Raw genomic sequence first — 221,400 nt, 5'->3', positions numbered from 1 at the left:
GGAGATGCGGAGTTTAAGACAGCCTAGAGGGCCATGCGGGATAGCGGTTGAGTGTTTTATCTGCATAATTCAGTATTTCAATAAAGGATTTTCAGCTTTGAAGTGAACCAGATATTAGTTGAGCTTTTGACAATTTCCTATACTGTGGGCAGTTTTAAGAGAGATGCACATTTTCTCTTTCCAGGATGGAAGTCTTTATTAACAGGACAGGCAGGATATAATTAAGAATGTTTTCAACCTGGTCGAAGATGTCTCTTAAATCTTGCTTTAAATTAAAATGTGATACAATGAATCAAATCAAAGTGAAATAGCCAGAGAAAAGGCTATTTGAGAAAGTTTAAGTGTAGATTTTCAATCTTAAGAGTTCAGAGCCACCTCCTAATAAGACACCCTTTATAAAGAGTTTATAAGTTGTAACAAATGGCTTTATTAACTTTAATAACTCATTTACTATGCTTTAGATCTGTTACAAGCTACGAATAAGAACTTTGAGCTCCCCAAGTCAGGAACAAGAGTCTAAAGCCATGCTAAGCAACTCTTTGAGACTATTCTTAGGCATAAATATTTCACTCGAAACCACAAATATCACCTGCTGGTGACACTAGAGGAAAACTCAGGGGATCAAGGCCATTAGGATTCATTGTCTGGGAACCAGACCTGGGGACCTGCTGGTTGTGCTATAGAGGAAAAACACAAGTGTGATAGCATTCATCCCCTGAGCAACATGGATATCTGTACAAAATTTAATGCCAATCCATACAGTAGTTGTTAAGACATTTCACTAAAAATGTCAGCCTGCTGGTGGTACGCTAGAGAAACAGTCAGGGGATCACAAAAAAATATAAGGATTCATTCTCTGGGGATCATTATTGACTGTTCAAAATTCATGGCCATTTATGATTGTGATATTTCAGTCTGACTGGTATTACATTTACATTTATTCATTTGATTTTGTCCAGAGCAACGTACAAATGAGGTACAAGCCTCAGGAGATTAAGGAGAAGCCTTTGAGAATAAGTGCCTCGCACTCAATTCCAAGTTCCACCTCACACAAGTGCCACATGACTTGCAGTTGTAATCATAATATATATAAGTGCCTCGCTTTTTAATTCATAAGATGTATTATTGTAAAAACTCTTAATTAATGACTTATTGACATTTTAAACCACAGACTTAATGGTTTACGTGAGAAAGAAAGAGAAAGAGTTTGACCAACATTTATATTACTAAATAGAAAAGAAAAACACAAACTGATGACCCAAAATTGCTTTATAACTAATCAAATAAGCATAGCAAAGTAATAAAGCCAATAGTTACCACATATAAACCCTTTATAATGGCTGCCTTATTATTATAAACTTTATTTTAAACATTTTAATTATATTTTATCACACACAATTCAGAATATCCAATGATTTTTAAGTCAAGATAAACAAATATGCAAGCTCAATCAGGAGCTGATAGTAATAGATTTAGAAAAAAACTCACTTAGGAAAAGAAGGGCACAGGTTCATTAACCCCTCATTTAAAACATGAAGGCGAGTGGTGTCTTATTGTTATCGATTCAGTCTATACATAAGAATATTCTACAAAAAGATTATTCTCAGCTACACTCAGCCCAAAATACACACAGGCAAGCAGCATTGATCATGTTTCTTCTATTACTTTAACAAACCTGATGATTTCAGTTTTTTACTGTTGTATCAGAAAATTGCTTTTTAGGGAAGAATATTTTTCACATCATTTTCAAATTATTGAAAGTCCTCATTAGCCTAATGATGAAGAAGAAAAGAGCAAAAGCACAATACCTTTAATAATGTTTGAAACCTCTTCAAAGCTGTCTACTAAGCCTTGCCCTACAGAACAAATGTGCCCAAGTGGGACAATAAGGACTGAACTGCATTAAATTGAATACCACAGAGCGCTGTTATGATGTTCAGCAACTAAACTGCCTTAATACAAATGAGCAGATTGAGATTTGAGCTACTTTTTGATTGAGGCTCTAATTGCTTGTTCCACTTCATCAACTTTACCTTGATTTAATAATTTGGTGTAACAATATGACTGAAGCGTTGAAAAGAAAAGCTGGTAGTTTGTATAATAGTCTGAATGTGGCCTTTTTTCCAAGCACTCAGCTAGTGATTCTCTGTTTGAGCTGTGAAACGCTGCCACACACAATAGATTACAGTCTTCACTCACTTGAAGCGTAGCATCTTTCAGATCATTATTTCAGTTTTCCAACCTTCAATTTTATTGTTTCGGTTCAGTCACCACTTTCATCAACATCATTTCCAGTCGCAGCAGGTAGCTGTTTTCAACTAAAAATCTCTGATAAAACCACTGTACACTACCTGCCTGCCAGCACCAAAGACAGACAAGGTTAACGACTAGCTGATAGTGGAACATTTAGCAGTATTAGTGTCAGATACTTTCTCAGGAGTTGGTGGAGTCTAAAACAGAGCTTACATTCATCAGGGGGCCAGAAACATGATTTCAAATGGATGCTAATGTTGCATCTTGTCAGCTGGATGTGTAAGTTTGCTAACATGTTTGCCAACATCTTTTTTTGTTGCTTCCATGTGGTCAAAACATCAATTAAAGGTGCAGTGTGTAAAATTTAGTGGCATCTAGAAGTGAGGTTGCAGTCTGCAACCAACTGAATACCCCTCCCCCTCCCTCTCAAAGTGTGTAAGAGAACCTACAGTGGCACTCGCACAAAACGCGAAAGGCCTGGTGGAAGAAGACCACTCCCTATGCAGATATAAAGGGCTCATTCTAAGGTAATTAAAACATAATTCTTATTTTCAGGTGATTATACACTAATTAAAACATACTTATAAATATTATATTCCATTTCTGCCAAGTCTGTTCCCCTAAATGCCATTAAAATCTACACACTACACCTTTAATGCAGGTTTAAAAGCTGCACTTATCAATACTTTTATATGAACAATGGGTCCAATGGCTATGTGTTATGTGGAAGTTTAACGTAGCTTCTTTCAGCTAACTGTTCCACTGTTCCACTGTTCTCATTTTCCAGCGCTGATAAAACATCTGTATATTACCTACCCAGCAGCAAACGGCAGATACCATTAGTAACTAGCTGGTGGACATAGTGAAGCATTAAGCAGCTAAATAGAGAAAGAGATATTTACCTTAGGAGTTGGCTTAGACAAAAACAAGATTAAAGAAGAGTTTTTATTTGATTTATATTCATCTGATGGCCAGAAACATGACTCCAAATGAAATGCTAATGTGTCAGCTGGATGTGTAAACACATGTTCGCCGTCAACCTAGTTTTTACAGCTTATTACACTGCCTCTAAGTGGCTGAAACAACCATTAATGCAGGTTTGAACTATGTATGTAATAGTGTATAGTAAGCTAAGTACTTGACAATTTGACTTTGAAAATATTGATATTAGGAATGTTCACTGGACATTGTGAAACAGTGAAGAAGAGCCAATCGTCCAATCCATAGAGCTCACTCTCTACCATGTTGAGTCCTACCATCTGCACTCCATCAGTATTGGCAGACACACACTGTTTCGTAACAGTCGATTCTTTCTGGAAATTACAAGCCTTCAGGACCAGAAGGCATGTCACTACCACTGACCGCTCTCACCTGTGGCACTTGTCAGACTTATCTCTGGCAGCGAGAGATAAAGTGTGTGGGTTCACCCAAACAAACCACACTTCATCACTGGAGAAACACACATGAACACACACACTTTATTTTGCATTGTAGTCTACAAGAGCCAATTTCAGCCAGGGTAGTCAGGCTGCTATGCAATCTTGGTGCATGACTCTTCATTTGCAAATGTCATATGTTGAACTTGCAGCATTAATAACATGAAGTAAAAGATGCAACATTAACATCTTAATACATTAGCTGCAGTTTTAATCTCCCAAAGTTGCTTTGACTTTGTTTTTTGATTAATTCATCCAGACTGGCGTTTCTCAAGGCACATTGTGAACTTTAGATATGTCTGCTATCTCACAGCTTGTTCAGTGACCCAAGATTATTCAGATTTATGTAAACAAGGATCCAATGTATTTCATCCAAGGACTATTTGCATCAGGTGCCTTATGGGCTAATCATCACTTTTAAAAGGATGATGAAAATACAATGGGCATGATTGTTCTTGATTAAGACAGAAAATACTTATGTTCAGCTTTAGCTGATACTATATACTTTATTATGCTTTTTAATTAAGCAATTCTGACAAACGCCTTAAGACTAAGTAAGAAGCAATGTTTAAAGTGTAGGAACAGTGTGTGTCTTTGTCTTGAATTCAGGATCCTGTTGAGAACTCATATACTGGCATAAGCAGACACTGCATGGGGGCCTACAAGGCCTCACATTTAGCTTTTAAAACAGCTTTGAAGAAATTCCCCTTAGGTTTTCAATGACCTTAGAGCACATAGACAGTCCCTCCTAAAATAAAAAACTAAATGAATGCAGCCAGAAGATTGCTCGGTATTAATTCTTTTAGACCTCAGTGCAGCGTTTGAAATCTGATCATGAAATTTTAATTGACTCACATAAGCACTAAGGTGGGTATCTGGCTTAGCACTGAGCTGTCTCAGATCCCATCTTTGTAATAGACCTTTGTCTGTTAGACAGTACATCTCTGAGCAGAGAGCTCCTAAGAAATCCCACAGAGCTCAATTCCAGGTCCTGTCCCTTTGTCCCTCTACAATACTTCATTGGTCTGTAGACACTACCAATTTATACAAGCTGTTACAGCTTAGTTACCCTTATAGCAACCCATACCTGTAGTGGATGTCTGGATGGAAGTAAAATGCTTAAAAAAACAAAAAACAAACAAACAAAAAACACTCTTACCTCTTGCTTAAATTATATTTGAAAAAATTGTAGTTTCATTTTTTTTACCTTTTTAGTTTACTTGAAAATTGAAAATGTAAAGGTTACCTCTAATATGTGTTACTAATGCCTATTTTGTGTAGGACATATACTGACTGACACTGGAGAGGTGAAGTTAGTAGGTAACAATGTTAACGTATTAATAGCCAATCTATATCTAGAATATTTTTGTTGTGTTTTTGGAGGTAGACATTTTTGTCACATTTTTATTGCTGTTTCTTCCATTTTGCTGAATTCCATCACACTGTTATTGAAGAAAAGTATGCTCCATTGGAGTTCTTTGCCCTTGTAGTTACAAATAATTTGTAGCATTTGTAGCATCATGAATTTATTTAGATAGTATTAAAAACATAAGGTGGAGAAAATATGATTTCAAAAGGAAAGACGGGCACAACCATGAAGTCTTATATCAAAGAGTTGGTATCCTAGTGGTGAAAACCTTGTACACTTTAAAGTGTTGTTTCTTGTCAGATGATCAGATGATTTTTAAGGGCTGCACCGGTTAGTAATAAGTGATATGTACTTTTGAAGGTTATTTTTTGTGTTACTAAACAGTCAGTGCAGGTAAGAACTGACAAGAGAAGACAGATATATGACATATGACAAAGGTCTTTGGGCAGATTTGAATTTGGAGCAACATGAGTTCATGGTTGCATCTTAGCCAACAGGAAGCCATCCAATCCATCTGTACTGAGAAACACCTATCAATAATGAAACTAATGGGAAATGGAGAGATGATTTCCTCTGTTTGCGTCAGTTAAAACCCTGGCAGCTGCCAGATGTTGGAGAGGAATTTTACTTGAGCAGGAATACAAATTTACAGTTATGTAAAATAAATATGATCCCATGAGGATTCTGAACGGTGTAATTGCTTAGTTTTGTACCTCAGTTTGTACCTTAAGTATACACACATATGCACCTCTCTTTTCTGTTTGAGGCTCTGAAGGATTTTATTATGATAGCAGATGGTGTTATGGGACACAAATTGTACTTTAATGTATGTTAGAAAAGGACCTGTTTTGATTTAGTAGTTTGGTTAAATTTAAGAATGAGTTGCGATATTGAGGAAAAGAGGGCATAGAACGGAATAAGGCACTTGCTACATCCATCTCACAAACCTTTCTCACTTTCCCAACTTGAGTGCAGATTACTTTTTTTTTAGATGGAATTAAAACCATCTGGGCTGAAATGATCAATTACTAATGTATCCTATGCCCATATGGTACTATCAAACACAAGAGGTGGTGGAGCCATTGGGTAGTTCCAGGTCTGAAAAGTGAAGCCGACATGTAAGTGCCTTACACCTGCATTCTTTCTAATGGCCATCAGGGGGTGATTCCACTGGCTCCAAAAAGAAGTTTGTTTGTATGGAAGTCTATGAGAAAATGACCCTACTTCTCACGTGATTCATTACCCCAGAAAACAGTTTCCTAATGAGTTTATGGTCTCAATCCATAGTTTCAAGTCTTCTTCAATACAGCATGATGTTCATTTTGTAAATGTATGTATGATTGCTAAGTTGCTACCCCAGTGACAATGTTGATTAGGTAGCATAACCATGGTGTAACCCATAGACTGTATAAAAGGTGTAACCCCAGATTCACAGACTATAGGCATATCCATAGCCGTTGCTATTTCAGTGTGTTTTCAGTTCATAAAAGTTCATTGTAACATTTTGGTTGCCTAAAAAAGTCTTGTTCAGCGTTTGGTTGTACTAAAAGACCCCCTAGGGAGTCAGATATTCAGTTTTTCTGTTAAGTACATTTTGTTTTAATGGTTTTAAGCCTATCCTTTTGCTATAATTATCATTATCATTATCATTAGCATTATCACAGTTAACCATAGACTGCAATTACACTGTGCTATCTAAGCTAGCAGCTAGCATTACGGTCAGCTCCACGTTCTCATCCAAATATGGTCACTTCTCATCACGTCTGGCTCCAAAATTCCAAGATGGGGACAGTCAAAATGCCAAACTCAAGGCTTCAAAACAGGAGTCCACAAATTAATGGGTAATGTCATGGTGGCTATGTCCATTTTTTTTTTTTACAGTTTATGTGGTGGAACAAGATGACTCAACTCAAGGCCTGAATATGAAAATCCACAAGCAAAAGGAAGTTCTTTTAAATTTTTCTTCTTTGTATTTTCCTTTCCATATGCATATTTGGACACAAATACTGTGTCAGCTTTCAGATAAGATTCCACTGTATTTTCTTGATGAATAGAATGAAAAATATAGCCAAGAGGCACCATAAGAATGCAAGAAAGTAAGGGACCTTTGGCTGAACTTTGAGGAACCGTGCCCCTGCTATTGGCTATTATTCCTGTCTGATGAGGTTCCAATTTGAGGAGAAGGTTGTACAGTATGAGAAAGACAGAAGCTGAACTTGTAGCTGCATTAACAGCAGCGTCCTTGATGCTGAAGCAATGAGTTCAGTCACACAAAGGCTACACTCGAAGAAGTACTTTATTGATCCCTGTAGGGAAACTGATCCTCTGCATTTGACCCATCCTACACACATACATACTAGGAGCAGTGGGCAGCCGCAGTGCAGCGCCTGGGGACCAACTCCAGTTCTTTTGCCAGTGCCTTGGTCATGGGCACTGACAGGAGTATTAACCCTAACATACATGTCTTTGATGGTGGGAAGAAACTGGAGCACCCAGAAGAAACCCACGCAAACACAGTGAGAACATGCAAACTCCACACAGAAAGGACCTGGGATGGCCGGTGTTCAAACCTGAATTAAATATATCACCTAAATTTACTTACATTATAACACTTGCAACTTTAATCCACTCAATTTTTGGTATTGTTAGAAAAAAGTTTCAGCTTCTACCTGTCAAAATCACAAGTCAAGGTCAGCAGTTCTCCTCACCTGCTTCCCCTGGAGGAAAACTTTAAAACTTTATGGACAGTGGCTTCTGCAAGATATTCCCACCTCTTTCACAATTTAGTGGGAACAAGAACAACACCAGCGGGGTGTGCATCATAAGAACCAAGGCACACAACCAGTAGAAATTGGCCCACTATGATGTCCGAATGAGGTAAGAATCCTGAGGAAACTTGTTGTCAACATTTCTGGTGGGATATTAGTTTCCTAACCAGAAGTGAAGCCTCTGGTATGTAAAACACAACCCAAGAAAAGTGAGCATTTTATGGATATTTTATAGATATATCAGAGAAAGAAAAGTTACTTTGAAGCTTTGACACAAGGTTTTCAAAGCCTCACAGAAGTTAAAGATGCAAGAGAGAGATGCAGAGCAATACGCTCGCAGCTCAGAGGCCGACAGAGCTTTAAAAGTAACTGATTGATGGTCGGACATACGGAACTCTTTCTTTCCACTCTGCAGAGCTGAGACCAGATGCCAGAACTACATCACACTAGAATATAATTTTCCCTTCATGATAAGGGAAATCTGAAAGTTTCATTTCATTAAAGTTTCATCTCCTGTTTTGATTTGAGTTTGGGCTCTTTTACAGATTTAAAAAGACTGAACTCAGATGCACTCAGAATTAAAGGATTCAAGGATTTTCTTTAATCCTTGAAATCCTTGAATCCTTGAATTTAATACTTCTGGTAACTTACCAGTAAAATTGCCGGTAATTTGGGAGGTCTGTACAATACCACTCTCAATGAAGGAAACATGGCATTGAAGAAACTAAGGTGCTCCAAAAACATTATTCTGTATTTTGATTGTAAAAATTTGATCATTAATATGCAAAGAGGTACACTTACACAGTATATAGATATCTCTACACAGATACATATATATATATATATATATATATATATATATATATATATATATATGTGTGTGTGTGTGTGTGTGTGTGTGTGTGTGTGTGTGTGTATATACACATGCATGTGTATTTTCACACAGGCACTCATGTTTTGTATAGTCTTAGACTTACATTAATTTCCTTTAGATTTACCCTAACCTTAACCATTGCCCCAAAAATCCTTTGTCCCTAATTAGACAAGCTGGCCCGAATTAACTGGTCCTAAGTCAGCAGAAATGGACAGGGAAAACAAGAAAGATAGGGCTGCCAGTGGCAGAAGCGCCGCAGCAGACATACTTCCAGTGTGGACACTGCAAGCGTGAGAGACGCAGCAGTTCAGTGACACACACGCACACGCGCTGCTCACGCATCCAGTGTGTCCCAAGCATGAGAGTATCACTGCCCTTACATTTTAAAGGAATAGCTTGAAATTTTGGAGAATATACTTAATGTTGTTTGCTTTGTTGCTGCGAATTACATGAGAAAATTGATACCACTCTAATCTGTCTGTTAAGTATGAGGCTACAGCCAGCAGCTGGCTAGCTTAAAAACTCAAAACACAGGGAAACAGCTGGCCTGGTTCTTACCAGCTAATTAACTAACAAGTTCTGTCTTGTTTGTTTAAAACATACAAAAAACTCAGTGTCAAACATCAATTTGTGTGTTGGACGAAGTCTAGGCTGGGTGCAGTGACTTCTGGGTGCAGCTGATCTAGAAAGTCACTGCATCTGGCCAAGAAAATATAAAGCACATTACCCACTGGTCATACCGTAAATAGTGTTTTTTACACTTCAGTTTACAAGATATACTGTAACATGTTAATTATTGAATTAGTGTTAGAGACGCTGGTAGGTGTATTTTGTTACCATTGGACAGAGCCAGGCTAGCTGTTTCCCCCTGCCTCAGCTCTTTATGCTAAGCTAAGCTAACCGGGTACTGGCTATAGTTCCGTATTTAACATACAGGCATGAAAGTGGCATGAATCTTCTCATCTAACTTGTGACAAGAAAGCAAATAAGTGTATGTCCCAAAATGTTGTGACTTCATTTCTTCTTGTTTTGAAAGGTTTTTAGAATAAAGCTGTTGGTACATTTGTCCGAAAGACCTTAATTCAAGCAGAAAATGGCCAGGTCAAGAGAGCAAACAAAATCACCAGGTCAAAGTAGCAACCAAACTGAATGCATTCAAATGACTACTGGTACTGTGGATGAGCCATTCTTAACAGTTCCTGCTGTTGCGAACAAAATCCAGGGGTGTTTTGTGCTGTCTACCTCTGCGGTACATACTTTGTCTCAGTGGCTTGTGGTATTTGTGGTTCTTTTTGCTTTAGAGAGAAAGTTTGTATTACTGTGTAGAAACATATTCAATATATGAGGTGTTTTATTTATTGAGTCCATAAAGTATGCTACACATGGTACATATTGTTTCATTCTTTCTTTTTTTGGCTCTGACTTTTGAGCTTTCTTTCAAACAGTGAAGCTGTTTTTACCTGCACAGCTCTGCTCTACCTCTAGAAATGTTTGTGTAACTAAAATTCAAGGCTGCATACTGAATTCCACAAGGTCTCCCTACTATATTTGCAGTAGCCAACAATCAGTTGCGGATAGATTCTGCTGAAATCCTTAACCTGTGCTAAAAAAACATCATCTCGTCAGATTCAGCAGAAAAAGTATCGTTTTCAGTATGCTGTCATTTCAAACAGCATGCTGAGTGGATGCTGAGTGGATGCCTGTTATTGTAGTGTGAAGCTTAAGGAGCATTCCTGACAAGCACACATGCTCCAGTCCTCTTTTGATACCTTTTCATTCTGTCTGATCATAATGCTATGGATGAATGGTTACATACAGTATACTACACTGTAGCTTTCCATCATTGTTACCCTCCCAGATGTGCACAAAACTCTAAACCTGAGCATAAAAAAATGATTATAGGCCTGTAATTCAAAGTGAAACCATCACTCGGGCAGTGTATGCTCTTCGGTCTCTTTTATAACCTAACTATTGTTCCTGACAGAGTGCTGGTTATTGGAAGAGATATCATATTTTGTGTATAAACCTGTCTGTCTATACTGCTAAAATCCAATGTAAGCCTGGTGCAGCCGGATCTGAGTCTGAAGGATGTAGGAATCAGACAGCACCCATTCCCTCAGGCCAGCTTCAGTATGAGGAGTCAGTAGTAAGACCAGCTCAGAAAAATCATCTCTGACCCATCTTCCTTCCACCAGGAAAATGAGCAAGGCCCCCTCAAGCAATGCCTTTAAGGCTTCTACAGAAATTAATTTGCGACTGCATCCATTAAGGTTGCTCGGGGAAGGGTCGGTTATACTTGCAAGCCTCACCTGAACACAATCTTGAAGGACTGAGTACTAGATTAGCTTCATATTGATTTCATGTTGTTTTGTAGCACATGAATGCATTTAGAAATGGTAATGTATCCCACCCCTACTTACACTGCCACTGCTGCTGCCACTCCTAGCACCAATTACTGTGAACTGCTGTCATGATAAATATCTACATAATTTATACTCTTTAAACGCCACTATGCCTTCAGAACTTAAACACCAGTGAATGGGTTAATGTGCTGTGCTTTGACGCAGGAATGGTTAATAGGAAGACAGGCAGCAGGTGGAGAGGCATGCAGACTGATGAGCAGCAGCGTAGGAGCCAGTGTGTGCAAGCTGAGCCGTGGAGAAATAAGCAACGCTTGCCGTAACTAATTTGTCCCTGCAGCGGGCGAAACAGTTGTAATTGCAGGATACAGAAAGCTTTAACAAAGCCTGACAGAGCTTATAGGCATGGTTTCTCCGTCCGCCTCTGTCGTTGAACGGGACGCCGGCGAATAACGCTTATTGCTGGATAAATGACTTGAGAAACTCTCGTCGAAGTCAGCGGACAGAGAAAGCGGTTTTATGGGAAATGAATGTGCCCGGGAAACAGCAACCTGAGCTGACCGAGCGACCCGCCAGCCTTTTGGTTCCAACTTCGGCAAGTAAATCTGTATTATTCATGTGTATAATAAACTTAAAACAGCAGACCAGTTCACCCTTTTCGCCCCGCATGAGATGTGTTATGTGGAGGGGTCGTCAGTAAAAACATGCACGCAGTTTTCTTTGATGTACAGAAAACACCAAACTGCCTTTAAAAAAACGCCTGCTAGGTGTTCCCTCGCTTATTAATACTTGTAAATACCTTGCATGACTTCAGGTAATTGTTTCCCTGAACCGTTAGCAGCATCTGCTCATTTCGGCGTACATTTGCTTCACCATGGTGCTCTCACTTGAACACATTTATAACTTTTTATAAATGGCGTTTTGCAGTCCTCCCTCATTCAAATAACATTACACCGCGCAGGGCGGGAGCAAACAACGCATATGCTTGTACAAGTTTAGAGAAAATTTCGTTGAAACACGGTGCTTCATCCATCATCTTGTACACGCCGAATTTACCAGAGGACCGCAGGTATCTCCTACAAGCATTTTCTCCTGCTGGTATAGTAATGTAAATTTGCCCATAAGCAAGAAAACATTAAAGTAGCAGATGTGTGACTGGAGGCTGGTGTGACGCTCTTTCCATTTGCTGTGGTGACGTTACAGTAGTTTTACCCTACAGACACAGGCTCAATATAACTTAACATTTTATAGACCTTTCCTAGACGTCCAATTTGACCAGAGACGTTATTGAGATTTATTATTATCATCATAAAAATCATAGCTATTCAATAAGTGACTGATTTAATGTGTTGCCTGCTTGTACAGTATGATACTGCCTTTGTGTATATAACATTCATTATGTTTTCCATAGTCAGGCACAGACATATTTGAGCTGAGCTTTCCTGAAGAACTTCATGTACATGCTTAATTGGGTATTGTGGTTAGACATCATGAACAAGAATGCAAACAGTTTTGACCTTTTTGTAGGCCTTTACCCTTTTAACAGTTTTTATTTGCTGTATGCAAGGCTGCTGAACTCAAGATGCAACATATGACATATGTGTGTTTCTGAATATTTAATCAAGCACAGTCTATTTAACTAGGCAAAGCTATTTTTGTTTCAACCAAGGATTATATATACAATACATTACACTTGATAACGATGATGATAATCTGCTCGCTTACATCTCTTCAAGGACACCTTGCATTGTCTTATGTTTTTATGTAAAGTTCTGGACTGTATGTCCTCTTGGGTTAAATATGACCCATCATTTGCTGCATGGTACTCAGCTGTCATTTCTCATTGCTTCCACTGGACACATAGCACCTTTAATTTCATCAGTCCCTAGAGTCCTGTGTTGTGGGCACTTTCCGTTCACGAAGCATTTGCTTTTAAAACTGGATACGTGAGCCTCAAGGGACACAAGTCTGCAGCTTATTTTTGCTTAGTGTGTGTTCACTTTTCACACATATCCCACTCTCTATTTACCAGTGACTGACGGCTAAAATTACACAGTAAGCAGAGTTTTCCTGTTGCAATAGGCTTTCGCTCCATCATGCGTATTTGTGAACAGATGGTGTGCAGTTTCAAGGTGTTAAGTCCAGACTTTCCTGTGCTTCCACAGTAATGAAACATTAAAGTTTTAAAAAGAAATGCTTTAATTATGTGAGGTTGAGGTTTGAATTATTGTTAAAAAATGTTAAAAATAGAAGGTAAATTATTTTTACAAACAAGTTTTGTCAGCCTTAAAAGTCTTAGATTTAGCTTTTTTGACGAAATCACTAATAAATTAGATGTGGCTTTTTATTAAAATAATGCACCATTTGTCCCTGAACAGTGTTGAAATTAAAAGATATTTTATTATCAGTGCATGTCTATGTTTGGTTTGCAGGGGAACAAAACAAAAAAGTTGTGAAAATACCTGAATTCCTGCTTTACAAAGACATTCTTGAATAGCCTGGACAAAATTATTGGTACCCGTTAGAATTTGTAAGAAATAATTGATTTGTTGTGATACTTTAAGCCGACTGTTGTGTTTTAATTAGTATCATGGGTGTTTACAATCTTATAATCACTCATGCAGCCAGTTTAAGAGGAGAAAATTACTCACTCTGCTGTTTTGTGCCACTGTGTGCATCACATTGAACATGGAAAACAGAAGAAAAACTAGAGAGTGGTCTGAAGACATAAGAAAAAAGGTAATAGCCAAGCATCTTCAACGTAAAGGTTACAAGACCATCTCCAAAGAGCTTGATGTTCCTGTGACCACTGTTGCCAATATTATTAAGAAGTTTAAGGCCCATGAAACTCTAGCCAACATCTCTGGACATGATTGCAAGAGGAAAATCGGCATGAGATTGAACAGAAGCTTGAATTGTCGAGAATGAACCAAAGAAAACTTTATAACAGACCCAAGCTGATCTTCAAGTTCAAGGTACAATAGTTTCAAGTTGCACCATCCATTTCTGTCTGAATGAAAATGGGCTTCATGGTAGAAGACCCAGGAAAACCCCACATCTAAGAGGGAGAGACAAAAAAAAAAAGCCAGATTGGACTTTGCCAAAATGCACGCTGACAAGCCACGGTCCTTCTGGGAGAATGTGCTCTGGACAGATGAAACAAAATTAGAGCTTTGCTGCCTCAGGCACTGGGTGCCTTGAATCTGTGCAGGGTGCAATGAAATCAGAAGACTGTCAAGGCATTTTGGAGTGAAACATACAGCCCAGTATCAGAAAACTGTGTCTTAGTGGCAGGTCATGGGTCTTTCAGCAGGATAATGGCCCCAAACATACATCAAAAAGCATCCAAGAGTGGATGAGAAGAAAATGTTGGACCGTTGAAACAGGCAGTCACTGTTTGCCCATTTACACCTGAGGGGTGTTCCATCAATGCAGCTAAAGAAAGCTGCGCTTACTTGAAAAACTCTGACTAGAATTAACGTCAACTTTCACTTGAGGCTCAAGCTGTTCCACTAACGCAGTTTAGCCATGTCTAGTCAACGCTAAGTCTAGGGAGACTGGAATAAGCTTTCAATGTGTGCGTGCACAGAGTACATAAGCAGCCCAGAACAGTCGATTGTCGAAAAGACAATACTATGTCGCAAAAAGAAGAGAAAACTAGAGCGGTGTTCTTCTCCACAGCAGAATAAACCTGCTGACGAAACTACAAGAATATAAAGGAGTTTTCACCTAAAAGGGCAAAACTGCCACAATTAACAAGGTGAAGGAGATGGCTTGGCACAAAATTGATGACAGATTAAATGCATATCTGTAGGTGGGCAGTGATAGCCTAAAGGTTAGAGGACCAAACTTATTACTAGAAGTTGACTGTTCAATCCCTGCATCCAGCTTGATGAGTCTGTGTGGGGAAAGTGAAGAGCAGTGCTTGTCCCCGTTCATGGTTTTATCTTTATTTGTTAATAAATGAGCATTCAGATCAGTGACTGTGGTTATATGATCACTAGGCTAGATAATATCAGATGTTTAAAATTATGGTGTTAGCAACTTAAGAGAACCAACTTACAACATTATCATACTCTTTGACACATTTTCTCCTTCACAGGATGTCCATTTACAAGCATCAATGAAAGTTAAAAATTAATTTGCAGTGAAGAAACTGGAGAAGGATATACGTACAGTGGAAACCGCTTGGAGTGATCTGTCTGTCCGGGTCAAATATCACTATAAGCAGATTATTATCATAACCTTTTCTTTTTCTTTATTTGTCATGCAGAATACCTTCTAATTGACATTTGTATATTTATTAGCCTACATGAATATAAAGCTACTGAATTTTATTGACTGTTTCAAAATCTGGTATAGCTGTTTCAATCGCAGTGTGCACATTTTTGAAGCAGCGGATTCTGACTTTTGTCAATGACAAGTTTCTTCTTTTCCCCGGCGGCAGAACAGGCAAAGATAGCAGTGAATTTTGCTTAAATTTCTTCCTCCCCTTTTATTGTCATAAGCTTTGAGGAGACAACGTTTGTCATTGAGAGAAAATGACTTTCTGTCTCCATCATGATTTCATTGTTCACGAAGCAGCAGCCACCTATCATGGGAGTAAAGTACAAAAATAGATTTATGTAGTTTAAAATGTTTTTCCATGTGTTGTCATTTATGAAGAGACCCAAATGAACACTGTAGGCGGACTACTTGATTTCTGTAAGCGACTTATTTAAACAGCATAAATTTTGTATATGAATTTGATTCTGTCTCAGAGCTTTTTGATCCATACAAGCAGCTGATCACTGTAACTGTGATCACTATAAGCAGTTACCACTACATACATTTAAACACAGCAGAAGGATATGGTTTGGACTTTATTTAATTTTCTTTTTGTCTTCACAGCTTGAACAAAATGGTTGAATGAATAAATAAATAACTTGCACAAGCTGGCACACATTTATTTCTTAAATTATAAATGCTAAGCTTTTAAATAAAAAGGTTCACTCCAACACAGAAGTGACAACAATAAAATGGGGATTAATTTAAATATTTTTGTAAAAGTCCCTCACAGTTCTTCTATTTAATGTTTCTGAACATGGACAAGCGATACAAGTGCGAAAACACACTCGATGGAATCATGTTTTGAGAGTCTGTTTCCGTCTGTCGGACATTCTTTGACATGCAGCTGAATCAAGCTTGACCGTAAACCTGCCACAGAGCAGGCTAGTTCTGCTGAATAAGTTATCATGGTTACTGAGCTGGGACTCATATAAGCCTCAGTGATGGAACGGAACTCTCACTTAAATTAGCGCGGCTTATCAAAATCAGCCAGGCTATCCCGTTAGCCAGCTTGATGGAACACCCCTCTGGCATCAAGAGGTAGTAGTATTCATGCTTTTTAGAATGAGAGGTAAATATTCGATTATGCTAAGCTAGCTGACGTTATCAACCAGCGTTGTATCAAGTGTTGGGTCAGATATGTCGACCGTGTTTAAGTTAGCTCTTCACTACTCAGTCCAGAGTCATTCTGTATATTTGCTAGCTAACGTTAGCTATGTGAGTTGGTGTTATTAGCTATGTAACAGTTACACCAGCATTTACTGTGTTGATATTTATTCACAGCTAATATCTACATGAAAACTAATTTGTGTAACCTGTTTTAATTTAGTGGTGTGTAAACGTCCACATAGTAAGCACATACATTATAACTAGACTCAATTTCTATTTGAACTTATATAGAGCTTGTTCTTGTGCCCCTAATGTATGATTGCAAATTTATCTCCAGAATGTGACTCAAACTTGTTGTGTTGCAACCATGTGTATAATTTTAATAATTTCTCATGTTCAGATGTCAAACACTGTCAGTCTTCTTGAGTAAGCATGACAGCTCCCCCTGTAAATACAGTGTGAGCAAATATGTCAAACTGTACTGACACTAAAATATGTGCGATGATGGAATAATTTTTCACACACAGCCTTGCACGACTGCATGAACTGTTGGTGATATTGACTTGTTGGCCAGCTCAACCTTTACAGGGGGAGCAGGAAGATACAGCAAGGACAGCCCCAAATCTCAGATCTCTACAAATGGGATTAAATAGAGAGGAATACAATATGATTATCAGACAATCCAACCCTGGCTTGTCCCTTTCTAAATGCATAAAAATATGTGACATGCATGTCATATAAAATTTCCAAACCTCTGTGGTCACACGCCCGAGGGTTTCCTTGGCAGGAGCTGCAGAAGCATAATTATACCCCAGTGGAGTGTGAAAGTCGATGCTTTTGTATTCAGGAAGTCAATCATATTTTAACCAAATCAGTCCTGTTGGAGCATGAACATGTATTCTCTTTAACTTTTCATTCTCCCAGAGCTACTCAGGTAATTGGAAAGGACACAGAACAATCAGACTTTATATTCTAAAACTGAAATTCAGTTTCTTAAAAAAGAGGTCATGTTTAGTGTCTTTCATTGGCAGCACAATATTCAATTCTGCTCCTATCAGCGGAGTCAGGCTCTTCAAGATGAATAGTGTCATTTAATGACCCTAGAGTAAGAATGCATACACGTTCCACATTGTTGTTTGATTCCTGTCTGACTCCGCGTTTTTCTCATCTGCTGTGTAAAGTGTTTAATACTGTACAAAATCATTATATAGACATCATTTTCTGTCAGGTAGCTTCACAGTTTTAGTTTAATCTCTTTATGGCGTGTGAACTAATGGCAGGAACTTGAGGAACCCATGAGAGTTGTGAATTGGGCCAAAGGGCAGACTCCAGTCTTATATCATGAATTTGTCTTTTTCTAAGCTTATAATTAGTCCCCGTAGGAAGTACTAAGAGACATATATAATACAGTATTATGCACAGTCATATTCCATTATTCAACTACAAAACCAGGCAGTAATTAAAGTTTTAATTAGATGATGATTTAATTTTTAAAAATGTCATGAGGATATGTAGTGTCATAAATCCTGACACATCAAAACAAGTCATGCTGTCACATGTTTAGAAACCTTTCTCGAAATGTTTCCTTAGCAAATAAAAGGAAACTCGTCCTCTGCATTATTAATACCCACAGCGTTTCATTAGCATTTTTATTTAGATTCAAGGCGGGAAACTTATGCATTTTAATGTCCTATTCATTTCCAAGTGAGATATAAAGAATTGTACCTTGTCCCTTTACCAGCCGACAGGGAACTGTCGTGGACACTTCACAGTTTGTTACCACTTCAGACAGCTGCACTCAAAAGATGCACTAAAGCAATGGTTGCATATCTAACTGAGATTTGTCCTTGAAATGGGAATAAAATAATTTTTGGAAATATAAACAGTCCTAGATTAGTTCCTCAAAATCTACATTCGCCCCAAAATTACTCCTCCCATAGTGCCAACAGGAGAACTCCCAGCCCCCATTCAAACCCAGCTCCTAACTGTCACTGCATTGTTTAAAATGCATTTGTTTTCTTATTGTCTGTGCCTGTATTGTATGTATGAGAGAGGGAGAGAGAGAACGACACATGCATATCAAAAAGCAAAGGGAATTCTTAGAAAATTTGCAGACTAGTTGGACTCATTTCCTTCGTCTAGTTGATCATCTCTCGCTCTCTCAAAACCGCATGCAGTAATCTCACACATGTTGGACAGATTTGGGGAAGCAGCGGCTATCACACAGTCATCCGTGCTGTTATTTGAGCAGTAAAGCTCTTTGAGACAAGCCTATCCAAACAATGAATATACAATAGAGAGGAAATACATCAAGTGGTTTTGATTCCCCATAGAGCCACTCTGAGTGGAAGATTGAACAAGGATGATTGCGGAAGATATAATATCACATTTCTGTGAGTTCTGTTCGTATGAGGGTAGAGCTTCATCCTGTCTACAGTGTATTGACCTCCTAGGATTTTGTCATACAGCATGGTACTGCATATAGCAGGTTTACTGATGCATAGGGAAATTATCTACTTAATGCTTATACAGTGAAATACCTGCAGTAATTTCAGTCAGGTTTTGAGATAATTAAGTTTACCTCGGAGAACTGAAGTCCCACATCATTACACACCTAGTTGCTTTTCTGCATATCCCACATTTTTAATCTCTGTTCAAATAAAACAAAATTTCTAAGTTGTTTGATGAACAAATACAACGGCATTTTCAGCAGCTGCATCCTTACATGAGAAAGTCTACAATGTTTATTCAGTCATTTTTAAAATAAATGATTTACTTTAAAGTGGCTGCAATTAACATATTTTTTAATAATAATGTATCAATATGTCAGGTGCGTTGCTTGTCTTGATGAACCTACAAAGAATTATCAGCGACTCTGCAGCTCCCCTCGGCTTTACAGAGCTTTATAGCGAGTTTAAGCTCATTGTTTAGTTGTCTGGTCCCAACTTCACTCTCACCGCTCTCACAGTGTCGCTTTCAGCCACAGCAGGCAGCTACTTGCAGGCAAATGGACAAAGTTAGCAACTAATTGCTGAACATAGTGGAGCATTTAGCAGCTTATGAGCCAGATGTTTCGCTCAGGAATTGATAAGAGGCCAAAAACAGAGCTAAAAGAGAGCAAATGTTTTACTCACGTTCACCAGGTGGACAGAAACACGACTCCACATGTATGATAATGTTGCTCCATAACTGCTGGATGTGTAAATAAGCAACTCTTTGCTAAAAAGTTCAACATATCAACTTAAAACATGATGGTATGTCATTGTTGTGTTCAAAACTTATTTCCGCACCCCCAAGTGGCCAAAAAAAAAATCACTTAATGCAGATTTAAGGGAAGAGTTCAACATTTTGGGAAATGTGTTCATTTGCTTTCTTGCCGAGTCAGGGGAGAAGATTGATACCATTCTCCACATGAATGGTATCAATCTTCTCATCTACCTCTCGGCAAGAAAGCAAATAGGTTATATTTCTCAAAATGTTGAACTATTTCTTAAAGATCCAAAACAGGTTGTACTAATTTCTGAATTGTACTTCAATTTAATACAAGAGAAGAAAGCTTTAAGAACGAATGAGGACAATCTGTGCTGGCAAATTGGCTTAATGCAACAATAAAAAGTTAATGTACGATTAAGATTAACTGGCTATAAATTTGAAAGGGGTAAAGTTGGGTAATAAAAATATCTATCTAAAGTAACTGTTTCATCCACAAGAAGATCAGATCTGCTGTAACACCGGTGTAACCAGTGTAAGCCTGTGAAGAGTCACGCACCGTGTATTTACTGTACCACAGTCAGAAGCTGCAGGTTTACCCAGCACGTCTGAGGCTTAAGCTCCAGCTATTTTCTAAAATACATTTAAAACGGCTTGTGAAGACATGCTGCTGCGTTGATGAATATAATCCATCATGATAAATGGGATGACTGGTGAATTTTCCTACATAACTTTATAAAGAGGCACATTTGTTGCAGTTGTATTTAAAGTAGGTCCATGCAGAAGAAACTGAAAGTGCAGACAGACATTATGTCTTGATGCTGCTACCAGTCTTATGTGGAATAAGAGTACATTCTCATTGAAAGAAATGAAAATAGTTCAACTAAATGTGGTAATTAGCAGGATGGTAAAGATGATGGATTATGTTCCTCACTGCAGCAGTGTCTCTGGGCTGTTTTTTAATGGATTTTTGAAAATCCATTAATATTTTTAACTTTTTTTTATTTTAAATCTGCAAGGCAACATTGCTTGTTGGTACAGTGGAAACCACTCATAGTGATCACAGTTACAGTGATCAACCACTTACATGGATCAAAAAACTCTGGATAGAATCATTCCTATACAAATGCTGCTAAATAATTCACTTACAGTAATCAAGTTTTTTTTTTCTCAAGTTTTTATACATGGGTTAGGGTTAGGAACAACATATGGGGAAAAAAAATACATTTTTTATACTTAAATCCCCTGATACATGTATGATATGTACTTAGTGGCTGCGGCACCATTATTGCCTCGCAGTAACCTGTCTGCTTCCAGCTGGTTACCTAAGGCTGGTGCTGCATGCACATTGAAATCATGACGGGGAAACAGAAAGTCATTTTCTCTCACTGAAAAACGTAGTCTCCTTGAAGCTTATGAAAAACTGCCAAAAACGAGATGCAGCAGCAAAACTGCAGTAAGACGTAGGAGTAAAACAACAAGCGTTTAAAACAGCTGCACTGTCAATTAGATGGTAATCTGCATGAGAAATAAAGAAAAAGAAAGAAAATTAAGTTGTAATAATCATCTGCTTATAGTGATCAATTTAACCCAGACAGGCATGACCACTATAAGCATTTTCCACTGTGCTTCCAAATGGTAACGAGGAAATTTTGCCAGAGTTTGGCACAATGTCTAAAACGAGCATGTTTGCAATTTATGAAATGTGCATGTTAGCAAAAATGCAAGCTTACAGTTTGCAAAATGTATGTGCCTGCACTTTTGCAGTGTAAGCCAGATGCATATTAATTATTTGCAAATAAGGTGCAGTATATCCCCTATCCATCTATATCTGATAGTTGTTATAAATACAGCAAATACTTGTAACTCTTTGCTCCAAGTGGGAGCTTTCAGCTTGGATTTCAAACACGATTAATGATAAAATGCTCAACTTTTCTAAAAAGAAATCCCAGGCAAATTAGGTTGATAAATCTGACATTCTCGTATAATTGTAGAACTGCACATCCATTTCACTGCTGACACAACCCTGGGGTACTTTTAATTGACCCCCACCACACACAAAAGAGGACAAGCTTGAATAGACTGCTGGGTTTTGCTTTTCATCTTGTGTTCTACATCTCAGTCGGATTTCAGATGTGATGAAGATTTTTAAAAAGATCCAGATGAAAGGGCTCGGTTTGACAAAAGTAGTAATTATGACACCTGCCAACATCACCCAGTGCTTGTTATACATACAGCTCATTCATTTCCTATCTGAAGAAAATGTATTGTTGTATTGCTGCAGAGGAATCCAAATGTCTGGCTGTTGGTGCACTAGTTCACCATAATGAGACCATCAATAGCTAAAACTATGAGTTGCACAGTTTTTCCTTGCATTTATATACAGTAAACTGACGTAGACTGTTCAGACTATTTGGAGGTCTTCATACTGTACAGTTTGATATTTCAGTTCAATCAATATTTCATACTCATTAAGAGCCTCTAGGTTAAGATGAATGTGATTTTTTTGTTTTTCAGGCATGCAGCCAGAGAGAGTAAATTGTGAATGATGTCTGGCTATGGCCCTGAAACAGTTACACTCACAGAAATCTATGAATCATGGGCTGGATTTGTGTGAAATCCATGATGAGAGGTGTGTTAATGTTAAACTGATTTGATGGAATTTAAGCTTGATTCACTGGAAAGGGGTGTAGATGGATTAAGGCAAGATTTAAAAAAAAAAAAAGAAAAAAAAAAGCATTACCTCTCTATATGTGTTGGTGTGATGACTTCTCTGAAATGATGTCACAGATCTGAATGTAAAACGTGTGGAGATTGTAGTGAGCTCTGGCTATGTTTATGTGTCTGTGTGTCATTTGACAGTTGTGGTGCTTTTCAAGGTTATCAGTGTCTGGAAAGTTTTCCTCCACCTCAGCCAAAGTGAACACAAGTCAACTATCTCCACATTGGGAAGGAGAGATTGAGGAGGCAGAAATGACTGGATTATTAAAATATGCAGGGAAACTGTTCACATTCATGAAATAACTGTTATTTGTTTTGCATAAATAAATACAACCAAGCTAATATACAACACAAGCAACTAAGCCTAAATTCTTGTAGTGTACAGAACACCATCCCACATCCTAATCATCATATTAAACTCAAGCCATTAATAATATGCCACAACAGTTCTATGGCTAAATGATACCCAAAAGCTTTTGCATACGTGAAAATTAATATTTGTCAGGGAGGCCTTGATGTCTGATCAAAAGCTTGACTTTGATGAATAAAACACATGGCCAGATTAATCCACTTAATCCACAAAAATTAGCTTTGAGCCCCTTTTGACGCCTGTATGAAAACCGCTATCTCGCTTGTAAATATAATGTAGGCCTATATGTAGCCTATCCTTCACTAAGGTAGACAAATGTAACAGTTTTACAGCATACAATAATATGCACCATGTGAGCACAATATGAATTTGGGGCTGAAACAATGAGTCAGTTAATTGATTAGTCAATCAACAAATAGTTGATCGCTAATTCTTCATTCATCATTTATCATTCCCACATGGCCAACATTTGCTGGTTCCAGCCAAAGACTATACATAAAGACAGCCTGTCAGTGTCTCACCCTCTGTGTGAGATGCTTTGGTCATTAAATGTGTTTTTAAAACTTATTTTGCGGTTGCACTCACTTTCAGTCCCGCTGAGAGTGAGCTGTGCTCGGGGTCGCACTCAATCTCAGTCCTGCAAGGTACTGAAATTTGGCACCAATTGATCTAACGTGAATCGGTACTCAATAGTATTAATGTAATCCGGTCGATACCCTTAAAAGTACCGAGTTTGGTACCCAACTATAAGTGCGACTTGATTTGAGCACTGGACATTGGAGAGCAGCAGGTGAACGCACTGTCAATCATATCTGTCAATCAATGCCCACATGACAGACATCAAAACCGAACATATGTCTTCATCACTGATTAGCTGCATCCATTGACAGCTGCTGCTGTTTTGTTTTTGTTTTTTTTAACAAATACTCTCATATACTTTATACTCCTGTAAAATGTTGGGAAGGTACTAAAGTATGAAAAATAGTCCAAGCCTAGCAGTAGTGTGCCAGAACATGTAGAGATGCCCCCGGAAAGGCAAGGAAGAAAAAGACTACAAGCCAGCAAACAAAGACGTAAACAATGCAAGTTGTTAAATATTCAAGAGTATGTTTAATAAGGGAGGAAATGCACTCATTCGGTTTGTTAGGTGTCAAGAATACACACAATGTGTTTTGGTGAGAAACTGTGAGGAAGAACATAACTTTGTTTACAAAAGACTCCACTGGGTACCCTTTTTAAGACACTATAATCATTTTTTTTTATAATAACCATCTATAAAACGACAATATATAATGTTAGAAGCATCACTTTTAGTGATGAACCAACAAAGAATTTCAACTCTGCAGCTCCCCTCAGTTTAAGCAGCTTTGTAGTGAGTTTCAGTTCATTGTTAAGCTGTCTGGCTGCAACTCTACTGTTTTGATTCACTCCCACTGCTCTTGTAGTAATGTTTTTCAACAAAAAAGCTGTAAAAACTAAGTTAATACTACCTTTTCAATGGCAAACACACAAAGAGCAACTAGCTGCTGAACACAGTGGAACATTCAACTGCTAAAGAACCAATTATTCCTCAGATGTTGGTAGAGAGCCAAAACCGAGCTAAAGGAGAGTGAATATTGGACTTACATTCACCAGGTGGACAGAAACACAACTCCAAATGAATGATAATGTTGCTCCATAACTGCTAGATATGCAATAAGCTACTATTTGCTAACAAGTTTGCCTGATCAACTTAAAAGGTGATAATATGTCAATGTTGTGTTGCATTTTGTTTCTGCTGCCCCCAAGTGGTCAAAAAGCAGTTATTGCAGGTTAAAGATATGACCTGCCTTCGTAGAGGCAGATTCACTGGCTTTACTTCCTATTGCACTACAACCATGTCAGATTCTCATTAAATGTCCCATCCTTCTCAATTTGAGTCAGACCCTACACACATGGGTCTATGAAATTAATGTCCCATGTGTACTGTAAATTTCAATTAATACATATTATGAAAAGCAAGCTGCAAGCATGGTACCCTACAATTTCTATAGTTTAGGCTGTGAAAATGAAAACACACTGTGGTCTGAACCTCTGTGCTCTCATGTGACGCTGGGGACAGTGGTGCCTCATTTCCAGTGAACTCACTCAAATCATTGATAAGAATGAAAAAAGCACCCTGGTACTCATGATCGACTGAGCATATACAAGAATTTTTTCCACTTCAACTGTGCCAAGCAAAGTAAGATCTCCCTCTGATTCACTTCTTTCAACTCTGAGAAGTGTACCTTACCCCATCCCACCGGAGTCACAACTTTGCTACCCTGGTACAAACACTTTAAACAGTTGAGATGATGGTTCAGACAGATTGCAACTGCTGTCTCACACAATTTAGAGGTGCAAGTGTTTCTGAAAATCATGACATTTTTCTTGAACCTTGTTTTCTTGTTGCTTCCTGTTGTTAAAAAAAAGGCTGTCTGTACTTGTGCTCTTTGCTGTGGCAGAGCAGTTTTGTGCTTAAAACAGTAATCCTATGTATATCCATGAAATGTGGTCAGCTGGACACAATGTAAATTGCAGTGTGCAGGCCAGTCTGTGTTAATTATATTGCAGGCAGGCTACCTGTCTTAGTGAAGTCTTAATCACTTAAAGGTCCAACAAGCTTGCAAATTCTTGAAGAATTTGAAAAAGACTTTGTGTCATTATTCTGCATTTGTCTTTGTATGCTCAAGTGTTGTGTGCAAAATTTACAAAGGTGAATTGTACAAATTGATCCTGAAACAATTTACTATTATAGGACAGACCACTGCTGCAGCCATCGGTAAACCTGAAATCATGCAGCTGTGATCAGAGCCCAGAATGAGGACATGGTGTGAGTGTTATTTCATACAAGTGAAACAGCACAGCAAAAGGTGTCCTGTGGTGTTACTTGGCTGACGTGTGAGTTTTGATGTTTGTTCAAACTGCAGGAAGTGCCTGTCATGTGCAGCTCTTCATCTGATCGTCCCATTGTGGCTGCAAACCTTTCTGTTTGTTTTGCTTCACAGTTAAAACTTTACAGTGAACAGCTGGAAACATTTAACTGAGAAACAGAATATGTTATGCCCACATACTTGTACTATGTTGCTCAAGTGTTGATTCTAGGTGCTGCAACTAATGATTATTTTCATGATTAATTAATCTGCTGATTCTTTTCTCGATTTAGCCTATAAAATGTAAAAAAAAATAAAAAAAAATAGTGGGAAAAATGGCATTTACAGTTTCTCAGCATGCTTGTTTTGTCCTAGCCACAGTCCAAAACCTTAAGATATTCAATTTACTGTAATGCATGATAAAGAAAAGCAGCAAATCCTCACGTTTGAGCGGCTGAAACCAGAGAATATTGGGCATTTTTGCTTGAAAAATGACAATGAAATAATTTATTATCAAAATAGTTGCTGATTAATTTTCTGTCGATCAACTAATCAATTAATCAACTACAGCTCTAGTTGATTTGCTTTCTTCCAGAGAGTTAAATGAGAATATGGATACCACTCTCGTAGCTATCTGTTCAATACAGAGGTGGAGCCAGGAAATGCTTAGCTTATTAGCTTAGCACGAACACTGGAAACTGGGTAAAACATCTAGCCTTACAGTACCTCTGAAGTTCACTAATTAACACGTTATGTTTGGTTTGTTTTATCCGTACAAAAAAACACAAATTGTAAAAAAGTTTTACGTGGAGTTATCTGCTGGACTATTTCTTGGCCTGGCAAAGTGACTTCCTGGAGTTGCCTGGCAACCTCACAGTGACAACAAGACTCCATGAAGTCATTATGATATAGGTGCTCATAGGTGGGTTTCTTTTGACCTTTGGACAGAGCCAGGCTGTTTCCCCTCTGCTACTACCCAGATATCAAAATTGCTGTGGCCTAGATCCGACCCACATCCAACAGTTATTGCACTTTCATCCGGCCCACATATCGCATAGAATGATGGCACCTGGGCGGTCCGCTCCTGTTTCCCAGATCTGGGCCACAAGCAAGCCATATGTCAACCAAGAACAAACCAGATTAACCAGAACTGGCCCACATCCAGCGAGAGCACTACATCTTTACCAAAAAAAAAAGGCCCACGTTTGATTTGGGATATTTGGGCCATATTTGCTATTTTACATGTGGGCCATTTCAGGCTCACTTCCATTTTGATTTGGCCAGAAAAAGGCCAGCAGTGCTGCATCATTGCCTGAAGTGGCCCACTTCTGTATGCTATCTGGGCTGTCTTTATGCTAAGCTAACCATCTCCTGGCCATAGTTTCATATTTAGTATACAGACATGTATGCAGCGCTCTGTATTACAGTGAATGAGCACGTATAAATGTCAAACTATTTCTTTAAAAAAGCTCATGTGTATAATAAATAGAACCGGTTGAGTTGTTTGATTTCATATTTTATTTAATTGATCTTCTCTACCGGATGTGCAATTTCTGCCTTGTCAGTCATTCAGTAATGTGAACGAAAAGACAGAAATTCAAACCCTCCTCAAGCACACCTCTGATGTGTTCCCCACTGATGACATGTTCATAAGGACTCCTCTAGCAAGTGTGACCAATCCGGCTAATCACAGCTGTCAGGTCAAATTGCACGACTTATACCAGACACTTACAGGAAATTGTGATCCAAGTATGTCAGAAGAACCTTCAAACATCAAAAACCCAGCCCCGGCCTTCTCCTGTCTTTATGAATTCAGACATCTCCACAGTGGGTGTTCCCTGAGTTGTTTTCTGTTTTTAACTAATTCAGAAACCCCTGCAGAGATATGTTCATCTTATTATACTTCAAAACAACAGAATTGCTCAGAAAGCCTTTAATGCCTTGTTAGATGAGTATCCCCATCAACTTGTCAACTCTCCTAGTTAACATTAGGATTGTTAATTGCGAAACATTTTTTTTCATATTAAGTAAAGTTCAGATGTTCTTTGAAAATCCTTTAGACTTGGACTCATTTATAATTTATACCACTGTCTGAAATAAATTGCAGATATCAAGTGAGCCCTTATGCAATACGTCTGACTGATGTTGTCATCTCTGTTTGAGTCTGCTCACCTACTGCGTGTGAAGATATCCCCTGAATTAACTAATTAACTATACATGTTCACCCTGTGGCATTATTTGTACTTTCACCATCTATATGTAACTTTCTGAAAAATGTGGCTTTGATTTTCCTTCAGTGCTGTACATAGATTCTCTTCTGTACTACAGTGACCTTATAAACCAAATGGTAATACAATTTTCTGTAAACCTTTAACAACTTGGCAGATTTTTTCACTTCATCAACACCTTTAAATTGATTTGGTCTTACTGTACTGAGAATCATTTTCAGACTAACAATGTTTTCAGATGTCAGCACTGTAGTTTGATTGGTGCAATATCTGTGTGGGCAAGCACTAAAAATAGTTTGGAATAGCACTTCAATTCCAAAAGGCAGTAAGGGGGGTTGACATTGTTAACCATTGCTTTGTCCCATATGTGATTTCAGCATCCGAACATGGCTCTGTGACTTCTTATGTTACTCTCTGTCATGATTCACAGAGTAACGTACAGAGTGCTGACCTCATGGGACTCTGTTGCTGACAGTCTGATCATTTGCAATCTCCACAACTGAACCCATGAAAGAGAGACAGTGAACACAAGCTAAACCTCCCTCTTCCTACAAAGTGGGATGAACACAGCACAAGAGTGTGCAGGAGCTTGACAACTCGTGTTGAAATAACATGAACAAAAAGAAATGTCTAGTGGGAATCAGTACTAACGTTAGCAAGTTTAACTAGCTTCCACTTTTAAGCTTGCCAGCTTTCTGGGTGAAATACAAACTTCACAGAATGATGGTTACTCACAAATGTTGAATGTTGTAAAGGGACAGACGCTACCTGTACGTAACCAATACTAAATTGTGCTTGAAAAAGGAGAAAAAGCTTTTTGTATCAACAGTAATAGGCTATATAGGGCTATGATGTGCTTCAGTAGGTAGTGCACCATGGAAGTTGTTAGCGCTTCTTCTTGCAACGCTGGCCATCAGATGTCAGTCAGCTGCTGTCATGGGAAATGCCTGCAGGCCTGAAGATTAGATGCTGTTCTCACAAATATGTTGGGGGAAAAAAGCAAGCCTACCTGAACCTGATGCAAAAAAGAGACCTGATCTGAAAGAGACTGAGAGAGAGTGAGTCCCATAAAGACCCAAATAGAGAGACAACACCAACGCTGGCAGCAACATGATGCACTGTGGTCAGAGAGAGTAGCAATACATGTAGTTTTGTTTTTGTTTTTTCTGTTAAAACAAATTTTTCTCCTGTGATGATTATGACGCACCATGTGATCAGAGCTGATGGTGAATCTGCTCAGATCCACTCAGGTATAAGAGATATTGATACACCATATCCAATTTCAGACCAGTTGTGTCCCTGGTCAGGTCTCAGATACTAGGAACCAAGTAGATTTTTCTCTCATTTCTCTAATGTATGCTCTTCTGAGACACTTAACCTTTTGACTGAGGGAGATAAAATTATTTTTACATGAATTCTCACTTATTGTACTTAAAAAGCTATGGTCATCACCTTGTTTTGATGTGTTATGTTATATTGTAAATAAAGCAAAGCCCCCAGAATGACCATGGATTTGAATCAACACCACTTTGACATGGTGTTAAAAACACAATGTACATTTAAGCTTGCATTAGGTTGTCAGCTTCACCCCCCCACAGTTAGGCGGTAAGGTTTTAAAGTGAAAAGACACTATTATGACCACAGTCGACATGATGAATATGATATGCTGTCATAAGATTTTAACTCAATTCAGTTTTGAATATAATGCAAATAAATGCGATTCTGCAGTGGCTGTGTGATCTGAATGCTGAAGGGTTGTTTTTTTGTTTTTTTTTTCATTGGATTAAAGAATTTCTGACAGACTGCCCTAAAGAGAATATGCAACCAGTGTGTTGTTTTTTAACGAGATTGTTTTATGTACAGGTGTCCCACAAGGCTGCTTTTATCCACTCTATTGTTTTCAATCTACACAAATGAAATGAGGAAGCAAGACAGCAGCGTATTTACCAGAATATGCTGATGATCTGGCCTAGACTGGTTTATGGTCCTATACATGCCTGCACAGCCACACATCAACAAGCTGGCAGAAGATAAATGATAAACCCAAGAGCTGATACTTTATTTGGGGGACATCAGTTCCCACTTCCCACATACTTTCCCACATTGTTTCCTTGATGGCTCTGTCACTAAATACTTGAAAATATGTAACTGATCCATGATTACCATAAGAATCCACAACACCCACTGCTGCTGTACATTAAAAACAAACTAAAACTCAACCCACAGGAATGAATTAGGTCTTTTTAAATACAGAGTCTCACTAAAGCTCATCCCATCAAACGAGTGATGTGAGTCATTCAATGAGCCAAGCAATGTTTTAATCGTTTCATAATTCGCACCATTATTTTAGCACCAAAGTAAGCATCAGTACACTGGTTAAGAATCAATTTCCCAGAGAATATGATGGATGTCTTTGAGCACTGATATCAGATGTAACATCACTGGAGGCCCCTACTTTAAGGTTGTTTAAGTAGCGTACATATCAGCTATAATGACGCTGCAGCTATTGTACATTGTTTTCTTATTTTTCAAAAATCAATTTTTATGGAAACAGCGTCTAAGCTTCAAGCCTCTTGGTGGACATTTTTATTGTAGTGGGTGAAAGAAAACTGAGAGCGACGGTATTAAGAGACACACTGTCAACTCCCATGGTGCACTAACTGGAGAATGTCATTCTATATGTAGGATATATGGCGTGACATTCTCCAGTATGTTGTTATCAGGGATTTTTTCACACTAAACATTAGCTATCAGCCATTAACATTTTCAGCCTTTTGTCTCTTTACAGCATTTAACATTTGTGAGAACTCATAGAGCTGTTAAGTTTGTATTCCACTCAGAAAGTGGAACCTAGTTAGCGTAGCTAGCTAACTTGCATACCATGGCAAATGAGGCTCCCAGTAGCCCACTGTTTAAGAAGCACATCTACTAAAGGTGCAATGTGTAGGATTCAGTGGGATCTAACAGTGAGGTTGAAGATTGCAATAAACTGAATACCCTTCCCTCTCCCCTTCCAAGCGTGTAGGAGAAACTGAGGTGGCGTGAAATTCGTGAAAAATGAGAAAGGCCCTCTCTTGAGCCAGTGTTTGGTTTGTCATATACACTAATTAAAACATACTTATGAATATTATATTCCACTTCTGCCAAGTCCGTTCCGATAGATGACATTAAATTCTACACACTGCACCTTTAAAATGTCATCCCCTATTTTTGCATAACTCATCGGAAGATCATTACGTCTGCGTCTACGTAGATGAACAACTTGTTTCCACATAGCTAATCAAATAGCTTAATTTTAAACCACATTTGCATGAAACAGTAATGTCAATGATGTTCGATCGTATGCAGAGCAGACAGGCACGCCAACTTACAGCCAGACAGCAGCCAGCTATACAACACAAGAGCCACAGACTCTGAGCACCAACCCACATTAGCTTCCCTGCTAAACTCTCCTTCTTATCTAATTTACAAACATCTTGTCCTGCACCATAACTTGTTGAACAAGCTCCTAAACAAGCATCCACTGAGGAAAAGTGCACCGCTAATGTCAGTTTGCAGGCTACGAAGCTAATTAGCTGTAAACAGCATGTAAACATATCTGACAATATCATTTTGGTTAATTTAAATGCTGGTGTAGTTCTTACTCTTCAGTACAACTGCTAACAACATTCTCCCCATGTTTATGCTCCCCTGCTGGGGCTCAGCCTGCCAGCTGCTGTGAACATAGACATGCGGCTCCAGTTGCTAAGAGGAAGTGGAGTATTTCTGAGATCTTTGGTACTTTTTAATTATAAAAACTATGTAAAAACTGATTATTGACTGGGAATTTCTATAGTTATTGAGCTACAGTCTGTTAGGTGTTCTGATGCACAAATAAACTAGCTTCTCACTGTCTTTCTAGCTAATGCCTCAAATGTCAATAGCCAAATAAAGTGAACAAAAGCTCTTTTATCCCTGGTGCAGTCAACCTTAACAAAAATATGTAAAAATTTATGGCTGTGTGATTGTTAATGTACTGCATTGTATGAAAATCTTGCCAAAGACACATCAATAACAATAACGCAGTTACTGGGTATTGTAGTGTTATTATTTAGACTTAACAGCTCCGTCATTTGACAAGAAACAATAACGGCTACATTAGAGGCTGGGCAGTAATAAAGTAATTAGAGGTGAAAGTGTTTTTTATTGTTATCATTACAGGCAGTCAGGGAAACTGGCTTATGTTGCCTTTGTCTACCATCAAACTTTGAAACTTGTTTTGTGAATGCAGTGTAGCCATTGTGATGCCCAGCAGCCATATGTCCTCAGAGGCTCCACATGAAGCCTTAATTAACACTCTGTCCTCTTTGGCAGGAACAGAGCACAACCTTCATCTCAAAGTCTCTTAAAAGAGAATTGGTTGACCTCACTCACACACTGATTGTCACCTTTGTCACCCACTCAAGAGTGCAGTTGTATACATCCTCTATGAAAAAGTCAATCTTCTGCTGCTCTACTGAAATCTAGATAATGCCTTCAAAAAAGGACAACAATAGGACAACAAACCACAACTATTTGTATTCTTGTTCTTCTTCTCATGATCACTGTCTTATTGCATTGCCCTGTCTTATTCTAAGAATTTCATTATTATTAAGTATTGATCACAACAGGCAGAGTAATTTCTTGTATTTGAATATTTGTTTTGTTTTTTTTAACATTTTGTATCATGTCAATATTTGTGATAATTCCCTTTTTCTTGTCAAGTAGATGTAGTGAATATATCCATGCCCTAATTTCTTCAAATAAAAAATCATTTAGCAGCTTCTATATGTTTATACCTGCAACAAAGAATCTAAATAGAACTTGCGCTGTCTTTGAGGGTGTCTAACATTACTCGAAATAACCTTTAACCTACTGTAAATGCCAAAAATCTAATTGCAATTCATGTTTAATTTCTACATATAAAAATATGAAAAATGTATGTATGTTATCCTTGTGAGTTTAGGGTGATTATCTTTATACAATACTGCTGATAGTGATATTCAAGCCTTTATCTAGTATTGATTTTACTTTCTGCTGCTTTAATTAGTTGAAAATGATTAATTGAAATGCTTGGTGGAAAACATTTGAAAAAAGGGTTCAACTAGTACAAGCACTATGGGTGCACTACTTATTATCCACAGTGCTGTAGGAGGTGTGTCGTAATACTTCAGTCAACAGAGAAACCTACTAAAACCTGCTACATTGAAAGCAAATGAAAAATGGGGTGGACACAGTAACTAGAATACAGAAACATATTGCAATAAATCATATCTTTGTGAGACTTACAATGCTCATTGGTTTTGATTTGTATTTGTGCTCCCTTCTATTTTTTCCTCTGCCTGTAAGATGTTTCTTCACTTCACAGTCAAGTCACTTCAGCTGGCAATTGTTTTCCCATCAAATACAGACTCTTCTCCTTCAGTTAATTTGTTTATGTCAGATCATCCATCAATCACATAGACTTCTTTTGCTGGGTTTTGATGAAGCTTGGGGAAATGATGTAACTCAACCTTCAACCCTTGAAAATAGGATTTTCAAGCATATGCCAATATACAAGGGGAGGAGGTTGAGGATGGGACCTGGGGAATTGCTTGTCTATATGATATTTAGACATCATGGATGGGATTCTGACAAGACCAGAGGGAATAATGCATCTCACTGCTGTGTTTTGCCATTTCTACAAATGACAGAATAGAGGAGCTATTATTAGAGGTCACAATAAAATGACTCAGGGGGCTGCATCATGTGGGAAGCCTGTTTTCTATTGACCTCTTTTTACAGGCAACTACATAGGGCCAGTCTACCCTGTAATGATGTATTTCCAATTAGGGGGAACTTGCAACCTTGGGGGTACTTCTGCAGTTACCACAGGGCATGTGGAAAGATTGTGGAGTAGATCAGCCAACTCAAACAAGACTAAGAGTCTACAGCTATGATAGCGTCTCTGTCAGGCTGTACATGGGCACAGCTTTGAGCTAATAATGCTAACATGCTGATGTTTAGTATTTGGTATAATGTTTACCATGTTCGCCATGTTAGTTTAGTGTGTTAGCATGCTAACATTTGCATATTAGGCATTAGCATTGACATTTGCTGAAGGGAATGTTAGTTTTGCAGACTTTGGTCTTAAACAAAAAAATTGAAATTTTGGCGCTTGATGAAATGTCACCAAATTAAAGATCCCCTCCAGGCATGTATTAAGACATAAAAATACTCTGCCTCGAACAATATTGTGTCTGATATGATTTTTCCACAAAAAAGTATAATTACCACTTTAAAATCCATAAAATGAGTTCATGAATATGCAAATATATTTCATTTCAAAAGTTTAACCGCTTGACACAAGATGTCTCCTATTTCACAGCAAAGTCCATTTTCACTATATGTGCACTGAAGGCTGCAAGTTCCACATCACAGCTGTCTAAGTTGAATATTGGACCAAGATTGGCTTCCATAGGCCCACCCCTTAAATCAGATTTTTACTAAACATAGAGAAACTTTCCACCTTCTGCAGATGAATGTGACAACAGGCTTCTGGTGTCAAACTCTGCACATACATCATTCTGCACAGTAAAGCTCAAACATCCAACTGTAGGAACAAGATGAAAAACATGTTTTTGAATGGAGGGGGACTAAAATTTGTTAGATTACAAGGTGCCCCTGTTGTCTAGGGGCTAAGATGCCAACCATGAATATCCCTGGTTTAAGTCCGGGGAGGTGCCTTTGTTGAATTTCTCTTTCCCTCATTTCTTTTCATCTCTCAGCATAAAATTTCCCCCCCAAAAAAAGAATTATAGTTGGATCACCAAAGTTGTCAGAATTTATCTTGAGCACATCAACTAAATTTCATGGTGATTCATCCAATAGTTGTCGAGACAGTTCAATAAACTGTGAATATCTGTAGAAAATTTCATGGCAATCCATCTGATTAATCCCTTGAGCCATGCCACCATGTCAAATAGAAATTATGATTTGGTAAAAAAAAAAAACAACCCATTTGTGTTTAACAGGAACGTAAACACACAAATACAAGTTGGCATGAAGTTAGGCTAAACTTTATTATATTCATCGTCACAATAACCAACAATCTACCAGCTACGATAGGCTGACTGACTGTACAGGACAGGACTCCCACCAACTCCAGTTTTAGGCCTTTATCAGATGGTAGAAAGATGACAGGAAATGAGGGGGAGAGAGCTGCAGCAGAGGTCCCTTAGCCAGGTGTGGGCATGTTGCGGTTCATTGAGAGTGAGTGAAAACTCCTAAGGAAGTGAGCAGAGAAGCCAAAATAGATAGTTAACAGTAATGGACAAATGGTTCAAATGTCAAACCTCTGTCACTCAAAGTAATAACAGTAGCAATGCAAACTTAACCAAACTGGAAAAGACAAAGCAAACAATATTGTGACAAAATACACTATTAGCTCATAAATAGTGTTTAACCAACAAATTAAAACATTTGTAACATGACAGGTGGTGTCACTGAAGGAGCATCTGAGCTGTGCAGGGGCTGTGGGGGTACACCAGACAAAAAAAACACTGTACTTTATTATCTGAAATGATACTGGCAGCATTTTAGAATTTGAAAGAACTCCATCTGGCAGTCACTCTCATAATCTTTAAACAAAAAGTTGAGGAAATTTCAAATTAATAAGAGCAACACAAGAGTTCAGTTGTTTGACTTTACATTGTTGGTTCTTTCATTTGGTGTGTGCAGTGGAAAATCACAGAGAATAATAAGCATTCAGTTTGTGGGTGTGATTGAGCTGCACTGCTTTTTGTTTAGAGGTATTTGTGGAATCTTCACCAAGTCATAGTGTGTATATATAGTGTAATGTCTGTGCTGTGTCCTGTTATCTGAATTGACTGTTGTCATTTCTGCCCTCTACATCAATTTATCTAGTGGAATTGCCTGAACTTACGTATGCAACCATGCAACTTCTTGTTTTTTCTCTTACACAAAGGTTCACACTTTCACAATGTCAAGCAAAACCAATTAACACACAACTAGACTACACAAATGACACATTGAGAAAAGAGGATTAAAATGTTCATTGTGTATATAATTGCTCTGCTTTGCCAAATGTCAATGCTCTTCTCAATTCCAACAGACCAAATCTGGAATTGCTTTGCTGTACAATGAGGAGACCAATAATACCTATGATGTCTGCCTGAAACTGACCAAAGAGGTATTAACCATACAGAAGCTGGATGTGGTTTGCACAGGAGGAAGTGAATCCCAAGTAAATGTAAGTGCGCCCGAGGCATCCATTTTAATTCATGCCCAGAATACTGTTTCAATGTTCACAATATCCTTTTGCCAATAAGAAACTCCCACTTTCTAAAGCACAGAACTGTTGTACTCAGAAGACAGGCGACTGGCGGTCTGGGCTTAAGCATCAAAGTAAGCAGATAAGTTTTGATTATGGAGAGACTAAAGTGGAAATGAAAAGGCTTTGGGTTGCAAAGATGACTGTTTGTCTGAGAGAGCGGTTTTGGGGGCAAATTTCACTGCTGAAATTCAACAACATTCATCCTCATCTTTTTCTCCTGCTTTTCAGGGAGGTGCAGAGCACAATGTGCCTGTGGTTATTTCAAAGATTTTTAAAGATCAAGTAGGTAAGAAAGCATTTTATCTCACTACTGTAATGTGGATGTGGAAATGGTTTTCAATACACTGTTAAATGTCATTAATCGAGTTCAATATTGAAATAGTAATGAAAGAATGAGGAAAGTGACACTAAATGTTTTACTATTGACATTTAAATTCTCAATGAAAGCATTTTGAGCATCATTAATTTTCATCATCATCAATTTCCTGTAGAAGTATGGATTAAAATAGGACATGATCAAAGAAAAGGTTGTTAAAGTGTAAAGAAATGGGGTAACAGTTTTGGGATTTTTTTTTTTTTTTTTGATTACTTGTATTTGCTTTCTTTCCCAGAGCTAGACGAGAAGATTGATACCACTCTCATGTATGTGTTAAGTACAACACTGGATTTAAGACATGTTTAGCCTAGCTTAGCATAAGGACTAGAACTTCTAGCATGACTCTGTTGAAAGTTAAAAAATACACCTCTACAACACCTCTAAAATCTCTAACACCTCTAAAGTTGACTTATCTACACAATGTTTCCTGTGTATTTAAACTGTACATGTACAGAAATGTAAAAATGACACTTAGTGATTTTAGTTGTTTGTTGGGGGTATTCCTTGACGAAAGGCAGTGTATCATCCGCCTAGCGTCTGCGGCTATAGCTCTGGTTGCCAGATGCTATCAGAAAACAGGTTTTTGTTTTGGTCTCTGTACAAGCACAATTGTACCAAACCTGGCTATCTCACTGTGATTTCAAGACTTTGGGTTGCTGAACAGTCAATGCACCCGGCTTTTGTTGGCCAAGAAATTGTTAAAGATAACAAACTCCCCATTTAACAACTTTAAGTTCTTACATTTCCTTTAAAGTAAGGGTTAAAAAGATTTGATTGTGCAAATAAGTCTGTTATAGAGTTTCATTTTGACCGTGCTAAGCTAACACTTGCCCCCTGTTTCCTGTCTTTATGCTAAGCTAGGTTAAACATGTCCCACTTCCAGCTCCATACTTAAAGGACAGATATGAGAATGGTACAAACTTTCATCTCAAGCTTGAGAAAGAAATAAAAAATCATATTTCCCCAAAATGTTTAAGTATTCTGTTAAAACTGCTTTATTTGTAGACTTTTTATGTAGACTTACTGGTAGACACTGAATAGAATATGAGTCAACTTATTTTTGCATTCATTGTTAATTGAGTGTAGAGGATACAGATTATTTCCAGGCAGGATAGGCATTCATAATCAGCGAGGCTGTCTCTAAAAGCTGTGGAAGGGCAAAAACTGTGAGGAAGTAGCCAGACTGAAAGAGTAAATATGACCATGCTGTTTGCTAGATGGAAAAGAAAATACTTTAATCATGTTTATCAGTTAAATTGTAAGAACTGATGACTTCTCAGTATCCTGCTAGGATACATTATCGGAGCGTCATGTCAGTGAACCGTTGCCCTGTAATTTGTCTTTTTGCCCACATCCCTCTTAATACCTTTTTTGCATACTAGAGAATCATGTCTTCATATCCCCGGGGATGTTAAGAGCCCTTTTCACAGAGCTTCACAAATCTTTCCACAACAGAGGTTTCATTGTTTCCCCCCATGCCGCTGCAAATGAGTTTATATCCTGATTAGTTTCAAATTTCATGCCTTTTCTGTGTTCTTTCTCTGAGCTGTAGGATGTTGCCTGAGATTAGTCAGACAGAGACACTGATTGCTATTTCCACCACATTACCATGTATGAAATGAGCAATTATTTTCTAATGTTTTCATTAACCTCTGACACTTGACAATTGACGCCTGCAGCCGATCAGACGGGGAAGCTATTCGTCGGGGATGCTGTGTTGCAGGTTGGTACATCAGTTCATGACTTATTTGCTTCGAGGTTGATTTGGGTCACCGCCAAGAGTGGCAACTTGTTGCATCTTAATTTCAACCCTCTCGCGTTTTGACAGACTTTAATTTCATTGAGAAAATAGAAAGAGAATATTTTTTGACTTTGAACTGCATAATTTTAATCAAATGAGTCTTTTATTATGTCTCTATGTACTTTTGAGGAGATATTATTGTGGTTAAACTTATTATTATTATTATTATTATTATTATTATTATTGTTGTTGTTGTTGTTGTTGTTATTGTTATTGAATCATGATTTCAATGTATGTAAACAAATACCTCACTGTCATAGATTCTGTGTTAGGTTAATCATAAAGATACCAATAAATAATGGCTTCTGTTCATTAGAATAATCATCAAAACCCACAAGTGTCTTGTATTTAGTAATGATATTCATTTAATCTTTTAAAAAGTTAATTTGAATCTGTCTGGCAGGAGCGCAGGTTTATTGGATGTGCTCTTTATCTAGAATATCAAGTAGATTCATTGGGCAGCCTAGCAATATTAACATTCATATTGGAAGGTGTTATGAATTATATTATGAAATGAAGTGCTATTTCTTCCACCAGAATATCGCATCTATTTACGTACTTATTTAAGTTACGGCAAGAGAGGCATCAAATAAGCATAGAGTTGCTAAATTACACACTTTCTGTATGACATATTTACCTATTTGATTTTCCACTTTCTCTGTTGGTTTCTTCAGGTCAATGGCATAAATGTAGAGCACTGTACTCATGAGGAAGTTGTGAGTATATTTGTAATTTACTGTTGAGAAAAGTCAATACCCTGCTCCATTGCTGTTCCATCCTTCTCCCAGGTTTACACAAAATCCCACTGGTTATTTAAGACGGAGGTGGTCCTCAACAATCTGAGATGTCATCTTGGCAGGAGGCTGTTTTTGAGTTACACTGTGACAAATTGAAAAGGTTGAAAAGGAGTAGAACGGTATCAAAAGCTGCTGAGGAACTGAGGGCGCTAATATTTGAGTTTTATGTGGGCATTTTTTTGTTCAATTTCTCTCTTCAATTTAGCTCCTGTCTTTGTCGAATATTTCTTTTATTCTCTGCCACCACCCCCCCTCCCACACACACACACACACACTCTTCCCATGCCTGTCATCTCCGTCTCTTCGTGCATCCCCAAACAGCTGTTCACTATATTCACCTCCAGAGCATCAAAACACATAATGAGCAGTTTCTCTTCAGAGCAAAATCTAGAGTTTCTAATGACAGGCTGTTAGTCTCTCGGCACTGACAGATGCTCAGGCTAAAGTAACAAGAGCAACCACGCAATGCTGGAGAGGATAGCGAGGGATCTGGTAGCAGAAGTGACTTATGGGTGTGTAAGAGTGACCTGTCATTTTAGATGTTACACTTAAGTGTCTCATTTTTCTCTGTTTTCCAGGTAGTTTTAGATAGACTGACAGATTTGATATTTCATTCTTTACATCTAAACTTACTTGAATGCCTCTTTGAAACTGACTCGACATCTTGGAGGACATATTTTATATCACATGACGTAGACATTAGATAATCAGACATTCAGAGTGTAATTACTTTGTAGTGTCAGCTGTCACTTTGCTGCCGCCTGTCATGAGAGAAATGCCGGCATTCAAGCTCTGCCTTTGATTATTTAAGTGAACCCACATCAGTCAGGCTTTAACTTATGATTACATATTCTTCACTCCTCTCTTGTTGCATTTTGTTTGCTCAGGCAGTGTACAGTTTGACATGAATGTGGCTTGTTTCATCTATGTGAGATTAATTTCATCTCGCTGCATCACTTTCAATCTCTCTCTCTCTTGCTATCTCCATCTCTATCTCACTCGCTCCTGTCAGGTTCACCTCTTGCGTACCGCAGGAGATGAGGTCACCATCACTGTTCGCTACCTGCGAGAAGTTCCATCATTTCTAAAACTGCCTCTAGGTAAGAGTCCTGTGTTTTCATGCTGTGTAAACTCACAATAAACAGCATTTTTATTCAGTCATTTTAGAAATAAAGGAGTATACCACATTTATGGGATTGTATTTGTGGTCAACTTAACCCTCTAAAGCTGTTCAATAGATGAGCATTTATTTCATAGTTATAAATTGTTGTGCTCAGTGGCCTGAAGCGAACAGTAATGACAGCAACACCTCGAGCTGCAATTCTCTGCTCCTGTACTTACCTTCAGAAGCCACATAGACACTAAAAGCATCCATGTGGAGCAGGTAAAAGGTGAGAAACGAGGTATGTGGGTTAGAAAATGATAGTGAGCAAGAAAATGAGAATTTGAAGCAGGACTGAAGACAAATTGGAATTTTAGAAAGTTTGGCAATTTCATCGAACACTTTTTTAAATAGCTGACATTACTGTGACTTTCCTTGTTTTTTTCCATATGAAGTAAATGTGATGGGCGATGGCAAACTGTAAAGAGTTATAAGTTACTGCACAATTTGAGGAATATCTGGTTATTTACCTGAAAATAACACATCTTCATGTTGCCAATGGTAATTATGAGTGACAAGCGAATTAGTCTTACTAGTGTTTTTCAACCACATCTCACCGTTTTCTTCAGTGGAACTTTCCTCAACTTGAGTTTGCTCTCAGCATTGTCCTTGGCAACTTAGCAAACTCCATCTGGTGAGGAAGACCATAAGATGTGGTTGAAAGTTCTATACAAAATTAGTAAGTGGACCTACAAAAGTACACTGCTTTAAATAATAATTTGTTTATTATTTAAAGCAGTTCCATGTTCAATTAACTAGATACAATTTCTTAAATTGACATCTTTTTCTTTTTCTTCATTGAAAATGCAGAATATATGAATATGCAAGTATTTTTTGTTTTGAGAAACCGCAACTTTTCATTTTTGCATTTAATTTTTTGTGAAGATTAATGACATAAAACAGCTTATTTAGTGAGCTTTAGAGGTGCTGATGAGCAGAATTTTTACCTTTTGGACAGAATCAGGCTAGCTGTTTCCCCCCCCTTCAAGTTTTCATGTTAAGCTAATGTCTCCTTCTTTAGCTTCATATTTAATGGTCACATATCTCTTAGCAAGAATGCTAAAAATGTACTTCGTAAAATGTTGAACTATTCCTTTAAATACTGAGCAAATGTGCAGTTAACATCGCCAGCACAAATGTAACAGTGAACGTCATCGTTCAAGTCTGCAGCACATGGGACCTCGGCTCAGGCTTCAGATGTTCACAGTTGCAAAAACATTCAGACTGCTGAACAACCAATAATTGCTGTCTTATGAATTAGTTGTAAGCAAAAAGTGAAAGAGCACCATGTAATACAAATGATTTCAGTCTCCACAAGCAATCATAATGATGATTTTGTACAATTTATCTAAGTATGAAGAGCACACAGATGTAGAAAAATAATTAATACTAATAGACTTGCATGAATATGTGTAGCTCAGTTGATAAACCACTATATTCTTGCAAATTCAAAGCGCTGTGAGAAAATTCCTCATTTCTTGGGGGTAAGTTAACATTCAGAGGAAGGCGTCAGTGCAGAGATGCCCAGGTTTTGCTGTAGGGTGTTTGGCCGGTGAATCGTGTTTTGTTGCCTAAGAATGAAAGGTTCAAGTCGTATTCTCACTAAGCTGTCCTTTGTTTTACTGTGGCACAAATGACAGCAGGAGGGGCCTGGAGCTGTTTGCCACACTTTACCGAGTGTGACTGAATCAGAAAGCAGGTCCTCTTAATGCCAAGCTAATATCATATCAAACAGCTGCATTTGTCTCTTTTGGATGCTGTCCATGATCTCTTCCATGGCTTCAAGGCAGGGCAGCAGAATAAAGTCAATAATAAATATAAAATTTAACACTATGAACTGGGCCACGCTCTCTGAGGTTTATGTGCAACTCTTATGTTCTTTGTTTCTGGTGAAATGAAATAATAGTTGGAAGTTGGACTGAATGTTAAACTGTGATTCTTCTGAAGCTTTTATGTAAAGAACATGAATCGTTCTCCTCTCTTTCTCAGGTTCTCCTGGGCCGTCCACTGATCACAGTCGAGTATCCTCTCCACTCTTTGACAGTGGCTTACATTTAAATGGAAACAACACGGTAAGAGAGATCTATTTGATACTGTATCTTGTATATTAGATTATGTTTATTTATCTTTCCCATTCCCAAATGTTAGCTTAAATCAATTTTCTACTCTTTAACTAAGCTTTTTATACGTTTTAAATAGCATTTAAGTTGCTTTATACTCTACTAACTCAGTACAACACAGTATTTACAGTATAAATGTCTATCTGATGGCCTTATTCACCAGTTATTACAACCTCTCACGTATTCAATACCAAATTATGTAACACTTAAACATGCTTTGAACCTACAGTTGTTTAAAAGTAGCCCCGTCACATTGTGTAATACCATTGTGAATTGTCAGTGTCAAGAATTAAGTGTGCATACAGTATCATAGAAAACTGTCTAAATAGTGATTAAAACGGTCACTTAAGCATTGCAACAGCTGTGGTTACATTCTGAAAAACAACTGCACTAGAATATAAGACTTGACTTATGTTGGGTTCATTGGTGGTGTAGTCCATTAAGACAACAAGTTTTCTCTTGCTCAGAGCAAGGAGTGCCTGCAAGTACCACAATGCAATGCACATGAGGCTTTCACCAGTGACCCCTCAAACTAGCGTAGCTTTAGGAGTATTTATTGCTACTAAACTGTTAATTAATGTTTTGTATCATGTCTGTGCAATGGCCATATACACAACAACTGATCAGTGTGGTTTGAAAGGCTCAGGTGAAATGGCCAGCATCTCCATTTGGCTCTTCTCACCAGAAACGGCTAGCAACTGTACACATATGGCTGCATAGTCCTCAGAATTTGTCATTTTAATAGAAAATGTTTGGAAATGGTTAATCTGCATCTGCACCTGGAATGGCATCAGAATCCACATAATAAAAGACAATCATGGAACAAATGTGCCAGATTGTTTTTAATTCTAGGAAGTGCTGTCGTTCATGAGAAAATAATGACTGTGTTCAAATAAGAGACTCTGTGCACCCACACAGGTTTTTCAGTTATTCGGTCTGATTAGACATCTGCTCAGGTGAGGTTGGGCAGGGATTTATGTTAGGTCCTAGACGCCCATGTACTATCAAGAATGGCAAAGATGTACATACAGTATAAGTTGTCCTACCCTAATAGGTGCAACAAAACTAACAGGAGAATCAGGGAGATGTCAATCATACAGAACCTGTAGAGACATTTAATTGGGTTTACAAGAGCACTGGGCAATAGTTTGTAACTTAGTAACGTGTTACAGTAGTATGATTACTTTTTTTTCACTCACAAGTAGTGTAAATGATTATAATTTGAAATTCAGTAATTTAGTTACTTTGACATTTTGGGGAGGTGGTTTGTCTTACCATAGTGTGTTCATTGGACAGACTGGTCCAGGAGGTATTAACGTGGCGCAAGGGCTGGATGTGGGGGGAGGTGGCTAGCCTCTACCAAATGAGCAGAAAAGACCTTTTTCATTTTAACATGTTACAGTAGGAAAATCACAGGTGTAAATAATGAAATGAATGATGGCTGAATTCCATTTATCTGCTTCAGTTTCAGGGTTCTGGTGTTTTGCATGCTGGCTCACTGTCATGGCTTACTGGGACACTTGAATAGAACTGAGCCATTGTTAATGTTATTAATAATACCTGTGCTTTTCCTACTATGACAAGTCAAAATGTCTTCTGTGCCTCCCATATCACTCCATATTTGTCTTATTTAAATGATGTGTCTTGTTAGCTGGCTAGCCAACCACTTGTAAGCCTACATTTAGCAACCTGGCTTTGCTTTCTTGTTTTCTGTTTCTACATGGTTAAATACAGAAGATATAACGTGTGGATGTGAAGGCTTTGGGTTTGTTGGAAGGCACCTTTTATGTAGCTGGGCTGACAAACAAAAGTAATATAACAAGTACCTTTGCTGAGAAATTAGTTATGCAGTTACTTTTTTTAATGAGAAAGGTCATTGTATTATATTGACTCAGTTTCACTTCACATTGGAGGGCAACTGTAGCCAAAATACTTACAATCAACTCTGTTCACAGTTAACCAATACTCTGTTTTTATCATCCCAGCTAGCTCAGCAGGGCTAACCACTAGCCAGTGAGCAGCAGCACTATCAGCTGCAGCCTGAGCCTCTGCCTCTCTTTGTGGACTGTGGCTCATACAAATCCGCTTTGACTTTGACATGTTATTAAATGTGAAGTAATCCATAATGTCCTCTGCGCATATATGCTAGGACGGTGTTTGGCTGTCAAAAATGCATGTTCCAGCCCTGATAGCTGGCTGCTGTGCAGCTGCTCCCCGGGCAGAGGGAAGAGAATTAAACTTATCTCAGCTAAACTCTCCCTGTTATTCTTCAACCCCTCACTGATGTCAACATACTTTAGGGTCAAAGGGCGATGGAAGTAAACTGGGCTGTTGGCTACACTGATACAGAGGATATTGGCAAGTTTTGTGGATGTTGTAGACTATTTAAACAACTATTGTGATTAATACATGGAAACAAGTTTTAAAACCAGCGAATTATTATTTAATTCGTTAATCTATTTCTTTCAAATAAGTTAGGCTTTTACAAGACCGACTTACCAGCTGGGCAATAATTCAATACCATCATTTTTCAACTTTAAGTGAAACTGTATCATGATGATGTTTTTCATGTTTGCTTGTGTGTTGTCTAAATTAATGATTTCATGTTAATTGTAAATAGAAACTAACAAAATGAATCACTAAAGACTTGTTTAACGAAATAAAGAATGGAACATTGCATTTAATCTATTTAATTACTTTGCATATATCATAATATATTGATATTGGAAAAAAATTCTTACTGATATGACATTGATTTGAACCATTTCATCCACTTTTACAAAATCATCACTAATTTTTATGCAATAGATGGCACAGTTATACATTTTTAATCATACATTAACTACAAACTGTGAATTAGCCACATTGATTATTGAATGTTGAATGTGGAGAATCCATCCCCATTCATTAATTTAAATCTCACATGTGAAGCCACATTATTGTGATGTGATCTCTGCACACAGTAGCAATACTGTTGTTGTGTCATCTTATAAGACCACACAACAGTTCAATCAGTTGGTGTGGTTTCTTAGGGAAGAAAGGGTCAAAGGCAAGACCAGACAGCCAGAATCATTTCATTAGGTTGTGTGTTAGCAGTAAAAGCTGCTGAGCCTGTCTCATCGTAGGGTGGGGGTGGCTGTGATTACAGCGTATACTGCAGGGAATGATAGTCGGATGCTGTACCAGTTGTGGATTTTTGCTGATTCCACAGAAGAATGTTTCAGTCTTATTGAAACACAATGTGATACAATCAGTTCACCATCTGTATCAACAGGACTAATCCGGCAATATCTCCCAAAAACATACAGTAAATACTCTTCATTCCTTTGCCCATCCCAGAAGAATGGCTCAGGTACAAATGTTTTGCTTGTGTTGCAGAAACTGGAATGAAGCAAAATGTTTGGAAAGCATACACTGGGCTTAATGTTGCTGTTGAGTCTACGGGCTAAACGGTGCACACTGTGCAAGTAGATGAGTGGAAAAATGTAAATGTTTAATTTTTTCCCCCAAAGCCCCTATTTCACTGTTTTAATGGTAAAGCCTCAGAAAATTGCATATTAATACGGTAATCTATAATGAAAAGAGTAACTCTAAAGACTCTATCTCTAGTTCGTCATTTCACATGCATTATTCAGAGAAAGCATGAAGGACAGCAGTTTGCCACTTTAACCTTTCATAGATAATCTAGATTTAAAGTGTTTTCATTAAAATACCTAGAGGGAGCTGGAGAAGGGAAAAGCATCTTTGTGCACTGGACCTTTGCATGGTTTCTTTCAGTTCCCAGTTTGTACACATGGTTAATCTGAAGAAAAAAATAGGCCCTGACACATGCCTACCTATGCAAAAACAACTTAGGTATGACTCAGTGTGACATAATAGGTCAGCTGGCTGGAGCCAGATCTTTACATTTAATTCCCTTGTTGAAAACTAGGTGGCTGACAAACACAATTAGCCATGCAGTGTCCTCACCCCAGAAATACAAAATAGCAAAAGCTGGCCTCCAGTAAATTTTTGCACATGTCAAGTGAGATTCTTCTTGCCTTATAAATAAGGACTATGATGTGAGTGGTTGTTTTTCTTCTTAGAATAATTGCTTGTTGTGTTGGGTTTTTTTCAGTGCAGCATAAGATGTGAATTCACTTTAATGTTCCGACTGTAATGATAGGAAGCCTCCAGATAAAGGTTTGCAAGAAACTAGGGCAACCCATAACTTCATTTTCCCCTAAAAAGACAAAAATGACATTGCATGCCATTAAGCAAGTCTGTATCGCATGAAATAGTCTGTAATGTAAAGGACCATTAAACCTGAGGTCGGGTGAGGGTTGAAATGGTATTTGACCTGTTTGTACTACACATCTTTTGCAAATTCTGGATAGTTCAGGAAATAACAGCAAATGTTTTTTTCTGCCTTTGTATCTCACTTTTGAACAAAGCCCATGATTTTTTTTCATCTGAGAAACTTGGTCAAGAGGGTTTTTTGTGAGTCTTACAAATAAGTTGTTGGCACAGATTGGTGCCATTTCCAACTCAAGTTCTGGGCACATTTAATGCTGCACTAATAAAATTTTTATAGTAACAATTTATCAATACACTACATATAGTATGAAAGGGGTTACTCATGAGAAAGTGACAAAGCCTACAGAGAATTATCACCCAACTCTAGAGATTCCCTCAGCTTTACAGAGCTTTTTAGCATCTTTCAGCTCATTATTTTGGATAGGACTTTAAAACAACTTTACTGTTTTGTTTCACAGCACAGTATCTACCTGTTTTCAGTAAAAAAATAAAAATAAAAATAAAAAGCTCTGATAAACTCACTGTACACTACCTGACTAGCTCCAAACAGCAGATAGAAATCGTTTTCAGCTAGCTAGTGAACATGGTGGAGCATGTGCATGTGATTGAGACAAAACCAGAGCTAAAAAGAGTGAATATGAGATTTACATTTATCAGGTGGCCAGAAACACAACAAATAAATGCTATATATCTGCTGAATGTGTAAATGTGTAACTATTTGCTAACACATTCACTATTTTAAAATGTTAAGTTGCTGACAAAGAGAAAAGCTTTTAGGAGACAAAATGTGTCTTTTGACTTGCTAGAGCTGTTTGTTAAACCTCCTGGGTGCTAAACCTTTTATATTACATTCACAAGCTATGTTGCAGGCCAACTGCCATACCCAAGGCTGTGATGTGGATGTTTTTTCTTTTGTTTTTTTTTGTTTTTTTGCCAACATAACCTTGATGATGTTCCACAACATCCACTTCAAGAAAGGAGCAAAAATTTTCTTTGCATTTCTGGGTCCATTTTGTTGTTTCAAAAGGCCGAATGTTACTACAAATTACATGTTTTCAGCACATGAAATTAGGGTAATGTCTAAAGCATTAGCAATAAATGCTTTTCTGAGTTCTGTGGAATTGGGGTAGGGCTCCTATCTAGACTCACCATTTTTCATTAACAATCACACAGGGAGAAATGACAGAGTAAGAGACAGCAATTTCTATACTGACAGCAGACCCAATAAACCCGAATGCAGTGCACCCACAAGGGGCACAGTGAGGTGAGGCTCATGATGCTCCAGTTTTCTTGACAGAAAAGACATTGCTTTCCTGAGGTTCATATCTCTCTCTATACCTGTACATTTAACGGCTGGATGCTACAAGGCCAGCTGAGTACATTGGGAGGTGTTGAAACTATGGAAATGCAGGAACAGAAGTCAAAATAGGGGAGGCAAGTTGAGGGAAAGTACAACAAAAAAGTTAATTGCCTTACCTCTTCACAAAAGAACCCCTTCACTGTGGCATGGCAGCAATGAACCAAACCATTACTCTTGTAATGATAGGTAATTTCACCCAACAAAATATACAGTAGTAACTATGTTTTTCTTACATTTATCATATAGTATATGACCTATAGTATATGATAGGGGTGCGCAAAAAAATCGATTCACATAAGAATCGTGATTTTATCTCTGCCGATTAAGAATCGATTCAGAAATTCCAAGAATCGATTCACATTTTTCAGTCTTGCCACAACGCTGTTTTCCATTTTTTCCTGACATGAATTAACTCGCTAAATCCCATAGATGGCGCAATGACGCCGCCCCGGTCCATCGGCTATGAAGGCGATCATTTGGACATATTTTGGATTTTCTTATCTCGAAGGGAAGAAGGAGCTTAATGCCATTATCAGGCGCTGCAACGCACTTCCGCAGGTTTGTGCCATTGTGGGCTTATTTATTCGTAACCGATGTGAAACAGTCAGAAAATAACGTTTTATTGATCTGATTCACCAGCTTCCTCACTAATGTTACCAGCTCCTCCTCTTCATTCACTCTTCATTCACTCTCTAGCTTGTCAACCACTGCTTCTCTCTCGTCTTTTTGAAACGAGTCGGGAAGCCGTCAGCAAAGCCTAACTTTACTTTTAACGTTATCAAACGAAGAGAAATGTCCTCCCCTCTTCCTAGTGATGTTTTTGTTATATGGCAGGTTGTACAGCGTTACAGGTTGCGTTTCTCCAAAAGTTGATTCTTGTTCAACTTTCTCGCTGCGGCCCCTGCAGCCCCCACCACCACAGCCTGAACGCACAACAGATCTGCTGCCAGCTGGTTATCTGAGGACGGGAATGAGAAAGTTATTTTCTCTCAATGAAAAACGTCTCCTTGAAACTTATGACAAACTGCCAAAAACAAGCCAATGAGATGCAGCAGCGAAACAAGCGTTTAAACAGCTGCTCTGTATTTTGAAACAGTCAATAAAATTCGGTAAATAGCGAAGCTGCCCGATTCATTACTTTATATTCATGTAGTAAATATACAAATATCAATTAGATGGTAATCTGCATGAGAAATTAAGAGAAAGAAACAAAATCGGTTATAATAATCACTCACTAAGAGTGATCGGTTTTCTTGTATGCACTTTGCAGCTAAATGTAGCAGGCAGCTATTGTTTGTTTGATTTTGTTAATTGAAGTAGGAATTTAAGTTAGCCTATTATTTGAGGTTTTACACTCAGCAGTTTATCATTGCAATCATTTTTATTTTTGTATCAAGTATTCGTTTTACCTTTTGTCTCAGGGCTGCCTTGGTTTCCTATTGACTGAGTGGACTAAAGGAAAATAAAAATTACATTTGATTCAGTGTGATTTTTTTTTTTCCTTTGAGACCTATAAAAGTGTCTCCTGCAGCCAAATGGAAAGAGTTACTCAAAACATCAATCTAGAATCAAATCTATGAATATATTGAATCGAGAATTGATATTGCATCGCGAATCGATTGTGAATCGAATTGTGACCCCAAGAATCGGAATCGAATCATGAGATTTCCCGAATTGTGCACCCCTAGTACAGTTTAAAAGGTATAATCATGTTTTTGCTTGAGTTTTTTTCTTCTCCAAGCACTCACACAACATGCTTATAATTCACTAAGCTCTGTCTTCAGTGTGGACTCTTGACATTGAAATGACTGATATGGTTTTCCTTTTCATTGTACCCTGGGCCATTTACCTTATGGATTCATTTACATGCTTTCAAATAATTATGCTTGCTTCAATTCACCTCTGGAGTATCAGTATCCGTGAAGGAGTGGCTGACTGATCCGAAAAACAACACAGTGGCTTTAGTTCCTATTTTCCAGCTCTTCAGTAGAGGCAGGTGCTTTGTCAGAGTAATCCACTCTGACAGCCTGATAGTTTTCTATTTCCTGCCACCTCACCTACTCACTGCAGAGCTCCACTTGAGAGTCAACTAAAACATTGTGTTCTTGGTTGAGATAAATGGAGAAAAGGATGATCATTTCTGTAGAAATGTAGTAATTACTGGTGTGCAGCTGACAGGGGTCTGCATGCGACATGTTGTAGTTCAGCAATGATGTGCCACTTAATTTGCAAAGGTATGCAGTTTTTCTCTGCTGTTCATTCTTGACTACATTCTACCCAGAGGCTATTTTAATGCTCTGGTAATATGTTCAGCCATTTTGAACTCGAGGAGGGGGGAGGCAGGTGATTTGCTTCTTGTGTGATGAACACGCACCTACCTGTACTGTGTGTATAATGATACTGATTGTTTGGTGTTGTTCGGAGGAGTTTTGGGATTTTGTGCTGACAGATAATCTTTAGCTGCAGGAATGATTCACTGTTTGATGTTGCTAAAGCGTTACTCATTTGATCCCTAAGCTTGTAACTCATTAGATAACGTGTAATGCATCTGTTCTTCATTAAGTGTAGTGTGATTTGCATTTAAATGTGGCGCTCTTCCAGCTATCAAAGCTTTTGTCATATATTGTGCTTCAGGACCTTTAGAATGTATCTTCCTGATGCGCTGCCATCAGTCTCCTTGGGGGCTTCATTAAATCTTTAAATTTGAACGCTTTTAGAGGCATCTGAAAAACTGCAGTTTTGTATTGTCATACTGCAATCACAATTTTGACTTTGATATCAATAGTAAAATGAAAAATTGAGTTTAGCATCTGTCTTTGTGCACTTTATCTTTATTATTGAGGTCGTAGTGGGTGGTGGCGTACTGGAGTGCATTTTATATTGAAAAGTGTTCCTAATATTTTGCCCCCCTCATGTATGCTAATGGGTGGACAAAATATTAGGAACACCATTCAAAAAGAAAAAGTCCTTTACTGCTATATCTTTGACTGATTTTCAATTAACTTTATTTGAATGTTAATTGTATAATATGAAGTAGAAATACAGATTAACTGATATTTATTATCCAAAAAAACTTGTGGACATGGTGAAGTTCTTTTTTCAGCTTCGAGTTGGTCTTCAGGTCTTTCTCTTAGGCTGCATACACCCCCAACAGCAATAAGGTCGGGCCTGTAAGTAGCCTGACAGGCGAATCCCAGGACAAAATAATCTGAAAAGCCCTTGCTGTACTACTAACTGCTGCCTGTCTAGTATATTGCTATGAGCATGCGGTAATAACTGAAAGCAACTCAGATTAGCACACCAAAATTTTTCTCTTCTTTCATCTGCACTATAGTGGCTGGATAACCAGATGACACTGATCAGAGAGATCTGAGTGGGTGAGACAAAAGAATTTTAAAAGTGAGGGGGACATGTCCCTCCTGTCCCCAGTGCAAATTATACCATTGAGTTTAGTTGACCAGTTCAAGTAACTGCTCATGACAGGTGATAAGATGCTGCAGTGTTTCCAGCAATTTGCTGCAGTCCATTGTCCAGAACCAGACTGCAGACTAGTTGTTCCTTCAAAACCTCTGGAGGACATACTGTAATAGAATTTCAGCTTGCAGAAAACATTTGGTGAAGAAATGAAACTTCTGTGAGAGAGAATTCAATTTTTTGCAACAATATTAAAGTAATATTGACATTTTAGTGATCGTGGCAAGACATTCTCCTTTGTAAATCATGTCTTCACTGGAATCACTTTTATACTCTATTTCAGCTGTATAAAGCCTTTAAGCCATTGTCCAAAAAAAAAAAAACTTTATCACAAAGGAGTTTGAATGTGAGCCAGTGTGTGATATTGTGATATTTTATCCACCCCTTCCTACTCTGAGCAGTAGACTACTAACATGAGGAAAAGAAGTGTTGGCTATAATAGTGACAGTGAATTGCTGTGAAGTGAAATCCTGCTTGTTGCCTTGAGTATTGCTACCAAAAGAAAGTAAACCAGAGCACAGCTTTCAAAAACAAAAGATGATTCCATGCCACATTAACATCTTTATTATTGCTATAAGCCAGATATTAAGCTGCTATTGTAATTTTTTTGAAAAGTTGAAATGCACCTGTGTGTTTTCCACAGTCAGCAGCTCATACTACAGGCTCACAGTTTTCAAAAATCTATCAAAAAGAGCTTATAGAAACAAACAGCTGCTGAGATGAATGTCATCCATCAATGACTTCTTGAAACCACAACACTCACAGTTGAGATCATATCAGAACCAGATTCAATCTGTCATTAATGAAAGTCAAGAGGCATTTTCTGTCTGTTTTTATCCACTCATCATAGATTTTACTCTGGACCCTCTTGTGTGTATAAAGTGGGTAAATACATGCTTTCTACTGGTGAACGTATTTGTACACAATGAAGGCACACATGGTTATGATTTCATATATTGTCAGTATTGTTAGTGTTACTAAGTGGCACTGGTTCTAGGTATATTTATTTACCTAGTTTCAAAATATCTATTCATATTCAATATTATTTTGCACTACATAATTATATTCAATTAAATTGCTGTAGTTCTAGTTATTTTTCTTGTGGACCTGAGAAAGAGAAGCTGTAGTATTGGTGACAGCTACTGTAATAAGGAGCCATTTAAATAAACAAAACAATTTATTTGGTTTCTCTTTGAAACTAAATAACGAATGTTACCTCTTTTTTGGCCTCAGCTTACTCTATGGCCTGATTGGCCTGTCAACTCTTGGCCTAATTGAATCAGGGCTTCAGCTAACAATTGTTTTCATTTTCAATTAATCTGCTGATCGTTTTTCTGATTAGCAAACAATATCAGAAAAAAACAAAAGAGTTGTCTTTTAAATTTTTTTTTTTTGTTGGACCAGCAATCCACAAACCCTAGATATATTCAATTTATGTCAGCATCTTAAATGTGATATCCACAAGAACCAGCAAATTTTGTCTTTTTTAATCTCATAAATATTTAATCAATTACCAAAGTTGTTGGTGATTAGTTTTGTCAATTTTAAAATTTAATTAGTCAACTAATTACACAACTTTGCTATGGCTAAACCTTCCTCATTGAGGCCTCTCCCTGTAGAAAGAAGAACTGACGAGAGTTGAACAATTAAAATGTTGACAACAAAAATGTGCAGTTTCATGCAGCGCTGACTCTGAGGTAAATAACTAAAATCACTGGAGAGAAGCTGCTGTATCTGATCCATCAACGCATGGTCGACATTCTTACATAACACCAGACTGACTGCTGTTGAGTGGGATTAAACCTAAGATCAAAGGACTGGAGACTAGCCCTTTAACTTTCAGTGCAGAAAAAGAACAAAATACTTTAGTACATACATACATTTGATAATTTAAGAGAAAATTACAAGTAGGAAGCAGAGGAAGTCTATGACCTCAGGTGAGACAAGCCTGCAGAGAGCAGACAGTGGGAGCTTGTGACTGTATACAATAGCAGATTAGGACTAAGGTATTAATGGTGATACAATAGGTGCTGGTGTTATACGCAGGAATTCTAAGTATCCAAATGTGTTATTTTGATGTTTACACATATCTGACCAGCCCATGTTGAGAATTCTTTGTGCATGTAAATGGTGTAATTGTTGCATTCAGGCCACATCTCAATGATCAAAGGGACTTGGTGAAAGAAGCAGGAAGCTCATTGCATTGTTCATGTATTCTACGCAGGCTCCATCTCCCCCTTCGCCCTCAGCTAATGAACCAAAGTATGAGAAACGCTGGCTGGATGCTGTCTCCCTGCCCTTGTTGATGGCCAGAGTCTCCAGATACAAAGCTGGCACAGATAAATTAAGGTAAGGGTAATCCAGCATGATATAATTCACCTCTAAGGTCCACAGTTCACTGAGCACAGTTGTTGGCTTAGCAAGCACTTTTCATTTAGGCGAGAGGATGTTAATGCCAATATCTATGCACAGGCATAAACGGCTTAAAAGGTCACTGCAGCTGTGAGGCTCTGGCTCAGAAGGTGTGACTGAGAACACTGGTCGAACTTGTAAATGCATTTGATTATTATGCCTGTCCTTTTTATATCGATCTTTTTGTCTACAGTTTGTAAACACAATTGTTTTTCTTTAAGCCTTTTTCAATCAGCATTTTTTTATTTCCAAGCATGCGGGACAAAAATAATAAACCCAATAGATGTTGTTTTACAGAAATTTCAGGAAGTGCTATTAACATTTGAGAGGTCACAGCTTACAAATACCAAGCTAATAAACATTCAGTTGTTCAGTCACGCAATTTCCTTTATTTTTCTGGACTGTTTTTCATGTAATGTTTTTCATAAATGCATGATCAGGTTTTGTGTTTTTGATTTGTTTTTGTCATTTTCACACAGTCTGCCATGGGTGGCTTTTTTGAGGCTGATTACAGTCACTAATTAGAATTGTTATCAAAGTCTCACAAGAAGAGATTGTTGACACCTTTACTGTATATAATTAGCAGGTTTATCATGTTTGACACTCGGGTAATTTTTTTTGGTCTTGATCCAACATTCCTGTGACAGTTTGGTTTTTAAATTTACGACTAAAGTTCCAGTTTGGTGTCATGAGTTTAAGTGCTTGTGCATATGCTCTAAATGCCTATGAATGTTTTTTTCTAACAAGGAGCTTAATGAAACATGTAATTTCATGTTTTGTAATTGGTTTTCATTCAAATTGGAAATTATTCTCCTCATTCATTTTACCTTATCATTTCTTGCACTCTTTAGGGCGTGTCTAGCTGCACAACTCGAGAATTGCAGGCAGGTACATAATGATAAACAAATATTGGAGCTCTGCTCTGCACATTTAATTAAAGATTCTTATTAAACTTGTTTATTGGACACCTCTTTGGGTATTATCCCATTTTAAGCTCTGGGCAACTGCCAACGATAAGGAAAGTTGTATAAAATGCTGCACTGCATTGGGGATGTCCTACTGACAGAGAGGTTAAGAGTTGTGGTCAGTTACAGCACAGCAGCTGAACACCTCAGTAGGGGAGATTCTTAAATATAAAGTCTTGAACCTGTTTTATATTTGTGTCAGTTCAAGCCTGCTGAAATGTATTACTGGGGTTACTCTAATACAGTATCATTCCACGCTAGTACTATCTTAGAGAATATAGGTTTCAATGAAATGTAGGATAATTGATATTTTAATTATAATATTAATTATTTTTCTTCATCATTTTTTTCTGGGAACAAGACAAAGCAATCAATTATAATAATAGGTGCATATCTGGTGTGCCGACTTTGTGTGCTGGAGGAGTACGTGTATGGCAGCTCATACAACTGACTTTTAATAATATATACAGTACTAGGCAAAAGTTTGGACACACTTTCTCTCTCAAGTGAATGGGAAAACTTTTGACTGGTACAGCATATTCATATATATCATTTATTTATTTAGCTAATTTTAGAGGTTTAAATACAATAAAAACAGGTTGTCATGTCAAATTATTTCTGCTTTTGATAATTTAAGAATGAGATTAAATATAAATACATTTAGAAAATAAATATTTTGATTAATAGGCCAACATGGTTAATGTGTATTTAAAAAATATTTCTAATATGAATGGTTAATATACACTTTCTTGAGTGCATCAGTGCATTTTGTAATTTTAGAAAACTAAGTATACAAAGTAAGACCGTTAAACCAAATAGTTTCTCTTCTGTGCTCATTCTAATCTTTAACAAAAAGACAGGTTCTTTCTTTTAAAGCAGTTATTCATTCAATAACATGATAACAACATTGATCAACTTAAACAAACGAGGAAAAGCCCAATTCTACAAAGTTAAAAATGCATATAAATGTATAAAATTGCAATACAAAAGGTATAGATACATAACAATCTTGTAGATTGTAAAATAATCCTGAAATTACAAGAAAACATTAGAAGTGAAATATTTATCCATAAGGTAACATAAGTAAATATAGTCACAGTGGTACAGTAGTAGACAAGTATCAGCTGATGTTAAAACAGCTGCTTTGCCTGTAGCACGGTCCACATCACTGACTGAAGACTGTTCAGATACCTCAATATGGAGTTTCTCTACAGAAGTAGAGATGCTCTTTACTTCTAGACTTTATTTTGAAGAAAATGCTTTGACACTGCAAAACAAATTCTGCAAGATGTTTGGTCCAATCAGAAGTTAAATGACTGCTAAGTGCGGGTAAAATATTGAAGAAATGTATTGAGGAGATTCGGAGCTTAGTCAGACTCAACCTAATAAGGAAATGCAGGAATAGCTGAGTTCAGTCAATAAAGATCCCTGGAGGCAGAGAGCAAGTCAATATCAGAGTTTACTCTACAAAACATGGGTGACATATCAGAATACACAAATACGGATCCAATCAATGAGGATGTTAACAGGGGTAAACAGATGTGACTCCTCTTGATATAATTATCTCCACAGGACATGGTCAGACTTAGTGTTTGCTACTTTAGGTAGATCATTTATGATGATTTTTCTTAATCCAGCCCTGTGGCTAAAAGAAAATAGTCTTTTCTCATTAACAAATACAGAAAATGTCACATTAATAACTTCCTTAACTCAACTAGAACATGGCTACACACTATAACAGAGGGTTATGTCTTCATACCCTGAGTGAAAAATTAATTTTTATTTCTTATTACTTTTTGTTGATCACAAGGTCATTAAAAATAAATGCAGCATGCTTTTTTAATATTAAATTACAGAATTAATTCAACATTTTGAAACTCCCTATTAAATAGCCATAACATGTCTTGGTTCTTTCTGAGCTCTGATCAGAAGGCAAATATAACCATCACTTAACTATCACAGTGTGGAAATAAACCTCTTCAGCTGTACACAGTCAATGTGTTGACCTAAATGTGAGGTCAAGTGTGTATTCATACCATTAATCACAAATCTGATTTTCATTCTGTTTCTTAATTAGCAAAGCGGCAAATGTCATGACACCTAGTTTATGTTTATTTTTTATTTGCATAAGAAATCAGAGTTGTATAACAGAAATTTATGGAGCCTTGACAAGTATTGTTTTACCTATGGTAATAGTTTACAAATAAATAGAAGTAACACATTAATAAATGATTAACAGTCTAATTTATGACGTATTTTGACTTTCATCAGTTTTGTTTCATGTCGTTAGATACACATTGGACGTGTGTAGCAAACTATTTGGAATTCCAAATATGAAGAAGGGCCAACTCGATTATTGCATTTCACATCATTATCTGAAGTCACTATTAGAAAAGAGTTTCCTTCTAAGTTTTGTGGCAGTTTGAGCTGAAGCTGAACCATTGAAATGAATAGGTAATGCTGTCTTAGCTTACATGGGACCTGGGTTAGGTCAGAGCAGGTTTGTGTCTATTTTTCATTTCTTTTTTCGTTTGCACAGGCCAGAATTCTTGAGTACACATTACGATAGTGTAACTGTCAGATAGGATGATTTTCTGCAAAGCTTTTTTATCCTTGGTCAATAAAGCCAGAGTGTTGGCACATTTACCGGCTGGCTCGTTAAAGACTTAAATTATTCAACAAAACGTAGGGTATTGACATAGTACATACAGGAAGCGCACCTTTTACAGCAAGAAATTATTCCATTTTGAATGGTGTTGGGGTTGGCCAGTATTATCACTTTCAGTTCCAAGGTAAAGCATAAGGAGCTGCCATTAGTGTTGATCAGAAGCTGCTGTTTACTCTAATGGCGATGTGGACTCTGCAGGCTGTATTGTTGTTGTGTCTGAAGGTTATCCAGTGTTGCTGTGATTTTTGCTGGAACGTATGCTCCTAATTGGGATGACATACAGTTTTTCCTCAAAGTTTTTCTCCCAATTACCCAATTTAAACTCTGTCCTGGTGGGGAATTGGGGAATTGTTCTTGTGTTCATTTTGAAAAAAAAAAAAAAAGAGTAGTCTGAAAACAAGGCCACATGGATAACTGACAGTGAAGAAGTAGAGAGCAAGCCTTGTTTCCTTTCTTTGCACAGATTTTTTTTTTTTTTTTGGCAAGACTAAGGTGTTAGACTAGCTCCTCATTCTGACAGTGAGGCATTCTCAGCCTTTTGTTTTAGCTGTCAAAACGGATATATTTGAAAGGAATGAAAACTTGCAAATGAATACAGCTTTGCCTACCACGCTGTGTCACCGGCTGTTTTTTAATTGCAGTAATTTGCAAACAGTATTAGCCATCAGTTATATACAAATTACTTAATTTGTCTTGATTAAAAAAATATGATATTACACTTTGATGATCTAGTCTTACACTTCTATTTCAGCTGTGTGTTATTGGTTTGATCAGTGTCATGGGTTCAAACTTAAACTTTCATCTACAGCATGCATTTCCTGGTAGGAAATCAAAAGCAAACACGTTTCTCGCATTAATTATGCTGAAAACGAAATGCCCCAAAGCTTGCCTTCTTCCCCGCCTCGCTAATCATTAGACATGGCACATTTTCTCTCTCGTTGCCATTCACACTAAAACTAACAGCTGGATTCCTCTCAAAAACACTTTCCCTCATATTTTCTTCATGTATCATTCTGCATGTTGATTGCGTAATATGTCTCTGCTCTGTCTCAATGGATTTATTACTGCCTAGTCAGCGGGCAAGGCACAATAATTTGTGCCATTGGGAACGGTGTAGATGTATGAAAGAATCCCACTCTCCCAAGATCTTATCTCTCAGTGAGGATTTCTGTCCTGCTCACTGAAGGTGGAAGGGCTTTAACAGCTCCCTCTGACTGAGGTTGTGTTTTCATGACATTGATCCGCCAGCTGCCCGTTCCTTTGATTAATCTCTGCGTTTGGAGCTCTTCATTCATTGCAGTTGCTTGCATTTCCCCCATTACTGCACGGTCTCAAAGGTTTTGCATTAATTGAAAGGGCTCTAAATGATGTACTGCAGATTCTGTAGTGTCGAATGTCATTTCATCAGCTGCTCACTTTATCTCTTCAGCACTAACTGAGAGAGTTGTACATATTTTGGTGTGAAGGTATTCTGCTTTGCAAGACAAAGCATTTAAATAAAAATAATCTAACATCCATTAGGGATGCTTTACAGTTGTACAAATCACAGCGTAAAGTTCATTTTTGTCAGGCACACTGATGCGGAAAGAATTTGCACCCTTGTTAAATCAAAAAAACAACATTTAAGTCCACTGAAAATCAGCCCTTGAGAGCCACTGGGTCAGTACACAGGCAGCAGAACATAAGATTTTAACAAGCCTATTGCAGAAACAGTATGAAAGTCATGCTCACCAGAGGATTTGTTAGGAATGCTGACTTTGTAACATCTAACCTCGAGGAACTGCTGCATGTGTGAGTGAGGGAGAACAGTTTGGTTTAGGAGCTGTCTTAGATGCTTTCTATTGTTTCCCCGTGTTTATCAGTCTTCACCTCACGTACCTCCACAACATCTCCCCACTTCTCATGTGCACTCCGTCGTGTTTGAAATTTCTCCCAGCCCTTGCAACTTTTTTCCTAATGTTGCCAATTCTCCACTCTCATGAACCGCTTAGGCGTCACATGAAAGCGCTTCCGTGTTTAGTGGTTCTTCTTGACAGCTGTCTCTGAGGCTAAAAGTGTCAGTGGCATGCAAATGCACTGAAATTAAATATCCAAAAGTATCCCCTTTTCCAGATGAGTGCGATCTCTCTTAGATGACCTCATCAACACCCCACCAGTTGAGAAATTAAATTGCGTCAGTAAAGCAGTGCACTTAGCCTCAAGGCACTCGAAAAAATTTACCCAAATGATGCTAAGTACACAATAACTTCGAACTGTTTAAAAAAGCTTGTTTCCTAAAATAATGTTGTGTAGCACCTCCTATTGTTAAAATTAGTGAAGATAAATCCAGATTAAAAACACAGGCATTTATATCTATAAAAACACTGGGTAAAATTTACCCGTATATGAAATGCATTAATTTTTGTGTGGTTTATGTTTAAACATTCAAAGTTGCTAGGCAACGGCATTCATTGGAGTGTGTGATCTGACAACTACGTCAAGTTCTTTGAAACCTGTATTCTTTAAATTATGAAACGAGCAGAGAATGACCTGCAAAAAAACCCTCACCAAGTGCCTGAAGTACAGGAAAGCTGTCTGTGGAATATGCACAGTCAAGGTGCTGAATGTGTGTAAGGGACACATATAATCAGATCTATTCAGATGAAGATGATTTAGCCTACTCGAAAAACTTTGGTTGCTTGTAAAACTTATTTTTAGTTAATTGATTATTCATTCATTTTTGTTTTGCCATGTTACCGTTTATTTATTATATTATATTATTTTTTATCCTCATTTGCCCGTTACCTTACTCTGTTTTCATGAACGGAACACCAAAGCTGTTTTAATTTATAACATGACATTGTGTTATTTATGTATATATGTATGTATATATATATATATATGTATATAAACAATGGTTTACCTCAGTAAACTTACCTCTTATTCACATATTGTTGAAATGCCTAAATTAATATTTGATTAGGTAAAATCACCCATAAGTGCAGTGGTTGTTTATTGTTATTACTGTGGCTCATTATTGTTCATGTGGGGTATTTAGGCTTCTTTGGTAATTTAAACAACATGGGTTATTTCATTATGTGATGAATGTTGTTTTTTTTTATAATATCACACCACCCAAATATGCAAATATTTCCTTTTAATGCCCATGTTCAGTGTCATTTTAGACTGATTTGCAAAGCAATTAGTGTTCTGAAGGATAAAACAAGAACAAAACATAGTTGACGATTAAACAAACTCATTCCATGACTTTAGACAATCCTTTGTGAAGACATTGCTTTAATACAAATTTATTATTAGAAATTTGCTAGCTAGGTGCACAGTTAAATTTAACCGTTGGTGGTTTTAGGTATACAGCGACTCCTGGCAGTTCCAGTGTTAAGTAACTTGAAAGTAACAAGCTGCTCCAGCTTCACTTTGTGCAATGTTACTTTCAATCTTCACCACTCCTGTCTAATTTTGACCTTTATGCTCATCCAGGTCCAACTGTTTTGAAGTCTTCGCCTTGGATGGAGCCAGCACCAATATTCTTCAATTTTGCACTGCAGCAGAAAGCACAGACTGGCTCCAAGCAATATCTACAAATATCAATGACTTGACACTGGAGAATGTAAGTCCGTTTCTAAACATGAGAGACCCTTCCATGTGAGTCGTTATTGAAAATGAAGGTGAAGAGAGTACTATTACATAATTGCATCCCTGCCACAGAATGGCTTAACATAAGCATTTTTACAGATGATTCCTTACATGATTGTTTATGATTGTTTGACAGTTATTTTAAGTAATCTAAAGGGGCAGACTTTAAATTAATAGAATCAGAAAATCACAAAAATTTTAGCCTGTTTTTTCCCTTTTACCAACTTGTGATTTTATTTATAATACCATGTTAATAAGGAAAACATTTAAACATGTTCTAAACATGTTTGGCCCACAGTTGTTACATGTGTTTTGCCCTCTTTTGATTTTTCAGAGTCACACAGACTACAGTGTAGCATGGTTTTAATAGGCCCTTCCTGACAAGCACTCATTGAGTGGCTCAGTGGCACCTCTCCCCCTCTGCTGACAAAAAGAAGCTCTCTCATACCTAATTAATGACTGCTAAGTAGTCATTCGGCATGTGCACTTCTCTCTCTCATTTCCTCCTATTTCACTTTGATTATCACACTGATGATGTGATGCATTTTTGGTAAGGATGCAGACGTGCTGTATGCCCATGCTCCTCGATTGCACAGCTGCCTTTTTTAAAAAGTGTGATTAATTCATGCCTGCATCACCTAATTACGGACGTGGAGTGTGATTGCTAAATGGCCAATCAGGATGTAATTGTGTGCCTGCTTTGGGAGAGCGGAACTTTTGTTTTAATGACCTACAATCTTTAAATAGACTCTGTGACACCCTTGGGGTCCCTCATGTCTTTTTCATGTGGATGACTGTCATCTGGCATGATGAAGGATTATTTGATGCCACTTGGGTCGTTTGATGTTTTGGAAGGGCTTAAGCAAAAAGAATAGGGCTGGTTGTTAGCGCATAATAATGGAAAGGAATTCAGGTGATACAATGTACCTTCAGTTTGTACCTGAGTTGGAATGAGCTAGGAGCAACCACCATGCTGAGACAGATATCCTGACACACCAGGGGGGGCATTCAATGTGAAAATGTTTTGCACTGGTTTGTAAAACTTTTCTGGCTGAGTGATAATTCATTCCAGAGAAAGGCGTACAACATTTTGTAAGAGCTTTTGAGATCTCCTCTTTGGTGAGTGTGTCATACCTCTTTTTCACCTCCAAGACACACATTAGAAATGTTAAAAATAGTAGCTTCACAGATAGCTTGTTAAAATTTAACAGTTTTGGAATATCCTGATGGCTGACTTTTGCTACATTCGCACTGACCTTCGCCAAGCCTATCAAATTCTCAGTAATTTTTAAAACAATGGGTCACTGATTTCAGACAGAGGCAGATGAAAACAAACTTCTAACTTCTAGCCCGCGACCATTGATTTTGTCAACTGAAATTACAACTGTTGCAGGCAGATTTGATCAGCTGTAGCTAGCTAGCTAATCAAGTTAGAGTTAGTCATTCTGGATAAAGATTGTTGATATTTGAACTAAACACCCAAACAAATACACCCCTCCCTTCGTGCTCTTTCAGAAACTCCGCCCCCCCAATTCCTGGACGTGCACTGCCAAGGCAACAACCAATAGAGAATTATGGCGTCAGCTGTAGAGTCACTTCTGTTCCTCTCACAGATTATCATGAGTGGAAAAAAATTTCTCAAGCTCAAGTGTTGAGCAGAGCTAAAATCACTGGATATTTGAAATTTACACAATCATGTTATATCTGCATCTGTTATCCTTCCTAGATTTACCTGCAGATTTGGTCAAGGGGCAGTAATGCTTTACATTTGGTGTAATGATGTTTGTGTTTGTTATTACTATCTCAACAATCTCATTAACAGTGGTTTTAAGGAGCCATGATACCTTAATGTATATTTTGTAATGATTTTTGTAATTGTGTATGTGACTGATTGTTTTCTTTTTATTTCTCTCACAGATCAAGATAGTCAACAAGTACTGCTCTTCAGATGATCAGGTATGCCAACTCTGGCCTAACTCGACATACCAGTACAACATATCTTTTTGAAAGCAGAGTGTAGTGATAATTTTGAAATTCCACTCTGACAAAAAGGAACAAGACAAAATTCTCACACTTGTTTTTCACGTTTTATTTATGCTCAGTACAAAGCACAAAGTTAGTTTGTAGTGTGCACACAGAGGAAAAAATGTTTATACCTTTTATACCTTGGAACTCTTCCCTCTTGTCAAGGCTGCTTCTTTCAGTAAACATCCTTATCTGGTTTTGTTCCCATCTAAGGTACTCTGGCAATCTTGCTACCCTCTGATGCACCGTTTTAGCCTTGGTTTTTCTAAACGGTTAAAAGTCAGCAAATTTTCTGCTTACATTCCCAAAGACCAAGATATCTTTGGTCATACACATTCCATGAACCTAAAGTTCTCTCAGTTAAAAGTTACATGGTAAGATTCAGACTGATCAAACACAGTGGAAATGAACCATGATTACATGTGCTGTAACTGTATTCAGACATGTGCAATAAAGTATTCAAACTTGATTATATGTGTAGTATGTGTAATTTCCTTCACTACAAGCACAACAGTTTCATGATATCAATGCAGACAGTCATAAGTACACCAGATTCTCACTATTGAAATTAGTGTAATATCTCACTATTGCATGGATTGACATTTGGCATTGAGTTTACATGGATACAGATATCCCTGGTGCCCAAACAATGAATGTTGATGCTATTTGGTGATCCACTGACTTTTTATCTAGCACTATCATCAGGTCAAATGTTATTTTGTCCAATACTTTGGTTTATGATCAAATACCAGCACATTCCCAACAGCCTCAATTGTTCTTTGTGTTTAGTGTAAATGGTAGCATGCTAACATGCCAACATTTGATGATATGATAAACATTTTACCTGCTAAAAATCAACATGTTAGCATTGTCATTGTGAGGATGCTAGCATGCTGATGTTAGCATTTAGTTCAAAGCACAGCTGTGCCAAAGTACAGCCTTACAGAGCTGCTAGCATGGCTGTAGACTGTCGATAAAATTTTTCTCCATTAGAAACTATCATAGACATATGCTGGTTTGAAGGTAGTTTTCAGTTTGCTTTCCATGGAGATCCCTTTACAAGCTAGCTTCCCACTCAGCCTTCTCTGTAGGAAGTATTAAAGAGGTGTACAGAATTGCATCATCAGCATACAACCGCAGCTGTTGTAGCAGCTCTGGACTGAATTTATATATGGTAGTATGCCAAATAAATACAGTTATTCAGGCAAATGAAACATTTTGTAACACATATTCATCATTGAGATGGGCGCAGTTGTGTCATGCTGTTTATCAGTTTGAGTAAAACCTCATTCATACTGTAGGTGAGATGGTATTTTCAGGAAGAAGTCCAGGCAAACATGCAGACATTGATATATTGTTAATCACTAGATTTAGGAGTGAGTGTAGCAGATGAAGCAGTATAGTACATACAGTACAGATATGCTGCTTAGAGGAGAGCAGAGAAACTTCCCAAGTCAATCTTGGGTAGATCAAAGCTACATTGTTGCATTGCAGCTGGGACTGCAGCACCACTACAGTGGGGTATCTTTTAAGTGTATCATTATGAAGCTGCCTCACTGCAGCTCTTGTTTAATGCATTTTCTCTGACAGTGCACTTTTGTTATTCTTAAGTACAGATTTTTATTGTGTATTATAATCACAATTTTAAATGGTAAAACAGTGTAAATCTCATCCTCTTCATCTGCAGATTGTTCACATGGGCTGGGCAAGTGAAAGCACTGAGGGCAGCGCTGCTGGTCGAACTTCAGCATTCAAGTTCCTGGCACTGAGAGGACCATATTTTTATATCTTCAGAAGTCCCCCGGTAATTAATATTTCATAATTTTCCTTTTCCATTTGGCCTGTATGATTTGGGGTAAGTGAAACTGGTATGCATAGTTTGGTGTTGTGGCACAAGTCTGAGTGAGATCTGTATCTTTGAAACAAACAATATGAAATGATTTTGTTCAAACTCTGATGGATATCACACCCAAAAAACAGGTGCGTGATGATTAATTAGTACCATGGATTCTGCTCAGCATAAGAATTTGTTCAGTGGCTTTTTGAATTTGTTTTTGCTCACTGATCTGTGATTGTCCCACAACGTGCTGCTTGGTTTGTTATTGAAACAAGTTGGGGTATGCTTCAGTTATAATTGAATAAGCGAAGACAAGCATGCAGTAGCAGGTGATGAATTTATATTTGTTGAGTTTATGTCTGACTGCTAGGTCATAGTGAAGAGAGATGTACTAAAGACAGTCATATTTTTTTACAATTGGATGTGCTTGAGCAAGATTTGACTTTCGCCAAGGTTCAAGTATGAAATCAATGATGAATCTTCTGCCATTTTGGCCCTTAAAGCTGCAATTACTATTTCAGCCAGGCACTAAATCTGGGGATTTTACTGTCATCTGGTTGAAGGTGTAATAATCAACAAAATGAACTGATTCAGGGTTTGGTTAGACTGCTGCAAAAATTGTTATTATACCCATTATAATATATTTAATAGAGCATTATCTTATCTTGTAACTGTAACTATAAGCAAACACATGTATTCTTCCCTTGCTGACATTAATGGGGCCATATTACACCCCTTTTCCACAAGTGAACGCAGTTCCCTGGGGTCTTAATAAAATGTGTCTGACGTGCTTTGGTCAAAACACCACAAGGATCAAGCACCACAGCAGCCTTCTCATCCCGTCTAAACAGCCCTGTTCAGAACAGCCAGTTTGAGTGTAATCCCAGAAGTTTAAAAAATAAACTCCTCCTGCTGGCAAACTGCTCCAGATCAGAGCAGAATCGGGTGTTTATTCCTCCGGAAGATGAGACAGCAGCAGCAGCAGCGATGCAGGACACTTCGGCTCTGCTCCCCAGCCATCTCTCTCCTGCAGAGCTCACCGGGGCTCAGCAGCTGTCTGTCGGCAAGCAGTGGTTCTATCCCCAAGTCCAGCCCTGCAATACCCATGAATTTTTTGCCCATACCTTAGTTTAGCATCATGTGATGTAAGAGGAGGCATCAAATCTGAATGACTTGATGAAATCACAAGCGTACAGAGCAAGCCAGCCCCCTACCAAACTGACTGGGTGGTCTTATTTCACAGTTTGTCTGTTAGTAGGCATATCAGAGACCCAAATATTGGCGCGAATATAAGGCGACCCTGATTATAAGATGACCCCCTTTTACAATAACTGATTTTGGAAAAACAACATTAATGTTACTTTTTGAATATAACTTACATCATAGTATAGTTACATAATAATGATAATAATAATGATAATATCTTTATTTATATAGCACCTTTAAAAACAGAGTTTACAAAGTGCTTTGAAAATAATATGCATACATACTCACACACTCTCTTGCCAGGCTCTTAGAAGTGGTCAAAATTGTTTTCTCCAGCAGTTAGCATTTATAAGACTGCCTGTTTGTCTATTTGAGCTCCTTATAATCTGTGACAGTGGTATTTGGCAGCTTGACATATTCCGTTTCTGCAGTAGAGACGTCAGAAGATGCTTTGGACTTGTTTTCACTCATCGTGAATTTATTTCCTCCGTGGCAGAAAAACATGTTACACGAGCCTTCAGAAACTCCTGCAGGTTAAACTGGACTAATGTAACACTTTAAGTGCTGACTGACTTTAACACACTCACTACAAAGAGACTTTAAGACACTTGCTAGCCTAGAAACAATTAATGCTACTAGTCGGTTTTACACCGCTACTTTATCTATTTAAAAAGAATATCTAATGTTGTGAACACATAACTGTTTAGCTGTTAGGGGAGTGTGTATGCAAATAGACTTGACATGGGTAACTGGTCAAAAATATTCTCAGTGGTTAACAGATTAATGGTTAACCGTTGACATTCCTTGTTGGAGGGCTTTTGTCACCATTTAACACTCTTACAAACTATTGTGGCTCACCTTTTGTGGTCTGAAGGTTCCCAGATGTACTTTTGTGCAGGTTTTGGTAGGTAGCTGTTTTACTGACTATAACAGGTTTTCCATCATATTCAAGCTGCACATTAAAGACAGACTTCAGCCTTTGGTTTCGGGGCCTCGTCCAATTCCAAGTGTTTCCTATTCCTCTCAGTTAGGCTTTATAAACTGTAATATTTGGAGGACTGTGTGTTTCAGGAAAGGAGTTCTCACCTTGTGGGCAATGCTGAAATTCAGTATCTGACGGGTTTGATGTGGCCTCCAATGCAGCATTGTCTTTGCCCCTCCTCTCAAATCAGGGAAATTGCACAAGGATAATGAAGATGATAGGTCTATATAGATTTCAAACTCACCATGTCACCATGATTCAAGCTTAAAAGCCATCCCCTGAGCAGTCTCTCTGTTCAGGCTGAATAGCTTGGTAGCGTAAGATGGTCATAGCCTTCCCTCAGGAGTACTGTGACATAGAGCTCTCAGGGTCTCTCCACACTAAGGTTAACACTTTACACACACTAGGGCTCCATGATCGACCAGGCAAAAGTAATTTTTTTTTCTGGAGGTTTTCTGCCACTGCTTCCCTTTAATATGCCACTGACATCAGCCTCTTTAGAGAAGATAAAATTGCCTTATCAAGCCAGGATAATGTCCTAAATGTAGGTGAACATCAATTATGTGTCTGATGGAAACTAGTGTATTGCATCTTGAGTTCTGTCTCCTACAATCTGCTAGAGTCTCCAGCACTAGGTCACAGATGACTTCCTCTTGTGTAGCATATTATACGGTTGTCCGAATGGCAATTCCCACATCAATGCTGTTTGTAAGATTAGAGATGGTCACTCCAGTTGTTTGTTGCCTTGGCAGGGACAAGAGTCTGGTCTTGTTTAAGCACAGACTCTCAAAATGGGTTTGTTGATACCGTCAACCAGGCCTATGAGGGGGCGGGCTGTCTTTCATTCTACTAAGGGCCATGACTGCAGCAAAGAGAGAACTATCACTGTTGGATATTTGTTTAACAGCAGCTGCATTTTCTCCTGAGACCTCAGTTATCAATGTTCTGTTCCGTAGTATCCGAAGTCTTGTTCAAATTATAAAATACCCATGCATATTCAGAGGCAAGTAATCTGCTTTTGATAAATATTTTCCTTTCTAAACATTTCTAAACCATCATCTACCTTCTACAAAGGTCTAACATAAGAGAACAACCTTAATTAACCAAATATACTTGGAGAAAGTTTCCTAAATGCTGCAGGAAATGTGAGTGGCGAAATTGGATTTTCCTGATGCAGAAACTGAAGTCTCTCTGAGATGGGGGTAAACTAAAAAATACTTTTTTGTGTTTCTTTTAGTTGTGGTTTAACAAAAAAGAAAAAAAACCTTCAGCCTGGGAGTAGATAAGAGGTGCAGTAAACTTCACCTGAATACAGAACAATTGCAGACATAAAAGGTATAGCTTTACCTGATATAGTCACTTGGGGCCAACAAATCCTTTTGACAAGGTGTTAGTGACAGAAGTCATCAGTCATGATTTTAACAGATAGCATTAAAAATGGATTTATTGTGGAGTCACTGAAATTATAGTTCCATGAACTGAAGGAATTATGCAGCTGGTGGATTGTGAAATGCCAGACCTGTCCTCTGGCTTTTGTTTAACTATGGCAGTAGCCAATATCCCTGAGGTAGAGAGGACTTGCGTATTCACTAGAATAGCACTGATGCATAACTTAACACACACACCTCGGTAAACAAAAATGACTGAGTAGCCTCTTGTCAGTCTAAGTTAAGAAGTTAGTGTGTGTGCAACCTTAAAATTGTGCTCACTACTTAGGGTAGTATACTGCAAACTTCTATCACAGCCATTCATTTGAACTGTGGGAGATTATATGTTAGAGCAAGGTTTATCGTGTTCAAATTTTTACGATAAAAACATTACTATAATGTTTGTGTCAGAGCTACAACAATTAGTCAATTAATCAATTAATCAATTAGCGCTGAGTGGGCTTCTTCTTCAGCATCTCTCCACAAACACGGGCTATAGAAAGCCCACATCCCAGTGTTACCTACCCAGCTATTGCAATCTGCCATCATGCATTTCTTTTATTGGTATTTCTGAAAATGTGAAACGTGTTCCTGGAGTTTACCATCTATATTCTACAGTGAGTTTCTACAGCACTCACACTCAAAGTTAAACCTTCATTATCTTAGCAATGTTGAATAATGAGTTATCGTCAACAGTGGTTAGCAAATTTTTGTCAGCATAGAGAAGAACTAAAGCTCCCCCCAAAACATGTACATGTACATCATTGCAACTTGGTTTCTTTTATATCCATTGTTTTCATTTAATCTGCCAATGCCATCTTCTAATGACATTTCTCCAACTTTTTAGCTGTAATCTCTTTCGCTCCTCTCTGTCCTGCTGTTGTTACAGCCATGTCTGAACTAGCTGCAACCACTCGGCTCACCCACGAACTCACCTCCTAGCAGGCAAAACTCAATACTAAAAATGAACAATGGCTCTATTCTATTCTATTCAAGTGTCCCAGTAAGACATGACAGTGTGAAAGTGAGCCAGCATGCACAATTCAACCATCATTCATTTTATTATTTACACCTGTGCTTTTCCTACTGTGAGATGTCCAAATATCTCTTGACCTTTTCGGTCAAGCTGGTGATCTTTTATCTACAATGTTCTATGGTTGTAGCAGTGTTTGTTAAAGGCAGCTAAAAAAAGAACATAAGCAATGGTATTACACAGTTTTTCAAACCCTTTACCCTTACAAAACAAACTTGAGTAAGATTATGTTCCAGGGCTGGATTATTAGTCATTTGCATTATTACATATTTAAAAGTGATTTATGACTGAGGATTTCTCACTTTTGGAACAAAACCTGGAAGTTGTCTCTCTAAAGTAAAAAAAATATTTGATGGATGTTTCTGTCCTTGAGCTATTCTCTTGTCCATTCCCTGGTTGTTGCGTTACTCTGAGACTGTGCACCATCTGTACTTGTTACACTACTGGAGTGTAACAAAATGGTAAATCCATTTTGTTCACAGACACTGGCAGTCATCCAGCTATTCACCAAACTTCTTGTGTAACTTTCATTTGCATTCAATATTTGGATAAGGTGGTGCTGCTAACAGGTGCAAAAAAAAAAGCTTGTTTTGATGCTTACTCTTCACCTCACCTTGGTGTTTATTCCTCAGATCAATGCCGCTGACTGGGGACAAGCTGAAACAACATATAACCTCTATGAGGTTCTTTTCAAGGTTCACAAGGTATGTTAAGAGCAGGGTGCTGTGATGTGCAATGATGGCTGTTAGAATTTTTATCACTGCAGTTTCATCTCAGTATAGATGGATGTTTTTTCCCTTTTGTAGCAGATAGAGAGAGGCGTGTTTCTGTGAGCCTACTAAACAAGGCTCTCTTGGCCTGAGGTGATATTCCTCATCCACAAACCAGAAGGGATAGACTTTCATTTAAATGGAGAACTGAGAAATTTATTCTATATTTCACTCACTAAATGAAGCACTAAAAATGAAGAGACAACAAAACGTATTCCCCAACATGTAACACTTAAAATTTTGTGTTACAGCTGTGGATGGCAGAGGACTGCTGGCTCCAGGCGAGGCTCTACTTAGGGCTGGAGCATTCACCTGAGCAGCAGGACAATGACTCGTTGTGCTTCAGTATTCTGGTCGGCCATGGCCAGAGCCACACCTTCAGGGTAGAGCTGGCCACTGACCTGGCTATCTGGGAGAAGTCCTTCCAAAGAGCTGTCTTCTTGGAAGTGCAGCGAATACGAGTGAGTATTTTCACATGTGACACGTTACTGAAGTAAAGAGTAAAATTTTCTGGGTTCCACTCTGATTAAAGGGCTTCTTAAAGCAGAATAACATTTCACTCCACCTTTTCCCAACTTTAAAGAGGTAAAATGTAGCATTTGATGATTTTTGCAATGGAGACCAGAATTCTCATCTCTCATCTCACTATCAACAGCCCCGTTTTGTGTGCTGTAGTTTGTTTTTTAGAGCCAGAAGGCAGATAAAGTACAATCAACAGCTTGAGATAACAGCTGATGTGCATTCTGCAGAATACAAAGGTTGACAAAGCCTCAACAAACAAAAAAAGAGCAATATTGTATTGAATTGCATTAAATTGCACTGTAAGTGTTCTTATTATTGTGTCCAATCCTGCACATATCCATTGTGTTGATATAAAAAGTGTTGCCCAAGTGATCCCCATTAGCTGCTGTATCACAAGGGTCCATACAAAAATATACACAGTTACAATACAAATCAACACCACTTACACACAACTCACGGTTACATAATGACAAAACAATGCAACACCCAACAGCTACACTCATTTAAACATTTAGTTAACAGATGATGATGACATGATATCCATATGATACATGCAGTGTAACATTTGATACAACATTAAATACAGAACAAGAAGACAAGTGCCACAAAAATAATTAGTACTATAATAAAAACTATCATAATAACAATGACCAAAAAGCAAAAATTGTTTAACTGTATTTGAAGTCTCCTCTCTGAAGATGCTTTTTGAATATTTTAAAACTGGACACTATTTTTTTTAAATCTGTCAAGGGAGTGAATTTTTCATACATTGTTCAATATGTATGTATGTATATATATATATATATATATATATATGCTGGTATATGAGTTTCTTCTTTATATAAACTGCCCTTTTGTTGCATATAAGCAGACAGTGACCTAAATATAACTTATTATCCATTCTGTTTGTTTAGTTTTTGTCAAAGTTGAGCTTTTCTTATGAATAATACTGTCACTTACACTCTAGTGTAAAATATTTTCTTAGATTTTGTTTTAATCAGTACTGTCCCTTCCTACCAATTTAATGCTTCAACAGTGAGACATTATTGCTCATGATGAAGTGTTTTCTGTTGACACAGTATGGGCTCTTTGCTGCTTTAAATTTTGCTTATTAAGGAATTAATTGCATTTAAAATTGGAAGTTGGGCAGCGCTCTGTTTTCCATAAATGTTAGTGTTACTTCAAATGCTTGTAGCTTGAGTAACTTAAAGAATTAGTCCTCACCTCATTGAGCCATTAAATTGCCTCTTAAGCAAATACAGTATGTCAAAAATGTGAGGGCGATCAACTCTTGTGGAGAGTGCATTGTTAAGCAATTCTCAGTAGCAGCTGTCTCATGTCTGTCAAGAGGCTCCGCTTCCAAAACTCAAATACGTCATTGGAAAATTCAACAAAGGAAAATAAAGTCTGGATTTATCCTATTTTCTGCCATCCTCATGTTCAGTTTTCTTAAAAATTTCATTACTTATGCTTCCATTTACTGTCCAGCAAACGAATACAGGGCCAGTTGAATCCAGAAAACACAACCACAATAAGATGGATAATACAACAAGGAAATACCTCCTAGTGATAGTTACAAGTAGAGTATGACTCACCAGGCATTATGAATATAGGAGGTATGTTATGACAAGTGTAAACATTGTAAGGAATCCACATAAGTCAAAAGCCTGAGGTAGTCAGTATGAAATTACATTAATACAATCAGTTGTTCCAAAGATGAGAAAGAAATACTGTATCTGCTTTGTTGATAATTAATCTTTGAATTAATATATACACCACAGGTTATTATTTACACTACAGGTTATTATTTCATACATATGTGTTGGACATGTATCGTACATTTCAAAGACTCAAGCATGTGCAGAACATTTTGAGGATGAAGGTTTGAATGGAAGTACTGCATATTTGTCTAATTTTTTCTACCAGAATACAGTAGAAAACTGACAAAAATAAAGTAATCCTAAATAAGGATTAAGTATATTAAATACACATTTAACAGAGTATTATATAATAACGGATATGGTGAGAACTGTTCAGCTGCCCGCAGCTATGAAAAATATTTAATTACAGTCTATGTGTCCCATAGTGTTATGATTGCTTTTTAGGTTGAACAGTTGTTGCCCCTGTTAAGTGTACTGGACAGGAATGCTCTGAGAAAACTGAAGCTACCACCAGGCTTATGGTTAAAAGGCACATTTTTGCCAATGGTTAGAGCGCATGCCACATAACTGCAACATCCCCGGTTCCATTCAGGCTGGTGACCTTTGTTGCATGTATACGCATTCTCTCCCCTTGTTTCCTGTCTGCCACTTCACTATTGACTTTCCAATGAAGGTAATCATGCCAATAAAATGATCTTAATAGAAAAGGCAGTTTTTAAGATAATCAATCATCATAATACCAAAAGCAACAGAGGCAAGGCACATTTTGTCACATAATTGTCCTTGCAGCACCAAATGACTTAATTTAAAGGCATACTATGTAGGATTTGCCAGTTAGTGTTTGTAAACACCTTTGAATGCTGTGTGTTTACAAACACAGAGAGAGAGAGAGAAAATCATGAGCTCCAACTTTAGCAAATAATTTAATTACTTTTAGATCAAGTTTAGTGACAAGTTTTATATTAAATTAAACATGAAGAATTTAGGAACAAACGTGCAAGTTTAAAGTCAACCTTAGAAACCAGTTAACTAAAATCATCAAACAAAACTTTGGGAGAAGCTAGCTACCTAGCTAGATAACTGGTAACAGCACCAGCTGTCAACTGTCAGCTACCAACTGCCATGGAGACTTGGACCTGGAGCAGAATAAACCAGGACAAAACTACTAAAAAGGACAACAAAAGGAGGAGGAACGCAAAAAATAAAAAAGAAAGGGAAAGAAACAAGAATAAGGATTAAATACAGAACATTCCTGAGAGGTAGGAACATTTCTATTTAAAGAAAAAACAGACTTCTATACATCCATGTAAAAACATAGCTAAACAGCTCTGAATGTAAAGAAAGCGGAGAGCACAGCAGTATTTTTTATCAGTTGGAAAAATGAACTCAAAACAAGTATAACCAGATGGTTGGAGTGTAGATAGTCTGGTGATCCACTACCCAAAGGACATGACCAATGAAGCAGGGAGGGAGACATACAGAAGCAAGCTGCTCAGAGACCACCCTGAAACACTCAGAGCAGATTTTAAAAGGCACGGTGACGGAGCAGTAATCACAGACATGCTGTTCTTTACAGAGCACCCAGAAGCTTGGTATTCCACTCTCCATGAGCAATATAATGACCTTAAAATGATATCAACACATCCATCTGACAGCTATACGCAGATACTGTTCTAGAATTCAATATCAATTTCTATAACACAGGCACAGTGAAGGTTCAAGGGTCTCAGACAAAACTAGATGAGTTTGAAAAAGACTTCAGCAGACTGAAAACTCTCGCTGGTGGGGAAAAGGCCTCTGTGCCATTAACAACAGCACCTACAGCTCCATCAGACTCAATCACCTAGCCTTCAGCTATGAGAACTGGTGCTCTAGCAGATTCACCCTCCCAGCACTACTGCTCCAACCTCCCATGTCCACACAGCCTCAGGCACCCCTCCACCTGCCCGCTTTAACAGCCCTCACACACCCAGGACACCAGTGTCAGTGCAATGCATTCAGGGGTGTCTCTGCCCCCTAGAAGTGGAGATAACAGAATTCAGAGAGAACAAACTGTTGGAGTCTGACATAATTCAACAGCTGAAAGATGAATTGACAATGTTTCAAGAAGAAACCAATACCACTGTCAGACAGTTGAGAGAAAGTATGAATGTGCGTCATAGAGCAAATGAAACTTTCAGACATGAACAGTGTCAGGTGAGAAAGGAGGTGGAGCAGAGAGACGCACTTCTCATCAATCTGGAGGAAAAGCTGCTTAGGATGGAAGCAACAGAGCAGCACCCTCAAAGTCAGACTGGAGACACAGACTGGCCTCAACAGCCAGGCAGCACCACAGGCCAGATGACCTAGCCCTCCACAAGAAAACACTGCCATGAAGCCCCTTGCCCAGCCAGAGTAGAGCCAATCACAGAGGAAAAGGGACCACTCCGTCACCAGCACCCTAAAACTGCAGTCCTTATTGACTCCACTGGCAAATTCCAGGAACACAAAAAGCTTTTACCTCATGACAGAGTGGGGAAGTTTTGGTGTCTTCATACTGATAAAGCCCTCCAACTCCTGTCATGTCATGACCACCTGGGTGACCCTGACAACATCATCATCCACACAGGAACTAATGACCTGCACCATAAGGGGGAGAGGGTGTCAGGAGCCATCATCAAGGTGGCTCAGAAAGCACACAAGGAGTTTCCTAGGACTAACATACACAAAACACAGACCTGCAGCAAAATTATGTTAAAAAACTGAGAGAATACAAACAGATAAAACATAAGAAAAAACAACATCATGATGAGAAACTAAGAGAAATTGAGTCCATTGATTAAAAATCAATTCTGGGAGAGATAACTTCAACAACAAAAAAGACAACCTGGCCCTACAAAATGGTAGTATTTGGAAAGATAATTTTGAAAAACTATATGAACAAATTTCACATAACAATCCTTGAATCAACAATAAAATGATCAGAATCCCCTTGACGACCTAATTAAAATGAAAGAATTAAAACAGCATAAAAAACTAAAATCTGGCAAAGCATGTGGAAGTGACAGCATAAGGACAGAGAAACAGGCCCTGCTTCAGTTCAGTCTTCTTCAATCAAGTTGCTTTCCTGAGATCTGGGAGTCAGGGGCTTATTTCCCCAGTACATAAGAGTGGAGATAAATTGGACCCCAACAACTACAAAGACATTTGTGTGAACAGTAATCTGGGGAAAGTTTTTTTGCAGCATTATCAATGCCTGGATGCTGGCCTTCCTCATGGAACACAATGTCCTGAGTGAAGGGCAAATTGTTTTTTTTACCAAATCACTACACTACTGACCATGTTTACTCTAATCATCACATACACTAACAAAACAAAGTTTTTGCATGTTTCATTTATTTTAAAAAGGCTTTTGATTCTATTTGGCAAGAGAAATTACATTATAAAAATCTCCTGATCAGTGTAGGGGGTAAACTTTGTGATTTAAGTCAATGTATGGCAATTGTAAGTGTGGAGTAAAAATTGGCAACAAAACTACAGTTCACTCAAGGGAAAGGCATCTTTCAGGGCAAGAGCTTGTCTCCAACTCTATTAAACATCTACATTAATGACTTAAGAGTACTGTTGGAGCCGTCCTGAACCCCTGACCTAATGGTGCCTACAGGCTGAGAGATTTCAGCAATCTTATAATTTTATTGCAAGCCACACTTTGCGACATGGATCTAATAAACTTGGGTACAACACAAGTGGCAACCTCCAGGGCTAAAAAATGAAGCCAATACGGAAGTACCAAAAACTTCAGCTCCTCGAATGGCCACTTGAGGCTGGCTGCAAGAGCGACTCAATCCCCATAGACGCCCATGTTAAAATGCCCAACTTTACAGCAGAAATAAACATGTTTACAGCCTGGTGCAAAAAACAATTTTCCCTTTCATGACAACTGTACAGGGGGTGATTTTTTTTTTTTTTTTTTTTTATAACTCACCCGTTTAAATTTTATTAAGCTGTAAAATTATGCATAATTAAGGACGTGGCCGCCTTGAGTGACAGGTCACTAGCTGCTACGTGGCTTGTTTCAGCAACCAGGCTTCATTCGGCCCACCTCAGCTCCACCTTGTGGTGTTATGATTGTTTCATTATATTAGTTAAGGTACTAGTGGGAGGTCTAACACATGGGGGTGCTGTTGGCCACATGGGACGTTTTTTGTTAAAGACATGACTGGAAGAGGAGGGCAAAAAGAAAAAAAATAAAGTTGTTGTCTCGTGTAAAGCTGGTCTCATCTGTTCTAATATTTAAGAACACGATATGGTGTCAGAAGTGCCACGAAACCTGCGTTGCTGAATTGGAGAGAAAGGGTCCGCCTGCAAAAGAAAGGGAGAAACTGGTGAGCAAGTGAAAATGACGGACGGTAACGGTGACGGGAGTGGATTTGCACAGTGGCTAACAAATCTGGCGCCACGTTCAGTATTCAGCCACTGGAGCCCTTTGACTTTTCCAAGCCGCACAAGTGGGAAAAGTGGATTCGACGGTTTGAAAGATTCCACCAAGCGAGCAATTTAGCTGCCAGCTCCAAAGACAATCAGGTGAATACGCTGATCTAATGTATGGGAGACAAAGCAGATGATGTTTTGAGAGGCCTGAAACTTAATGATGCAGACCAGCGGCAATATGATAAAGTGAGGGATGCCTTTCAGTCGTTCTTTGTAGTGAAAAAGAACATTGTTTATGAGCACACGCGATTTAATATGCGCAAGCAGGAAGCAAATGAGACTGTGGATGCATTCATTACTGCTCTGTATGCACTGGCAGAGCATTGTAACTACAGGACGTTACATGACGAACTCATCCGGGACAGGATAGTGGTTGGCCTGGCTGACACATGGCTCTCAGAACGCATGCAAATGGAGAAGGACTTGGATCTGGACAATGCTATAAACATGGCAAGACAATTGGAAGAGGTAAAAAAGCAGTAAACCATACTTAGAGGTGATGCTAAGGGAGCACTGCAGATGGATGGCGGTAAACTCTGTGGACAGAGTGTTCAAAGGCAGACACCCAAAAGAAAAGCCTAAATTCACCAAATCTAAAAGTTATGGAGAAAAGCCACACAACAGTAAGACTAAAAATATTAAAAGCTCAACACTGTGAGCTTTTAATATTTTTAGTCTTACAGATGTGGCACACCTCACCCCAAGCATGAATGTTCAGCCAATGAAGCTAAGTGTCATTCCTGTGGGAAAAAGGTCACTACCAGTGTGTGTGCCGTGCAGGCAAAACTGTGCAAAGCATAGAGGAAGAAGAGGAAAGTTTCTTTCTTGGTATGGTGACATCCGATGATGATAAATGGACTGCTGTGATCAGTAGAATGGACAAAGATTTCACTTTTAAACTCGACACTGGAGCAGATGTAACTGCTGTGTCACAGACTGAGTTTAACAAGATATTTTCAAACTCCAAGCAGTCGGTCCTCCAAAATGCAGAGAAACCCTTCTTTGGGCCAGGCCGGATTCCTCTGGATGTGTCAGGGTTTTCCAGATTGCAGTTAAGGAGAGGAGCCAAGCAGACAATGGATAAGGTCTATGTGGTCAAGAACCTGAGCACGCCTTTGCTTGGGTTGCCAGCCATCAAAGCCCTTGGCCTACTCATGCGTGTAGACAGCATAGACATGGGGACCCTCAAGTCAAGTTATCAAAAGTTGTGCAGTGGGCTAGGTAGGATACAACAGCCATACACCATTAAGCTTAAACCAGGAGCGGTGCCCTATTCTGTTAAGACCCCCAGAAGGATTCCATTACCACATGTGGGCCCAGTCAAGGAAGAGCTCCAGCGCATGAAAGCCCTGGGTGTCATCAGCAGGGTGGAGGAGCCAACCGATTGGTGCGCCGGCATGGTGGTTGTACCCAAGAAGGTCCGGAAAAAGGTACAGCTGTGTGTGGACCTGACCAGCCTGAATAAGTATGTGTGTCATGAAAAATTTATTCTGCCATCAGTGGAACAGAGCCTGGGAACACTCACTGAAGCTAGTGTTCAGCAAGCTGGATGCAAACATGGGGTTTTGGCAGATCCCACTTACAAAGGAATCAGCCATGTATACCACATTCATTACAACCTTTGGTCAGTTCCACTTCAACTGTCTGCCATTTTGCATTGCCTCAGCAACATTTCCAGTGCAGGATGGCAGAGGTCACAGAGGGGCTTGAAGGCATGATATGCCATATCGATGACTTGTTGGTGTGGGGGCGAGACCAGGGAGAGCACGACACTCGACTCCATGCTGTGCTTCAAAGACTGGAAAGAGCAGGCATAACTCTACATGTGGACAAGTGTGAACTCTCAAAAACAGAGGTTGCCTTCCTGGGCCACATAATCACTCCTGCAGGCATCCACCCTGACCCTCGAAAGACTGAGGCAATCTCAAAGATGGCAGAGCCAACAAATGTGAGTGAGTTGAGAAGTTTTCTTGGGATGGTCAATCAGCTGGGAAGGTTCATTCCCCAGTTGGCAGAAAAAGACAAGCCACTTCGTGATGTTCTCTCAAAGAAAAACTGCTGGGTCTGGGATGTAGAACAGGCTACAGCATTTAGAACACTGAAGAAAGCACTGTCTTCTCCACCTGTGCTGGCCATGTATGACTCAAACAAAGACACTAAAGTGTCAGCCGATGCATCATCATATGGCTTGGGAGGTGTTCTACTCCAGAAAAATGAGGAAGAATGGAAGCCTGTGGCTTATGCATCTCGGTCGCTCACTCCCACAGAACAACGGTATGCGCAGGTAGAAAAGGAGGCCCTGGGCCTCTCATGGGTGTGTGAAAGGTTCCGGGATTTCCTCATAGGAAAACAGTTCTGCCTGGAGACAGATCATAAACCCCTCCTCAGCCTACTAGGAGCCCAAGCCCTGGATCTTTTGCCACCAAGGATCCAGTGCTTCAGGATGAGGCTGATGCACTACTCATACTCCATAGTGTACGCACCAGGAAAATCTCTTTGGACAGCAGACACACTGTCACGCTCACCTGTCAAATCAAGCATGCCTGCGGAGGAAAAGGAGCTGATGGAGAGCACCAATATTTATGTGGACTGTGTCATTGAAAACTTGCCTGTCAGCCATTCATACATGGAGAATCTGAAAAGCTTAAAGCTGACAGTGTATGCTCACTGTGCACTGAAGGATGGCCGGCACATGCAAAGCAGGAACCAGTATTGAAAAACTACTGGCCAGAGCGAGCCACACTCACTGTGAAAGATGGCTTACTGCTGAAAGATGCACGACTTGTGATACCATCAACAATGAGGAATGATTTGCTAGCTAGGCTACACAAAGGACACTTAGGTGTAGTGAAGTGTAAAGCTTGTGCTCGTCAGACGGTGTGGTGGCCGAGACTCAGCCAGCAGGTGACTGACATGGTGCTCAACTGCAGGACCTGCATACAGGAGCGACATAACCACAAAGAGCCACTTATGCCATCAGAGTGCCCTAAAAGACCATGGCAAAAGCTGGGGGCAGACCCAGGAAGAGTGCTTCAAAAACACTCTGGTCTTATTTGGTGGATCTATCTCACAGTGTTGTGAGATGCAACCGCCAGTACCTGATACCTTTACCTGCACAAGGCAGTGATTCTTCATTGCAGCAACATCCACCAGAGCTAGTGCCTACACAGGCACCTACGTCACCTTCCCAGATTTCACCTACAGAGACTCCTGCAATTACAACTAGACCTGGGAGAGCCATCATAAAACCTGATAGGCTTAATCTGTAAATTATAAAATGGGACTCTGAGAACTGATATTGGAATTTAAAAACAAAAAGAGAAAAACAATTGAGTTATGTCACGTGTTAGAAAAGGTTATGGTAATATGAGGTGTTGTTTTAGCACTTTAAGAATCACTGTGTGTTGATTTAAATAGGAACAGACCTTTCAACAAAGGAGGCAGAATAATCCTCCAAGGTCTGATTAGACAAAGGCAGTCTACCCTTTGTTCTTTAGAAAGGGGAGATGTGGTGTTATATGATTGTTTCATTATATTAGTTGAGGTACTGGTGGGAGGTCTAACACATGGGGGCGCTGTTGGCCACATGGGAGGTTTTTTGTTAAAGACATGACTGGAAGAGGAGGGCAAAAAGAAAAAAAATAAAGTTGTTGTCTTGAGTAAAGCTGGTCTCATCTGTTCTGATTTTAAGAACACAACACACCTCTTTGCCTGTTTTGGATTAGCCGGGAGTAAGGCAGAGTCAGCACTGCCAAGATGGCAATGGCCAGAGACACCTGCTTTGAGCTTCAAAACTACTCTTCAGAAACCAAAGGGTGATGTCATGGTGGCTACGTCCATAGTTTTTACAGTCTATGGGACAACATCAAGTTTGATGTATGTAGACTGTTCAATGATCACACCTAATGAATTGTAGGCTACGATGCAAGTCAGTATACAAGAAAACGTCATCAGTGTGCGTCATCCATCTGTGCTGCTATAGTGGTAAACAATGAAGATAAGCAAGAATCAAGCTTTCAATGCTATGTCCTTCTTGGCGTGGTCATGATAACAGCTGGAGGACACATCTTATGAACAAGGCTTCTGCTGCTGCATCTCAACAAGATTTTCTTCTTTGTTAGAATCCCCAAAATTTAGTTTTGCTCGTTTTACCTCCATCATTGGGTTTAGCGCCCACACTGTAAGAATTTTGTCCCAGGCTATCTTTGGTTGTAAGACTGTGACAACAGCCAACAAGTTGGATCCACACGGAGAGCTAGGCCTAGCAGAAGCTAGCTGGCTGTACTTCTCAGCTAATGTTCCACTTGCCTCCCAGCCAGTCCCGGCCCTCCACGGATCCAACTGGAGCACCAAGCCCCTCTTTGTTATTTAGGTTAACACTAGGACCGCCAGCATTCTAGCACCCCCTACAGGCACAGCAACGGTCTCCCAGACCGTCATATGTAATTTCATTGTTTGCGTTGTTGCAACCCTGCTGGTGTCTAGTAATAAGGGAATCAACATACTGCCGATGTAGTCAGACAAGCACTGCCATTTATTGTTTAGTGTAAAGACAATAATAGAATGTATAAGCTTTCTGCTTAACAGTAAAACACAAGATAACCAGATAAGGAATCAAGAGAGACAAGGAACAAAGGGAAGGGCTGCGGTGGCACCAAATTATGAAACAAACAAAACACTCTCTAACTCAACAGACTCACTGACTCACTACAGCTGAAAAATAGCTAAAAGAAACGAAATAAAAACCTACCTGGTTGCACTAATCTTACCTGTCAAAATAAAACACACTAGCAGCCACACATAAGACCTGACGTCCAACTAAACAATCAAATTACTGTGTGATGCCTCAATAATGGACGTATTAGAATAAACAAGGTAAACCTACTGTCCAGATCCCAAAACCACTAAACTGGTGCCTCAGACTAGTTAACATTATTTTACACTCACTGAAAGACCTAATAGCTAATCGAAGACAGAGAAGATTGGGGCGCAAACACAGTTGGGAGGGCCAGGATTCCCCCTGGAGAAACACGTCGACAAAAAGACTGCACCACAGTAAAACATAACAATATAAAGAGCTGTCACCATAACATGTTCACAAGCACATCAATAATGCATTTGTTTGAAGTTGCTAGAAATTTTCAATGTCTCATGCCAGTTTACAATGTTTGTTTTTCCGTGTCAGTTATATCTTTCTTTATCATGCGCAATGATTTATAAACTTCTGCTGCATGTTTCCCATTCAAATGGACCAATTTGCTTTACAGTGCTAAATTACAACTACAGTAATATAAAACTTGTGGCCTAATATATTGTAGGCTATATTATGTATTTTAATAAGCACATTGCAGAATAAGAGATAAACACCAAAATAATGGAGGAAACTATTTTTTTATTGACACTGCTGCGGTCCACCTATTGCACATCAAATAATAATAATAATACTAATCGATAATCTATCGATAAAACATTCTTCCACCATGCTAATTGGATTTAGATATTTACTTTGTGGATATATTTTCGTTTTCAAATAAATATTTTCGTTTTCAGAGATGGCTCTACAAATGTTTGTGGATCCTACCATTTGTGTTTTGTTGTACTTTGGCAGTGTGTTGCAATAAGCCTGCCTGCCTCTGGAGATGGTGTGAGTGCTCTCGCTTCATTAGCTGCCGGTGTTCGCACAGTTGAGATTTATTAAATTGTCATTTTTAATATTTTTTATGATTTGTTGGTTTATAAAACGAAAATAGCCATGAGTGTTATACAATAACTTCTCCCTGGAGATGGCGTGTAAGCTCTCACAGAGACCAGTGTGGCTTGCATGCCGGACTGGACAGCAGCCAGGACCACTTGGGCAACTGGTGATCGCACTGTTGAGATTTATGAGGCAACATTATAATTCCTTATTCGTTATTAGTGAAGATCATTTTTAATGTTGCTTACTGTTTATAACCAGTAATATTTACAACATCAAGATCTAGTTTGTATTCACAAAATACAGTTTGTCAGGCATTGGCTCCATAAAATGAATAAATTAATAAAAACAAATGAATACAATTATTATTAATAACAACAATAATAATAATAATTGACTGGACACACCAACAGATGGGGCAATTGGCACAGACTTTTTTTACTTTTTTTTTTTCTGGCGTGGGGCCTCAGGCTCGGAGTCTGAACTTTTCTCCTCATTCCAATCCACATTCCTGAAGTCCAACACTTCTCCGCCATCAGACTCCCCCTCACTCAGTTCCTGAAGCACTGACAAAGCCTCCTGAACATGTATCATTGATATTTTCTTCCTCTCTCCATCCTCTCATCTTTTGCTTTTAGGCTAGCAGCTAGCTACATCCAGCCCGTTCCCACACTTCAGGCATATAGGACAAATAAAATGGCTACTTCTCTCTCTCCCCAGGCAGTTCCTGTGCATGAAAAAATGACCATTGAAAAATGTGATAGATTCACCACCCATAGGGTGTGAAAACAAACCCCGCTAAATGGAAAAAACTTACCATATATGGTAATTTGCCGTATGCGGTAATAATGTGTAATATGGTAAATGCGGTCTATATGACTGCGGTGGAGGTCAGAGGTATAAATGCTCAGAAATCTTGTGTGTTTTATTTTAGCACCTTGTAGGCTTCAGAAAACTTCAAAAACACATATTTAGGAAAAGTCGTGGGCTGAAAGGCTTGTAGTTTTTATTTAAACATAGTTATTTGCATTATAAAAACCCAAATGGTCTGTCCAACTATCTTGGCGGTGCTAGTGTTAAAGTGGGAAGAAGCAGCTGGTCTGTCGGGCAGCTGAGTGTAGTGGAGCCTGTGGAGGAACCACTGGGACCATCAGGGTGAAACAGTCCGTGGAGCTGCATTGTTCAGCTGCACAGATAGGAAACACCTTGGTTGACAGGATGGACCACTCTAAGTTTTTTCTGTTTGAAAATACTTCCTCTTTTTGGTTTATAAGAGCAGTTGGCAATCAGCGTATTAGGTGCATTACTGCCACCTTCTGCTTTAAAATGTGGTCCAGAGATTAAATCTTACTCATTAATCTTGTCTGTCTAATAAACTCTACTGCTCGACCCACTTGGCAGGTTCATTAAAGTTTTAATGCTGAGCTCCTGAACTCAAGTCTTTCTACGTTCTTCCTTCTTATATTGTCTTTCTTGATCATACTTAGTTCAGTCTGCTCAGGCCAGGTGGAAAACAATATGTGCATATTTCAGTATCAGCATTGGCAATCGGCCAAAATTAGTTGGAAAATATCGGAATATTGGAAATTGACAAAAATCCAATATCCTGCACCCCTAATTATTAACATTAAAACACACTTAAATTTTGGTTACATCTTAAATTGAGCCCACAAGACAGACTGAGATTCCAGGTATAAACCCAGGAACTGAACCCCCAAAAGAGTCCCTTCCGTCAGCTGGTCCTTAGACTTACTGATCAAATATTACCCAATACTGTTCAACCTCAGACCAGCACTGCTTTCCAACCACAAAAAGAGTAAACCAAATTATTAAACTAACAAAAGATGCCTATCTGGAACATTGGAGGAATCAAACCAAAACTAAAAAAAAACTTAATTGCTATCTGGCCCTAAACCATGAATATAAATTGACAGAATATCTCTCTACTATAAGAGAAATAATAATAATTATCTTAACATAGTCTATTGTATATATGATTTTTTTTTTCTAATCCACTGATTGCTATTGTGAATGTCCTGTTATTGTTGTCCACTGTTTCTATGCTTTGGTAACATTGCGACTTTACATAGTCCTACCAATGTAAGCCCTGTACAGTAAATGTGACTACATCACAAAACATGTGTTTAAGGTTTTCTGCCATTTTCTTGTTCTTTTTATTTATTTATTTTAATGAATTGTATTTTTCTTCATCTCATTATTGAATTGTATCATCCTTGACGCTTTTGCAATATTATTCATCTGTAAATGTGATTATTCAGTGTTCAAAGTAAATGTGGCTATATAGTAGTTACATACACACACACACACACACACACACACACACACAGTGGTCTATGCACTAATTGGTAAGTTAGATTGGCCTTGCCAATCTTCAGTCATCAATCAATCTTTCATAAACACACAAGCATGCGTGTACACACACACACACGCACACACAAGCAACACACACGCACACACATACAACATACATCTGACATTCATGCCAATAAAGCTTCCTGAATTTAATTGAATAGCCAGAGAGAGAGGGAGAGAGAGTTCTGTGAGTCCTTACTATTTCTTTTTCCATCAGAGGAATATTACTTAACCAAGACCCATTGTATCTCAAACAGAGAGAGAGAGATTATGACTCATCCCTTTTTAGCCAACTTCGCAAGACGTCCCTAGATCGAGAAGTACTCCAGACTTTCTTTTAATCTTAGACAAAAATACAAAGAAGAAAATTGGAATTTTTTTAAAATTTGAAACAAGGCATCCACTGTAAATAAGCTTAATCATAAATAAAATGAAAAATATTTTCCCTTTGCTAAAAACACAACTGTAATCAGGCATAGGAGTCTTTAGTGTCATCGGCTTCTTCCATTGAGCCTTTGTAGCTTCCACATATCTACAATCATGCATTTTATTCAGGAATTAAGGAAGTATGCCACATGTCAGGTCAGACTCTTCATGAAATGGCCAACAGTATCTTTTATAATTTTACCCCATTCCCACCCTTTCACCCCTCAAGTGCAGCCAACCAAAGATAAAGGCTAAAAACGTTATGAAGCCTGAGGGCTTCAGTGCTCGGGACCCTTAAGTAGGGACATTTATAAATATTACAAAGCAGAGCACCTGTCAGAAGATATTTGAATCACCAGCAAAATGAAATCCTTTCCGGGTCATCATGGGAACAAGATATAATTAAATGGCCTCCTATTTCACCAGTTGTCCTTTGTAATAGTATATGTTAGTATTATACCAGTAAGCAGCATAGTTGTCTCTGGTACAGGACACTGGTTCTTTAGCAAAAAACAGTCTAAAAGTCTTGGGAACCATGTATAATCCCTTTATGTTCAGAGGGCTCATGTGGTCACTGAGAGTTTAGAATCATAATTCCAGTGGACTCAATTACATTCTCCAGTTAATTCTGCCGATACTAATTCCTAGGGCTTAAAAAACTGTTAAAATGAAGGTGGGACCTGTATGTTTTAAATACAGCAAATCAACTTTTTTATTATTGTACAAGTAAAACTAAAAGTATGTAAATGAAATTACTACTATCTCTAACACTTGGTTCACCTTTGCTGTCTTTTTCTGGTGTGCCAAATTTCGGGTTTTGATGGGGGGGAGGTTTTCCACCAGTGCTCAAATTGTCTGACTGATGTTAGCAAATTAGTTTCTTTGTGTAGTTATGTTGATAAATCTCTTTTCCATCTGAGAACATACTGTTAATATATTGCTGCTTTGATGATTTGATTGGATTATCTTCATCCCATGATGCATTAGTCATTAATGGGAGTGGTGCCTTCCAGAATGAGAAAGCGACAAACAAGTGCAACAGAAATGCCCCTAATAAATATAATCTTTAACATTAAGGAAGGCCTAACTCCATCTGAAAATATCTCATCCACTAAGTGAGAAACAGTCCTAATTCTCATTGAATAGTTTAGGGAAACAGTTGTGCACTACTCTGTATCAGAGGTGGGAAAGTTAACCTAACATTTACCAACTAACCAGTTGGTCCTCATCTTTGTAAAAACTGAAACATACAATTCGAAACAACTTCCAAAAAACCATAGATCTCACCTCAATGTGGCTTGCCCAGATTATTTTTTGAATGCAGAATGGCCTCACTGCTGCCTCCTGAGGCCAATGGGAGGAAAAAACAGACTGCAACTAAGGTCGCTGAGAACTGCAACCCAGCTAGGTGCACCAGAACGAAACGACATAGACATTGCACTTGAAAATTTACAGGGCCTTCATACCAAAGGCAACATTGCTTAGAGAATGGCCAAGTTTGGCACCAGAGGTTCAACTAATTGAACTCTGACCGCATGCAGACCTCCACAACACATCTTTGTGGTTGTGGTGGTGACAATTTTACTGTGGTGAGGAATGGTGGAAAAGTTAATTCTGTGCATCTCTGAATTCAGGGAGCTGTGTAATTTTGCGCTCAGATCCTACGGGGACTTGAGTAAGAAATCTCAAGTGTGTCTTAAAGATAGAGACACCAGGTTAGAAAATTAGTTGCTTTGTAGGGTGAGATTTATGCTTTACCATAAGTATTTCAAAATGAGATGTTCTGTTTTACTACAGAAAAAGCTTCAAGGGTGTGGATAAAATGGGTGAATCTTCAAATTTACATAGGATTAACATCCCCATCAGTGAGCAGCACATTGCCACTTCCCAAAGCTTTTCAAAGGGAAGCATCCAGAACTGTCTCCAATGCAATGGATAAGAGGGTCTAAAGAAGACTTAGTGTAAAGTCCATAGAAGTAAACACCCTAAATGTACTGTAATGAGTCACAAAGCCAATGTAATGGCCTGTCTTTTAGCAAGTCAGGTATTTCTTCAGCTTGTATGAGTCAAAAAGACGTAACTAGTTTGTAACTACCACTGCTCAAACTCAGCAGAATCAATAATTAATCAACAAGGCACTTTCTAGTTCACATGTGCATGATAAGTGTGAGTGAAAACAATGTTGACCAAAAACACTCCACCTATGACCACTAACACTGCAGTAGGGCACAGTCATTGTAACAAGAAGAATCACTAAACACAATATATAATTCATGTGTTGACTTAGTAGCTACACTTAGAAAATCAGAACACATCAATTTCCCTGTGCAAGGCTGCTTGTGGCTAACCAGTGTATAGTGTAATTTCCCTAAGCACTGTGAATGGCTTAAATGAACCACTAACAAAGCAACCAAGGAATGAAGACAGACTGGCTCTGTTAGAGCTGTATTCTGATTTTATGACTGTGCGTTTCACAACACTTTAATACTCCATATGCAGTCAGTTAGGAAATTATGTTCATTTATGTTCAGAATATATTTCTTTCCATACACTTACCATAGCATTCAAAGCTACTTTGATTTAGTGACTTTATGCAGCCTATAGTGTTTGTCTGTTACATTTTCAGTAATATAAAAATAGAGTCAATACAACGCTGTTTAACAATAAAACTAACAGTGGAAATATACAGAAATTATGATAGATGGTGACATCTGTTGTTGTTACATTGTTTTTGGAAGAGTTCAATTACATGCTCTGTAAAACCCGTAGTTTAAAAAAAGTATTAGTTATGAAACCTGTTGTTTGAGGCATCTGTATCATCAACATACAGGTTCAAAAAGTCACCACAATTGACAGTTCACCACACCCCTCCCCTTAACAGCAATTGCCCAATCATAGGTTTACAACCGTAAGTAGGCACAGCAGGTTTGTCAAGCTGTGGATCTCTCCAAATGTTGAAGCATCGGGCATGGGGCCAGAGCGCCTTGCCCAAGTGATGCTTGGCATTTAAAGGGTTTAGAGGATTATATATTGTTTTTGTGGCCTTTCAAAAAAGAACAACTTGTTTATTTGCGCTAACATAAACTACAATCTCTAGCATTTCTGGCTAAGTTACTACCTACAGTGGTAACCTAGTGTTACTTCCAAGGCCAACTGTTAGCATATTATCAGTTTCCTACATTTGTTTGTGGGATTAAAGGATATGTAAAATAAATAAACTCTCCACAACCAGCTCATTGTGTTGTGATTCCCCAAGTGAAAGTGGTTGTGGATGCTATCAGACTTTAAGGTAACTACGCCAGTGTCTGTATTTTAATACCTTATGGACCAACAACTTGTGAGGATATCAACTTTTTGCCTGGGACATGGAGCTTTAACTTCAGTCTTTTAGTACAATCCCATGTATGTAGCCACCAAATGGCCAAACAAACCAAATTTGTTTTTCAATGAGTTAGCTGGAAACATTGGAAAGTCAGCCAGGGATTGTGTTTTCAACCAATTCATGGAGCTAACTTCTTAATAATCTTAATTAGCTAGCTAGCCACAGCTAATTAAATCTGCCAGCTACAGTTGTCATTTCAGCCGGGAAAGTAAAAGGTTGCTGGCTAGAAATTATAAGTCTGCTTTAAATCTTAAATCAATCACCGATTTTAAATAAAGAATAATTTTGCGTAGTATATCTTCTGTGGTTTTCATTGTAAACTACATCATGTCGTGCAAGAACAGAAAGTTTGACTGGCATAGCAACAGTAACTAAGAAGGGCAGGGCTCAACAAAGTCAATGGCATAACCATAGTAGTTGCATAGAACAATGGATTGAAGATATATGGTAATCTGTGTAGGGGACTTTTATAGTCATAAGGCTGAATGCATGAATGACAATGAAACCCTCTACTTCCATTTTCATTTGCATGTGCAAAGTTGGAGTTTGATGGTGAACACAGCTTGACTGCCAGACGTTTGTCAAGCTTTCAAAAAGTAATGCAGTCTAGTTTATTATCATTAATGGGAATGTTAATGGCAGATGATTTTGTTGGTGAAAGGTACCATAATCAGTAATATCATATTAAGATTAGACTGGTAACTTTGCAGGGGATCCTTAAGAAGCTGGACATTATTTAGAATTTCCAAGTCTTGTCTCCTCTGTGCACCTTGTGCTACGTGATACTGTAGTTGGAACCAGCTCAGCGGGATGATAAAGGAGGAGCAAAGATTTCAGTGCTCATCAAGATAGGAATCCTGTACACAGGAGAGGAAAGTAGAAGAAAGTCACAAACTTGCAAGTGAACTGATTGGAGTTGTGGGTTTAGATAATGTTAACCTATCTAAATCAGTTACTGGTATCAACATGGACATGTCCATACATTAACTTGTGGTGTGTTTTCCCAGTTTTGAGGCAAAAAAAGCTGCAGGCTAGATGAAGAATGGACATTTTACCCTCTTTCTCATTGATGTAACAATATTATTCACAATGCAGAACTCCTCTGCTGCACTAGGCAACATTAGCTTCAAAGGGGAATCATATATGCAGGGGTGTTTGATGCTGTAGTCACACAGTTAGCTCTTAGCCAGCAAATGGGGCTGAATCCACTCTGGATGTTGGCATCAGTGCCAACTTTCAAGTTGCAAGTGACATGGACAGTTTGAGACTGAGCAACCAGACTGATACCCATCTGCAGCAATGTGATCTGATACTACCTTTTGAATGTGGTTTAAATGTGATTTGCAAATATTTCAATTCCAGATTTAATAATAGACTTCTGGATGTATCTCAGTGACTTGTGCATTGTAAATGCAGGCAACATTACTGCTTGGCCAACACCAATTATCAAAATGGTGTTTAATCAGTTTATTTTATAAGTGACTCTACACTTCTTATGAAGTCAGGGCTGCATGGGCAGTTTTCTTCCCTATCAGTGTAAAAGCAAACAGTACGAGATATGATAATGTAAATTTTTTTAGTCTTTAATGATGCAAATGCGGGACACCATCCTATGGGAAACCAATGAAAGTGATGAAGGATTTCAATTTAGTTGTGATTCTCTGTTCTCCAGCCAATTAGGCTAACTTCCTGTGGTTTCTACCTGGGTTAACCTTCAAATTGATGGGATGTAGGCATTACATATACATTGCTGATGGGGTAGAAGTAGTGGGTATAGTTGACAAAGCTGCCCAAACAACACTTTTCCCTTTATTTTCCCATTTTGCTTTTTTCTTTTTTGGAGATGATGAAACCCAACATGGCATCGATAGGGTCTTTTAGCTCACAGCAGGCAGTCCAGTTGTGTCATCCTTCAATTTTGGGGTGTCCTAGTAGCTCAAGTGGCAAACACGCATGCAGTGCAATTTTGTGCAGTGTAATCTTCATTTTTCCTCATAAAAGCAAGTGATATTCTGCACTGCAGATAACTGATAAACAGATGTTACTGTAAGTAAAATATTTAAATATCATCCAAGTAAACAGTTCAAATTTTCCAACCCAGTATGCCAAGGAATTTTGTCTATATTAGAAGATTCTTCACATCACATTACATCCAAAGTAATGTGCCCTTTTTGTAGTGTGTAGTCCAAAATAGACGACCTTGTCTGGTGACAGGGTTGAAATATTCAGAACTAACTTGTTGTCTTTAAATAAATACTCATTTATTTAAAGACAACAACTCATTTTCTCTTTAATGTAACAAGGAGGACAGGTTAACAAAACTCTTACATGGTGCCGATTTAATATGTAAAATAAAAAACACACACACTTGTTTTGTGCATGTGGAATAGGAAAAAAGGTTGTAACACACATTGCCTTGCAGGTAGCACATGTCAAAATTGTAGAATTTATTACTTTTTTTACCTATAGATGGCACGTTTTGGCATGTCTCTATCTGCAGGTCTTAAGTGCTGCTGCCGTTACGTTTCTTGCAAACAAATAATACTGGCATCAATGACACCAAGCAGTAGGAAAAAAATTATTTTAATAATTTGAAGCATTTCAATCACAAAGTTTTTGTTAAATACAGAAATAGACATTTTACATTTCTTTGTATCAACAGGTCAGAAAAAAAACAGAACAAAATTTGGTCCAGACAACTCATGAGTTTTAATACCGCATTTTAATCGTGACATTTTGAGTGGCCACATTCGCAAAGCAAGCATTTGATCAACAGCATCAGGCAGGATGAGGAAGAGTTCACACCAACCCAACCTCTTTTATCTTGACACAGTGTCACTATTATGCATGGCTGAAATCAGGCTGCCTCACCTTTTAAAGAGAAACTTAACACCAACTGAAAGTCTTTGGCTGACCTCCAATTGTTTTAGTTCTTACCTTGCTGCAGTACACTCTGACATCACTGTTGAGTGTGTTTACAGATGCTGCAGAGATTACCTCTGATCACACAGAATCACACCTAATAGTGATGCAGGATGTGATCAGAGGTGCAAGGGATTGGAAGTTTTTAACCAGAAGAGGTCAGTGAAACGATGCCTTTCAGCTTGTTAAGTTACTCTTAAAATTTGGTGCAGCTTGTACATAGCAGCTTAACTTTGCTGTCTCTGTTGCTGATTTCAAAGGATATGACTGTAGGTCTAGAATCCCAGATTCCTTACAACACACACATGCACACACTTGCAAGTGCTTCTCTTACACCTGTCCTCTGTTTTATTACATTCCCCTCATGCCCTTACTTCTGTCAGACTTAGCTAAGGAGATTTTCTTAAAAAAATATTTCATGTTGCATTCCATGTTGCTAATTCCCACAGAAAAAAATCCCTTCCAATTAGTGAAGTGTAGTCACTGCTCACCCTGTCACAACACAGTCTTACATGGGGTGACAGCAAGAACTTAAAGGCTGGCCTTCCACTGTTTCTTATCCCCGTCACAGCTGAATTCACGACACCACTAAAGGCAGAGGGGGTTGAGGTCTGAGAGCAGAAAACACTTTCAGTAAAAAGGACTGTGCAGTCCCATGCCACTTTCACTGCACACTGCACTCTATAATTAAAATCAGTATGTCCCTGCTGTGTTCTCAAGTGAGAGAAAAAATATAACACAAATAAAATCTGAACGGTTGCACTTCTTGGTATTCCAGCTGAGTGGACGACGACAACACAAAAATTAAGTCATGTGGCAAGAAAAGGCTTCAGAAAGATATTGCTCCACAGAGACTGGAAAGCTTTACACATCAGTGCTTTCAAAAGACCTGTGAAAAGTATTGTGAGACACATGCTTGTTTCTGTTGCAGCAGCAAAATGAATGTTAAAGATTTATGGCTTCCAAAATGGATTTCCTCTGTCATGTGTCTTGACATTATCAGAAAGCTATACAGGATGCTGCTTTTGACAGAATTTCATGCAAGACAAAAAAAATCTGATTTGCTGTTATTAGATCTTCCAAACTTAACATGTCATACGGGTACTTAAACAAGAAACCGCCACATGCATATGAGCAAAGTAATATTGTGAGTATATAAAAATAATTTTATGAGCTCACAAAACTGCATATGAGGATTCAAATGACACAATATTGTTTCATAATAGAACAAGTTGCTCTAACACTGGGAGTGATGAGACAATGGATGTCATTTTGATTACACTGGCTGCTCTTTACAAAATGGTTCTCACATCGTTTCTCCTTTTTGATATCCCGATAATAAAAATGACATGTAAAGTAGCCAAATAGTTAAACATATGACTAATCAACAAGCTCTATGTCTGCATTTGCTAGTAAAACTAATTAAAATGAAACTTTGAAAGTCTTCATGTTGGGCTCTAAATACACCAGTAAGAGGCAGCTGTTAACATATATCCAGAAACCCTATAACTTGATATCAGTTAACTGCCTTGAATTTGTAGCTTAATGGGTACCAATGGCCAGGTGTATTTGTCACATTATTGGATATGTTATTGTTAAACAGTTTGCATTTTCACTATTTCAGTTTCTCATTTTCTTCGGGAAAACAGAATTCCACTCTGACACAAGAATTTGACTTGTGTGCCCTTGATTTGTGACTGCTATATAAATGATCCAATGGGGCAAAACCATGATACACTCACTGTTTGTGGGAGTGAGATCTTGCAGTGCATCTGATTTCCATTTAGTTTCAGTCTTTGACAAAATTGCTTGTCAAATTTTAGTCATTTGATATTTTTTTTATTCTAGTCTTAGTCAACATATCTTCTAATTATTTTGAGGCTACAGTTGCTGGCATCTTTGTTGTGTACACAAAAGGCTTTATACTACTTTTTTCACATATGTATCTTTACTCCCCAAGACCTGTAAACCCTTTGTGTAAAAACGGCAGAGTTCCCCTTTAATAAAGATTGCGTTCCATTGCGGTGTGCCAGTTCCCAGTTCCTACTGTTGTACATTGTTGCTTACTGACACACCTAAATTGAACAGAGCCATTGTTAATGATGTTAGTTACAACTGCGCTTTTCTTGCCATGACAAGTCAAAATGACTGTAGGGAGAAAAGCCTGTTCACTGTGATCTTAAAGAGGACAGTAAATGAGGGCTAACAATGAAATGCTTGATGAACACTAAATGAGTTATAAATAAAATCTGCTGGTAATAGTGGATTGCATTTACTGCCACAAATGAAAAAATATGAGCCATCATTTATTTATATACAGCACAGCCATACTTGACAATATATAATGTGATGTTTGCTTCTGCTATTCACACAGAGAAATGTGCCACAGTGCTATTTACACAGTATGTCATTAAATACTTTTTTTTTAATCAAAATGTTAATGGATATAAATTCTCTCTCATCAGTCTAAAAGCTACATGTGCAGCAGCCAGGGGAATGTACTGTGCTTCACCATAGATTTTGGATCGGGCTTCACTTGCTCAGAAGGCACTTCAAAGGTAAAGTGTTAGTTGTTGCTGACATGTTGGTTCTGTGCTGTTCTTACCCTGATAACCCCTGAGACTGCAGTTTGACATCCTGTATTGACACGCTAAAATGTTGTCCTGGTGATGATGTATTCACTTGTTTTCAATGTATATTCAATATATTTGAAATTGCCACATTTCACAAAAAAATATAATGATAGCCTCCCAAATGTTCCTAATTTTGCACAATGCACTTTCCAGAATAATTGGTGAATTACTGTATTATCAAGGATGGTAGTCTAATGTTATTAAAAGTACATTTTGAGATTATTTTGGCAGCCATGCAAGTAAGTTGAGTCAGCTCTACCATGGCTACATTTTATGTTCATTGAATCACTACAAGAATGGTACAGGACTCATTTCCAAAGTAGTAATGTTCTTTTATTATAAATTATACATTTCCTCAAAGTACTATTGCACATTAAATTGTCAGTTCTTGATCATGCAAGTCTCTCTGTAGTAAGACACGGTATTTAAATGTGCTCATTATTGAAATCCCTGTGCTGTGTTTTATAATCCTTTGCTTCCCTTGTAGACGGTACTGTGGCGATATAAGTTCTCTCAACTTAAAGGCTCCTCTGATGATGGGAAAACCAGGGTAAAACTCCTTTTCAAGAATGCTGAAAGCAAACAAATAGAAATGAAGGTAATAATTTCTTCAAAATTAAAGATATACATTGACACAATGAATTTTAGTAGGGTTATTTTGCAGCTTGCAACACCCATTGGTGTTAGTGAGTAAATATAACGGCTAACAGGCAAATTTATTGAACATCTAGTGAATAAAATGTTTAGTGAAGCCAACTAAATTTTCGTTTTCCAAGAACGTTTAGAAATTAAGGAATTTATTGATGTGTCTCTGTCCTTCTCTTGTATTTTCCAGGAGCTAGAGTTTGCTAATCTAACAGCTGTCCTCCACTGTATACATTCTTTTATCGCTGCCAAAGTGGCCTCCATGGACCCTCTCTTTATGTGCAGTCAAAGCTTCCCTGGAAATTACATGAACAGTTAAGAAGACACGTCTTCGTCATGTGCACCTGAGGCAAAATCAGCAGTATTTTATGCACAAAGCCAATTGATATGTATATCTTGTTCTTGCTATTTTTGTATGAACTACTGAAAAAGAAATATTTGTTAAAGACTGTAGAAGTAGAAAAATGTATGAATAAACATTTGAAGGAAAATGTTATTTAATTTTTGACAAGTAGAAAATGTTTTAGGTTTGCAAACAAAATCTGAACAGATTTAAAGTTCTAACATTTCTTTAATATTTTTTCCCTCATTTCATTATGGACACGGATTCTGATAAGAGGTGTCTTGTCTACTCTGTCACTTTGAAAGGCAGCACCTGTGCTGCCACATTGTGTGTAACTGCCATACAACTGACAACACGATGCGAATCACCAAATATAGCAACTGCCACTGTTTTTAGAAAAAAGTGAAGAATTTTGATGCTGTATCTACATCTAGTAAGTACATTTTAAATGACAAAATGAATCTGATGCTGGCTTTCTGTCATGGGGAGAATTCAAATTTTCCACACCTTTGGCAGGGATTCTCTTTCCTTTAAATTCACAGTTGAGGAGTCCCATTTTCTCTGTTTTACTCAGTTTTCTTTTGTCATGTCTATAAACAGGGAGAAGAAATAAACACCTTACAATGTAATACAGTCTAATAAGCCTCCAAATAACCACTGAATTGGGTCGACACCTCTCTGACATGTTCTCAACTAGAATTAATCATAAGAAGCTTCACAAAGAAGTATTGACTGCAGGACTGCTTTATTAGCTTGGATTAAATTGTAAGTTGTTGGTGGTGTTGTGTCTGTCGTTTGTATCTAATAAAGACAAAATGCCAGAGTTTCGAATCTCTAATGAGGACATTTCACTGAAATGTGACATTTCAGCTTCCAAGTATTGTCAAAGACCCATTTTTATCACATCCCAATCTATTACATTGAGAAATACTGTATGTCTTCAGTTGTAATGATTTTAATGTGATCAATAAATTGTTCATAAGCACAACTGGTTATCATGAGACAGCTCCCTTTGAGTTTATATGTCTACTTTGAATAAAGAGGGGTGGGTGCAGTCAGTGGATGTAACTAACATCTGCTAGCCCAGCTGCTAAACTGCTAATGTCTTGTTTAGCTCAATGTCAGAATCCTGTTAGGCAGCTGAACACAAAATGTAAGTTTAATTCCTTTCCCAAAAAACAATGTTCAACAGAGATTGGCTGATTTTAGTGGATGAGCCTGTCATTAATTGTCATTTGATATAAAATGAGCCTGGTTGTAGCACAACATTCATTCAAAAAAGTGATTCTTTCATTCAGATGATTTTATCATCACATTTTGTAGGCTGCTTAACATTTATTTCATATGGTAACTAAATCCTAACTGCTTGATGATAAAATGTTATGTGAGTCTATTCTAGCTAGTAAGTTGATCTGCACATCAACATCAAAAGACCCAGGTGATGTGCATCAGCCCCAACAGTACCTCCAACCACCACTGATGGAGAAGCATTTGATTTCACATACCACGGAAGTCTCATAAGCAGTGAAAACAGCACCCAATAAGATATTAAGACCCGTCTTAACAAAGCCAGACATGTTTTTAGTTGACTTTTTAACATCTGGAAATCCAAGCAATACAGCCTCAAAACTAAGATCAGGCTTTACAACAGCACTGTTAAGGCCATCCTTCAATATGGCTCTGAGTGCTAGAGAGTAACGAAAAATGACATGAGAAAGGTCGACATTTTCCACAATAGCTTCTTACATGAAATCTGCAATATCTACTGGCCTAACAAGATCTCAAATGTAGAACTGTATAGGAAGATAGGCAGCATGAATATGTCCTTGAAATAAAGAAACGCAGGTTACTATGGCTTGGTCATGTCCTGAGGATGCCCAATGAAAGGATACCTATAGTTGTCTTGAGATGGACCCCGACTGGGAGGAGAAAAAGAGGCAGACCAAAACCACCTGGCGAAGGACAGTGATGACCGATCTGGAAGAGATGGATCTCTCATGGGACGAAGCACAGGCCTAAGCACAAGACAGTGTTCAGTGGTGGCATATAATTCGGCCTCATGTCCCAGCTGGGACGAAGAGGGTAAGTAAGTTGATCTTGAAAAAAAAAAAAAACCTCAGGGCACATTAACCCTTTTTTCAATTGTTTCCTTTTCACCCTTTTCCCTCATTTTGGAATGGACACCCTGCATACTGGCCTTGTTGCTGCTAACATTAGACATAAGTCACTAGCTGCTTCTTGTCACTGATAGGATCCTTACCTGGAAGGCATATTGCACGCAGATGTAAATGCTGTCCCCCCAGGTCCTAGCTCCACACAGGCAGCCTGACCCAACAGTGCATGTTGCTGTTGCACCATGAGGGACGTGATCCCTCACCAGCTTCCCACTGGTGAGTGATCATAGGTTGTGTTCGATGAACACCTGGCCAAGCTGGAGACATTGCTGCAGGAATTGCTATAGGAGACTGAACCATGGCTTTCTGCAGTGTTTTTTCTACCCTACATGCATCAATTCTCCCTGTATATTTGCATATCGGGCAGAAAATGCCAAATCCTGCCACCAGCAATGTAGAGACGTGTGAAATCATATTAGAAATAATTTAAGTTGATACACATTCAACTGTGTGACACTGTTGGTGGTGTTTCATTGCCTTGTGTCACATGAAAACATGAACCTAGAGGTAATAAATTATATAAGAGTAGCTCAAAAGATTGATCGTGTCACTGGATTAGTTTCAACCAAACCTACCTGATGGGTTCATTACTCACCTGTTGACCCTCCAAGGCAGTTCATTTTAACTCTGTTGTATTTTATCCATTGTGTGTGCCAAGTACTTTTTTAGTTTTGGACTCTTTTACTTTTAAATCAGAGAGTCGTGGGGAAAACAGGGCTATTCATGTAGAAAGACCTAGAATTTTTTACTGTAGACCTTTTTCAGACATGTACCTCTACATATGATGGCATGTTGGTCTCATGTCTGAATATGCACCTGAGTCCCCCTAAGTCAGCCTTGCTAGGTCGGACCTAGAAACATTTCTGTATCACATAAGTGTGTCTGAACTGAAGGCTGTCAGATTAACATGAAGGCTGCAGCAGCACAAGGTAAAAACGCACATCTTGTACCACCTTCTATAATCAATAAATTAAAAGATCTCAATCTTAATCTCTTATGCATGACTAAAATGAAATCATTTTAATACCCAGGACACACTTTTAAAGAGTCTGTTTTAAATTGTTGAGGAGATTCTCCTTATATTAGATTAGCCTGCCAAATATCTTTCCCCTCTTGTTTAAACTCAGTTAAAATAAGTTTAACAAACCTATTTTTTATCTAAACCCCAGCACTCCCTCTCTTGGGGGAGTGTCCACTATCACTTATCACAGGGCTATCACACACCTTAAGAAATCTTTGACTAGACAACAAAAAAATCTACAAAATGTTCCTATTTTTTCACATTTTATATGTTCATTTTACTGTTAAAATATATTTTCCATAACATTCTCTCCCTACATGATGTTATGATGTCTATGCTGTTTCAAAGCCACCTTCACAGTGTAAATCTCTATACTGTAACTTATTTTTTCAGCCTAAAACCAGTCAAATCTGAGAGTATATAATTTCCTTGTGTGTAAGAAACAAATTGTGAATAGATTTCTGTTATGAAGATGTTATAAGAGGGGTTTTGTTATTAAACAGAACTGCATGAATATTTTCATTTTACTGACCATTAGTTATCTGTAGCTTTAGTATGCTTAATACCAATTTCAGCTTTGACAGTCACCAAAACAATGGACCAGTGATCAGTGAAAATGTGGATAAGTGGCTTTTTAATTACTTCTTCATTAGGCAAGTTAGAGGTAAAACAAGGCCAGAGAGTTGCTGCATATTGCAGGTCAGTTATTTTTAAACACTACAAAATTATGTAACTCGGAAAGATGGAAAGTCTTGGCAAAAAGTCATCAAGACACTGTCACCAAAACTGACCAAAGGACATTAAGTGGGATATTTAAATAACAGCATGCAACAACAACAAAAATGCTATAGTGGCAGAAATGACCATAAAGTGGCTTCAACACCTCCCGAGACAGTCAAAGTTGAACAAAGTTGCGTTTATTGCTGAGACATAGTATTTGATTGCACTATTCTGTATTGTACAGGTGAACATTATTTGACCTATCTGATCCCATTTTGAGCACAAGGTATTCAGATATAGTACCAATCAAACATTTTGGACACACCTTCACATTAACTTGAATGAGAAAGTGTGTCCAAACTTTTGACTGGTACTGTATGCAATGAAGTTTTCTTACTTGCTACATTCTTTACAAACTCAAGATCCATTTGTTTAAACAGTTTTGTGTTGAAGCTGAACCAGGCACCGTGACAGCAAGACTGCAAAGAGAGCTACAACTGAGATGATCTTTAGCCCGCTGCTGAAGTCACTGCCTGCTGCTGCCACACACACAGCATCATGAAGTTGCATCAGCACCATGTCAAGCACGAATTTCAAGTGCACTGCTCAAGTATCAATGGGCTGTGACTCTCACAGTTGACTCCACTGGCAGCATTGGACCCTGAATGCTAACTCAAGTATCTGTGATGAGGAGAAGTTTCCAGGGCAACTTTAGGACCGCTGTGGTGGCCTTTCTTACTGTTCGTAATCCCACCGCATCTAAAACTTTAAAAAACAGACTCGGGAGGATGAAGACACAGGAAGGCAAGCAGAACCATGAACCCATTAAAAGACTGCAATGACTGCTGCTGATACTGTGTTCAGTCATTTAAACAATTACATATATGAAGTAAAATTTGACAAAGGATAATGACAAGTTCTATCTGATCAATACTTACACTCAAACGGACTTTTCAGATTGAGGTCTATTAAGAGGGTTTAGATAAAACAATATTTAAAGTGATGTATAAAAATAAAACTCTCTGGTCAGGTCTCTGTTGTCTTACATGAAAGCATCTATTCTGGATCTTGGAAGCAAAGTGTTCACAATGTACATACAGAATTCTTAGCATTCACAGTGAATCTACACACTTTATACAGGCTTCCAACCCCTTGTGTAACAAAAGACAACGTTTCCCCTAATCTCACTCCTGAAGACAGCCTTAGCAATACACACCAATGTAAAAAGATTCCTTGCAAGACCAAATCTTCCCTTTACGGCAGGGCTTGTAGAAGTATAGATAAAACACACAGTTATGAACGTCATGAACAACCCTGACCTAACAGAGACTAATCTTCTCAGTGCTTATTCAAATCAGTCAACCAAGGACAAGAGAAACACTCGATTTCTGAGTTACTCTCGTGTGGGCTGGTTTACTTAACCTTGGCAATGGGCTCCCTGCTTTACCTGAATATAAAAGGAGTGGTTAGACAGTGCGCACAGCACTTAAGTCGCAAGAGTTATTGTGGGAAAACTTTGACTCTTATATCATAAAATACTGCTCGCAAAGAATGGCTTATTTCAGTTTACTTGTTCATGTGATGATGTTCTGCGTTATTTTCCCTTGTTTTTCAGCTGATGATGACAGACAGTTCAATTGTAAGTAAATCTTACATGAATGCTTTTGCTGACATCTATTTCAATCTAAAATATGTGATAATCTATGATAATAGTTGAAATATAAGAAATGGAAGGACTGATTGAAATACAGTTTGCTTTAGGAGAAAGCATATAATCATACTAATATTTTATCAACCACATTTGGTTATCACTCATCCTCAGTTAAATCTGTTCAGGAGATATAATACTTGTAGGATTGTCAACGTATTTATGTCTCATTGAACTGAAGACAACATGTTCTTGTTTTGTACTGAAATTCCGATTTCTGTTTTTCTGTTGTTGTGGTCTGCTATACAGTCAACTGAAAGTACTAAAAAGTACTGAAAGTACTAATATCACAATGCAAAAATACTACATTACGAGTAAAGAAAAAGTCAAAATTCAAAAATGGGTGTTCTAAGCAAAATGTACTTAAAGTACCAAATTAAAAGTAATCATTCTGCAGAAAAATAGCCCATGTAGTTGATATATTATTAGATATAACATTATTAGATTAATATTACTGATGTATTAATGCTTAAATTGTGTTTACTGTCATAGTTTTTTCAGGTGGAGCTAGTTTTAACTATACTTTATGTACAGCAGCATAGTTTAATCCAGTGGTTACCAACCTAGAGGTTGGGCCCCCTCCACAGTCACAAGATAAATTTGAAGGGTCATGAGATAAGGAAGATAGGAAAAGAGAGGAAAATTCTGCTATATAAATTTGTATTCATTTATTTAACTCTTTCTGCATTTTGTTTTTTGGTTAAAATATTGGATAACTTAACCTCTTGGATCCTCAAACTGATTTTTAAATGAAACTGTCAGGAAATCACTCTTTGGTGGAACTGCAGAGAACTCATAGACTTTAGAGAAGGGATCACAAGCCAAAAAGGCTAGGAACAACTGGTTCAATATATAACAATGCATTGTATTTCCAATGTTTTCTTAATGGCAATCTGAAAAGTAACTTTAGCTGTTAGTAAATGTAGTAGAGTTTCTCTAAAATTTAATTTAATGTAAGAAAGTAGAAACTTCAGATATTTCCTGTACAGTTGATATTGTTGCCACAGATTGGGAGTATGTAATGCTATTTTAACTTATTTTTATGCTATTGTGTCACAATATATCTTCCAGCCACCTCCATCAGAAAATTGCTTATTACATCATGTCAAGAAAGTCATCAAATTGTAGATGAGGCATTATTCCGCTCTACACAACGGTAATGAACTATTAAATGAATTCTTAAGTTGTCTGCCTCTATTTTCACTGAAACAATACCTGTCCAAAAGAGGACAGAAAGAACTGAAGCTTTCCTTTCATGTGTCAATTTCTATGAATAGACGAAGCACGCCCTCGTCTTCAACGCATGTGTTTACATTCCTTCGGCAAACTGAGCCAGAGACCCTGGAGATTTCCCAAGCTGCAGAGGTTTTTCAAACAACTCTGCAAGTCCTAAAAAACAGAGCAAGACAGAGATATAAAAGGGATGTCACGGCACCAGGTAGAATTGCTTTTTTTCATTATATCCACCTTCTCACCTTCAAGAAGCCTTTAGAAACACTATTGAGTCAAAACAACCCACAACACCACCAAATTCTGTAATTGGTCCATTGCCATGAGTCATGAGCAACACTTAATAACTTACATGCATTAAGGCTATGACCAAAGTCCTCATAAAGGAAATTTGAAATTGTGTGAGTGATTTGCTCTTTAAGAGTAAATTCCATTAAATTTTTCTTAACATTACTATGTCATCATGCTAGAGTTGCTTTCATGGAGGGATGTGGAGCTCATTGCAGAGCTGTCACGGTGTCCTCCTCCAACACATCCCGCCATCTGTCAGCACAGTCATCACAGCAAGTACCGCTCCATATCTGGCCTCTGCAATAACAGGTAGCTAACTGACTTCATACTTTGTCTTTATTCTCCTTGTTGCTATTTTCCTTGTGTTTTAACATATATCCATATGCCTGAAGTGTATGTATAGTGCAGACACTTTCAATGTTGTATTATGTTTTCATTGTGTCATGTTTTTATGATACCTTGCTGCAAAAGAAATTCCTCTTGTGGGACAATAAAGATAAAATAATAAACTGAGCTGAATTTTTATCAATCATAGAACCAAGGCTGGTGACATAAAGGAAAATATACTGGAAACTGTATAAGAACAAATAATACAGGCAGATTATTTCCTGTATATGAAAGTAAATCACGTGAATCATGTTTTTGGCAAACAACATGAAGTGAGTAAAATAGTACTTGATTGCAATTGGTGAAGACAGTCCAGCCATTTGCATTTTCAATTTCAACTTTACAGTAGGTAGCACGTTATCTACCAAGTCAAAGATGAAAATACAAAGTCCATTTCACATTCAGTTTCATTTAAGCAGCAATGATGCATTTCCAAATATGAACATGTTTAATGTAATTCATTTAATTCATACATCATACACATACAAATGATAAATAAAAGTTCTGTTTAAAAGAATGATTTTATTTTAAAATTGGCAGTGATGAACTTCCATAGACTCTAGGCTCCTGTAGGCTACATGTTCTTTTACCGTAGTGATAGACAGTTTGATGACAATACAGGCATTGGTGCAATTAACTGTGTTCATGCAGGCTGTGACTTTTTCTGTTATTATTATTATATTTGTATTAGAATAGATATTAGTTTATACATATTTTATGGTGCAGCTTATGATCCCAAGGAAAAGGGACACCTGCATACATGTTCATAAAGCAAACAAACATTTTCATGAACTGTCTATATGCTGAATCACTATTGTATCAGTCAGTATTAAAGAGTATTTGATATTAATTTGCCTTGGGCAAAAAATTGTATTTCAAACTCTTGATGACTTTTTGGTGAAAAACAAATGATGTTGCATACAGTAATGCCATATACTGTTTTGCATTGCAGTATTTTTGGACAAGCTTCATGTTTTTTTTTGTCAGGCAAAATCCTCTCTGGGGAGCAGCCAACACTGCCTTGGTCAGATGGCTTCCAGCTGAATACGAAGACGGAGAGAGAGAACCCAAGGGTTGGAACCGAGGACGGCTCCATAATGGATTCCAGCTTCCCTCGGTAATCTACAAAATGCTGGTCCGAGGGACACAAAAGTCTTGGTGGAGAAATTAGAAATGAAACAAGCTCACCCTGCAAACCCAAGTTAATGTATTATTCGATTTATTTTTGTAACCTGTTTTACAGCTGATAAAGTCCACAGCAATTTAGGAACAGCACAACTGTGTGTGAGATGACATAGATTGCAGTTGCATTTGAATATTGTGGCCTGTGCTTTAAAAGACACTTTTTTTCATAGCTTAAAAGGAGTTAGTTTCCAGTCATGTGGATAAACATTACTTTTTTCAAACAGCAGATGAAACTGTTACGCTCATATTTGCATTAAATTTCAGTCTTAATTTATGCACTCATTACTCACAGTGAAGTCCTTTTAGTGGAAGAACTCATCAAATATGCATCACTTGTATCCAGCCTGCAGTTTACCTCCACATATAAGAGCTATAATTTACTAAAGTGTATTAGATATACATAATACACTTTGATCCTAACTACTTCCTCTCTTATAAAAAGGGGGTTGTGTAAATAACATCTTGGATACATACCGTATCAGTTGCCAAAGTTCCTTTTTTGGATAAATTAGAATATGAAAGAAAAGAAGCTATCACAGCCCCTTGGTTGATATGAAGCCATTTGCTTAATGAATTAAAGAATGAACTAATTCACATCAACAAGAAAGCTATCATCCATCATAACCACTGACTAGGACACAATAGGCCTTCCACAAGAAATATGATCATATCTGTCACTGATTAAAAAAAATAAAAATACTGACTGATAAATGACAAGTCTGCAGAAACGGCTGGGTAAAAATGCAGTTGTACATTGTGAAAGGTGTTACTCACTGTCACTCAAAATAGATTCTGTGTCAACAGCCGCGGGAAGTCAGCAAGAAAATACTGAGGAGTTCTTTTAAACATGAAGATGATGCCTATTCTCAATTGCTGGTGGAGTGGGGCCAGTACATTGACCATGACATAACCTTTACCCCTCAAAGCACTGCCAATACTGCTTTTTGGACCGGCGAAGACTGTTTGAACACTTGTGAAAATGTGCATCCATGCTTTCCCATTGAGGTAAACCAAAAGCAGACAAAACAGACTTTCTGCCTTTTGCTTACTGCTATCTTGCCTCTTCACTTCCTACAATCCTATATTTCAAAGTACTACTTTGGCAATTATTCTCTTTCTTGCCAAGAGTTAGATGAGACTATTGATCGCACTCTAATATCTGTCCATTAAATATGAACCTACAGTACTGTTACAGCAGCTTAGCTTAGCTTAGCTTAGCATAAAAACAAACTTTATGGACTCTTGTCATCAATGTGAGGTTGCTAGGAATTCACTTTTCTATGCCTAATGCCAATTTTCTATGCCTCACCAACTCTGCAAGAAAGAATGATTCCTTTAAAATTCCATGATCACAACAACAAATGATTTTGATAGATAGATCAAAAGAAGTTTAAGATGCTTTTGAAGCATCTTGTCATAAATTATTTTGTCTTCTCTATAGACAGGTGATATGCTCTCTGGTGCACAAGGCTGCATGCCTTTTCATCGCTCCACACCAGCCTGCGTTATCAATTTTGGATCAGATATTAGGCAAGCTCTGGAGCAACAACAGATGAACGCCATCACATCGTTCATGGATGCTTCGGTTGTGTATGGCCACACTCCAAAATTGGAGAGCTCCCTCCGTGACCTCTCTGGCCTAAATGGGAAACTTGCTATCAATAATCAATTCAAGGATCCCAAAGGAAGACCATACCTTCCTTTTGTACCCACTCTGCCATCAGCCTGCCACCAGGATCTCCATGGGGAGAGAGTGGAGTGTTTCAGTGCTGGAGACAGTCGGGTCAGTGAGGGTCTGCCCCTGACCATTTTGCATACGTTGTGGCTGAGGGAACACAATCGAATTGCAGAGGCACTGAAACACCTCAATGATCACTGGAGCCCAGAGACTGTATACCAAGAAACCCGCAAGATTATTGGAGCTCTGCACCAGGTATGTAACAGTAACTGATATTGTTCAAATATGCCAAACTAAAATCCTGATTGAGCCGATTGAAAACTGCACTGTGGTCTACAAACTGTTAAAGCAGTCAAAAGTTTCAGTACCCCTCAGCCTCTCAGACTATTGTTTTAAATTGAGTGTTTTGTCAGTTCATTGATCAAAAACCCAAAGACATTAAGTTTACTCCCACAGGAGACTAGAAACCACCAAATATTAACATTTGTGAAGCAGGAACCAGTTAATTTTTGGTATTTTTGTCTTTAAAATTACTTTAAAAATGAATAATCAAAATTGCTGCAGATTATTTTTCTGTTAATCAACTAATCCAATAATTGTTTTAGCTCTAATTTGAATGTGTGCAGTGAATGGTGCTGTAAATACCTTTTTGATGGATAATATACGGTAAATAACCACTTTTTCTATACCTGACAACTGAATTTTTACCTTTTATAGCTGAAGTAAAATATTAACATCTGAATTATCAAAAATTCCTGTCTGTCAAAACCTTGCATAGGTCTGAAATTAAGTTAAAAAATGACTGAATGACTGAATGAATGAGTAGTTTGGTTAGGTACTGTATAAGTAAATGCAGAACAGCCTCTGTAATTCAGTTCTTCAGGTTCAAATTTGATAGCGGTATTGTAAATGCTAACTGTGATTCTGGGCTGATAAGAAATGGTGAGAAATCAAATGGAAGCTGTAGTCTGGTTGGTATGAGGTCATTCAGGACCAGTAATAGCAGACTTTTAAACAGGAAATGTGGGTAGGGGGCGGAGTGTGCACTTTTTTTTACCCTACAATCTCAAGCTCCATTACTGGTAGATAATGTTGCCTAAGACTGAAGACACATCTGTATGATGGGGAAAAAGCCCAAATTGATTCAGAGCTATAATTTCTATTGAGTAACACAAACGATGCCTGAGGGGAAACAAACTTATCTATTTATGAATGTAGTGCTTTCATAATCTGCAGATGGGCATGGTGCGATTACGTTATTAAAGAAGGGAAAACGGAGGAGTGTTATTCATCTGTGGTTTAACAGAAAAGATATTGTTACTATAATGAAGCAAATTGTGACTCAGGGTCATTACAGCGTTCATAAGGCTTTTGTACAGATAAAGTAAGAATTCTTGCATTTAATGCTGTAACTTAACTGCAATGATAGAAGTGCAGTAACGCTTCACAGGACACAAAAACACCAAGATTTATTCCATCAGAGTTACATGGTTTAAAAACTCTACTAGGCTGACATCTGTTGAATTCATACAGCTGGCTATTCACCTTATTAGTACATTGTATAACCATTGTATTACTTTGTTTTTAAAAAATCTAAACATATGTATTTAAAAACTGTACATCTTAAATAAATAATAAATAATAAAAAAGAAATCAAATGGGAGCAGCTACATTCCATTAGGTGATTTATTTCATAAAACAAAACACAACACAATATATCTGAAAATACTTGAGGAAACAATCTCAGCTGTTCTGGAGCTTCTGATCATATCACATGATCTTCATCAGCAGATGCCCACTTGTCACAGAATTGTAGAGTTGCACTTAAGCTTTTAAGCCAACATGGACGAGAAGATCTTAAAGTGCTCTGAAATGTTTTGCATGGAAATCCACATATCCATGACAACCAAGCAAACTCCATCTGCTGAGGAAGATCAAATGATATGATCAAAAACACCAGATCAGTTATTGTGGCGACACTGTTTTCTCGACTTATGTTTCTGAGGTCAAGAGTGGTCCTCAAACCTTTGAAAACAATCTTTTGGATAAAAAATAAATTGGCTGTTAGAGGAGAGGTTTTTGTCATAATAAAAAGACACTCATATAGATGCTTGCTATAGTGAGTGAGGAGCAACTGCTTATTTTAGTGCCACTATGAATATATATATATGTAAGAATACCAACTGACATGTAAGTTGAGCTGACAAAGAGTGAAAGGGCCCTATCTTATGCCCTAATTATTTGACCAAAACGTGGCAATACATGCAGGTATTTAAACAGACGGACAACAATGGATCAGACACAGATCGACTCTCCTGCTGCATCAGTACATGATGACATGAGGAACACATGAGGAAATAAATGAGGTGAAAACAATGATTAAACTAAAGAAGGAAACAAATCTGCACAGCTTCTAGCTGCTGCCAGCAGCAGGATCAGAACCTTGGAGAGCTGATCAAGTCTTGATAACTGTGTTGATGATTCTTTACATGATTAAAATTAATGATTTAATTTTTTAACAATATTTAACAAATATTCTTTAAAATTTTTGAGAGTAAAGAGATCAGGTTTCCATACTTTCAGCAATTAAAACCCCGCTGATTTTAGCTGTTACTCCATGACTGAACAAAACGATTTTAAAGAAACCAAAGCTGTAATTAAAAAAATAAACATTCACAACAAATTAATGAACAGGATCTTAAACTGGTGGTCTGTGGCTGACCACGGGAGGCTCCAGGAGCAGCAGTGTGCTCGTTATGGATCGTGCGCTTTCACTTTGCGCATGAGCAGATCTGTTTCCTCTGCAGAGAAGTGTCCCTTCTTACTACTTGGCAAATGCGCCATTATAATAGCAATCTGCCATGGTGCAAGCGCAGCATGCTTTTAAAGGGAATGGGAGATGACACTCTGATTGGTTTATTGTATGTTACACCCAAAACGCACCCATGATTAATTAGGAGACTATGGACAACCCATTTGAACCTTGCGCCTGGCGCAGCGACCATTTTTCTGCCATTAAAATAGCAAAAGTGGATTTGGACACACCCTAAATACACTTGCGCCATGCACTTCAGGCCATGCACTTTAGATTGTTAAAATAGAGCCCCAAAACTCTTTTTCTTGTATACAGTAAAATCTCTTTGGGTTTAATTGATTCAGAACGTGTCCATCCTTTACAGCTGTTTTAAATCTGATGACTGTAAGAATCAACAAGCCATGGGATCCAGTGTTTTGCTGTCACTGCAAACTCTCAGCACAAGTCTCCTTCACAAATCAGCTCAGTGGTGATGCTGTATTTTCCAGAGTTGGAGGCAAAGTTGGCTTCCGACAGCTCCTAAAGTTCTTTCATTGTTTTAAGTTATTAGTCCAGGAAATGAGAGGCTACTGGATTTGTAATGCGAAAGTTGGCCTTATCAACTTAAGCATTATTATATATTATGCCAATGTCACTTAGACACTTTGCTTCTTTTTTTCTTGTCTTTTTTAAAAAAAAAATTCAAATAACAACTTCCTCAGTGGTTTGAAATGTGTGTCTCTGAATGCTCTCTGTTGCTGCTCTCTAGCTAATGTGTCTCTCTTTCGCTCAGTGCAAAACCCAGACACATTTCTGCTAGTATGACATGAGGCTCTTCATAGCAGGGCAGGCGTCTGAGCCAAGCAGACAAACTGTCAAAATTTGAGTGTGCCAGTCAAGTCATAATCCTTCATCATATAAACAGTCTGTGCAAAGAAAACACTCACGCTTCATGCCACTTTGCACAAACAAATATTTCTCTGTCCTTGTACTATTTTCTGCATTTGTTTTTTTAATGTAGAAAGTGAGGTTTTGTTGCTGCTGTTACCTTTTTTTTTGTAGCTGTTACCCTCTTGGTAGCAATGGATGGCAGGCAGGTTGTTTCCATGTGCAACAGTGACTGATTGGACTGACTGTTGATAGCAGCCACTACTACTAGCTGTAGGCTGGGAGCTTTATTAATGGTGAAGAAGAATGTCTGCTGCAAACATTCTGCATGAAATATAATGAACAAAATATGTTTTAATACAGATGATTCATTGCGTCCAGTGAGGGGGACAAGTGACCCTAATGCTAGACTGTAAAGTTTCTAAAGCTTTTTCGGAGGGGAGTGAAAATAAGTCTGTAATCTTTCAGATTTCGGGGGCTGACATTTGACTATAGCAGCGGATTAACACCTGCTATTTTCAGGTGACTCTGGGACAATGCCAGAGGAAAGAGATTTACAATATTAAAAAGAGAGGGCTCTAAGGGAGAGGGCTTTTTTAAATAATTTGTGAGGATGAGTTATAAAAGGCAGGTAAAGGATTTACATACTGTAAATGTAACCATGACCAGCTTGGAAAATCCCTGTTTTGGAAGTGGACTGAAATGTAAGGCACTATCTGGTCTTACCAGGCTGCAAACTGGCAGACTGAAATCTATTTTCCATAGCAAAAAATATCTCAAAGCTGAATAAGAATTAAATAAGTACTAAAGCTCTCTGTTTTTGTTTCTTGAGATGGGATGTTATTCATTGTGTGTGAATACAGAATTTAGCAGTGCTTTATTTCCCAGCTACCAGTAAGTTGAAAAGGCAGTGATTACTAGTAGTAAGCTCCACTTCATTTATAGTGAAAAGAAAAACCATAAAAAATGTGCTTCAGTGTCTCATGCCTTAGTTATACACATCAATACATGCTCAACATGACCTCTATGACAACAGATGAGGTTCAGCAGCTTCAGTATAGAGATTAATGAAAGCAACGTTAAATATTTCTGGGGTGCACAGTAGATTCAGTGAGCCACAGTAATCATGTCAAATGTCAGTTAGATATGCTCCACACTTGACATTATCCTGAATAAACATCTCCTGATCCCCTGGCAAAGACCTACTATTGATGTGAAAGGGAATCTATTGCACCTCCTTTGTTGTCCTTAGTGGCCATGTTTTATTGAAAAGATTTTATATTATCCCTTTAGTTTTAATATGAAACCATATGCTGGTAAGCTTTCATCCAACCAAACACTGAACCAGGAGATTTCAACTCATTAGTAGAATTCTGTCTAGATATCCGAGTTTGGCATTTACAAATTCAATTAACTTTTGATATCTTAATTGGACAAAGATATCTACTGAGTACCTCCAATTACAAATCACAGACTTTAGCAGGAAAGGTTGCTAGTGACAGCTCTGTTTAAAGATGAAGCATTTGTGTTGCAAGTGTAGTACCCTGTTATTTTATAAACATAACAAAGCACTAGATGGTTAAGACGTACATAGGTAAATGTGTAATGCACTTACTGTAAAAGATAGGTTTAACTAACTATTAAATAGGTTTAAAGCTCCGCTAAGTAATATTTTAAGTATGAACACTGGGTCAAATGTCTCCCTGTAATGTGAAAAGTCTCCTAGTTATCCAAGCCCACTGAGAAAAAACAGCCAACTCGTCAAATCATAGTTTTGGTTTGTCAGTCCGTATGGTTGAATCCCAACAACTCTCACCGAGTCCCCCATTTAAATCCTCAAGCAGCTGTTTCCAGCAAACAAGCTCACACGGGGCAACTGTAACATACAAAGCTGTTTACACACTGCATCATTCTTGACAAGTCATTGTAGTAGCACCACTTTAATGCATTAAAATATGTGCAATGCCAGTAATTAACAACCAGAAAAAAACCCACTTCCAGACCAAGGGTGCATACAATTAGTAGGAAATGAAACATTTAACAACAGTTAAAAGGGTTTAAAGGCTGGTGCTATGAGGTGGATGCTAGTGGATGTGTACTTGTTTACGGAATGTGTAACTGTGTCAGATACAACTCTAACTGTCTACAGTACATTTGTGATATATTTTTTGGTGTTTAAGAATTTCGATATGGCTCTGATTTTTTCTCCTTCACCATGCCTCATACAGGATAAATAAAGAGACAGAAGCTATCTTTGAATACACTGAGAACATCCTTCTTACCTGAGTCATTCAAGGAGCCTGGTTTTTGGTAGGGGCATTTAATGTTACAACTAAACTGGATTAGAACAACCCAGATAAACTCATACCGTACTCCAATTAGGAGGAAATACTTAAAAAAGGTACTGTATGTAAACATTTTAGTCCATTAATGCTTGTTTTGACTGTATGCATAAACTCCCACCCGCATAGCATTATGAGTACATTTAAAGGTAGAGTTGGCGATTCTAATCCAGTGCATCTTTTGCCAAATTCAGTGAACAGCTCCTCACGATCCGCTAGCTGTCCCTTCTGTATGTGCCCCGAAAAAAAATCTATTTATACACAGCTCTGGTTCTCTGAACGCAGGTCCAGTGAGAAGTGGGAGGCCGCAGAGAGGCGGAGAGTGTGGATGGACTGTTGTGCTCAGATGAGACTTTTTTTTCGCTCATGATAAAGTGTGAGTGGAACAGAAGTGATTACAGCTGACGCATCGCTCTGGATTCCGCCATATTTCTCTTTTGGTTGTTGCCATGGCAATGCATGCCCATGAATTTAGGGGGCGGAGCAAAACAGTTTTTTTGTGAATATTTTAATTATTATCTACAGTATTTCCCGAGTATAAAAAAGCAACCGCAACCTCCCGCCCAGTCAGTAATGGAGGCCAGGGAGGACCAGACAGGTGAAACTATTCATACTTTCAGTCCAACTGAATGAGCAGCCACTTGAAGGGGGGGGGGGGGGGTGCTCTATAAGGCTTGCAGAAAATAAATGGAAAGGTCAGAAGCCATTTCAATACAGAGTGAGAAACTATTATTCTCAGGAAACAGGAAATAAAAATGGTCAACTAACAACATCTGGAGTCAGTCTGACTTGCATCTCAATTGTAGTGTCCTGTATACATGGCCGTTTGCTTTGTATAGAGAGACATCATTATGTTCTATTTAGTTTTTTAAGTGGTCTGGACAAAGCTGGAGAATTATTCAAAACTTTACAGTTTTTTCTTTAACAGTTTAAAGGGCCAGACCTATTCAGTTAGCTGTGTTTTATTTTATTGTTTAGTTTTAGAGATGCAGCTGCTTAAGAGCATTGCATTCATGCATTGCATTCATGCATTGCATTTCATATGCTGTCAGAAAGTTAAGTCCAAATGACAAACAATAAGCAAAAGTGGACATTGTAAAAAGAATCATGTGAATTTCTCTTTTTGTTGTTTAACAGCTAATAATGAAATCTTGTTTTCAAATGGTCCTGGCCAAAGTCTAAAGTATCAAGTTGACATTTGTATATCACTAAAATGAATGGAAACTAATGGCTTGAAGGGTAGAAATGAATCTAAAAACCTACTGTATACTTTGTAAAATCATTGGCAGTAATAAACAGTAGACTAGATGTTTTGCAGTTAATGGGCTAACTAGCAACTGCAGTTCCTGTCAGTTCTACGGAGCATTTCAGCATCTTTCAACATCTTTCAGCTCTTTGTTTTGATCTTACAGCCCATAACTTTAATGTTTTGGTTCACTGTCACCACTTCTGTGTCATTTCCAAATACAACAGGCAGCTAATTTCAGCCAAAAAGCTCAAAAAACCCACTGTACGTTACCTACCTGCCCAGCAGATAGATGGGCAAAGCTAGCAACTAGCTAGTGAACACAGTGGAGCATTTAGATGCTAAAATGCCAGAGTTTTTTGTAGACCAAAATATAGGCCTAGCTACAATGAAAATGAATAATGGAGTTAAATTTGTCAGGTGGACACAAACAAGACTCCAAATGAACGTTAATGTTGCTCTGGATCTGCTGGATGTGTAAATAGTCAACTGTTTGCTAGCAAGTTCACCATATCAACTTAAAGGTGATAATGGTCAGTTAGTATTTACACTTGCAGCTTGTCTCTCCTGCCCGCAAGTGGCCAAAAGATCAGTAAGCAGGTTTAATTATAAGTCATAAATACTGCTAAAGAGATATACTGTATATCTCAGACACTGCAGTCTGGTGTTCCTCAAATATGACCAAGATGAACTCCAGTATTGTGGATTAGAGCTGAGTCAGTCAAGCCTGTGTTCACAGTTGACATGTTGATGATCAGCTTGTGCAGAATGCTGTTCGCAGCTTACAAATACATAATAAGCACACATTAGAATACTCTTACTTTAATTACTGTCTGTGGGTTGCCAGTTGGACTGATTTTAACTGTATTGGCTCAGTTGGTTTTCAGTCAGACTGCAGTCTGAAACCCTTGTTATTCAGTCTGTTGTTTAAATTCAACTTAAATAAATAATGTAAATTAAGTTCTCCAGTCTTTGCCATCATTATTTCTTTAACAAATTAATTTTAAACAGATTGCCTTTACATTAGATTACAGGCAACTGTAGTTACATTCTTCAAAGCAACCAAACAGTAAATTCTTTCTGGTGCCAATGCTCAGTTTTGCATTTCCAAAACTGCATGACACCAAATGTGATCCCACGCAAGAAGGTCGAAGAAAAGAGAGGTAGAGAGAGAGAGAGAGTGTGTGTGTGTGCGTTTGTTTGCATTGGCTTGTATATGCATATTTGTGTGACGTGTTCAGGATTCAGGTGGTAAACTGAGGCCTTTATAAATAGTGATGAGGACAGATGAAATTCTCCGCAGTGAACTGTGAAGGAACAAATGTGCAATCATATGTCTAAACTCAGGATGTTACAGAAATCCTATGGGAATTTCTTTTAGCTTCATGCATTCACATTCATGAGATATTATTAATGATGTCTGAGCAGGATATGTTGTGTTTTTGTTTTGCTACTATGATATTCTTGTTCCATGATGTAAAATGTGTGGCTTTACAGCATTCTAGTCATGCACACAATCCTTAGATTTTGATTTTCTTTCATGACTATCCTAAGAGAATCTTTTTGCTTCTTTAAGATCTCTCCTTTCTTTTTTGACTCCCAGATCATAACCATGAGAGATTATGTTCCAAAAATCATTGGCCCAGAGTTTTTTGAACATTACATTGGACCGTATGGGGGATATGATCCAACTATGGACCCCTCAGCCTCCAATGTGTTTGCCACCGCTGCATTCCGGTTTGGCCACAGCACCATCTCTCCGATCCTCGGGAGACTGAATGAGAGCTTCCAGGAACATGAGCACATCCCCCACTTGAGACTGCACAACACTTTCTTCAGTCCATGGAGAATTGTCAAAGAAGGTCAGTACACTCTTATGAAGCTGCCTATTGGAACTAATAATGTATCCTGTGAGCACACTTAACACAACGTAAAAAGAGTGGAGGGATTGAAAAAATTCTCACGTATATATTTAGGTCAGTTTCAGCATCAAACGTCTCTCTTAGTATTATAATTTGTTGGATGCAAATCAAGTGACTCTCATAAGTAAGAATATGACTGAATAGAAACTGAGAGACATATTTTTATTGAGTATGAAACCTGCTCCAATATATTATATCTAGTACATGACCCCAACAGTGTGCTCCAGGTCCAGGAGGCTCAATAATCCATTTTACAGACTACAGGGTCCTTTTCAATTAATTCTGGATAAGTCTGGGTAGACTTGTGCAAAAGCACTTCATCTGCCCTATACAGTAGTGTGAAAGGTGTGATTATAGCTTACAAATTAAGTGATGATGTCTAAGACAGTGATCATGATGAGAACAGTAGGCACAAATAAACTAAACTTTGCTAAACTCATCCCCTAAGCAGAGATTGTCCAGTCAGCTTAAACAGTGGCAGAAATTTTCTGCTACTTCATTGACAAATATTGTACTTTTTGCTCTACTACATTTATTTGACGGCTGTAGTTACAAGTTACCTTGCAGATGAAGGAAGATCTTAAACAGATGATCAGTTTATAAAATATGATGCATGGTTATAGAGGAAACTACCCAACAGTCAATGGAGTAGTTAAAATAAGCTCCCTTATGATATATTATACAGTATACAATAACACTCCACTGACAGGGGACACTCAGCTGCATAGGAAGGACTTTTACTATGAATCCAGGACTTAAACATATAAGGGAATGGTTTTTTTTACTGTTGTATTGCTACTTTATGTTTTTTTTACTGTTGTATTGCTACTTTTACTTGTGTAAATGATGTGAATAACACTGCTCCACCACCAACTCACAACCACTGCTTAGCAACCATAATTAGCGATGGCAGGCCTGTCAAATTTTGGATAGTTCCACATGCTGAAGGAAAGTGCACGAGGCTTTAGTAACAGCAATAGCTTTAGAAAGATATTAGAGGGCTGTCTGTTATTTTAGGCTTTTTAAAAAACAAAAACAAATTTGTAAAGAATGGACAATCTGGGAACCCATTGGCCAGAACAAAGTCTAGTCTTCAGCTTGACAGCTCCATTCTCACTTTACCACTTCACAGTCCTGCATTACTGTGGGTCAACAATAATACAGTCAATCACACAAGAAGAAGACACCAAATACCTAAACACAAGTGGATAGATCAATCCACCTTTTTCTTTGGGAGTAACATTGGTCTTGGAGGTGCTGCTGCTCATCCTGTCTGTGTACTCAACTGTAAATCAGTCCAGTGCAGACTGGAAGCTACAGTCCAAAGAAGTTAGAGGAAAACACTATTTACACAAAAGGCACAATATGTTGAAAACAGTTCTGTTGCACAGTGCAGCTTCTTTGTTTATGCAATGCAACTGTTGTACTTGAGACTATGAATAAGAGAGGTTAAAGGCGCAAACAAATACAGTACACACCTACACACAGTGATCATTCTGTCTCTTTATATCCATTCCGTCTCTGTGAATACAACTTTATTCATTCTTTTTTTTCATACAGGAAGTGTACACTCACAAGCCACTTCCTTAGGTATACCTGTACAATCTAATGCAATCCGATACAACAGCTCTGCCATAAATTCTACATTTATGTATTGGATTGGGTTAGATTGCACAGGTGTACCTAAAGAAGTGGCTGGTGAGTGTATATGATGTAGATTGAAACCTAAATAAAATATATTTTTTTTAAAAACTGTGTTTAATCTTAGCCTTGTTTAGAACAAGAATCGTTAGAATTGTTTGAATGAAATAGTTTGCAGACCAGTGAGTCAAGGGGAATCAGAAAATCCAAGCTTAGGAATGATATGCACACCTGTTTTCTAAATAGCATAAAGAACGGATTCCATCCATTGAAAATTGAATTCCCTGACAATATATATTATGTTTTTTTTTTCTTTTTGGTTTTGTTTGGGTTAATAAATTGGCTGGATTGGCAAAAATTAGCATGCTGTTTGCAGTTTTGTGATATTATGTAATATGATCTCTTAGTTTTGAAGTGTAAATTGTTCAAAACTTAAATGTAAACCAGCAAAATAATAATCCTTCTTATATGCACTTGATGTATTCCAGCATCCTAAAAGAAAACAAAAAGCTGTATTTTATATTGACTGTGAACTAGTTTAAGTATGACTGTTTTTGTGTCTAGGTGGAGTTGAACCAATCCTGAGAGGTCTGATTGGAACTGCAGCAGCAGCTGCTAGCGCAAATATGCTGCTGACAGAGGAGGTAACGGAGAGTTTGGTCGTTCTTAGAATTCCACAACACATGGACCTGGCTTCTCTGAACCTACAGAGAGGACGAGATCACGCTCTACCTGGTAAGTCCTGGGCTGACAGCCATTCAATACCATTCACTGAAACCTGTCAAATTAGAGTGACAAACAACGCCCTATGGAATTCTAAGAGGTTAAAAACTTGTTCCTCCCTTTGTCAAACTCTTCAGGGCCTTATGTTCATAAGTTTCCAATAACTTATTCACTAACTTGAGTAGGCAACTCCCAGTCCTACCAGTTTGTCTCTGAAGTTTGCTGCCTCCTGTTTCTTAATACTATTTACAGTGATGACCATGGGAACATTACAACTGAACAATGCAGTACCAACCCTTTACATAGTTTTGTCACTCAAAGGTCAGAAGACACCATGCTAGAGTTACAAATGACTTGATATGTTTTTTTTATTATTCACTAACTTGAGTTGGCAACTCCCAGTCCTACCAGTTTGTCTCTGAAGTTTGCTGCCTCCTGCTTCTTAATACTATTTACAGTGATGACCATGGGAACATAACAACTGAACAATGCAGTACCAACCCTTTACATAGTTTTGTCACTCAAAGGTCAGAAGACACCATGCTAGAGTTACAAACAACTTGATATGTTTTTTCCACATTGGCTTTCTTGAGAGTTACATGAGAAGAACAATTCCATTCTTTTAACTGTACCATAAATATGAAGCTACAGCCAGCTGCTGGTTAGCTTAGGTTACCATTAAGACTGTAAACAGGGGAAGCAGCTGTTCTGGTTCTGTCTGAACCTACCAGCACCTCTAAAGCTCACTAATTAACATGTTATATCTTGTTGCGTATAAAAACAGAAGTGTAAAAATTATGATTGGTGATTTTACCGGGAGTTATATACTGGACTATTTCTTGGCTGGGAGCAGTGACTTCCTGGAGTCAGTCACCATGAGGTTGCCAAGCAACCAGGGTAGATTCCAGGAAGTCACTGCTCCCAGCCAAGAAATAGTCTGGCACATAACCCCCTATTAAACCACAGCTCAGCGTTTTTACACTTGGTTTAAACTCATTTTTTGTTGACTAGCTGTTTCCCCTGTTTGCAGTCTCTATGCTAAGCTAAACTAACTGGCTGTGGACTGTAGTTATATATTTCTTGCACAGAAATGAGGATATCTCACCTAACTCTCAGAAAGAAAGCAAACAAGGCTATTTCAATTAATATCGAACTATTCTTTGAAATGCAAGCAAATATGCTCACTATTAAATAATACTGTGTTGACATTAATTTTCAGGATACAATGATTGGAGAGCATTCTGTGGACTGAAGCGCATTACGACAATAGATGACCTGAAAGAGGTTGTAAGATATGACAGGGTTGCTGAGAAGATACTAAAAATATACAAACATCCTGACAATATTGATGTATGGCTGGGAGGACTTGTTGAAAACTTGTTGCCAGACTCGAGGACTGGTCCCCTCTTTGCTTGCCTGATTGGAAAGCAGATGAAAGCACTTCGTGAGGGTGATAGGTAACATTTACAAAAATTGTTATGTATCAATATTATTTATATGACCTTGTACCATGACGGAACATGAATTCAGTGATTCAAATTTTCATCTTCAAGGAAATTTCTTGGTGTGTTCATGTCTTTAGTCAAATATATTTATTGAAAGATTTAATTTTAAATGGAAAGATCATCCTGTCTGTTTTACAGGTTTTGGTGGGAGGCTGACTGTATGTTCACCCAACAACAGAAGGCTGAGCTTTTAAAAGGTTCCATGTCTCGGATCATCTGTGACAACAGTGACATAAGGGAAGTCCCTCCCGATTCCTTCAGATATGGGAAATACCCCTCTGATTACATCTCTTGTGACCACATACCATCCATGAGTTTGGAAGCTTGGAGAGAGGAGAAGAGCCAAGGTGGGCTTGGGAAATTGTTGGGCTAGTTCCTACATGCAAAAACACATCAACAGTCCTTTGAATTTTATTGTTCAAATACCCATTAATGTGAAAAACTTTTATCACTCAATTCCAGACTTAGAACAGTGTGGCTCTCCAAGAAAGATAAAGAATGGGGATTTCATATTGTCCTCCACATCCGGCAAATTGGTCGCTCTGTACTCCTGTTACCATGGTTTCAAATTAAAGGGTGCTGCTGCGATAGTTTGTGAGGGAAATCAGTGGAGTGACCAACCCCCACAATGTACAGGTATGTGAACTATTTTTGGCATGGATTTGTTTCGTAACATTTGTTCGTACTGACTATGTTATGCTGTTTGTGTGGAGTGGTTAAACATGAAAGGGAGACTAAACTGTTGGTTAAAATCATGTCCTCATTGTATTAAGTGCTGAATATTAAAACATATCTATCAGATTAGCCTTAGAAATACTTTTTCTGCAGCACAGACATGCCCCTGCACATATCTATCCTTGGGCATACAGTAGTATAGTGCTCCTCTCTGACTGGAGCTTCACTGCTATCTGCTGGTAGTGATGGAGAAAAGATGTTCCAACAGGAAAAGTATAGGGAATAGGGCATCTTTATAACTGAAATGATTAAATTGCATTTTTTTAAAATCCCACCTGCATCAAAAGATATACATTTGGATTTTATTCTCTTAGAGACAATGAATGCCACCCAGTTTCCATGCGGACAACATGAAAAATGTTTTATCCCATCTTTCAAGAAGACATTTATGTCAGACAAATATAAAAATGACCTTGCAGACCTCTGAAAAGTTTGTGCTAAATCAATAATCAATATTTAAACCTAGGTGAGAGAAAACAAATCTAAGACATTTTCTTTTCATTATGATTTTCATAATTTTGACTTGGCAACTCTGTGAAAATAACTTGCATAATTCTTAAAACCATTCTGAGAAAACCCTCATATAATTCTGTGAAAATGTTCCCATATTTCTGAGAAGACTTCCCATGTGATCATGAGAAAACTATGAGATATATAATTATAATAGAATTATATAATTATTTATATAATTATGTAAAGATGAGAAAAGAAATGTAACACAAACATGCCATTTCGACCATGATGGCAGCCTGTTTTTTCTTTAGCTTGTACTTGGCACTGTCCTTATTATGACAGCATTTCTCGGGCACCTTAAATTATTCAGATTGTTCAAGTACTCACACAAAGCTCATTTTAATCTACAGTACTTGTGGTTGCTCTAGAAGTCTAATCTCAGGTACTTTGAATTCATCCTTTCATTCATTCAACCTTTATTTACTGTATATAGGGTGGTCCAACGAGAGCAGAATCACTTTTTTGCATGGGTCAATAAAAACAAAAGTGTCACAAATCAAACATTTAGACAACCATTAAAATTTAAAAATGATAAGAAATAAATAAGAAATAAATAAGAGATACAATAGTCAAAGAATAAGAACAGGAGTAAACCAGCAGCAATTATTTGAATGCAACAATAAGGGATAAAAACCAAGTTAAGTGCAAGATCTATACTATCTATACTCAGATCTGATCATACCATCAGTCAACAAAGTCACACATTGAAAGTGTCAAAGTCAAGTAGCTTGTCTCAAAATCAGAAGATCGTTACCACTCTCATTTCTGTCCAATGCCAGCAACTGGTTACCCTGGCTTAGCATAAAGACTGGAACTCTAACTGACTTCCTGAAGTCTCCACTGGTTGCCAGGCAACCTCATGGTGACGACATGACTGCAGGAATTTATTGCTCCTGTCCAAGAAATAGTCTGGAACATAACCACCTGTAAAACCTCAACTACTTGTTTTTACACTGAGTTTTTTGTATGGATTAAACAAACAAGATCATGTTAAATAGTGAGCTTCAGAGTATGGGCGTAGATTTGGGTATGGACGAATGTCAAGGTGTTGCTGAATTGTCCCTACCAATATTTTTAGAGATCTCAAACAATCTCTCCATTTTAACTCCACATAATGTTAACAGTAAGATATATGCTGAGTTGCCAGGTTTCTGTGTTTTCTGCAAAAGGTGGCTTATTATGACAAAGAGTAAAAGAGCAGGATATGGGGGATACCCGACCTGATGATCTGGCAACCCTCAACTTCAAGCTGTTTTATGTGTTGACGACCAGCCCAACAGCAGCAGTGGAGTCGGTGATGAATGAACGGTGATGAATCTTAAGCAGATACTATTTATATTTCAACCTTTCAAATGTCACAGAATTGAAAACGACTTCACTGGACAAAACTAACATTGGTCAGTTGATATTATATTTAAATTTCATGTGTGAGGTGTCGGTAGCTAATTTGTGATTGTTGCTTGATAAGTTGTTTAATTAAATTATTGTATTACTGTTGGTGATACGTCCTCTCAAAGTCAATTAAGACTTCAGGTCATTTTTAAAGAAGAACCAAAGTGTCAGAAACAGCTAATCTTAGCTAATAAGTATGTTCTGTAATTAAGCAATATTACACGAGAGGGTGTGCTTTACCGTCATTGTTGGCACGACTGTGATGCGGTCAGGAATGAGGCGCTTACGCCTTCCGCACGGCTAGGTGTGCTGTCATGCTGATTTGAGCATGTTCTAAATGTCTAGTTGACCAATCAGATTGCTTGGTCAGAACTACATGTTGTATAATACAGATTGTATAATACAGATTATACAACACAACCAAGCAATCTGATTGGTCAACTAGATATTTAGAACATGCTCAAATCAGCATGACAGCACACCTAGCCGTGCTCGAATGAAAATTTAATGCCATCTCTCCTCTTTTAGTAGATCTTTAGCAGAGTTATTATTGTATATGTGTCATTAAGATGTGAACATTTTTTAAAATAAATAAAATTATAATACTGATAGACACTTTTGAGATGATTTAAAGGTAGATTTGAGCATTGCTGTGACTCTGTCATGAAATTCTTCATCTGTGTTGCCCAAACCAACAAACTGAAAGAAACACAGAGTTGCAGAATTTGAAAACATAACAGAAAGTTGGTTCAAACAGAGTAACACATTACCTACAGGCTTTTATACTTTTATGTTGTTGTTTATGTTTATGTGTAACTTTTATTGTGACATTCTATGAAATGTCAATTTTAAATATTAATTTTGTTCTGAGATTTATAGTTAAGTAGTTAAGTAAAATAAAACATAAAAATCTGAGAAAAGTCAACGATAAAAGTCTGGTTCCAGGCAAGTCACCAAATACATATTCAATAAAGTAAACATTTTGCAGAGTCATGCTCTTCATGTGTTTGTGCACTTGCGCATATGAAAGAAAAATAGAGATGGATACCAAGTGCACGTACACAACTATTTTGGCCGTCTGACAAAAAATGTCCCCACCAAAGTTAAAACAAAACCTATGCTTTGATGTTTCAATAATTACTGTAATTAGTGCTGGCAATTTTACATGTCAGTGTCATGTTTCAATAAGCACAGTCTCTGTTCTGTAAAGGTCCACACATAAATCTGACTCGGTAAGATCCGGTAGATTCTATGTCGTAAAAATTGGGCGTTAACATGACAGGACCTGTCAGTCTTTGTAAATTATATGAAAGAATGAAAGTTAAGGTGTGAGAGCTTGTTAATACAATGGTTCATAGGATGGAATGATTGACTGCCATTGACTGGTGTTAAAAATATCCATAACCATGTTTTTTCTTTGTTTTTTTTTTGTTTTTGTTTTTTTTTTTACAGGGAATCATCACTGAGTTGCGGACAATGCAGTGGACACAGAAATGCTCCATTGTTTCATAACCAAACTCAGGGAAACATTGCTAACTTTGGTTTCTTTATGTATATTTCATGATTATGCTGATTGTGTTTCGAAACATGAAATAAGTGACTTTTTAAATGAAACTTCATTTGATTTTTTAAAATTTAATTATAGCTGTCAATATACTTCTTTAACATTTGATAGACTTTTATTACCTCTTCAATTACAATATTTAACAAGTAAGTTGAATTAAACATATATTACACACTAAACTGTAAATCAAAGCACTTTTTGTCATGCTTGCCTTACATTGCACGTTTTTATGTGACTTGAAATTACTTTATACATCCCAGCTTTTACTGGCCTAAACATGACAGTATTCCTCTTGATTGATATCAACTTCTGAACACAACGTAAAAAAACAACATATTTTCAAATTAATAAATCACTGTGATAGTTCTAAGTTGCTGAACATTGCACGATATATTTTGTTTACTTCAGGAAAGGTATTGTTAACAAAGAGTGAGCAACGTGAGTCAAGGGTTGACTTACCTTTCATTTTTGAAATCTTGCCAAATTAGTCATACATGCCACTTGCTAATGAATAAACAGAAAAAAGAAATCTTCATGTTGCCAAGAACATGACTCATAGCTCCACCTGACAGAATGATCTGAAGAAGTTAATTGAGGTAACAGTATGTACGTTGTTGGGAAGTACAAACATTTGATGCTATGATTGGTTTGATTCATCACTGAGCTATGTATCACAACATTGAGCCTATGTTGAGGATAGACAGATTTAATAATTCAAGTTAGATGAGTTTTGAATTCCAAGAACTAAAATGAAAGTTTGAAAATGCAGTGGAATGAGTTTCAAGGAACAAACTGTTCAATGGATCAAATGCAGAACAATGTACTGTTGAAGGATATGTTCGCTATTTCAAGTCTTAACAACAGTCAGACGCTCATATAAACACTGAAAGTGCTTTTGCTTATTGTAATCACTCCTCCTAGAATTAGAAGATCCCCTCCAAATGCTCTTACAAAGTGTTGGGGGACAAAATTGCTAGTGGTGTGGATCTACGGATGGCAATGTTCGTCTGGTAGCCCACTATTTTGTTCCAGACTGGAATATCAACAACTATTGGATGAATTGCCATGGAATTTGGTATAGATACTCATGGTGCCTAGAGCATGAATCCTGAACACTATCCCCTGACTCCACCATGACGTTCACATCTGTGGTTTTGAGTGAATTATCTCAACAACTATCAGTGAGATTGCCATTAAAGAGGTACTGCACACTTAAACATGTTTTTTCTGGTTGTAAACTAAATTATTTGCCTGTACTGTGATGAAGCACATCAATGCTGGTGTTAATACTGACATTGACACCAAATGTATAAATATCGCCATTTCATCGGTTTGAAATGGTTCAACATGTTTTGTTTGTTTTAAATCAGCTCTGAACCTTGCAAGGCCAATGCTGACACAGAGTCGACTATTTGGGACTTATCTATGTCTTGAAAAACCTCCCGTGTGACATACTACATAGCCACGAGGCCACGTCCCCCACAGTCATTGCCCTGCAGTCCGTTGCTGCATTTTTTAATTATGCTGGGAAGGAGGGAGAATTAGGTGATCAGGTGTGTTAGAGTGGGGAGATGCTTAAAACATGCAGGGCAGTAGCTCTCCAGGAGCAGGGTTGGTGACCACTGACTTATTAAGTGTAATCTTAGGAACACAGATGCCTTCAGTTTAAATAATCACTTATTACCCACAACTTACTTTAGATCCTTCGTTGAGGTTGTATTGGCCAAGCAGGGTTTTGAATAAGGAAGGAGGGTAAGACTTCCGCTTGAAAGCTGCCAAGACCAAACCCAAGTTGCTTGCTGTGATCCATTTCTGGCGATATGCCAACCTGTTATAAAAAGAAATCCAAAATATGAGAGATAGTTCACCTAGACCAGTGGTCACCAACCCTGCTCCTGGAGACCTACTGCCCTGCATGTTTTATGTATCTCCCTTCTCTCACAGGTATCTCCTCACGGAGTTAGTAATTAATAACCAGTTTGACACCCCTGGTTCAAATTATGAGAAATGATGAAAATACTTGCAAAAATTACAAAATTTTACAAAATTATTGAGTGTGGGATGACTTTACCCTAGCTAAATTGTCACTGATGTAATTTAGTGTAATTGTGATGTTTCTAGTAACACTGAGGGCATATCAAAGTGCAAAAGACATAAGTCATACCTGAAGAGTTTCTGGACTCAAAATTCACCCCATCCCAGTAAAATGCCCAGGCTGTGATGAGGATGCCAGTGCCCATTCCTTGTCCTCCTGGTTGACAGGTCTTTTGATTCTAGCTGGAATAATAGTATAAAATGGGTAATAAAATGAGTAATAGTAATTGAAGTGAGAATACTATCTCAACTTAATGGCCTCTTATTAGTGTAATTCATTTATAGCTTCTAAAAATTCATGGTGTACAGCCACCAGGCTCACAGTGTCCCGAACACCAATATTTGAACACTTCAGAAAAAATGAAGCCAACTAAGATTTTGGTATGGAGATAAAGCTTAGGATCATAATTTTTCAGTAGTACTACAGCACACTGTGAGTATATGTTATCACTGTGTGATGCATACGATTTTTCTACACCCAAATCAACAAGGCTGCTATATGGGTGCACCCTCAACGTGCACCTATATTGAAAACAATTCACATTAACCCTAACACATCTGAAAGACAATACCAGTGCTGTGTTTATATTAGCTTAAGGATACTTCTGTTGCTAGCCAGGGGCTGGCAGATATGTCAACTAGCCTAACTTTACTCTTTAGTTTTTCATCTTTATTTACATTCAAATTTATAGCAGTCCTGTACATTTTTGGGGTTTTTTTTAGAAATACCTCCTCAGCCAGAACATGGCATATCATCTTTAGATTTCAACTAGCTAGCTTACTGCTTCTAACTCACTTCAACCTCCATAACTCTTCTTTTTCATGGATGCCTGCATGCTACCCTTGATTATACCACCTGAGAGAACAGCTACAATAATCACTCTATTGGAGTTGAAAGAAGGTTCGGCCATTGCTTGATAATAATATATTTACTTTCTGTGTACCATATGAACAGATTTAGTGTTTGAGGGCCTCCAATTTGAATGTGATGTAGAAGTTTTGTTAGTGTCACAAAAACAAGAATGAGTGATTCAATAAAACTGCGGTCATTTAAAGTCATACTTTATCCATGCTATTTACACTTTATCTTTGAATATCAGTAACAGCCAACCTCTACAGGCTGAAAATGTTACTGTAAGACTTGCCCAACTCCCTCTACAAAAATAGCAGCTGTAGTGACCTTACATTAATGTCAGTTACAATGGTTTTGAACAGTAATGTTTTTATGGTGGAGGGAAGTATGAAAATAGCCACAGAACTTTAAATCACACCTGCAGCATAATCCACTTCGCTAAGTCACTTTCAACATTTGCATTCCTCCAAAATCAAGAAATAGAAAGACAATGAATAAAACGTTTGTAGGATTAGGACGTACTCCAATGTGTATAGTGATGGGAAATCTATAGTATGAAATGTGTTAATGTGTAAAGTATAATATAGTGATGAGATGTGGCAACAAGGTTCCATTTACTTGCATTTTGAATTTGAACATGAAAAGACAGGAATGGAAAATGCCATAATGTACCTCTAGAGTTACAGAAATATTACACCTAGTTAATTGTGTAACCTTGATAAGTGCTCTGGTCAATATTTTAACAGCAAACGAATAATTAGCTATTTTGTCATCTTTTTGACTGTTTAAAACATCCACATCTGGATGGAACTATACTTGTAGTATGCATGTTCTGTATCTGTGGGAGTAAAGCATGTACAGTGCAATATTTGTGTATATGTGATCTTTTAAGATCGGATGTTTTATAATGGCTTTAAATTATTAATTGGAATATACCCTGGGATATATCACAGACTACATCAATTACATATTGTACCAACTGTTTGTCATTACACCATAGTAACTTTGCACCAATAAACACCAGTACTGTACTGTAATTTGACTGTGGTTTCAGTCTTGGGGTGTGTCAAATTCATTGGGAGTTAGAGGCATCATCAAGGTGTTGCCTATAGTGGAATGCTGACAGGTGTATTTGCTGTTGACTGACAGGTTTGTTTACTCTTACTCTTTATTTCTGTTTACTGAAAATCTGAACCTGAACATGATCAGCTGTCTTATTTTCACATGAACTGGTGTCATGGCATTGCCTTCAAGTAATGTGTTCAAGCTCTGTTAATATAACAAATGCTGGAAACATGGAATTGTAGGTAAACTAATGGCAAGGGCCAAATAAGTGTGACCAAAGACTTTTTTGACTGTCTTCTAATAAATTTAAACAGTGTGTCTTGTGTCTTGAAAAAGATGATACAACCTAGACAGAAATTTAATGGTTAGTCCTGCTTTAAATGCTTTTGACATTTTCCAAGTTTCCAAGGTTTCTTTAACACATCATGATTCCTTCACAATATATGGGACAGTTTTATCCCATCTCTACTGCACTTCCAATCATTTTGTCCATTTGAATGAATATTGCCACTGTCTGCCAGACATGTTCTTGTGATAAATGTAAGATATTAAATGTTCTCTAATCTTCGTCTGCTCAGGGAGGACATATGTCCCAAACACCATGAACATGACAGCTGCTGCAGGGAACTGTAGTCTGTACTTGTGAACTGTACTGTTATTTACAACACTGAAACTCATCACTCCAGTTGTACCAGTGTTTCCTGTGCCAAATGAGCAACAGGTCTTGGGCAGATTTCATTTTATGTAGTATTTCTCAAGGGTTCTCTGGAGGCAGGAATACATGATTTTCTGAATTACATTTCAATGTATCAATCACTAAAGAAAATGTTTAAGCCCAGTGAAAACAGGGCAGGGTAAAGGGCAGTCACTTAACAGGTTATCTTCAACTAGAGAATCATTTCTTGAAGAAAATGCATATGACTTGCATGTACAATTGCAATAGCATGGGAGTTTCTAGTGTATTTAGTCACCGAGTTATAAATACAATGGTAGCAAATGGGCCTCCATAGACTTTAATGCAATTATCATAATACTTTGTTGATGAGAACTCTGTTGATCAGTGTGCAATACTGGGCTTTTTTATATTTGACTAAAGTTTGTACTGTAAACAGTATACAAGTGCTGAGTTACAAATACGATGGGACAAAACTTACTTCTGCTATGTAACTCATAATAACCCAGACTGTAAATTTCATCATAATGAGCTTATATACCATTGATCAGTAAGCATTTTGATTGGGGTCTGTAAAGTATAAAGTATTAGTCCAATTTGAATTCAGTCAATCATACCAGCCCTTGTATCTGTTTGCTAGCATACTACTTGTTTTTGAATGTACAGATTCATGAGTGGCATGCATGGTCATTAATGAATCAATACATTTTCTAAGACTTAAGGGTAAGTTTTGGCTCATTTAGAAAATCACTCAACTAATTAAATGAAAAATGTGTAAAAATGTATTGTGTGCCAACAAAAAGCTGGCTCAGGATTTCTGCTCTGCTAACAACTAAGAACTGTAATTTCCTTATGCGCAGCCTGAAGACCAACTGTGGGATTTGCCTAGTGTTAAAATGGGTGAATGAACCAGAAAACACACAGAGCTGACTTTATACTTTCACCGGGATTTGTTCAATACTCTTTAACGACAAGTTGAATGATATGAATGAACAAAAGAGGATGGGACAAGACTGCATCATCGGAGGGGCTATGGAGACTAGCTTAGAAAGGGGGCGGATTTAAGCTCTCTTTTCAATTTTCCAGTATCCATACCCATGCTTGCCAAGTATATTTAATGAACTATATGTGGACTTTGGCACCCCAGACTGGTAGTGTCAAACAAAGACACCAAAGAAAATTGCTCTTCTGAATATTTCATCATTCCTGTTGCATCATATTCTTATTGGTGCTCAGTGTGGGGAAATGAACCTTTAAGCTGCAAGCCATCAGCACAACAGCAGCTGCAGTTTTCCAAATGTGTCTAAATACACAAAATATTAGCCAGTCATTGACATGCACTCAGAAACATAGTGGCCACAGCCCAATACACAACGCATGCACTTACATGTGTAAATCAGAAGAAAACAGGCTAGAAGCCTAAAACAAATGTTTCATGTGGCAGTTGTTCATGTAAAGTATTAGTGAAGTGCAAGCTGTTACACCAATGTAGACAGCTGCATTGATTAAAAATAAAGTGTATTTGGTCTGTCAGATGGACACAGAAATATAAGGCTAAAGTCCATCCTGTGTACTGTAGACAGGGTGTTAGGGAAAGGGTTCGGGGGGATCAAAGATGGCAGTCTGATCCCCTAACAACAATTAACTTTGGATTATCTTGATCGTAAAGGCAAACTTTCCCTAACTTTAACCATGATGGTGTTGTTCACCTAACCTTAACCATGACTGACTCATCATATTGGTTGTTTTGGAAGGCACAAATGATCTGTTTTGTCATTTAGATATGGGGAATTATCAGTTAACTATTATACAAAGCAATTGCATTTCTATAAACAAAAACAATAATAATAGTAATATAATAATGACCATCTATGAAAGACATAGCCCATAATTTCTGTGTTTTATATTGTGCTATGTATTAATCTAATTATAAATCAGAGTGACAAGCTTTCACAATGTACTGATTTTATCATAATGGAATTTTCCACCTTCCTACCAAACCTTCTGAGAAATGTGTTCACACTTTTGTTACAGCCTCATTTCTGAAGTTCAGCTATGATTTGTGTGCTCCACCTGGTATATACCTGCCTCACCCCTGATTGCAATCCTCACTTGTCACTGACACTGGCAAAGGAGATAGAGAGGTGAGCTCAACCTGTTGTAGATCTATCATGTATCAGTTTGTCTGACATAATCTGCTATCCCTGTTAATCTTTAAAGTAGATGTACTGAAATAAATAATTGGTGAATTCTCATAACTTCTTTTTACTGTTTAGGAATAGGTAAAATAATTTATTCTAAGCAACTAAGATCACTTCACAGTTATCATTTTTTGATTGTATATAGCTGACAAAGCATGGGTCTTGCAATGAATATTGTTTACAAAATATAAATTGCTTGATATAACTTATTACTTAAGTGTTGAGTGAGCTCAATTATCCATTCAAAATGTTGTTTCATGGTATTTTCTACCTTCATGTTTAATTTCTATTGAAAATGTAAATACAATTGAAATATTAAAACTGAGATATTATGTGAAATATGAGAGAATTAAAATATGAGTGCTACCATTTAAAATTAAACGATTGTACTTTTTGCACATTAGATTTTAGTTTTTATTGAAACTGAAATTTCTGACCACAAAAATAGAGACACCTTTTGGATGTAATGCAATGCAATACTTAAAATGTTTTTTTTGTGATTACTACTTTAATTGTTCGAGTATTAGTTGACTACATGTTTTAGTTTTGAGGCTGTACTTGTTTTCCTGCATTATACTGAAAGGTGTTACTAATATTTTGTCCACATTGTTTTCATACAATACAGTGTCAAAATTATTATTGGTATTATTCCAAATTGTTTATTTCCTCATCATTTAAAACTGCCAAGGGATGCACATACAGTACTTGACTATGATTATTTTCCTTTTCTGTAGTATTATTCTTCTTCTCAAATTGCAACAACATAAATTAAAGGTCACTTATGGTGTGCGAATAAAGAAGTGAACAGAGCAGTGTCCTCACAATGGGGGGCCCCAGAACTTCAGTTCTGCTACTCTCAACTCTTGGAGTTGGTAAGTGTCCCCTTTTTTATTGTACTCTACCAAAATTCAGATGAGGTTCACTTACTGTTTTGATGGTACACATGATATTTAAATAAGAAATTTTTTTTTTCATTCCCTCAGTATGTATATCAACACTGGTCTCTGCAAGCGTAAGTCTATTTGTTTTTTGTTTTGTTTTTCTTGCATCGTCACACTCAGTTTTGTATGTCTCATCTGTATAACATATTGAATGAATGTGTTTTTCTATAATTTTGTATTCCAGTCAAATACAACATCAGGTAAGGAGAAACCTTAAACGTTTATAATATCATGATAATAAATAAAATGACTGTTAAATATATGAGAGTGTAATAAATCACAATGTTATTTATATTTGTATGGCCAGGTCCACTGACAACTGAAAACAGGTCAGTATGCAAATTTTAGATAACACTGTTAAAATTGTTATTCATGGTAATGTTCAGCAAGAATATAATTGTTTACTTTAGTGTTCAAGATTTAATTTCTGTTACACCATTCTATTTTCGTCTAAAAGCAAAACTACCACTCCAAGCAATGCTTTCCAGGAAACCTGCGATGCAGAAAATCTACGAGATGCAACTCACAGAGTAAGTGTTATAGAATTCACATAAGTAGCAGGAACAAGGAAATTCAAAATGCCCCATAAACCAATTAATCTGAGTAACTCTTGAAAGTCACCACTGTGCAGTCTTGATAAATGACACCCCCTTGTGTTCAGTTGCTAACATTAAGCCAGAACAGTCACTCCCATGCTGGTGTGTATTGCATCTTCATTCTCCCTAGATTTCTGCTGCAGTGGACTCACTGGCCAGTGAAATATCCTGTAAAAGGGGTAAAAATGGAAGCTTACTAGAAGACAAGTCCAGGGAGTTGGAACGAAACCTCAGACGGATTGTGGAGTCTACTTTAAAAGTCTTCTTTGACCTGGTAAAAAAATTGGCCACATTTATCAATAGTCCCCACTTTTTGTTATATTTTGGAATTCAATTGAGTTTAATTATTGACAAATTAAGCCCTCAATGCCCAACAAGCCTATTCAAACACATACACCCACTTCCATTTGCAGGGAACATCAAAAGTCAGACATTAGCAAATGTCTACAAAAACTAATTGAGATTTGTTAAAATAGTATCCAGTTTTATACTCAAAAGTGACTAAAGTGGGGGCAAAATCTAATGACTGTGGAACCATTATGTTCCTACAGAATCATAAATAGTGTTGTGGCATCAGACTTTACCTGTTTAAGTTCAGTGGGCCAATTCCTATTCTAAGTAAAGTATAGCCACATTCATAAGTGATGAATTAAAGATTTTTATGAAAATATCTTTATTTTGCATAGAAAACATTAATAACTTAGATTAGATATAGTGTTGTGCCCTCTGTTATACTAAAATATATATCAATCAATTCAGGAGTGATAGTATATTGACTCTTAAGTCTTAATGTTTGGTGGTGGGCTAACACTATTGTTGGAAAGTAACTACATTTCCTAATAGCAAGCTCACTATTATACAGCAATTAACACCTATTTACAATTTTGAGTTTCCTGTACTCAAGATGTTGATATGAAAAATATGTTTTACTGCTTTTGGAAAAAGGTTCATTACAACTTTGTTTTATAACAGGGCACCAATGAGTCTGGATTCAATGTTCTGGATATATTTGGAGTTTTGGACAGTCTAAGACTGGGTAACCACACTGACTCAAGATTCATCAGACTGTGGTTCTCAGTTAAGATGGCTCCACTTTTGCCCTATGTCGACAAAAACTTCCTGGTCCAGCTGAGCAGTCAGAACTTCACCTGCAGTTCTTTCCAAGAAATGTAAGTGAACTTGTCCCCTCCTATCTTCACAACACTCCCTTAAATGCATATGCAATTAGGAGAGAGGGACACCTTGCAAACACTCGCACAAATGACATGCAATGACTATTTCATAAATGTCTTTGGGACATGCCATAGTAAATCTGGCCCCCTCTCTTGTTGCTTTATCAATGGGCCTACCTTGATTGCGGTTACAAAATAACATGCTCTGTAAGAGTTCAGTAATGCATAGAAATTAAGAAGGTGTTCAAAAATACTTACTGTCTTGTAGACATGCTTTTGGACCTTCATCCTACCAATATATTTAACATATAAGGACCACCAACTGGGGTCCCTGGAGACCCCAAGAATAAATTACTGTAAGAAACAACCATCATACCAAAATGTTTTTTTTCAAAACATTATTAGTTATGTAATAAAAACAGATTCTTATTATTTTAGGAAAGTTACAGTTATTTTACATACTGTGTAAATGAAAATATATACTTCTCTTTAATACAAATTGTAGCTTTTATCCCACCCACATGAGGAAATCTGTCTATCTCCTTCAAAATGACTCACAGAGTACCCCTATCCCCCTGATAGTATGTGATACTTTAAATTCCCAATCATGGCAAACACAAACTCAGTAAATAGTTCCATCTATTAAAACTGCATTGGTGGAATTTTGAATGGGGTCCCCCAGGACCCCAATACATTGGTATTTTAAAAAAAAGCTCTAATTAAAACAGAAACAGAAAACAATGATATGACGTCATTAGGAAAAAAATGATTAACAGAGTGATGAAAAGTTGGAATAATAGAATAAAGCACCTGTCAGATATGACAAAAAGTTTACCTCTGGGGTCTGCGGGTATCCCAGTTGGTAGGACTAAGGTTAATGTTCCTATTTTGTGACTTATGATATACTGTACATATTTGTTCTTGTGAGAGAAAGTATAATGAAAGTGTATTTTCAAGGATTGAGGCTATGAGCAACGAAGTGGAGACTTCTCAAAGAATGGAGAGAAAACTTATCTACATACACTTCATTCAAGTCTACCTGTCAAGAAAGAATTTACCAGGTAAAAAGATGAAGAATATGTGCTAAATGTGTGAAATGAAAATGAATCAAAGGGTGTATAATGTTGACCTTATGCATTTCAGCAACAGGGAAGTGCTTTGACTCCTTAATTTTGTCATTTAACTTCCTTTCTACACTGGAAGTGGGGATATTTTTGCATTGTGTCTCATTGACATCTGCTGTTTGTGATCACCTTACACCAATATTTTAGCAATTAATATCTGACCAGTTTTATAATATAACTTATAGCCTGAAGGATTAACACATGATAGAATAAAATAAACTTCTGCCACTTTTTTTACTTTATTTACACAGCACCAATAGATCAGTTCTCCCACATAGCACTGGGATGAGCTGATAATGTTACTGTTATCTATTATAATAGATGTGGTGACTGGTCACTATGTATTCCAAATGCATGGTAATATTTCAATATGTCAAAACACATATTGATAATTACTTTAGATTATAAATAGTGTATGTTATATTACATAGTTGGGTGACAAAAGTGTTTCAATTTATTTAAATAAATCAGATTCCAGACTGACAAATTTAAAGCCACCTGGTTTGGTGATTGTATGTGAAGAATGCAAACAGTGGTAATGCAAGTAACCCTCATCATTGTACTGATCTCATAATGTAGCATCAGAGCTTTTAAAAGTTTTCATCATATAAACAACTACAACAACCTTGTTGAACTAGATGTGACCTAGTTCATTTAGAAAGTATCTTTACACCGAAGATGATCTTTTTGATCTGAAATCAGTTATATCAAGTAATATGACCTCGCTAAAGCCTTGACAGAATGTGCTGGTAATACCCCGCCAACGTCTACGTTTCCGTCTTCTTTGCAGATCCTGGCTGTGTCTCATTTACCGGAGGCAGTAAAGAGTGGCTACAGGCAAACCTCGGCAGCTTCTCTGGCTTCGCAACCCTGCAGGATTTGCAAGCCCTCAACCCCAACTTCTCCATTGTAAGTGTCGACTGCGGTCGAAGTATTCTTCGCCCACACTGAAGTGTCTACCAATGGTTCAGCAATATCTGCTGTTTGATTTCATATCGCTTCCCTTTCGTAGGCCGAAACGTTGTCAGTGCTCACTCTGACTCAGGTGGCACAGTTGACACTGAGCTCGGGGGCCTCGAATGACACAGCCCAGATCGACCTTGTGTTTGAGCGCCTTGAGGAGGGCAATGCTCTGGAAAATGTGGACGAATTCCTGACAGAACTGACAGCCAATGGAAAGGTAGGCTACCCCCTGACACTGTGGAAGAAAGGACAGTCCTGGGCTTTTAACCTAGCATAGTCAGTACTTGGATATGTATCTTAATCTCAAAACCACTTGTAGGGGACTCATTCCTATCAAATATTTCATCACATCCTTTCTAGCATTTTTGCCAAGTTGCTAATTATGCAGGGTTTATTTGCAACATGTAAATTGTGGGGTGTTTAAATCCTCTCGTGTCGCACTTGACAGGTCCCTGATTTCCAACCTGTTGTGAGAGATCGCATAATGAATAGGACCTTCGTCATCATCAGTCCCTATTTCACGAACTTCGAGGAAGGCGACTGGTTCAATTGGTTCCACCTGAAACTGGTTGCCGTCCTCCCAAGTTTCACTCCAACGATGCTCAACAGTGCAACATCAGACATAACCTGCACAAATTACCACGTCGTGTGAGTAGCATTTCAAAGACAAAGGAGACTGCAATGCTCCAAAGAACTACATGTAAATGGGAGGCTGGGTAAAAATGTATTGTTTTTTTTCACCCTTGGCAGTGTGAGAGGGATGGCCAGAGCTTTCCCTGCAATACCGGTGCATAGACGACAAGGAATCACATACGTTCTCCTGGGCTACCTGAGGAAATCTGCCAGTGTCATCACCGGGCCAGGTAGGGCTGACACAGTAAACTGTGCCGTGATGTTGCTTCTGCGGGCTTGTCCGTGGATTTGAAAGTGTGACAAAAATATGCTTGAATGGCGCAGAGAATGAGATTGGAACTTGACTTGTCCCATGTGTATTTATGAAAAATAAGACTTGCTAAACTGCACCTATGCTAACGTTGATCTACATGTCTTAGATTGCCGGCAGGGAATTGAGAGTGATGCCGAGTGGCTTGAAGCAAACTTTGGTCCATTTTCCGAGTACACAACCTACTCTGACCTCAAAGTCTTCAACCTCTCTGTGGTAAGTCTTACATTTCACTACCGTTCTTCCCTGAAAACAGCAGCACGCTATTCAGAACTTGGAACGCCTGCACACAGGGGTGGATTTGCCATGTCAAAGACGAAAGCAATCCCTATATCTGCTTTGTTTGTGTCATCAGGTGGCACTTGTGGAATCCCTCTCAGCAAAGCAGAAGGCTGAGTTGATCCTAGATCCAGACAGCGGCGCTTTGGAGGACGAGGCCATCGTAAGGAAGGTGTTCAGGAGCTTGACAGAGTCCCCTGATAACGAGCTGCTCAATCAGTTTTTCCAGGCTTTTACAAACATCAGCAAGCAGGTGAATGCTTAACTTTGAGATTGCCATATTTTCCTATGAAGTTGGATGACAAGTAAGCCATGTAAATCTTGTCCTGGGCTCCAGGAATTTTTGCGTAAGCTAATACGGGGCCAAGATTGGACTGAAAATGATAAGTTTCTGATAAGTGTGTTGAATGAATCGGTGCCTATGATGCCTTGAGACATACCGCTGCGCTGATACACTTAATGTGCAAAGGTGTGTCACCAAGCTTGCGCTCATTTCTACAATGATTTCAGAAGGGTAAAATGTCCTCCTGAACTGAAAGATGAATCCCTTTTATTTTCCAGAGAAACATCACCATCATAAGAAATCCAGAGGTACGAGACACCATCCTGAATCTGACCTTGACGGCCCTTGCTCCGGAATTTGAAGTCTTTGAGCCTGAAGACTTTGAGCGGTGGTTCCAGGTCAATTTGGCTCCTGTGATGGCGAGCCTTCGTCCTGGCATTTTGGCGGTGATCCCCCGTGACATCAGCTGTGCATCCTACGCAGCTATGTAAGAGATGATATGGTTTGAGGTCCCCAGATAGACATTTTGGGGATGCATCATATAAAACTGTGGCTCCAGACAAGTCACGATAATTTCTGTTTTCTTCCTTCAGACTGACTGGACTTCGGCAAAGTGTGAAATCCCTGCCACTGCACATTTCACAGGGCGTGACATCAAGCATTGAGGCACTCCAGGAGACATTCAAACGTACGTGACAAAACGCTCTGCTGACAAAGTTTTTCAGAAAAATAGGATTAGCACTACTGTAATGACTCTGTATTGATGCCATGTTTCCTTTTCCATTTTTTCTCAAACAGGTTGCTCGGCTCCAGATTCCTTCCCGGTAAGTTCATTTCTATGGCTACGTTACATGGATGTTACAGCAGTTTCGATGGCAATCTAGACAGAAGGAATTTGGCACATTAAATCTGTTGAGGAGGCTGTGTTGAGGTGTTTTCACTTAAAGTAGCCGTTGCCACTGGACTAACATTTGTGCTTTGCCTTTCTCCAGTGCAAGGAGACCCCGGTCAATGGTAAGTCTGTAACATACGAGAAATATCAAGCTGGATGACAAAATCGCATTCTGAAGGTACAATATCTCACGCACGAATATTGTCTTTTCACAGAGGACCTGATCTGTGCTGGAGTGGAGAGGTGGGTGAATTACCGTTTTGTTCAGCGCGGAGTTTGCGTAGGTGAATTTCTTTTACACAATCTAGCTGAGGTGACAATGGTTTCCTTTTTATTGTTTTTCCTAGCTGGCAACTTGAACAAAGCCAGGCAATCGGCGATTCCTCTGAAGCCCTGTGCAATTTCACCATCACTGAGCATGCCTGTTCCTCGGTAAGACTGTTTTATGCAAGCCGTGAACGGCAGAGAGAGATTTGGCCTTTGCTACATTGCCGTCCTGAGACAAATCTCCATACGTTCTGAGAGATGTGGCTTTCTTTCTCCTTTTCTAAGGCTACGCATCTGACATCCAGCAACTTGGTCGCACTGATGAACTGCTCACTGGAAAGACAAAGTACATACCCCGTAGAGGTCTGGAAGCTTTTCTTCCAAAAGGCTTCTACTGCACTCGACCAGGCTCTTGCGTCATTCGCCACCACGGTAAATCCAAAACCACAATTTGAGCACAACGGCGTTCCCCTGTGTGAACTGTGTGTCAAACAAAATGATCTTCCCAATTCTAGGCCCCCAGCAGCAGCAACTCATCCTTATCACATGCTCTTGAGGCTCTTGGAGAGGTGAGAATTGCCAACTTCAGCCAGGCACAACTGCAGAGTGATGACTTCGTCAGCAGATGGTTCAAGACAAACCTTCGTCCGTTTTTGGCCTCTCCATCCACCAACTTCCTACTCTGCCTCAGCTCCAAGGACTTCAGCTGCCAAACGTACCACACTGTGTAAGCAAATACATGACATATTGCTCCAGTGTGGAACAAGATTGCAGAGGAACCTGCAGTGTTGTAGTTGTTCAGATGTTAAAAGCCTTCTCTCAAATCTTAGCATCCAGGCATTCGGCAGCCAAAGGGCATCAATGGACAGAGAAGGACAGCGAGCAGTCTTCACTCATTTCATCAAACCGTTCCTTTCACGGAACGACTCATCAGGTAAAGGCACGCGCTCAAGCTCAGTTCGCTAAAGCCTTGAGAGAATGTGCTGGTAATACCCCGCCAACGTCTACGTTTCCGTCTTCTTTGCAGATCCTGGCTGTGTCTCATTTAGCGGAGGCAGTAAAGAGTGGCTACAGGCAAACCTCGGCAACTTCTCTGGCTTCGCAACCCTGCAGGATTTGCAAGCCCTCAACCCCAACTTCTCCATCGTAAGTGCCGACTGCGGTCGAAGTATTCTTCGCCCAAACTGAAGTGTCTACCAATGGTTCAGCTATTTCTGCTGTTTGATTTCATATCGCTTCCCTTTCGTAGGCCGAAACGTTGTCAGTGCTCACTCCGACTCAGGTGGCACAGTTGACACTGAGCTCGGGGGCCTCGAATGACACAGCCCAGATCGACCTTGTGTTTGAGCGCCTTGAGGAGGGCAATGCTCTGGAAAATGTGGATGAATTCCTGACAGAACTGACAGCAAATGGAAAGGTAGGCTACCCCCTGACACTGTGGAAGAAAGGACAGTCCTGGGCTTTCAACCTAGCATAGTCAGTACTTAGATATGTATCTTAATCTCAAAATCACTTGTAGGGGACTCATTCCTATCAAATATTTCATCACATCCTTTCTAGCATTTTTGCCAAGTTGCTAATTATGCAGGGTGTATTTGCAACATGTAAAATTGTGGGGTGTTTAAATCCTCTCGTGTCGCACTTTGACAGGTCCCTGATTTCCAACCTGTTGTGAGAGATCGCATAATGAATAGGACCTTCGTCATCATCAGTCCCTATTTCACGAACTTCGAGGAAGGCGACTGGTTCAATTGGTTCCACCTGAAACTGGTTGCCGTCCTCCCAAGTTTCACTCCAACGATGCTCAACAGTGCAACATCAGACATAACCTGCACAAATTACCACGTCGTGTGAGTAGCATTTCAAAGACAAAGGAGACTGCAATGCTCCAAAGAACTACATGTAAATGGGAGGCTGGGTAAAAATGTATTGTTTTTTTTCACCCTTGGCAGTGTGAGAGGGATGGCCAGAGCTTTCCCTGCAATACCGGTGCATAGACGACAAGGAATCACATACGTTCTCCTGGGCTACCTGAGGAAATCTGCCAGTGTCATCACCGGGCCAGGTAGGGCTGACACAGTAAACTGTGCCGTGATGTTGCTTCTGCGGGCTTGTCCGTGGATTTGAAAGTGTGACAAAAATATGCTTGAATGGCGCAGAGAATGAGATTGGAACTTGACTTGTCCCATGTGTATTTATGAAAAATAAGACTTGCTAAACTGCACCTATGCTAACGTTGATCTACATGTCTTAGATTGCCGGCAGGGAATTGAGAGTGATGCCGAGTGGCTTGAAGCAAACTTTGGTCCATTTTCCGAGTACACAACCTACTCTGACCTCAAAGTCTTCAACCTCTCTGTGGTAAGTCTTACATTTCACTACCGTTCTTCCCTGAAAACAGCAGCACGCTATTCAGAACTTGGAACGCCTGCACACAGGGGTGGATTTGCCATGTCAAAGACGAAAGCAATCCCTATATCTGCTTTGTTTGTGTCATCAGGTGGCACTTGTGGAATCCCTCTCAGCAAAGCAGAAGGCTGAGTTGATCCTAGATCCAGACAGCGGCGCTTTGGAGGACGAGGCCATCGTAAGGAAGGTGTTCAGGAGCTTGACAGAGTCCCCTGATAACGAGCTGCTCAATCAGTTTTTCCAGGCTTTTACAAACATCAGCAAGCAGGTGAATGCTTAACTTTGAGATTGCCATATTTTCCTATGAAGTTGGATGACAAGTAAGCCATGTAAATCTTGTCCTGGGCTCCAGGAATTTTTGCGTAAGCTAATACGGGGCCAAGATTGGACTGAAAATGATAAGTTTCTGATAAGTGTGTTGAATGAATCGGTGCCTATGATGCCTTGAGACATACCGCTGCGCTGATACACTTAATGTGCAAAGGTGTGTCACCAAGCTTGCGCTCATTTCTACAATGATTTCAGAAGGGTAAAATGTCCTCCTGAACTGAAAGATGAATCCCTTTTATTTTCCAGAGAAACATCACCATCATAAGAAATCCAGAGGTACGAGACACCATCCTGAATCTGACCTTGACGGCCCTTGCTCCGGAATTTGAAGTCTTTGAGCCTGAAGACTTTGAGCGGTGGTTCCAGGTCAATTTGGCTCCTGTGATGGCGAGCCTTCGTCCTGGCATTTTGGCGGTGATCCCCCGTGACATCAGCTGTGCATCCTACGCAGCTATGTAAGAGATGATATGGTTTGAGGTCCCCAGATAGACATTTTGGGGATGCATCATATAAAACTGTGGCTCCAGACAAGTCACGATAATTTCTGTTTTCTTCCTTCAGACTGACTGGACTTCGGCAAAGTGTGAAATCCCTGCCACTGCACATTTCACAGGGCGTGACATCAAGCATTGAGGCACTCCAGGAGACATTCAAACGTACGTGACAAAACGCTCTGCTGACAAAGTTTTTCAGAAAAATAGGATTAGCACTACTGTAATGACTCTGTATTGATGCCATGTTTCCTTTTCCATTTTTTCTCAAACAGGTTGCTCGGCTCCAGATTCCTTCCCGGTAAGTTCATTTCTATGGCTACGTTACATGGATGTTACAGCAGTTTCGATGGCAATCTAGACAGAAGGAATTTGGCACATTAAATCTGTTGAGGAGGCTGTGTTGAGGTGTTTTCACTTAAAGTAGCCGTTGCCACTGGACTAACATTTGTGCTTTGCCTTTCTCCAGTGCAAGGAGACCCCGGTCAATGGTAAGTCTGTAACATACGAGAAATATCAAGCTGGATGACAAAATCGCATTCTGAAGGTACAATATCTCACGCACGAATATTGTCTTTTCACAGAGGACCTGATCTGTGCTGGAGTGGAGAGGTGGGTGAATTACCGTTTTGTTCAGCGCGGAGTTTGCGTAGGTGAATTTCTTTTACACAATCTAGCTGAGGTGACAATGGTTTCCTTTTTATTGTTTTTCCTAGCTGGCAACTTGAACAAAGCCAGGCAATCGGCGATTCCTCTGAAGCCCTGTGCAATTTCACCATCACTGAGCATGCCTGTTCCTCGGTAAGACTGTTTTATGCAAGCCGTGAACGGCAGAGAGAGATTTGGCCTTTGCTACATTGCCGTCCTGAGACAAATCTCCATACGTTCTGAGAGATGTGGCTTTCTTTCTCCTTTTCTAAGGCTACGCATCTGACATCCAGCAACTTGGTCGCACTGATGAACTGCTCACTGGAAAGACAAAGTACATACCCCGTAGAGGTCTGGAAGCTTTTCTTCCAAAAGGCTTCTACTGCACTCGACCAGGCTCTTGCGTCATTCGCCACCACGGTAAATCCAAAACCACAATTTGAGCACAACGGCGTTCCCCTGTGTGAACTGTGTGTCAAACAAAATGATCTTCCCAATTCTAGGCCCCCAGCAGCAGCAACTCATCCTTATCACATGCTCTTGAGGCTCTTGGAGAGGTGAGAATTGCCAACTTCAGCCAGGCACAACTGCAGAGTGATGACTTCGTCAGCAGATGGTTCAAGACAAACCTTCGTCCGTTTTTGGCCTCTCCATCCACCAACTTCCTACTCTGCCTCAGCTCCAAGGACTTCAGCTGCCAAACGTACCACACTGTGTAAGCAAATACATGACATATTGCTCCAGTGTGGAACAAGATTGCAGAGGAACCTGCAGTGTTGTAGTTGTTCAGATGTTAAAAGCCTTCTCTCAAATCTTAGCATCCAGGCATTCGGCAGCCAAAGGGCATCAATGGACAGAGAAGGACAGCGAGCAGTCTTCACTCATTTCATCAAACCGTTCCTTTCACGGAACGACTCATCAGGTAAAGGCACGCGCTCAAGCTCAGTTCGCTAAAGCCTTGAGAGAATGTGCTGGTAATACCCCGCCAACGTCTACGTTTCCGTCTTCTTTGCAGATCCTGGCTGTGTCTCATTTAGCGGAGGCAGTAAAGAGTGGCTACAGGCAAACCTCGGCAACTTCTCTGGCTTCGCAACCCTGCAGGATTTGCAAGCCCTCAACCCCAACTTCTCCATCGTAAGTGCCGACTGCGGTCGAAGTATTCTTCGCCCAAACTGAAGTGTCTACCAATGGTTCAGCAATTTCTGCTGTTTGATTTCATATCGCTTCCCTTTCGTAGGCCGAAACGTTGTCAGTGCTCACTCCGACTCAGGTGGCACAGTTGACACTGAGCTCGGGGGCCTCGAATGACACAGCCCAGATCGACCTTGTGTTTGAGCGCCTTGAGGAGGGCAATGCTCTGGAAAATGTGGATGAATTCCTGACAGAACTGACAGCAAATGGAAAGGTAGGCTACCCCCTGACACTGTGGAAGAAAGGACAGTCCTGGGCTTTCAACCTAGCATAGTCAGTACTTAGATATGTATCTTAATCTCAAAATCACTTGTAGGGGACTCATTCCTATCAAATATTTCATCACATCCTTTCTAGCATTTTTGCCAAGTTGCTAATTATGCAGGGTGTATTTGCAACATGTAAAATTGTGGGGTGTTTAAATCCTCTCGTGTCGCACTTTGACAGGTCCCTGATTTCCAACCTGTTGTGAGAGATCGCATAATGAATAGGACCTTCGTCATCATCAGTCCCTATTTCACGAACTTCGAGGAAGGCGACTGGTTCAATTGGTTCCACCTGAAACTGGTTGCCGTCCTCCCAAGTTTCACTCCAACGATGCTCAACAGTGCAACATCAGACATAACCTGCACAAATTACCACGTCGTGTGAGTAGCATTTCAAAGACAAAGGAGACTGCAATGCTCCAAAGAACTACATGTAAATGGGAGGCTGGGTAAAAATGTATTGTTTTTTTTCACCCTTGGCAGTGTGAGAGGGATGGCCAGAGCTTTCCCTGCAATACCGGTGCATAGACGACAAGGAATCACATACGTTCTCCTGGGCTACCTGAGGAAATCTGCCAGTGTCATCACCGGGCCAGGTAGGGCTGACACAGTAAACTGTGCCGTGATGTTGCTTCTGCGGGCTTGTCCGTGGATTTGAAAGTGTGACAAAAATATGCTTGAATGGCGCAGAGAATGAGATTGGAACTTGACTTGTCCCATGTGTATTTATGAAAAATAAGACTTGCTAAACTGCACCTATGCTAACGTTGATCTACATGTCTTAGACTGCAGGCAGGGAATTGAGAGTGATGCCAAGTGGCTTGAAGCAAACTTTGGTCCATTTTCCGAGTACACAACCTACTCTGACCTCAAAGTCTTCAACCTCTCTGTGGTAAGTCTTACATTTCACTACCGTTCTTCCCTGAAAACAGCAGCACGCTATTCAGAACTTGGAACGCCTGCACACAGGGGTGGATTTGCCATGTCAAAGACGAAAGCAATCCCTATATCTGCTTTGTTTGTGTCGTCAGGTGGCACTTGTGGAATCCCTCTCAGCAAAGCAGAAGGCTGAGTTGATCCTAGATCCAGACAGCGGCGCTTTGGAGGACGAGGCCATCGTAAGGAAGGTGTTCAGGAGCTTGACAGAGTCCCCTGATAACGAGCTGCTCAATCAGTTTTTCCAGGCTTTTACAAACATCAGCAAGCAGGTGAATGCTTAACTTTGAGATTGCCATATTTTCCTATGAAGTTGGATGACAAGTAAGCCATGTAAATCTTGTCCTGGGCTCCAGGAATTTTTGCGTAAGCTAATACGGGGCCAAGATTGGACTGAAAATGATAAGTTTCTGATAAGTGTGTTGAATGAATCGGTGCCTATGATGCCTTGAGACATACCGCTGCGCTGATACACTTAATGTGCAAAGGTGTGTCACCAAGCTTGCGCTCATTTCTACAATGATTTCAGAAGGGTAAAATGTCCTCCTGAACTGAAAGATGAATCCCTTTTATTTTCCAGAGAAACATCACCATCATAAGAAATCCAGAGGTACGAGACACCATCCTGAATCTGACCTTGACGGCCCTTGCTCCGGAATTTGAAGTCTTTGAGCCTGAAGACTTTGAGCGGTGGTTCCAGGTCAATTTGGCTCCTGTGATGGCGAGCCTTCGTCCTGGCATTTTGGCGGTGATCCCCCGTGACATCAGCTGTGCATCCTACGCAGCTATGTAAGAGATGATATGGTTTGAGGTCCCCAGATAGACATTTTGGGGATGCATCATATAAAACTGTGGCTCCAGACAAGTCACGATAATTTCTGTTTTCTTCCTTCAGACTGACTGGACTTCGGCAAAGTGTGAAATCCCTGCCACTGCACATTTCACAGGGCGTGACATCAAGCATTGAGGCACTCCAGGAGACATTCAAACGTACGTGACAAAACGCTCTGCTGACAAAGTTTTTCAGAAAAATAGGATTAGCACTACTGTAATGACTCTGTATTGATGCCATGTTTCCTTTTCCATTTTTTCTCAAACAGGTTGCTCGGCTCCAGATTCCTTCCCGGTAAGTTCATTTCTATGGCTACGTTACATGGATGTTACAGCAGTTTCGATGGCAATCTAGACAGAAGGAATTTGGCACATTAAATCTGTTGAGGAGGCTGTGTTGAGGTGTTTTCACTTAAAGTAGCCGTTGCCACTGGACTAACATTTGTGCTTTGCCTTTCTCCAGTGCAAGGAGACCCCGGTCAATGGTAAGTCTGTAACATACGAGAAATATCAAGCTGGATGACAAAATCGCATTCTGAAGGTACAATATCTCACGCACGAATATTGTCTTTTCACAGAGGACCTGATCTGTGCTGGAGTGGAGAGGTGGGTGAATTACCGTTTTGTTCAGCGCGGAGTTTGCGTAGGTGAATTTCTTTTACACAATCTAGCTGAGGTGACAATGGTTTCCTTTTTATTGTTTTTCCTAGCTGGCAACTTGAACAAAGCCAGGCAATCGGCAATTCCTCTGAAGCCCTGTGCAATTTCACCATCACTGAGCATGCCTGTTCCTCGGTAAGACTGTTTTATGCAAGCCGTGAACGGCAGAGAGAGATTTGGCCTTTGCTACATTGCCGTCCTGAGACAAATCTCCATACGTTCTGAGAGATGTGGCTTTCTTTCTCCTTTTCTAAGGCTACGCATCTGACATCCAGCAACTTGGTCGCACTGATGAACTGCTCACTGGAAAGACAAAGTACATACCCCGTAGAGGTCTGGAAGCTTTTCTTCCAAAAGGCTTCTACTGCACTCGACCAGGCTCTTGCGTCATTCGCCACCACGGTAAATCCAAAACCACAATTTGAGCACAACGGCGTTCCCCTGTGTGAACTGTGTGTCAAACAAAATGATCTTCCCAATTCTAGGCCCCCAGCAGCAGCAACTCATCCTTATCACATGCTCTTGAGGCTCTTGGAGAGGTGAGAATTGCCAACTTCAGCCAGGCACAACTGCAGAGTGATGACTTCGTCAGCAGCTGGTTCAAGACAAACCTTCGTCCGTTTTTGGCCTCTCCATCCACCAACTTCCTACTCTGCCTCAGCTCCAAGGACTTCAGCTGCCAAACGTACCACACTGTGTAAGCAAATACATGACATATTGCTCCAGTGTGGAACAAGATTGCAGAGGAACCTGCAGTGTTGTAGTTGTTCAGATGTTAAAAGCCTTCTCTCAAATCTTAGCATCCAGGCATTCGGCAGCCAAAGGGCATCAATGGACAGAGAAGGACAGCGAGCAGTCTTCACTCATTTCATCAAACCGTTCCTTTCACGGAACGACTCATCAGGTAAAGGCACGCGCTCAAGCTCAGTTCGCTAAAGCCTTGAGAGAATGTGCTGGTAATACCCCGCCAACGTCTACGTTTCCGTCTTCTTTGCAGATCCTGGCTGTGTCTCATTTAGCGGAGGCAGTAAAGAGTGGCTAAAGGCAAACCTCGGCAACTTCTCTGGCTTCGCAACCCTGCAGGATTTGCAAGCCCTCAACCCCAACTTCTCCATCGTAAGTGCCGACTGCGGTCGAAGTATTCTTCGCCCAAACTGAAGTGTCTACCAATGGTTCAGCTATTTCTGCTGTTTGATTTCATATCGCTTCCCTTTCGTAGGCCGAAACGTTGTCAGTGCTCACTCCGACTCAGGTGGCACAGTTGACACTGAGCTCGGGGGCCTCGAATGACACAGCCCAGATCGACCTTGTGTTTGAGCGCCTTGAGGAGGGCAATGCTCTGGAAAATGTGGATGAATTCCTGACAGAACTGACAGCAAATGGAAAGGTAGGCTACCCCCTGACACTGTGGAAGAAAGGACAGTCCTGGGCTTTCAACCTAGCATAGTCAGTACTTAGATATGTATCTTAATCTCAAAATCACTTGTAGGGGACTCATTCCTATCAAATATTTCATCACATCCTTTCTAGCATTTTTGCCAAGTTGCTAATTATGCAGGGTGTATTTGCAACATGTAAATTGTGGGGTGTTTAAATCCTCTCGTGTCGCACTTTGACAGGTCCCTGATTTCCAACCTGTTGTGAGAGATCGCATAATGAATAGGACCTTCGTCATCATCAGTCCCTATTTCACGAACTTCGAGGAAGGCGACTGGTTCAATTGGTTCCACCTGAAACTGGTTGCCGTCCTCCCAAGTTTCACTCCAACGATGCTCAACAGTGCAACATCAGACATAACCTGCACAAATTACCACGTCGTGTGAGTAGCATTTCAAAGACAAAGGAGACTGCAATGCTCCAAAGAACTACATGTAAATGGGAGGCTGGGTAAAAATGTATTGTTTTTTTCACCCTTGGCAGTGTGAGAGGGATGGCCAGAGCTTTCCCTGCAATACCGGAGCATAGACGACAAGGAATCACATATGTTCTCCTGGGCTACCTGAGGAAATCTGCCAGTGTCATCACCGGGCCAGGTAGGGCTGACACAGTAAACTGTGCCGTGATGTTGCTTCTGCGGGCTTGTCTGTGGATTTGAAAGTGTGACAAAAATATGCTTGAATGGCGCAGAGAATGAGATTGGAACTTGACTTGTCCTATGTGTATTTATGAAAAATAAGACTTGATAAACTGCACCTATGCTAACGTTAATCTACATGTTTTAGATTGCAGGCAGGGAATTGAGAGTGATGCCAAGTGGCTTGAAGCAAACTTTGGTCCATTTTCCGAGTACACAACCTACTCTGACCTCAAAGCCTTCAACCTTTCTGTGGTAAGTCAATATTTATCATCTTGAATCTTGAATTTTTTACATCCATAGCTTTGTCACACCTTCTAGTCCACCTGGGATTGGTAGAGGGATCTGTCTTAATTTGCAAAGGTTGTCTCAGGTTAAAACAGAATAGAGGCATTACAGGGTAACTGATGCAAACAATACATGGGCTTAGCCCATTAGAATACATCTTTTCAGCAGTTGATTCATGTGTAGCTGCTTCCAGTACATACGCCACAAAGGGTACAGCAGCAAGGCTCCTTTTTTCAGTGGAACAACTTAGGAATTGTATGTCATTGTTTTCATGCTTACCATTTTTTATTCATCAGGTTAAACCTTTCAAACATGTCTGAGTCTTTGTCAAGGTCTGTAACAGGGATGATCTGTTAGTTACATGTTTTGCACCACAGTGCCTCCTCCTTTACATCATACATGTCAACTGAGATTATAGGGTTACAAAGAATAATGTTTGTCCACAACACAGTCAAAACTGGATATTTGTTAAATATAAATTTTGTCTTAAATTCCTCTTAGGTGGCAGTACTAGACTCTCTTTCTTCAAGACAACAAGCTGAGTTTCTCCTTGAGCCAAACAACCTGTCAAATGAAACCCTTGTGAGACTTGTGTTCACAGAACATATTGTGTCATCAAGTGTGGAAGACCTTGGCTCTTTCTTTGATAAATTTGTCAGTGGTGCTGCAGAGGTGAGTATCTTAATCACACTTAACTTCTTACTCTTGTCACTGAAATCCAAATATATCTCTATACACGTTTATGTTATTTGTTATGTTATTTTTTCCAGCAAAATTTGACAACCATTGACCCAAGAGTGCGAGACACCATCCTAAATCTGACACTAATGGCACTCGGCCCAAAACTATACATGCTAGATGCTGAGGGATTCAAGTTGTGGTTCCAGGACTACCTACCTTTGTTCCTACCAAGCATTAACTCACACACATTTGAAATTATTCCAAGAAATATCACTTGTGACTCCTATCAAGAAATGTGAGTGAAAAATTTGTCTCCTTGTCAAATTGACCAGAAGTATTTAAAAAAGAGAATGGAAACATTCTATTTCCCATGTTGGTGAATAGAAGGTTCTTTTGTCTTCACAGTGTCAAGGGATGTGACAATGTTTTCCCTCATCTCTCCAAGAGGCAAACTGAACAGGTTTTCACATTCACAAGAGATTATCTAAGGGGGCATTCCTCCTCAGGTAACTTGGATGACCTAATGGCATAACATTGTATTTGCTAGGACTTGTGTGTGCTGTGCGTGTGTAGAGATCCATATTGTTAAGTTTGGTATGGCATGTTCAATTTAAAGATTCAGTTTTTCGATTCCTAGGTTTCTCCTGTGTTGAATCTGTAAATGATGACAGACGTTGGCTGGAAGACAACTTTGGCCGGTTCCGTGTGCAAGCTTCCTTCATAGATTTTGTGACATTAAAGAACAATTTCAATGGAGTAAGTTATGAATCTGATGATCTTCAGTCATTTGATCAGTTAAATACTACATACGGTACCAGTCAAAAGTTTGGACACACTTTCTTATTCAACGGAATGGGAAGGTATGTCCAAACTTTTGACTGGTACTGAACAATATACAATATTCTCTGAGCGAACAGTATTGCAACTCACCATCTCTAGAATCTGGAGCCATAATTATGTCAGATCGCTTTCATACTTATAATTAAGGTAATTTGGTCTGAACCAAGGAAAAAATTATACATGTTGCCTTTTAGTCCTTGTCAATTTCATGTTCACTCATTACAAATAAACCAAGAGGTGTAAACATACAGTGATATGGACTGACAGGTAACTAACTCATTGGACATTTTTGGTGACTGTCATCCTCTGTCATCAGAGCTACATCAGTCTTCTTATCTTCTGTGGTGTTATAAAGAGATCACAAAGCAATAATTGATTATGAGCATTATTGCTCAAGACTGCATCTTGACTATATATGCCATGAAACATAATGAACAGGTAGAAACAGGATGACAAAGAGATATTCAGTAGTCAAGCCATCATCTGTGTCACTGTATTGTTACTTGTGTTTGCTTCACACATTGTGGCGCCATCTTGTGGTTAAATCAAAATAAAATGCCTTGTGTGATACACCCTCAATTTCATGTGCCCTCACAATGTTGCCTAGCGCATATATTAATGTTGGTAGCCCAGAAAAAGATAATAGGTGGATGTAGCAGTGACTAGTTGTCACATAGGTCTATGAGTTTAAATATTGCTGTTGTTAAATGCATAGGTGAATTTGGGTTATGTGATAGAATGCAAACTTGCAAGTACAAATACTAAAAGGAGAAAGTCCGCTAATTAGGTGACTGTGTAACATGGGAGGCCTGATACTTAATCTAAGCATACAACTGCACAGGTTAGAGTTCCATTGGTGGTGTTCAGCTACTGAAATGTTGTTGTCACTTTTAGGTGGAGGTTGCAGATCTTCTTACTCCGATTCAGCTGGCTCAGCTCGCAGCAACCCCTTCACTGCTAAAGGGGATGGAAGATGTGACAAAAATCATGACAGTCATCAACCCTGTTGACTATGGTTCATTCTTTGACATAGTTTCACCGGCTATTGAGGTAAACATCTACATAGCTGACACTTTCTTTTTTGCTCAGTAATACTCACAGTGCTGGTTTCATTCATATCTTATTTAAATACACTATTTGTAGAATTTGAAAAAATCCTTACTTTGGTGCCTCCTGGTGGCTCAATCAAGAATGATAATGTACCAATTTTCACCAGGATTGTTTAATTTTTCTACACACAGACTGCCATCAGAATAATTTGAAAGATGTTCCAGTAAAAAAAATGATGTAATATGAAATAGTAATTTTAATACTGAAATACCAGATTATTTGGCAAACAGCCCTGTAATAAAATTCTACCTTCATGATGGTTATAATAAACTGTATTAGAAAGGTGTTGAATCAACATAATGGTCATTTAAGAAGCTGATGTTTTTTGGTGCTGTCGTATTGAGTCATACTGAGAGGTGTTACTGATATTTTGTCCACCCAATTTATATCAGTTCTTCAAACTGTATTTTTATAGTAGTGATGTGTACATAAGACATGAACAGAAAATATTAGCTGTTTAGATGGACACATATCTTGTCTTGTATAGTAGCTTGTTTACATGCACCTGGGAAAAGTGCACTCGCTAATGTCATTTAGAGGCTAACTAAGATAGCAAGTTAGCTAACCAGCTGCTGTAGCAATTTAAACAGGTTTAAACTTGTCAAAGTTGGTCAGAATGGGGCAACCTTGTTTTTTTCAGTACCACAGCTAACATTGCAGTTAGTTGACAAATTCTGTTTAAAGCATAGACTGTAAAAAATATGGACATAGCCACTGTGATGTTACTCATTGGTTTTGAAGTTCAAAGTGGGCGGCTCTGGCCATCGCCATCTTGGCAGTGCCTGACTCCACCTAACTCCTGGCTAATCCAAAATGGGCAAAGAGGTGGAGCCAAGTTGGGCCGAATGAAGCCTGGTTGCTGACACAAGCCACCTTGTGTCACTCAAAGCAGCCACGTCCTTAATTGAGTGTAACTTTATGGCTTAATAAAACTTAAACGGGTGAGTTATAAAAAAAAATCACCCCCCATACAGTTGTCATCAAAGGGGAAATTAGTTATAGAGACCAAAACCAGTTTTTGTACCAGGCTGTAAACATGTTTATTTCTGCTGTAAAGTTGGGCATTTTAACGTGGGTATCTATGGGGATTGACTCGCTTTTGTAGCCAGCCTCAAGTTGCCATTCGAAGAACAGCAGTTTTTGGCACTTCTGCATTGGCTTCATTTTTGATAGACCAGGCACAATCATCCACCCTCCCAGAGGCTTAAGGCTAAAATGGCATCTTCAGTATTCAAACATTTTCATTTTTCTTTCTTTAAAAATTAATGTCAGAAAGTTTCTATCAGTCAAAATGTTTGACCCCAAAAAAGGATGCTTTTTGTATCCTTAGTTGGCTTTAAAAAGCAACAAAGGAACATACAGCTTATTGTTTTTTATATTCAAAGAGATACATGACTCTTAGCCTAAACGGTAACATGATTCAAATGTAATATTTTTACTTTTATGTAAACTATTGAATTTTTTGAAACTCAATCTCAAACACTTATTGATACTATGTAAAAATCCCCCAGATCCACCCAGCCAACTACACAGAGGAGGTGAAATCTGGTTTCCTGCAGGCAGTATTTGATAGAGGTGACCTGTCCTCTCCAGCTATCAGTGACACAGAGTTCCTGCAGTGGCTCAGGGCTCGACTGCGCCCCCTCCTGATCAACCTCTCTCCCAACCTGGTGACACCTTTATTTGACATTGGGAACAACAGGAGTTGTAACAGCAGCCAAGAGATGTAAGAATTTCTGCACTCAAATTGCAGGAAATTGAAAAGTGTCTGTAAACAATCTATGAACAACATTGTGAAATAAATGTTTTGTACAGGATTTTGAATCACATTAAGTGATAAATAGTGTGTATTTTTTAATTGCTTCTGACTAATACTCATCTAAATTTAGGATTGCATTGCTTGACACACTACACTTGACGCTAAGCAACAACACCAAAGGGGAGATCTACAAAAGCATCCTCCTCCTCCTCCAAGGTTTGTATGCAAGTTCATTTTACATTGCAGTTAGTTTACCTAGCAAACTGATGAGGGTTCTATAACAAAATAAAACTTTTTGTGAGGTCATTTTTTTCACAGTCATAGTAAAACCATATTTTCTATAACAATATGTGCCCAAAGATAATACATATTATTCTGTATCAGAATAGACACTGATGTCATTTGTTGTGTTTAAAACAGGTCTAAAGCCCCTCAAGTGTTACAGTGGTGGAAGCTTCTACAGCTATCTGAGAAACACTTTCCTCAGCTTTGGCTTTCCAGATTTGTCCATGTTCACATCTCTTCTGCCACAGACACGCGAGCCAGAGGTAATATTCAAATATTAAAAAATCACAGGATGCAGAGGGTGAAACGCAGACATCAATTAATACAGTTTCACTTTACTTAAGTGTTTCCACCTGGTTATAGCTGTAATCCCAGTGCCTACTGATGATATACTGTCCCAGCAGTAATCTACAGAAAATTCTTCAGTCCATGGTAACTTTTTTCATATGAAAATGTACTTTTGACTTTCAGCTCCTAAGTACCATCACTACCTCAGAGCTACATCACTTCCTCAGTCAACCCAATGTAATTGGTAATGACTCTGACATCTGTGTGATCTTCAACAACTACAACAACACTCCTGCCTTCCTAGAAACTGTATGTCCTTACTCTGAATGTTCCCATATTACATACAGTATCAGTCGAAAGGTTGGACACACTTTCTCATTCAAGGGAATGGGAAGATGTGTCCAAACTTTTGAATGGTACTGTACATATTTTTTATAGATTACATAAACTTAAGAGGACTCACCATACATATGTATACAATTAAATAATTTGATCGTCAGTCTAAAATTACCAATTTTACACCACTCTCTCATTAAACATGTAAATGCACGTGTATGCCATTAGGAGGATGTTCCAGATAATGTGAAGATGGTGATCCTCCCCTGTGTTTGGCCTTTGGCGCTGAGCAGCAACAGCAGATCTGAGGTTGATTCTTGGTTTCACCTACGATTGAGGAACTATCTTAGATTCCTCAGCAAGAGCCTCATCAGCTCCACTGAAGTGCAGAATGCTTCATGTCTTGCCTTCCAGAAACTGTAAGTCTCTTTTTCACAGGGTGATGAAGCTCAGGTACAACTGGACTATCACAGATAGATTTCATGATACACAAATGTGTTTGGTTTTCTTTTAAATAGGGTCTCTTTAATGGGAAACAACTTCATATACACGAGCTCTGACTTTGGACAGGGTGATATCTACACCACCATCAGGACTTACTTGAGAGTTGGTAAGATGCATTTTTGAGCAAATGTTTAATGTACAGTGGGTGTGTAATGTAGATGTTTAAAATTCAAGTAATGAATTTTTAACCCAGCCTTTTTTTTAATAATTTATAGTAAAATATATCAAAAGGATAAGGGTCACACCAGATCTAATACTGACTGTCCATGCTGACTCCAACTTTCTCTAGGCAGGATGCACATAGCTGCTGAAATTATATGTTTTTTCTAAACCAAGCACTTGAGGTTTTTTGGGAAAAGTTTTCAGTTTTGCTTTTAATATGGAATTTGTCATGTGGTGTAGGTGGAGAAGTGTCCACAGCCACCTCCACAGAATAATTATGACAAATATCAAGATTCTACAGAATATCAGTCAGTAGGGATGTGAGGCTTGTAACTTAGACTGATGAGGCAATTGGATTTTTATACAATATTCTTGCCTATTGCACAATTTAATTTTCTTAATCAAATATAACATAAAAATAGCACAGCAGATTGTTTTGGTTGCAGCTCCACTTGTCTTCTGATGAATGAGCAATAATATGTTATGTAAAGAGATAAGTCAATTCTAAATAAATTTAGTTAATTGTTGACAATGTGTTTGGTTTTCCCTGTTTCCATAGGCTCTGGAGCCAGATGCTACAATGCCAGTGATGCAGAATTAAACTCTACTGCCTGGTTTGCCAATTACATCGGCAGCTTTGTGACATTTATCACTCTGGATGATCTTACCACCTTCGTGTCCACTAGTCAGGTATGTCCTGATATGAGTTCTATACAATTTATCTGAAGTTTATGCTCAAACAAAAACAGAATATAGAAGTTGTTAATTTAATTAGAATGGCTATAACTATCACTTAAGTATTTTCAGGTCTAATAAAGGGTAAACTAATAGTAGTTAGTAAAAAATGAGAAAACAACAAAAGGCATTTTCAAAGTCACTGACCTTTTTTTCTTAATTATTGAAGATTCAAGTGTTCCTAGAGGACCAAGCCAACCTTGAGCTCTTTAACAACACAGCGATCCCAGAAAATGTAACCAACTACTACATCTCACAGCTTTTTACATTCAACCCAACCTTCAACCCTCTGAAGTGAGTATCCTACTTACCACGCCATTAATAGCTTTGACAAAATATCTCATTGTGGCATACATATTGTTCATAATAATTTAGTGGGTGAATTGGTCATACTGTATATTAAAATGACATGTTACTTTTTATCTAGGCTTCCAGGCTTTTTCCTGTGCTCCTCTGAGGTCCCGAGTTTAGCATATTCTTCAGTGAATGAAGCTGATACCATACGCATCTTGAACGAAATGAGGAAATTCTGCAATGGAACAGAGGACCCTGAGGTACCAGCTCCTAATATAACTACACAGCAACAGAGTTCAGTTTTGACTTTTTAAAATATAGCACAAAACCAATTGCTCCTATTATAGTGTTTGACATCTTAATCTGATGGATTCATTCTTTTAGAGATATTTTTGAATGTTACAACATTTCATTGCATATCTGCAGTCCTTTTAGTCAGTACTATGTAGAGTTACTATTCAGTTTTGCTGTTGACAGTTTCTGGGTGTTTTGTGACAGGGTGGATTTAAAACTTTAAGCTCTATATATAATGTGTTCAGTTTTGTGTTACATGGTCTGCTGAGTTTGTTAGTGGTTAGTTTTGAAGACTCTCAGGCAAGTAAGAGTGATCTGTGTATGTTAGCAGTATGATGAAATTACAACCTGTCTAGTGTTGTGAATGGTGGAATACACTCTAATGCCCCATGACCATGATGTATGTTAAGAGAATGAATTGCAAAAAGAAAAAATCTCAACTCTCAACAACAACACTGGGTTGTGGAAAAAAAGATTGATTTCATACAAATTTATTACCAGGTTGTAATTCCAGACCTTTTGGTGATCCTGTGACCTTACCACTAGGTTGACATTTTTGATTATAAGTGAAATTACTCCACAGTTATTGGACATATTGTCATGAAATTTGGTAGAGATATCCATTGTGCCCAGAGGATGAATCCATATGACTTTGGTGATCTCCTTGATCTTTCCTCAGCAGGTCAAAGTTTCCACTTATCCAGTGAAATATCTTAGCATCAACTGAATGGATTGGCAAAAAAAATTTTTATAGACAACCATGGTTCCCAGACGATGTATCTTAAGGACTTAAGTGATTCTCTGACTCTTACTTTAGTGCCTAACAGGTGTTTTTTAGTGAAATACCTCAACAGCTGTTGGATAGATTGCCATATAAATTAGATTTTCATTTCATCATTTTTGTTTGGTGATCCACTGACTTGCGCCATCATCAGGTCAAAATTTTAATTTGTGCAATACTGTATGACCAACTACCTGCAAAACTGACTGCACTTTGTATTGAGTGCTAACCAGCAAATGTTAACATGTTAACACACTAAACTAAGATGGTTAACATAGTAAACATCATACCAACTAAACAGCAGAATGTTAGCATTGTCATTGTGAGCATGTTAGCATACTGATGTTAGCTTTTAGCCTAAAAGCACCATTGTGCCTTGTATTTGTATTTTATTCTACAGGTATCTGCTGCTCTGGCATCCAACATTCAGACCGTCACGGCACAGACATTTGAGACCCTGGGCAGTGCCAGCGCAGGCCTGACCAACAGCCAGATCTCTTCAGTTTCCCCATCAGTGCTGATTTCCTCTTTGCCCACCCTGAGCTCAGTCAGCACCTGGAGCCAGGGGCAAGCCATCACAATTGTCCAAACCATCATTTCCTCAGGCTTCAAGGTAACTTAACAAGGCTGATAATTATGTGAAATATTTAATACTTCAAAGCACGTGACTAACAGTGTTCCATATTTGGTTCAGTATGATTGAATAATTTCTTCTTTTTTATTAAATATAAAATGACCCTGAAGTGCTTTGTGTATGTCACTTTAGTGATTCTGGCTTTGATAAATGTATTAAACAGATCAACAGTGGATCCTCCCTGGAATCCCTTGGCACCCTTGTTGCTGGAATTCCTTCAGAGTCAATAGAAAGCACCCAAGCGTCTGAGCTACTCAGTATCTCCCAGAGTGCCACCTTTGTTTCCAACATGCTGGTAGCCCCAACAGTTGTCCAAGAGACCTACATCCAAAAGGTACAATGTTAATTTCTGTTTCTACCCTAACATACAATCCATCAATAATTCTCAAGTCAACAAATTAGGTCCATCTTTGGATGTTATTTTAAAAATATCTCTCTATGGGAATCAACTAAAATATGGCGTTGAAGTATTTTTATTGGAAAATGTCTAATCTTGATCTAAAGACTTTGTTGAAAAATACATTTGATACCAAAATGCTTAGTAAACAGTATTATTTTACATACAAAATAAATAACAGTGAATACATGTTCTGCACTTTTGAGATTATCTCTGACTACTTGGTTTTAACTGTCGGTGAACATCATTTAATTCCCTGGTAGATAATCTCTGTGGATCGAAGTCCAGCCGGTGTGCTGGTGAATGTCCCTGATGCTATGGCAACTCATATCCCACCGTCACTGCTGGTATTTTCTGAGGAGACTGTGGACATCCGTGCGATCAACAGGAAGAAATGGACACGAGATCAGGTCAATCAGATCAGATTAATCGGACACTGGTTTTTTGAAGTGTGGTCCTAATGAATTTTGATTGAAGTTACAGATATTTCATTACAGTGCCAGAAAATACATATTTTCAGTGTTTTTCTCAGACAAAAAAGACTAAAACATGTAGCACAAGTGAAATTGCTATGGGATTATCAGGTGATTACCAGTACAACGGTACTATCAACAACCTATAAGCCACCTATTTCATATATATTGTGCTATTAATTGTACATTTGTGTTATCTGAGTCATGGTCAATATGAGTCAAGTATTAAGAGTTACAGAACACACAAGAATTTCCACTGACAAAAAATTGATACCAACAGTATGTACCACAGTTGTAGTATTGCTGTAAAGGGATGGCTAATATAAATTTTAGCTGACATTAGATTGCTGTGTCTTGTTGTTCTTCTAGGCTGCCATGTTCTTTGGGGTGCTGGGTAATACAAACTTTGACATCGAGCAGTAAGTAAAGTCCTAACTTATTTGTTGTGTTTTTTCAGGGATGATTATTCAGGGTCTGTTAACTTTTTTTTGCTTTTTCATACTCCTCCACAGGCTTTCTCCTTCTGTGCTGCAAGGCTTCACGTGCACGTCAGTACAGAGGATGACAACAACCAGGATCAAAGGGCTGGTCTATGCTAGCAGGCCGAGGAGAGGCAGAGCCAAGGTGGAGCTAAAGCAATCACAGGTAAATTCAAATGAAATCTGCTTGAAACTAAACTTAACGAAATAGCTATGGCTCTTTTTCTGACATTACAAGATAAGTTGGATGTACAGTGAAATACCATAGTCATAAATTAAAAATCAACTTCAACAGTAAAACAATATTCTTTCTTTGAAATGAAAATGATTTGTTTCCCTTCATTTCGGTGTTATAGACCACTAACTTTTGTAATAATCAGTATTTGTTTGTGTCTTTTCTATAGCTGACCTGCATGTACAATCTGCTGAATGGAGACTTCTCCCAGAGCTTCACAGATTATCCAGCAGACATGCTTCTCTACTTCAAGTGAGTCTGCTTTCAAACATTTTGTTGTACTGACCTCATAATGTGTCACTGGTTTGAGAACTGTAGAAATGCTTATTGATTTTTCCATCTTTACGTCTATTTAATGCAGCAACAAAGATGTCGAGAGAGCCAACTGCAGGTCCTACTTTTCTGCAGTGGGTGCTGCAGACTTCTCTCTGGTCTCCAGCATTTTGAACAAGGACTCAGTGCTACTCAGTGAAGCCAGAGACTGCTTGGTGAGTGCCAAAGAAATTATGATTTACTACAAAAACAGATCATAAGTAATAGTTACCACAGGATGACAGGATATACCAATGAATATGTTATGTTATATAAATGCATATATATGAAATAGTTCAAGATATTTATTATAAAGCACATAAAGGAGAGCAAAAAAATGAAATGTGAAAGTCTGGAATAGGAATTTTCATGTAACTGTTCAGGAACTTTGACACAGTTTTAATGAGATACTGTTTCTCTTGTCTAGGGTATAAGCAATATGAGTCTAAGCAGAGACCACATAGAGGTGCTGGGGAACATGGCCTGCACTCTGGACAGTTCTTACATCAAGAACTCTGATCCTCTTATCTTGGAAAAGCTCAAAGCCTGCAAGGGCTTCTCTGACAGCCAGGTGGCTGCCATGGAGACACTGCTGCTGTCTGGGAAAACACGTTACGGGTACAGGAATTAAATAAAAATCAAGAGTTATTGTTGTAAATGTCGAAAACCTTACATAGTTTATATCTCCATTGTTGGTCAAAAACAATTAAAAACATACTGTATCAATAAGACATGCCATTTCACTTTCACAAGAGCCACACACAGAGAAGAGGTGTTGGAAAGCTTTGAGAGATGGACTAATGCATTTTTGGTCTTTTCATGGGATTTGTTGGCAATAAAGAAAATTTATATGAACTCCAGCCTTATTCTTTTACTGTGCTGAATGCAATGTTGTGCCAGCAAGAAAGGTAGCTGGCTGGACTTTAAGAATATTTCCTCTGTTTTCAGAGATGCCTCCACTTGGAACAAGCAAACACTGGAAAACCTGGGGATCCTTCCTCTGTATTTCACAAGAAATATCTGGGGCCAGTTCAAAACTGTATGTGTTTCAGGCTTACTTTTCCTTACTACTGTTTGTTCCCATTTAACTGTATTTAAAACTAATGTCCAGTATGTTTTTTGGCAGTCAACAAAGAGAAGGTTCCTCAAGACCTTCATGCCCAAGCTGAGGAAAAAAAAGACAGAGAAGAGGAAGCTCAAGATGCTGTTTAAACAGATCAGCGGTCTCAAGATAAAACGAGGAGCAGGTAAAGGAGGATGTGGCAGAGAAGCGTGTTGTGCTTATTTTTATGTAGCAGCAGCTGATACCGGATGACAGAAAATTAATTGGCAACTATTAATGTAATGACTATTAAGTAATTATCATTTTTAAGCAAAATGCCAAATTTGATAGTTCCAGCTTCTCAAATGTGAGGACTTGCTGTTTTTTTATTTGTCTTAAATCATAGTAAACTGAATATCTTTGGGTTTATGACTGTTGGTCAGACAAAAAAAGTGATTTGAAGATTCATGAGGGGTGTTTTTCCCAATTTTCTGACAAATTACAAAAAAATATGAACTGACTAATCAAGAAAATAATAGCAGATTAATCAATCATAAAATAATCATAAGTTTCAGTCCAAGTGAGTGCACGTGAGTTCGGTTGAATGCCATGCAGCAAAATGATACACTCATGTGTCCACACCTAACTTATTTTTTTTCTCACAAGGCTGCACAGTGGGGAACATCACCCAGGTGACAGTTAACGACGCCTCCTTCCCCTTTGGCTATGACCAGACGCAATTTGACCTCTGCCTGGATGTCCCTGTTCTGAAGGACAACCTCAACTTGATCTGTGAGAAAGTGGATGACGATGACTTCCAGGAAGTCATTCTGAAGAAACTCAACCAGGTAAATATCATGTACAAAATGTGAGCTCGCTGTTATTATTGGTTGCTGGGTACGGGGCATCTATTTTTGCAAGTAATGCGTGATTGAGATATTTATTCAGCATATGCTGGATTCTATAGGAGTATCCACACATTTTGTGAAATTTCCAAACAAGGAAGTGTACAGGAATATGCCAAAATGTGTTTTAAAGCTTTTGAGACGTGTATTGTGTTAAGTGGTAGTCGTTTCCACATCAATCACAACTTGACAACTGTTCTGAGCAGGAAAAAATGTCTTAACAACCCAAAAGGTTATGGTACAGCTGTCACCATATTATGTTGATGTACTGTATATACTGATAGGAAGGTTTTAGGTTTTAGGTTTCAACACTGCTTAAGTTTCTACGCATTCTCCATTTTTACAGGCATTCCCATCGGGTGTTTCTGATACAGAGGTTCAGGTGCTTGGTTCAGTGTCCCGTGTGGCGTCACTTGACGACATCTCCAAGTGGAACATCACCACAATTGACACCCTGGCAGCCCTCATGAAAGCTGAGGATGGATCATGGGAAACAGCAAAGGTACAATATAGAAGGATTCTCAAAACTACCAGTATACTGATACCTGTATAAATTCTGCCTGATGGTATATATGATTTGCTTGCGTGTTTTCTTTAATTTTGTTTAGAGCAAAGCAATCATCACCAAGTATCTGAATACCTCTGGGAAATCCCTGGGCAGCAATGAGCTGAACAGCATTGACTCCAACCTGTGCTCATTAGACACCAGTACAATAAAGACCATCACCCCAGATAGTATCAGGTTGGTGTCAGCATGTAGCTCTGAGATGCCTAAACACAACCACTGTGAGTGCTGATGCAGACTTAACACTGTATGTTGCTTCCTTCTTGCACCTTTTCAGAAATGCCAACCCTCTGAATGTGGTGTCATGTTCACTTGAGCAGAAGAGAGTCCTGTATGAGATCAGTAACACTTCCTTCAGCTCACAGCGTGCCAGTCCCAGCTCCTTTTACAACTTAGTTAAGCCCTATATTGGTAAGAACACGTTACCTGTCTTTCCTGTCTGTTTCTTTATCTCTCATAAAACTTATCTCTGATTGAGTGTTTTACTTCTAATCTGATAGGTGGAGCACCTCTGTCAGATGTAGTAGCTCTGTCAAGCCAGAACATCAACATGGACGTAGATGCTTTCAGGAGTCTGGATCCTAACGTGATTGCTGTAAGGATACTTGAGTAGACACGTACTGTTTATCATTTATTATATACTTGATATACTGAGCTGATGCTCTTCAGCATAATTTACTTGTCAAAACTTTAAGGTTAGTAAGTATTTAAGATATGATTTTTTAATCAAAGACTCAGGGATTGTGAAGAGCACACAGCAAACTTCAACAATCTGAGATGTTTGCAAGAACATTAGGTCAGTCACTTTTGTCACAAATCTTAAGTCTTGGTTTCTGTAGCTTTGTCTTCAGAGTGAAAATAGGCTGCATGGTGATGGGGTATGTAAGTATCCCAAAGTGCAGTGTGTGATCCTCTGTTATCTAAAAAAACGATGCATATGTACTGGCAGAGTGCAAAAATTTGCAAAATGTGAGAAATATTTATTTTTGAATTGAATTGAAGTATGCCGGCCCTCAGAGAGTTTAAAAGTAATAACAATTTCTATATCTTTGCTGAAAACTTATAATTGTTTGTACCAAAGGTGTCTTTCTTTTTTAAATACATAATAAATTGATTGCTTCTTATTGTCCATTGTGTTAAAATGTCAGACCAATTCTCTTCACTATTTATTTTGAAATGCACAGGGTTTGTCCGTGACCAATGTGCAAGGCCTCATGGGTAATCAGCTACAAGATCTGAAGCTGTTTGAGAAAAATACCGTGATTCAGACCTGGGTGAACATGCAGCTGCAGTCAGACCTAGACAGACTTGGTGTGGGCCTAACCACCAATAGAACCAACCCGACCACTGCACCACCCAGCTCCAGCAACAGCACAAAGGCTGTTGCATCAACTACAAGCAGCACCAATGTGACAGCAACACAGGGTAAAAATACATAGCTTTCGTGCGTATGTAGGCTTTATGCTTACTCTTTAGCATACTGTATTTTAACTAATAGGATCTATTTGCATCATCTCCAGTGAGCAAATTAGATTGTAGAAGGTCCTCAGGTTGCACCCTGTACTGTTTTCAGCCAAAAGAGGGCACCAGTGCACCACAGTCTGTGTTCAAAACAAATTTAAGAAAACTTTTGAGTGACAACGAGAATGTTCATGACCACTTCATGATTATACCTTGTATTTATTTAGCATAGCAACCATAATAGGGCAACACATTTTAATTCACTTAAATAATGTATTGTTGCATAACGACAGTACAGGATGTAACACTGCTTAGTGATGACTCATATTACAGTGCACCATCTTACTAGATTCAATCTCATCCACAGGAAACACAGGTAGCTCAAGTACAACCCTGACCACTACAGCACCTACATTACAACCACAAGGTGAGTACCAGTTTACCCACTGGACTAAAATAATGTGATAATATTGTTTAAACTGGCAATTTATTTGTGTAAAAAATATAATGTTATATCTATTTTCAACCATTTGAGTCGTGACAAGAGTTGTCATTATAATTATACAATTTTGCATCTGTGACAAACATAATTACAGTCTAAATATGTTTGTTTTTTAAAATTATTTTTCAGTTAATGGTACAAGTGGAGGGGCAGAGCTTTCAAAACATCCAATATCCATAATCCTGGCTGCACTTCTGACAACGGTTCTGCAAATACTACAACAACCAGTCTGAATACATTTATGACTTCAGCATCCAAATTAATTATCAATAATTATTCAATGAAGTTATAAGTAATGCGCACATCTTGGGAGTGAGATTCATTAATATTATGCTTAAAGAAAATTGATTCACTGCAACTTCTTAATTTCTGCTTCACTGTCTTTTTATGTTGTAAAACTATGTTACTGAATAATCACAGAAATCAAAAGAATATGTTTTATGTGTTGATCTAGGATTTTACTCTACATTTACTTTTTGAAATTAAGTACTGGAAAAAGTAATATCTACATTAAATCATTATTAAAATCTAAAGAATGAGTATATGAAAAATAAATCCCTCAAATTTACTGTATTTATCAATTATTATAATTTACACTGTATTGCTATTCCTTAAATTAATAAAGTCATATAATAAATATCTGATGCCTTTGTCTCTTTGAGCAGATAAAGAAATTCAACACGATATGTCCTGACTTTTGTCGATTTTACCTTCAACAATCAAATCCAACACTACTCTAGAATAGTTTCCAAAGTGCCAGTGTGCATTGAAAAAGAAAATACATTGTCTAGCTTGTTAAGACCCAAGTAACAAAATACCAAGGTTCTAGATATTAATTCTTTGTCAATTTATATGGAGCAGAAAGAACTGATGAAAAGGCAACATGTTCTCACTTAAATTTGATTATTATCTCGACTTTTATCTAGAAAATGCTCCACACTCAGGGTATCTAAAGCCATGATTTATCATGGTTACAATGGTTCAATAAGCCCATTTCACAAGGACAATTTCTTGCCACATTGCAAGGCATTTATTAGGGATCAGTGGTGGAAGAAGTATTCAGATTCTTAAGTAAAAGTACCAATACAGCAATGTGGATTATATTACAAGTAAAAGCTCTTCATGAAAAATTCTACTTACTGCAAGTAAAAGTGCATAGGTATTAGCAGCAAAGTATGGAAGTAAAAGTAGTGGTTTGGTCCCTCTGACTGATATTATTATATACTATATCATTAAATTATTAATACTGAAGCATCAGTGTAAGCAGCATGTTACTGTTGTAGCTGCTGGAGGTGGAGCTAGTTTGAACTACTTCACATACAGTTAGCTAGTTTAGTCCAGTGGTTCCCAACCTAGGGGTCGAGCCCTTCTAAAGGGTCACCAGATAAATCTGAGGGGTTGTGAGATGATTAATGGGAGAGGAAAGAAGAAAAAACAAAGCTCTGATACACACATCTGTTCTCAGTTTTTGGACTTTTTCTCAAATATTGGATTTTTGGTGAAATATTGAATCATTAGAACATTTATTGACATGAGACCATGTGAGAAGTTTAGAGGAAACAATCACTATTTGGTGGAGCTGTTAACAACTCATAGACATCTGAAATGTGACCCTGACTACACACTGCTTTTTGTAAGATGCCAAAACCAAAAAGGTTGGAAACCACTGGTTTCATCTTTAACAATGTGTTGTATTTTAAAATCTTATTATATTATCCATTGTGTCAAATCTTCATCTGAAAAGTAACTAAAGCTGTCAAATAAATGTAGTGGAGTAGAAAGTACAATATTTCCCTCTGAAATGAGTGGAGTGGAAGTATAAAGTAGCATAAAATGGAAATACTCAAGTAAAGTGCAAGTACCTCAAAACAGTACTTACTTGAGTAAATGTATGTAATGTATGTAATTAGTTACTTTCCACCGCTGTAAGGGATGAAAGAAATACTGGAAATTGTTTCAATAATGTATTTATTTTATAAAGTACAGAGTGATAAAAAAAAGCCTGTTCCCAGCTAACAATAAAACAGAAATGCTGTAACCCTCTTAATATGTAAAAGTATCCCAACAGAGAGGCAAACAGACTTAGCAAGACAAAAAGTCTTCAACCATGCTAGCAGCTCTGTGAGGCTGCACAGCAGTAACCATGCTTAACATGCTGATGTTTAGCAGGTATAATCTTTATCATGGTAACCAACTTAGTTTAGCATGTTAGCATGCTAACTTTGCTAATAAGTACTAAACACAAAGTAAAGCTGAGAAAGTTTTGAGCAAAGTACATTTCTAACCTGATGATAGCGCTACATGACAGTGATTACCAAATTTGTTTTACTTGTTGAGACATCTCACTCAAAACTACAGATGTGCACCTCAGTAGAGGAAAAGTCAGGGGATCTCCAGCGTTGTAAGATACATTGTTTAAAACCATCCATGTCTGTACAAAATTTGGTGGCAATATACAAAGTAGATGTCAAGATATTTCACAGGATAAGTGCAAACTTTGAGCTACTGGTAGCACTAGAGGAAAAGTCAGGGGGTCACCAAAGTAGGCTTCATCCTGTGGGCACCATGGATCTCTCTACCAAATTTCATGGCAATCCGTAATAGTTGCTGAGATATCTCCAACTGACAATCACTGCATGTTGCATGTTGACAGAAAAGCCTATTCCCACATCACAGTAAAACAGAAATACAACTACCATTACGACAGTAAATCACTTATAGTAGATGCTGTACTCCATCAGAGAGAATACATGACTTACTTAAAAAGGGTTTTTTTTAAGTTATCATGGGATAGCTTATATTTTCACATTACTGTATTTCACAGTACATTAACTAGTAACAGTACACACATCTAATGATTTGATATTTTGTATTATGATCCAGTGCTCTAGGTGTGAATTCAATTTTAACTATATTTTCAAATACTAAATATAGCTTCTGTAACAAATGTGAAATTTTTCATTTATCATGGGATGAATTGTTAATATTATGCACATTTTGGCTGTTGCACTGTCTATAGCAGGTATAGTAAGCAAAGTTGCCAATTGCCATTACTGTTGTGAATTGTGCGTCTGCTACGCTGTGCATGTACCACTCATTTGTTTTCCTACTTTACTTCGCAGTTGAAAAGTGACAGACATATGAAAGAGAACAAGAGGGATGACAGTTTACATGTTGATACCCCTCAGCAAAGCTAGAAATAAATACCCTGTGGTGACATACAATGTAATAGCTTGCGAAAGAAAACATTTTGTGTTGATTTTTCTTTCACAGCATCTGTAATTCCTGTAGTTCTTCCTCTCCATCAGGTGTACATCGAAATGTACATCCACTGCAAATAAAGAAGGGATAGATTATTAATGTGCTTCAACGTACTGTACCATTATTTAAAATCATGATTTTTGTTATCACAAAACTAAAAATGTAGTACAAGCAAGACATATTTTCTAGGACAACACATTCAACACACTGAGGGAACAGTATCTGAAACAAAGACTTTTTTTTGCATCAAAGTACAATTGCCAATAAGATATTCTCCTCCCTCTATTTCAAATCAGCTGTGCAGTTTGCAAAAAATTTAAAACCCTAAATTACCTACAAATTTCAAGAAATTCATAACATCTCTTAAGAACTTTTATTACCTCTGATTCACGAAGAGTCAAAGTCATACCATCGGACAACTGACTGAAGATTCCTAATAAGAAAAAACACAAATTCTTGAATTGTGAAGGCAAGGAGTGGAACACATAAACAGCATCTGTCACATGCAATGACAGAAGTTCCACATGACCACTTTATCTTTGCCACAGTTCCCGTGCTTCTGCACTGGTGAGCATCTGCCAAATGACAAATGTAAATATGTAAATCTGTGCTGCTAGTAGAATGTACTGGGCACACTCTAGTCATAGTGAGGGGGTGAAAGAAAGTTACCATGTCCCAAACATGGGGAGGACCCTCAAAAGCCTGCAATTAAAAGATAGTTTTTAACTGCTATTTTGAAATTTTACATTATTGGCATTATAATTAAACTATTACTGTTAAATAAAAATAAATATGGCTGAATAAATGGTTAGACTAGACTTTCTTTTATCTCAAATAAGTGTCTGAGTGTGATGTGGATGTGTTCTAAAAACTTGGTACTCTACTGGTCTGAAATGTTTACTATGTGTTTTACACTCCAAGGAGGAACAAACATTTCTTGCTGACCAACAGAAAAGAGCACCACTCACACAAACTCGGTTAAGAACAACAGTTCACAATTTATATTTACTACTTGAAGTGTTGTCTACTGAAATCAGCTGTCCAAACTGACATACCGTTCATGCAGTCAAAGCGAAGGATCAGACTGATGAAGCTCTCCAGTGTTATGTGCCCAGAGGAGGCACCGTAGCGCAGAGCCATCAAATTCAGCATGTCATCGTTGGCCCTCTTTCCTGACCAACATACACAGGACAAAAGCTAATTTATGACACATATGGAGGCTGAATTTCAGACACAAGACAAGACTTTTTCATGGGAGACACTTTGAAATGTCACAGTTGGAAAAGCACGTGTAAATATTATAATTAATAATGACTGAATTCTATTTAACTGCTGCGAATTAAGGGTCCTGCTTTACTAGCTCACTGTCATGGCTCATTGGGACACTTGAATAGAACAGACCCATCGTTAATACTATTAGTAACATCTGTGCTTTTCCTACTATGACAAGTCGAAAATGGATTATTCAAAATGAGAAGCAGCTGGAATCTGTTTGAGTTAATTAAAAATTCATCATTAATATGTCTCTAACCTGTCAAAAGGATCGACCTTACATGATCAAAAATACAGTTTAGCAGTATTTTTGTTGTTATGGTATTAAAAGAAAATATACATACACCAGTAATACCTGGGGATATGATGCATTTAATTCTCTGTTGATTCAAGACTACCTAACCCTGTGCATGCACAAAAGCAGTCTTTGTGCTAGATGGTCATTGTCACAAGCCACCGCCCTTATATAGAACCCCTTCAAGTGCTTTACATGTGGTCATCTCCAAACTGTAACATGTAGGTTTGAAAAAAAAAACCTTCTACCTGAAGCCATGATTGCATTCCTCAGCTCACTCAGTGACAGTGTTCCTGTTTTTGAAACATCAGTGCGGAAGAAAATGTCCTGATAAAAGACAAGATATTCAGTGATGTGAAACCCTGATCTGGAAAATCTTTCGTTTTTAAATCAGACTGCACCTAATGGTGGAATCAGTAGACTCATAGAGTCGTGTCTGTAATTTTTAGGAGGCCACCAGTCATTCATCTTTGTTTAATTTTAACTTCAACTTGGATCCATTTACCTTGTATGTGACGATCTTCTTCCACAGACGAACAAATTCCTCACCATTCAGCTTGCCGGTGACTGATGTCTTTTTAACCCAACATTAAGGTATCAGAACTGTAGTTCAAACAGGACCCCTTTAGTCAAAAGAAAACTTTTATTGCAATTTGCAGTAGTTATATGTGGTATGGCTCTGTTTTGGGACCTCCCTGCCCTTCCATGTGCTTACATGGAAAGCCTAAGGCAGGGAGAGCACTGGCAAAGACCCCAGGTACAGAACAGAGCAGGCAACAATGACAACAGAAGTCAGACACAGCATGTGAGGAGGAGCTGGGGTGGAGGCAGGTTGCAAGCTGCTTGCAGAGGAAGCAGCATGGGTAGGCAGACTGAAGCAGCTTTAAATTAGGTGCCCTGTATGAGATTTGCCAGTTTAATGCATAAAAGGAATCAGCTGAGCCATCAACTGATGTAGGCTGGCTTTGAGATCAGTTGCTATCAGCTGATGAAAGGTGGGTATATGAGCTGAGCTTGAATTCATGGCCTGCCTAAACTAACGCTATGCTCAATATGTTCATTCATACCAGACCTTTTGTTGTCATGTGTGCTAAATCACCATTAGCACAGGCAGGTTTTGGCATGTACACTACTTATGTAATAATGGCTTTGCAGGAGCCAATTACCTCCTTTGTGTGGTTAATTTTTATATCGGCTCTTTTATGTTGTCTGCTAGTTCACTCCATTTCTGTAATTATCTGTTCTTCTAGAAACCACACACCCATATTTGTACTTTGGCATTTCCTGTATATACATATGTATATTTTTACTGCTTTGTGAGCTATGTGAGTATATTTGCCATGCATGTTATTGTGTACTGTGTGAGTCACATGAAAGGCACATTTTCCATCACCTTGCAATGAGCAATAAGTAGTAAAAGTTTTTCTGATCATCAAATGAAGAAAACATATTTTTCTAGAAAACTAATTCACAATCAATATGAATAAAAAGAGGATACGTCCATCAGAGCAACCATGCTGCGACAGGCATCGATGGTGAAGCCTCCAGATTTCAAGTCTCCTAGATAAAAATAGACAAATTATTTAAAAAAGATTATTGTATTTTAATTTTTTTAAGCTAATATGCTGTCAAGCCTATTAGAGTTTTCCAGTCCAAACCTTGAAGGATTTTTTCATTTAGAAGCTTCTGGAGCTGCTCAGCATCCACTTCCTCATACTGGAATGAAATGAAATGAAAACAAGATAAGATGACAGTGGTGAACTTCTGTCTTGTAAGCGTTAAAGGTATACTATGCAGGATTTGTCGGTAGGTGTTTGTAAATGCACTGCATTCGAAGTTGGCCCCTCCTCCCCAGCTCAACTAGTGAGATAGTGACAGAGAGAAAGAGAGAGCAGTGGTGGTCGAGCAAGCTGGAGAGTGAATTAAGAGCGCGAGCAGCGCTAGCGAGAACAAAGCAGTGAATCAGATAAATAAAACGTTATTTTCTGATTATTTCACGGCGGTTACATTCTAAAGCACAAATAAACACGCCCACACCTCCACACAACCTTGTGGGAATGTGCCGCATGGCTGGATTTTGTGTGAATGCAGAGCCTAAGCCTGTCCGCTGTGGCCTCTCTGCTCTGCATGTGTGTAGCTCAGCCCTGCCCTCAGTCAGGCAGACACACAGACCTGCAGCTCTCAATACACAGAGAGCAGAAAGGAGCAGAGGAGAGAGATGGAAACAGCGATTTAACCTGGTTGCTATGCTGCAACTCCTGGCCTCACACCCTGTGCGCTGTTATTGGCTGGGGGCTACACAACCACTGCCCAAACGTTGATGCCCAGAAGCGTCCCAAGCACAGTAAAATAATAAGAAAATACAGGCAGAGGGCAGGGTCTCTGGAGATAAATACACCACCACACACTTCTAGTGGGTCATAAGTGATGATTGAGAGGGATTACTTTTGTATGAGTCTATACATTGTTTTTTGGGGGGGAAAATCCTGCATAGTATGCCTTAAATTATAGCTTTCTGTCACTTACATGTTGACAGAACAAAACAAATGTCTCCAAATACTTATATTTTACTAAGGTTAGGTTGTCATGATCAGTGTCTCATAATTAGGGTTGCATTTATTTTCAAGGGAAATAATAGCAGGCTATACCTTTGGGTCTGACAGAAATCACATAGATGTAGTTAAAAACACTATAAATCATGATTCTATGCCAACAATTAGAACAGTAGCCTCAAAAAAGGAGAGACAAACAACACACACAGCTAAAATTACAGCAGATAGATCCTATGAATATGTTTCAAAATTAAAAACACATTCAAGTGTGAATCATATTTCAATTAAGACACACAAATTACCTTGTCAGAGTATTGACGGAAAAAATTTCTCTTATTTTCATCATCCACTCCATTTTTGACTGGCACGGGCTGCAAAAGATTGAGTGCTTTCAGCTCCAGATTAAAAATTAACTGGGGAGTATGCACATTGTCTTAAATACTATCAGGGTAATCAATAAATTGGAGTAAACAATATTACAGCAATACCAAAATAAAAAGGAATATTGACAATATATTTTTAAATCTTGCACACCTCTTCAGCTACCCCATGATCATGGTCATGGCCTCCAGAATTCTCACTGAGGGAAGAGACAAGAGACATACAGTATATTTCTTGTGGAACTGGTATATATATATTTTTAAATAAAAGACTTGTAATATGTGGAGTATGGCATTAAGATTGATTTTGCATGTACTAAATTTTAAAGGCTAATTAGTGACTTGTGAGTGACTTACTGGACATGTGTCTCAGCCTTGGAGAGGATGGTCAGGATGAAGGAGGCTGTCTCATTGGCATTGAAGGTGGACGGCACAATCAGGTATTCACCAGGCTTCAGCGTGAAGAACTCCATCACCTCACGTGCATTCATGTAGGTTTTGGTTTGGGCGACAGGTCTGTTTCTGCTGAAGAAAGAGGCTGGGAATTTCCCCTTCTGCGCCTTGTACTGTAATACCGGTAATAGTTAGATATCAAATTTCTGGGTAATATATACTTGATATAAAGATTGGAATAAAAATGTTACTTACTTCTCCAGTCACCTTGAAGGAAATCAGTGGAAAATGTGTTCATGTTGGGGAAAAATGCAGTTTGTTTAATCAAAATTTGAAGTGAAATCATGACATATTGAATATAATGCAAATAGAAATCATGGAATTGGTGTTCACTTTTGGGGTTTATAGGGCTTTGTTTACCCCTATAAATATTAATTAATTAATATTAAATTATAGTGAAAATACAAGCCTTTAGGTCATTCTGAACATGTGAGTGCATACTTGCTCATTTCATATTATTTTGTTGGGTGACATGAGACACAAAACTAATTATAGGCAAAGTTTCCTTTCAGCTAACTTTTTAGTTAGCAGTACTATTTCAGTACATTCAACATTATGAATATTGACCGTTTTCAACAGCTACTTTCTATGTCTATGCATGACATTTCCATAATGGTCCACACACTGTGACAAAAACAATAAAGGGTCATATTTACCTCAAATACACTGAATCCAATGTGGAGATTCTGTACCAGGGCTCTGTTTCTCTTGTCAGGCTTTTGCATGAGAGACACCAGCATGTTTTTCTCACCCTGTTTTTCAGCACATTCACTGAACAGTTCGTCAATGTTGACTCGATACTGTGGATTAGTCCAGAAGCTCTCTGGAAGAGGAAAACAATTTCGCATTTTACAATTTTGCCAAGAGTCAGCTAAATCTGTTCATTGTTTTAAAAAGGAAACCAAATTCTCAAACTGTAAAACTAAGCAGAAAGCAAGGCTGACCAAACAGACATCAGTGTTCTTAATCACAATATGGGATTAGATGAACTGTTATTTTATCTATTACTGAATATGCCGTCCCAGATAGCAAAATTGCTGTGGCCCAGATCTGGCCCACACCGACACTTTCAGCACTTTCATCCAGCCCAAATACCGCGCGGAATGATGGCACTTGGGCTCCTGCTTCCCAGATCTACGCCACAAGCAAGCCATATGTCAACCAAGAACCAGAACAGGCCCATATCCAGAATACACATGCCTGAGAGCACCGCATCTTTACCAGAAAAGGCCCACATTTGATTTGGGATATTTAGGCCATATTTGCTATTTTACATGTGGGCCATTTCAGGCTCACATCCATTTTGTCTGGGCTAGAAGAAGGCCAACATTGCTGCATCATTGCCTGAAGTGGCCCACTTCCTTATGCTATATGGGATTGCTTATAACTATAGAGCATCAGTAAAATGTTTCCATATTCTGTTCTACATATATAACATCCAAAGTCATGCAACTGATGTGTTAAAAATTGTAGAGTCTTAATTTGTAATATTTCCACTATCAAATGTTGTTTTTGTAGGAAATAAGTATATTTTATTCCTCTATACCATGGAGCTCCATTGTTGTCAAAAAACTACTAAAAACACATTAGTACGTCACACTGTTGCACTGGGTGACATGTTTCCTTATTATGATGAACATGGCCACTTTAGTTTATTTTGACTTAATCCCACATACACCATCCTGCCATAAATACTCACTAGCACACCAAATCCACAGCTGAAAATAGTCCCCAACAAATACACCATTTACTCCTGTTTCACTAACATTTGATAAGAACTACAATACCAAGCTGTTTAAGGAAAATATTTAGCCTTTTTAAAAAATGAAAGTATACGTTATTGATCCGTTTTTAAAGATTTAAAGTGGGAATTGATGTCTTTTAGGCTGAGAGCCAGATAGCCTGTTGCAGTCAGAAAGTATTGAAACTAATTATCGATTTTGGTTTTCATGGGATTTGTTGGCAATAACAGAAATACAGAATATCACCAGCCTTATCTTCACTTCATGTACACCAAAGTGATTCACAGGTGCCTTTCATAGTGCAGCTTTAAAGTCCAGATATCCTGGATGTACCGAGGTTGTTCATGCATCCCCCCGCAGTGGTTCCTGCAACCCATCTGCCCTCATAGGAGGAGGTCTTCCAGTGGCAGGAGGAGCTTCCATCAAGGAAGTCAGGACACAGGCAGCAGATGTCAAGATCAGAGTAGAATTTACAGAAGTCTTCCAGAGTCATCCTGTAGAAATCAGACATTACTTTAGATAAAATACAATGTTTTCCTGATTGTAATAATGGAAAATATATAACCATTAGTCTGAGAGGCGCTAGATCCTTAAAAAGTTTAACTATTTATTCTGTATCCATTACAATGTAAATGATAATTGAATTATAATGGCTCTTTTGGCCACCATAGAGATGTGGTTAATAAAAAAATATGTATAAAGTTTAATGAGAATATTTACATACCTGATAGACTGTACTTTTTGTAAGTAAAATTGTGGTTTTAAATAGAAACTAGTTTTAGTCCCTTTTTAAGTATAAATATTATATAATCAGTTTTAAGTGTTAATCAAAGGGTGTGTATTCTTACACAAGCAAAGGTTGAAAAAATGATCATTTAAATATTCACTGATAATTTCAAGTTTCTACCGTGCATTTGTATTAGAAAACATTTTACTTTTGGACTCTTAGAGATGACTGTTACATTTTTCCAATTTTGATTTCAACTTTCTTACCAAAACTCCCCGTCATCACCCACTGAGAGGCAACTGTCACGATCTTGAGGACTCACGGTTTTCCACATAGGTGACCTTGGGAGACAAATTGAGGGGGAGGTATCATTATCAACTGTTCTCAAATTTAAGAGGGAAGTTACAACACATTGGTTTATAAATTAATTTAAAAGCTGCTGAGAGACCAACAGATCACACTGTGGTTGTACTGCGCAAATACTATATACTGTTGTACTATACTATGCTATAGTTTCCATGGCATGGTATAGAACTGACAAAGCAAAGCCTTTTATGCTAGGGCTCGAGATATTCTATTTATAAAATGTCAAAAAGCTGCATTTGCTATCGAACAAAACTTGGTCAAGACTTGGTTTGTGAAAACTATCAAGACAATGAGACAGCTAGAGAGACTTCTCAGGGTTAATCCACACATTCAAAGCATTGTTAGCACATTACCCAATTTCCTGAAATGTATCCAACAATTGACAACCACAAGAAGACTGGTCATGTTTCAACTGGCACAACCAGTTTATAATTGAGAGATTGTTATTACAAGACAATCACTAAAAGGCTTCTCATGGCTTAGTTCCAAATGTCCTTAACCCCTTTATAGATGACTTGCACGCACATATTTCGTATACCATTATAGAGATTATGCTTATTCAAGAAAAAGAAACAAATTGTTAACCAAAGTTTGTGTTTGTGGGACCAAGAAACCATCATTGTGGTATTTTCTCATTGGAAGATAATCTCAAAATAATCTCCTCCTCTGAGGCAGCAAACCAGAGCCATTGCTTTGTGAAACAGTCACTGATGGGAGTTGTTCTTACCGATCACTCCAGTCTCCGTTCCACTCGCCTTGGCCCCAGGGATTCCACAAACGCACCAGGTTTACTAGTTTCCCTTGGCTGTTCATCTAACCAGAAAACATAGCAGAAAGCACCAATTATAATTGACATTATTACTCTGGTAATTACTTATTACTATGGTAATATGACCTTTATGTTCACCATTAGACAAGTGTTTTGTTTGTTTAAAACAAATGCCTGTCTTCACCTGTTTGACACCTGTGACAGTGTAGGCATGGCCTTGGACCAATCCATTTGGCAGTACAGTGTTGGCAGATGTCTCCTGCAAGATATAGATTTATTATCATTGTGAGTAGTCTTGCACAATTACATTTTTGTTAACCGCATAATACATCAAGTTAACAGAAGACCAACATTTGATTTTGTTTTCTCCGTGTTCACTGAATTTTCAACACAGGACTGTATCAAACTCAAAAATATCTAAATGAGATAAACATCAACATAACAATCACTTCTTTTTGCCAAGTAAGATTAGACCAAAGATCAACGGAAAAGGAAAGAATAAAAGGATGAAGGTAAAGTTTCAATGCTCCTACTAACAAAACACTGATGTCACTGAATAACCCAAGCATACCTAAGCCTTCTAAGTTCAAACAAGTTATAGTTGTGATCATCATGAAATTCTCAGCCTGAAATGGAAAGATAAGTATTATGTTCCCTTCTTTGCATTTAAAGTTTACCAATTAGCTACGTAAGTTACATAAACATGTCAACATGTCTTTTACAATTTTGCAAAATGAACCCATATAACTGGGTGGCAATTTATGTGTTGCAAACAATAATTATGTGAAGACTCACATAAAATGAACTGGATTGTTGTTTGTGCGAGTTGCATCAACTGGATTTATGACTTTCATGTATTATTAGAGTGCACCTATTCAAAACCCTGACCTCATCCTCTCACTAGCTTCTTGCCCATAATCTTTTCATTTGGGGAAAAGCTGTTTTTCCCACTATTCTTGAAAGAAGCATGTATTATCATGAACTTATGTTTGTGCTCATTTCAGAATTTTAAGAGACCAGGCTTGGAATATAAAATCTGACCCTCCCTGGGTCAGTTTGGAAGATTATGATTAATCAACTGTATACAGATTAATGAGGAACAGACTATAATAAAGTAAATTACAACAAGACTAACTTAGTTGGATTACCATGTCCTATAAATATCAATGAAAACATTTTAACGTGTCATACAGTTCAGGTGTTGTGCATACTGGATCTTTAGTATGGCTTAAGTCTCATTCACTCTTAAAGATTCAAAGGCAGCAGGATATCGCTCGCCTCTCATGAGTCAGTAGCTGTCAGGCATGATTAGCACTTAGCATGTAATTGTTCATACTCAACTCTGATTGGGCACTGAGTCCGACTGGACAGTTATAACTTTACATTGTCACTATAGTTGCGCACAAAGAATGACTTAATTTCCTGAGTTTCTGTGAATAATTTCACTATGACTGGCAAGTGAAAATATTGGCAGCATGAAAGCTCTATTACCAGATTAGGGGTGCTACTGGAATGCAAAACATGAATAAACACTGAAAAAAACTATTGCTTAAGTTATTTTTAAACACTATATTAAGATTATCTTTGCAACTATGGTTTAAGATCTAAGGCTTAAAATACTTTTATGAAATTGGCTTTTTTTTGACAAAGGGAAAGAGCTCAGTTGATTTTTGGTGTGACATCACCCCAAAGAGTTTCAGCACAGTTTACAAAAGCAAAAAGAGCTAGCTAGTGTATGCTCTTGTGTGGTATATTCATGCTTACCCCCTGATGCGTACCACAACCCATCAGTGACCTGGATTTGCCAGCTCTGTACATCAGCTCCCACAGGTTTGAAGGGGGATCTGACAGCTGGATACACATGTGAACACCACCAGTGAAGTCCACCAAAGCCTCAGCAGGTGTCCCAGCATTCATGTCTGAATAGGAACCACACACCCTGGAACAAGTAGATGAAAAATTACTTTCACAGACTTTCCAACAGTAAGACAAATCTCACAGTGAGAAAATAATATTTTATGACTGGGAAACAATATACTCTTTATCCGTACTTGGCATAGGCTTTCTCCAGCAAAGCAGGCCAGAATTCGGTTGGGTCTTTAGAGTGAACGAAGATTAGTCTGCCATTGATTGTTGGTAGCTTATCATCAATGATAACATCCACCCACCTTCCAAATCTCCAGAACTAAAAGGTTGAGAAAGGAGAGAATATAAAGAGTTTTATAGCAAGATTAGATATGTACCATTTTGCACAGAAATTAAAACGCTCATTTTAATGCTTTAATAAATGACAGTGAAAACATTATGCTAAATTGATTTACCTTCATTACAGTATATTAAAGAAAATATGTGTTCTATTCAACTATAACATTGAAAACTGAATTGATGATGTGTAGCTTAATCAGAATACAAAGTGGTGCTGTGTGTATTTACCCTGAAGTGGAAGAGTCCGCAGTAGTCATCATCAAATTTTTGCTCAAAAGGAACAACTTGCTCAAGGATGTGATTCTGGAACGTCAGAGCTCCAATAGACGCGAGAAACCAGCAGTTTCCTGAGGTAAAACAAGTTCATTGAGTTGTGAGAAAGGTGTACTCTGCAGGCATGGCAGTAAAATAGACAGATTACAAATGATCAAGAATGCATAAAACAGTCAGGGAGCAGAAAACAAATTAGTACAATGTCATGGAAGCTTTTCTCTGGACATTTTGTGTATTTATAAGATGCAGCAAGTAGCTGTAGTAGCTTGGACTACAATAAATTAGTTCTTGCAAATTGAGAAATTACCTAACCCTTGCTGTCTCATACTATGAAAGGGAAAGTGCAGAGTAAATCCCCTCATTCCCCTCACCCTCAAAAATACTGTTAGCCTATTGACTAATCCACTCCCAGTTGTACAAAAGTACAACTGGGAGTGGAAAATATACACAGCTCAGTGTGTGGCCTACTAAACAGAGTGACTAAAAATCTGTGGATTGATAAAGTCTAATTAAACTCTAGTTCAACTTATTACTCCAATTTGTACTGCACAACTCCTCTCATGAGATCTCTCTGCTCTACTTTTGTCTGTTTTCTGCCCGTTGTCTGCATGTGCATCTGAAAATGGCATCACTGGGAAACCAATTAATGGGTTATTTTGCATAATGTAATTTTCCTACCAACCACGCCTTGGCCAAAGTCAAACCTCGAGACCCCATCAACAACAAGAGATGGATTGGGAACAATTTTCTGAAACAGAGGAATTGTGGACAACACAAACCTTGTAAAAGGTTAAGCAAACATTTTATACAAATACTGAATCAAATTGGTTGGATGGTTATGTGAGAGGGTTATTGCTGATATAAGTAAGAATCAACACCATACTTTGTGGCTCTATGCAGCTTTCAACAATCTTAAGCAAAAATCTCACATGGAAGTTGAACACTTTGATGTAATACACAGCAGAGATGCTGGGTTGTAATTACAACTGCTCTCTGAACGTTATACTATGAAGTTGTGTTTGTCTAACCATCAACATTTTGTGTGATATGCGACCACAGTTGCATTTTCAGCCAATAAAACACTTACCCCTGGTCTCAGCCAAACCACTTGGGCCATGTTTGAAGGGCTCAGTAAATTCTCGCCAATGGAGTTTTTGTCAGGTGGGAACATCTCATCGATGAACCTTACCCGTCGAATGACACAGTACTGTTTCAGCTGCTGGAAGTCTTGGTTGAGGAACTTCTCAGGGTTCTCGACTGTCCCATAACCATTTTTCTTGTGGCGTGCACTGATGATGTTCATACACACACCCGGAGGAGGCATTGCTGCAGTGTTTGAGCTCTGTTCTGGAGAAGGGGAGCAAAAAAAATCATGAAAATTTTGTTTATACAATTCTATAAATACAAAAGAGTATAGATCATTAGCTCCAACCATATAGTTATTAGTAGTAGGTATGGAAGAATATGCATATGCAAACGCTAAACAAATAACATACACTCAATGAAGCTACAGTTTTAAGTCCGTGCATTAAAATTAGAACAGCAGGTGCAGATACTATGTGTTTGGACTGCACTCTTAAATTTGAACAATGGAAGAGGTACATTGAATAAAGTAGCATTTTATGTAAACATATATGTTGACCCTCATTATGTTGAATTTGTCAGATCTTACAAGTACATGCATACAGTGTTTGACAATAACACAGTGCACCTTCCACACAAACTAAACTCTTTTTAAGTCAGTTCAGTTAATCAACTTTATAAATCTTTTATTGAGTTTCTTAAGGTGTGACATCATAACTAGTTTGCCAATTGAGGGCCAGTATTCAACTTACACAAGTGTGATGGGGAAACTTGAAGCTTCCAGTGCACATATACTGGGAATGGACTTTTGAGGGAAGTAGGAGACATCTTGTTCCAGCAGTTTGAAACAAAACACATTTGTGTATTTTTGGATTCTGAATTTTTCAATGAAGGAGGAGCAGTAGAATTTCACTTTGTTTTTTTTTCTTAAAAGCCTTTGAAGGATTTTTAATTTTGTGATTCACGGTATCTTTCTTCTTTTCTATCTACATTATATCTGTTGTTCTGGGTGGTGAGCTGCTGCACACAAATAAAGTTGAACTGAATTAAATTAATTTAGTAATAATTATTAAACAGTAAAAAAATAATGTCATAGACAGTAAACTGGTAAATTAAGGGAGTGTTATAACCTATTGTTGAGATTGAGGCACCATTTTTCTCTAACATACCTGTTTCCTTTATTTATCTGAACAGTTAATCTCTTGTTCATGTTAAGTTATTATCTTTCTTCCACATACTGGTTTGCTTTCATTCTCTACACACTTGGCACCTTTCAACAGGTGTCCATGTGATATAATATGGTCTCTAAATAAGTGTGTGTGCAACTACTGTCGTAACCAAAACAACATCATTGAAAGAACAACATAATCACATCCTGACACGCCACTAAAGGTTAAAAGTGTTGTGCAATAGAGCTCTGTCTTTTGTAGCCAGTTGTACTTTTGACTCCACTACATCTACCTGTCAGCTACAGTTGGGTACTAATCATCATCTTATAAAACTGATGCATGGTTTAGATGCATTGATGCATTGTTTTGGAGTAAACCAAAACTAAATACCAGAAAACACATAAAGAGTTATGTAAGAAATAGCCTAAATCACGGCCACATAAGGTAACCGACCTACTCGGTATGCATGAACCCTCACAACTTTTTAAACTGGCATTTCAGCTAAATCTACACACCCGCCCTGTGAACTATGACATGTTAACATTGACAGCATGATTCACTGCAAATAAATTGGCTAAATTTCCTGCGTGGATGGATAAGGTTTACTTTATCTTCTCTTTTGTGCCCATATAGCCTACAGTGTGTTACTATTGGTCGTTTGTAGAAATGTGCCTCACAAACAGATGCATGAAGAAGTTTTAGTTGTGTAACATTCATTTGTGTGCTTGAAGAAATCCCATGTATTTTGATTCAAACAAAGCATCACACAAATAGATGAACTTTTAGTTTCCTGTCCCTTTGCCAGCAGGAGCAGCCGAAGTGACACCTTACTCTGTTGTCTTTTTCACTGAGGATGGAGTCTGTGATTGCACTACAGCTGGAGGAGGAAACTGCAATATCATATTGCTGCTCTTGTCCTCATCACTTATGGCTGCAGAACATTAGCTTGATGTTTTTCTGCATAAGTTAAATTCAGCAAATAAAAAAGGGAGCTCTGATTTGGTGTGCAAGTACTTCCTGTATCTAGTTTAACTGTTTTCTGTAACCAGCACCCCACTGAGGTCTTGTGTATGGGCACACTAATTTGTTTTCATGATAAAAACTGGGATCACAACCATGACAATATTGCAAGTTGCTAAACTGCAAGTGAAAGTGTAAATACATCTGTTTTAAAATGTTTTAAAGATCTCAACCTTACCTCATAGGCCAGAGAGAGAAAGTGTGGAGTGGGTGGATCAGCGAGCGTGAGAGAGGAGGCTTCAAGCCTTATATAATGCCTGAACTTGCCTGAGGCTTCTAATATCAGCATATGATCTCTGAAACTCTGCCTGTGTCTGCATGAATAGAACATGTGTGCATGTTCATAAATTGATACTGCCCTGGCTTGTTCAAGTGTGAACAACAATGCCTGCTTGCAATGTAAATCTGCCACCATTATTTCTGCTTGTAAGGACAGAAAACATATCTCTCATGCTGCCTTGCAGACCTGCTATTTCATGAGTCCAACAATGTCTTTTTTTTTTTTTACTCAAGAAAGTAACAAAATGTCACATTTTTAAAAGAAAAACTTGAGTGTGAGCTGTGTACAAATTTGAAGTTGCATTGCCATTTTTGTCAAGGTCACTTTTGCATGTGAATAAACTGTAGCCTATTAGAGACCACTAACTGCTATTCTAAACAGTACGTGTCCCAGGTTGTGCAGTGAGAGTGTCAGTACTTTTGAGGTTGTTCAATCAATATCCTCAGGTTGCTGTATTGTTTTCAGCCAAGAGAGGGCACAAAAGGGCAAATAGTTTCACTACCACAGTCCAATACAACACTGCACTCTGGGATAGTGTCTGAAGTTTAGTTTAGTTTTTTATGACTGGTAAACTGGACTTCAGTATGTTTCCAAAGAAACAGATGGGTCTTTATTTCGTCTAAGAGTTTCTGCTGAAATAATAAATATGTGATTGAAGGTTAAAATGTTCCTGATTACTTGATAATGAACTAATATTATTAATAATAATTGATAAATAATTAAGAGTAATTGAAAACATGGTGCAAAAGAGGTAGATGACAAGCATGCCCATCTTGAATCAAACCAGGGACCCTAACCCCTACAAGTACACATTCACATGCACAAGTTGTTGTTTTTTTTCTTCCTTTTTATTGAAAAATTATGTTGAACACGGTCTACAGGGCTTTTCAGCCATTGATTTTTGTAGTTAAAATGAGCCCATTTGTTACACTGAATTGTATTTGTATAATTACTTTATTTTATAAAGCACAGAGTGATGAGGTACACCTATCCCTACACAATAACTAAAAAAACTAAAAACTCTACAACAAAAAATGCAGTAACTAGCATAGACTGTAAAAAAGAGTTTAGCAATTTGACCATCGCTATCTTGGATTTGACCATCACCATCTTTGATTTTTGGAGCGAGAAGTGACCATATTTGGACAAGAGGGTGGAGCTGATCCTAGCAAGTGCTAGCTGCTAGCTTGGTTGGAACTGTGCATTTACAGCATGGATGTATTATAAGAGCTGGGATAGGGCTCCACTGCTCAGCCTTGCAGACATTTTTTCCCAGTGGTCACTTGCGGTATTTCAGTGAAAAATCCCCCTGTTGCCCAAAAAGCTTTGACAGGACACCTTGAACTTCAAACAAGGTCAATTATGACTCTTTCTATTATGAATTTTTGATCCATGGAGGCTTTATACTTGTAAAACTTTACTTGAGCTGAGTAAAGCGTGTTAAAAATCTGTGATGTCGTAACAATATAAAGTGTTTGGGGGGGTGGGCCAGTGGGGGAAACACTACTGCACATATTCAGTGGACTGCACAATGTGGTTGCAAACCCGGAAGCTAGAAACTTTTTTTGGCGTATGCACCAGCCAAGCAATTCTTATAGGACCGAATGGGTGCCCTCTTTGGTCTGGTATCCAGCTCTTATAATACATCCATGATTTACAGTCTATGGCTAACTGTGATAATGCTAATGCTAATTTTCATCACTGAAAAACAGGCCTCAAACCATTAAAACAAAATGTACTTGTCAGAGAAACTGAAAAGCCGACTCTTTAGAGGTTTTTTTTTTTTTTATCACAATCAAACACTGAACAAGACTTTCTTAGGCGACCAAAATGTAACAATTAACTTTCATGAACTGAAAAAACACTGTGAAATAGTGTCAGCTACGCATGTGAATAAGGGCTCACAGAGTACATGGTTACGTTATGTAGGCTAATCAACGTGGTCACTGTGGTAGCAACTTGTCAATCACAAGGTATCCACACCCTAAAGCATATGCTGCTTTATTGTCTATTTTACTCTAAATTGGATCATAATTTACAAAATAAACATTATGATGCATAGAAGACTTGAAACTAGCGAATGAGACCTTAAACTCCTCAGGAAAGTGTTTACTGGGGTAATAAATCAAGTGAGAAGTAGGTCATTTTCTCATAGACTTCCATACAATGAGATGTCTTTTTGCAACTAGTGGAGTTGCCCCCTGCTGGCCATTACAAAGAATGCAGGTTTAAGGCACTTATGCATTGGCTTTTCAGACTGGGAGCTACCTGCTTGGTAATTAGTCTATTATTTGAACATTCCAGCATCAGTCAAACATTAATTCTACTAGGATATTTCAGCTTCACATGTTATAGGACTGATCAACTGATCCACACAAACTAAACTCTATTTAAATCAGTTCAGTTAGTCAATTTTGTCAATCTTTTATTTGATGTCACAGTCTGACAATGAAAGCCAGAAACAGCCTGAACAGCATTGTTAAGATCTGAAGTTTATTAGAGTAAAAAATGGGACTTTTTTTGGCCAACAAATCAATTTGCATATTGAACCTACCTGCGCACACCTTAGCAGGTAAATTCTCATTGTGACCTTCAGGGCAACTAATTGTTACTCTAAGTCCTTTATACCCTCTTTTGTCTACCTTCTCAACTCCTCGTGTTTTTTTTTTTTTCTCTTTTAATGAATTTATTCTTTTGTATGGCCTCATTATCTTGTGTATCTTTCAGATTGTGCATCCTTTAAAGTCTCCCTCCGGTCAAAATTTCAAGTCAAAAATGTATTTTTCTTCTTGTTACTTCGGTTGGAGTTTGAGCTTCACTGTACAGATGTGATGAATGTACAGAGTTTGATAATAAAAGGCTGTTTTCAAATTTATCTGCTGATGGGGGAAGTTTATCTGTGCTCACCTTAAATCTGAGTTTAAGGTGTGACATCACAACTAGCTTGGAGCCAGTTGAGGGCCAGTATTCAACTTACACAAGTGTGATGGGGAAACTTGAAACTTCAAGTGCACATATACTGGGAATGGACTTTTGAGGGAAGGAGACATCTTGTTCCAGCAGTTTGAAACAAAACACATTTGCATATTTTTGGATTCTTCTTTTCTATCTACTGTGTATCTGTTGTTCTGGGTGGTGAGCTGCTGCACACAAATAAAGTTGAACTGAATTAAATTAATTTAGTAATAAGTATTAAACAGTGAAAAATAATGTCATTGAAAGTAAAATGGTAAGTTAAGGGAGTGTTATAACCTATTGAGATTGAGGCACCATTTTTCTCTAACATACCTGTTTCCTTTATTTATCTGCACAGTTAATCTCTGTCAGTTTAACTCTGTAAGTTATACAATAACATATTGTTCATGTTAAGTTATTATCTTTCTTCCACATACTGGTTTGCTTTCATTCTCTACACACTTGGCACCTTTCAACAGGTGCTCATGTTATATAATATGGTCTCTAAATAAGTGTGTGTGTAACTACTGTCAGAAATTTCAAGTTACATGGATGCTGTTCAGCTGAGAAAATCACCACTACAAATGCAGTCTCCAGCCCTCCATCCTTGATAGACTGGTAGTGACTGGTTTGGCCCAGAAGTCTGCTGGCATGGCATCAAGACGTAACCAAAACAACATCATCGAAAGAACAACATAATCACATCTTGACACGCCACTAAAGGTTAAAAGTGTTGTGCAATAGAGCTCTGTCTTTTGTAGCCAGTTGTACTTTTGACTCCACTACATCTACCTGTCAGCTACAGTTAGGTACTAATCATCATCTTATAAAACTGATGCATGGTTTAGATGCTTTGATGCATTGTTTTGAAGTAAACCAAAACTAAATACTAGAAAATACATAAAGAGTTATGTAAGAAATAGCCTAAATTATGGCCACATAAGGTAACCGACCTACTGGGTTTGCATGAACCCTCACAACTTTTTAAACTGGCATTTCAGTTAAATCTACACACCTGCCCTGTGAACTATGACATGTTAACATTGACTGCATGGTTCACTGCAAAAAATTGGCTGAATTTCCTGCGTGGATCAATAAGGTTCTTTTTTGTGCCCGTGTAGCCTAGAGTGTGCTAGTATTGGTTGTTTGTAGAAATGTGCCTCACAAATAGATAAATGAAGATTTACATTTTAGGTGTATAACATTCACTCATTTATGTGCTTGAAGAAATCCCATTTATTTTGATTCAAACACAGCATCACACAAAAAATAGATGAACCTTTAGTTTCCTGGCCCTCTGCCAGCAACAGTAGCAGCAATAGAGACACCATTAACCTGCAGCATTAATCAGCATCATAAAGGAAGAACTTTTTACCCTCTCGTCTTTTTCACGGAAGATGGAGTCTGCGATTGTACTACAGCTGGAGGAGGAAATTGCAATATCATATCACTGCTCCTGTCCTCATCACTTAAAGTCGCAGTACATTAACTTGACGTTTTTCCGCATACTGACACAGTGCCATACTTTCTAACTTTGGCCATTGAAAAGATCAATATTAAACTAAAATGTAAAAATGTCAGTCATAACAAAGACACTATGCAGCTTACGCAGCTTAGCTTAGTTTAGCTTTATGGCACTTGCTGGCTTTATGATGACCAGACAACTTGAAAAATTCGGGACAATCCCAAATTATGAGCAGTTGTCCTGAATCCCGAATTCTGTCCCATTTCTCCCCAAAATTAACCATTACAATAATAGTGATTGATATGATATGATATGAACAAACTAATAATGAGACCTGTCTGTTTGCTGTGAGAATCGACTCGACTTGAGACTTGAAGGCAGAAATGCTAAGGAGACCTGACTTGGTGACACAAGTGAAAGTGCAAATACACCTGTTTTAAAATGTTTTAAAGAAGATCTTAACCTTACCTCACCAGCCAGAGAGAGAAAGTGTGGAGTCTGGGTGGACCAGCAAGTGTGAGGGAAGTTCTTCAGTTCTTATATAATGCCTGCACTTGCCTGAGGCTACTAATGTCACCATATAATCTCTGAAACTCTACCTGTGTCTGCATGAACAGAACACAAAATTACTATAAATTGAAGGAACCTGTGTGTGCAAGTTCATACTGTCCTAGCCTGTTCAAATGCAAACAACAATACCTGCTTGCAATGCAAATCCAACATCATTATCTCTGCTTGTAAGGACAGAAAACATATCTCTCATGGCTGTTTGCTGCCTTGCAGACCTGCTATTTCATGAGTCCAACAATGTCTTTTTTTTACTCAAGAAAGTAACAAAATGTCACGTTTTTAAAAGAAAAACTTGAGTGTGAGATGTGTTCAAGTTCGAAGTTGCACAGTATGTGTCCCAGTTTGTGCAGTGAGAGTGTCGGTGCTTTTGAGGTAGTTCCATCAATATCCTCAGGTTGCTGTATTGTTTTCAGCCAGGAGAGGGCACAAGAGGGCAAATAGTTTCACCACCACAGTCAAATACAACACTGCACTGTGGAATAGTGTTTTTTTTTCCTTTTTATTGAAAAATTGTGTTGAAAATGGTCAACAGGGCTTTTCAGCCTTTGACTTTTGAAATTAAAATGAGCCCATTTCTTACACTGAAATGCATGAATGCATTTTATAAAGCACAGAACAATGAAGTAAACCTATTCCTACACAAAAACTCTAGTAACAATACAAAATATGCAGTAACTAGTCTATTATTTCAACATTCCAGCATTAGGCAAACATTACTTCTACAAAGATTTTGGCTTTACATTATAGGACTGATTATGTTTTCTGATCAATATGTGTTGCAATGAATCAAGAGTTATAAACTAAAGGAAATGCCCTTTCATTTCTTATTGTGTAATGGCTCATTCACAGAAGAATATATCTTTTATTTATCATGCAAATTTCCAGATGAAGATAAATGTTCTTTTGAAATATCGGATCCTGTAATTTCATAAGAACTCTGCAGTGCATCTTCTCTGTTGGGTTAAGTGTACATGGAAATGTACAGCCACTGGAAAAGAGAACAGATTATTAATGCACTGCAACATATACACAGCAGTTTGTGTAGCACTTGTTCAAAGCTTTTATCTATGACAAATGTGTCATTTTATCCAAGACAAAATTTTCTTTCCTCCGTCTTCTAGTCTTGTTGGTCAAACTAAAAGCACATCTGAAGAATATGTTTTATTACCTCTGATTCTTGAAGACTCATGGATTTTCCATCAGACAACTGTTTGAAGATATCTGTGGAGCAACACATGAATTGTAACCCAAATTGTATCACAAAGAAAAATAAACTGTGAAGACATGGAGGCTATCTGTTTGGGTCTGGGACACTTACTGCACACGCAGTTCATGCGAAGGCTCAGACTGATGAAGCTCTCCAGTGTCATGTGTCCTGAAGAGGCACCGTAGCGCAGAGCCATCAAATTCAGCATGTCATCTTTAATATTCATTCCTGACCAACACACACAGAGCGAATGTTTAGGAGGAGTTTGGGAGGTATGCATATTTTGCACAAGTCATTTTCTGTGCTGAAAATGTATTTTCTTTGTATGTGTGCACAGGCTTTCGAAATTTTCTATATGTCTTAAATGTTGTTTGGCAATGAAAAAACATTTCAAAAGCTGGAAGCACATTTTGAAGCATTTTGTTTTCTGCTGTTATATCATTCATTTTTATCATCAAATTTGTGATGAAGCGGAACAAATTAATCCTAAACTGGTCTACCTAAAGCCATGATCGCATTCCTCAGCTCGCTCAGGGACAGTGTTCCTGTTCGTGAAACATCAGTGCGGAAAAAAATGTCCTGGTAAAAGAAGAAAACACAAATTGTAATCAGAAAAATCTTCCAGATCTACATCTGAATGCAGTAATGACTGTCACTAATAATTATTTTCCTTCTTGGATCCATTTACCTTGTATGTGACAATATTATTCCACAGACGGACAAATTCCTCACCATTCAGCTTGCCGGTGATTGATGTCTTTTTGACTCATCATTAAGGTATCCAGCTGTTTCATGTCTAAGTCTGACCTTCAAATCTTGGCAAGGCAGGTTTGGCACTGTTTTCATTTACACTACTTACATGTTTTGTGTAACTATAGTTAGGTGAGAGATTTTCTTTTCTCAAGTTAGCTTCATTCGAGATGAAAAAAAAGTACAGTATACTACTATTAGCAGTGTGTCAGCAATCCATAATGAATGTCACATGCATCACAACAGGATACATCCATCAGAGCGACCATGCTGCGACAGGCATCGATGGTGAAGCCTCCAGATTTCAGGTCTCCTAAATAAAAATAGCAAAAATTATCATGAGACTGACTTTGGCGATACAGCAGTGTCACACAGCATTTAAAAAAAGATTATTACAATCTATTTTAATGTATTTAATTATGCTGTTTGTCAAACCTTTCAGGATCTTTTCATTTAGAAGTTTCTGGAGCTGCTCAGCATCCACTTCGTTATACTGAAAATGAAATGAAAACAGGATAAGAAGACTGTGGTCAACAAAAGAATTGTCCCCCCACCCAGTCAGGAAAGACATCTACTGTATTTGGCTAATTTGTAGGTTGCTATAATTACTCATCTTTTATGTTAAGAAACAAAAATGACTGCAGGCTACACACAACAAGCTGAACACCATGCATGTTTAACACAATATGGCCGTAGAAAGCTGGCGTTGCCTGCAGTATTTACACATCAAGTATGGAGGATTAGCATTCATTTGGACTCATTTTTCTGGCCACCTGGCAAATGTTCGTCCAATTTTTATTCTCCTGTCAGCTGTTTTGGTGTGCACTAACTCCTGAGGGAATTATTTGTTTAGCAGCTAAATGCTCCACTAGCTGTTGCTAATTTTGTCTGTCTGCTGTTTGGTGCTGGGCAGGCAGGTAGAATACAGTGGGTTCATCAATGTTATTTTTTTTTAATGTCATGCATCTATACGTTGATTAAGTCTCAGGGACTTTTCTGGAATAGCAATGTATTGGCGCTAGCAAGTTGCTACTGTGGCAAGCTTGTCCGGTGCCCTCAAACTGTGAGCTAATGGCCCCCCAGGTGTTTTTCCTCTAAAACACAATGTCAACAGACAATAAAGGGGAGAAAGAATGAGCTTTGACCGTAAGCTACATCTAGCTTAGTGTTCACTAACTTTTTCTGATCCAGTGAGTTTTAAGATACTTAATGGACACTTAGATTATGAGGGAATGTGCTTTTTTTCAAGTTGAGATGCATGAATAATGAACTGAGAACCAAGATAATAAAGAAGCTCTGTCATTTGGAAAAACTAATAATTAAGAGGTGGATGTTTTTGTGCAAAAGAAGGTTACCCCCCCTCCCCCTTAATTGCACGTAAGAAACCTTTTGGATGAGAGGTGTCTTCACAGACGTGTGAATTGGTGGTTTCAGGTTTCAAGTTGTAATTAAACTCAAACTCAGTAGCTACAATGATGGTATTTAGTGAGACATATGTTACGTTGAGACACAAGTTACCTTGTCAGAGTGCTGGTGGAAAAACGATTGCTTATGTTGGTCCTCCTTTGCATTTGTGACGTTTGTGGGCTGGGAGTTAAAAGTCAAAGAGAAAGTATAAAATAAATTGAACCACTTTATCACACATTTATACTGGCTATAAAATATAGTTAATAACATTTCACAGTGGAACACTTGCAAAATTGTGATATCGTTAAATCTTATGTACCTTGTCAACTGTGTCATGGTCATAGAAACCAGAATTCTCACTGTGAGAAGAAACCAGAGACATTTCTTATGGGGTTAGTGTTTTTAACATTTTCTTAATATAATAAACTGTAATGTATGCTTTGCAGATTATTTGGAGATAGTTGATGCCCTGATGCAAAAAGTAAGACAAGCAGTGGGTTGAGAGATTGTGCTTACTAGCCATGGGTCTCTGTTTTGGAGAAGATGGTCAGGATGAAGGAGGCTGTCTCATTGGGGTTGAAGGTGGACGGCACGATCAGGTATTCTCCAGGCTTCAGACTGATGAACTCCGTCACCTCACGTGCATTAAGGTGGGTTTTAGTTCGGGCAACATGTGCAGTATAGTTGAAGAAAGAGGCTGGGAACTTCCCTTTTTGTGTCTTGTACTACATAAATAATAATAAATAGATATTTTAATTCTCTGCAGGTTATATAAATACACAATGTAGAAGAATGTTTGTTGTGAACAAGGATTGAGATAAAATGGTTTCTTACTTGTCCAGTCACCTTTGAGGAAATCAGGGGAAATTTGTTCATGTTGGGGACAAAAAGAAATTAAAATCAGTGTCAGTTAAAATAATGTATTATTATTTCATGCATACAGTCACTCAAAATGAAGAACAGACTGACAAAGACCTTAAACCTGCCTTGCTAGCCAACTATTGTCTATCTCTATGCAGGTTGTAAGGACCTTGACTTTGGCCGTCCTTTTACTGTGTTTACTTTTGATTTACAGCAACCATCCTTTGACTTAGAATATGGCCCATTAAAAAACCTGAGATGTTTGTGAATCTGTCACAGGTTGAATGTCTGCTCTTCAAAACTGATGACAATTTCCAATTTAGTGTTTTCAATTAAGTTTTATTTTTAGTTTTATTTATTCTTATTGACTGAATATATATAGCAGTGTATGTACACTGGAGGCTTCAAGTTTCCACATCTCATATTTATAAGTTGAATATTAGACCAGGCCTCCAAACTAGTCGTGACATCACAAATCATGCTTGTAGGCTCACCCTTTAAATCAGACTTTTTGAATGTGAAAACAGCCTTCCAGTGTCAGCTTCTTTCCATATCTGCTGTACGCATGGCACATCCACAATAGTCCACACAATGTGACAGAAACAATAAAGGCCAATATTTACCTCATATATAGAAAATCCAATGTGGTGATTTTGGACCAGGTGTCTGTTTCTCTTGTCAGGCTTTTGCATGAGAGACACCAGCACATTTTTTTCACCATCTTTCCATAAATTTCCACCATGAATCTGGACCCGATACTGTGGATTAGTCCAGAAACTGCCTGGAAGGCAAAGACAATTTATTTGCATTGTATAATTTTACAAAGAGTGGGGTGAGTGATTTGACTGATTTATTGAGATAAAAATAAATGTTCTTATGTATTAATGATGAACTGAAAAATTAATTTTAAAGCAATGCTAGCTCATCATCTAACTAATCAATACACTTCATCACAAAGTTGGAACTGTTATCAAAATAAGTCAGTTTATCTATCACTTAATCTATTGATAAAAGTTGGCATTATATGTATGGCATTGGTATTGTTTACTTTTTATTGCAGCTTTTTAGGTTAATGGTTCTGTAATCACGGGTCAATGTAAGATAAGGTACTGTGTAAAACAATGTTACAGTAAGGTTTTGCAGTATCTCATCTTATGTCATCTTAAGTCGCTTCCATGGCAGTCTTGCAAACATCGACCACTAACAAGGGAGCACTAGTTCATCTGCACAATGCTGCACACGCTAGTTGTGTTATTATAGTTAATAGCCGAGGCTTGTTTTCATACAATCAAATGTCTGTATGAAAATAAATAAATCAGATATAAACAAGATCAATGCAGTTTTCCATACTTGAACACATTCTTTTTAATACTATCGTTTATTCTGTCCCTTAGTTATTTATTTTTGTGGCTCGCAGTGAGTTGAGAATATGAAAGATGATCTGTTTGTTCCTCCACTCTTGTTAAGTTCAGCTTTTCCTTAGCAGAACGCTCCCCTGCTGCTTTTGAGGAGAAGGTTTTGCATTTTGCCCTGAAGTTTTGATAAATCACTTCCTGTGTAAAATGGAAAATCAGTGCCATCTCAGTTACAGTGGATACTCTTCTCTGCTCGCACCCAAATTTAACCCAAATTGCCAAATTGTGTTTTATGCTGATATAGTCACAGTGTTATCGAATACATGTATTTTAAGGCATTTGCTTGTATGGTAAAACAAAAAATAAGAGGTTTTATTTGATTTGATCCTGGAGTTACCTTTGTTATTTATGCATCCTCCAGCAGTGGTACCTGCAACCCATCTGCCCTCATACATTGAGGTCCTCCAGTGGCTGGAGGAGCTTCCATCAAGGAAGCTGGGAGACGGGCAGCAGATGTCAAGATCAGTGTAGAATTTACAAAAGTCTTCCAGGGGCATCCTGTTGAAATCAGAGATTAATTTAGATTACACACAAGATATGATGCTGAAAAACTGAAAGCCCTACGCGAGAAGTACTGTAATAGATCTCTAGAAGAAAAAAAGATATGTTTTCTGTTTCTATCAGTTTGGGCAAGAGGTACAGACAAAATCTGCACACACCTGCACCATTATTTAGAAGCTTCAGAATAAAAAGGAACTGTTGCATGACTAGTCAGTCACGTCAGACTCATCATGATTCAATCTAAAAGAATATCATAGTAAGAAGAATTGAATAATTCAAACAAATGTATTTATTAATAGGGTTAAATGCAAAACTGTCTCTATGTACTGCTTGGGGAAAGGTGGACTTAATTAATAAATTGCAGTAACAAAAACAAAGAAACAAACAAAAAAAGCCTATAAACGTTTATTACGTTTGACAAATTTTGACTTCAGCATACTTACCAAAACTCTCCATCATCAGCAACTGAAAGGCATTCTTTACGTTCTTGAGCACTCACAGTTTGCCACAGAGGTGACCTTGAGGACAGTTTGACATTTAAGTAAGAGAAGAAACAATGTCTTACAGTCAAATGAAGTTACAACACATGCTGAGGCTTAGAAACAAGGCCTCTCAATTTCTACTCAACATGTATGCAAATACAGTGCAAGTAGTATTTCCTGTGGATGAAAAACAATAGTGTAAAATGCCTCCAAGACAAGATATTGGAGTGGATTATTTCACTTTAACTGGCAAAACCAGTTTAGAATAACAGACTTGCCAAATGACCTTAACCTTAGTCATTACCTACAGAAAAGTACAGAACACCCCTGGCTGTTGACAACCTTTTGACTTATAACTATTGTATCAATGAAGAGTGGTGAAATGCATCCTTAAGCAAGGATGACAATAAATTTATCTTCACTTCATTATTTGTCAGTGGAAAATAATCTCAGTATCTCTGCAACAGCTAACCATCGCTTTGTGAAATAGTCATTGAGTGGGAGTTGTTCTTACCGATCACTCCAGTCTCCCATCCACTCTCCTTTGCCCCAGGGGTTCCACAAACGCACCAGTTTTACAGGTTTCCCTCGGCTCATCATCTGACCCCCAATCATCACAAGAGAAAACACCATTGTTGCTAGGTTTTATATAATACATAAAGCTGTACCTATTGTTTGTATAGGTATAATATAACCTTCATGACCCTTATCAGAGTAGTGTTATAAGTGCAATGTTCCAAATGTAATTCTTCACCTGTTTGACACCTGTGACAGTGTAGGCATGGCCTTGGACCAATCCATTAGGTGATGTCTCCTACAAGCCAAAGACATTTATCATTGCTAAAAATTTACATGATGAAAAAATGACAAAATTAAAGAAACTATGCAGTTTATGTGTTTTTGACACAAATGATGTGAAACCTCATCAAAGAAGCTTCATTTACATGTGTCTGTGACAATGAAAAGGTTAGCTAATGGCTAAATTTAACAACTTAAAGCAGTATTTCAATTTTGGAAGATATGTTTATTTGTTTTTTTTTCATGTTAGATGTGAAGATTGATACATTCTCATATCTGTAGTCTACAGCAAATGTGAAGCTACTGCTAGCAGCCGCTTAGCTTAACTTAACTAGCATAAAGACTGGAAAGAGGGGGAAACAGCTAGCCTGGCTCTGCTCAAAGTTAACTAAATCCACCCACCAGCACCTCTAAACTCACTAATTAAAGGATAGGTTTAAATTTTTTCAAGTCTGTTTTATAACAGTACTCACACACCCATATGTACACTGAAACAGTGTTTGGTCACAGTAAATTTCCCTACTCTCCATTCCGTGAAGAGATCCCTTGCAAATGTGATTCCAACATTAAGTGATGGGGGACAAAATCCACAGTCCCCATTCTGTGTAAAAATTAAGTGTTAAGTTCAGTTGAAGTTAATATGAGGCTTCAGCAGTCTGAGTCAGCCAATTCAAGTGGGTATCTTCCAAAGTCTTTTTAGTACAAAACTCGCTTTGTGTTATAATCTTTCCACTACATCTCAGCAATGCTGTCCAAGGAAACACAAAAAAGAAATTTGAAGCATGTGAACCCATCATCATTTATCCACATTTCACTTGTTCTGTAATTCTAAAAGATTCGATACTTTTTTTTAAGTTGAGGTTTAGTTCAGCATCTCTGTGAATAGCCTATCTGCATGTCACATACAGTAAAAACATGTACTTACCCCCTGAGGTGTACCACAGCCCTGCAATGCACAGTTGCCACTTCTGCACATCAGCTCCCACAGGTTTTGAGGGGGCTCTGACAGCTTGATACACATGTGAACACCACCAGTGAAGTCCATCATAGCCTCTTCAGGAGTTCCAGCATTCATGTCTGTGTAGGAACCACACACCCTGACACAATTGGGTGTGATTTTTATAGACGTTCCAAGAAAAAGGCAAAACTCATGCTAAGAAGACATATTTATGTATGAGAAACAATGTTTTTTTGTTTTCTTACTTGGCATAGGCTTTCTCCAGTAAAGCAGGCCAGAATTCATTTTGGTCTTTGGAGTGAACAAAGATAAGTCTTCCATCGAGTGTTGGTAGCTTGTCATCAATAACAACATCCACCCACTTTCCAAATCTCCAAAACTGAATGATTAAACGAAGAAAAGAAGAGCATATTAAAGTGTTCTGTTAAATTTAGATCAATTTCTATCAAATCATTATTGACATGTTCTGCATCAATATATCAATATATGGTCAATATATGGGTAGAAATATTTTCCCATTGTCATTCATATTAAGTGATTAATCTCAGCAGATAATTTTGCCAAAAATGCCATGCAGTGCATAAGAATTTGCTTTAATTTGAGACTGTACATCCACATAATATAAACAGTATGGCTAGTCCTTTGCACATAGATACATTTAAATTGAAGCACCCTGTGGTGTTTTCTGGTAAACACAGTTATGTTAACATTCAGTGGTTTAATGCTGTTGCTTTGGGTACTATGGAAAAAGGCTAGTATAGACATCGTTTCAGTGTACTATTTGCTGGAGCAGAACCAAACAATGGAAAGTGTGTCACAATGAAAAAAAATATGAAGTGCTTTGAACATAAAACATTTTGGATTGTAAACCATCATTTTAGGGTTTTCATAAATGCTAATTATGGCATTGCATTCCATCACATTATTGGCATAGTATATTTAAAGTAAACCTGATTTCAAACAGTGTTCCATGTGCCATGTGTATTTACCCTGAAGTGGAACAGCCCGCAGTAGTCCTCATTAAACGTTTGCTCAAGAGGAACAACATTCTTGAGGATGTCATTCTGGAATGTCAGAGCTCCGATTGACGCAAGAAACCAGCAGTTTCCTGAGGTAAAACATGTTTATTGGTCGTCAGGAAGACAAGTAGGGACAACAGTAAAATATTATGGATGAGGAATTTCCCCTACCAAGTTTTCCTTGACCAAAGTCAAACCTCGAGACCCCATCAAGCACGAGGTTTGGATTAGGAGCAATTATCTGAAACAAAGGGAATAAAAGTAAAAGGTTTAAACAATAGGTTCACATTTTATTTACATGCCCATATGAACATTGAAATAATTATTGGCATGGAATGGGCATCCACCTATTGTATCTAAATAGACATGAAAAAATCTGAACATATCCTTTAATATTATAAATCACATATACCAAAACAATAAGGGACTGTACTAAAGTTATAAGGGAAGAATGGAGGTCAGAAAAGCAGGATCTAAGTAGAACACACATTGATCTTTATAGTAAGCAATGATTAAACATTATCAAAATTATTATCCCACAACGGTTCCACATTCACTTTATTACTTTATTACTTCCTTTCTTCTTTAATTAGCTGAACTTTGATCAAAACAGTCAGAGCTTTGTCTAATATATTGTGTAAAAACATTTTCAGTTGCACTTTAAAGCAATGCTTACTGGTGCTGTAAAAATGCGTGTCAAATACTTCTCTCCATCTCTTCCTTACACCAGGGAGCACTGGACTGTTACTAACTTTAACTTTAAATCAGGTTACATCATCTTAAATTCTTTATGCTTTGCCTGATTTAGTATTAATTGAGAAGGGATCCTGTTTTTATTAAAATGTTATTACTTTTAGGTATTAAGATATATCTAAGTGAAGGGGAGGGTCCAAATGAAGTTTAATACTGCTGGGGAGGGTCTTGCTTTTTAAAAAAGGTCAAACATAAAGTTGAGCCCCATTCCTCACTGCAATAATTTTATATAGTCCCTAATCATACACTATTATGATAGCATGTTGAGTATTGTCAGGTTTCTTTTTGACTGCTGTTGTTGAATACAAAATGAGAAACTGTTTCAGTGTTTCTGGACATTAATTTAGTCAGGAAACTGTAAGTAGGTCACATTTGTAGCCTCAACCAACAGCTAGTATGTCAGTCATTCAAAACACTTAAAAAAACTTCATGGCCCATGTGCTGTTACACACATAGCCAGACATCTGCCCTGCATGTATTTGGAGTGTGGGAGGAAACTGACTCAAACACAGAACATGCAAACTTCACTCAAATATGCCTGTTGACCAGGTTGGGCTAGAACCCAGACACTTGTTGCTGTGATGTCAAAGTGCTAACCACTGAATCACTGCAAGATGCTATAGGTTGTTGTAGTCTGGTGACAGAGTACAACAAATTACATGCTTGATTCATCATCCAACATTTAGTGTGATATGGGATGTCTTCTAGAATTTATTCCTTTAAAAACACTCACCGCTGGTCTCAGCCACTCTACCCGGGCCAAGTCAGAAGGTTTCAGTATTCCGTGGCCGATGGACTTTGTATCAGGGGGGAACGTCTCGTCTATGTACCTTACTCTTTGGATGAGACAGTACTGTTTCAGCTGCTTGAAGTCTTGGTTTAAGAACTTCTCTGGGTTATCAATGCTCCCATAACCCTCCCGTTTGTTACGAGCCTCCAGGATGTTTAGACACACACCAGGAGGAGGCATTGCTGCAATTCTTGGACTCTGTTCAGGGAAAGGACATCCAGAACCATTTTGTTTCTAAATCACTAGCAGCCAGAACATCTTCAGTACACCTGTGGTTGTCTACTAGAAGGATGAGCACCTTTCTTCCAAAAGATATTCCCTCATTTGCTTCCCATGTTGATCTCCCATAATTTCAGTTAGGTTGAGATCAATTTATTTATCAAACTTAAGAATTACACTTAATAATGGGCTTAAGCCTAATTGGACATTAGGTATAAGACATGGAAAGAAATTCTACTGCTGCAGACAAAGTACCACCTTGACAATTGCAGAAAATTAAGACATGTGTCAAATGATCGTAAATAAAATCAATACCATTTTTTTTTCTTGTCTATTTTTCTTCTCTTAGCACCCCTAATACATTATTTTAAAAAAGGAAATTGATCTAAAATCCTTTCTGGCCTTCAAATCAAATGCAAATAACAGGCTGAAACTACCCTGTTTTGAATTAAACACACTGTGTCACTCAAAATTAATTCTATTTTGTACAATCACTGCAGAGTAAAATGATCTGTCTCTACTGCAGCCATCTAGGATCTTTTCTTAACCAACTTCTTAACTCTCATGTTTCACTTACTCCACTTCATTTTTGTCATTTCAATAAGTCAAAAATGTCATTTTTAGCAGTTTGTTAAATAGGTCGTAGCACATGAGTCACATTATATTCACAATCATCACACGATTCAGTTACCCTTTGATGAAAGCACCTGTACTTGTTTTGTTTCTCCACTTTTGTTATGTATTCTCCTTTAATTTGTCACCTGTCTGTAGTAAAACTTATGTCGAATGTTTATGATACATGCTAAAACTACTGCAGTGCAGTAGAAAACAAATACTTTTCCTGTAATATAACAACATATTATTAGTATTAGTAAAAGGAATAGTAATATTAGTTGATCAAAAATACCAAATAAATTCTAAAGACTACCTTTTCAGTAAAGATCACATACATACTTCAGTCTCTCAAAATGTAAACTAAAATATATTTACATAGACTACTTTACATATACAAACAGCATTGCACTGGATATAGGCCAACACGCAGCAAATTGATGAAGTGAGAAATCTGAAGAAGTTGCTCTAAATGTTAATGGCTATTGAAAATCTTACCTTACTAGCTTGAGAGACAATGTGTGTAGTCAGGAGGGCTGGTGGATCAGCAGGTTAGAACGGAGAGGCTTCCAAAGTAATGTAAACTCTGTAAACACCTGAGGCTACCAGGAATGGTAAGGTGTACTTGTGTGTCTTACCTAGATATGCAATTTATCTTTGAGTCAGCCTATGGTTACGTGCAGCGTAATCTTAAACCACTGAAGGTACTGTATGACAAATAGAGAGCATGTGAGGTGATTGACTTTCAATAGAAGGACCCTATGACCTTTTGTAGTCTATAATTTCATATTTATGGCCTGAAACAAGCTTGACCCGGCCTTTTTATTTGTTAACTATGTATTTATTATAAGCACATTTCTTATCAGCGTGCTACAGTGGTTGTCAATGATTAATCAGGACATAAAATGATTATACTTGCGGTGCTGGCTGCTTGCAGTGCACTGCCATCTGGCATTGCCAATCATTAACCAAAATTAACACCAGCCAATAAGATAAAGCCAGCAGCTGTCCCCATTTGACTTACAATGGTTGAACTTATTAACCCATAGTAAATAATCTTCCAAAATATCTATCTCTGATCCTGAGTGTGTCAGGCATAATAAATGAAAACTGAAAGCAGTAAGAGGTATACCACATACTCATAAACTGAGTGTAAAACTTAATATCAGTCACCCCATAGAAATAATTCACCATTAAGTTTGAAAAGCTGCTCCGCTCTATGAGTAGAAAAGAAAATCTCCTTTCAACAGTTAATGTCCAAATAATTATTCATTTAAAACCAACCAAAAATTTACCATATAATGTGAATCAGGCTGTATTTTGAAAAACAAACAAACAAACAAAAAACAAAACAACAAAACATATTCAAGATGACCTTAAGATGAACCTTTGTGGGAAAAACAAGTCACTGTAGCAGACTTTGTGATGACATCTCTTTCACGTCCTGATTTATTGTAATCAAACATGCACTATCAAAGTGCACTCTTTTCTGCATCTTGTCTTTCTATTAAATAGCTTGATGTTTGTTTTAAATTTGTGTGCTTGACATATTGAAATTAATTATACCATTAAACATTCCTTTCCTTACATGTATTTACTCCTTAAATTCACTGCTTTATGTTATGTCCTCTGTTTGTTCTCACACCGTATCACAGAAGACGGAAGTCCTAAAACTTAATACTTGTTCATTGTGTTCAACATGAAACACACACAGCTCAGTATATTTGGCAAACAAGAGACAAAACTAGAATGTGTTGTTTTATGGCGTGGTTAAGCCACTGGGTCAACCGTTGGATTACTGCTTCATTATTACTGTCAGAAGATATTAATCATTAAAGGTAATTAGCAGATTACATCATGTCTCAAGAAATGGGGCATGGCACAGCTTCCATGGAGCTCATAAAAATTTAATGATAAACACAGATGCCTGATAATTCCCAATACATATTTGTACAGTGTATATGTAGAGTCACAAAGTTCACTGGGGAATTCAAGGGCAAGGCACTAACATCAGGTTGAGATAATATATATAATATATATATATATATATAAAAGATGTTGACACAGTGTCACTCACCACTCTAGATAAGTCCACCAAGAGTATATTTGGCACACAACAGACAACAATTGAACAGTAAAAAGGCATGGTTAAGTCACTGAGTCAACAGCTGAACAATTGTCTCCTTGTTAATATCAGGAGATACTGAGATATTTATTGGCTGAAGCTATTGATGTGAAGATTAAAGCACTTCTCAAGAAATGGAGCATGGCACAGCTCCCATGGAGTTATTGAGAAATTAGTGGTAAACACAGATGTTTTGAAATTCCTAAAATATATTTTATCATGTACAGACTAGGCACAAAGGATGGGTTGGGCCTGAGTGTCACCTTAGTTACCCCGTGCAATCTGGGTCCACTGCACATGCACTGAAAGCACTTCACTGTTACTGAAATGTTTTCATTGGAATTACTTTCTACTGAAGCAAAAACCTAAAAAGAACATTTTTGTGCATTAACTACACAGCAACTGCTACAGACATGGCTGATATTATTGGTACTCTTGCATTTTATTAAAACCACGCACCATTCACCCTGAACAGTGTTTGAGCAGACTGTTGTGTTTTAATTAGTATCACAGGTGTTTTCAATCTTATAATCATGCAGCCAGTTTAAAAGGAGAAAATGATGGCTGTTTTGTGCCACTGTGTGCATCACATTGAACATGGAAAACAGAAGGAAAACTAGAGAATGGCCTGAAGACATTAGAAAAAGGTAATAGCCAAGCATGGTCAATGTAAAGGTTACAAGACCATCTCTAAAGAGCGTGATGTTCCTGTGTCCACTGTTGCCAATATTATTAAGAAGTTTAAGGCCCATGGAACTGCAGCCAACATCTCTGGACGTGGTCACAAGAAGAAAAATGGCCTGAGGCTAAACAGAAGGATTGCTCAAATGGTCAACAAAGAACCAAGGAATACAGATCCAAACTGATCTTCAAGTTCAAGGTACAATAGTTTTAAGTCACACCATCCATTTCTGTCTGAATGAAAACGGGCTCCATAGTAGAAGACCCAGGAAGACCCCACTTCTACGAGGGAGACACAAAAAAGCCAGACTGGACTTCCTGCCAAAATGCATGTTTACAAGCCACAGTCCTTCTGGGAGAATGTGCTTTGGACAGATAAAACAAAATTAGAGCTTTTTAGTAAATCACACCAACTCTATGTTGAAGCCTGAAAATGAAGCCTTCAAAGAAAAGAACACCATGCCTATCGTGAAACATGGAGGAGGCTCAGTGATGTTTTGGGGTTGCTTTGCTGCCTCAGGCACTGAGTGCCTTGAATCTGCTATCAAGGCATTTTGGAGCAAAACATACAGCCCGTTATCGGAAAGCTGGTATCCTGCTGGGTCCAGCAGGATAATGACCCCAAACATACATCAAAAAGCACCCAAGAGTGGATGAGAAGAAAATGTTGGACACTTCTGAAGTAGCCTGCTATGAGTCCTGATCTGAATCCCATTGAACATCTAAGAGCTGAAATTTGCACTTGGGAGATGGCACTCATCAAACCTGAGAGAACTGGAGCAGTTTGCTCAAGAAGAGTGGGCCGAACTACCAGTGGAGAAGTGGAGAAACCTTCAAATTCAGAGTTACAGAAAGCGCTTGACTGCAGTTATTGGCTCCAAAGGCTGTGCTACAAAATATATTTGGCAATTCCATTTTCATTTGTTTTATTGTATTAAATAATATGGATAATTACATGTTTTCACTCAATCTGACTGCATCCACCTGTACGCAATGCTCTAAAAATCTCTCTGAGTTGTTATTCTCATTCATGCCAACTCATGTTGGCATTTTCCTATTTACCAATGGTGAAAGTCCCCCTCCACTCAAAAATCTGTTTTTCTTCTTGTTGCCATTGCTATTTTGTTAGGGGTTACAATCCAAAAAGTTTGGGAACCACTGGTTTAACCTTTAATGATGAATTATATTTTGTAATATATACATATGATTTTTAAATGGCAAATCTTAATCTGTGAAGTAAAAAGTACAATATTTACCTTTGCATCACTGGAGAAATTATTGTATTCTATAGGCTCTATATATAGCCCATGTTTTCATTTCTGTAAAATGAAAACATGTTAGATTGTATACTGACCAAAACAATGTATTATTATTTTTTCTCATATATGCAGCCTGTATGTCTCATGAGACAATAAATGGAAAAGACATTTCAAGCTGATACTTGAATAGCAGTGCTACTTCTAAATTAAAGCATGACCTCAGGGAGGATAAGGGAAGGGTCTGTAGTGGGTGGGGGGGTTATTATTAAGTGAGATTTTCTGAGATAGAATATACCTATTGAGAGCAGTTGTGCCAAAGACCAGAAACTCAAGGGAGATGCCTCAAAGCCTGAAAAGGTGATCCCTACTGAGAAAGCCTTGACAGCTAAATCCTCCCATTTAGATCCATTTGAACTTTGACTCACTAAATTTGTGGTGGTTATACTGTATGTATCCCAGCATTGCAAATAAAAATTACAAGCACACAGACAAAAACATGAGTTAAAATTCTTTCTAAATGTTAATCTCACATACTGAAGTAAAGTGACTCCTTCCTTTGGTCTTTATGTTCCAGCTTTATGTAACTGGGATTATCTTTGCATCTTGTATTACCTCTGTGAAGCATTCTGTCGGCAGAGATTGACAAATGAAGGGGTACAGTATAATCCAGAGGAATGGTATTGAAAGCTTAACCTGCTTGTTCATGTACAGTACATGCAGAATGCGTACATTTGCACTGTGACAACCTACTACATGCAAATTAGGGAGAGCTGTATGTGCTTGCCTTGAGTGGAACAAAACTAGGTCAAAACCTAGTATATGGTTGGACCGTGTATGGTCAATGTGTGAAATTGTGGCCAAATGAAGAGTTAAAATGCCTCACACACCCTCACGATCATGCTGTGTCTGTGCGTATAATAAAAAAAAATATATATTTAAAATACTCCTCACTCTACAGGAAAACAAAAAAAAAAAACATATGATTAACAAGCCAGGCTGACTGGTACAGGATAACCGTTTTTTCCACGACTATATCACCATGTGCCTTCACAGCACTGCCACCACTGCAAATACACACACCAAACTAACACCCCTAGGTGCCGTGTATTACTTATCTGCATGCAGGTGCACAACAACCCATACGGCTAGAGCCCCCACACAGTACAGCCCGGGTATCTGAGGCTAAATAAAGGGGCACAGAGACAGCACTAATACACCTGATGAGGTCCTTCAGGCGCAGTGGGTTCGTCTGATACCACAAATCAACCAATCCTACAATCAGTCAAAATATACTAAACCAAAAGAGGCAAAAACAACACTAAATATAACTAAACAAAAGAAACCAAGAAAAGAGAAAAAAATAATAAAAAAAACAAAAAAACTATAGGCAAAACAGTAGCAAACTATCATAAAAGAAAAGAAAAAGAAAAAAAAAACAATCCCAAATATCCAACCGTGGCCTTCAATATGATATGCTTAATTGTTTCATCCTACCTCTACCATAATAACCCCGGCCAATTATGGCGCAGCTCACCTGCTCCTCCGCACTGGACCCCTAAATCACAAAGAACACATCATTTTCAATACAACTCAATACAACACTAGACAGGAAACGACAACAACAACAACAACTATTAGTGTCTACCTCTACAAGTGAAATCTGTCTCCCACGGTTCTGGGTTTTCAAAAGCTGGGGTTGTCTGCACCTCGAACAGAAAGACTGAACTCCCTGTCTGCCAGCTGATCACTGGGGACTATAGCACTCTGCCGCACGTGACGGGAAAACACTTCTCTCTGTGTGTGTATTCAATGAGTATTTATAATGTGCCTGGATGGTAATTGAATGAGACCTGATTGCGCTGTTGGCGTTTCCCTTATATGGAAAGTAACATACTAACAAAAAGGGAGAGTGAAATAAGTGGCCGTGACCAGCCAGGTAAAAGTGACTATGCGGGGCTGGGCAGGTAAAAGTGAGGTGAAGGCGAGACTAACCCTTCTACAGTAGCATATCACATGACATGGTTAAGTTTGAGTGAAAAAAACAGTTATGAAAGCAGAACAATACTTTCCAATCATATTGGGATGTTTGATTTGAAAGAGAACTTATTTTAATTCTAACTATTCTAATTATCTGTTAACACCCCCTGCTCTTTCATCTGTTTAACTCTGTGGATGTCTCTTGTTTTTCTGTATTGAGAGTATTGTCAAATTGATTGTTATTTGTGGTGCTTTGACTCTGCGCTCTCTCTGATGCCTCTATGTGTCTTTTTTCTGCCTCTTTCCTGGTCAATGATCATGGAGGCTGTGGTGGAAATTGTAAATGAAAGTTTTGACAGCATTTTGGATGCAATTCAGGAGGCTTATCTCCACCCAGTTACCGCAGTTACAGTCAAATCAAGCGCACCCGCAGAGCAGCTGCCCCACACTAAACTGGTCACACAATAAGTATTTGCTGATGTTAAGTGTAACCAAAGCACGTTATGTTTTACACATTGTGTGGTAATCAGCAGACATGCCTGCTAAAGATTTGATCAAAGGTCAAATGTCGTAGACTAACTGTTGATAACCACAGACATACTAGTGTCAGCCTTTAAGAGAATATAAGGAAATTAAAATTATACCATGGTCTGGGTGAATACTCTTTCCTGATTGGCCAGCAGGTGTGAGGTCAAACTGTTTATTGCACATATAGGTCAGCTTAAGTTTGATCAACGTTCTGAATTCATCCACTACCGGACATGTAAACATAGCAACATTAAAGAATACAGCTGTCAAAGCTTACTTGTTATTAAGTATTAAAGAATGGGACGCATCAGAGGAAAAAGAAATGGAGAAGAAAAGAAAGAAACCAAGTGAAAAACGGCACAAGGAGCTGACACCTGAAGAGCTTAAAATGATAGAGGAAGAGAAGGATGAGATTAATACAGAAAAGGCAACAAAATGGGCAGTTAATATACTGAGAGACTTTCTCTGCCAAAAACAAAAGAACACTGATTTGGAGACATACTCTGCGCTTATGCCTAATGACACCACATGGTGCTAGAAGAAAAGTCATCACCAAATCAGAGGGATTAATCCTCTGGAGACCATGAGTGTCTGTGCAAAATTTCATGGCATTCAATCCAATCCAATGTTTAGACCTTTCAGTCTGGGCCAAAGTGGTGCATTATGCGACCAAAAAACTGATCCCAGAGCCTTGTGGGCAGCATGGCTAAAAACATAACACGAACTTCCTACAGGATGACTGTTGAAGAAACAGTAGCTATGGTGATGTTTGCATAGATAAGTAAGCAAAAGACAAAAGACATTTTTAAACCTTTCATCTTCCCTAAAAAATAAAATGACAGAATATTCTGAGGACTTAACATCTTTGATTTTGAATCTTTCATGGCTGCTTCAGTTCAGGTGTTGGTGTCTTGGTTTGCAATCTCTGTTTCTGTCTGCAATTTTAATGTCCTGAATGATAGGAATGTGGCCTTGTACTGCAATCACACAAAAGTATGCAGAAAAAGATGCCTGAAACAGAGGATGCCTTGGGGCAGAGGCTTGTAGGTTTAAGATGAAAGAATTACCCGCAAGGCTCATCAGTTGACTGATAACTGAGAAAACAGGATGAGTGACACAGATAACTGATAATTGGTAACAAATGTCAATCACATCTTTTCTGTATGTACAAACTACACCTGCAAAATCATGTGAGTTTTCTACCTCTTCACTGGCTGGGAGTGGGTTTTCATATCTCATTGATAATTTTTATAGTAGAGCTTGACTGATAAATTGGGCGGGTTGGCACATTTGTAAATATTTGCTTATCATCATGTATCAGTGTAGGTGTTGGCCAATAAGTAACAAGAAATTACAGTAGACATGCAAAAGATATATTTGAGGTAGTTTAGAGACAATGACACTGCTATATTCTATACAATTACAAAGGCTGGTTACAGATTTTTATTCCTCCATGAAATCATGGAGGACATGAAGTCTTTTTCCACTTTAAGGGTACACTGTCACACCTTTCTCATTTGGCAGTAGTTGGTTTTTGTTGTGAGCAGAATGCTGTATGCCACTCTGTGCTTTATGTAATTTCATATCAATTATAGTGGTCCAGAAAGGAAAATTTCATAAATCAACATCAAATTACAATCCAACAAGAAACTTGCACATCACTGATTAACACCAGTGGAGGGCAGTAAAGGATCAAACCTGTTGGTTGCCAGACAATACAGAGGCCTCCATAATTAACTCAAACAGCAAACAACTTCTTATTATTTTCAATTATTACTTACATTATTCGATAACAAAACTAAGTGATATGGTTAACACACACACACACACACACACACACACACACACACACACAAGAAGAAGCATCTATTGTTAGATGAGGAAATTGGTATGAAAAGAGAATTTCCTTAATATTGGAGTAAAAATCTTTCAACGGTGATCAAACAAACAAGAATTAACACCAAAGGATGCAGGGCTGATATATATTTTAATTATGTTGGTCAGGAATGAGTCTAGTGTCTAGTGATTTCTTTAAAGTGGATAAGTACAGTCAGTGCTTGTACGTGAGCTCAGAGGCTCAGAGTGTTATTGCTATTTCCTGTGACTGAAACTGGGGCATATCCTGCCATTTAACAAACACAGGAAATATTGTCTGGATAATGTACTACAAAACAACACATTCAGACTACTTTAAGACATAGCTCTCTGCTGATATACACTTGTATTGGACAGTTACTATGACGCCAGCCCAACATTAACATACTTTGTAGTTTCATGACTGTCCATATACAATTTTTCTCATTCTTCTTTATCTGAATGATAGACCCCGACATCTACACATCTGAAGGAAAAGCTACAAGGGATAAGGGGGCTATTATGATCAGTATGAAGGTTTATTGACGTAGATATTTGAGGAGGTTGACTTCTAGAAGAAAAATAAGCATTTTTGTGTCTCTAACTTGTCAGAGATAAAAAGTATTGACCTATTTAACTTATGTGTTACCTTAATTTCTTTCATAATGAACATATTGTATTGTTTAAATTTAAATATATTATCTTTTAATATAATAATTCTATTAATACAATTTAAAAAAAATGTATTATCTTATTTTATATCAACATATTGTTACATAATAGCTGATACTTCAAAGGCATGCTCCTTGTCAGTTACTCTGGCAGATAAGACGTCTGCTCAGGTTGAAGGTGTGTTGGAAATGAGGTCATCGAAGTTCATGTTCTACTAAAACAATAATAAGTGCAAGTTGTCCCTCCCTGACTGGTGTAAGAAAAACAGGAAAGTGAAAAGTAAGGGAGCTGACAGTCAAGCACCATGTATGCACATGCTCACACAGAGGTATTATCAAGCAATGTGACTGAAAACACCTGTGCAGGTATGTAATGGGAGTGAAAACAGTTTTTACGTAAGCTGGAACAGGTTTCTTATTGAGGCAGCAGATATTCATGTTACATATGAATTGAATCAATGAATCAATTGTGCTTTCTAAGCACCGTCCACCCAACAATTGCAACACCTGTCAAGCTTTACTTTCTCACATGGGTAATATGCCATTTACAGTGATAATGGTGGCACAATTTACCACTTTTTGAAACAATGGGTCCTTGATTTCAGACAGAGGTAGGCAAAAGCAGTCTTATTATTTCTAACTGACAACTGTCAATTTTGAATGACAACTGTTGCTGGCATATTTTATCAACTAGAAAGCTAACATTAGCACCTTGAGTTAGTTAAAAACACTATCTCCAGCTGACATGGCTACATACTAGATATTGTGCAAAAAGGAAATAAACAAGCAGCATTCTTGTACTGTAGTGTAAAGGCAAGTTAGTTACTTTAGGAGTATGATAAGGAAAAATGTAAGATGTTATTTTGTTTGAACATAACTTTGTTTGGCTGTTTAGCTTACTTGTTTGTATTTTCAAACAGTATATTTTCACTTATAGCTTTACAAAAGAAAAGGCATTTAGGATGAGGACCAACCAATTTGTTTGGCAAACGTAACTCAGGTTGGTATTGCCGGAGTCTAAACTTAACCCATATCTAATAACATAACTGCTAATGTTAGCGAAACTCTGATGGCATCCTGCACCAGCTTACACACAGAGGATGTGGTATTCATGAATGGAGCTTTTTTAATGTAACCCCTAACTTTGCAAATGAATGTAGTTAACATAATGATATGCTAATCAATCAATTTATTTATATAGCGCCAAATCACAACAAAAAGTCATCTCAAGGCACAACTCTTGGGGCCCTATCTTACGCCCGGTGCAGAGTGGCGCTAAGCACAGCGCAAGTCTCTTTGCTATTTTAAGACCGACGCAGTTGTCATTTTCCCGTCCAGCACCCACGTTGTTAAAATAGCAATGGCACTTGCGCCCATCAGTGTGCCCATGGGCATGTTGGTCTAAAAGTAAGGTGTGGTCAGGCGCATTGTTGGTGCATTGCTATCTTGAGGCAGCAGAGAGCGATTGCACTATTAACCAACAAAAACCTGGTCTAAAGTCAATGGTGCAATGTTTCACTGTTATTTTAAGGGCGCATTATCAGGACGGTAATATGCACCTACAGAGGTGGGGGGTGCACAATATACACTCTGCTTGTTACACACACAGGATGCGCAGCAGCGCACAAACATGCAAAAGGTAACAAATAAAAGGATTACAATGTGAAAGATTATTATTGTGTATATTAATATATTTTAAAAAATACATGTCATAATGCTTAGTCACAATATTTATCAGAATTAACTAATCGCAGTAATGATGGATTAAATTGTTTAATTATTTGACCAAATCATGGCAATACATGTAGGTATTTAAACAAGCGGACAACAACGGATCATACACAGATCAACTTTCCTGCTGCATCAATACATGATGACATGAGGAACACATGAGGAAATAAATGAGGTGAAAACAATGATTAAACTAATGAAGGAAATAAATCTGCACAGCTTCTAGCTGCTGCCAGCAGCCAGATCAGAACCTTGGAGAGCTGATCAAGTCTCGATAACTGTGTTGATGATTCTTTACATTAAATTAAAATTAATTCTTTAATTTTTGAACAATATTTAACAAATATTCTTTAACATTTTTGAGAGTACAGTGATCAGGTTTCCATACTTTCAGCAATTAAAACCCCGCTGATTTTAGCTGTTACTCCATGACTGAACAAAACGATTTTAAAGAAACCAAAGCTGTAATTAAAAAAATTAAACCTTTTCAAAAACCACACGATGATAAATTTGCAACAAATTAATGAACAGGATCTTAAACTGGTGGTCTGGGGCTGACCACGGGAGGGTCCAGGAGCAGCAGTGTGCTTGTTATGGATCGTGCGTTTTCCCTTTGCGCACGTGCAGATCTGTTGCCTCTGCAGAGAAGCGCTCCTTCTTGCTACTTGGCAAATGTGCCGTCATAATAGCAATCCGCCAAGGTGCAAGTGCACCTGGCTCTTAAAGGGAATGGGAGATGACACTGTAATTGGTTTATTGCATGTTACGCCGAAAACACACTCATGATTAATTAGGAGACTATGGACAACCTCCTTTGAGCCATGCGCCTGGTGCAGCGACCATTTTTCCGCCATTAAAATACCAAAAGTGGATTTGGACACACCCTCAATGCAATTGCGCCATGTGCTTCAGACCGTGCACTTAAGATCGTTAAAATAGGGCCCTTGGTCTTGGAACTAACACTAGGTTAAGTATCCTTTTATATATTACATATATCAGTGTCTCTCCTGTACAGGCCTGGTGGGCCACCCCTGCCAGGCCAAAAAAACCCCATTTTTTTAATGCCAAAAATACACCAAATATCTATTCATTCGGAAATCAATAGCATTTGGGAGCCTCTGTGCATCGCTGTTCTGAAACTTGAGTTAACCTCTGTGTCGTTGCCTAGGAAACTCTTGGTAGTGTAGCTCCTTTTGAGGAAAAGGGCAGAGCTTAATGTGTGTGTTAATAGTGTGCGTAGCAAGTGAGCGGTTGAGTGAGTGTGAGCTTCAGAAAAGTGCAGAGGAAAAGGTTAGCGGGGGGTTAGCTCCAAAGTTAGCAACAATGGGTTAGCCTAACCTGACAACGCTAAAAACAAAGAAACAGAGAACGGAGCTGAGTCTCTCCTGAGATTTACTCTGTACAGTTGTACAACCATAGGTAGTAACATTAAGTAAATAAGCTAGTGAATGTAAAATTGGCTTTTTTTCTTTTATTAACATATAATTAGAGTCATGTGTATGAAATGTAAACTTTAAACTGAGCATAAATGAATGCCATTATGTGAGTCTTGACTAGTGTTTCTGTTCAGCCACAGCTGATGTACTGCTTGTTCATCGCTGCTTTATGTTGTGACATCATTTAGGCTGTAATATAGGACTTGAATGATTTGACTTTAAAGGACAGATCACTCTCTCTCATCCGAGACGGATGTTAATACCTGGTGTTAACAGGACCATAGTTTATAATTCTTTCTAAACCTTCTTGATACACTCAAAATGTTTGGTGGGCTGGAAATTCCAGAAAAACTGAATCTGAGGACATGCATGATTTTAATATGATAGCATCTTGTTAGATAGAAATGGAAGAATCTGTCTATGGAGAGGTCTTTGAAGCTGACTTTATTTAATTGCCTATGTGAGCTCAGTGGGTGGAGGAGTGTCTTACTTGACTTCCTGTGATTGTATCTGGGGCATTTTCTGTATTTAAACAAACACAGGAAATGGCTGGATTCACGTGAATGTCCCTGGCATTCAATCTACTTAAACACACACAGTTGAAACACAAGGGTCTCCAATCCACTTTGCAATATGAACAACCAGTGTTATCATTTCTTTTCCTGCTTAAGGTAGCCATGCGTTCGTTTCTGTTCACCCAGTCACACTATACTTGAGTACAGGAATCCTTGAAGAAGAGCACAGCAGACAGAATGCAATGGTGTGTGATTGCTTCTTTGTTCATCTGTTATTTAAGATATGAGTAAAGGTGATTCAATTTAAACACATCATAACTCTACAGTAGCAAAACCCTCTTTCTCCCCTTTGCAATCAGCAAATGTTATTACTTTCCCACTCCCATGATTCATCAGAAAGTAGAATACTGGTTTGGAGTAATGTTATTGTGGAAGAAATAATATAGGCAAAATGGAAACATTGTTGTTTACAGTCTTGGGTTTTAAGTACTGTATTCAGGCTCACACTGTAAGAGCTTAATGAGAACCTTTATTAATCCACATAATTTAGGGGACAGTAAAGAAAGTGTTTTGTGTGTGTGTGTGTGTGTTTCTCATAATGTTGACTTTAATCTTCCATTGTGTCCCATGTTATGTTTACTTGGTATAATTTATTTGGGAGAGAAAAGAAAAAGATGGTATACTTTTGGTTTCTGCACAGCAAACATACATACATCTGCTGTGTAGGGGAAAAAACCTACAACCATCTCTTAGATGATGGATGTCAGGATCATTCATGAACTTCCTGAAAAATAATCCCGTGGAGGATTCTTCAACACAAGAACTCTATTTGTTTTAAACTACACAGCAATGACTTAAGTAATACATGCCACTCTATACCATTATTTGTTTTTTATTTATTCACTTTTTTTATGGTAAATGTATGTAATTTAAAAAAGGAGCCTCAATTGGATGACTAAATTGTCATTTGTGTTGTTTTGAACAAGGCATGGGAGTGAACAATCATACATACGTTTTCATACATGAACACTAACTCCCATCAATCCCAGGAGCCAGGTCCCGTACCACTCTTTTTAAAATAAACCTCATCTCCTACAGTACAACAGTCTGTATTTTAGTACTACACCCACAGAGGTAAAGCATAAAATAGTTTTGTCTTTACTCATGATCATACAGTTAGGTGCACAATCAATAACATAATAATAGTTATCTATTACACACGTTTATATGCATGATATGGCAGATTATGTAATAAACAATTTATGACACTGAATGATTACAATGTTTATACTAATACTATTAATAATAAAGTGTAGGTCGACTGTAGTCTAGGAGGTAGCATGGTGGCAAAGGTCGCAGATTAATTCCCAGCTGCAGCTATTGTGCGTCTATCCACAGTGTCCGTTTGTTGTGTCAAAGTGTCCCTGAGACTCTGACCCCTGCATGCTCATGTATTGTAACTCACTACAATTAAGGGAGTCAGCTTAAATGTCTGAAGCCTACTGGTGCCGGAGACATCTGGAGAAGCAGTCAAAACACTACAGAGCCTGCCATTGTTTTCTGTTTCAAAACGGAACTGTTCAGCAGGGCAGAGAAAAAGAACCCATAACTCCTGCAAAGCATTACTTCCGTCTTTAGTTTGTGTCCCAAACAGGATACAGGAGCATGAATGTTAGTTTCAGACCCACACCACTTGTTTTTTGGCCACATATTGGTCAGATTTAACTCAAAAACTCCCAGGGACCCTCTGGATATCAGTTAAATTGTTGCTCTCCATGGCAATTATGTTGTTGAGTTTTCTACTGCTGCTTATTAACAGCTTTAAAGGATCATATGGAGCTGAACATGAAACGCTGTGCACTTCTAATGCCTGCTTCACTTTACATATGGACAAGGTGGAGTTTGAGAAGGCCCATCACAACTGCGACCACAATGGAGGTTATCTGATGACAGTCAGAGACAGAGAAGAAGAGGATCTGCTGCGCTCGTTTCTCTCACAGATCCAAAGACATCAGGACAAGGGCCTCAACTTTTGGATTGGATTAAAACTGCACAGAGGGGACTGTGTGTTAACTGATAAGACTCTCAGGGGTTTTAAGTGGGTATCTGGGGAGGAAGATTCCCACTACTCCAACTGGGAAAAGGAGCCTCTGGGCACATGCACTGAGCGATGTGTAAGGATTAATTACACTTCAGGTCAGAACCAACTGAAATGGGCTGATAGCCCTTGCAAAAGCCCTGAATTTTATGTATGTAAGTTTTATTTCAAGGGAATGTGTAAACCATTGGCTTTGCTGGGGCCTGGACAAATAACCTACACTGCGCCTTTTTCAAAGGAGCCACTAAGAAGTGAAATGAAATTGTTTCCATTAGCAACATTTGCGGAAATTTCATGTGGTGACCAGCAGAAGTCTCCTTACGCTCCTTACTGTACCATCATTGACGACACCTATCGTTGGACTGACCCGGGTCCGTTTTGCAAAACAGGAGAGCAAAACTGCGCGATCGACAACGGCGGATGTGAACATTTGTGCCATACGGACGCAGACAAGGTTCGATGCTCATGCAAAGAAGGTTACGACCTGAACAATGATGGACTTTCTTGCAGGATAAGAGACTTGTGCGGCGTTAACACCTGTGAGCATCAGTGCGTAATGAGGGAGTCAGGATATTCCTGCAAGTGCCCAGATGGGTTCAAACTGGATGCAAACCAGCGCAACTGCTCTGACATTGATGAGTGCCAATTACAAGCCTGTCTGGATCATGTATGCGTAAATACGCACGGCAGTTACACGTGTGAGTGTAGTGACGGCTATGAAATGGTCGACGGTAAGTGCAGTGATGTGGATGAGTGCACGCATTCAAGATGCCAGCACAGCTGCTTAAACAGCTTCGGCTCCTTTTCCTGTTACTGCAACGACGGCTTTACTTTATCTGAGGACGGCCACTCGTGTGTGGACACAAATGAATGCATCAATAGTCGCTGTCAATTCAAATGCGTCAATACTGCTGGCAGCTTCTTGTGCACCTGCCCGCAGGGCTTTCACCTGGATACCACCGGAATGACTTGCGTTCCAGATGTGACAGCTGCTTCATCAAATGCTGACGAGGAAACACAAGAAAACCTCACAGAGTCTTTAACCAGAACAACAGTAGAGCTCCAGCACCAGTCCCCTCATACTGACGCACCGCCTCCAGACCTGGTGAACGTTACGCACGGTAATAATCGGGGCAACGAATCTGCGACTGCTAGTCTCGCCAAGACGATCAATTCCAGGGTGATAATCTGCGTCCTCGGTTCGGTCATTCCTTTGCTGCTTTTGCTCGCAGTGACTCTGGCTATAGCAATTTTTCGTTGCAGTCGCTCCAAAAAAGAAGCCAAGAAAAATACCACAACAGATGGCTACTGTTGGGTGTCGTCTGGTTTGGACCCGCGTTTAGAGAAACTGTATGAGTCCATCCTTACTGATGACCTATGACCTGATAGAGATGGAGAAGACTTTGTACTCGGATATGTTGATTAATATGTATTTATGTAATTTATGTCTCTCTCTCTCTCCCTCTCTCTCTCTTTCTCTCTCTCTCTCTCTCTCTCTCTCTCTCTCTCACACACACACACACACACACACACACACACACACACAAGGGGCTAAGTGGGATATCAAATTATTACATATCAAATCAGAAATCAGAGAAAGTTTAATTGTCCACCATCATCTTTTATGTGGCTCATAAGTAAAAGTACACAATACACATAGAGTGAAAATGGTAAATAGTCTATGTTGTGCAAGAAGTAAAGCAGTAACAAGTAAATATGTGAAGGTGGTGGTGTGTCTTGTCATAAAAAGGGTGTGAAGGGTCTTACAGTTTATGATGTGGGTGGTTTGTGTTTCACTGACATAGTTAATAATCCAAGACAGTGTTAATGTAGGAGGTAATAAAGGATGTGATGTTGAAAGTGTGCATATCAATTTTCAGCCAGCTGATTTTGTAATTTGTCTTGTCATAACTGGCTGCTTTTACTGACATTTTATTAATATATGTAATAATGTATGTAATGTATGATTCCTGTATGTAATCTTCCCTGTTCTCGAAACCTGTTATCACATTCTCTACAGTTGAGTTCGACAGACCACACTCATTGTTCCAAGAACCTGCTGTCTTTACTGCATCATTCAGAGGAAATAAAAATGGGTTGGCCACTTTTCAATACCTTGGGGTAGTGGTGGAAGAAGTATTCAAATCTTTCACTTAAGTAGAAATAGCAACAACACATTTATACTATCAATACTCCATTGCAAATAAAAGCTCTTTATTCAAAATGTTACTTAAGTACAAAAGTATAAGCAACAAAATGTATTTCAGTATTAAAATTAAAAGTATGTGTTGTGAAGAATGGCCTCTGTCAGTGTTATTACTGCATTATATGATTGGACCAAGCATTGACATGTAAGTGGTACTTTAATGTTGTAGTTAATCAAGCTGGGGCTCATTTTAACGGCTTCATATACTGCTGAGCAGTTTATATATACACAATATCATACTTTGTATCGAAAAAGCTAAATTTAGTGGAGTAGAAGTATAAACTTAAAATAAAATATATATATAATAAAATTAAATTGAAATTGTCAAGTAAAGTACTGTAGTAAGTAAGTAAATGTACTGTAATTGTAAAAAAAAAAAAAAAAAAGTGATAAAATGATATTTCCACCACTGCCACAGGGATGTATTTGTTCACAAATACAACTAAACACATTTTACTTTCTGAATTGAGTTTACATACCTGATTATGCTGATGTGACTCTGGCACAATAATAAAAATTCATGTACATCAGAGTATCCTCAGCCCTTAGTTGGGCTGGAAAAACAATGTAGTCTAACTTTATCTCACGTCCTTCCTGTTTTCAACTTTCCTTCCGCAGTAGGTAGCCTGGAGCTCTAAATTCTCCATGAGCCAGCCACCATTTTGACATCATCTACTGCATGACAACATGGCCTGTTTGAAACTGACTGTGTTTGTACCTATGAAGGTAATGTCTTTGACTATTTTTATGTCATTTTTTTTCCTATTTTTTATTAAGACAGGAGTTTGCATGAAGCAGACTGGCACTTGTAGGCCTATATGTGCTGGGGCTGACTGCATAACTGTTAACCAGGACAGAGTGGATTTTGAAACAGCTGAAGAAACATGTCGTAACAGGAATGGAGAATTAATGACATTTCAGGCTGAGACGGATGAGAGCCTTCTTGACATTTTGAATCAAGAATTGTATGGGAACTTCTGGATTGGACTGCGTTTACCAGCTGACGCCTGCAGCAACCTTTCAGCTCCACTGAGAGGCTATGACTGGACCTCTGTTGGTGTGCACAGGAACTTTATTCCATCCTTCAGCACCTGGAAAGACAATGTTAAAGTCTGTTCTCCACACTGTGTGTCACTTTCAAATGATCAAAAGTGGACCGAGAGGCTGTGCTCAGACAAAACTGATGGGTTTCTGTGCAAAACAAACCACAAAGACGCATGCCAGGTACAAGAATTATCAGATCCAAATGTTTTCCAGAGTTCTAATGGCTGTTCAGATGGTCCTTGTGAGCATCAATGCAAAGTTGTCAAAGGAGGTTATATATGCTCTTGTTTCAAAGGATATATCCCAGATAGTACGGACCCGAGGCAGTGCAAAATACACTGTGCAGAGGAGATTTGCCCTTTATCATGTGAGTCGCGTGATGTATGCTCCTGTCCAGAAGGCTATATAAAAAATGAAGATTATTGTGAGGACATTGATGAATGTTCGATGCAGGAATGTTATCAAGAGTGTAATAACACTTTTGGAGGTTTTTTCTGCTCCTGCCGGGAAGGATACATACTTAAAGATAAAGTCAAATGCGTCAAATCGGGGGGCAGTCAACATCTTGTCGACACCCCTCAGATTGTCACAGGTTTTGTGCAGCCAACTGCTAAAAATAATACTCAGAAGGCCTCCTCTGCATCTGCTGGTAGTTTTATTTGGATATGGATTTTTATTGCTGTGGCTATAGTGGTGTTAATATGTGTGGTAAGGTTGTATGTTGTTAAACGTCAGAAGCACAGAGAGAGAAGTTCCAATCAAAAGTCTGCTGCTGTTGACAACACTGACTGTTAAATCCAGTCTAAAACACTACTAGCATCGATTCCACTGGTTGTATATATTTACAGTCTGTGAGACTTGTGAACTTTGTACTCTGTTACATTTATCAGTTGGCGGCAGTTACTGTGGTTACTTGGACTAAGTGAGCTTTTACAAGCCAAATGTATGCTAAGCTTGTAAATATATGATTTATGATGTAACATGAAACTATTTAAATTTGACAGAAATGTGTTAATTTGGCAATGTTTCAAATGATTCAGCATATTTAGAGTAGTTTTTTGCAAAGAGAAAGGAAACTATATCAATAAAAATAGAAATTGAATCAAAATTTAAATCAGTAACGGTATGCAAATGTAAGCAATAACATGTAAACTGTCAGCCATTCTCATTTTACAAGCTTAGCATAACATTTTGTTAATAAAATGTTATTCTGCAAAGCAATTCTCAGGTAAGACTGACAGATAAATGTGCAGAAGTCAAGGAAAAAGTAGTCTCACAAAATGAAAATCCTATGGTAAAAGTGCCAGTTTTCTTGAAAAGTTACTTATCTGAGAATTGTATGTAAGTAATGTAAATGTACTGATACATTCCAATGCTGTCTCCTTCGTTATATAGACACTCATATTTGAGCATATGCTTGTTGTAATTTTGGTGGTGTGACATGAAATTAAAGTATGCATTGATTTATTCATGTATAATGGTCCATGCTGTATACTGTAATCTTCTCTTAGAGTGCCATCTACTGTGTTTTTGAACAAACTGCAAAGGAAGGTGGAAAAACCCAGCTAACGACACACGTCTTTATCTTGAAATCATCTCCTGCATTGAAGCACCTACAAGTGATGTGCATAATTCTTCTTAGTGAATCATGTTGTAGATAATCATTTGATGAGAATTTATTGCTCATTCCAGTACAGCATTACAGTACAACAGGCGTTTTACCAAACAATACATTTCCAAAGGCAAATAGGTCTTTTGAACAGCCATTTTTGATAATAACCATAAATTGATAAGATAACACCTGTGCTTTTCACACAATAACAAGTAATAAAGTCTGCTGTGAAAAGGCCTGTTGCATCATTTATATGTTGTTAAATGTTACAATATTTTTTATATAACTTTATTTTTCAAAATGCGAGGGACCATAGTGACATGAAAACAAAAAGAAAAACAAACAACAACAACAACAACAACAATAATAATAATAGCAAAAATTATAAAAGATAAAATAACATACAAACACACATATACAACCTCCAAGCCCCCACACCTCCTCCCACTCACAAATGTTACAATCTAGTTTCAATTTTTGCTTTAAATTTTTTATTTCACCAACTTTCTTTCCAAAATTACTTTTTTAAAATAAAATTAATACAGTGGTTTTCTGTAAAAAACTTTTAAAAAACAACAAAAAAAAACCCCCAAAACAAAAAATGTACAATAAGATACATGATATTTTTAAAATGTGATTCCTCTTTTCCATAACTAGAGTCACAAAAAAGTGAGAGTAGTCCAAAGGTTGTAATGAATTTACCTTTTAATTGCTCTTTGATACTACGATAAATGGATTGCATTATCCTGTTGCTAATTGTATATATTTACATGCAGTAAATGGTTGCTACTTTCACTGGCGAGTGGTACCAGCCAGCACTGTGGGTCAGTTTCAGTTTCAGCTTCAGTATTATTGATAATAACTTGTTCAAATGAGACTGTTGTGCTCAGTCTTCTGCATATTTAACCATCTGCCTTAATTTTAAAAAATGTACTATCTGTTGAATAAACAGCACAGACTTCTTGTTTCTACCTGAGGCTCCACAAGGTCAGAGGATAGTCATGACCATCACCCTGACATGTAGTCTGACAACCTGGCATGAAACAGTTCTAGGTTTCTTGAATTTAGCCTGAAGTCTGCCAGCAGAGGGCAATAGACAAAATCATTAGGCACAGTAGTCAAGCATTATTTCTATGTAAATTTTGTTGTAGTTTCCTACAGATGCCACTAGATGTTACTATAGAGAAATATTTTAGTGAGAGCGCCTAAGAAACCACCAATAACGAAATAACACTTAATCAAAGTAACATACAGCAGAGCAGCCACTCCCTAAAGATCCCAAAACTGGAAGTACTGAAAGTCTTGAGTTAATATGCGACCTTGTGGCAACTGGGAACTAACAGGGCTTAACATGATCTTACACAAGTTAAAAGATCAACCAATTCAACTGTGAGGTGACCCAGAAAATCCAGCTTGTAAACCCAAGCTGAGGAGGAAACTTTGAACATCACTGAGTGCTGCCTTTATCTAGTTCAGTTATATGAGTGTTTCCATCTCTCAAAACAAACACACCAAAACAAACACACCCGATAAGACTGTTGTGAAAAAGGAATTCCAGCATGACTCAAAATGTTTCAGTGAGAGACTTAGCTTTAAAGGATAGGTTCACAAATTTTTAAGGCTGTATTAAAACAGCAGTCAATGTCAATCAACAGTCAATGTTTTCCTGTTCAAAGAGGGAATTTGGCACTAAAAAGACTGTAACTTTGAAAGATACTGACTTGATTTGACTCATTTGGATGGCTGAAGCTTCATATTAGCTTCAGGTAAACTTTTAAATACATTTTTGCACAGATGGAGGACTGTAGTTTTTGTCCCCCATTACTTACATTAAAAGAGCATTATGAGGGGATCTCTTAATAGTCAGTATAAACAGGAGGAATGATCACTGCATGAAAAATGTGTCAAAGTTCATTGGGACACCTGACAATTGTTTTAGCACAGACTTTAAAAATTGTGAATCTATCCTTTAATTTGAATGCTTTCACAGTGTATATATGTGGTCCCACGGTTTTTGGAGACCAAAATATATTGAGCAAATTAACCTAAACTAAAATAAAATCATATTTAATGTTGCAAAACATTTCAGTTAGCAGCTGAGACTCCATACCTTCCTTGATGATGATGTGTCAGGCCTGTACTACTACTGTCTTTACTTACTTTACTGTACTAGTTTGTTTTGGTGGTTTTTTGCCTTCAGTTGAGTCTTGAGCAAGTGAAATGCATTGAGGTCAGGTGATTCTGGGCCAATTTCATGCCAAAACCAGTACTCAAATTGCACTGCATCATCTGATCTGCAATGATATTACAATATTTCATATTTATTACTAATTTGGAACATTATAATTGAATTAATTAAAATATAAGTATTTAACCATTCCCTCTATGAATCTGCTTAAGCACACATTTGTGCATACACATACCACTCATTAATTAGTCTGAGAGGGTGGAGGTGGAAAATTGCATCCGTTTCTTTTGATTAGACCAGTTATTGTCTGTACAGCCACTACTAGTGGTAGTTGTGGACTGTGATGTGACCCTGTCCTTTGTGTGTGTGTGTATGTGTGACTAAGACAGAACATATTGTAAAGTAGGCCTGTCTTTGATAAGACTGGGTGCTACAACCCTAACCTGGATGGCACCGGTTGTGGCTGACAAAACCTCACCTCTTCCAGTACATTTGTATGTTCCTTTGTGAACTTAATCGGCCAATCACAACAGGAGGAGTTCACTTTTTGGGAGGGTGCAGGGAATGAAAAAAAAAACTGCATTTGACTGGCAAACAACCTCTGAGAGATTTTTCTTTTGGCTTTGTTGAATTTTTTATGTGATGCATTTTTCATGTGTGTTAAATGTTCAATTGTTTTTTTTATTTTATCATTTGTCATTATTTCATCTGCTTGATTCATATGTATGTAACCTATTCTCCTCACCTTGATAAGCGTTGTGCAGTACAGTTAACACTTATTATTATTGTTGTTACTGTGTAAAATTGCAAATAAACCCTTATTTTGGCTATCCTTGTAGTAATAATTATCATTTTGTCAAACGTGTCCTAGCTGTATGATGAAATGACACATGATGAAATATGTTGGGGCATTTCAGTTAGCAGATGCACTACAGGTATTTTTTTTCCTGAGCATAGCCTCACAGGCAACACCTTCCTCTTACGCTGAAATCCTCTTGTTTCAGCAGTACTGGTGGTCATATAACCTCAAACATTTCCCTGACCCAAACCAGAATTATATATTGCCTCAAGTATCTGATTAACGGTCCTTGTTGTGGCAACTGAACAATGCAGTACAGCGTGAAAATGTTCCTGTAAGGCAATGCGTAGGGTGAAAATATTCCGTTAATGTCAACGTCGAGACGTAAATACGGAAGCAGGGCCGTCTCCCTCCCTCACTCCCTTCTCCATCCTATCAAAAAGTAGGCGTCAGTGTCTAGCCGAGTGTCATTGGGTTAAAGTTTGTTCCTCTTGCGCTGCTCATATAAATAATAACAACCGATATTTTTTGGCTAGCATGTGGAGAGAATCCCTGTTATATAAGTAGACCGGTTTCATACACATTCAAAGTCAGCTGAATACTCTGGCAGATACAAGCAGCAGCATGTCGGTCGACAGCGTGTTTAGGACCCGCTCCCTCGGTGTGGCCGCCGAGGGTCTTCCTGACCAGTATGCCGACGGCAAAGCAGCGAAAGTCTGGCAGCTGTACATCGGAGACACGCAGAGTAGGACGCAGGAGTACAAGAGCTGGGTGGTGTCTTTGCTGAAAGAGCATGGGGTGCGGAGAGTGCTGGATGTAGCCTGCGGAACAGGGTAATGTCAGGCTCCGCAGAGGTTGTGCAAGTGTCACCAAACTCTATGAAAAATTGCGCCTATTTAAGATTTACCCTTGTATATCAGCAAACATAGCACACCTGGTGACCACTTTTATAAATGCCGTATATAAGTACAATCCAATCTCTTATTCGGCTTTAGTCCTATACATCAAATATGCATTATTTTAAACAAAAATGCTACTATTGCATATTTTGGTTTATGGCAAATGTGGTTATTATGATAGGACAGCTATTGAATAGTTGCAATGAAGAGATACGTGCAGATTTGTGTATTAATGCTGAACTGAAGACTGCACTTAATCGTGCACATGGTAAGCCGTTTC

The 221,400-nt window shown here is 38.3% G+C and overlaps 7 protein-coding genes across 7 annotated transcripts in view; 5 read left to right on the top strand and 2 right to left on the bottom strand.

The window, feature by feature from the left end:
* Positions 1-11,273: 11,273 nt before the first annotated feature.
* On the top strand, positions 11,274-96,686 carry sntg2 (syntrophin, gamma 2). Its single transcript, XM_067614461.1, has 17 exons — positions 11,274-11,655; positions 36,048-36,185; positions 36,284-36,340; positions 36,498-36,555; positions 38,325-38,368; positions 39,121-39,162; positions 40,256-40,343; positions 42,395-42,477; positions 53,880-54,004; positions 61,178-61,307; positions 63,251-63,289; positions 65,046-65,162; positions 70,476-70,547; positions 70,865-71,074; positions 94,530-94,622; positions 95,185-95,295; positions 95,533-96,686. Exons 1-17 carry the CDS (start codon positions 11,587-11,589, stop codon positions 95,659-95,661), a joined length of 1,605 nt encoding a protein of 534 aa, XP_067470562.1. The 5' UTR covers positions 11,274-11,586; the 3' UTR covers positions 95,662-96,686.
* A 1,355-nt stretch (positions 96,687-98,041) lies between these two features.
* tpo (thyroid peroxidase) lies at positions 98,042-119,784 on the top strand. Its single transcript, XM_067614845.1, has 12 exons — positions 98,042-98,075; positions 102,380-102,464; positions 102,586-102,746; positions 103,009-103,138; positions 104,204-104,333; positions 105,206-105,406; positions 105,843-106,334; positions 114,953-115,211; positions 117,477-117,647; positions 118,855-119,092; positions 119,279-119,487; positions 119,603-119,784. Exons 1-12 carry the CDS (start codon positions 98,042-98,044, stop codon positions 119,782-119,784), a joined length of 2,292 nt encoding a protein of 763 aa, XP_067470946.1.
* A 15,032-nt stretch (positions 119,785-134,816) lies between these two features.
* Positions 134,817-163,504, top strand: LOC137199883 (uncharacterized). Its single transcript, XM_067614483.1, has 82 exons — positions 134,817-134,972; positions 135,076-135,243; positions 135,475-135,674; positions 135,777-135,889; positions 136,079-136,185; positions 136,325-136,501; positions 136,810-137,018; positions 137,125-137,219; positions 137,330-137,355; positions 137,524-137,545; positions 137,639-137,666; positions 137,771-137,855; positions 137,976-138,122; positions 138,206-138,417; positions 138,521-138,624; positions 138,718-138,836; positions 138,940-139,107; positions 139,341-139,540; positions 139,643-139,755; positions 139,945-140,051; positions 140,191-140,367; positions 140,676-140,884; positions 140,991-141,085; positions 141,196-141,221; positions 141,390-141,411; positions 141,505-141,532; positions 141,637-141,721; positions 141,842-141,988; positions 142,072-142,283; positions 142,387-142,490; positions 142,584-142,702; positions 142,806-142,973; positions 143,207-143,406; positions 143,509-143,621; positions 143,811-143,917; positions 144,057-144,233; positions 144,542-144,750; positions 144,857-144,951; positions 145,062-145,087; positions 145,256-145,277; positions 145,371-145,398; positions 145,503-145,587; positions 145,708-145,854; positions 145,938-146,149; positions 146,253-146,356; positions 146,450-146,568; positions 146,672-146,839; positions 147,072-147,271; positions 147,373-147,485; positions 147,675-147,781; positions 148,316-148,486; positions 148,585-148,790; positions 148,901-149,001; positions 149,133-149,251; positions 150,230-150,385; positions 151,957-152,171; positions 152,335-152,420; positions 152,625-152,752; positions 152,961-153,086; positions 153,342-153,532; positions 153,632-153,723; positions 154,339-154,469; positions 154,684-154,808; positions 154,942-155,068; positions 156,284-156,496; positions 156,681-156,851; positions 157,178-157,324; positions 157,757-157,806; positions 157,900-158,032; positions 158,271-158,353; positions 158,463-158,589; positions 158,841-159,031; positions 159,362-159,452; positions 159,540-159,660; positions 160,122-160,303; positions 160,707-160,862; positions 160,969-161,102; positions 161,203-161,336; positions 161,426-161,520; positions 162,110-162,350; positions 162,754-162,813; positions 163,018-163,504. Exons 3-82 carry the CDS (start codon positions 135,511-135,513, stop codon positions 163,119-163,121), a joined length of 10,227 nt encoding a protein of 3,408 aa, XP_067470584.1. The 5' UTR covers positions 134,817-134,972; positions 135,076-135,243; positions 135,475-135,510; the 3' UTR covers positions 163,122-163,504.
* Positions 163,505-166,147: 2,643 nt separating this feature from the next.
* Positions 166,148-186,176, bottom strand: LOC137199879 (calpain-1 catalytic subunit-like). The gene is made up of 22 exons (XM_067614473.1): positions 185,624-186,176; positions 178,271-178,530; positions 177,862-177,931; positions 177,139-177,257; positions 176,757-176,890; positions 176,470-176,644; positions 174,890-174,964; positions 174,664-174,749; positions 173,837-173,911; positions 173,177-173,337; positions 171,758-171,924; positions 171,297-171,308; positions 171,006-171,214; positions 170,803-170,848; positions 170,571-170,639; positions 169,375-169,432; positions 169,215-169,276; positions 168,222-168,290; positions 167,965-168,043; positions 167,205-167,321; positions 166,530-166,582; positions 166,148-166,219 (listed from the first exon to the last, which is right to left on the bottom strand). Exons 2-22 carry the CDS (start codon positions 178,505-178,507, stop codon positions 166,193-166,195), a joined length of 2,100 nt encoding a protein of 699 aa, XP_067470574.1. The 5' UTR covers positions 178,508-178,530; positions 185,624-186,176; the 3' UTR covers positions 166,148-166,192.
* Positions 186,177-186,205: 29 nt separating this feature from the next.
* Positions 186,206-198,288, bottom strand: LOC137199878 (calpain-8-like). Its single transcript, XM_067614472.1, has 22 exons — positions 197,996-198,288; positions 196,610-196,864; positions 195,295-195,364; positions 195,094-195,212; positions 194,350-194,483; positions 194,072-194,243; positions 193,103-193,162; positions 192,863-192,948; positions 192,310-192,384; positions 191,703-191,863; positions 190,574-190,731; positions 189,924-189,935; positions 189,606-189,814; positions 189,409-189,448; positions 189,201-189,269; positions 188,118-188,175; positions 187,934-187,995; positions 187,621-187,689; positions 187,433-187,511; positions 187,044-187,160; positions 186,894-186,946; positions 186,206-186,713 (listed from the first exon to the last, which is right to left on the bottom strand). The coding sequence occupies exons 2-22, from the start codon at positions 196,844-196,846 to the stop codon at positions 186,687-186,689; spliced, it is 2,067 nt and encodes a 688-aa protein (XP_067470573.1). The 5' UTR covers positions 196,847-196,864; positions 197,996-198,288; the 3' UTR covers positions 186,206-186,686.
* Positions 198,289-211,898: 13,610 nt separating this feature from the next.
* On the top strand, positions 211,899-214,524 carry LOC137199376 (complement component C1q receptor). Its single transcript, XM_067613634.1, has one exon. It carries the CDS (start codon positions 212,050-212,052, stop codon positions 213,751-213,753), a length of 1,704 nt encoding a protein of 567 aa, XP_067469735.1. The 5' UTR covers positions 211,899-212,049; the 3' UTR covers positions 213,754-214,524.
* A 6,151-nt stretch (positions 214,525-220,675) lies between these two features.
* The window catches only part of gnmt (glycine N-methyltransferase), a 10,015-nt gene continuing 9,290 nt past the window's right edge, over positions 220,676-221,400 (top strand). Inside the window, exon 1 of the mRNA XM_067613805.1 lies at positions 220,676-221,054. Coding sequence (XP_067469906.1) covers positions 220,846-221,054 — 209 coding nt within the window. The 5' untranslated portion in view covers positions 220,676-220,845. The remainder of the gene's footprint in view (positions 221,055-221,400) is intronic.

Source organism: Thunnus thynnus, chromosome 16, assembly GCF_963924715.1.
Source record: "Thunnus thynnus chromosome 16, fThuThy2.1, whole genome shotgun sequence".
NCBI lineage: Eukaryota > Metazoa > Chordata > Actinopteri > Scombriformes > Scombridae > Thunnus > Thunnus thynnus.
This window is presented reverse-complemented; position numbering and strand designations above follow the sequence as displayed.

Excerpts from the sequence above, each read along its gene's own strand:
- sntg2 (XM_067614461.1), top strand. The coding sequence starts at position 11,587 with ATGAATGTGCCCGGGAAACAGCAACCTGAGCTGACCGAGCGACCCGCC. Across the intron at positions 61,308-63,250 it reads ATGACTTGACACTGGAGAAT|ATCAAGATAGTCAACAAGTA; the intron begins GTAAGTCCGTTT and ends TTTCTCTCACAG. Across the intron at positions 63,290-65,045 it reads ACTGCTCTTCAGATGATCAG|ATTGTTCACATGGGCTGGGC; the intron begins GTATGCCAACTC and ends CTTCATCTGCAG.
- tpo (XM_067614845.1), top strand. The coding sequence starts at position 98,042 with ATGAGGGACGTGATCCCTCACCAGCTTCCCACTG. Across the intron at positions 117,648-118,854 it reads ACGAGATCACGCTCTACCTG|GATACAATGATTGGAGAGCA; the intron begins GTAAGTCCTGGG and ends ATTAATTTTCAG. Across the intron at positions 119,093-119,278 it reads GCACTTCGTGAGGGTGATAG|GTTTTGGTGGGAGGCTGACT; the intron begins GTAACATTTACA and ends TCTGTTTTACAG.
- LOC137199883 (XM_067614483.1), top strand. The coding sequence starts at position 135,511 with ATGAATAGGACCTTCGTCATCATCAGTCCCTATTTCACGAACTTCGAG. Across the intron at positions 136,502-136,809 it reads TTACAAACATCAGCAAGCAG|AGAAACATCACCATCATAAG; the intron begins GTGAATGCTTAA and ends TTTATTTTCCAG. Across the intron at positions 139,541-139,642 it reads TGCACAAATTACCACGTCGT|TGTGAGAGGGATGGCCAGAG; the intron begins GTGAGTAGCATT and ends CACCCTTGGCAG.
- LOC137199879 (XM_067614473.1), bottom strand. The coding sequence starts at position 178,507 with ATGCCTCCTCCGGGTGTGTGTATGAACATCATCAGTGCACGCCACAAG. Across the intron at positions 169,433-170,570 it reads TCCGTCAATACTCTGACAAG|TATGAGGAAGTGGATGCTGA; the intron begins GTAATTTGTGTG and ends ATTTCATTCCAG. Across the intron at positions 167,322-167,964 it reads GAATGCAATCATGGCTTCAG|GAAAGAGGGCCAACGATGAC; the intron begins GTAGAAGGTTTT and ends TATGTTGGTCAG.
- LOC137199878 (XM_067614472.1), bottom strand. The coding sequence starts at position 196,846 with ATGCCTCCTCCTGGTGTGTGTCTAAACATCCTGGAGGCTCGTAACAAA. Across the intron at positions 195,213-195,294 it reads CTTTGGTCAAGGAAAACTTG|GAAACTGCTGGTTTCTTGCG; the intron begins GTAGGGGAAATT and ends GTTTTACCTCAG. Across the intron at positions 188,176-189,200 it reads TCCACCAGCACTCTGACAAG|TATAACGAAGTGGATGCTGA; the intron begins GTAACTTGTGTC and ends TTTCATTTTCAG.
- LOC137199376 (XM_067613634.1), top strand. The coding sequence starts at position 212,050 with ATGGCAATTATGTTGTTGAGTTTTCTACTGCTGCTTATTAACAGCTTT.